The 212,500-nt window shown below is 43.8% G+C and overlaps 16 protein-coding genes across 27 annotated transcripts in view; 9 read left to right on the top strand and 7 right to left on the bottom strand.

The window, feature by feature from the left end:
* Positions 1 to 10,346: 10,346 nt before the first annotated feature.
* Positions 10,347 to 16,022, bottom strand: bud23 (BUD23 rRNA methyltransferase and ribosome maturation factor). Its single transcript, XM_071521385.1, has 12 exons — positions 15,876 to 16,022; positions 15,505 to 15,542; positions 14,851 to 14,946; positions 14,523 to 14,605; positions 13,760 to 13,856; positions 13,536 to 13,632; positions 13,377 to 13,427; positions 13,182 to 13,267; positions 12,885 to 12,930; positions 12,730 to 12,791; positions 11,610 to 11,699; positions 10,347 to 11,035 (listed from the first exon to the last, which is right to left on the bottom strand). The coding sequence occupies exons 1-12, from the start codon at positions 15,921 to 15,923 to the stop codon at positions 10,981 to 10,983; spliced, it is 849 nt and encodes a 282-aa protein (XP_071377486.1). The 5' UTR covers positions 15,924 to 16,022; the 3' UTR covers positions 10,347 to 10,980.
* Positions 16,023 to 17,071: 1,049 nt separating this feature from the next.
* Positions 17,072 to 18,309, top strand: dnajc30b (DnaJ (Hsp40) homolog, subfamily C, member 30b). Its single transcript, XM_071521513.1, has one exon. The coding sequence runs from the start codon at positions 17,072 to 17,074 to the stop codon at positions 18,272 to 18,274; it is 1,203 nt and encodes a 400-aa protein (XP_071377614.1). The 3' UTR covers positions 18,275 to 18,309.
* Positions 18,310 to 20,299: 1,990 nt separating this feature from the next.
* Positions 20,300 to 37,516, bottom strand: LOC139645555 (SH2B adapter protein 2). The gene is made up of 9 exons (XM_071521305.1): positions 37,371 to 37,516; positions 29,411 to 30,347; positions 26,583 to 26,684; positions 26,188 to 26,279; positions 25,664 to 25,764; positions 25,388 to 25,549; positions 25,081 to 25,280; positions 23,815 to 23,989; positions 20,300 to 22,991 (listed from the first exon to the last, which is right to left on the bottom strand). The coding sequence occupies exons 2-9, from the start codon at positions 30,314 to 30,316 to the stop codon at positions 22,645 to 22,647; spliced, it is 2,085 nt and encodes a 694-aa protein (XP_071377406.1). The 5' UTR covers positions 30,317 to 30,347; positions 37,371 to 37,516; the 3' UTR covers positions 20,300 to 22,644.
* An 8,076-nt stretch (positions 37,517 to 45,592) lies between these two features.
* cux1b (cut-like homeobox 1b) lies at positions 45,593 to 105,239 on the bottom strand. 8 transcript variants are annotated; one of them, XM_071521555.1, is made up of 23 exons: positions 105,136 to 105,239; positions 88,446 to 88,556; positions 84,224 to 84,271; positions 80,179 to 80,257; positions 77,789 to 77,926; positions 75,605 to 75,728; positions 73,482 to 73,558; positions 73,172 to 73,238; positions 68,459 to 68,507; positions 66,742 to 66,846; positions 65,904 to 66,092; positions 65,550 to 65,608; positions 65,116 to 65,158; positions 64,729 to 64,825; positions 62,577 to 63,377; positions 61,884 to 61,967; positions 61,268 to 61,369; positions 60,597 to 61,156; positions 60,163 to 60,304; positions 59,217 to 59,507; positions 58,826 to 59,014; positions 56,775 to 57,039; positions 49,939 to 55,991 (listed from the first exon to the last, which is right to left on the bottom strand). In XM_071521555.1, the coding sequence occupies exons 1-23, from the start codon at positions 105,196 to 105,198 to the stop codon at positions 55,511 to 55,513; spliced, it is 4,164 nt and encodes a 1,387-aa protein (XP_071377656.1). In that variant the 5' UTR covers positions 105,199 to 105,239; the 3' UTR covers positions 49,939 to 55,510. The 8 variants fall into 8 exon arrangements, with proteins under 8 accessions (XP_071377672.1, XP_071377665.1, XP_071377681.1 ...); XM_071521547.1 differs by having other exon boundaries at positions 59,217 to 59,510; positions 105,136 to 105,214; XM_071521571.1 differs by lacking the exons at positions 49,939 to 55,991; positions 56,775 to 57,039; positions 58,826 to 59,014; ... (4 more) ...; positions 61,884 to 61,967; positions 62,577 to 63,377 and adding exons at positions 45,593 to 46,714; positions 46,895 to 46,959; positions 47,063 to 47,143; ... (3 more) ...; positions 48,599 to 48,711; positions 49,589 to 49,792 and having other exon boundaries at positions 65,110 to 65,158; positions 105,136 to 105,214.
* Positions 105,240 to 111,892: 6,653 nt separating this feature from the next.
* LOC139645668 (alpha-(1,3)-fucosyltransferase 4-like) lies at positions 111,893 to 113,875 on the top strand. The gene has a single exon (XM_071521457.1). It carries the CDS (start codon positions 112,020 to 112,022, stop codon positions 113,169 to 113,171), a length of 1,152 nt encoding a protein of 383 aa, XP_071377558.1. The 5' UTR covers positions 111,893 to 112,019; the 3' UTR covers positions 113,172 to 113,875.
* A 1,889-nt stretch (positions 113,876 to 115,764) lies between these two features.
* Positions 115,765 to 119,428, top strand: LOC139645329 (myosin regulatory light chain 2B, cardiac muscle isoform-like). Its single transcript, XM_071521024.1, has 6 exons — positions 115,765 to 115,845; positions 116,013 to 116,088; positions 116,704 to 116,808; positions 117,369 to 117,447; positions 117,700 to 117,748; positions 119,215 to 119,428. Exons 1-6 carry the CDS (start codon positions 115,810 to 115,812, stop codon positions 119,317 to 119,319), a joined length of 450 nt encoding a protein of 149 aa, XP_071377125.1. The 5' UTR covers positions 115,765 to 115,809; the 3' UTR covers positions 119,320 to 119,428.
* A 103-nt stretch (positions 119,429 to 119,531) lies between these two features.
* Positions 119,532 to 137,944, bottom strand: col26a1 (collagen, type XXVI, alpha 1). 3 transcript variants are annotated; one of them, XR_011695238.1, is made up of 15 exons: positions 137,492 to 137,944; positions 137,012 to 137,134; positions 136,246 to 136,349; positions 127,607 to 127,668; positions 127,240 to 127,405; positions 126,580 to 126,678; positions 126,239 to 126,367; positions 122,360 to 122,443; positions 122,008 to 122,060; positions 121,828 to 121,890; positions 121,339 to 121,374; positions 121,194 to 121,238; positions 121,025 to 121,109; positions 120,338 to 120,930; positions 119,532 to 120,180 (listed from the first exon to the last, which is right to left on the bottom strand). XR_011695238.1 is itself a non-coding variant. In XM_071521216.1 (14 exons), exons 1-14 carry the CDS (start codon positions 137,659 to 137,661, stop codon positions 120,797 to 120,799), a joined length of 1,353 nt encoding a protein of 450 aa, XP_071377317.1. In that variant the 5' UTR covers positions 137,662 to 137,944; the 3' UTR covers positions 119,532 to 120,796. The 3 variants fall into 3 exon arrangements, 2 of the variants coding, with proteins under 2 accessions (XP_071377317.1, XP_071377325.1); XM_071521216.1 differs by having other exon boundaries at positions 119,532 to 120,930; XM_071521224.1 differs by having other exon boundaries at positions 119,532 to 120,930; positions 127,282 to 127,405.
* Positions 137,945 to 139,027: 1,083 nt separating this feature from the next.
* srprb (SRP receptor subunit beta) lies at positions 139,028 to 142,763 on the top strand. The gene is made up of 7 exons (XM_071521410.1): positions 139,028 to 139,229; positions 139,733 to 139,827; positions 139,936 to 140,013; positions 140,143 to 140,225; positions 140,417 to 140,553; positions 140,705 to 140,759; positions 141,582 to 142,763. Exons 1-7 carry the CDS (start codon positions 139,058 to 139,060, stop codon positions 141,790 to 141,792), a joined length of 831 nt encoding a protein of 276 aa, XP_071377511.1. The 5' UTR covers positions 139,028 to 139,057; the 3' UTR covers positions 141,793 to 142,763.
* A 148-nt stretch (positions 142,764 to 142,911) lies between these two features.
* wdr53 (WD repeat domain 53) lies at positions 142,912 to 146,188 on the bottom strand. The gene is made up of 3 exons (XM_071521398.1): positions 146,147 to 146,188; positions 144,873 to 145,367; positions 142,912 to 144,728 (listed from the first exon to the last, which is right to left on the bottom strand). Exons 2-3 carry the CDS (start codon positions 145,359 to 145,361, stop codon positions 144,048 to 144,050), a joined length of 1,170 nt encoding a protein of 389 aa, XP_071377499.1. The 5' UTR covers positions 145,362 to 145,367; positions 146,147 to 146,188; the 3' UTR covers positions 142,912 to 144,047.
* Positions 146,189 to 147,605: 1,417 nt separating this feature from the next.
* Positions 147,606 to 150,154, top strand: neu4 (sialidase 4). The gene is made up of 3 exons (XM_071521433.1): positions 147,606 to 147,809; positions 148,101 to 148,356; positions 148,815 to 150,154. Exons 1-3 carry the CDS (start codon positions 147,609 to 147,611, stop codon positions 149,921 to 149,923), a joined length of 1,566 nt encoding a protein of 521 aa, XP_071377534.1. The 5' UTR covers positions 147,606 to 147,608; the 3' UTR covers positions 149,924 to 150,154.
* A 1,109-nt stretch (positions 150,155 to 151,263) lies between these two features.
* Positions 151,264 to 157,505, top strand: lxn (latexin). Of its 2 annotated transcripts, none has more exons than XM_071521190.1 (7): positions 151,264 to 151,515; positions 154,368 to 154,544; positions 154,693 to 154,755; positions 155,646 to 155,823; positions 156,184 to 156,320; positions 156,781 to 156,843; positions 157,082 to 157,505. In XM_071521190.1, the coding sequence occupies exons 1-7, from the start codon at positions 151,375 to 151,377 to the stop codon at positions 157,196 to 157,198; spliced, it is 876 nt and encodes a 291-aa protein (XP_071377291.1). In that variant the 5' UTR covers positions 151,264 to 151,374; the 3' UTR covers positions 157,199 to 157,505. The 2 variants fall into 2 exon arrangements, with proteins under 2 accessions (XP_071377291.1, XP_071377296.1); XM_071521195.1 differs by lacking the exon at positions 151,264 to 151,515 and adding an exon at positions 153,918 to 154,016.
* gfm1 (G elongation factor, mitochondrial 1) lies at positions 151,749 to 163,596 on the bottom strand. 2 transcript variants are annotated; one of them, XM_071521179.1, is made up of 18 exons: positions 163,445 to 163,596; positions 163,121 to 163,273; positions 162,867 to 162,999; positions 162,016 to 162,220; positions 161,322 to 161,438; positions 160,698 to 160,848; positions 159,960 to 160,114; positions 159,071 to 159,155; positions 158,778 to 158,915; positions 158,331 to 158,432; positions 158,035 to 158,091; positions 157,791 to 157,928; positions 157,567 to 157,649; positions 153,282 to 153,444; positions 152,950 to 153,094; positions 152,646 to 152,806; positions 152,490 to 152,543; positions 151,749 to 152,305 (listed from the first exon to the last, which is right to left on the bottom strand). In XM_071521179.1, exons 1-18 carry the CDS (start codon positions 163,502 to 163,504, stop codon positions 152,174 to 152,176), a joined length of 2,232 nt encoding a protein of 743 aa, XP_071377280.1. In that variant the 5' UTR covers positions 163,505 to 163,596; the 3' UTR covers positions 151,749 to 152,173. The 2 variants fall into 2 exon arrangements, with proteins under 2 accessions (XP_071377280.1, XP_071377272.1); XM_071521171.1 differs by having other exon boundaries at positions 151,750 to 152,305; positions 163,430 to 163,596.
* A 1,050-nt stretch (positions 163,597 to 164,646) lies between these two features.
* Positions 164,647 to 180,992, top strand: itpkcb (inositol-trisphosphate 3-kinase Cb). Its single transcript, XM_071521147.1, has 8 exons — positions 164,647 to 164,756; positions 166,958 to 168,340; positions 176,675 to 176,774; positions 176,866 to 177,079; positions 177,295 to 177,499; positions 178,111 to 178,212; positions 178,487 to 178,558; positions 178,695 to 180,992. The coding sequence occupies exons 2-8, from the start codon at positions 167,147 to 167,149 to the stop codon at positions 178,902 to 178,904; spliced, it is 2,097 nt and encodes a 698-aa protein (XP_071377248.1). The 5' UTR covers positions 164,647 to 164,756; positions 166,958 to 167,146; the 3' UTR covers positions 178,905 to 180,992.
* A 263-nt stretch (positions 180,993 to 181,255) lies between these two features.
* Positions 181,256 to 186,745, bottom strand: actmap (actin maturation protease). The gene is made up of 7 exons (XM_071521488.1): positions 186,625 to 186,745; positions 186,203 to 186,415; positions 183,794 to 183,862; positions 183,419 to 183,543; positions 182,662 to 182,791; positions 182,066 to 182,136; positions 181,256 to 181,984 (listed from the first exon to the last, which is right to left on the bottom strand). Exons 2-7 carry the CDS (start codon positions 186,379 to 186,381, stop codon positions 181,641 to 181,643), a joined length of 918 nt encoding a protein of 305 aa, XP_071377589.1. The 5' UTR covers positions 186,382 to 186,415; positions 186,625 to 186,745; the 3' UTR covers positions 181,256 to 181,640.
* A 100-nt stretch (positions 186,746 to 186,845) lies between these two features.
* snrpa (small nuclear ribonucleoprotein polypeptide A) lies at positions 186,846 to 189,970 on the top strand. Its single transcript, XM_071521337.1, has 7 exons — positions 186,846 to 186,981; positions 187,252 to 187,332; positions 187,439 to 187,611; positions 187,803 to 187,979; positions 188,718 to 188,894; positions 189,017 to 189,105; positions 189,261 to 189,970. The coding sequence occupies exons 2-7, from the start codon at positions 187,260 to 187,262 to the stop codon at positions 189,418 to 189,420; spliced, it is 849 nt and encodes a 282-aa protein (XP_071377438.1). The 5' UTR covers positions 186,846 to 186,981; positions 187,252 to 187,259; the 3' UTR covers positions 189,421 to 189,970.
* A 4,146-nt stretch (positions 189,971 to 194,116) lies between these two features.
* LOC139645522 (protein jagged-2-like) overlaps positions 194,117 to 212,500 on the top strand; it is a 35,432-nt gene continuing 17,048 nt past the window's right edge. Inside the window, exons 1-2 of the mRNA XM_071521258.1 lie at positions 194,117 to 194,877; positions 199,379 to 199,717. Coding sequence (XP_071377359.1) covers positions 194,719 to 194,877; positions 199,379 to 199,717 — 498 coding nt within the window. The 5' untranslated portion in view covers positions 194,117 to 194,718. The remainder of the gene's footprint in view (positions 194,878 to 199,378; positions 199,718 to 212,500) is intronic.

Raw genomic sequence — 212,500 nt, 5'->3', positions numbered from 1 at the left:
GAGTGGCATACTATGAGTCAGGGTTGGAGTCAATTCATGAATGAACACATCATTTCCAATTTAATTCAATGAAATTCTGTGAAATTCCATGATTTTTTTTTTCTTACCACATATCTGAGATTACATGTAGTGGTATATATTATCAATATTGAATATCACAAATAGGGCTGCAACTAACGATTATTTTCATTGTCGATTAATCTGTCGATTATTTTCTCGATTAATCGATTAGTTGTTTGGTCTATAAAATGTCAGAAAATGGTGAAAAATGTCGATCAGTGCCCAAGATGACGTCCTCAAATGTCTTGTTTTGTCCACAACCCAAAGATATTCAGTTTACTGTCATAGAGGAGTAACCAGAAGAAACCAGAAAATATTCACATTTAAGAAGCTGGAATCAGAGAATTTTGACTTATTTTTCTTAAAAAATTACTCAAACCGATTAATCCATTAGCAAAATAGTTGGCGATTAATTTAATAGTTGACAACTAATCGATTAATCATTGCAGCTCTAATCACAAAATGTTAAAGGTATATTTCAGGTGATATTTGATGCATAACGTAATTGTAAAACATACGTTAAGATTGAATGTATTTGATTTGTTTCACTGTCTTTTATTTGATTCATAATAGCAAGTCAAGACAACCTCTCGTGGAATTTAATGGAATCTAATGGAATTCAATTCTGTTTCCTTAGAGCTGGGTGACTCCAGATCACCAGAATTACAAGCAACCCATGGTAAGGAGTGCCAGGGTCTGAGCATTAGTGTCCTGAAAATATTCCTGTAACTATACAATGATCATGTAAGCTTAGAGCAAAGGCAAATATCAAACTATTTCAAAGACAGCTAAACAATTTCATTTTCCTGTCATATTTTGATTAGTGTTGTCAGAGAAAGACCTCAAAGGCAGAGCGACAGCGCAAACACATTGGTGGCACAGAGTTGAGCTTCAGGACAATGCATGCATGGGTTTTCTGCTCAAACTGCACTGAAACTGACACTGCCAAATCAACAAATCAACAACTGACCAAACTGACTGATTGTCTCGCTGGTTGAATGACTGGCTGATGGAAGTGGAGGATATTACATCAGGAAACATCAAGAGAGGACAATCACACAGCCGGGGCGATAGTGTGGGGCTCAAGGGGTGGTGAGAGGACATGTGGAGTGATCGATTGAGCCAAATTTAAAATTCCTTCATTTGCTTTCATGTTATTGTGCGATCACCTCATTGATAACAACACCAAGAGCTCTAACTGTCATCCTTTTACCAATCTTTGAAAATCAACAAGTCTCTTTAGGGCCTACATGGTTTTATTTGATGGTTGGGGGGAGGGTTGAAAAATATGTGATATGTTTGGCATATTTATTTATGCCTACTGGTGAAGCATGAGGTCACCATTAAGATACTCTGTTTTCCAGGAAGTAAGAGTAATGGGAGTTAATTTCATGGGGACTTTAAGCCAAATTAACATGCTGGACAAGTGACTGTTTTCCCGACACACTGTTGCCTACGAGTATAAGCACACCACAACTAATTATACGAATGATCACAAAGAGGAACATCCATTTTATTTTGCTGTATGTATACGAGATATTTGTGCATGAATAAAGTAAAACTGCAGACCTATAAGTGTCCCGAGGAGAGATGCTGTGTGTTGCAGTAGAATAAGAGTCTGGATGAGGTTAACAGGATGTGTTTATCAGCCCTGCCCGCAGCTTGAAGGGGTCAGCAGACACACAAAGAAGAATATTGTGAGTGGGAGAGAGATGAAGCACTGCCGCTGTAGTTGCATCTTGTGAAAGTGTGTGCATGTGCATGTGTGTATGCAACCCTAAACAATTTCCCTTTCCTGACAATCCTCCTCAATGTCCTCCTCTCTTTAATCATCTTCCTCTTTCTCTCTCGTTCCTCCTGTCCATCATTCTCTCCTACCTCTTGTTTCTCTCTCGCCTGCCTCCGGACTCAGCTTCGCTTCACAATCTCATTACTGTAGCTGGCCCACACAACATGGACTCAGTTACCTTTGACTGGCGCTCCTTCCTCCCTCCTTCGCTTTGTCTCGCTCTCCTCCTTTACCCTTACGCTATCCTTTCTCACCACCTCCCCCGCCGTCATTTATCCAATCTCATCTTCCTCATTCAATCTCTTCCTCCTCCTCCTCAGCCTCAGCCTATCTTATCTCATTTTTCTTTATCTGCCTTTAGCTCTTCCTCCCTATTTTCCTCTCTCCCCCCTCACATCCATCTGACCTTTACCAGTGTAATCATCAAAGTGATGCCATTTAAACATGGCTAATACAAATTTACAAACTGCTGCGCCATAAAAGGTTAAATAATGGCTTATAATACGATAATGGCGTGTCTGTGCACAAATCAATGATAATCAATTTTAGGCCAGCATTCAAACGTCTGCATCTGCCAATTCTCTCAGAGATAACTCTTTCTTCCAGAGCCTCCGATATGATGATTGACCTTTCAGAATAAACAGTGGATGCTCTCTTCCATTTTGGCAAATTAGCATCTAATTGGCAGGTAGGTGTGTATATGAATACCTATCTCACATGCTGTGGCAGATGCTCACACAGTAATTGTTCATTCCCACTGGTCTGCTCTACATGCATCTAGGCAACTGTGGTGGGTCGACGTTGTTGTGTTGACATGTTGGGCGAGTGGGGGAGAAAATGTCATAAAGCCTCATTTGAACCCTAATGACAGATCACAAGCAGGGAAAAGAGATGTGCTGTCACCTCGTCTGCCGTGCCTTCTCCCACCCCCACCCCTCTCCAGCTCCCCCTGTGGAATATATTCAGAGCGTCTCACTCTGTAACTCACTGCCCATGAAGGATTATGACAGCACCGAGGCGCCACTAACACAATTATAGATACGGGAGAAATGTGTGAGAGCGAGAGGGATGTGGAGGAATGACAGAATGTATAGAGAAAGAATCGGGGCCAACAGGAGGGGAAAGGTGGACGAACTGAAGAATGGAAAGTACAGAGACAGACCAAGCAGTGAAAAAGTGAAAGAAAGATATGGGGAAACAAAACAGACAAAGAGGCAGAGAAAGACAGAGTGAGAGAAAGAGAAGCAATTATTACAGTTGACATCAGCATCTACAGTTCAGCAAGGTCTTCTTCAGAGTGAAATCCATCAGACTCTTTCTTTCAAGCATGCAAAGACTCCCAAGATTCACGCCAGACAATGACAGATAGAGCTACTTAGGGCCTAATGAGGTCAAAGACAGTTCATGCGGTTTTTAATTACGTTTTAAGGCCTTGATCTCCAACAAGTATCTGTGATAAAAAGTGATATCTATATGTCATCACAGCTAAAGTACTTTCTCTGCTGCTGTGGATTATAAGATGATGTGAAAGAGAGCTCAGCGGCGCATTACAAATTCAATTTGAACGGTGTCAACAAAGATGACCGGGAGCAAATTCACCCACAACACATGAGGAGGGTTTAATTACAGAATATTATTAATTACAGAACACATTATTACCACACAATTGACATCACAAGACAGATAGACAGTGCAACATAATGGACGTTAAGAGCCACTGATCATACAACGTTAACATTTTGAGAAATCTGACAGGTCGGAAACATCTCATAAAAGTGATCTACCATTGATAAACATTGGAATACGAGTGCTTTCTTCACGCTGGTCTGTTTGAAACCTTTACCACAAGATTGTCAATGAACTGGAGCTGGAAAATAGCAAGATTTAAATAATTAACTGGTATATTAAGTGGTGTACTGATTAAGACGATGTGGGGCATAGCTGTTGAATGGACCATCCATTCATGCGTTCCATAAATAACTGTTACACAAACACTGAACGCCAGCTAACAGCAGATACTGCATATCATTGTAACTGTCACCTCATTTGCAAAGACAGACAAGTCTCTGGTGGAATGCCAGATCGGTCACACTCATTTTATGGCTCATTAATGCAATTATGCAGACTCTATGCGTTGATGAATAATGTGTGCTTGTGTCCGTGTACGTGTGTGCCTGTCTTATGGATAACGATGGCAATATAGGACAATAACTATGCATTTTGCTGCTACTTTCTTCCCCCACTGCCACTGATTCTATTGATAAAACCTCATCTATCGGCCACAGCAGTCAGTCCACCATAGATTCTGGAGTTTACAAAGGCTCTGCATGTAACGAGGACAAATAAAACCTCTGACCCTCTAGGCCCAGTGTTCAGTTCAACACCAACCAAGTGGCTCTTTCTTTCCTCTCTCCCACTGTTGACTCCGAGTCCGCTGTTTGTGTCACTGAGCAAGTGTCAACAGCCAAGATCAGGTCAAGGACAGGAGAGAGAGAGAGAGAGAGAGAGAGAGAGAGAGAGAGAGAGAGAGAGAGAGAGAGAGAGAGAGAGAGAGAGACTGAAAAGAGGAATAAAAAGGGGAGATAGACATGGGTGAAGAAAAAAAAGGGGTTTTGAAGGGATAATGAAAAGGAAAGGGCATGGGGGAGTCAAAGACACACACTCAAACACGCGCACACACACACACACACACACAGCCTCTGGGTCTGTGCTCTTCATCTATCCTATTAGTTAATGTGTCACTCTAACCCCACACAGGCAGTGACAGCACACCCCCCTCCTCTCACACACACACACACACATGCACACACACGCACACACACGCACACATGCAAAGCCCTGCCTGAACCAATAGTAACACTGTCTAACAAAGCTTCACCAGAGAAGACAGGTGGGAAAAGGATGTAGGGGAGGATAGGAAGTCAAACGGTTCATTGTCAAACACCAGTAGGAGAGTGAAATAATGGAGGAACTTATCATCACTGAGAGGATGAAAGAAAAGAGAGGGTTATTATTAAAGAAGGAGAGGGAGGCGGGATAAGAGGCAGATATGGTCAATCAAAAGACGAGATATAAAGAATAGACAGGACCAATAAAAAGGAGGAAAGGATGAGGAGATACAGAAGCGAAATGGCCTGTGCAGGTGGAAACAATTCCATTTGATTGATAACTGTGGTGAGTGAAATCTGCAATAACCTCATCAGTATGTTTCCTTCAACTTTCAGAGATTGAACGAGGCTGACAAACGTTAACCCGCTCATCATATTATGTGCCATCTGTCACCCAATCACTCCTGAGCCAACAGGGAGTGATGGGACGAGGTGAGGAGGGGAGAGGAGAGAGGAGAGAGGAAAGAGGCGGAGAGGAGAGGAGAGGAGAGGAGGAGAGGAGAGGAGGGCGAGGGCATTACAACCATTTCAGTTATTGAGAATGGCAGCTTCAGGCAGCAAGCTAATGAACTATTGGAAGAGAAAAAGCCACAGGCAGATGTGAGCTCATAATGTGGCTTTATGGGCATATGGGTGATACTGGAGCACAACCTGCGCTCTGATACACATATTAGCATAAGCCAATTTCCTGCCAAACGACACATAAGCACATGGGTGAGCAAACTTACAGTATGGATGTACAGAGAAACACACACAATCACAGCAGAGTCTTCAAAGCTCAATTCTCTGCTGCTATCTGGAACTTTAGTTGTGTTGCCAGTGTCAAGCGGGACTGGACTGGACCCTCGAAAGCATAATGCTGTTAGCCTCAAGATGTCACTGTCATTCATTTGCATGTACTTGCATCTTGAGTCCGAGGACCGAACGCAACCAATGAAAAACCTTGGAAGAAATACAGCTGGTATTGAGTTGTGATGCGATGCCTTCCTCCTTGAGTATATACAAAACAGATATATCTAAACATAGACACTCAGATGTTTGATTTGAACATCTCAGAAAGGGACCACTCCATGTCCAAGTAGTCCACCATTTGCTGTACTGCACAAGCACCCTTCTCCTTCACCCTGTGGCACCTGCCAGCACTCCCTGTATGCGCAGACCGAATTTAAAAATAAGAGGCATACACTGACCACTTCCAAGGTTTTGCATTGGTTGAAAGTGGAATCAAGTTACAGGTAAACGCAAAGGAACTACAGAGACATCTTGAGGCTGTTTGGTGAGGTCATTTAGCTGGACTCTCCTTGCCTGGGTTCAGTACAAACACCAGTCCACTGCTCTTGTCTTTCACTGACAGACCCAGAACAGAATTCTTCCGAAGGTGAAATACTACAGTGTCATTTCAACGGAGCCTACTATTGGGATTCTGAAATGAATGATAGTGATGTAAGGTAACTTCTGGCTCACATACAGTAACTCTGCAAAGTTTGAGAACTATTGGCATTACCATGATATGATTTCACGCTGTTCAGAGGATCGTACCTTGCAGCAATTTACTGACAGATGGAATGTCAACACCTTAATGACAAACTCAATGTCCAAACTGGAGCTTAATTACTGGCAAAAACCCACTGACCACTCACCACCATATATTAGCTTTGGCAGGGTCACTTGCACTACGGCATTCTCCCAAGTGAGTTTTCCTGTAGAAGTCCAGCTCTGAAACAGGTGGGGTTGCAGTGGAGAGTTTTTTTTTCCTGGTACACTAACTTGGGATCTGGATATTAACAGTCGGCCATGCAGGCATTAATGTATCCTACATTGCTGAAGTACTGTCCTCACACAACCCCAAAGACCCACTGAGATGTTGACATTAGATGCAAGAAATTGAGTTTATTTGACTCTGTAAATGGAAAACAGCAATAATCTAGTGTTGATGGGAAGTAATCGTGTATGACTTCCAATTTACTTGAAAATTATTTGGCCCAATACTTAAGCTTGCCTGAAATTGGCCTGCTGCGAGACTGGCTACAACAACTGCCAATTTCTCCGGCTTGTTTAAAGATAAAAGGAAGTAAATATTTTTAAAAACTCAACTGCTGACTCATTATTTCACTCGACTCTCTGAAAACTTTGCTTGTGTTTGAGCTTTTTGACTAAACTGGTCCTTCAGCGAGTGAGAAAAGGCCATTTCTCTGTCTTGCTTTGTACCACTGCATCTATCCTAGGATTACTGTGAAGAGGCAGCATGGCAGGCTATGAGACACACCTCTCTCTCTCTCTCTCTCTCTCTCACACACACACACACAGGCAGGGCTGAGTTGGGGGAGGCAAAATCAATGTTTCCCCTGAGGCCAATTCATAGCTAGATCGCCGGCGAAAACTGAGGAGCTGTAAATTGTTTCCTGTCTCTTTCTCCTCCTCTTAACCGCCACTTACACAGATCTGACAATGGCTCAACTCTGCCGAGAGGCAGGGCACCTTAGTCAAATAAGCTGTCACACACACACTCACAAACACAAACACACACACACAGACACACACACACAGACAAACACACTAGTGTGTCTCAAAAGATGCATCCCTATGGAGGATGCTATATGGCTCCTCTTCTTTATCTATTAAACCAAAACACCACCAGTAATCTTTAATAATCACTTGTTCTCATTTATCCCCAAATACAACAGCAGCAGCAGTAAATGTGTTTGAGTACATGGGCGATGGGAGCGATGGGAACAATTATGGAGATGTCACCTAAAAAAGAGAGATTAAAAAACTGTAGCAAAGGCGCCGGTATATGAACCTGTCAAGTCAAAACGCAGCTTCCACAGATTTTTACTATTTGTTTTAGGGATATTCTGTATGTGTGACATGCAGTTGAAAGAGAGACGCGGAGATTTAGCCTTGGCGTTGGTGCGCACGAGCCACCAGCCCTCTCCAAAACATCAATTCACAGAACAACAGAATAAACTCGGAGTCTCTCCACATGCAACCAAAGCCTTCATAAATTTCAACATAATTGCTTGAAAAGGACAAAACACTGTGGTATAAATGGACACGTTGGAAGACGCTTTGAATTGCCTGTGTCCGCCTGTGGCGCGCAATTAGCTGGCGAAGGTAGACATTAAACAGGTGAAATGGGCGAACTGGGACCAATTCCCGCTCCAGTCACACACCCACGGTCGGCCAGATCGATCAAATCACTTAAAATCCGGCTATCTGGACGAATAATCACATATTACAATGTATTCACCTGTCGCATTTTTCCCAAAACAATTAAATTTACGATCTGACACTTTCTAAAAAAAATAAATAAAAAGAACTGTGGAGTCCTATAATTAATTTTGAAAGGGATATGACAACTATAAAAATAGATAATCCTAACATATAGGAATATTATATGAGTATTAGCCTATTAGTAATAAAATGGGAGATAAAATACCATTAAGTGCGACGAGGTTTTCATAAACTCACTCTTGAGTCCCAGAGGCGCACCATAAATCTTCATAGTAATATTATAGGGCGATTAAAGTGTTTTTTTCCGTAAGCAGTCTTGTAAAATCGCAGGCTATTAGACCCTCATGTGTGTCACAACTGTTGCTCAATCAGCGCAACCTGTTCAATGAATCCATGTTTCCTCAATTTCCTACCGCTGAATTTACACCGTCTAACATGTGGAAACAACCATACTGACCATTTAAAAGAATCAAACAGAAACTTACATGTTTAAGTTCTTGCATGCGGTCTTTCATGGTTCCCTATAGTTGTTAATACTCTTCTCCGACAGTTCCCGTTGTGTCTTTCTCTGAATCTGTTGTATTGTTCCTGTGGAAGAGGCGGGGTGGAGACGGAGTGTCCAACCGAGGCAGCGATGTGCGTCTACGGGCGAGAAACGCTGATTTTTTTCTCCCTCCGTCTGGATGATGGGATGGTGGGACCACTGACCCGGGTGACGCGCATAAAAGGTGAGGCGAGGCCTTTCGCTATTAACCCATTAGACACCTTCAAGTTCCCAGCCAATCCTCACTAATTGGTATTTTACATATGTGCTTATTCTCCAGGTTGTGTCTGTTCAGGTGATGTCAATCTAGTAGCCAGTACGTTTCCCGAAAGTGATCATCTTTAATATGGCTGACTGAATTTTATCGGATTTGTTTATCGATTGAGCAGGTTCTGAGATAACGCCCAGATGAGCTGTGATGGTTTGGATCTGTGCTTTGGTTTGTGCAAAGTGCACAGCGACCTCTGCAGGACACGCGTGGTGTGGCTTGGTATAGAAACAGCAAGGTGATCTATCAATGGCACGAGATGATCTTGAAATCTTATACAAGTATTTTTATTTATCCAGTGTGTCAACTGAGCATGCGTGCGCTTTTCCAGCCTGGCTCTGCTTCATATTCCCAGTTTCACACTTTCACAGCTGGGAGCTTCCCAGTGCAACCAGTCGTCTACTGGTCTACTCAACTGGAGGGTTTAGTGCCTGGATCAAGGGCACATCAGCAGTGGATGTTTAGGGAGGGGAGAGCAAGTTATACACTTTCACCACACACATTTTCCCATTTTCCCAGCCGTCAACAAACCTGTTTCTGTAGCTTCTAGGCTTACAGCTGCCGCTCAGATCTAATGGAGATTACCTTATTATCACTTTATGATATGACTTTACTAGTGTTATGGATTGTGTTATGTTCTATTCTTCTGGTGAGAATAATTCTATCTGAAGCACCATACACACACTAAAGAAGAGTCAAATGTTCTCCCATTCAAACAAGTGTTTACATGAAAAACACTTAACGTCTGTTTTTCAGACGTTCAGACATCCCTCCCCACACACACACACTTTTTTACTTCATTTTCCCCTTGTGTATATGTGTGTGCTTGTGCCTTTTTAACGCATTTATTAACTGCCAGTTTGTTTAGTACTGTCAAACATCCAAAATGCACCTAATGGGCCTCACTGACACCAACACCTGTACACACTGTCCTACCATAACAGATAACCACCCCCATGCACTCTGGAACTGCCCCCCAGTCAGACAGTTTTGGTTGGAGGTCATGAGAGAGCTGTCCAAGATCCTCAACCTCAGCATCCCACTATCCCCCACCATAGCCCTGCTTGGTGACCTCTCCTCCTTATCAGCCCCAAAACATCTGCAAACATTCATCCGCATCTCTACAACAGTGGCCAAAAAAATCATTTTGCTTAATTGGAAAGACCGAACAAAATTATCAATAAAACACTGGTACAACTTACTAACTGAACACTCAAATTTGGAGAAACTTACATTTACCATGAAAGATAATATCAACTATTACAACAACATCTGGTCCCCATTCTTGCAATTTATCCAGAGCTGATCCCTCCATTATTTTTTTATTTATTTATCTATTTTCTTTTCTTTCCCCTCAACAAATTCAATATCCTTCAACATGCCTGCTCAATACCCCTTATTACAATGACACCCCCTGTCCGTTGTCCTGTCTTGTCTTAGGTTGTTTGCTTTGTAACTGCCCCTTATTGCATACAGTTCTGTAATTGTCAAACTACCATGTCCCATACTGTCCTGTACTTGTTTAATGTTTGTTTAATGTGTGCATAAATAAAAAAAAATAGTACTGTCAAACACAACTTAACTACATATGTACATGCCATATATCCAATCTCTTGGTGCAGTTTTTGTAACATGGGGACAGCGCAGTTGTAACCAATGCATGGAGGTTGTTTGTTTTGTTTTTTTTACTAAGGAAATAAATAAAAAAACAAAACAATGAATGCCCATATTTGTGCAAATGTTGTAGATAGATTTAATCAGATGGGCAGACATGATGAATCTGACATTTGATAATCTATAAAATTGTTTTAATTCTGTGTTTTTAATTCTTAGGCTCCATAACTATTGGAAAGCCATTTGTGCTGTCCAATAGTTATGGAGACTAAATTACATCTCAGCTGTGTTTTCTGGACAGTGGGCAGTCCATCGGTGTGTCTATACACAAGGTCAGTTCCTGCCAAATTGAACAGCAGACTGCAATCTTATGAACATTCATTTCAGAGAAAAATTGGCAAACACTTCACTAGGCCAAATATAAAAATGATTGACCATAATAGCATTTCACTCTTTCATTTCATCCACTTGAATTAACGAGTTGAAAAATTAATTGAGTCCAAACACTTGTCAGCTACAGAGGTGACTGTGTGTGTGTGTGTGACGTTGCAGCCGAGAGCTAATGAAGCTGCATGAGTCAGAGCTAGAAATGAGGTCTTCTTTGGCGTCCGGTGTACTTTGTGTCTGCCCGCACCTCCCTGCAGGGGAACACACACATCAGCAAGCGTCAGAACACACACACACATCGGAATCTAACTTTGTGTCAATGTTTGGCTGATACCCAATAGGTATGAAGCCCTAAATACAAGTTTATATATGTAAATGTGATTAATACAGTTAGCAGTTCCAATGTGATCTATGTTATTCCTGCTGCATGCTCTAATCTGTACGCTCCTCATCTGGGAACATGTTCCCAGTTATCAAAGTTGTCTGAAATGAACAACACAGCTATTCCTATAAATTACAGCAGGTGGACACTATTCAGTTTGCACTGATGTATTGTGGCTTCATATTAATCCTCATCAATATGAAGCCACAATCCATCAGTGCAAACTGAATTGTCTGCCACCAGGTTATTTCTTAGTTTCCAATAAGCAGGAAAGGGTAATGTGACTTTTAATTGTACTTCCATTGACACACGCTATGCATTGAAAATTAACTAGGTAGGTCTGAAATTGCTGAGAAAAACTCAGTCCAAACCAATATGATTCTTTCAACTTTACCCTTTAAAAAGTTTAAAAGACAGAGTTTACAAGACAGCCATGTACATACCGGCCCTGTCTTCTTCTCCTCTCTTTCTTCTCCATGATCCAGTCTTTTCCCTTCTTTGCAGATTTGCCCTTCATGTTTTTGAAGCGGGATCTTCATGAATAAAGATAAAGAGTGTTTCACATAGCTGACCATCTTATTTAAAATGCACCTCATTCTGTGTGACAAAACACTTCCATCACTGTGTTATTGCTTGTGTAATTGTGTATGACCAGGGGGAGAGATTTGAAGATTAGTTATGTGAAAGGGAGGAAAATCTGCCTGGCAGGGTTTTAAGTCAGGCAGAACGACAACCCTTTGTTATATTTCTCTAGGTCTTTCAGCTTCATCAAGGCAGGACATGGATGAACCTGCGCTTATCAAAGCCAAGACCTGCTTACTGTCCATACAGTGGGTAATGAATGGGTACGTTTAAATGGGTTTGTTTACATACACACCAATAATCAAATCTTAATCTGAGGCAAAAATCCAAGTAAAGCAAATGTCGTTGCAAATGCATTAGTCAGAGTATCTTTATCAGAGTAAAGTCATTATCAGAGTAAGCATCACTCAGTTAAAACACCTATATTTCTGCTCAATATGTGGATTTATTTGGCCATGGAAACAACTAAGCCAGGTTTCATTCCATTTTCTTAAACATGCAAATCTGCCAAATGGTTGCAGAGGAAGTTGATGCAAAAGCAGCAGCAGTGTGTTTGTGTTTGTTTACACAAATGACAAAATGGCAAGTGGTGACGGGAGCGGCCCATGCATGTGAGGTGACTGCAAAAAGGTTTTCATGCAAATTTTTCCTTTCACCAGACAAAAGAAATGAGCATTGCATCAAAGTGCGCTGTAAGCACATCAACGAAAACAACAGAGAATAGCAAGCAAAATAACAAAAACAAAACATTTTTCATCTGAAACTGAAATGGCCGCAGGCTGGATCTCATTACATCACATCCTTCTCTGAGTGAAGTAACAAATAAATCCATGTAAACGCTGGTTATTGGAGCAAATTGCACTGCTGCAAATCATGTAAACACTTTCATCAAACGATCACGTTAATCTGATTATTCACAGTGACCAGTGTATTGCATCCATGTAAACACACCCAGCGTCTGCCTAGTGCGAATATCTTTACCTTTGTCCTGCGTACTGGACCTGGTTTTGAACACCCCTTTCTGATGTTTCTGATCCCAATCCCTGAAATGAAGAAACAGAGATAGAGATCACGATGAGGCATAATAAGAAAGGCAGACATCCCTGATATCCACTGCCAATCGGCCTGTTCCTTACTTTGGGAAGGACTCCTGTTACCCCGGCAAACAGACACAGGAAGAACCTGGGAAAAACAAGAGAAGTCTTGGTCATGAAGGTAAATTATGCAAAACACTTTAGATGTCAATTGCTGATGTAATAATTTAACATAAGGAAAATGTAATCAGCAATGTCATCAATATAAATGCCATCCTTTCAAAAACCTTGTGTTGCAAGTACACTATTAATAATTTCACAGGCTATTAAAAAGGAAACAACTGCAGATGCTGGTAGTTGAACATGGCAAAGTAAATTCCCCCTCTGTAAGGAACTGACTTTTTAGCCTTGCTGCTGTTGGGATAGTCGACCACCATGCCTCCACTGAAGCCTGCCCTCATGGCCTGGGAGGTGATCAGCTCAAGCTGCAGAAAGGGAAAGGGAAGACTGCAGGTGAGCGAAGGAATGAAGAAAAACTCTCTGGCATTGGACCACACATCCACCGACAAATTAGGGATGAAGGCATTTTTTCACCTGTTCTGAGTTCTCTGGGTAAAGCTGAAAAACTGCACGTGCGCCTCTGGACTGAAAGACAAAGAACAGAGTGAAGTGAGTAAAGGAGTACAGATTTACTCTGGAGTCCAAATCTTTCACTGTTTGTCAAAAGAATCAAAGACAATGATATCACCTTACCAGAGAAGAATAAAGTGTACTGAAAAAGGTATAGAGTCTCTTGGGTGGACTGTGTGTCTTCTTGTCTGCATTGCAGAGCCACTGTAGGGCCGAAATACTGAAAATGTGGCAAGGGAAAAAAAAGACAGTACAGAGAGAGGAGAAAATTAAAAAGAGAGGTTATAAACTCAAAAGATTCCAAATTAATCTGCCTTTTATAAACACAGGTGTGCTATGTTCGTCACCTGATGCAACCGTCGAAGGTGCCGGGTCGGAAAGGCATCCCTTGGCCCATGTCCCCCAGTACGAGGTCTCCTTCTACTTCTCGCTCCAGCGCAACATCTGCCACAGACAAGACAGTGACATCCGGTCATTGGTTCACCAATTTATCCAGATCTCAGACTTCTGAATTAAACAATTAACCAAACAAGAAAAACTGACAAAACAAGTTGAGTTGCGATATATTTTCGTCAACTGTTGAAATTTCTTTGTTCATCTAAACGTTTAAACTGCATTTTTGACAGCGTGTTTTGTAGGGCCGCAACTAACGATTATTTTCATTGTCGATTAATCTGTCGATTATTTTCTCGATAAATCGATTAGTTGTTTGGCCTATAAAATGTCAGAAAATGGTGAGAAATGTCGATCAGTGTTTCCCAAAGCCCAGGATGACGTCCTCAAATGTCTTGTTTTGTCCACAACCCAAAGATATTCAGTTTACTGTCATAGAGGAGTAAAGAAACCAGAAAATATTCACATTTAAGAAGCTGGAATCAGAGAATTTTTACTTATTTTTCTTAAAAAATTATTCAAACCGATTAATCGATTATCAAAATAGTTGGCGATTAATTTGATAGTTGACAACTAATCGATTAATCGATTAATCGATTAATCGTTGCAGCTCTAGTGTTTTGAAATGTTTGCACTTGCAGGTCCTGCGTACATTTGTTCCTGAAATCACATCTCAAGACCAAATGTGTATGCGGCAATGTCGTACGTCAAACTCACCCAACATCGCAGTGCTGATGTCGACTCCAACCCAACAGTGTCCCTCCTCTGACAGATAGTCTCCACTCAGCCCCGAGCCACACCTGGGACAGAGAGACAGAGAGTCACCTGTGTTGTTCAGCCTCTTTATATTTTCATTGTAACTGGAGTTCTGTCAGTTTCATAAAAAATACTAAAAAATAACCACATGTCCTGTGCGCCAAATGCTGGTGACATTCAGATAAATTGAATCTCAAATACTATCATTACCTCCAACATGGCTCTTTCATAAGCACTCTACTTAATTTATAACAACAGTAAACCACCACATCCCAAGTCATTCACTTACCCCACATCCAGTAGAAAACACGGCTGTCCCTCTGGCAGGTTCAGAAGCTCTACAGCTCTCTCCGACATCTGGCTCTGGATCTCAATCATTCGAGAGCTGAGAAACAGCAAAACACACAGAGACTTTACTAATGGTGAAATATTCTTAGTCTGTATTTTTCTTCTTCTACAACTATGTGAAATATCTTCCTGTTATGTCTGCTTCCCCTCTGTCATGGTGTGTTACTCGGACACATGACTTGACATAGACCAATGTCAAGTCATGTGTCCGAGTAATAATGGTCTTGTTTGGATGTATATATATATATAGAGTCTGACTGGTTGTGGAAATGAAGTTCCTCCTTGAAGACAAATAAAGCTCTAATCTTATCGAATCTAATACACCAGCAGATTCTACTTTAGTAGGCAGCATGCTGAAGTCAGATTTGAAACTGGATTTGGTAGATTCAAAAACATATTCTGCAACATTGCATAAGAAATCTCTCTTCAGTTAGTGCTCTGTTGAAAACTGTGCAGAATCACACATGGCATTCTGCAGCTTGTCAGTCACATACTCCAAAGCTTTTGTTTATTAACACCATGACACCACACTCAAGAATCAACCCCACAGTTATGTGACTAATGAAATTACACTCAACATAACACCCAGACTCACTTTTGAGAGTATTTCTTGGCTTCGCCTTCATTGTAGAACTGCAGTGATGAGAGCAGATCAGATCAACATTAAGGCACGTTGCATACAACACTGTTTGGAAGCTGATTTGACTGCAGACAGCAAACACAGGGTATGTAAGCATACACTTTCCAATATATACTCAACTAAATTAGCGTTTCTAGCAAAGAGGTTGAATTCTGCTGTTATGCATGAAGGGGCGTTAAACAGAGGCTGATCATCACTGTTTTGAGATTGAAACTGTACATGCCTTACTACAGTACAGTCAGCTAATGATAGCTTGCTGGTTGGCTAACTCCTCTGCTGAAACTCATCAGTCTATCCTGGTAAAAAGTCAGTAAAATGTCACTCACCACTTCGGGAGGGGCCATGTGTTCAGGCCTTCGACAGCTGGACGCCATGGCTGTCAATGTGTGTAACGGCACCTGAGCAGAAATAGTAAATAATCACAATTTAAAACCAAGCTAGATGTTGTGATGGGCCGTCCACGCGTGAGGTGCTGTGACGTCATATGTAAGCGACAAGAGGGACTGCTTCTTCTTCTTCTCCGGGTTTAATGGCGGATCGCAAACCAGCGTAGGTGCACATCGCCACCTGCTGTACCGGAGTGTGGAGCATCAGTCCATGTATATATTGCTGCCTGTCTTATATTCCAGTCTTCCTCTTATATTCTAGTCTTCCTCTTCTTCTTTTTGGTTTTAAACGACCGCAATCAACTGAACTGGAGTGGATCAGAAAACTAGATTCTAGCTGTTTCTTTTAAATATGTAAATAAGCTGTTGTACCCTGGATATCCTATTCCAAAAATAAAATAATGAAATTATTATACAATATAAATATAAAGTACAATACAAAATAAAATACAATACAAATCAGATCAAGGGGAGGAAATTAGTTAATGCTGGGTTGACAATAGTTTTTGGGCTTGCTTACTCTTAATACATTTCAAGGGGTTTGCAAATAGAAACTCACTCTTACAGATCACTAATAGGGCTGGGGATTTACATTTTGACTGAAATATTTTACCAATAATATTTTGTTTATACCAAATTCCAGGTTTTTGTCCTCCATAAATATACCAAAGTTTATGTTTTCTGAATTTAAGGGTGGCAAGATATTCTGTAAAAAATTCCATACAGTTTGGAAGTGGAAAAATAGATGTTCTGTGATTTATAATTCCATATTGCAAAACAGTGTTTCATTATTTTATTCCAGATTTATATTTTTGTTTCAAGGGGCAGCAGTTTGTTGTAGAGCAATATTCTCGCTATCCATGTTTATCGTCTAAAAACCTGCAACCCCTTTAGTGTTTATCAATAAATAGAGCAATAAAGAGTCAAATAATAATGTAATAACATGGGTTAGTTTACAGTTCTTACATAAACACTCTATGGGTCCCTGTTTCTGCAATATGATTGGCCGAATGTGGTATCTACTTCCCGTTTACATTGCCTCTCATTGGCTCTCTGTTGACGTCTTGTCTGACGTCACCGGATGCCCCAGCCGTCTTCCTCTCCCCGGGCTCGTCACCGGCGCTGCCAACGGGAAAATGGCAGAGGTCAGTCAGAGGCTGGGGAGCGGAGCTTACCGGCTCTCTGCGCTCAGAAACACCCAGAGTCGCTCCGTCTGCGGCGGAGAAAGTCCCGGGTCTCTGCTGACAAACCGCGGCCTCACCGGCGCCCGGGGCTGCGGTGGGGCCGAGGAGGACACGAGCCCGCCGGGTCTGCGCGAGTATCAGCCGCTGTCAAAAAGCAAGTCAACACAACGCACAGCCGAGAAACTTTCTAGACTTGATAAAAGTGAACGTCGGCAGGAAAATGGGACTTCACCATCTGCCGCATCTCGGGACTTGGACGCATACTCTTTCGTCAGACCGGTGGAAAGCAGAGAGAGCCTGCAGGCTGACGGGACACCGCTCTACCTCTCACCCGGAGTGCAGCCTCTGCTCCGGGCGAACCTGCTGGGTGGCAGGATGACCCGCTGGAGGAGAAGAGGTGTTCTCCTGGCCGCCGTTCACCCCGAAACCTTCAGTTCGCCTCAGCAGCTCAGAGACTTCTGCACTGTTGTCCTGACTTTAGCAGAGCGGGGATCAGAGAGACTGAAGCGTGTGAAACTCCATCCTGAGGCCCTGCACCCCTCCACCACGACTAGGTGTTACAGCTGGAGGGGTAACAACAGCAGCAAAGACGCTCCCCCGCTGTACCGAAGCAAGACAGCCTACTACGACATCCTCAACGTGTCCCCTAGTGCCACCCAGTCCCAGATAAAGACGGCCTACTACAAGCAGTCCTTCATCTACCACCCAGACAAGAACCCGGGGAGCGAGGAGGCCACCCAGCGCTTCTCTGAGATCAGCGAGGCCTACACCGTGCTGGGCAGCATCAGCCTGAGGAGGAAGTACGACCACGGCATCCTGAGCCAGTCGGACGTCCGGGGTGCGGGGAGACCCTCCTCCAGAGAGGCCCCGGGCCGAGCCTCAGCGTCCCAGCAGCAGCAGCAGCAGCAGCAGCAGAGAGGCAGGCGTTTCTCCCAAGGCGGGGGGAAGACCATGTTCGATTTCGACGCTTTCTACCAGGCCCACTATGGGGAGCAGCTGCAGAGGGAGAGGGAGATGAGGGCCAGGAAGCAGTACCTAGAGGAGAAGAGGAGGGAGGAGTACAGAAAGTGGAGGATGGGGAAAATGATGGAGGTGACTGTGGCGATGCTGCTGGCCATGGCCGGGATGATTTTTGTCAATCTCAGCAGGCCCTGAAATAGAAGCAGCGGTGAACGTCTGCCCTCTGAGGCGGAGTGTTATGACTCTCAGGGTGATGGGGGTGGGGGTGGGGGGGTGGAGGGGTCACTACCTCTGACTTTCTTGCTAGTGTTGCACAATTTTTGACAGTTAAAGCTGTTTATTTTTAGTGCAGCACAGACATAAACATGAAGCCTGTTCACTGCGTTGTTGTCTAATTGTTCAGACTGAAGCAGTAGATCGGCTTGTCTTGCACAAAATGTAAATGATTTCCTCATTTGGACATGTATAGGATTTGAACGGCACCCAATTGTAAGGGTGGTAAGACGTTATAGGCCTACACCACAATTAAACATTTTTTCATTGTTGGTTTCATTCAAGGCTTCAAAACAAGAGCTTATTTAATAGAAATCTGTTCTATTCATATTCTACTTGATTCCTGCGGTGAATTGAGTGTAACATCCCTTTACTGTGTAACATCCACAGTAGACCATGATCACAGACTTGTAAAGGTTTATTCCTGGCTTCACTTGGCTACAACCTCCATAAGATATGATAAAAACCTGAAATATGTACATGTGGGCTCAGTCAGAGTTCAGTCTTTGTTATTTTAATTGATTTTCCGTATTAGAAAAGATTCAGTGTGGGCCCAGCAATATATTTACAGTTAGTAGTTCCAATAGAGGTAACTCATCCAAACCAAATTGTCTTCTTATATCCTCTTTACAGCTATAATTGCAAAGACAACTCCAGTGAGGTATTTTTTGGGTGTTGTCTATCCATCACACACCAACAAATGTAAAAACTGTAAAAAAGGACTGCAAAAACTTAAGCCACTCATGCTGAAGAACGCACAATTCCTCCACATTTCCTTATACACTGGCTCTGTAATGTAAAAATTGAAGTGTCGAATTGCTGTGTTATTAGGAAATGGATACACATAATATATGGCACATTATGATTAATGATTTCATGCCAATAAAGTGTAAAAATGTGTTAATATTTTGTGTAAGAAAATCCGCATCTGAGCAAATATAATAAAACCTTTTGATTCATACTTCTTTATCTTAAGTTAGATTTTCTTATCAATGTGTTGACCATGCTAAATATCTAGTTTGTTTTACAGCCCTACTGTCATCTTTGATTTTATTTTTTCAGTTACAAATGTTTACCTCTAGAGGGCTTCTGAATCCATCAAATACACAAATGCAGAAAGCCATCGTTTTTATTGGCCTGCTGATCCAGTCTGCGACAGGGAATTTAGTCACTGAGTCAGTTTAAACTGTGTAGGAGACAGACTGAGGTTTTTGAAGTAGGTTAAACTGTTACGGAGGATAATACTATTGCTGAAATTCAGCTGGACCAGAGATCCATTGTCTTGTATGTGTATTTGTGTATGTGTGTGTTTGTGTGTCTAATTTTTCCAGTTTCCCTTGAAAATGCTATATGCTAGAAACATCATCATGAAGCTTGGTAAACATAATATTTAATGATGCTTTAATCAGTTTTTAAATTGACCAGTACCAACAAGCTACAGAGACTTAAAATGAAGATCTCTGAATCTGGTTGATTAAATGTCACATGAATTCAGAATATTGACTCAGGGCCATATTGATCAATATGATGTCTGGCTGTGATTGATTAACTTGGGCAGGGTCTAACACTGAATTGTTTATGACTCAAAGTGTGTTTGCATTATAACTAGGAAACTTGGTATCTACATTAGGGCCTGTGTTTGTAACATATTGCATTTCATTTCATGTAAATCCAACCAAAGGAAGCCAAGAAATGGCACCAAACGTTTAGCCAGTCAGTTATGCTAATTCATAGATGGATGAATAGAGGAGTGACTGTTACAATCTCCACAGAAAGATTTCTCTATCACTGTACATGTTGTTATTGTCAGATTGTTTTCAACACTAAAGCGCTTGTCCTTTCACAGCCTTCAATCTCTTAACATGCCCATTTAATTCTGAATCCCAGCATCTGTATTAATTTCATTACACTGCATAAGTGATTTATATGAATGAAAAATCTCGGAAGGTTTGGATTAGTTTGTTCACATTTTATTCACAGAAATATAAAGTAGTATGTCAAGTACATCACTTTGTACAAAATTGCACAGACTCTTCAAAACTCAGCCAGACAACAGAAAATCAGCTTTAAGAAGTGTTAAGAAAATAAAAGGAAACATGGGTAATCTGTGATATGTGAGACGGGCTCTTGTTTATGGACGGGATCCACTGAGGATGTTTCATCAAGAAGAATCAATCAATTGTACATAAATAGGACTTGATAGGAAAATGTAATTTACAACGGCTGAGGAATAAATACGTTTCAAAAATAGGATTCAAATTGGCACATGAACTGCTTACTCCACTCCTCCATTAGTCCCGCCAGACTGACAATTTAAATTTCCCCTTCGAAACTAAATGGCCACGCTTGGAAAGACAGAAGCACCTCCTTGATATGTTTATTCCAACTGAACAAATGTGTTGTATACGTTTGGAAAATGATATAGCTGCTTGCTTTCTGTACACTATGGCCAAATCTGCTTTTATCTTATGTATATATACACTATACTTATGGATTTTATGTGTGTCAAAGGTGTTTTTGAGGTTATTTTTTACTGGTGTTTTGCATTCTGATGAAAGTCTGGGGCTATAATTCCTAAAATAAAAGAAATATTTTATAGTAGTGTGGCAATGAGTTTTTCCACTTTTCTAGGAATCGTAAATAGACAACAACTTTAATCACAATACTTAATAAACATAAAGTAAATCACCAATGTCAAATCTTTCCACATCTTTCCTTTCAAGCATGGCCATCTAGTACCAATTATGTTACTGCCTGTACCGCTCCAGTCCACGCCCACGAGTTCATCTGTAGGCCGCACACACAGTACGCAACACTGCCACCTGTTCTCTAAAAAAACACAGAACGAGTCCCCGTCTCAAGTCCCAAGTCCCTCCGATAAATGCTGGATTTGGTATATTAATATTATCAAGGCATTACTTCAAAGTGAACTTCTCTACCGACAGGGTATCTATTCTACAGGTTATTGATATGAACTTTAATACAGAACCAGCACCAGACGGAGGGACCTCGACAGCCAAGTTTCAGAAACACTACTGTAGCACACCAATCATTGAAAAATATTTGGATTCTTACACACCACCACACACCCATAGAAATAATCCAGTGTGACAGAAGAATGGGAACCACGCTGCCATACTGATATAGCTTGAACTTGCTGTTTTGTTTATTTTCCATATCAATTTGTTTTTATTGATTTGTTACACACTGTATGACTGACTCATGTTTACTTTGTTCCCATTAACAAAACTGTGTGATGAACGAAACCATTTGAATATGCAGAGATTTGCATGTTCAGTGTGTATTAAGCAGAAACCAACAGTCAATGAATCACCTGCATTTTATTTTTGGGGGTGTTATGATTACGCTGGATGCCAACATCTTCCTCGACTCCCTCCCCATCATCATCATCATCATCATCATCATTATGGACAGTACTTTTCCTGTCGCTATGGACAACAGTCTGTTCAAGTCCAAGGTAACTGTCAGGCACTCAGACCTTTAGGCTGTACACGTTAAGAAAAATATCTCCAAGCTAACACTAACACACCCATGATCACTGTACTGATGTTGGCGCTGAGCAGGACTTGGTAGGAAAACCCCGTAGGGACAGTGAGGATATCCGGGACAGACTCAAAGCAGCTTAACAAACATTAAGGGGATGCTCTCGGGGGCTCCGAGGAGCTCAGAGGGGAGGGACTGTTTCTTCGGGGTCATTTCAACTCTTGACCCTTCAGCAGGGCGGTGACACAGGCTCTGCTCCCAGGGAATTGTGGGTAGGGGGGTGGACAGGAAGCGGGTCTGACGAGGTGAATCAAAGCCATATGACTCGACTGGACGACTTCCCGTCATGCTCTCCGCCTACGTCCGTCTCCCACCGCATTTCTACATCTATCCCTCATCTCTCCGCTCCATCTCGCCCCTCTGCCTCGCTCCCTGCAGCTCTCTGCTTCTCCATTCGCTCACACACACCAGATTATGTCGCCCATTTCCTCATATCCTCGACAGCTGAGGTTGAACTCGGCCACAGAGCCTCAGGGATTGCCGGAGTGGACACACTGCAGAGGGACCGAGATCAATTTAGCATGACCTCACCTCCTCCTCATATCGGAGAAACAGGAAATTGCCTCAGAATAAAAACGAACAAACAAACAATCAAAACAATGGGTGATCCAGTGATTTGGACCGTTTCCATCAGCAGCGGAGCTTCCCATGTCACTTCTAAGCCTCAAATCCCTAACTTTCTGCATCTCAACCAATCAGAACCCCTGACTGGGCCTCGACTGGGCCTTTTAGTAGAAAGAGTACTGGTTCTCCACAGCTCGGGTTCTGCGAGTCCCGTCGGTGTCGTGGTAGTCCTCAGACGCTCCACTAGAGGCCTCCAGCAGGCGCTCAGAGCTGTTGCTCCGGCTCTGTAACCCTCCTCCTCCTCCTCCTCCTCCTCCTCCTCCAGTGCCTGTGTCGCTGCGGGAGAGGGAAGGAAGGGCAGTGGGTGAGGAGGAGGTGCTGGAGGAAAGCGGGGCATCAGGAGGGGGCCCAGCAGGCGGTGCGATCCCAGGGAGGTGGAGGGCTGGCTGGGCTGAGTCAGTCCGGCAGCCTGCATCCCTGGGTGGGGTGAGAACTGGAGGCACGGTCACATCTGTAACAGATCGAGCGAGAGTTTTGCGGGAAGAAGAAAGAGAAACACAGACACTGAACAAAAACTATTATTATAGGATACAAAATAATAACACGGGATAAGATAGAATAAATAGAGTTTATCTGTGTTCTTGATCATCATTCATGGGTTTGAGCTGGTAGTTAAAGGCTCCTTCATAGAGCAGCATGTAAACACAGGCAGTGTGGGCCTCCTTTATTATCCTTTCTCTTGGTGGGCAATAACACCAACAACACTGGTGCCAAAGACACGCCTGACCAGTGTATCAATAAAGCCATTTACACCCTGAATCAAATCCTCACTCTGTGCGAGTGTGTGCATGTGTGAGTGCATGTGTGGGTGTGCATGTGTGTGTGCATGTGTGTGTAGGCCCGGAGCCTGGGGGAAAACAGAGGGCCTCTTTGTGACCACCAGGGCGGGTTGGGGCCAGAGTCTAGGCCTGCATGCAAAACTCCTGTGGTATAATCGCCCCCTCACTCTCCTGTACAGGAGGGCATTCATCCCATGCCAGCAGAGCGGAGGGCAGGAGCAGTGTTACTAAGGAGGAAGGGGAGGGGGGGCAGGTTCAGCGAGTTTTGGCACTGCTTCTTCCCACTAAGGACAAACCTCTGCAATCCATCAACACATCCAACTTTCTAGTCGCCCTCTAATATCCTCCAATGACCTAAGGAGGCGAGTGTCAAGCTCTGAAACACTTAATGGCCTTTTGAGACCAGCCACTGTGTCACCAGTCACTCTGTCACTGTGTCATATGAATGATGTGTGTGAGCACTTGCGAGTATGTGTGTGTGTGTGTGCTGCGTACCTGCGGCGGGGCATCGCTGCACCTGTACGTAGGAGCGTAACGTGATGTCAGCGGAGCCTCCGGACTCGAGGGGGATGGGGTGGGCGTGGAAGTGCCTCAGCATGTCCGACACGGTGTGGAACCACAGGTGGTGAACGTGGCACTGCCCGTTCTCGTTCACCGACAGACGCAAATGCTGAGGAGGGAGAAGAAGGGGAGAGAGAGGGAGAGAGGAATAAGGAAGGAGAAATGAAGGGTAAGAGAAGGTAGGGAGTGAAATAGACAAGGCAGGAAAAAAAGAGAATGTGAGATACAGTGAACGTCTGCAGGACACCGATCGAGACAGAGGTCAGGACATGCAGTGCATTATCTGAGAGGTGTCTGGCACTACAGAATGCCAAGGCTGACACCAGAGGAGGAGGCAGCAGCTGACACCTCCTCAGCGCTGCAGGCCGGCAGGATGTGATGTGCGGGGATCATGTTACACAAGGGGACACAAAATGTGACATTACTGCATCTCTTCCTGGGTGTGCTGCAGCCTGGCCCCAACAACTCAGTCTGCTGTCAGCTATATATGCAGTAGCCGGAGCCCCAGAGACCATAAGAACAAGCCTGAGTGATTCTTATACTCCCACAGAGCAGTTGGTACTAGAGATGAATCTATACAGATACAACACATTAACATATACAGTAAGCGTAGATTTGGGGGGAGACAGGAGGAGAAATTCCCCTGAATACTAGGAGAATGATGAATTGTCATCCCCAATTATTTCTGCCTCAAGTGCCTGTACTGCATTTTGAAGCATATTTTGATTGGTTTTGTTCATAAGAAAATAGAGCCTTTCCCCTAGTTGTTTGAAATTGTTTTAATGCACGCCTTTGAGGGATTTCAACAACAACTTCGACTGACATGTTTCATATTTTGATTTATATTTGCCCTTTAGGTCAGAGGTTCACAATGACCAATAATTCTCCTCACTCTCTCTCTCATACTGTACCTGTAAATTTGCATCTTTTGTTTCAATCTTTCTTGGGAAAAAATCTTCTTGGGAAAAATTTAGGCGATTAGTATCACTCCTAGTATGTCAGTGTCATTTGCTGCTCAGCATTTTGATCCGTTGTTCCCCCCAAAGTTGAAGTGTGGTACACCCTTGCATTAACATCACTGACTAACAACTCTGACTTTGCCATTTATGGGAGTTAACTTACAGAGGTGTGTAAGACCCAATCATACAAGATAACGGTGCTACTAAACTGTTTGGTTCACATTCTCCTTCCCCTTCTCACCTTGGCTTTTCCCTGGAAGTTGAAGGTGAGGACGTACTCGCCCGGCCGCGTCTCACTCTGTCGGATCACGAAGAGCCCGTGGCTCCTTGCCCCGCCTGCCAGCACCAGCTGAGCCGCACGCACGCGGGACAGTGTGCCGTGAAACCACGGGTATCCTGCCAGGCTGGCGTCGCCATCTGAGTCTTTCACTCCTTCACCCCCTGCGCACAGTCACACACAAATCAACAACCCTCACTAGTCCTTTTTCTGTCTGTCTCAGTATTCATCTGATGTGTATTCAGTGTGGAAAAAGCAGTGCGTGTGTTACCTGCGGCAGGGTTGGAGCCCTGGGCCTCTGGGGACTGGAGGAAGCGCTCTAGGGGCATGTGGGACGGGTGCTGAGTGAAGGGGGGTTCCCTGCAACGGACTGAGGGGGCGCTGTAGTGCTCTGCCGCTGTGGGGCAGGACCTCTCAGGAGCACGATAGATACCTGAACACAAGCATTATAAAATATATGAATTTGGATCAAAACAACTGAGTGTTGTGTAATGTGTGTGGGCTGGCATATATAGGCAGTAGAAACCCAAAAAGATCTGCTGCTCACCCTCAGACAGCAGCTCACAGCTGCAGGAGGCCACCATGGAGCAATCTTTGGAGGACTGGCCATGAGGACACGACGCCAGCTCGATGTCATCACCGCTGTCACTGTGCGCAAGCAGACAGGTCAGCTGGACCGCAAAAATGTATACAAGAGTATGCACACACACACACACACACACACACGTGCCAACAAACACTACCACATGTCTAACACACAAGTCAACACACGTCCACATCCCACAAACATGGACACAAATAATCTTTCTGTTTATGTCCTGAGCTGCACTGACAAACTTCCACTAACCTGGGAAAGTCTGAAGTGGAGTGTGTGTGTGTGTGCGTGTGTGTGTGTGTGTGTGCCCATGTTTGTGCTAGAGCAACCTGTCAAAAACTCCACTAATTGGATGATTAATGACTGTGTGTGTTATCCCCCCCCCCCTTCCGTTCACCCGCTCCCCACTCTCCATCCCTCCATCCCTCTCTTCTCGACATCTTCAGCCAACAGCAAATATTTATCTGGTGGTTTACCCGGGGTCTATGCAGTCCTGGATGTCAGCAACCCAGGAGTTTTTCTGCAGCGAGTCGATGGTTTCCAGGATGTACTCACCCCCGTTCTCCACCTGCGGAGGCAGCCAAAGACCCCGATCACACACTGAGCTCTGTTCGAGGGACCACATCAGGACACAGAACAGGGCAAACCCAAAGCTAGTCCATGTCAACTCAGCCATGGCATAAGATAGCTAGAGCAGTTATTTTCCAGGAACCTGTTTTTTTCATAACATCGTCTTGTATAGCCAAACCCTTAGTTTTCAGTCTTATTATTAAATTAGTCATGTAAAATACTTTTGTGTGGGGATTTATTGTTGCATGAAGCATTAATCTCTGAAACGGAGGGTGTTGTTGTTATATGGTGTGGCTCCTACCTTGAGAACAAAGGTGTTGTCTTTGTCTGGCATCTCCAGTGGCATGGTGGTCCTCACCTCCACGATGGCTGACAAAGGGATGCTCACCTTGGGCTTTGATGACTGGAACAACAAATAGGGGTTTGTATTTTAGTCTGAGTTAGTGGGGCAGCTTTAAGAGTGTTGAACTCCACCCTCTGCATCCTGAAATAAAACAATTCCCCCCAAACCTTCCATTCATATATGACAAATATCAACAAGGGGAAGAGGGAAATTATTCCACAACTCAGTTTTTATATACAGCCCCTCATCGATTATTCCTACTGAATGAACGTAACAAACATGAAAAGGGAAGAGTTTAGAGGAGGGTGAACTCACACACAGCCTGGCCTCGGTTTACCCTCTGCAGAGAGTTGGGTTCAGATGGTAATCTTAACAGATCCAACGAGCATGAGCGTGTTTGAGGCGGTGTGCTGTGTGTGTGTGTGTATTTGTATGTGTGTTGAGAGAGAGAGAGAGAGACAGAGAGAGAGACCTGGAGAGAGACTGACTGATGGTCTGGCAGAGGCTTATCAGCTGATCTGTCTGAAGTAACACTGTTCTCATCTTGATCTGCCTGTACAGTTGGCGGCCCTCCACACCCTGCAAACAACTCCCTTCTCAGGATCAGATGTCAAAACCACTTCCTGCATTAAAGAGACCATTTCCTGTGCCTCTATCATGGACATCGAAACTTATTCTCAGTGTGCACTGTTTGTTAAGACCAGTGTTAACCAGTGAACATGTCTGTATCTGCTCCAATAGATAGCTCATACAGTCTTGCAAAATAGGTTGGCGGTCAATGTTAATTACAAGCACAAACAGTATGGGTTTAAAGGAAAATTCCACCTTCAGATTCTCACTATTATATATCATCAATCTGTGATATTCAATGTGTTCAAGGAGTTATTTTGTGATGAAGTGCTGTAATTTACTTTTTTGTTGTTCCCCCTTTCCTCAACCTGCCTCGTCTTCTTCTACCTCAGTGATTTCCCAAAGTTCCCAGAATGCATTTTGTCAACCCTGAGAATATGATGTTGCATTAAGTGTGTGTAGGGGGAGAGACTAATAGCAGTAGTGATAGCAATAGCAAGAGCGAGTTTTTCCAGTTGACAAAAAGCAAGAGTCGCGCCCCTTACTCAAAACACAACATGTCTTGTTGCTGCATTGCATTCTGGTCTATTGAAGCTTCTGTCAATGGAAGAATTGGTATCTCTGCCTCTTCTATGATGGATTTCTCCCTGTGTGATTGTTGAACGCTGGTGCAAATTGGTGAGTCTAGAAAGAAAACGCTTTGATTTTGAGGGACTGACACCAAAACCTGATATTTACCACTGATGTTTTAGACAGCTGAAAATTGTTTTGCCATTAAACTCCATTGTAGCTGTGCTACAAATTATGTCACACTGTTATAACTGGCCAACATTTGGCCAGTTATTCACTGGAATAAGAAACATACAAAACCAAACAACAAAATGCAATGTACATTACCAATAGTTTTTTTATAACAATGTCAAAGTCTTTTAAGATGGATTTTTCCTTTACTGTTTCTATGATGTTGTTACAATAGAATGTTATTGCTACTGTTACTATGCAGTTATTGCATGTTATTTCTACGTGTGTGTGTGTGTGTGTGTGTGTATTTGAGTGAAACAGCGAGCTGGTCGTCCCAGGGCCTGCTGCTGTGTCATAATGCAGGGAGTGTGTGTGCTGCAGTGTGCCGTCTCTGCCACAGAGAGCAGCAGGCAGATTGATGGGCCTGACAGGGACGGAGCCAAAGCCAGTCAGCCAGGAGCAGGCAGAAGTGAGATTTTATGACTCAGTCTATCTTTCAGACACTGTTGACTCTGCACTGTTATGATTTGTAAGAGCTGAATAGGATGGCAGTGATAAAGCAACTTCGAGAGAGAGTCTGTAGGGCAGGCCGGCCTAGATGCATGTGCATGTGTATGTTTTATAAATGTGTCATCTATCATGTCTTTCCTTGTTTCAGTGCAGTCCATGGGTAATAATCATTTTCTCACGCCTGGACATAAATAGAACTTAAATATAGATGAAAGTGCTGACCATAATTTTATATTTCGCCCTTGTGATTCTTACTAATTGTGGGATATTCTGAGTGACTCAGATGATTTCAGTTCCTCTGATAGTGACCACTATTTTGTCACCACCCTAACCCATTTTGCAGAAGATAGGAAAATTTGCATCGTGATCAATCAATATCTATTTCTGTAAACGAAAAAGAAACTACGCAATGTATAACCCTCATAGAAATCAATGTAATCCCTTCTCTCTCTCCCTCCCTCTCTCTATCTCTCTCTCACTCTCTCCGTCGCTGTCTCGCTCTTTTCCGCTATATCAGCTCCTCCCCCTCCCTGTCCTGCTTCCCACCTGTCCTTCCCCCTCTCCCCGGCCTCGTCCCCTCATCCCCACCACCCATGATCAAAGGACAGTGGCAGATTTACACACACTCAGCTGCACAGCCTCATAGCCATCTTAAGGTCAGGGGCAATGATCTGGAAATCCCATATAGACAAATGTGGTGTGTATGTGCGTACGTGTGTGCGCACGAGTGTGTGTGTGCGTGTGTGTGTGTGTGTGCATGTGTGTGTGTGTATGTGTTTGGACTTAAGTCTGTGTGACTTGGGTTCAGAGAGGTTGGGTTATAAGGTTCAAATTTATGAAATAGTCCCTCTATGCCTTTAGCTTAGTCCAGTTTACAGTCTGGAATCCATACTCTTCTGCCTAACCGTCCGCTATATGTGTGTGTGTGTGTGTGTGTGTGTGTGTGTGTGTGTGTGTGTCCGTACCTTGGGTGGCACATAGAACTCCAGCAGGAACCTCTCCCCTCCTTCCTCCCTCTTGGTCTTCCTGAGCAGCAGGCGGCACTTCTGCCACTGTGCGGCGCCCATACAGTTTGTGTCGTCAGCCACCATGTACCTGAGCGCCCCCTCCCTCTGGATCTCCAGCAGCTCAGCCTTGTGGCCCTGCGAGCCCCGGGGAAGGCGCAGCTTTTGGGACCACTTCTCTCCCCCCGCCTCCCCTCCTCCTCCTCCTCCCCCATTAGTCTTCCTGGCTCCTGGAGGAGCGTCGGGTTCGGGGGAGGCCCGTCGGTGCCAGATCTCCTTCACCCCGTCCACCACGCACAGACTCATGTTCCTCAGGGAGAAGCCCTTCTTGAAGCGAGCCTTGGGGTGACTTACCGACACGTCCTCCGAGCTGCGGGACTGGCCCAGAGCGGACACCTTGTGGGACGGCTGGGGGCCTCTGGAGGAGGCGGTGCCGCTGCCTCCTCCCTCTATCCCTCCTCCTCCGCTGTCCATGCTGTCCAGGGATTCGCTGGAGGCCCCGGCGTCCTTGCGTCTCTGGTAGAGGTCGTGGCCGTAGGACAGCGGGCAGCCCTGGATGCCCAGGAAAGGAACAATGCTGTACTTGGGTGGTGCGTTGGAGCCGTCTTCCCCCGGCGAGGACGCCTGGTTCTGGGCCTGGGTCAGCGCTGCCGAGAAACACTCCAGGAAGTGCTGGGCGAAGTGCTGTGAGAAGCTGGCATCGGCGCCGGGCGAATCGTAGCACGGGTTCTCTGACAGGAAGCGCTGGAACTTGTGGGCGAAGTCGGCAGCGGAGGCGCGAGCGTGGAGCTCGCAGAACTCTCGCCAGTCAGGCAGTGGGCACGAGGAGGAGAGCTCCGGACTACCGGGCACCACCGCTCCGTTCATCACTGGGCCATGCCAACCCACCTGGGAGAGGCTGGGGGGGGGAGAACACAGCGTTACTATGGATGGAATCAATGGAAAGGTCAAAAATGGAGAGACAAATTATGGCAGTATGTGTCTATGTAATTGGCTTTGGACCAGACATACGCCGGTTGTGGAACAGCCGGCCTGTGTGACGGTGCAAGGAATAAAGGATGTGTGAATGAAGCAGAATGCTGAGCGGGGCTGTGTTTGTCATTATATTAAAGTCTCAATGAAATTAAGAATGACTATATATTTTATATCAAAATCCCACCAGCTGCCTTGCCCCTTCTATCATATAAAACCTGCACATCTTAACATCTTTCAAAGTGACACAGTACAGCGGTGCATTTTTTAGTTTTCACCCCCAAAAACCCTGTTTCCTTTCCCCAACACACCGTGTTTGAGTCCCACTGGCTGGAATTTATTCAGTTTGAAGAATCCTGAATTTGTGACAGCTCAAGATTATGAGCAGGGTTGGCATGTCGTGAAGGCTTGAAAACCATTTACCAACAGAGTCAATATGAAGAGGGATCAAAAGGAAATCACCCAGAAAGTTAAGTCTCCAACAATTGCGAGCATTTACCAAATGATGCTTTCTGACAAGCCCTCGGATTATCTGAATTATCTTGAAATATGTTCTGTCAGAGCAGGTTAACAGCAATTTGGAATTAACAGGGAGCGATCGTGCAGCCGCTCTCTTTGTTAGTCTCCCGTCTATCTCACTGTTGTTCTTCTGAATAATGAGTTTTTTTTTTTTTAACCCGTGAACAAAGACCACAGTTGCTCTCCTCCTCTCACGCAGACCCACTCATCCTTCCATTCCTCTGTTCCCCAGTGTGCGTATGACTCAGTCCTCAGTGCCGCCTCCCTCTCCAGGCCGCATCAGGGCCAAGCGGTGCCAAACCGCATCACATCACTGATAAAACTCTCTACGGTCTGCGGTGTGGGTCTAACACACGGCACGACCAGAACCACACCACATCCAGCAACATCCAAAGGGCCGTTTTCATCCCGTCAGCACCTCGCTGAGTAATACAGTTGCAGATTAGCATCGGTTGAGAGTGCTGCACAATCAAACACATGTTGGTTTGATTACTGGTTTCTGTGGGGCCCAAACAATCACACAGATAAAAGGATATCTTCTCAGCAGGCAGGCCGGGTGACATAAGCATGGAGATGGCCAACACTCGAGCTCCCCAAGCTGTGAAAGCTTATTCTCAGAGCTGCTGGGCTTCTCTTGGCAGTTCAGTCACAATATGCGCTCATTGTTTTCTTTTGAAATGCTCCTGAATTCGCACTTGCAAACCAATCCACACACACACACACACACACACAAGTCTACACTGCATAGTTCCCTGGAATGTCTCATGCAAGCAAGCTTTATTGTCACTTTCAAAAGCATCAGTGTGGGTTGTCTTTTCATAAAGGATTAGCGCAAAACTCTCCGGTCCCTCTTAGAATTAAGTCTGACATAGACATTCAAGTACAAGCCAATCTTTCTCTCTTTTTCTCTCTCTTTCCCTCTCTCTCTCCCTCCCGGTGTTAGAGAACCAACAGATCTGCAACAAACAAGATGCCAGATGAGAGAGAGGGGGTACGATAAGGAGGAGTACACAGAAGTCCCAGCTCTTTGAAGAACCATCTCTTAGCTCATCTCAGGATGGAAGGAAACCCTGCTATGCTGCTGAGATAAAAAAAAATCCAGTCGCAAAGAATTTCAGAGGAATGTTGTGATGGATAGAGGGACTGGTGAGGAGAAGAAAGGGTGGGATGAGAGAATAATAAAGGAAGTCTTCAGTGGGAATAAAGGCGAACAAAATATCTCCCTTATCTGCCTGGATGTCCCACTCAGGATACTGAACAGGAATCCAAAGTCTCTATAGTGCAGTTATTTTAGCAGCGTCCCAAATCATACTCCTTTACATGGTGTGCAGCAGGGGGTGGCAGGGTCTCCAGTTGGGCTGTTTTGATTGGATACATGACATTTCTGAGATTCTCGCTCTGCTTGGGTTGGCCGAACAGTGTAGGAACGTGAATGAGCAACATTGTGTTGTTGTTTTCTCCCACATTCCCCCCCCCCCCCCCCCCCCCCCCCCCCCCCCCCCCCCCCCCATGCAGGCTGAATCACGACCGAAGGTCCTGAGATGGGAGCTCTTTCATAACCTGTCGCCAGAAGACAGAAATACATCTTGACGCGTTTCGACAACTCGCAGCTGAGAAAGCCGGCCTAAGAGGTTTGATTTGTGACTGACAGGGTTTCTTATCCACAAACTGATGACACACTCCCACTGAGATAGAGAGAGAAACAGACCTACATAGACCAGTAGAAATATGCTTACATAAACCCAAGGTCTTAACATTGTTGGATGCACAGCGTGTTTGATGTATGGAGAGAAGATAATATACCTGTTCACTCTGAGGTGCTGTCGTCTTCATTCATAAACCATCCAGCCATCCAAACATCCATCCACTCATTCATTCTTCATGTCATGCGAGATTTGTTATCAAGCTAAACTGGCAATCACTAAGTGTTGTAATAATTAGCCTGTTTCCCCTGTGAGAGTGTGCTGGCTGTGAGGCAGTCAATACCCATTCAGCTATTTAAAAACCTGCACTGGGCCAACTTTCCACTCATTCAGCAGAAAAACAACAACACACAATGAGGTGCATTTCTCAAACCTCTGCCCTTCCGCAAAGATGAGGATGTGCCTTTCTCAAGGATACTGAACTGACTGTACACCGCACCCACACCCACACACACACACACAGACACACACGCAAGCAAGCACACTCACCGAGTCAGCTTGAAACTCAAGCCGTGAGACGCTGGAGGAAGTGGACAGCATTAGGGTTTTCTGAGGCTCAGTACACTGTAGCCAACTAGGTACTGCAAAGCACACAGAGGTAGAAAGCAAGGTGCCGAAAAGGATTGGCAGAGACAGCGCAGCAGTGATATAAGAAGAGAAAACAAGACTGGTGTGTGGGGAAACGAATGAAAGAGCGAGCTTGTGAAAGCAACGAGGAAAGAGTGAGGAGGGGGATTGCGATACAGTACGGAATAGAGAGGGGTCATGTTTTTGCTCCATGGGCCAGCTGCTAAAACAATCAGTGTGTGTGTGTGTGTGTGTGTGTGTGTGTGTGTGTGTGTGTGTGTGTGTGTGGAGGTGGGAGAGACAAGGGGAGCATAAAGGAGGGGAGACACACTCCAGAACTAGAGGCACCCTGTCGATTCACAAATCCCCACGGCTCCACGCCTCCTTACACACACACACCGAACTATGGACCAGGAGAAAAACACTGGGGGGAACATTTTCACCTCCATCCAGCAGGCCTTGTTCCCCTCTTTCCCTTCCTCCCTCTCTCTTCCCTATCTGTTGTAAAATCTACCACTACTGTGCCCCCCCACCCCCTCCTCCTCCTCCTCCTCCTCCTTCTTTCCCCTGGGGAGCGGGGCTGATATCTCTGTCAGATGGTTGGGAGTTCTGTCTGTAACAGTAAACTGACCGGGGAGGAGAGGAAAGAGACGTTGCCGTGTGTAGGGAGAAGCTATCTACTGCAGCCTGCAAAACACATTGTACAAGATCCATTCACCCCATGTCCTTCGCACAGCACCCATAGGACTGAACTGTGCAAAGCCAGGCATTACATATGCTTGATTAATACCGCGGCGTTGTGGGTAGTGATATGGCGCTACTGAGAAAATGATACTGTAGCCCCAACCACAACGGATAGACAAGGGTTGGTTGTCCAAAGCTGGATATACACATACATTAATATATCTCATGCACTCGTTGAGATAAGCATTGCACGTGTAGTTTAACATGTAGATTCCAGTATCCACATGCACATACACACACATTGGCTGTGAGGAGTTCCATGGCAGCAGCATATACCCTCTCTGATTGGCTGATGAGGATGATTGGTGATGTTGTGCTCCCACCCCAGGGAGTTTGGGCCCAGCCATGCTTTCTAAGATTAGCCTGCTCCAGTCATGTGTACAGCACACAGCTAGCACACTCCGTACAGTACAGCGCTGTACGTACACATATTTTAAAGGCTTTATTTGAATCCATTAATTATATTATATTATATAAGATTCAGATATTGCTGCGCCAAAATGTGGATTGAAGACGTTTAAGGACGCAAAAAGCATCGTCTCCACCACACAGGCCGGCTATCTATTACAGCAGAAGATAGTTAAACCTCTACTGCGTTAATGGTGGCAATTACAACAGGTGCATTGTTATAGGCGTGTGTGTCTGTTCCCGTGTACACACACACACATACACAATGATTTTAACACATTGTTCATGCATGTCCAAGTATTACTGTAAAGCATGTACAATAAGATAATTACATAGATAGGATCAGGGCAGCAAGGAAAACCCAATTACTAACAAACATTCAACTTAAATTTAAGAGTGTTTGCAGACCTAGATTAGATTATACAGATGCAGATATCAGCATGATGTTTGTTTCGGTGACTCTGGGGACACACTGAAGGAGGCGCAGGGACAGAGACAAAGACAGATGTTGACAGAGGGGAGAAGTCACACTGACTAAGACTGACTCACCTGAAGAAGTCAAGAGCCAGTTTATCACAGTAGGCATCCAAGTGTGTGAAGAAGAAGAAAGAAAAGAAGAAAGAAGAAGAAGAAAGAAAGCAAAAAAGCAAGAAAGAAAACAAAAAAGAAAACAAGAAAGAAAGAATGAAACAAAGGAACCTAGCTTTAACACAGAAGAAAAGGAAAGGATGATGGAAGCGGAAAGGAAAAGAAGCGGCAGCTCAGAAGTGGGGAGGAGATGTAGACAGACGATAAGAATCCCAGGAGGGAGCGATGGGTGGAGGAGGAGGAGGTGGAGGAGTGGGATGAGGGAAGGGGGGATTAGACATAGTAGCAGGAGAAAGAGCAGAGGCAGGGGTCGGCAATAATAACCCCCCCCCCCCCCCCCCCCCTCACCTGCTTCTGGATCCATCCTCATCAGAGAGGCCTCTCACTGACCTTTGACCTGGCCACTGATAACCCCATCTCTCCCTGACAGCTGAATGCTGTCTGGAGCCGTTTTTATCAGTCACAAGCAATGACAGAATGGAGACCAATAGACCCGTTTCTACTTTGAAGGGTACTGGAGTAGAGATGATGAGCACAGGCAGACGGCATGAAAGGTACACAGGCGGCCAGGAGGAGACTGAGAACAGATCCAGCCACTGATACACCCAGCTACATAAGGCCTCTGTATCTGTGTGTGTGTGTGTGTGTGTGTGTGTGTGTGTGTGTGTGTGTGTGTGTGAGGACATAGACAGATGCAATCCGTGATAGGAAGTCAGACATGATGAAAAGAGAGAGAATTGGCATTCCTGACTACCACATCACCAAACCATAAGTACACACACACACACACACACACACACACCCACACACAGACATACACACACAGACTTAGATGCAGGCACACCTGAGCAGCGCTGATAAGTGCCCACCTGTGTGCCTATGGGTTTTCCAAGCCACTTCTAATGATGTGAGTAGCAGGGACTCATCACACAGATATTAAACACACTAATTAGCGTGTCCTCTACAGGCAGGCGCAGGCTCTCAGGCAAGCGGTGACAATGTAAATATTGAGCGAGCTTAGGCATCCATATGGCTGCCAGTGATAAAGGATGGAGCGCGTGGGAGATGCACATTCCCGCCACTGACTTCCATTTCCTGTCTCTCACCCACTGGGTCTAACTAATTTCACAGATGACCATGGGCCACGATGTGAGATGGAGAGGAGGCTTAAACACGGAGGACAGAAGTGGATGGCATGGAAGATTCAGGACCTATTTCAGCATACGCATTACTGAAATAGATGGGTTTTTAATTCAGTCGGATACAAAAATATAGCCTCATATTTGACACCTATCAGTAAAACACTGGGTGGTCTGGCATCTCTTGGTACTTATCATATATAGCGCACAGCTATGTTCTGAATAACCCCTCGTAAAATAACTACAATAATCCTATAATACATTTTAGAGGGCTAATATTACAGCAAAACTATACGTACATATAGGAATATTACAGGAATATTATAGTCATACCATAAGGAGGACAATACAATAAAAAAACCCTCCGATATTGGTCCCTAAAAACTCTCTATTGAATGTCACAGACACACTTCAAGGAATATTATCAGAATATTACAGTGATTTTCGTCAGGAGAGCCGGCCTATAAACAGCAGGCCTATAAACTCATAGCCTATTAAAACAGCAGGACTATTATCTGTTAAATGACTGTATCATGTTATAATAAGACACATGAGAGAAAAGTCAATAGCAGGGCTACAGCGGGTCTGCTGCAGGCCCAGAAAGCCTAAAGCCAGCGGCAGGATCGTGGTACAGGTTGCGTACTGGACTTCATGAATGGGAAACAGCAGCAGCCTCCTGCTGAATGGTTGAGACAGACAGAGAGAGAGAGCGGATCCGGAGAATAAAATGAATGGGAGCCCGCAGACTCACGGGTCGGCACTGAATCTGGATCATCCCCGTGTAAACATCAAGGCCCCTGATCCGTCCTGTGACTCGCTGTTATGACTGACCAGTCTTTACTCCCTCAAGGCTATTAAATGGATTATCGGAAAAGCCCCTTCTTACCGCGACCCCCAATCCATGAAGCCTCTCAGGGCGCATCCAAACACTCTGCCGCCCCTCTGTTCAAAATGACCTGCTATTAATCTGATTTTACTTGTAACAGTCAAAGCCAATTCTCAATTATGTTTCAGAACCGAGGCTGCGGGATGAATCGGGTTTAACACCAAAACACACAAGCTTTCCTTCAGCACCTGGAGGCTGTTGTTGCCCTCACTAAATCACGATGCTGAGGATGCTCGCCCTTTCCCTTCATATTAATAACAGGCCGACGGGACTGAGAGCATGAAACAGGTCTCTAAAATGTCGACTTGGATTGTGAACAGCTTTCATAAACGTCAGGATGGTGTAGACGCGCTAAATAAGAAATAAAACGCAGCAGCAGCAGCAGCAGCGCTCACCTCAATACAGGATTGGTTGCATGACGCTGATGTCGGTGAGGCAAACCCGGCTGTGCTGTTGATGTTTTCTGTTCAAGACCGAGAATCAAACATTATTCCCTCCGACTCTAATGGTTTCTTGTTATATTCGCTGGCAGCCTGGCAGCGCTCTCTCCATCTCCCTGCTCGACGCACTGTGCTGCACCGTTGGCTGTGTGACTCCACGGACCAGTGGCAAGCCAGCCACAATTAAATAAAAAAAACTACTTCCGTTTATAACTTTCAAAATAAAAGCCTTATTGATGACCACTAAGTAGGGAGGAATCTGTAAATTGAAGTACAATCGTAAATGAAAATACAATGGGGGGTTTTTCTTGCAAAAAATCCTTTTCACAGCAAATATTCATAATATATATATACTGTACATACATACCTATTGTATATATCTATTCATGTTGGCCACATCAGTGGCGGAGCAAGGGTTTCATCTCAGGTGGAGCGAAAATACTCAAGGGGCCTCACAAAAATTATTTATTATTATATTTTACAATAGGGATAATAATGTCAAAAGCAGCGGTATTATAAATGCAATGAAATAGCAACTATTTAAAAGAGCCTACACATATAGTTATGTGTGGGCCTATGTGTGATTATGGAGGCCTATAACATATCACTTTTGTCCTGTGAAAACCTCGCAACTCATATAATCAACTTTCAAATCCCATTGGATATATCTAAGTTTGAGTTACAAAAGCTACAAAAAAAGACTGTATTTATCTCTTACTGACAGCTTAGCTGACATTTTAGAGATATAACGTTTTCATCTGACAGCGATAACATACAAGACAGTTTGGAAGGATGGATAGCATACTCTGGCACAACTGTTGTTCCTAAAGACAAAAGGGACTCAGGAGCTCCGGTACCCAAGGTCCAGTCAGCCAGAATAAATAAAATGCCCTGTGTTTCACTCCATATATTATAATGGTTCCACTGAGTATTTTGAAATTATTTCTGGCACCCCGCACTCCCTAATACTTAGTACTTAGTCTCCCCTCATTTTAAGGCTTTTATTTTGAAGGATAAATCAGGTGTTATTCTGTCTATCTCTGGCTAACTTGACCGCAGCTTCCATCATTCGGGGTATGTGTGCATGTGAGCAGTGAATGTGTGTGACAGTGTGCTTGTGCGAGTGACTGAGTGAGAGAGAGAGAGAGTGTGTGTGTGTGTGTGTGTGTGTGTCACTGATCTATTTAACAGCCACCGACGATTGGCCTTAAAGGAGCCACAGCCTTACTGTTGCCAAACTTGCCACTCTCACAAGTAGAGGCCCTGTGTGTGTGTGTGTGTGTGTGGGTGTGTTTGTGTGTGTTAGTGAATGAATGAGTGAGTGACAGAAAAAGAGAGAAATGACCCACACACACACACACGCCGAGCACGAGCAGTGACTCATACCGGTGGGCCTACATACATTCAAGTGGATGCGGCAGCTGGTCACTACACACACAGCAACATTATTGACTGACTGCTGAATGAACCAGCCAGACTCTTCCTCGTGTGTTCGCACTATAATTGTTCTTTCAGACCTTCCTCTGAAAATTGCTCACTGGGGGCTTCTGGGAGGAGGAGTCCAACCAGCTGGACCAGGAAAAACTCACACACACACACACACACGCTTATCTTGATTCAAAAGTCTATACGCTCTTCTCCATGCTCTGTGTATTGTCAGAGTTGATGAGCTTAGATCAGTGACCTCTGACCTTTGTGTTGTGAGAGGGTAGATAAGCTAGGCCACAACTCTTGATGTTTTTGAGTAGAGACAGAAAGAATAGTCAAAACCCAGAAATGCGTTATTGATTCCTGATGTAACAATCTGATGAAGAGGTGACTGAAACCATGGAGTCATAAAAATAAATCAGACTTATTGCTCCCAACACTGCTACTCTGAAGCCATTTACAGCAACAGACAGTAACTGTAATGGGTTTTTCTTCCGGTTCTTTATTGATAATATTCAGTGCTTATTGTCTGGTCTGTTTGTATGGCGGTGCCAAGGTCACACACAGCAGCAGACCAGGGAAAGACAGTCAAGACTTGGTAAAGTCATATGCGAACATCAAGAGCTTGACTGAACTGACCTAAAAAAAAAGCAGACAAGATGGAAACTGAAATTTCCCACCGTCCATGAAATTCAGGTTCTCCCATCCAGAAGCAGGTTCAGATGCTCACAGACCATCAGGAACAGACCATCATCCATCACTCAGCTGAACGGACTGAATGGACAGCTGATCATGTCATGAACCTTTTAAAAGCACATTATGACAGTTATGACATATGCAGTTTAGCTGTGATGCTGCAAATATTATAACTGTTTTTTTATGTTAAACAATAAATTGCCTCACTGGGGATATTCAAATGTTCTAATCTAATCTAACCAATGATAAGGCACACAACAGAGTCGCATTCCTACCAACAGCACTGTCATTTACCCTGCATGTTACTATCCAGGAATGTGCCCAAAGAGCTTAGACTGACACCATTACGTATGTCTTGTTTATCGTGGCCAAACAAGATTTGCCATGTGGCTCGATGATGTTTACCGTTTGGCGAGTGCTACAAAGACTCTAGCGTGGCACACCTTTACTACTAATCCTCTCTGAGAGGATTGGCTTCGCTCGTTCATGCAGGGGCTAAGGACTAAATATACTGGTCAGAGTGAGGACAGGTGTTAGTGGGAAGGGACAAGCTGATCTAGAAACCAGAACACTTCCTCTCATTACCTGTCCTCTGCCAAACCGGCCGCTGCAGGGTTGCTTCGGCGTGGTGCTGCCAGACAGTGAGCTCACTTTCCAAATCCTTTCCTCATTAGGCAGCTCAACTAATAGCCAGTCCAAGATGTGAGTAAATAATGATGGCAGCAGCGGCCAAATGGTTGAACAAAAGCTTGTGACTGGAAGTTTGCCAGTTTGATGCCCCTGTTGAAGTGGATCTGCACTACAACTACTAGAAGAATGTGCTCCTTGTTGACTTGCTTGGTTAAAGAAGAGTTTAAGGATGCAATCTGGAATTTATTTGACCCTCTACATTTTGGGAATATTCACATGAGAGTTTGACCTCTACATGAAAAATACACTTTTGGAACAAATCATAACTCAGAATACAGTTTTCTTTTCCTAGGGTGTTGTGTTTGTAATAATTAGACATGTTAACAAACCTTTCATAGCCTCAAAATACATATAAAATATATGTTTAACTGTCAGTTTTTCTTTATATATTTCTGAGTGGGGAAAATAGAGCTAGAAGTGAGGTAACAATCTTTCAATTTTCTACAAATATATAATACCGCAGTTACAGATTAGGGCCGTAAAACAATAATAATGGTCAAGTCATTTTGGAAGAAGCGGCTCCATCATTGTTTCTATTATCAGTGATGATTATGATGCTGATGACGACAGAAACCTTTGGGCTCATTACTCTCTATTCAAACCTGGAAGAGAGCTGGGGCTGGTTAATGAAACAAAAGAGACTGCTGGGCGAGGTCTCTCTCTCTCGCTCCCTCTCTCTCTCCCCCTCTCTCTTCAGAGACCTCCGCTTCATATTGATCCTCACACACTTCCTGCCGGAAGGATGAATCGACGGGAGCCTCGAGGGGGCAGGGGGGCCGCCTCAGCCTCCTGCTCATCCTCCGACCCCACACTGTCTCACCCACACCACTTCTGTTGTCTCCCCTCCCCTCCCCTCCCCTCCCCTCCGTGTCTAACTCCCTCCTCCCAGCCAGCAGCTCATCCCGCTCTTCATTCTTCCTCCCATCTCGCCTCGAAGGTCATTGTTTCCAGTCGTGTAAAGAAACTTTTTAATTTCTTCCTCTTTGCAGGCACACAGTACAGTTCGATGGCTGAGCACGAAGCCATAACGTAACATTGCACACCAACAATGCGGCCTCCACGGTGGGCGTCATCGATCGGGAGTTCAAATATTTATATTTAGACTTCAGAGGGGTGAGACAGGAGGGTGGGTGGGTGGGGGGCTGGAAGAGAAAAGGAAAACAGAGATGCTTTTGAGAGATGCTTTTGAGTTGATTTCCTGTGAAAGCATCTAAAGTGGTGGATGGAGATTGGCCTCCTGGGGCTGTTTGAGGATCAATGTGTCAGCAGGCCTTAATAAGCGCTGGCCCTCACTGTCTCCTGATGAGGGCCTGCAGGACACACTTCTGGCCTTTGAAACAGCTGCCGTACTCAACATGGCACAGATCCCACACCTCTGCCTCTCATACCGAAGAAATCTGTCAATGTATACACGTGTGCATCAGGGACAATTCATGAATGAACTGATCAATTCCAATTCAACTGAGGAATTGGTTGTTTTTTTGTTCTTTCTTACCACATATCTGAGATTACATGTAGTATATATTATCTATACTGAGTATCAACAACAACAAAGTGCTGAAAATGCTGAGAACTGATCCTGCATAACATGTAATTGTAATACATATATTATGATTGAATGTATTTGATTTCTTTAACTGGAATTTAATGGAATTCAATTCTGTTTCCTTAGAGCTGGGTGAAATTCCAATTCCAACTCCAGCAATTGAATTGGAGTTTACCATGCATTCTCAATTCATTTCATGAATGGCCCCAACCCTGGTGTGTGTGCATTGCAGTGGGAAGCATTGGAAGGCATGGTGACTTGTCTACCAGAGAAAGAAAAGAAGAAGAAAAAGGGAGAAGCAAAAGATATGATAGATATTGGGAATAGAGCGAAACTCCTACATTGCCCCTGAGGGATTTGAATGATGCATAGTTAACTGATCAAAAATCAATACACTTTGAACACTTCACTTTAAAGAGTGCAGGAGGAAATAATTCTCTCTTTCTCACACACACACACACACACACAATTTGTGCCTTGGTTGTGTATGTGTTAAGGCACTGACTAGTTTCCACAAGGCAGCTCCAGTTCTATCTCAACATACTGACAGATGCGTCAGTCTGTCAGCTGAGTCATCCCCACTTTCACTCACAACTGCTTCAGTGAGGTGACAGGAAATAGCAGGGTGGTCAGATGACCTGCCAGCAAGTGTTGTTGTTGTGTTTGTGTGTGTGTGTGTTTTCTGTGTCACCCTGTACCTGAGGTTGCATCTCCCACTGAGCTGGCAGGAGATGGTGCGTGATGCGTGTGATGATGTCATTTGAGCTCCTCTGGAGCTCGGCCCAAGATAGCACAGTAAACCACACTATAAACGACACTGTAAACAACACAAGGAAACAAACAACAGGAAGGAGAGGCTGCAGGAATCTGTCTTGTGCTGCAAAGACATTGCCAATATACTTTATTCTGCATTAGGGCACATAGCAGCCAAATAAGGATTCAAATTGAAATGATAAAAAAAACATTTAGGCTATAATATGCCCACAAGACACCACACAAATTTAATGAGATTGGGAACAACATTAAGGAAGAAAAAGCACAATGTTAATCTGGTTAGAATGGAATCAGCCTAATCTGTGAATAATATATCTTGAATATGTTAAACATGGTTTTGTCTGGTAATGACCGTACATTCACATCTTTTGTCTGTGAATGAACATGATCCAAATCCACAGTCACTTCCCATCACCTTCCCTAGGAGAGCTGGGCGGGGGGTGAGGAGAGGAGAGGGGAGGTGAGGGGTTGGTCTCCCGCTCTCCGCGAGGGGGTCCAGCAGGGCTGGGTGGCTCTTGGGCAGAGGAGACGGGTGCCGCTCTCTGGATGTGGATTGGCTGAGCCGGGAACACGTGGACGAGTGATTCAGCCAGACGATGTCAGAGCGAATCAGAGCGCAGGGGAGCATTCAGCATGGAGCCACCTGACAGAGGAGGCCTGTTTCCATAGCAACACCCATGGGGGTGGAGGGGTGAGGACAGGGGGGGGAGGGGGGCAGTGGGCAAAACCGACTACATGCAGAGACAGAGGAGAGGGAAAGAGAGAAAGAAAGAGTTAGGGAGAGAGAGAGAGAGTTTCAAAAGGGGATTAGGAGTGGCAGAAATGTTACTGAATGATTTATCCAAAATAAAATGAATGATGAACCCCCCAATCCCCTCCCCCACCCAATTCCCTCAGCAATCCTCCCCTCAAACACACACACACCCACACAGTCTTTCTATCCATGCAACAGTCTTTAGCCGTTTATGGTCTGAGGTGCTTAGCGACACAAAAGAGAAAAATCTTGAATGGTGTGTTAGTTCAATGAATGCAGTGAATGAGATTTTCACAGCCACCGAGAAATGAATGAAGAGGATGCTTCTGAATGGGAAGGATGTCTGTCTGGGGGAAAAACCTTACCTGCCAAGCTGAAGCCGAATTCATACGGAGCTTTTACATAACTCCTCTCTACAGGACTGATCTGCAGCCCAGAGGCTCCACTGGAAACAACTGGGCTCTCATTTCATTCATTCAGCAAACATTATAGTGAATTTAAGCTGTGAAAGCCCCAGTCTGGGATGTTTATGAGTATAAGGCTATATACTGTACAAATAATTATTCAAGGATAGGACTTGATGATGTAAATTCTACATAAATATACATATAGAGCATTTTCTCATCCCATCATAATAAAACAAGTGTACGGTCAATTTGGCTCTGATGCTTACAAATAATACAAATGTACAGCTTCATAACATATGCATAACTGTGTTTAATTCTAGCATGCTGTCAGCCATTGTATCAAGAGCTCAGTCATTTAATTTGACAGCAAAAATTGCTTCAATCCAAAGCCGGCAGTGGGACGATTTTGATGACACAGTTGATTCTAGCAGACAACAACAGAAGGCAAAAAGTTCATACTGGAGCATATTTTATGCTGACTTGGGCTCAGACAAAACGAGGAGGGAAGATAGACAAGAGGACACATAGGAAAAGACAGAGAAAGACAACGATGCTGTGAGCAGAGGCAGGCAGACAGACAGAGGGATTAGAGTCAGCAAGAGTCAGCTAAATAATTCATACTCATAATAAAACATAACTTTACTGCCCTCTGCTGAATGCCTGATGAAAATGAACAATCTGGAGCTTGAATCAAAGATGAAATTATCCTTCTTCCTCTTCCTCTTCAGTCATTCGCAGTCACTGAAGGATGGCATTTGCTCCTTGGAAACGGCATCAAACAAACAAAAATGACAAGGCAAAAGAAACTGCTGACACCACCAACATAGCCATGTTGATAGGAAGAACGCTCTCCAGTTCCCCCTCTCCATCCAAGGACCAGTGCATTTGAAATGACCCAACCAGTGCAGTAAAAATAACATCAAGCCATTAGACTCACTTAAGACCTTTGTTATCCCACAGATGGAGGTTGTTAATATTTATGGAGCTGTCAATGGGCAGCTGGAGGAGCATGGGACTGGGAATATGGAGCTATGGAGGGAGGGTGGAGGGAGACTGGTGAGAGGAGAGGGGAGGCACAATGGCAGGAATGGTAAAAGGTGTGTGTGTGTGTGTGTGTGTGTGTGTGTGTGTGTGTGTGTCTGTGTGTGTGTACTAGATCTAACTTTGGGGTGAAAGGTGAATGGATCTCTAGGGGATGGAGTGAGGCTGTAATTGTGCTGAGATAGCTTGAGGTCCGCTCTGATTGATGGACAAAAGGGGTTTAAGATAGGGGGAAAAACTGAAGGAGGAAGTGTGTGTATGTGTGTGTGTGTGTCTGTGGTCTGCCTGTCTCGTTACTCTTTAATGGCTAACTGAGAGGCTGTGAGCTGAGGTGCTCTTTAAGGGGAGGCCTCTCATGAATAATGCAGTCTAATTCAGTCATACTAAGACGCAGCCAGCCATCACTGGGACTGCTGAGACCCAACACACTGATAATCACATTCTGTCCCTCCATGTGTTCCTTGGTGCAGACGTTAGTCAGGCCCGTCCCCTTCATCTCGGGTCAGTCGTTAACCAGACCTTTCCCCACCATGTGCTTTAATTATATCAGCCCAGACTGTCCCTCACTATCATGACTTAACTCTGGACACAGTGAGGATATTGTAACATTTAATTAAATCTAAGACCATTGTTAACATTGAATTGAACATAGTTAAAATCTCCTTGCTGCCAAGTGTGAACCTATTCTTATGAACAGAGATCATCCACTACTATAAACCCACCATACACCTTGAAGAAGTGATTATTTCTTTTTATCCAGCCTTCATTATATTCAATAATACATACATTGCAGAATGAGAATTTTAAAATGAAAAATGATTAAGAGAGAAAAAATTACTGCATAGTCTTTATTTGGAATATATTTGCAATGCCAGTCAAAAAAGGATTAATAGAGCAGGTAAGCATGCAAGGAAATGTATCATATAACGCAAAGGATTTTAGAATTAATAGACTCAGTAACTATTATTGTAATTTACTGCTGCAAACACACTGGCTGATGTAAACCTATAGTGGCTCATCTATCAGGCTAGGAGCAAATGGTCTCCTTACTAAGCACGAACAGTAACTAGATGATTTCTGCACCGATAAAAGGCAGAAGTCGTGTCTGTGCAGCGAATGATCAACACATTTCAGGTTTTAATAATGCACTGCTACACTTATTTGAGTCAATCCCAGGTCGGGCGAAGCTCAGAGGAATGAAAAACAACCTGATAACTATTATATGTTTTGTTCCATCACCATAATCTCTTGTATAATGATTATTTCTTCCTCAATAACCCCCCTTTACAGAATAAGCAAACGCTTTCACAGTACACTCTCCAATCAAGCATAAATTATAATGTTAACCGTATCACCATTAATCTTATATTAATTATTTCTTCATTCAGCAAAATCCCTAATAATTCTAGATTCCAGTATAGCAGAAACAAATATAACAAGACCAGAGTGTTGGTCCCTTTGGTACAAGAAGATAAACTGAATCTTAACTTCAATAAATTTGTGCTACAGCAGCACATCCTACATATAACTATAAATGATTGCCTTTCAATATTATTAATCTAAGAGTATAAGAGGGAACCCCAAGTTACAGTTTTACTTACTTATACTAATTGCGGTGCATTAAAGATCAAGCAACATAGGAATGAAAAGCATCAGAACTGATTTTGGAGTCGATCGACCCTTTGTACAGTTGACAGTCCTACACTGCCCCCTAGTGGAGATTATTACCTACTGCAAAAACAACTGCAACGCTCCATCTTAGTGAGGAGTGTAAATAAATGAACTTAAATTCTTATCCAGGACATGTGGTGTGTCCTTCTGGGCATTAGATCAGATTAGTTTCTCCCTACATCGCTGCTTGGACCTTAAAACCAGCCCTGTCTCACTGAGAAGTGATGACATCACTGTGGCAGGTTACAGGTTGTCATCGCTCTCATGGAAACGGTGGAGGTGGTCAGAGTACCTGGGAGTCAAAGAGAAACACAGAAGATCAGAGCGAATCCTCCGGCATCAGGTACTTGCATGTGATGGTTAACATGATCAATCAAAGCAGTATGACACATTCTGTACGTACATAAAATCAGAAATATTAACTTAGACACATTTTAGAGCTTTATAGTCAGCTCCAGGATGCAACACTCACTTCTTAGCGCAGAACGCAGTGCAGTCTCGGCCGATGCTCTCGCTCCAAGCGGTCTTGTACAACACCTGAAAAATCACACCAACAGTTAAAAATGTGTTTCACTGAAGCCGACAGCATGGAAACCATTAACAGTTTATCAGGAGCTCCTCGGTGTTGAAAGAGACGCACCAAGAAGACCAAGCAATGCAGAAACAGGGTGTAGAAAAAAGCAATGGTCCTGGCCATCTTGTTGGATAGAATCACACGGCCCTGAAAGGCACAAAAGAGGAGGATTAGGCAAATAATGGCACTGACACATCAGGTAGGAGTGTGTGTGTGTGTGTGTGTGTGGCTCACCAGGCTCAGAGTTGCCTTATCCCAGGGGCTGAGGCTCAGGTATCGACGCTGACGCTCCTGTTAACAGCCACAAAACACAGTCAGTCTCAACAAAAATACACCGTCTTCAACACTGGGTATGAATATCAGCAGAAAAATGTGTTGGCATGTCATACAATTATTATTATTAAAGGAACATTCCACCCTTGATGAAGTATTTGTAATTAACTTTTTTGGTGTACTCACTTTCCCCTCAGCCTGCCTCGTCTACTTTACTTCAGTGCCTACATTTCCCAGAATGACTTTGAACAAACCCCAGAGAAAATGCCTTAACTTATTGAATTCAGCTGTGGGTTACACGTGTAGGTGGAGAGAGCAGGAGTGAGAGTGATAGTGGAGTGAGTGTTTTTCCAGTCGAGAAAAAGTCAGTCGCCCCCCTTACTCAAAACACAACATGTCTTGTGGGTTGCATTGCATTCTGGTCTATTGAGGCTACTGTCGATGGAGAAATTCTCATCTCTTCCACTTCTACGATGGATTTATCCCTGTATAATTGTTGAATGTTCGTGCAAAATGGTGAGACTACAAAAAATCCCTTGCTCTTTGATTCTGAGGGACTGACACCAAAACAAACTGCAGCTGCACTGGAAATATCTTAACGTAATGTCACATTGTCTATGTTAGGCCAATTATCAGCGGGAATAATAAAAATACATCACCAAACAACAAAATGGATGCAGAAATGCAAGGTACAATGGCAATAGCTGTTTTTAAACGGGTGGATTTTTCCTCTAAGTCTGTTGATTTGCTCTTGTATGTGTGCGGGGCAGGTGTGTGGTCCGCACCCTCTTGCTGAAGGAGGCGAAGGGATCCAGTCTCTCCTCGTACTGGGAGGAGTAACGCATCACTGTGTCATCGCTACCTCCAGCCTGCAGCACAGGGGGAGACATCAGGAGAGTCAACAGAAAGACCTCTTCCAGTACTTCACTAATCCTCAAAATGGCGTTCAGTTTCCACCAAACCAATATCAGAAACACATAGAAAATCAACCACAGCCAGTCATATAGTGTACACACTCTAAACCATGCACACACACACACACACACACACACACACACACACAGCTGACTCACTCTGCCAGGGTAGCTCTGCAGAAACTTGATTTTCTCGTAGAGTTTGATGTTGTCTGCTCTCAGGCTGTCCAGCTCATTCTGCAGCGCCTGCATGGTCTGCTGCATGGAACGACTCTCCTGGAAGGGACAGGGAGGAGGACAAATGGATGAGAAATTAATGTCCAGGAGAGGAACAGAGGGAATGTGTGTGTGTGTGTATGTATGTATGTGTGTGTGTGTGTGTGTGTGTGTGTGTGTGTGTGTGACCGTGACTCACAGCCTCCAACTCCTGGTTGCGGGAACGGAACCTCTCCCTTTGGCTGGAGATGATGGAGAGCAGAGAGTCCATCTGGCCTTGAGGCAGCTCAGACTGAGGGGCAAGGCCTGGACCTGGGGCAGATAAACAGCACTTTAAAGGGGCCCTATCAAAGGAATTCTCTATTCCTATTATATACAATCAAAAATGTTTAATGTAGACTTTGTAAAAAATTTGACTTTGGTGGTTAAATTTATCCCATTTTGGTATACATTAAAATTGGCACTTGTTTAACACTTAAAAAGTAATGTTACATCCTTAATGCTAATACTCTCTTGTTCAGTACAAACTCAGCTGCAACTGTATCTTACCATGAAATCAATTCAATGTACTATATAGTGGCTCAGAGGCCCTTAAAAACAAAATGGATGTAGAAAGAATTTTATTGAAAATACATCCAGAATAATGTCAACAAAGAGATTGTCAAAGAGGGCATTTTTCCAGTAAGTCATAAAAGCGAAAAAATTACTAATAAAAATATGACAAAAGGTTGTTTGTTATCATACATGTTAATTGCATCTCCAGAGGGTTGCAGTTATTGCATTTTCCATCCTTTTTTAACCGGCAGTTTTGGACTAACTCCAGTCAACGCATCCCAACTGGACTTGGTCTTGACTGGCTCATCTCACATAACCATTACTATAATCCTTTCAATCAGGCCAGTTTGCAGCATTTGAGCTGACTAGCCAACTGGAAAACCTCCACGCAGGTATTACCAGTATTGTGACTGTTCTGCCAGTGAGGACTGTCTTCAAATTCATTCAATATATACTCTTTTCACCAAACTATGTTTATTTGCAAAACATCATCAAGAACATTATCTCTCTCATCCCAAGCTACAATATATTTGAAAACAAAGTCAGCAAAACTGAATAATATGGGACCATTTACATATACACACCCCATCTAATTCTACACACACACACGCCTCTGCCTTGTCCGGGGACCTACCGGTAAACATGGCAGTGGCCTCTTTGATAGGTTCGGGGATGTTATCCATGTTGCTGAGGTCTGACCCCTCTGCGTCGGGGCGCGGCAGGGAGGACATGGACTGGATGGTGCTCAGGTCGTGCTCCAGCTTCAGGATCAGCTCTTTCTGCTCCGCACTGGTCCGCACCGCAGCGGAGAACTCGACCTGCAGCTCTGCATAGCGGCCTATCAAGGGGGAGGGCAGAGGTTCATTAAATACACCAGTCCACACAATCGTAATGCATCATGGTACCATTTCTCAACAGATATTTGTGTTATTCATAGTTTTTCTTGATGTTTCATGTACAGGTCTCCTCAATAACTCACCTGTGACAGTTGTGAACAGCAGAAGCAGTCCAATATCCAAAACATCACCGAAACCCTTGAAAGATGCCTCACTCTGACTTACATTTCTGTTTCTACCAAGCTTGACTCATCTCTTTCTCTGAGAATACTTCTTACAGGACCATCCATGTGTTTAACAGAAAACATTTGTCTTTTTCTCTTAAAATACATTTAGGACCATATTTCCAACAAACATGTTCAGCATTCTTGACAAGGCAAAAAATAAATGTACCACAGCACACTATTAGTATTTGTATAAAAGAGATTTACTTCAATTATCACACCTAGGGTGCATGTGAATAATAATGATGATGAATCAAATGTCAATCATAACAAATACATTGTGAACGTTTCATACAGTGATATTGCTTTTCAATGTTGTAGAAGGGACTGTTTTACAGTGCTGAGAACAAACAACATGATACGTTTAGTAAATAGAAAGATAAAGAAACAATGATACATAAGGAAAATGAAAAAGGGGAGACCCCAAGGAGAGAAGTATCTCAGGAGTGACAGAAGTGCTAGGGAAACGACTTTCAAAAACATCTTAACCATCCCTTTACAGTCATGCAGCCTTTTGTACTACAACACACACATCCGCACACACACACACACTCACAAAAAAGCAGTGGGAGAAGTTATGAGAATTATTACTTCCACATTGTTGATGACGGGTTGGAACTCATCTAAAAACACTCTGAACTTGCTAAAGCCTCAACAAGCATCTTAAAGCTTTCCAAGGGGGCAAAGGTCACCCCAAGTCATTTGGTTGTCAGACTACACTGTGGTTTAAGCTATGGATGAACTGAAGCGGCGACGCTAGGTAGCAACATAAGTAAAACTGTCAGCAACCTTTCAACAGAAGTGGATAACTACTTCACTATTTGGCTTTTTGCTTCCTCTTTAAATCTAACTATTCACTGAAATTTTTATCAGTAAAGATTTGATCTGTTGATCTCATCCTATAGTTAAGCATAACAGAACAACTGAAGGGATAAGAGGAAATGGTTTAAGACTTACAATTAGCTGTAGCCAATGAGAGGTGAGCAAACAAAAAACTAGGGGGGGGGGGGCAATTAAAGGATGAGTGTATTGTGCTGTATTATGTGTGTATGTATTACTGAGTGTGCTATGCATACAGCACCATTGATTCGGAAAGTGTTTCCTTACAAAACCCACTTCATAAGATATATTCTAAAAGTATTACAAAAACATCTGAGGTTTTTCTTTTTTTTTTCCTGAATATGGTGACCAGTGCTGCTGTTCGGGCTTCCATTACAACTAACATGTCAAATGAATAACCACTACTTCAACAGATCATACAGTAAAGCTTTACAACTTCAGAAAACATGATATGATATACAGCATCTGTTACACCTTTACAATGTTATTCAACAGTGTATAGAATCATCTGATTTAAATTTGTAGAAAAATATCTGTGGATCATGGAAAAGTCCTGAATCGTCCCTTCTCCTCCTCCTGCCTTCAAACAAAAGCAAAGCATACTGTGACAATATTGAATCAATAGCTACTTGATCGACTGTATTTACAGGTCTCTTTTCCAGATAACCGTTATAATTGGCACACAACCAAATCAATATCTGTAGTGCCATTAATGTCACAGCAAACCTGACGCAAACAGAAAAATACAAAATGCCCTATGAATAAATTCAGTGTTATTACAGTGTACGCTGTGTCTGCATGCTTCCTCCTTCATTCAATGCTCTGGCCTTTCGCTGCTAGTTAGGTACGTACGACATAAGAAATGCATTGTGGGAAACAACTGAGAGAACTGACTGAATTAAGACCCCGACCAAACATGTCTGCAGGTCAGTCATAAGAATAGTTCAAAAGGCTACAGATGTCTGCACCCCTTTTTCTCCTTTACTGTTTCACTGTACTCCAGCAGTTATACAACTCACTCTTAGAGCGCTGAGTTGAGAAAAGTCGGCTTTTAAGTACCATCATGAGGGGTGTGAGAAATAAATTTGGACAAAGATCTAAATGTGGGATAGATACGAACAAACCAGGTGAAAAAACGCAACAGAATTAATAAGATGTATTAATTTAAAGTCTACTTCTGATGACATCACTAGTTTGGTGCCCTGCTTGGCAGTTAAAGGCACAAATCTGATGATCTCACATGGTCTAGGCGAGTTGATGAATCTGGCTATAAAATGGGTAATGGGTTAAGTGCTTATACTCTACAGTAGCTATTAATCACCATAAAACACACTGGTTGTCCAGTCCACACAGTCCAAAAGATAATACTCTGCAGATGACGGATGTTTTACATCCGTCGTCAACAGGAATAGTGAAACTTGGTAGAGGAATTTTACAATGCAGTACATTAGAAAATCCAATTTAACTAATGTATTTATCCTTTTAATACGTTGCCAATATATCTGGACGCAAATTCAGGAGAGGGGAATTACTACTGGAGCTTAAGGATGAACTGAGGAGATTTAGGATAGAAACCAATACAGATGGTTACTCAAAATATCTAAAAACTCTGTGGAGGACTATATGATGACCCTTTCTGTCATACAGTTATCTGTGGCAATGCCTAGAAATATCCTGACTGGGGGGCTGCTGGATAAGAAGATATAGCATAGAAAATATGGGCACAGCCATTTTATGTTTTATTTTTAGTGTTAGGATGCGGATAAGAGCCTGTGCTTGGTTCAGAACCATTTTTAAAAGGCATACATTTCCCAGGATCCTGGGAGCGTACTCTAGTGTAATGTTTACAGACCCTGTCCTAGGTAAGTCTTCAATAAAGATCCTAATAAGTGCTTTGTTACGGACTGCTATATAGATAATGCATAATCATAGACTGGCTATCTCTGTTCAATCTGGCATAGCACACCTCCTAGCTGGTATACTTATCTAATCTCAATTTGGCAGATATGGCCTCTTTCAAGTCAACTTGTGTTCTCAAGTTTAGGTAATTTCATTTGACCTTTTTGACATAATGTACACACTTGGACCTGTTAATGATGTTAATGTGATTATTGTGTGGGCGAACTCCATCTTAAGAAAGCTGCATGTCCTGCTGAGCGTTAGTGTTGGGCTTGCCCAAGAAACAGCCAAAAACACATTATCGGAGCATGGAAAACAGGATGAGAGATATGCTATCAGATATTCAGTGATCTTGATATGTCCTTTGATTTTCTAGCTAGCAACTTAAGAGCATAATTGTTGTGGTAAAAGCTTTATGCCTCTGGGAGCATGAACTGTAGCAAACACATTTTTCAAAGCTATTGAAATGACACTAAACTTTAGGATTCATGAATATACAAACAAATGAGAACTAGTACATCTTTGTAAATATTAACCAATACTGCCGGCAGTCTATACGTCTAATAAAAATGTTACTTGCCCTCAGGAACAGTATAATCCCTTACAAAATAGACAACTCAAATGATAAGACATTAAATGAAAAATACAGCACCTATAAATAAGCAGAATAAAAACCAAACTATAAATGCAAAATAGCAATAAAACCAAGCTACAGTAAATCATAGTATTACACTACTTTGTGAGAAGATTAATGTAATGGTAACGCATCAAACAGCTTAAAGAAGGGTGTCAGTTGTGCACTAGTAGTGTGTGCAAGTAGATACGAAATATGACCCCACTCATTGGAAACACTGAACACTCCTCAATCGCACACTTCTGCACGCGCATGTATTGTCAGACATGCGCGCGCACGCACACACGCACACACACAAAGGGGAGGCAGTGGGCTGACAGGCACTGAGGGCTTGTGTGGGAGAGGGAGGAGGTGATATGCCTTATAATTTGTAGTGTATACAGTAGAATTCAATGCAAAAGACTTACATCCCTGGATACAGGATAGACTGGAGGAGAGTGGCAACTACTCACACTAGGGTTGGAGTGAATTCACTTTCATGGCCTTTCAATTAAAACTGTACAGAAATCATGTACATTGCAATCCATTTGCTAAAACAGGCCATTTTTCATTTAAGAAATTCATTACAGTTGCGAATCTACTTCCTAAATTTAATTCCAAGTGAATTGACCTCGACCCAGACTCACACGCAGGCAAATACAAATGCACACAGGACACACACTCGAACGCGCAGACACAAACAAACAGACATAGATACACACACACACACACACACACACACACACACACACACACTCTTCCTGATTTGGCCTATAAAAGATGTGTGTTGTGAACAGAGAAAATTTGTTGGTGGTGCAGACACAGACCCAGCAGGTCCAATGCCAGGTACAGCTGTGCTGTGCACGACCCAAAACAACAACAGACATGTATAGTATCATCACCATGTCAGACAGCTACAGTACTACGTGAATTCATTGTATCGTATTTCAACAACGCAACATTATTCCATTCTAATGTGTTCTTTTTTTTTTTTTAAACAGTAACTTGTTATTCTCTTATTTTCTGTTCTTATTTTGTACTAATTAAAAATGCTTCCTAAAATTCCCTATTTTGTACTCTTTAGAGTCAATAGACTGTGCAATCTCTTATTGGCAACCAAATTGCAATATCAAAAAAAGAGATCATCCTTCATCCTTAAAAGAAGGGCTTGAGGAGACAAAAAGAGGGTTCCTTCCTTCCTTCCTCTTCAGATGAGTGCGCGTGTTTGTGAGGAATTAGAGATCCTTCTGGCCATCACATGGCTGTCAGCAGGATAGGATACGGGACACAACAGGTCAAAGTTCATCTTTCTTACATCAGTAACCATGGCAGCATGGCCGACAGGCTTTCAACTACCCTCTTAAGAGTGTAGAAGTGAGATTAAAAAAAATCATGCTGCCATTGAGAAGAGAACACACACATCCCCGTTTGGGTGTGTATACACACACGTGCACACTGACACAACCCCGAACATACAAACGCGCACACACACGCACGCAGTGAGTGAAAAAGGCAAAGGGTTTGTAACAGTCACTCTACAGTGTGAAAAATGAGGCGTCTCACTGAGTGAGGGGAGGTTTGTGGACACTTGGGAGGTGAGAAGAAGAGCGGAAAAAAATCTCCTTTAAGAAAGTGAGAGTTCTTGTAAGAGAGTTCCTGTCTCTACCTATCATCTATCAGTGTCTATCACTGTGACAGCTGCTGTGTCAGGCCTTGCCTGTGTTACTGAGTCCAGGTTTCAACCCCAGCTGTGGGTCAGACCCCAGCTCAGGACTAACCAGTCTGGTGCACCAGTGGCTGGTGATAGGGGAGGTACAGCAGGGCCAGAGGCCAGCAGGACGGCTAAGTGCTTTTCTCAGTACAAAAACAAAACTCGGTAAAAAAACAAAAAAAAAACAAAAAAAAAAAGAGACACTAGTTCTCTTATTTTGTTCTTCTATGAATTCAGTATATCTTCTTTTTATGGGTTTTGCCAACCACTCTTTGTTTCTTTCCTCTTTTGGGAAAGCTTCTATGTAATAAAAATGGCTGCTGAGCTTGACTTTGGCTGCGTCCACTCTCCAACTGGAACAGAGCAGGAGGGGTCCAAGGTTAGAGGTCGTGAGGTTATGAGACGAGAGGGATGGAAGGATGGTCAGAGGGAGCTAGAACTCCCACTCTGAGGGATCCTCTTTGCTAGCAGCCTTCTCCAGCCTGTGGATGATGTTATTGAGATTGGCTGCTTTCTTCTTGCGCAGATTGTTGTCCCTGGGGTTTCTGGCAGGGCCAGAGGCTGGGATGTTATTACTAGGGGCAGAGCCACTGGAGGATGCTTCTGTGAGGCTGAAGAGCCCACAGCTGGAGCCTGGCCCGGCTGAGCAGTCTATCTGGGCAGGGGAATTATTAGAGCCCCCTGCCTCGGACTCGGCCTCCATGTCTTGGTCTTTATATCCTCCTCTGTGCTCCTCCAGGCCAGTGGACAGTCCCTGGCGTGTCTCCACTGTGCCATCAGATTCTGTCCCGTCGCAGCTGTCCCCCTCTCCTGATTTGGACCCACGGAGGGAAGGGGAGCCCCCCTCACTACCAGGCCCTACCCCTCCAGCTGCCTGGATCTCCTCTATGAAGAGCTCTCGCCGGATACGTGACCTAGAGGGAGACACATGGGGTTAGTGAGACTACACAAATCCTCAATCTCACTTCACTCAGACATTACACATCTTTACGGAAGAGGATTAGGGCCACATAAAAAAAATATTTGAGTTCTGAGATTAATCTCAGAATTCTGAGAATTCTTAAATCAGAATTCCGAGCTTAATGCTAAGAATAATTATGAATTTGTCCGTGTTCTAAAATTAATCTCAGAATTCAGATTTTTCACGTGGCCCTAGTCGCCTTCCATACATATTAAACTGAATTGATTTCAAAATAATGTACCAGGAAACAGTCTAGAGATAGTACTAATTTACAAATCACTAATACAGTATAGTCTTCATGAAATGTGTCTAATATATCCATTTAGTCAATACAGGAGTCAATTTATGGGCAACCAGGTGGCGACTAGAGCTCTTGCTGGTTGAATCATTCCTGAGATATTTCATTCTCATTCTCAAAATACAAAACAATTTGTCAGAATAATTAACTGCATTAACTTTTCTAGAGCAGTCATTTTTTAAATAGATAAGGTTATAAACTATAACCAACAAATGAGTTTCAATAAAACACTAGAAACTCAATTATACACAACAAAAAGAAATACTTTTTATATAGAAACGGAATGCCTGTCATGTTTAATTCAGTTAACTCAAATTCAATTATATAGCAAATCCCCTATGAAGAATAGTGTCAACAGAAGTCTTTTTTCACTGCACTTTGTTCACAACCACATGACTTCCCCTATAACTTCCCCCTATTACTTCGCCCCATGCTGACCTGTAGTTATGGAACCAGTTGATGACAGTGCTGGTCTTCAGGTTGAGCTGGGAGGCCAGCTCCTCAATGGTCTTAGGGGAGGGATAGGGCTTCTGCTGGTAGGCCCTTTTCAGGGCCTCCTTCTCCTCGGGGCCCAGCACCACCCTGGGCTTCTTCAGATGCTGCTGTCCAGGACTCTGGGAGCCCTGGTGGAAATCTGGCCCCACTAAGCCAGTGTCCACAGAATGGCCATCACTCAAGGAGCTCAGCCGCCTCTTCATGTAAGCTAAGGAGTGGCACAAAAACAAGCAGGCAAAGTCAGCACTTCAGAAAATAGCTTATGTGTACAAATATGAGAAATGCATATGAAATATTGCAATAACGGGGGTCAAAAAACAAAAACATTTACATACAATACCCCTCATACAAGAGAGGGGCAAACATGTTCTGAAACTGTTTTTGGACAGGATTAGTTTAACAGGAGGAGGTAGAGTAATGTAATCATAACCGGAGCCTGTGAGTTTATTACCGTCAGAATCTCCCATGCCTCTTTCACCTACGATTATTTGACCTGCAAAACTTGTGTCAGGTAAAACTAGTCTGAGCAGTCTGAACAGCTATACCAGGATTTTTTGCAATTGTACTGGCATTCTATAGCAGGAAACGTCTGTACTTTCATCAACATGAAGACACTGTCCCTGCACTTCAGACTCTTGGCCAACCGAGACGTTAACTAGGCCTACACCAATTAGAAGACACCAAAAAATAAAATTGATAATAAAAATAAAAGTGTGTCAGAGGGTCAATTGTGGAAGTTACATGTGCAACAAATTAGTTCTCTTATCCCATAAAAATTGGTTACTGACATCAATGATGTCCTGCGATAACAATTACATATCAGGGTTAGTGTCCAGAACAATAATCCTGCCAGAATGGGACTCATTACAAGCATCTTCAACGACCACTAGGTGGTGCTATAGCCTCACTTGGGCATTCTAACAATGAAAGCATCTCTTCCATTTTATAACAAACAATCAGCACCATTCACTCCAGGCACCAACAGCTGAAAATGAGCAGCTCATGGCAGCTTTGCATGAGGTTGACATTTTCTCAACCCCAATACATGCTCCTAGATATATTAGTGTTGCAGGGGAAAGCCCTCGGAGCAAGGTTAGACCACTCTGGAAGTTGTGTGCTGCCTCCCAGGGTTATACCACACGGGTGAGAGGTCAAATACGGTTACTCTAGACTAGGTCTATGCCTTTCCTCTGGGCTCTGCTATTGGCCAGGACTATTCCCATTGCTCTTTGGATAAATTACTTAAGGGTCAATAAACTAAAATGAAGTTGAATGGAGAATACCCCTCCTCCCCCCCAAGATACTGGTGTAAGGTCAGTTATGTTTTTCGCCCTTGTGCATAGTTTGCGATATCAGGAGGGTAAACTGATCCTGGATGCTCGTGCCTATTGGCAGATTCAAATATGTGTTTTGTATCTCTGCTCTGACTTCAGCTTCAAGTGGGCGGTCAGGGGTCACTCTGAGGCAGCTGGGAAGTTGATGCCTCCTGGCTTTGCTGCTTCTTAAACACACATCATGCAAACAGAAGTAAATAACTAGAGAGTGATAGAGAGTGTGGAGGGCTAGTGGCTAACTAACGATAAAAATACATGCTTATAGACACTGATGATTATGATGATGATGACGATGATGAAGAGGAGTGCTGATGGCTGTGAGTAAGCAGGCCCCTGGCAGCCCCCTAGCTGTCACATCTAATACAGTATGTGATGTCTGTAGTCCTGATTGGTACTGACATCACACCAAGATGACTGTGATCTGCACAACATGCTCTGCTGTCCTGCACAAAGGATATTGTGTGTGCAGATGTGCATGTGCAATTCAAAGGCTTCTTTTTGTGTTTTTATGTGCATAGTGTGTGTGTAGTTATAACATGGAACATGGATGCATGCATGAGCACATAACATGGAGGTTTCTATGTAAATCTTCTGTTTATTCTTAAGGCACGTTGCTCTATACCAAGTGTACGGTTTTTTTTTTTCTCGTTTACTACACACCTTTCTTCTCCAGGCGTTTCATGTCCATGAGTTTCTCCACACTGTGTGGGTCCTGGAGCCAGAGCTGCATACGGACGAAGGGCTCCCTGCCCTTCAGGCTGAGCTTGTGCCAGGGTTTGGGCCTGGCCAGCAGGTCTGAGACAGAACCCTGAGTCAGACCCAGGATACTCTCCCCAAACAGACGCTGGCCTGGGTAGGAGAGAGAGGGGCGGTGAAAAGGTCAGTCCAGAGCACTGATTCAACAACTGAATAATTGCTAAATGTACAGTGCATCAACAAGGAGGGAAGGGAAGAGAGAAAGACAAACAGAAATGTACAGAGCAGGCACCAAAAAACAGCAGCAGAGCAGAATTCAACAGGAGAAAGGGAATATTAAATCTGTATTCCTCACCAAGGTTGTTGTCAGTCAGCACCTCCTTAACCTTCTTGGTGATGACATAAGTGTCTAGCTCTGGGGACATAGCCACCATCTCCTGAATGCTGAGGCCCGAGTGGGGACCAGGAAGAGGTAAGGGGGTGCCGGGCTGGGACTCCCCACCTGAGGGCTCTTCAGAGGGAGCTTTGAGACTGGAGGACTGAGGAGCGAGTGGATCCACTGCTAGACCGTTGACTGACTCCTCTGCTGAACTGAGGGGCGATTCTGGAGCGGGGCTGCAGCTTGCCGACGTCTTGGGAGTACCCTCTGCTAGAAGAGAAGAGGATGGGGTAAGAAACATCAAACAGGTTAGTAAACACGCTGCTAGGTATACAAACCAAGTTCCATTTCCTTTCCCTGCTGGCTTTGGGAGGGGCTTCAATCGTACTGCTCATATTACATCAACTAACAGCTAACAGCGAAGGTGCTTAAGTTTTCACTTTGAAGCTTTTTTGGCTTCCTCCTCCTATTCCTTCATCTCCCTGTCTCTGTCTGTGTAGTACTGTTGTGCAGCTCAGCAGGCTGGAAGAGAGCAGTCATGAGGAGCTGTCAGTGTACATTAGCTGCTGTTTACACCCCCAGAGAGAAAGAGAGACACACACATGCACACACACACACACACACACACGCATAACTGCCATCTGGCGCTGCAACACTAGCTTGTCTATGACATGACAAACCAGCAGCTTGCTGGCTGACACTGCCACAGCACTGGGGATGGGGGGATGGTGGGAGGAGGAGGGGAGGAGCAAATGGTGGGAGGGGGAAAAGGGGGAAGGGGGTGGGGGGTGAGTGACAGGCTGACAGTAGCAACTAGCCACTAGCTATAATCATGCATACAGAGCAATGCTCTAGCCCAAGGCGCATGGTTATATGCATCCATATATGTATGGTTGTGTGTATGTGCGTGTTATTTCTTTACCTTGGTTCTGCGCTTGCTGGGTGTGTGTGTTTTGTCCCTGGTCTCCATTGAGCCACAGCTGCATGCGGAGGTACGGCTCTCTGCTCCTCTGGTTCAACTTGTTCCATGGTTTGTGTCGAGACAGACTATCAATCAATATTCCCTGAAACACACACCCAGAGTATGGGTCAGACACTCAACTTCTAAAAATAGAATAATAATATCATATAAACAGCAGAGACAACTTTATAGGGGTAGATGAAACACACACATACACACACACACACACACACACACACACACACACACACACACACACACACACACACACACACACGTATTACAAGTATTAGTTTTCCCACTGTAAAGTGGATTTGTTTTCTCTACTTCTCTCAAACCTATCTCATTCTAATGAAGTCCAAGCCCATTTTCTTGGTTTGCCACCCCTTCCTCACCTCTTTGGAGTCCTCCTGGGTGTGGTTCTCCTCTCCTGACTGGGTGGGTATTGTTCTACGGGGGTCTGTGTGCATGTTGCTCCACCACTGCTCTCTCCAGTGACCCACTCCTCCGCCGCTTCCGGAGCGGGCTGACCCCTCAGAGCTCCTGCCCAGCCTGAGAGAACCATCAGCAGACATGTCCAACCCTGAAGAAGCCCTGCCCTCTCTCTTCACGCTGGAGCTGAAGTCTAGGACTGGAGACGGGGACGAGGGGGAAGACAAGAGGGAACTGGGAGGCTTCTTGAGGGAGAGGGCCAATGGATTGTAAGGGGGGAGGGGAGCAGTGAGCGGAGAGCCCAGGAGGTCCCTATGAGACAGTGACGCTGAGGAGGAGGACGAGGAAGATGAGGCTTTGAGGATGGGCTCCAGTGCAGCCTGTTGGGCCTCCATCTCTCTGCGAGCTTGCTCTAGGATGGAGCGGATCGCCTCGTCTGAACCGCTGCCCCCTCCGCCTCCTCCTCCGCCTCCACCACCACCTCCTTTCAGTCCCCCATATGAGGAGGGAGCATGGGACAAGTCTGTTGAGGGAGGGGAAAAGAGCCGTCACAGGAGACACTGACAAACACACAGCCACAACGCATCATCTTCAATAGTTTGACACTTTTGGAGCTGAGAGAACGACGACTTACCAGCTTTCTGCACCTGCAGCTCTCTTTTGGCCTGCTCCAGAATGGACTTGATGGCCTCGTCTGAACCTGCCTCTGGGGTGCGGACACGAGCGGTAATGTTACCTGGAAGGGCGATAGGAAGAGGGAGTGGGAGGAGATGACACACCTTGTCAGATTAAAAGGATAGATATAACCAACTACACAACAGGTAAAAAGAACAGTAATAGAGGCTATAAGGACATCAAATAATTACAACGTTGCACATCACAAAGAACAACATTCCCACCACTGAGCTTTGAGGCAACTAGACTGGAGGGAGCACCATAATTTCTCTAGTCCCTTTGGAGTTCACACATGCACACGTGCTACAGGGCTCGTACAGTAAACGCTCCCCACAGAATAACAACTACCAATAAACTCCCTAAATACACATGCTGGCTTTCCTTTGACGTAAGTCACTGTAACTATGTGGTTACCTTCAAGACACATTTATAACTGTATGCCTGCCCGCAAATTAATAACGCAACACACACGCACACATATACACACACACACGCACACGTAGATAGAATGCACCCCAACACAAACATGCCACACAGACAGAACGTGCTCGAATCTCTGTGTGAAGGGGACAGACCTGTGTGCGAAGCTGTATCAGAGAGGGCTCTCCGCTTCGGAACATCCTGAAACACTCGGCTAAGCTGGGGCTGGCCTGAGCCCTCTGTTAAAAACAATATAACACACACTATGTTACAGCACTTGTGTGTTTTTCTTGGACAGCTAGACTATTCGGTGCCCTACTGTACTCTGTAAATTGACTCATTGAGCTATCACAAAGATAGATATGTGTGGCATATATGATTTAAAAATTAACAAACAGGGCCATACTAAACGTAGCCTTCATTTTTCACACACACTATGTCTAGGTGGTGAACTATGCTGTGTTTATGTACCACTGAGACCTCCTTCAATCAGAAATGTCCTGATGCGTTAACAAAAGCAGGCCCAGGCTAATCGAATCTACCCGTAGTTAACAGTACCCCTGCCTTCCTCCCAGTTCCCACCAATCAATACTATTGATCTGTGAAAGGTTCCTGTATTGACCATGATAGCAAGGAAAGGCTCTTGGGGTCAGTGCATGACTAGGAACTCACTCAAAACACACAGGTGTGGCACAGGATGGGAGTTGGGAGGGAGAAAGAAAAATAAAAAGCTAGTCCATATTGACAAGCTAATCGATGGCTCTGTGCAGGGCTTCACTCACATACACACTCACACACACGCATACACACAGACACGCACAATAGCACATTAAGACACGCAAACTCACCTCTCTGTCGTCCCTGGATGCTGCGCAGTGCAAGGATGTTCTGCTCATCAGCGAGGAACTGCCTCATCTTGTGGAAGGGCTCCTTCCCCCGGATGGTTAGCTTGCTCCAGGGTTTGGGCCTGGCCAGGATCTCGCTGACCGAGCCCTGGGATAGTCCCAGCACGTAGTGGCCAAACACACGCTGACCAATGTTGTGCTTGATCAGCTGCTCTTTCACCTGCCGGGCGATCTCTGCCGTGTCCATGTCCTCCCCGTCCAAAACACTGCCGGTGGTAGCGTCAGAGTGGCTAGGGGAAGGGGACGGGGCGCTGCCAGCGGTGCTGCTCCCATTAACGGTAGCCATGTCTGGGCTGGCTGGAGGTGGCTGGGGGCTGCTGGCCGCCAGAGGGATCGAAGCGGACCCAGAGCCAGGGGTGGAGGTAGGGATGGAGCTGAGGGTCGGGGTGAAGGGGGCAAACAGCAGCGCCCCACCTGGAATTCCAGACGACTCCTGCAGGGCTTTGGAGTAGAAGGTCTGGAGCAGCTGCCGCTGTAGCAGGGAACTCAGAGCCATCTTACCGCCCACCAGAGGAAAGGCAGGGGAGTAGAAGTCCTGTCCAATGCCCGTAGGAGTGAAAGGGTGTGTTTCGCTGCTGCTGCTGCTGGTGGTGGTGTTGAGGGGATCCGTATGAGTGCGAGACATGGGGAGCTGGGAGGAGGAGGGGAGAGAGGGAAGAGGAGGAGGGGGCGAGGAAGAGGGGTCGCTGGGCATGGCCTCCTCCTTGGGTGTGGATGCTTCTGTCCCTTTCCGCCCGGCTGACCCTACAAGAAAGGTCAAACACACCATGCATTATGGGGGAGTCAACAAAAAAGGGGTTTCCGAAAAGAGAAAAATAAAACTTGAAAAAGAGATCTTAATCAAAAGTCTTTTCCAAATTAATGAACGTTTTGCTTTCCGTTTTTTGCCAACCCCCCCAGACAATATGCCCATGCATTTGTGATTTGTACCTTTCTTGTAAGCAGCCTGGAAGAAAAAAAAGACAATCACCACTGTACCGCTCAGGCAGAGTAGCTTTGCCCGGGGCTCAGTCTCTCTGGCAGGCAAAGTGGAAGTAATTGGACAGAGCAAATGATGATTGTCCATAGATAACCAATACATCATGTGAGTCCTCTTCCATGCTGCTGCAGTGTGTTGCTAGCCACTGCATCATTCCATTGCAGATGTTGCTTTACCAGAGTCGTTGGTTCATTAAAAATCACATCCAGGAAAAAAACAAATAGAGCAATAAATTCATTTGAAAAAAAGAAACAAAAAAAAGGAAAAAAAAGTTTCCAGATGGAAAAAAAACAGATGCATGTCACCATAAATAGAGACTGTACAGCTCTGTTGACTCTGAGTAAAGGCCTAATGTCACTACTTTCCCCAAGTAGTTAAGAGTAATTGCATTTTTACTTTCACCAAAATAAATATAAACTATAATTTCTCAACCTGGAAACCACTGGAAACTATCTTGATGATAAGCAGGCAATTGAGCACTGGGAGAAATATTATTCTAATGCATAACCAGTTGGAGATTTAACATGATTGAGTTAGACAGTAAGCTCCCCTTACTTTGAATGTTAATCAATTCAAAGCTATTCAACTATTCAAGCCTAAAGCCATGACATTTCAAACCCATAAACATTGGTGTAGAGGGCAAGAGTGCTGATGTAGAGGGCAGAGTATGGTGTCCTCATTTTTATGTACTGCAACTCTGCTACTGTTCAGGTTGAACTCCTGCTGGGATCTTAATAAGACACCACAGATACCTTTCTTTCTCCTCTGTGAAGTGTGTGAATTCAAAACAACAACATGTAACTTCAACTAACGATTTAAGTTCCAATACTGTCAAACCCTCAAAAACCATTTGGAAAAGGGAAGTATTCTCAGAGAAAACGAGAAGAATGTATGTGCATATACTTCGATTCACTACCTTGACCCGATCTCTGCATAGCTCTGTCTCCACAGCCTTACCTGCAGCCCAGCCTTCCTATAGCCTTCCATGGATGAAGGACTCAACTTCCGTGGCCATTCTTTTTTGTTGTCCGAGTTCAGGTTTTGCCAACCCAGACCCCGGTCTGGCCATCGTTAATTAACCCTGGCCATATAGCCGTACACCGGAGGCAGACTTACCACTCAGCTCAGTGTTGGCGATGCGCAGAGAGGCGCTCTCGGATTGAAGACTACGGTTCTTCTCCAGCAGCAGCACCTCCAGGGGCTTGGATGAGTCCTGGCGGAGTGACGGAGGGGACAGGCGGAGAAATGGAACAGAAATAAAAATGAGACTTTTCAAATTAACTTTGCTCCCGGCCCTCCCTTGACATGTTCACTTGCACTTTTCTATCTGTACAACGATGTTTTTTAAATTACTTTTTGAACGTATTGAAGTGTCTTTGCATGGTTTAATGAGCACATTTGGTTAAAGTGGTTGATTAATATTGCTACTATTACTTCAACATTTCTTGTGTCATATAGCACTAAATATCACCCGTCTATAGAGATTCTATCTGTAGCCTTTACCTGCACTGAGTCTGAAGGCCCAAACTCCATAGACTTGAGGATACTGAGGAGAGAGAGAAACATTTCATCTACATGAAGTCTAAACACACACACACACACACACACACACACACACACACACACGGACAACCAAGGTTTAGCATGCTGCCTTTCTATTTCTGTCTGTTTAAGGACAAAGAAAGGAGAGAGGGGGAAGGTGGGGGGGTTGGGACACACACACACATGCACACACACACAAGCTTTACATTCATAAGTGCACTCAATTGAGTTAGAGATCTTAAACGGAGACACGCATCTTGTTTAACATGGTTAAGACATCAAACGCATACAATAAATAGATCTATGCTGGAAGTGCGCACGCGCACGCACACACACACACACACACACACACACACACACACACACACACAAATATCTCAGCCTGTGCTCCTCACCTCAACTCCTTCTTCACCTCCTCGTAGTCAGCCTGCTTCTGCAGTTTCTCCTCCAGTTCCTATGGATGACAGAGAAATTAAATGATGTGATAATAAATTAAATGATAATTTGTGAACATAAATGGAGTGGATCCCAGGATGATTCCAGTGACTTCAGTCTAACTGTAAAACAGGATATAGTAAGTGAGTGTGTTTATGCTTGCCTGTGTGACCAGGAACACAACAAAACAGGAAAAAAGCAGGAAAACCAGTCCCGTTAGAAATTCATGGCCATAAGTGTCCAAAATAACTGAAATCCTTGAAAACAAAATCCCTGTTTGTGTGAATGGCTGTATGTTCTGTTAGCCCCGTTACCTTGAGAGTGGCAGTCTTGGTGCTGAGCTGCTGCTCCAGCTGGGTGATCTGGGAGCTGGTGGTCTCTCGGAGTTTGGTCAGGCTGGCCTGCAGTCTCTGGACGTCCTCCACCAGCTGGGCGGTCTCCCTCTCTTTGGCCCCTAGCTCCACCTCCAGACTGCTGCGGGACACCACCTCCACCGCCTGCTCCTATATGCCAAACAGGACAGTAATTTAACCTGTGAGCAAATCAACAGCTACACTGTCTGCTCCTATAGGGTCCATTCAGCTATACAGGTAGTCATCGAGCCAGTCACCATCTCAACTGCCAACTCCTGCTTTCAGAAATCAATTCAATTAATCAATACAGCAATCACTATGTCCACTGCCAGACATAAGGAAGCTGATCAATGTATCATTCATCATTTCAAAGGCCTGCTCCTATAGACCAATAATCAGGGGTAATCAATCAACCAACCAATCACAACCATCCACCACCAGGAGATCAATAAAACTGATACTTCTATGTGGCAGTCAGTCTATCAGTTAGCCAATCTCCACCCCTGCCTGTTACTACATGTTAAATAAATCAATATAGTTAATCAATGAGCCAATCACCTATTGCCACCTTGACAACTTGCCCCCGGACATACAAACAGTAGTCAACCAATCAATCAATACATTATTGGCAACTCCAATGCCTGACCTTAAAGATCAATGAATGCAGTGATCAATAAATCGAGCTTTAATCAACCTATCACCTCTAGCACCTGGCAAAAAAAAGCAAAGCTGATCCTCAGTCAATCAATACATGTTTATCGGCCATCCAGTCAATCAGTGAACCAGTGGAATTTGTTACCGTGTCGGGGTCGGCCTGGATCTGGCTGGCGAGCTGCAGGGATTGGTTAGTCATGGACAGCTGCTCTCTCAGTGACTCCGCCTCCCTCTGAGCCGCTTCTGCCCGCTGGAAGGAGAGGAGAAAGGTTAAAGGAACAATCCACCCTCAGATACTCTCACACCGTTATACATCATCAATCTGTGATGTTCGATGCACTCCAGAAGCTATTTGGTGCGGAAGTGTTGTAATTTACTTCTTTGATATACACACTTTCCCTTAACCTGCCTCGACTTTTGACAAGCCCCAGAGAACGGGCAGGAACTTGTTGCATTCAGCTGTGGGTTATACGTGTAGGTGGAGAGAGCGAGGCTGATAGTACAGTGAGAGCAAGAGAGCAAGTTTTTTTTTCCCAGTCGAGGAAAAGTGAGAGTCGTGCCCCTGCCTCAAAACGCAGCATGTCTTGTGGCTGCATTGTATTACGGTCTACTGAGGCGACTGTCGGTGGAGAAATTGGTGTCTCTGCCTTGTATGATGGATTTCTTCCTGTATGATTGTTGAACATTGGTGAAAAATGAGGTTTAGAAAGAAGCCCTTGCTCTTTGATTCTGAGGGACTGACACCAAAACCTCATGTTACTGTTGATAGTTTAAAAAATTCTTCTGCTATCAAACTCCATTCTCTGGACAGATTGACATGACGTGATGTTGTCTAAGTTTGGCCAGTTATCCACGTAAATAAGAAAAATACACCACCAAACAACAAAAAGAGCCCAGAAATGCAATGTACATCGGCAACAGCTGTATTTTTTTTGACTGTTAAAATGTTTTAGTGTGGATTTTTCCTTTAAGTGATGTAATCAAAAATGAAACAAAAAGTCAACAGCATTAAGAAGAGACTCAGTACTTCATATTCATGGCCAAACTGCCACGCTACTGTTGGGAACGATCTGGAACGTTAGCCAACTTGCCATCATTAAGAGTTACGGGGAGCCGATACCAAACTGTTCCTAATTGCAACCATATTGAGAGAGCTTATTGACTGGGTGGGAGTTGGGTTGCTAGTCGCAAAAGAAAAATCCTGTTTTCCATTTTCTCCTTATAAAAGCGTATAAAAAGTCTGTGACTAAGCTGGAGGCCATGCTGTCATCCTCTGTAAACCTCAAATCAGAAGTGTGAATAGTGTGTGTGTGTGTGGCATTATAGTCGGAGCACTAACCTCTAGGCCAATATTAACATTACATGCCTATGCTACCCCTTCAGCCACAAATCATACTCTTGGGCTAATAATGAAAGTTAACAACAATGACATTAACAGATACCACAGGAATATTTACAACTCAAGGGCAGGGGGCACACTGGGGGGGCTAGTTCAGCTGGAAGGGCTGAGTAGGTGTCTAATGAACATGTAAAGCAAATAGCAGTCCTAACAGTGATAATCAAGCCATTCTTTGTTAATACAAACTACACTTCACTGATTCTCTGTATGGATAACAATATTTAGATTTAATCAGCATTTACCTCTACCAGTATATATTTTTTGTAACATGCTTTTATTTCAAACATGAATAATATCTCTGCCACTGATTATATTTACGGCCAAAGAACACAGTTTCACTGCTTTCTTAGTAAAAAATGTTATCAATGTTAACCATAAAACTGGCTAAAGCCAAACGTGATGCAAAGTCTGGACAAAGCTGTGTGAAAATGCACACTGAGGATTGTGAGTGGTACGGCGTTACCTGATTGGCTCTTTCCAGGTCTGTCATCACCATCTCAATTTCATCGGCCCTGAGGAAGAAACATACAGTTACTATACAGAAAGACGGGATAGAGTTTGTGACAATGCTTAACAGACACAAACTAAAATACAGCACACAAATCAGTAACAGGGAAGATGTAAATGTGAAAGATTCCCAAAGTGTGTGTGTGTGTGTGTGTGTGTGTGTGTGTGTGTCTGCATGTGTGTTCATAGAGTACACATTTGGAGTATGCCAATGCCGTGTCCATTAAGCTGCTGTCTAAATTTCACCTTAATCCATTGATTGTGAACTCCATAACCCAAGCAGCTTGTATGTGTGCGTGCATACATGTATTTAAGTGTGCATGTGTGTGTGTATGTGTGTGGGTGTGCACATGTAAGCCCCTAAGCCCAGGCCACACTAAAACAGAGGGATTACACTAATAGAGCTCTAAGTCCTAATACAGCAGACTAATCTGCTATGAAGCTGTGTGATTGTGTCTGACTAATGGTCTGGATGGGGGCCATGGTTCACCTCTCACTTGCTAGAGGTCAGACAGCAGGGACACATCCCCATAATACCCCTCTTATTGGACTTGGGAAAAATAGTTTAATAACCCTCTTTCATGGCTGATAGATCTACCTATCATTTGTCTGCACAGACTGATAGAGATGTGGAAATAACTATGAGGGAAAGGCAACACAGAACACAGAACGCATACACACTGAATGTAAAAAATTGTTAATTGCACTCATGAAATTACAGGTTATAGCCTATACGGCATGAACTGTTTAATTGCCTAAATTATGATGCCCTATTGGTTAATTATTTGTGTGTGTGCACATTAAGATGAATATAGCATGCACATGACTGTGTGAGGGAGAATTTAATATGGTGACAATAACAGATTACAATGGAAAAGCTTTACTTAAAATACTGATAAAACTTCATGGGTGGTGTGTTAAATGCAAAAAAGGCAAAAATGCAGCATGTGCGTGCATTCATGTTTGTTTAAGACATTACTTCAAAAACTGATAAAGCGATATTGGTGCCATTGAGTGCAAATATGTGAGAGCATATGTGCAATGATGTGTCCATTAAGACCTTTTGATTTCACAGTAATCTTTTGATAGTGAACTCAATAACCCACGCTTTTGTATGTGTGTGTCACAGTATGAAAAATAAGAGTATTCCATGTCCCATAGGCTTGAGCACTACTGATTTGAATGTGTTTAACAAAACAGACACAGTTGATATTAGGTCAACATTGTGCCACAGGCAATGCAGCAAAAAGAATCAGATGTGGGTGGGAGAGCTTTTCACTCTCCGCTTTTATTCTTTCCCCAACAGTTAAAAGGATCTAGTATGCATTTAAGCAACATAATAGTACACTACCTCACCAGCTTTTATCCTGTCTTAAGCTATAGTGTGCGGGACACACATGCACACTCAAACGTGCACACAAACACACACATGTAAGGTCGGAGAGCCAACAAGCCAGAAAAGCTTGTAATGGAGAGCGTTTATGGGTAGTAATGCAACCCAAATACACCGCCGCTCCCGCTCCAAATGTGATCATTTAATCAAAGTACAGATGTACAAAGTCTTCTTAAATAACCTTTGGATTTGGCTGTATTTGGGAATTATAAAGGCAAAGCTAGAGGCTGGGGGCCAAAGCAGATCACAGGCGAGGGATTTTCTGCATATCCTGATACAGTTAGTCAGTCGCTGGGCAGGGCAGTAACTGTCCCTGACCAGCCGATGCACCCAGTACAATTAATTCATCAACCACACAACAGTAAAGGAGGGCTCCTTCATAATGGTAAAGCCTTACTTTACACCAGCGAAACTGATCCACAAACCTCCGCAGAGCAGCCACAGGGAGGAGCCAGAGAGCACATGCACAGCTGCATTAGAAAACACACACACACACACACACACACACACACGAGCACACACACACACACACACACACACACACACGCGCGCACACACACGCGCACACACGCTCTTTTGTACCATGAAAGCCAATGGGTGCACCCAGTGACATCAGTGAGTACTGTAGGACTTCTGAAACAAGCCCACAGCCTCTAAGCCCCTACTGTACTTCCTCCATCTCAGACAGGCCTTTTCATCTCTTATCATCTTCTCTCTTGCTCCTCACTCAACCGCTCCTTTTCTTTTCCACCCTCTCCCTGCCTCGATCCTTTCCCTTCAACCCTTTTCTTCCCATCGCCCTCCACTTTGCTCCTTTCATCTTTTTTCCTTCCACCTCCCCTCTCTCATCTTTCACCCTCTCTTCCTCGGCCTCTGTCCTCGGTGCCAGCAGGATATTCCCCTGATTTAGATTTTCATTTCCCTCCTCTATCACACTCTTATCCCCTCTTCCTCGCTCTAGCCTCCAGCCCCCGGCTTGCTTTCTGCCCTCTAGCTTTCATCACTCTATTCCTTTTCTTTCCTTAGCTTTCTCCACATTGCGTTTTCACAGCATGTTACCTTAGGGATTTCAAGGAGGCTTAAAAAGGACCTAGCTGTGAGTGTGTCTGTGTGTGTCTCATGTACCATTTTGTGTGTGTGTGTGTGTGTGTGTGTGTGTGTGTGTGTGTGTGTGTGTGTGTGTGTGTTTGAGATGGACACGGGAAAGGAAAAGCCTATTGACTGTGTTGTCTAATTATCAGCAATTAAATGGCTCTCTCAAAATGGTATCATGCTTTTGTGCACAGATAAGGCTACACACACACACACACACACACACACACACACACACACAAACACACAGCATCCTGTGGGGTTGGGGATCAATATATCATTAATCTTTAACAGGGACTAAACGGGTAAAACGCGCCCAGCCAGACCCTCGCAGCGCCAGCACAGAGCGGGGGCTACACTACATCTGCAGGCCCGCCCCCTCCGAAGCTCACACACCCCAGGCACTGCAACATCGACCAAATTCTCTCGGAGTGTGTGTATGAGTGTGTGTGTGTGTGTGAGTGTGTGTTAGTGTGTGTTTTAAAAGGCAGATTACCCAAATGCAGCAAGAGGATGGGGGATTTGTCACGCAATGTCCTCCTTAGTGGAAACTAAAGTTGAGTGCGAGCGTGTGTGCGCGCTGTGTGTGTGTGTGTGTGTGTGTGTGTGAAAAAGTGGATGATATGTATGTGTTTGTGTTTCGTAGCGCCAAAATATATGCAGTCAAAGGGTTAAAGTCGTGTTCAGCCAAACACTGGCGATTTGCTCAGCCAAGCAGTAAACGGGGGAAGGACTCCAAGGACTGGGAGGGTGCAGGGTTAGGGAGGGTTTGTGTGTGCTTTAAAGCGTTGCATTAAAATTTCAGATCACAGCACGCCACATAGTCAAGGACCCTGACTGCCTCAGGCTCACGAGTGAGTGAGCGAGTGAGTGTGTGTGTGAGCGCATGTGTGTGTATGTGGGCAGGCATGTGTTTATTAGCTTCTGCAAGAGAATGGGGGCCTACTATATGTGTCTTTTCAAAATTCAATTTTCCTTTGACTTAAAAGGAACAGACAAGGAAGGAAAAAGTGAAGAAGGAGTAAGTGTAAAGAAAAGAGAGAAAGCAGAGGAGCAGGGTAATATAGTAATGGAGAAAGAGAGTGAAGAGGAGGGGGGGGCTATGAAACCGATCGATTAGTGCCATTACACTGCATGCAAGATCTTCCTGTGGCCTTTCCTCTTACTCACACATACACATACACACAAACACACAATAAAGCAGGTAAAAGACAACGTGTGGGAGTGAGCGAGGCAGAAAAGAGAAAAAAAAAACAAGTATCGTGAGGAAGAGAGAAAAAGGGATCGATCTGTTTCTAACAGCCAATCAATTTAACAACTCTGTTAATGGAGAGACACAGTGAGTTTGGGGTATAGTGAATGGGTTGGGGGAAAACCTTAAAAGCCAAGTTGATGCTCAACCATACTTTGTACATACAGGGTGCAGGCCATCCTGACACTAGGGCCAGGATGTCCTTCCACAGTTTAAGCATAGAAACAAGGGTTCTTCATGTTTCAGGGTTACTGCAATCTGTTTTTGTAGTCATGTACATCTATCACCAATAAAGTTCCATGAAAGGCCTTGTTTTCCCCTTCAGGAATGTGAAAAGGGTTCTGTTGTGGTTGTGGATGCTAGCATGGTTCTGGTTCTTACTGCTGACCCTGGGGATCTGAGGGAAGGAGGAGTGTGAATGTCGCCGAGTGCCACTTTACAGTGTGGAGTGCCGACATGAAAAAGCTTCTGTTCTCATCCTCGCACACCACCATAGATCAATAATGATAGATGCCCCCAGCTCAAGTAATTGAAGCTACATTATCTCAAAGGTCCAGTCTGACGCCAGTGTGGCTTTAAGTCTCAAATCTCAAAGTCACCCTCATCAACCTAACTTCTCTGTCATGAACCTGACGATCACAGAGAGGTTTAACCTAGACCGGAAAAAACATTCTCCACTATTTTGGTGCTCACTGTGGCTGTAGAAAGCAGCACAATCTCTGTCAGTATTTACAGCGTGTGGGTAATGCTGGGATTTGGAGGCTGTTTAACGTTGTGGGAGACAATCCAGCTGTGGGGGGAGGGGGGGTTTCCAGGGAAGCAGATTCACTAAACAGGATGATTATGTCAGGAGCAGGCTATGGGAGAGCCAGGGGGGAGAAGTCACCCACACACACACACACACACACACACATCAGCGGGAAGACACATACTTTGCTGTGGACTCCTCGTCATACTTGGTCTTCAAATCAAAGAGCTCTGCCTGAGTTGTTTCAAGTGCTGTGAAACAGAAAAAAAATGTGAGTGTCTATTCTGAGTTTCACTCACTGCCCTTACAGAGCTGGCCTTCAAAACAAGAACCTTGGAATACTGCGTATTATCTAATTATGAACAATACTTTTCAAAGCTAGTACATTCTGCATCTACATCTACATCACCACTTAATATCCAGTGATAAGGCTGGCATTTTATCTGAGCTGTTATAATGGTATGCTGATCTATAACAACTGAACAGACAGGTACCTGTCTGTAGGGACTGGGCCTTGTGTTCAGCCTCCTCCAACCTTGAGGACATGGAGTCCTGGCTCTCCTGGAGTTTCCTACAGAGACAGACAGATGGCGAGGAAAAGACAGCAGGGAGCAGAAAGTCACAGATAGAGATATTGAGTCAGTAAATCTTAGGTTCACACTCTGTGGCAACTGCAACTATTCTCTATTTTCCCACCATTTCTGAAGTGTTTTCCCCTCTAAAATCCTCCCAACACAACCCACTCCTCATTAAGCAGCCCTATTAGGCAGGAATGTCTGGCCACTGGGGCACTCTGCACCCGGGGGAAGAGAGAGAGAGAGCAAGCGAGAACGAGCGAGAACGAGAGCAAGGGTGAGTGAGAGAGAGGGGGAGGGGGCAAGAGAAACCACAAGGATAAAATAGATTCATTCTTAGCATATAAAAAGTTGGGCTCTGCTGAGAAATTGCCACTGCGTGTAAAAACATCAATAATCTCGCACAAAGACGGTCTTTATGGCACTCTTTGATGCCCCCCTTCTCCGCCAATCTGTCTCTCCTGTCATCTCTATTTTTCTGCCCTCTGCTTCATCCTTTCATCTCTCTCTCTCCCTCCTTCCCTCACTCCTTCCAGGATAAAATGCATCAGAGGTGCCATCCATTTACTGCCCCTCTCAGACACAGGAAGTCAGCTCTCTGCAGACAGGAAGGGGCCTATAAAACACTGACGTACAGGAAATACGGTCGGACAATTGATCTTCTACTGTATGTCTGAAAGGGGCAATGAGCTTTAACATAGTTGGACATTACATAATGAGATTGGTAGTGGGGAAAATATTAGCTCTGAAATGTGCATTTGATAAACAACACAGATACTATCATTAATCAGTTTAAAGTACAGGCTTGGGATTTTTATCATATCGATCACAGAGCTAGCCTTCTTTCAGAGTGTCTTTCAGAGTGTTTTAGTGACAGCAGTGCAGTTTGTGAGAAATCAGCAGCAACGCCCGATAGCATTTGTTAGCAATGGTGGTGCTATCAACAGTGCACCATCTGAGACGTTTATCTTGGAATCAAAGCCAAGTCTGATGCAACTGTAAACAAAACTGCAGACAATTTCTCAAAGATTCAAACATCATTGATAAAACCTTTTGGATATCCTAAAACTTGTCAAAGTTGATGAAAAATATTTACAAGTAAGATTCTTAGTCTTTTTGATCATATAAACTGCTTCACTGGCTCATAAACTTGCCAATAGTTACTGAGGACACTGATCTTAGTCAATTAGTTGAATTTTCTTTATGTTGAATGAGTTACTTCCTGGGAAAGGACAGCTTCAGTGTTATTTACATGTGAGTCTTAGGCCATTCTAGCCTTGATAGGAGTTAATACATCAGTTCAGTGGTCTGCATCCTTTTTCCTCATACTGAAATATCCGGAAGCCATTTTGTCCTCATTCATTATTGTCACAGATTTCCAGTGTATCTGAAAATGTAGACACTTCAAAATCCCTTGAAGAGGAGCAGGCTCTTCCTTAGGAGCTCTACTGTGGCACAATAAAGCAATTTCTCAAAAAAAGCGACACCTGATATTTAAGCAGCGTTTTTTGTAAATGTGGTTATTTTGGGGATTTCAAGATGTCTCGGCTGTACTTTCAGACACAGTGGAGGCCTATGGCAGCAGTGGTTCAGAACAAAATGGCTGCAAAATATCTTGATGAAGATAGCAAATAACAGTCTGAGGCGTTGATTCCCATCAAGGCAAAAACGACAAGCACCCACATGACAAAAATGCTGGCACTGTCCTTTCTAAAGGTCATTTTCCATTCCTGCATTCATTTGCAGGAGGACAGTAACAGTGGGGAAAACAATAATTGTTTATTTGTTGATTAAATTGATCATTTAATTAGTAGACAAAGGAATTACTTAAGTCATGAATAGCCCTGCTATACAAAGCCAAAACTACTAACCTAAGAAATTAACATCACAGCAGTTCCGCCTGCGGGCGAAACGGCCCAAAGGTTTCAAATGGCAAAATAATGCACAGGTTATTACTTGAAACACAGCTTCAGCAGCACACATACACACACCTACACACACACACACACACACACAAACACAAACACAAAAACATACAGTACCTCTCCTTCTCTGCATAGTCGTTGTGTAGCTGCAGCTGTTTCTCTTGGGCCAGGTTCTCAGCTTGGTTCTTCAGAGACTGCTCGTACTCACGGATCTTCTCCTTCAAGGACTTAATGGTCACCTCTGGACAAAGGTAAAGCAGAGACATACAGAAGTACAGAGGGAAGAGGAAAAAGATTAAGAAACTGCAAAATATAGGGGGAAAAAACACCAGTTTCCTAGAAATGATAAATGGTAATGATGACGATAATGCTTTTGAACGGGTCATTGACCTTTTTCAAAAGGAACAGTGTTTCATATCCCGCATTCTTCCTCTGTCAGCACAGACGAAGGCCGTGGCCCCCGGTGGCTCCTGCCTAATCTTTACATCCACGACTGGTATAGAATATTCAACATTCACCAACAGCAGATATGCTGTATTCATTAGGACTGCATTAGTGCTGAAACCCCATAACCTGCTGACGGCTGAGCTCTGTATGGGGCAGCCTGAAATAAATCTAACACATAACTGGGGTAATAAATAGGCCTGTGTGTGTGTGTGCGTGCGTGTGTGTGTATCTGGGAGAAAGATATAAGTGAGTGAGACAAAGATAAAGAGCACTGCTGCTTGCTGCCTTTGACTGAGGGCTCTTAGCACTTTGTGTGTGTGTGTATGTGTGTGTGTATGAGTGTGTGTATGCGGGTGTGTGTGTGTGTGTGTGTGTGTGTGTGCGTGTGTGTGTGTGATTTAAACTCCAGTCTCACTGCTCTGACACATAATCAATAGAGGAGAGTCCCCTCAGAGCCCTCTTACCCCTTAACTGCTTAACTGAACTTTAAACATTTAGGTTGTGGGGATCAATGGCCCCTGCACTCGTATGTGTGTGCGTGCGCGCGTGTGCGGGTGGGTGTGTGTGTGTGTGTGTGTTTAACAGGAGTGGGAGTTCCACAGTGTGTTTTGGGGTTTAAATATCCCCCATCTATTGAGGCAGGAAGGAGGGATAAAGGATGAGGGAACAGGAAAATCAATGGCAGAATGGAACCCTGCCGCTATCGAGCTGTTCCAATTAACTCTCGCTGAAGAAGGGGGGATTCCAAAACATTCCCCGCTCGCTCACTCACCCTTCTTTTTCCGCCGATATTACACCATTTTTATTACTCCTTCTCACTTGTCTCTCCGCCTTTGTCACTTTTTCCATCTTTCTTTACCCCGAGGTAGCCTGTCGTTTTTTATTCATGAAACTGTGCATTGTGTGTTTTTTTTTCCCTGAACACCTATTAGAAAATATGCATGAGGCATTAAAATATGTTCTAACGCGGCCTGCTCCTTTGAAAAGGGCTTCTAAATTGGTTCCAATGACCTTATGTTTGCTCTTTAAAGTTCACTGTTTTTAAACACTCTTCAACATCCCATCACCATGCAAACATACTGGTGATGTTACCACCCGAGTAGGGCTGCGCGATTATGGAAAAAATGATAATCCCAATTATTTTGGTAAATACTGTGATCGTGATTATTAAATCCAAATTACTGTTTTTTTTTGCTATACATATATTATTGCACACCTTAACATACATTTTCACTTGTACACATTTTTACTCTTAACATAGGCCTATACTTTCACTTTTAACAGTACAGTACTTCTCAGTAGCAGCAGCTAGAAAGTCTTGTTTTCACTCTTACTGTCTTTTTCTTATAGTGGTCCTTGTGATATTTACAAAATTTAAATAATAAATATTTACTACTTTATTACTTTGGGGTGTAGCTATATCCCCAAGGCCCTAAAATTTACACAGAAACTGTGCCAATTATGTCATCATCTACTTTAAAACCAAAGCATCTCCAAATGACAGACGGCGATCAACTAAAACAACGTTTTCACGTTCAGATTCGAGAAGGATTTTCCTCTCTAACACTTTACTTGTTGCTACGTTTCCAAAGATAGTCTGCCTGCTTCTACATTTTAATTTTAATTTTGGTCACATACATATGTGCACGTTGCCAATTCAAAGGTTATGATTGTTCACAGGTAATAGAAGCGCTTGATTTACCACATCAGGAAAATATAATTCAACTTCAATATTGCCTAACTACACAATAATTAATTGTGTTATGTATGACTAATCGTGCAGCCCTACACCTAGGCCGCTCTGAAAGCCAGGAAAACCCAAAATGAGTGCATCTGTATGTGTCCGTCTCTGACCTTGGTTTTTGACCTCAGCAAACTCTTTGTTGTAGTCCTCCAGTGTCTCTCGAAGTTTGGTGTTCTCTGTCTCAATGTCATGCATCCTCTGGAGCTTCAGCTGCAGCTGCTGAGCCAGCTCCAACACAGGTACAGGGTCTGCCAGAGACAACACACCACATTAACACTCACACACCTTGACCATGGCAATGACTCCCTACCAGCTCCAGGAGCACTATTCTGGAGCTGTCCCTGACCTCTGACCTCCCTGTGGAGATTTACTGATCGAGCAGGGATCAATAAAATATCAAATTATTAACATTATTATGTTACGGTGAGTTACATGTACAATCACTGAGGGGTCAGACAACCAAAGACACAGAGAAAGAGTTAGTGTAAAGCCAGAAAACAACAGAACTATGATTCAGTTAGCTATAACATAGCAGCTTAGAGCACAGAATACTGCATGGCTCGTGTTTAGATTCTATATCAACAAAACTTTCCCCATAAATGCTATTAAATGATATACTACCGGCCTTTGTATCAACAATACTATTGTCGGGGTAGGAGATAAACTTTGAAGTCATTTTCCTTTGCTTCTCTAAGCATGCAATTACTGCTCTTTGGTTTTGTAGGGCAGAACAGTATAATACGTCAACTGCTGAGACAGCAAGAGTATTGGGTGAGTGATACGGAGACACAGAGAGAGAATGCAAAAACAAAGATGAGACAGACATAAACAACAGAGAGTACTAGACTGTGATCACTAAAACTGTTTACTGCGATGCAGCCTGAAAGCAAGAAAAAAGAGGAACACTGGAATTGACAGGAGAAAGTGGACCTGTAAAATAGGCAATGCGAGAAATAAATGAGACATTAAAGAAACGGAGATCGAAGGTAGAAAGAACTTTCTAGAGGCGTTCTAGCAGCATCTCCATGAACACACAGCAGGGTTAACTGTCACTGTGATGAAGAGAGCCCTGTCAGTCAGGCCAATCACATCTGATTGGTGCTCATGGGTGGCAGACTGGTGACAGGCAGCCAAGAGACGCAGGCAACGCTCATCAGCATGCCAGCTAAAAGAGCAGTTTGTGTGTGTGTTTATGTGTGTGTGTTGTACAGATAAGAGGAACTGACAGCTTACAGCTGGGGGTAAGGGCTGTGTGTGTGTGTGTGTGTGTGTGTTTGTCATGTCTGACGCAGTTAGATATCTTAACTATGCTAATGAGAGATCAGCAGAGAACGATTGGGGAATTTCATGCTGATTTTGTGCTGTCAAGGTGACACACCATGCAGCGCTGAGCGCTGACACACACACACACACACACACACACACATACACACACAAACACGCATACACACGCACACATCCACGCAAACACGCAAGCATACACTTACACACACACACTCACACGCACCCAAGCACAAAGACACACACACACACAAGGAACATAACTGCATGCCCTGGATTTGGACTGCTATCTGCCTCAGTGCCCTTGAAAATCAACTTTCTCTCCGTCTTATCAAACCTTTGTCCTTCACATTGGCCCCCACCAAATCAACTATACGGCCTGTTAAAAGCAGTTTGACTTGTGGGCCACTGGTGCTGAACGCTCCCGCCAGACACCTTTAATCTAAAGCAGAGCACACTGGGCTGACTAACCAGGCCTTCAGCTGATAGAAGACAGAACAAAACACACTGTTTCCTCTTTCAAGACTGCTGCATTAGTCAGGCTGGTGTGTGTCTGTGTCTGTGTGCGTGTGTGCATCAGGCATTACATCATTGTCTCGCTGCAAGTTAAGAATAGCCCCGTCAGAGCTGGCGCTGACTTATTGGGAGCAGTACAATCCAAAGATATTACTGTAGGTCTATCCATATGGGAATATGATGACCTCCTTACGCTATAGATGAACTCAACTCCTCTCTCATTCCTACATATACAGCCCTCCAGGGCTCCGATACAGCTGAAAACCTCCAACCAGTATCACTGTGTCTGTGTGTGTTCTGTGCCATTGTGTACTGTGTGTGTCCTTCCTCTTCCCCAATGTGCCGAACGTGACTGCTCATGTGTGCGCTTCGCAGCAGCCAATCGTGGGCGCACTTGTCATCCATATCAGGACACACCTTCTGCTAAGACCCTCTAAAGGCTACACCGGCGGGTATAAGTTCTCGTGGGGACATATTAAGGCGTCGCGCACGCCTGGATGCACAGTGAAGGAGCACCAGAGGGACGGTGTCACGCTTTTTCTCTTCCCCTGTTGGTGCTGTCTGCATAGATAAGGAAGTCTTCTGATCACAAGCTTGGGTCTTTGGACTGGGGAGGTGTCTGAACGAACGCACACATATACACACACACAGACACACACAGACTAGATTCCATACTATGCACACTCATTATACACAGTCTTACCTGGGACATCGATTAATTTCTTGTACACGTTCAAGAAGGCGGCCTCTGCTTCTTTACTTCTCTTACTCAAGGCATCGATCTGAAGGGAGAAAGGAGAAGAAAGAGAATGGTAATTGTCAGTTACACCACCTCAGATCTGAATGTCACATCCATACACTCAAAGGCAGGCCCATCAATTCTCGCAGAAAGAGACACAGAGTACATATCTATCTATCCTCACTATGCGTCGGTATGTTGCATGCGATCGTGGCTGTCTTGACAGCGGCTGAGTTGGTGTTTCCTTCCCGTGAAGTCAGTTCAGCTGTTCAGCCGATGACGGATGCGTTTCGTTTGGCGCGTGCCCGTGCGTGTCCGCGTCCGTCTGTCCTCGAGTGAGTGTGTCTGAGTCCGTGGGTCGGTCTGTGTGTGAGTCTGTGTGTACGTGTGTGCTCGTTTCCCTCCAGCACGCTGACATCATTAAACAGCTGGCTCAGTCTTTCCAGCCACAGCAGGGGCAGATTATTCAGTCAGCTCTTAGCAGCAATACAGTGTGGATCCATTACTGGATGCAGCCATTAACACAAGAGGGCACGGCATGCATTCCATCACCGATATTATTGAAATGGACAGCATTAGAATGGATCTATAAGAGATTAATCCTAAAATCATACTGGAGAAGTTTTAGACGGTTGTCAATGCTAAAACATTAAGCGACAAACACACACACAGTCTCTCTCTCACACTAAAATGTCAGCTGTAGACAGAGTAGGCCAAATGCAATTGAAATCAAGTCTAAGTCGAGAAAACAGATGCCAAATAAAGACATTCAGATGGTGCTACTGTGCTGGGCAGAGCTACAGCTGACTACTCTGGCTCTAGCACTCAGACTAAACAGCCTTGTGTGTCTCTTCCCACTCCTCCAGCACATTTACTGAGAGAAAAGGAATAAAGACAAAAGCCTATATAAGTCCAAATATAAAGTCTTCACATTCCCAGCCAAGCCAGTAGTGTAGTTGATGGGTGGTTTAGGGGTTCTTGCCACTGTAAACAGAGCGGGCTACATGTAATACTGCCTGGGCTCCTATGGGAACCTAATAAATCTCTTCACATGGCTTTGATTCATCTCTAGTTTTTTAGCCGCAAAACATCTGGCCCTGAGTAGGCTGGTGCCAGCACCCCTCCCTCATTTTTTTCCTTTCTTTCTCTATTTCTCTCTCCCCGTCTCTCTCGAATTCTCCCTCTTGTCACTTCCACATTCTCTCACTCAGTTTTTCTCCCCCTCAATCCTTTTCAGCGTCTCTCTCCCTCACATGCATGTTTCTCTGTCATGCACTCTGACACCATCTCATGTCTCTCTGGCATGCACAGGGTTTCTCTCTTGCTCTCACACACACACACTACGCCACTACCACTATATCTCATTCTCACATCATTCTGTATCACATACTTTACCCTCTTCATGTGCTGTGTGACATTGAGCGGCCAGGATCCCCAACTGCACGGCCACTAATGTGGGATTACTGATGCTGGCTGGCTACTAATACCTCTCACACACCACCACCAAACCTGTCCACTAGTGTTCGTCTGTGTGTGTGTGTGTGTGAGACACTGTTGGAGGGGGATATGATCGATGGTTCAGAGTATGACCACTAATAATGTTAACGCAGCAGCACACTCATTCTCTTAACACAGAGATCAAACACACACGCACACACATGCACACTAATGCAAAAGTGATCTGCCGATGGCAGTGAAGAAAGCCAGCTGCGTGACTGTAGAATGACTGGGCCAAGGTCAGTGGTACAGCAGCTTTATATAGCCCAACATGGGAGGCAGGAAATAGACATTTAATGTAGGACACACCCTACAGTTAGAGGCAGGTTAACTGCAGGACCAGAGCCATTAGAAGACCACCCAGGATCTACAAATACAACCCTGCTGTTCCCAACCGCAGCTCTTTCAACCGAACCCAATGACAACTGCTATTACAAGCCCCTCATACACACACACACACACATATACACACACACCCAGGCCAAGCAATACAAATGAGGTGACACAAATGATACTTCACCAGTATCAGTAGGTTACCGATGAGAAGTGCTTGCAATTGCAAAAGGTATCCCTGACACACACACACACGCAAACACATACATACATACGTCAGCACCTTGTGCCACCATCACTCAGCACCGCCTCGCTCCCCTATCTACCCATGGTGTGTGAAGGGCATCAGGCTGACCTGCGTGCGTGCATGCGTGTGTGTGTGTGTGTGTGTGGCCCCAGTGGAGTCTGATAAGGGGAGGCTATGGGAAGCAGAGACTGAAGCCTTGGATAATGGAAAAGCTTATCTGATCGATGGACCAACAAGGAACACTGAGCGAGCAACATACACACACAAACACACACACACACACACACACACACACACACACACACACACACACACACACACACACACACACACACGTATAACCCGTTTACCAAAGTAAGGCCCTGGTATTATTGGTAATAATTATGACCCGAGGACATCCACCTTTCAATGACAAAGATTAAACAGAGTATTAAGACCTCCAAGTTCCTGGGCCCAAACTTTTTATTGTTCTGCCTGAGTTCCACATTCACTTAGCAAAGATTCAACTCCTGGTTAAACTACTTATGGATGAGTTACCCAAGAACTTCGACGGGAATACCCTGTGGTTTATAGTGCTGTCTTGTCCTTGATCAAAGGATCGAGGGGTAAGCAAACAAAGCCAGGCTAAAATTACGCCTTCTCAGAGCTACTCGTGTTGTGGCATGCAACCACACAGAATAGTCGTCTGATTGATGGGCTGCCCTAAGAATGGCGCGGGTGTACGGTATTATCTCAATAATCATAAGATAATGTCTTTCTCAGTTCCGCGACCACCCACTATGCGCCTCAGTGTGCTTTGGTGTGCGCGCGCGTCGAGGTGTGTCAACATGAGAACGGTGGAAACAGCTGACAAAGCCCCAATTATATTGCAACCGTTTCTATTCTCTAAATAGACTGTGGATCATCAGCAGAACATGGTGGAACCACTATAAATTACAGCATTTTTACATAACCACTGGCTGTGGTCGCTGCTCTAACACAAGAATATGGAAACTAACCCAGTGTTAAACTGTAATATTCTATGGCCAGTGGCAAAGCAGCCCTGTCACTATCTATTGAGATGATTTTGTGTGTGTGTGTGTGTGTGTGTGTGTTCTGGGGTTAGTGATATTGTTGGGTTGGATGTCCACCCACTCCAACCCCAAATAACGCCCCAGTCTAAACCAGCCGCTTCCATGCCCGCCGTCTGACTTTCACATATGGGAGGGAGTGAACTGGGAATGTATGGCTGCCAGAAAGCAGGAGTCATGATGAAAATAGGCCAAAATGATGGAGGAGGAGATATGGGGAGAGGTGGGAGTATGATATAATACACACACACACAAAATCACCTCCCCAAGGTCAAGGTACATGAAAATGGCAAGCACAATATTCAATTGAAAGCAAATAACTGTGCCAATAATGAACAAAATAGGCTTATGATGCATCTTATCAACAAAAAACAACAAATAAGCCCATGCAGCCAAGTGAAGTCTGAGGAAATAGCATTCTGTGAGTTGTGACTGGCTAGAGCCTGGGTTTTGTGGTGCCTTTTTTTTGCAGGATGCAATTTAAACACACCCCCGGGCTACAGGACATCATGAATAGGACAGAAAATCAAGAGCAGAGCAGAGTGAAGAAAAAGAGAGAGACGAAAGAGGAGAAATGAGATAGTGGCGAGAGAGAGGACAGGAGATGGGGGAGTGAAGAGGGGAGAGGAGAGGGATGGGAGAGGAGAGAGGGGAGTGAGGAGGAAGGGGAGATGATTTAAGAGGAAAGACGAAAGCGGAAAGAGCAGAAAAGTGAAGGGTACGGAGAGGGGTAGCGTGAACAGTCAATGAATGTCAAGTAGGCTTTGAAACTCCATTGTTTGAATGCCGTGTTTGAGCATGTGTTTCTATCACTATGTCAATATACACTCACCCACACACACACACAAAATAACACACTCACCTCTCCTTGGAAGCTCTTGAGCAAGGGGGCAACCTGTTTCCGTAAATCCTAAAAAAAAAAACAGGGGGAAGAGGTTAGGGTGGTACAGAGATCACAATCATCAACAGAATCACTTTAATCCCAAAAGAACAATTCATATACAGGAATTTTGGTCTTTGTGGCACTGCTGTGGAGAAACATCGACAATTTACAGAGTTTCACATAATTTCATAGTAGTAGGCTATATATATATATATATATATATGTATATGTATATATATAGATATTTTTTTACTATATTTTTATCATTTTAACAGGGTTATAAACAAGTCGGTAATGTGAAAAAAAAACGGATAGAAAGAGGAGTAGGTTGCCAGGATTCAGGAATTACATTTTCTTTTTCCCTTTTTTAAACAGTTAACACTTAGTTGAAAAAAAAGGGGGATTAAGTTGTCACCCTCTCAATTTACCTGCAATATACTATCCATTTGTCCCAATATCCTTTGTCTTTTTGTAGACTTAGAATGAAAGTCAACCATTCCATATTGTATATATACAATCAACTATATTCATCCACTGGCCAAGAGTAGTAGGTACATCGGTAAGCCAAAGCCTAGTTATTGCCTTTTTAGTAGTAGGCTATATTGTGATGAAGAAAACAAAACATTGAAAAAACAGTCCAGTTGCAACCAAAGTTGCCACTTCTAATGAATAATGAGTGGTGCGTGAGTGAGTGATGAACATGAGGGTAGGGGAGGAGGGCCAGGTTTGTACCCTGAGGAGCTCTGAGGGACTGTGTTCCTCATAAGAACAGGTGCAGCACCACCTGGGCTACCCAGAGGCAGCACTAGTGCGTGTGAGACAGTGAGAGAGTGAATGAGCCACAGCGTAGGCCTACAGTTAATGCAAATCATCTCCATGCACCACGTTTTTTTTTTTTTTTTACGATAAAGCAAATGCTTTTCATCCCGTAAGTCCCATTGCATGACTTTCCAGTACGAGTCAGCGCTTTCAGATTAGATAGCCAGTCGAGTATGTATCGGGGGAACATGCAAATCACCACACTGTTAGCTGAGCCTACATCCTGACAAACTGAACTAGAGCGTACTGCGAAAAAGCACAGCAGAATAGGACATTCTGTACAGGCACATTGGATCTGCACAGTTCCTGGACACACACAACAGACACGCACACAACACAACTGCCTAATGAAGATGTGAAGTAGGGCAACGACAGATGTGTGCTTGTGAGACTCTGCACCTTTTAGAAACCTCCTTCTGAAAGCCTTTCATACTTGATCCCAACCGATGTTACAGAGGCCATGCATCCTAAACTGACCTGGGAGCAGTGTCTGGGGCCGGCCTAATCCCAGGCTGGTCCAGACAGGCCGCTTGTCTGGGGCTGAGGACAGGTCATGACCTCGCTGACCCCGCTCCATTGTTACCTCATCAGGGGTCGTTGTGGCTGTTTGTCTGGGCCAATTCAATATTCCCCTGCTGGAGATAATGACCCCCCCACCCCCACCGCCCTCACCCCCGACTCTGGCTCTCCCTTTCTCACACACATACATGATCAGCATGCACATAAAGCACCCACGCACACCAGGGTGATGTCAGTATTGGTTTCATGATTTGCAATAGTTTTTGTTTGTATTTTATTTCCCATTTCTGAATTCAGTTTCATTTCAGTTGGTTTTTAGATGACCTGAGCTACTTTCTGTTTTTGGCAAAAGGTTTCATTTTATTTATTTATTTATTTTTTAACTTGCTTTGTTTCAGTTCAGTCAATTTTTTCTAATTTGCTTAGTTTCAGGCAAGCAGAATGTGCTGTTTGTGTGTATTAGTGTGTTAAAGTCTTGATAGGCCTTTTTCATTTCACTAGTTCACTTCTATAGTATTCCATTCTCATTTTGGTGAAAAATACATATATACTTTTGTTTCATTTCATTGAATTTGTTTTGAATTAAAATGTTTATCTTCTCATCCCTATTTTTGTAGTCTTAATTTTAGGGGGACTAAATACTATAGTAACCTTGACGAGCACACACACACACACGCACACACACTCAAGAATACACACTGAACACACAGAAGCAAAACACATACAAATAACATGTAGAGGCTAGCCCCTCCTTTGCTAAACACCCAAGCTCTAAACCCCTTCGGTCCACTCTCCAGAGCGCCACCTCCCCTCCCCCCTCCACTTCCAAAGATTTATGACCATATAACATAACAATGCACACAGACACCGTGGACAATCTGTGTGTGTGTGTGTGTGTTGAGGGGACTGGAGGGGGGCAGGCAGTGGGAGATGGATGGCTGGTGTGTGAGCTGCCGGCAGACAGCAGACAGGCCAGCCCGAGGAATCCTCCAGGGAGTATGGAACTCCCATTCGCTGTCTGTCTGCCCCGCAGCTAAACACAAACGTGTGTGTGTGTATGTGCATGCGCGCAGACACACACCCACACACACACAAAGTTGTTTTACTACCATTGCCTCTGGCCAGCAATCTTTGGGACATTTTACAACCATTCCCACCCTCCCCTCTATAACTAGTAGAGGAGTCCTTCCTAACTAAACGGAAATTAAGAACTGGATGAATAATTCAGACAACCTAGGAAGCATTCTCAAAAAAAAAATCAGCAGTGTGTCAGTCCTAATGAATTATGAAAACTTTGTTTTCACGCTGCATTTCTTTGCACTACTTTCAAAATGCTACAAAAGCCTGTGTGTGTGTGTGTGTTATTATGCAGACCATGAGTGCGGTTCACACTGAGTACAGCTCAGTAGACTAGACACAGTCAACGTGGGCCGGTCTCCTGGTTGTTGAATAATGGATCAGAGACGGACTCCCGCTCAGCCTAATGCAGTCTGATCTGATGTGACTGTGATCTCCGCTGACTGGTCTGGACCACAGAGAGCTGACAGCATGCTCTATAGGCTGGTCAACCACACACAGCCAACGCACAAGACACAAACACAGCTCTGCAAACACACAGAGGATGCGCAGGGCGTTTTGTCACGCGCGGGCCATCAAACGCTACGAACAGAACTCTCCGGAACGCAGTCTTAACGCTTGTACGCTTACAATCGTTGGGGAGTTTTAGTGCTGATTCCTATTGAGCCTGTTACAGCCCTGTAATGAATCCTGTCGCTCGTCTGGCCTGGCTCAGATTCCTCCTCCACATACCAGGGAGATGCCAGGGGCCACACAGACGCCAGAGGAGCCTTCCTAAATCACAGCCTTGTTACATTGATGAATGTGTGTGTCCTGTTCTGTGATCTAGGCTATCTGCCTCTGTGTGTTTGTGTGTCTGTGTGTGCTTCTGCTTCTCTGCATGTTTTTTTTTGTGTGTGTGTCTCTCTCTGCCTCTGTATGTGTGTCTCTCCAACTCTGTGTGTGTGTGTGTCTTGTCATGAATGCACCAGCCTCCTTGCCTCCCAGTGTGTGTTGCTAGGTATGCAGTTCTACTTGGGAATGAGATTAGAGATGAATGTGTAGGGTAAAGTGAAATTAAGTGTCTTTCGTATGCTAGTACCATTTTCTCTGGTGTATATTCCTCTACACCGGGTGGGCTACATCCTAAAGTCAATAGTCAAAATCCTCATCCTGTGGTAAATATAATAGGCCTACTGTCTACTCCATGGAGAGTTGACAATTTTCTATCCACGGTCTACTCCATTCATACATAATTCATACAACCATCAATAATTCACCATGGTGACATTACCAATAATAACACAACAATACTTTGTTTTCGCTGTGTGGTTTAAAATGTGTTGCCTTGGTAACAGAGATGAAACAAATATTCCCAGGAGGAGTGATGGGAACACAGGAACAGGACAGAATTCCCTCCTGATCCCACTTAGTAGTGTTGTCACACTCTCTTTCTCCCCCTCCCTCTTTCTCTGTCTCGCTCTCTCTCTCTCCCTCACTCGCACACTCACACACACAGACCACACTTTCTACACGCATAAAAAACTAGGTCAGATAATACAAACTCCTGAGGGGTTTTCTGTTTTGTCTCTTTAGGATTTCAGGGAAACTAATGGAGAGACTATTTTTGGGAGCTAAGCCCGCATCTCTGCGCCGTCTACTCCTCCCTTGCTTTCTCAGTAAATAATCACGGCTAGATTTATGAAGAAGACAGAGATACAGAGAAACACAGAGGAAAAGTATGATAGTCATAAAAGGACAGAGGGATGTATGCGTGGTTGTGTGTGCGAATGTCTAATTTTCTCACCTCTGGTGTGTTCTTCTTGAACTCGCGGCTCAGGTCGATCAGTTTCTTCCTGGACTGTTCACTCTCGTCCTGTCTGTTGGCAAGCTGTGTGGCGGTGGCGTCTAGTTCTTTCTGCAACACAAACACACAGCTTTGTAAGTTTCTTAAGAGATGTACTGCACATATTATCATCCTTATCATTACTGTTAGTGTCATTACTATCAGGACAGGAGCTGTTTTCTGATTAGACAGCAACCTCCTTGATGGATCTGGCATGCTGCAGGCCATCCCTCCTCGCCTTAGCTGAACTTGGCTGGCATGTTGCGGCAGCAGGGGCACAGAACAGAACCACAACACCAATGCCACGCCAAGGAAAACCCGTGTCTACCAGCACTTTGATCTCCTACCAGCACAAGCAATATCTGAGCCATTCAGCCTGTAAGTCAATCAGTCACTGGTCTGTCGGTCATGACAACATCTGTACCCAAGAGTCAACACACACACACACACACACACAGCGTTCGGAACGATTCATAACCGGCTGCCCCAGACAAGCCCCTCCCCACATGACAACAACGACAATATAACAACACAATTATCAACAACAACAGTGTTGTCAAGGCTGAGGCAGGGCCCTCCTTTATCCTCATCCATTTTACATTGTTATTAATAGCTGTTTATGGGAGTTGTTCCAGATGATGGGCCAAGTGCTGACATTAACAAGACATTCAGGCCTTGTAAAGATTGTATCTCTCTCTGCTGAGTGTGTGAGCTGTGCTGGATTATGTTTCTGTTGAATTCTTGCCCTCTGTCACGCTCACTCACTCTTTTCCCTCGTCTTTCAATATTCTCTTTTCAGATCATCCACTCCCTCCCTCCCTCTACCAACAGTGCCATCCTCTCTTCCATTTAAATCCCTCTCCTCTCTTTTCACCCCTCCTCCCCCCTTCTTCTCCCCCCTCCCATCTACCTCCTGTGAGGCCGCCCACCCCTGAGAGTGATTAAACGCTGCTGAAGGGCCGTTATGCTAACTAACACACTAATCATTTAATACACACATTACCACAGGGGCCCTTGTGGCCCAGTCTGCTGACAAGGTCCCAAAACACACACACGCGCACACACGCTTGCCCCTCCACACCCCTCCCAAACACACAAAAAAAACACAACCCTCTGAAGAAATGGTGTGATCAAGTACTAATTAGGAGATTTTTTCCCCCCATCAGCATTAAGTTTAATTCCCTGACCACTGTGATCTTGTTTTATCCACAGACCGTAAAAAAATGAAAAAAAAAAAAAAATGGACTTGGTGTCTGTCCTCTGCAATGGGTTTTACGCAGTGGCGCAGGACGCTCAAAAAATGCTCACATTTGCTTACATGCCATCTTGCTCTGCCTGCCCATGGAGCAGTTGATGTAGCAGTCTGTCTGCCCATGGCCATGGAGCAGCTGCGCTAGCGGTTAGTGAATTCGAGCGTGCGCAAAAGCTCGTGCAACGCTGGATAAAACAGGAGGAACCTAATAAATTTTAATCATATTAAATTAATTGGCAAAAAATGAAAGCCCTAGTTCATGAATAGAGGTGTAATTATTATAGCAGTAAAGATTAGGTAGGTGGGAAAAAAAACATAGGACCCATTTGGTTAAAAAACACCAACATAAACCAACGTCAACTTGTCAAATATTAATCACTATATATGCAACACAAAATAATGTATTAGTCTATTTGTGGCTTGTGGGTCATGTGTTAAAATGTTATTATTCCAAGTATTTCTTACTGCTGTGTTGGGAGGGGGGGTCTCTCAAAAGTTAAGGGATAATGCCTTTACTAATCAGTAATGTTAAATTGTGAAAATAAAAACAAAATCACTACAGAGGAAAATACCGTGAATGACCAGTGGAGTAGTGGTTATACAACAAATCTCTCACCCAACCAGCAGGGACAACAACCTATACCATACAAACACATATAATGAAATGTCATTTGGTTATATTGTCTTAATATTTTGAGCACCATCTAAATTCACCACTGAACTCAAGCTATGGCACACCAGTGTGCCTGGCCACACAAGTTGAAAACCACTGCACAAGATGCTAATTATCTCAACTTGCCTGTAAAACATTGTTTAGCTCAAGTCTTTTGACGCTTATCTTTAAAATGTTCAGAGCTAATGGGTTTACAGAATTAAGGCCATAAGCTTCACACTACATGACAAATTAAGATTTCCAAAATCTTAATCAGCAGCAAGCACACACATTTTCCTGTTCTGGCCTCTTTTTAATGACAGTAATATAGCCTTTACAGCCTACAATTTACACTATTGTTTCTTGTAATGAGTTGGAAATCTTAGACAATAAACAATATAAATTGTAAAAACTATTTTCCTAATTAACCTTATCAGAATGCTCTTCTGACATACAAATGATGGACTACAAATTACTCCATACAACATGCAAATAAGTATAATTCAACACTAAATTAGGAGTTGTTTGGTCACCCCCTTCCCTTCACATACCTAGTAAATATAAAGCTTTAGATCATCAGAAATTCAACACAGTGACGCAAGATGACCATTTATCCATACGAATTAATGGAGGAGTCATGTTTCTAGGCAAAGTTGTAATACATACAATCTGCCAGTAGGTTTCTGTCTTTGGAGGTCATGTGCCAATCCCTGACCCCCCCAGCTCTATCCTCTCCCTTTCCAATACCCTGTGCACATCCCAATGGGTTACCAAATCCCCACCCAAAAACGTTCTCACTGCTAAGCTAAATAAACACATCACACATGAAAGAGGATTGATTCAATGCCAACTGGGCAAGTAATTACGGGCTTGGTCTCCAGTTTAGAAAAAAAGGACCTTCAGACCTAGTCGGGTTTTGATTGTGCAGCAGACTCTCTCCCCAAATCAGCAGACACAGCCAGACTTTACGCTTATCATGTTGATAGAGTGTAACATCTGCAAGTGCACAATCACTTCTGCCTGCCCCTTACTGACCATACTGATGTCAGTTTTGAAGCATAGGTTATTTTATGATGATAGGGTGTCATATTTAACAATTAATGTAGGTTGAATAATGAAAATGTGGCTACACATTTGGCTGTATTCTCTGTCGTATACTGTTTCTGTAGAACATGGCTTCTTGGCAAAATAAACTGGATTTAGAAATCATGGTCAGGATCATGTTACCAAGAGCAAACTCAAGCCAGAGATCCACTGGAAACATCAGACGCATGCATTTTCAAACATAAAAACTGTTTTGAAATTGCCAAACATGCACTCAGGGAGACCAGTGGTCAAACTGCCTTGATGCGTCTGCTCCAAACTTGGTTCAATTTAGGAGCGTCAACAGATGACCAGAATGGCTGTTTTTCATGGGGTTTCTGAAGTGCAGTGCAAAAGGAAAAAGGTAAGGTAATACAATTTTTCAAAAAGGCAATATTCTCAACTTCAATTTGCAGTCACATTACAGGGTGGATTTGGATTTCGTATATTAGTACCCATTAGCAGCATGTCAAGTCAGCTAGTTTGTTAAGTGTTATCAATCTGTAAAGAGATGGAAGGAGAATCCATCAGGCCATCAGACATGATCCATCGCAGTGGCGAAGTGCAAATGCCAATGGCTTGGTGTTGACAGTTAAAATCTCCTGTCTGCAGTGCACCATAGAAGCATCAAACAAATGATACACGTCAAAAGTCATGTCCAGTGCTTTTAGGCCTTCGGGCTCAACTTCTGGGTTGAACTTCCTAGGGCTTACATTGGCCCGACTTTCTGGGGCCTCATCAAATCTGTAAACTGCCTTTAAATGAAATCAGCTTAACAATTAATTTAATGGATTGGTGGATTCATTCATTCCTTCATTCAAGTTAATTCCAGCACTATTTTTAAATCTAGTTATGGCTGGGTAGCAATGTACTGTCTGTCTAGTTTTGCAGAGAATGGAATATGGTGTGCGCAGAGGACCATAAAGTGGTCTGTAATGTCTATGTGATTGCCCTAACAGCCCTGCTTGGCTTGGCTGGACTGGCCCACAGCAGCAGTCCCTGTCCTGGTTCATTTGGTCGTCTGGTCAGCTGTAAAGACTATTGGAACAGATTGCCAACACTCCCTAGAGAGACTTCAACACCGACTCAGCCAAGAAGCCTCCCGCACACTACCCCACGCGCGTGTGCTCACACATGAATGCACACACAGGCCGCTGCAGTTACTTGGGGAACCCAGTCTTTCCACATTCTTTTGAACTCTGTATCAAAAGAGAAAGCCTGGTAACACGTTCTCGCAGCGAAGGCCTAGTAAAAGTTTGGCTTGGTGAGGTAAGTTCACACAAGGATAAGAGGTGAAGACTTCGCATGAAGACACTTCCACTTGGGGCCAAAAGGAAATTAGTATCTCTCTGTCCTACCACTGTGGTAATAATACTAATCACCGATAACAGTCACGGGTAAACAAATCCTATTACCCTTGGCCATCAGACCCTAGGTGTGTGTGTGTGTGTGTGTGCGTGTGCGTGTGCGTGTGTTCATCTTGTCTAATGAAATTCCTTCCACTCCTCTGCAGGCAGAGAGAGGCCTTCTATCTGACTAATTCGCTCTAATTACTCTAATGAGCCACAGGTGATGATACAGTGAGATTGATTAATTAAGAGGGAGGCACCAATCAGGCATGTCTGATTATGGCGATCATATCGACTACAGACTAAATGAGATAACAAGAGACAGACGCACTTTAATTGAGGTATCAAAACTTCATGGAATTCCTTATGCCCTCACGCTCCGACGATGCCGAGACAGATAGGCTGGAGGAATGACAACAAAACTATTGTTATGTACACAGTATGAAGCTAATCTGATAGTCTTCTGTACTGCCACGGTGACCAGGAGTGTACACCGAGGAGAGTACACCGCACCAGGATTTGCTGCCTCAGATCTCACTCTCGGTAGAATACTTGCCGCTGTAACTGCTAGAAACACTTTGTTTACACATTGTCTGGAGTCACCCATGCCAAGTAGTGTGCCACTCCTCCTTTAGTCCAAACACAATGTGGGTTAACTGTTCCACATTCGATGCATGTTTTACACATTAATCTAATGAAGTAGCGCTCTTGAATTCGTGCCCGGCATAAAAAGAGACAGACAAAATGTATTCACTTCTGCTCTGTAATAATAACACTAAATTAGTCATAATACAGAAGAGGCTAATATTTGAAAATCAAATTTTTCTGTGTGCGTACAGAGTGGGAAGCTTTTTACAGCCTCTGCACTTACAGCATGACACAGATGATGTTTAAGAGATGAAGTTTTCTGTCCTGCCAGTGCAGCCACTAATCTTTCCCTTTATCTCTGACAAGTCTGAGGCTGTTATGTGGTTGTGATAGTAAACAGTAAAGGCGTCTGGAAAGATGGCTTATCTGCAATCTACGAGGCCTACCTTTCAAAATCCCCCTCCATCTCCCCTCTTTGCGTTCCACCTCCCATGCGGCTGAGCGTTCTGTATGCCAAACCTACTGTGTGGGGGTGGAGTCGTGGGGTGGCGGCTCAGTCAGGAGCGACAGCCACGCTTGCTACAATGACACGGTACATGATCACAGATCACAGGCACGCCCCCTCAAAACACAGCACAACAGCAGCACAGATAAGAGACTACAATCCAGGCTGCCTGTCTGCCTTCCTTCCTCTGACATAGCAGGGTGCACAACTCCAAATGTGCCGGTAGATACCGTATTCACAAACCACACAGGGTTTGAAGAAGCAAATCTCACTTTCTGCTTTTCTTCTCACCCATTGGAGTCAAAGCCACAAAGTTTTCTTTACCACAAGCATGTACTATAGTTGCGCTGTGACGGTTGAGCTCTAAACACTTTGTGTGTGTGTGTGTGTGTGTGTGTATGTGTGTGGAGGGGTGGGGGTGGGGGTCCGCCTACCATTCTCCACAGTCTAACAAGACGCTTGTGGTCCCTGAGCGTTTTGCTCCTTTTTTTTTAACACAGATCCATATCTACCAACAGCACAGGAGCTGTCAAGACTCACCTCACTGACGCTGACTCAAGCCTGGATCAAAAACAGCCTTTTTACACCGCAGCCTCGTTCGTATTGATCCATGTTTCTCTGCTGAGAGATTGGTTGTTGTTTTATCTCTTCAACATCCAAGCCTTAACTCTCCTGAAGCTTACTGGGGGCTATTCATTATTTTGCCTGACCTATTGTCTGAAAAGGGGTTTCGGAGGCTAGGCCCGAGCCTAAATACAAACATAATGAGACTAAGATGGTTTCTAGTATAGAGGAAGTGTAGCTCACTTGGTCTCATTTCATAGAGTTTGAATTTAGCTGGAGGCCTGTGTCACAAAGGGTGAATGGTGTGGAGTGTGCGAGGGGAGGAGAGGGGTATGGCGATATGCTAGGGTGTAATGCATTGGTGAAAGGGCAAGATTTTTCATCCCTGCGTTTACAGGGTGGAACGGCCGGGATATTGAGATCTGAGATAGGATCAGAGGGTAGTGAGCTGTTTCAGCTACGATAAAGGCCACGCATTACAAACAGAGCACAGATAGGGGGGGGGGGGGGGGAGAGAGAGAGAGAGAGAGAGAGAGAGAGAGAGAGAGAGAGAGAGAATATCACACCTCTCATCCCTGAATTAATGCCTCCATTCTGCCAGGAAGCCATTCTGTGCCAGTGAGAGGAGATTGGGGAGGGGATGAGTGCACAGATACAGGGCTAAAAAATGGAAACTGCGATCATGGAGAGGGGTGATAGGGATTAATCAAGTCTGGAAGAAGAGTGGAGCTCTCCAGGCCCCGTAGCACATATACAAGCCTGGGACCAAAGGACTCAAGCACCCAATTGAAATCACTGCCATTGGTTTACACATGATATCAAATACACACACAAATTACCACCGGTGGTCATTGACAGGATCACAGGTGCAGGCTGGCTACAAAAAATTCTGCAGACGTCCACTCATCATCCCAAACTCCTGTATCAGCTAGCCTTCGTGGCCTAGAAAGACTATGAACCTGACAATGGAGCAGTGTTCAAAGTTGTTCAAATTCAGTTAGGATTTTATCTGTTCTCATTAAGTTAGCCTATTTGATTTGTTGTAATTCACTTAGAATTCCAATTTAAGGGCAGCTAGCTGTTCTATGCTATTGGCACAGTTAAGGGACAGTCAAAAAGATCTGCATCACCCCCATGTGCCTCTGTTCCAATAAATCCCCGCTTTGCATTGCCCTTTTTTCCACGTTTCGTCTATGTGTTATAAGTAGTAATTTTCAAAAGGCCTGATGATGACACATCAGAATGAGCTGTGGCAAAGTCTATAAAAACAGCATGTTGAGTTATATGCATAAATTGAAAAGATATATGAAAATGGCCAATTAGGTTAGATGTCTCAGCACTTTTTATGCGTCCAGCCCATGTAGTCATCATTTTCTTGTGTGGCCTAGCCCTTCCGACAGAGTTTGACATCCACGGTCTATACGATCAACGTCAACGCCGCATCTCCTGGGGCCAAGTCTTACTCAGCCTTTATGAGTAAGAGTTTTCTGTTCTACTTGCATGACTTTTTAGAGGAAAAGGCAGAGAAACACAGTGAGAAAGAGAGAATGAGCATAGCTAATCCTAACAGTAATGACAGAATAATTAGCTTGCGTTAGGCTAAGTAATGGGCTGTAATTATATCATTTATTCTGTGTTGAGAGAATGTGATATGAAGCTCACACAATGAAGGAAGACGAATTGAGCTCAGTGGGAAGTAGGATGGAGCATGTGTAAGAGCTCAGGCTCTTTCTATTGATTGATCCAAACATCAAACGAATCACTAGAGTAATGGGGGGAGTGAAGGACAGCGAAAAGCTATTTGGAGCCTTCACTGCATAAAAGACTTGACCTGTTCCACACAGCCTACATATCAAAACCATCAAACAGCAATCAATAGACCAAAGCGGTCAACTCAACAAACCGTCACCCTACTAAAACATCAAACCCCCGGCCCAAGCGTCAGATGATAGGCTACACTCAGCTTATCCATTACCATCAGATAAAGAGGAGATAAAACGCAGAGCCTAATCCTTTCATGTGTCGTGACAGCCACAGCAGCCTCCAAGGCATTCCTTCAGTCTGGCTCTCAAATAGTTTTATGGCGGAAGGCAGCCATTCAGCCAGCCAGCCAGCCAGTCAGGGCTGTTCTGGTCTGTTTGTCTTATTTCACAGTTTACACGCTGTTTTATAGGTAGTTATTATGGTCACCATGGTGATGCCATACGTTTTTTTATGGTCTTTTGGTCTGAGGGCAGAGAGTGTAATAAATGAAAAAAAACACACATGAAAACAAAGACTCACAAAACACACTCCTGCTGTGAAAAGGTCTCTCTATCCCTCCTTCCCTCCCTCCCTCTTTATCAGTCTCTCTACATGCCTATCTCCCCACTTTCTGCCTCATGTGAAACATGGATAGGCTAACTTAGAATTGTCCTCTCTCATTCCACATCTGGAGCTGATCAGAGGGCCTCCTGGAAGTTGAGGCCTCTGGGCCTATTAATAACCATACGGCTGAACTCCGGGTCAGACAGCAGTCAACGGATGGGCCCTTGTCTACTAAACAGATAGTCCCTTCCCCCTTTCCCTTCCTCGAGAAGACAACTCTCTCTTTTAAAAGTGAGATGCTAGGCAACAAAGCTTAGCAATGTACATAGAGTTTCATGCTTTTAATATGGGGCACTGAACGTTTATACAGAGACTATTCACCTTCCCCCTTCCCCCGACACAATCAGAAGCTCACACATGATTCACGAATGATTCACAAATGAAAATAGTAAACGAAGACTCAAGAAGCTTCTGAAGTCTTTTGAACAGCCAACTGCTAGTCATTTTCCCCTTTAAAACCAAAATAAATATATAGGCAGTGGAAAATTGCCTGGGCTAATTGTGAGACCATTTTCTCATTCAGGGCTTTTTATCCTTCTCTCCGTGGTCCACACAACAAGTTCAAGTTCAAGGCAGCTAGACCTGTTAAAAGGAAGACAGATGGCAAAGTCATCATCTGTTAGCTCCAAAGGTTAGGCTAGTCAGACAGCCCAGGTCATACTGGGGTTTGCAGGGTCAGACCACCTCTGAACCCTGGCTCCAGTCTGACAGCTGCTCAGGTCAAAGGTCAGGGAGAGGTTAAGGTACCGTCTGAGGACGTCCAATGTAATTAACAGATACAGAATTGTGCCATTTATATAGAATTTCCCATGTATCAGAATAAATAGCCATTGGCCGGTCCTAAGTATTTTAATCTTGCATTAGGCAAAGCTTGTGCACTAATATTAGGAGGATGTTAAAACGATTTAATCTGATGCCCACTGTAATTTGCATTGGCATGACTTGCATTACAATGAGTTTGGTTCACCCATTTAAATTAGGAAGGCTCTAAGTGTAGCCATTTTCCCCCAGTGATTATATCTCCCCTCAACAACTGAAATACACATAAGCAGTGCCTGCAAAGCTCCTCCGAGTTAGGCCAAGTTCACATTTATCAGCTAATCTACGACGTGAAAATCTAAAACTAAACCAGTGTATTTCTGTTAAACACAAAATACTTCCATCCAACACACACAGACACACAGACACACACGCACACACACCTGTGAATACAGGGTAGTTGAATCATCATAATCAGTGGTAGTTTTCTGCTGAGCCCAGCCAGCAGTCTGTGTTATTTTTAGAGGCCTGACACAGAAGCAGGACGTCCATTTACTCTGTGAGTTGGCAGTAGGACCATCACAGCTCTGGCTGCTTTTTAACTATCAAAATGGGAATGAGCTCAACATAAACACTGTGAAGGTGGGGACGCTCATAGAAAATAAAGTTAGCTAAGATCCCGAGCCATTACAATTCCATTACTTAACATTAGGCCCCTTATAACACAAGGTGGTGTGTGAAAACACTGAACCCACACAGCATTACTGACTGGACATTGAACAAAGATCAGACAATCAATACAACTCTTTACCTAGTCTTACATCTGTGTACTGATATTAGGTTGTCATTAAACCGTCCCTCCAGCATTTTGCTGAGTTTTTCCTCTTATTATTATGACTATAAACACTTGATTTTCCAGAGGCAATTAGCAGCGTTTTCTGTTTATTTGTGGGAAAACAGGAACTAAATTGACTGATATTGTGAGTCAGAAGGACACATTTGCCACACCGTGGTTTTTGACAAGTAATTTCATCAGACTATTTACTCAGTAAATTTAGGATGATTTGTGATTTACAAGGTGATGTAAGGAAACTGCCCAAAACCCTTGCATTATTTGCAGGGATCTCTTGATTTTGGAAAAAAGAAATTCATGCAGTTGCAAATCACAAACTCCTGGATGGACTGATTACGAGAAGAAAGCAAGTGAAAAAGCAAAGACTAACAGAAATTGGAGAGAGAGAACCCAGGCTACAGGTTGAAGGGTGTTCACATGTGATTTGATTGATGGGCTGAGCCCAAAGGCCAGCTATGGATCTAGCAACTCAAGCCATGATTGACATTGAAAATTACACAGTGTGAGCTATTAGCAGATAGCAAGCCATATCATAATTCAATCCCTACACCATCAAAGTGCACCAATATCATAATTCAATACCAAGACCATTAGCCTGCAGTGCACCAATATCATAATTCAATCCTGAGGCCATCAGCCCATGCCAATATCATAATTCAATACTTGGACCATTAAGGCGCACCAATAGCCCTATTAGAATTCAATACCTGTGGTCAATGATCTAACAGGACAGTGATACTGGAGTCATGGGCTGACATGGGATAAGGTCTAAGGAGAAGGATCCCCAGGCCTTATTTAGCCTGGACTTGATAACAGTGAGATACACAGCACTAAAATTAGGGAGGTCAAGTGGTTCACCAATAGCTAGGCTTCATCACAGCCTAAAGGCCACGGTATACTTGGCAGGATTGTACAGGACACTTTTGCGGGGAAAATGAAGCACCGCATTAACTTTGGACTGCGCAGTGTGCTCAAGCTTGCTGGCCGAACTCGTCAAATTTTTTCCCCCCTGCCGCGGGTGTGTGACCGTCTGCAGTTGGTCTAAAATATCACGTGACAGATCATGCTGCCTTGTGGAAAAGCGTCTCCATTTCCTTTTGCCAGTTCACTGCCTTTGTTTACATCTCCATGCTAACACCTTGTGGTCAACTCTTTCAAAATGAACTGTTTTGCGGCTAGGCTTGCTGAGCTTGTCAGAGGATAACTGCAACTTTATTGTTCACTGAAAAAATTAATATAACAATATAAACAATAGGCTATAAAAGATTATACAGGCCTTTGAGACACCACTCAACATAACATATAAAAAACCTGGGCAACTTACAATCGGCAATAGCCAGTATTCCATCGTGATCCTCAATATAATTGTCCAGTCATCCAAGCCTATGCCTTCGCTATTGGAATACATAGCAGTCATATAATGGATGCTTCTGTCATTGAGATATGGTGAAACTCTATGATGCTGTTGGTGAGAGAACTGGGCCCGACACTTGAAAATGGGTCTCTGTAAAGCGCCCCTTGCACTTCTTGTTGCTAGATGTTGGGCGGAAGTTTTGCCTGTGTTGTTAAATCGCTGTTAAATTATTTTAGAGTAGGGGTGAGCGATATGAACGCAATGTATCACGAGATTTTCAGATATTACCATGATTCAAGTTGTGGAATAGCAGTTTCAGAAAAACATTTGTGGCTGTGATGAGTGTCACCCAATCTAGTGAAACCTTAATTTTCGGCTGTTGTAATAGGAACCATTCTTTGCTAGGTTAACCATTACAGTATCCGTTAGCCTACCTCTTGGCAGCATTTGCTTTTCTTTTCATATGTAAAGCTTCTCTCAGATGACTTGGCTAGCAGTGTCCAATGATACCTTCAAGTGCTCTTCGTAAGCTCCTGCTTCCGAGTTTGTAAGTCGTAAATATTGCTGCAGAAATAATAAGGATCCTATAACAAATATAGTATTTTGATGACTGTTGTTTTATTTTTACAGTGGGCAACAAATGTGCACAGCAGCAGCAGAATGAAGAGGAGGAAATGTCAATCATCAAACTGATGTTTTGATTAATTTATTTATGCATTTAATTGATTTTTTTTTTTTTTTTTTTTTTTAAAACGACATTTCCATCAAAAAGGGAAGCATCAAATATAGTAGGTTACTAGGAAAGTTACACAGTGACTTGGATGAAAAGTTTGGTGAAAGCAGTGAATACAAATGGCTACAGCGAAAGCTATGAATAGAAATCACACATGGACTGTAGGCTCCTGTAATATATCGTCATGTCCACAATCGCCCCGTGAAGGTATAGCGTGACAAATATTTTAACTGCAGAGGATCTAATATCATTGTATATCACCCATCCCTATTCTAGAGTTAGTCAAATTATCTATTGGAAGAATTTTCTTGTTACAATTACATATCTTTGTGTGAAATTAATTGTGACAGATTTTAATGTTTAAGAAAATGTGACAGTCACGGTTACAAAAAGTAGCCCTAATGACCTTCGTTGTAATGTCATTTGGCCCAATTTGTAACTCACAAATTGGGCCAAATGACACTCTCTATGTAATCTTAAATCTAGTGGACTGATAAGTTACACATTACAAGCAACAGAAAGGGGAAATAATGAAATATAGCTGTTCTCTTGGGATAGAAATTAGACCTGCACAATAACAGATAAACAAATCATTATGACTATTTTGCTAAATATTTTGACCAATATTATTAATCAAAATTATTAGTGTTCATGAGGAAAACAAAATAATTTTACTGCAATTCGACTTTCATCTTATATCAACATCTGGATCACTCTTAACCCCAAGTGTTCAAAGTGAAATGCAATAACATTAAATGTTTCAATATTACTTAATCTAAGATTGTGGAAACTAAGATAGCTGTATACAATATTTATAATATTTATGGTGCACAAGTTACCAGTTATTTCCATACCTTCAGATTTCATAAGCGAACATGTTGCTGAGCAAGTCTGTTTGTTGCACACCTTTGCACAAAGCTGACATAAAGAACTGCCAATTCCATCTGTTGTGGCTATCACTATTTTTAGACTACTCTGTTAACCGCTTCACATCTTTTGTACAAACATCAGGTGACACTGGTCAACATTTCATTCCTTATCATAAAGATTGTTAGCATGCAAGATAAAAAATGGTTTACAATTAAGAATTCCAACTATTACTTTTGCAGATTAAGAGTGTGTACCTAGGTGTTGTGTTACATTCAGATAAAATAGGTCTAGCTCAGACACTCCTCGAAGCAGAGGGAGGGCGAAGAAACTGAGCCTGGAGTGTGAGGTGCGGCTTAAACCACTGGGGAGTACGGGCCTCCAGCCCTCCACCGAGTATTAGCCAGTGATAGGGTATATGGAGAGCAGTTTTTTTTTCAGTTTTCTGAGAGATACACATAACTCTCAGTCTCACCGAGTGTGTAGCCTTCGCAAGGAAACACTATAAGCTCTTAGAAAGTAGGATGACATAGCCTCGACCAAAGTAGACCGAGGACAGACCAAAGACCTGACATGCACTCGTCTCTCTCTCTGACTCACGCTTAGTCGCTCACCACCCACCAACACACAGTGAAACCTCAGTCCCAATGCCAGGTTTTGTCACTGGGCAGAGAACTGGTTGGCTACAGTAAAAGCATGACGTGATGCCCCTTCCTCTATACTCCCCCAGCCTGTGCAGCAACAGAGGGGTAAAAATATCCCGCCAGTGAGTTCAGACAACCAGCTCATAAATTAACACTAAAACTCCTGCAGACAACAGCAGGCCAGTCGCTGAGAGATTTAAACCACTCAGGTTGCCACTGACCGCAGCTCTGGGATCAGCTTACAAAATCGTTCCTAAATTTACCCATTAGGAGGTGGTGAGTAAGAACCAGCTCTAGATCAGTTTTCATTTCAGTCACTATTTAGCCGTCCACTAAAATAGTGAACTATTTTTCTAAATGGCTCTGGGGTGCTTTGTTCCAGGAAACGTTATGAGGTGAGATGTAGGCTATTAGGCCTAAATTGGAAATGGTGAATAACAGAAAGTTCTGTTTCCAATTTCCCAGCTTACACAAAAAATATAAAAGTCTACGTCTAGGCTCAGCTACTAGCTCGCATCTCATGAAGCCTTCCTTTTAATGAAGCACAATCATCACTCTCAAATAGAAACACAATGTTCCAGCAACCTGCTTGGCTGGGTCAAAAAAAAGAAAAAAAAAAAAAAAAAACAACAGGAGAGAGAGTGATGATCCCTTCTAAAGAAACTCAACTCTGTAATGGATGGACAGGGATTACAGACGTTAAAACCTCCTCCATCTGTAATTCACTGTCACCCTGCCATCATCTCTGAATCACTGATCCATTTTCCAAGTGTGCGAGACCTTGCTAAAAGCATCACTGTTGCACCCATTTGTGTTTGTAATGGTGGAAAAAAACATGCAGAGATGAAGACAAGTTAACAGCTCGCTGTGCTGTTTCAAAGCACTCTCTGTCCTGTAACAACCATCGAGCTAGTTTCTTACAGAGGGAATGGGACCCACTGATCAAATAGGATTTTAATGAGCATCAGCAGTTGGAGCCCAAGGAATAGACGCTATGTTGGCTTAAAGCTATTGACATCTAGGTTGGGTTGGATTTTCATCAGCAGAAAAAAAAAAATCACTCTTTCACTGGTGCCTTTTCCACACAGAACACAGATGTGAACATGAGCACACAGACATTGTCCATTTGGTCAGAAGAAAGTAGCAAACGAGAATGCAATTGGCTGACAAAGGCGTGTGCAGACTGTGATCATATCATACTAGCCCCCATTCTCCTCAGAAAGCGGATAAGAAAAAAAAAAAAAGATTCTTCTCTGAAGGCTATCCTCTAGGAGCCTCTCAGTGGGAGGGAGAGTAAATAAGATGTCATCAATAATAGACAGTGAATGTTCTGAGCAGTGCTGCACACACCAGCAAACGCACACACATTCATGCACACGCACACACACGCACACACACACACACAGACAGACACACACACAACAGCTCCGACTGATTCCTATCCTGCAGACAGGCCTGCCAACCGCCAGCCTTTTTGCACACGCTCAGATTCACTGTCCTGACTAATCGCTTGTGATAGGGGCCTTTGCCATAATTACCCAGGGCCTTATCACAAACTTATGTGATGCATTTTTCATGTCCTGGCTGCTGGCAGTGCCTTCACTGTTCTGGCAGTCAATCTATGAAAAAGACTGATCTCAGACAAATTTACACACACCAGTTCAAACAGGGAGAGACGGGTGAGAGCAGGGTGAAGGGCCAGGGAGAAAAAGGGTGGGGGTGGGCAGGCGGAGGGAGGGTGAGAGGAAGATGGGGGGCAGGAAGGGGGTGGGAGAGAGGAGAGGAGAGATAGGGGGAAAGAAAAAGAGAGCAGTCTCAAATTTTTACATAATGCATGAATAAGGGGCACGAGTAGGAGGACCAAACAGGATCAAATAAATAGGAGAAGTGAAGCCTTGATGATGTGGCATAAGTGCAACACAAAGACCGCTGGAAATACTTGTTCAGTGTCCTTTGTCTACTGAGTCATAGGGGCATCATGACCTAAATAAAAGTTTAAACCCTAAGCTTATGTGATTCACAAAATAATGTATAAATAATTCGTCTACCCTACTTAATACAATCTTATGTTAATGACGACAGTAACTAGGCTAGCAATATTCAGAAATTGTGACTTAAAATTCAGCATGCACGTTAAATGCCACGGGAAAACACAACAGCTCCATTGTCTACATTTTTGTAATAGGTCAAACAGGCTTTAATATACACAGACTATATTCACACACTGAATGGGCCTGTTCCTCATAGCCTTTACTGAGCTAGGGATCTCCTCCGCGCACGCCTAGATTAGTGACGTGCGTGAGACTGGGACATTTCTGGAGTTCTTCATCAACAACAAGGTCGTGCTCTTTTTTTTTTTTTTTTTTTTCATTTAAATGCTTCGTGTCAGCAAGGACTGTCCCGTCCACTTTCACAGACGTGGCAATGTCTGTAAAACCTTTGCTATAATTGAGCAGCGCGTAGCTTGCCATCAGGGGAAAGCAAAAAAAAAACGGCTGTGTTGATCAACCATTATCACGGTGATGTCTTAAATATAAACAGTTTAAAAACCGTTAGCCGACAAGGTGGCTAATGTTTTCATTCGTGGCAACTAAACTTGCCGATTTGACAGTTAAAGCAAAAACACAAGCAAAGCTCTATGTCTGTGCTGCCCGTCTCAACGGTTGGTGTCACCACAGCGCCACCGTAATGAGTCGCACTTATTTTTCCCCAAATTATCCAACCTTACAACGGCTAAGCGTCGGGCTAACTACGGCTACTTGCTTCTGTAAAGTTGCAGAACATGTAATAAACCAAAACATATCAAAAGCTTTCGCGAGAGACTGCGATTTGTTTTATTTCGGCGCATCCCCGCGGCATCGCCCGGCTGCCAGTTGTAGTGTCCGATCGATGTGAATTGAACAAAGAGGATCAATTTCTGATCAGCGAGAGAGCCACTTTCATCAATGTGAGGAAGAGGTCTTGAATTCTCTTCCTAAACAGCCACGGAACGGCCACCAAAACACAAAACATGAACACCGAAACAGACAAGACTACTGAACTGAATAGAGCGTAGGCCATTTAAAGAGAGGGGAAACTGACCTGTAGTTGTTGTAAGTCAAAACGCTTCCAATATTGAAACATCGATCCTGCATTGGCCGCCATCTTGAGACATATTGAGACAGGAATGAGATGCTGATAGAGAGCGCGGGGGTTGGAGTTCAGTGGAGAGGACTGGGCGGGGCGGGAAACACGGAACGGATCCGGTCGACGGTACGCTCGGCGAATGACCGGTGTACGGACTGGAGTCACGCTACAGGAGTGTCGCCTTAATAACGCCATAATAATTGCTTTAATAGCATTATATCAACATTCGATATTACAGGTAAGTAACTGAAAAGGAAGTGATTTACATCCCATTTTATTATGTTTAAATACTCGAACTCACGTGCGCCAGGTGAGTCAAAATTTGATCTTGTAGTTTTTTTTTTATCATTAAAACGGAGAGCAAAGATCAAGGGAAAATAATGCCAGGAATTTATTTGCAGGCCATAGCTTAAAAAAACACATCAGGGCAGCATTCAGGACCAATATTCCCTCTGATATGTGTGTGTCTGCAAGATAGTTTGTCTTCGTCTAATAATTTATTATATTGACCGCATAACAATGTTTTGTCAGTCATGTGTAAGTGCTCCACTTGTCACCAGAAATGTAGTCGATGTAATATAAGCGGGTTTCGATATTTTGGTAGGACGTGATGTCAGATGCAGAGACTTTACCATAGACATACCTTGGGGCTTAGCGAACTGACGCCCCTTCTTGAACTACTTCGCACCTATTTTTACAGTCTATGCTTTGCACCAGTCATTTATTCTAGTAGGGTTACTGTTATTATCACAACACTTTGATTTCATTTCTGATTACTACAATGCTTTACATCTGACCTGCAGTTGTGCTGTTGCTGTCATGTTACAATGTTGCGTTTTGTATCGTCTTGTTTGTCTTCGTTTGGAACGACCCCAAATAAAAGTTTTCGTTCCGTTGTGGACGTGTGTGAGGGGAAATGCAATAAAGTCGAATTTAATTTAAATTGATTTAAATATTAGGCCTGTTGCAAAGAAGATAAAGCCTGCTGTCCGTCCAAATCGTAAAAAAACAACACTCAACTGTAGCCTATAAATAACTAACCTTTGTGAGTTTCACGATACAGTTTGTTTTTTTAATAAAAGGGTAGATCTAATGTACAAACTCAGCATGTGCAGCAAAGCAGTGATGGTGAGGACCTGCTGAACTTGACCATTGAAGAACTGGTAAAAGATGGAGTGGACTTTTACTTGGCACACGAGGTGTGAAGGCATTTTCAAGCTCCATGAATGAATACTGTCTTCACTATCTGTTTAATTCAACATTAATACGATAAAGTATCAAAAGTATGTACACTGGATATTCTCAATTAAGGCAATGCTTCGCAACAAAAATATAATTCTGATTCTAATTTATCAAATAAGATCCAGTCGAGCAGTTTTCCACATTGGGCGGCAGCAGTCTAGTGTTTTGGGTGTCTGTGTGTATGTTGTTGTTGAAGTGACCTTGAGCAAAACACTGGACCCCTCGCTGCTGCAGGGGCGTCCCTCCCTGCGTCCCTCCTGACTGGCCGTGTCCTCTGACCCCTCTGGCTTGTGGACGTGTCTCGGAGGGATATGCAGAGAATTCCTAATTACACAGTATGGGGATAGAGTGCCCCAAATTCCTCTGTCAAACTGTAATGCCTCACCCACCTTAAAATGCATTATGCTTCAGCCTCCACTTGCTCAGCACACAAGGGCACACAGAGCCGAGCTGCACAACATTTATCAGGGCAATACATCTGCTGTACACATTGTTTTCATTTTTAGCATTTTGTGGGTTCTGCAATTGAGTTGTGTGTGTGTGTGTGTGTGTGTGTGTGTGTGTGTGTGTGTCGACTGTGTTGCGAGGCCTGCCTGTCTGGAAAATCTTGGCCTGCATTTGTTTTTTCTCGGATGCTCGGAGCCCACAGCCCTCCTATCAGCTCAGCCGTTAACAAAAAAAAAACAACAGGTTATTGCTTTATTTTTGTCTCCAATAATTTTCATTTATTTCACAGCCATTACACTTCAATTGTGTTTGCTAAAAATAAAACCAGAATTTGCCATAGATAATAACGCCTCTTTCATTACATTTTTGTGAATACAAGGGTGGGTATTTTTGTGCTTTGAATTAGCTCAAATTTCAGCTCATTACTTGATTTGATTTGAGGCCGTTTGTTTCTTTCTCCTTGTATGAATGGTGCTCAGTGGTCAACTGATATGCAGCCTAAATAACCTTCTCTTATTTTATATTTAACACATATTATAGTGAATTAAAGCTTGCCTTTGGTTTGCCCATCACACCCAATCACATGCTTTTAATAAAATGTACTGAATAACTAGTTCTTCAGATAGGAGTGCCTGCTTCAAAGGAATTACAGTGAATGACAGTGAAGAAAGATAGCAGCATGATCCACATGACTGTCAGTGTCTATTACTGATTATTACCATATAAAGATTATTGTCTTATATCAAGACTATGATAAATCGACCTGCAATAAAAAAAAATGTAATGAATGTTCTGCTGAAAAGATGTTTACTTTTCAGGCAAAAGGCTGCATATGAACCTGAGAATCTCGCCTTTAATCCTTTCATCTGTTCCTTATTCAGCCACGTTCATCAGTGTCTGCTGGGCTTGGCCTGCATGAGATGAGATGCTACCTATCATTAAGCCAAACCAGAAATACAGGTCTGAGATAATACATGTAGGCTCAGTCGCTCTGCAGTATGGCCTTTATGTTGCATTTGTAGCTGTCTCTCACACAAAGGAGATGCATGACTAAAAGGAACAGGATATATTGTTGTGTTGCTGCTGATCTTAACACGGCTCTTGATAGAACAGAAGGGCAAATTATTATATAGAAATAGATTTTATTGTGCCAACCATATTTTATTGATCAGCTTTTTTAAAGTAACCCTCAGATAGAGATATGCTGTTTGATATTTTAACTTCAAACTCTTTAATTTGTATGTGAAATAACGCAATAACTATGAGGTTAAAGCACAGACTGTAAGGTTTAATTTGAGGACAAGTTCAGCTATGACTGATGAATATTTAAAGCCATGCGCCTTTTGTACATTCATCATTCATTCAAATTATTTGGTGAGACTAAGATCCTGTTCAATGAAGTAGTAATTTTGTTCACATGTAGTCAAAATGATCTTAATGTGGAATGCCTTCTAAAAGTCTACAAGCAAACATTACAAATCTCTTGATATCTCACTGTCAGTTTCTCTTTTCAAGCTCTCTGCATTTCAATGTTCAGTATCTCCACAAGGATTTAGCTGAAACTACACTCTGCTCTAGATTACCTTGAAGCAGCAGGGCGTTCACAGTTAGAATAAGTCAGAACAAGTAAGAGTCGGAGTTATCAATCCACCTTCAAATTATCACGTTTCTGCTACAGAGCTTCAAGTCTGGCATGAATGACTTGAGTGGGGTTTTCCCCCCTCCACTAATCTTTCTATTGCACTCCATGGTGAAATTAGTGGGGAGAGAAAGCTGCTCAAATTGTTCTTGAGGGGACAGTAGAAGAAACATGTTAGAGCCCACAAATTTATCCTCTAAAAAGCTTAATCAGGTCATGTGCATGTGGTTAAAATTTAAATATAGAGAAATAAACACAGATTCTTTGTGTCGTTGCCAATATAAAACTACATCTCTTACCCTTTACTACCCCGAAGAAGCTAGAGGCTACAAAATAAAACAGCTTCTCTGTCCTTTAGCTTTCCCACTTTCCTCTGTTTGTCTCCCTTTCCCTCCCCGCTCATTGACTGTGCCTGTAAGGTGCTTTTAGCAGGCCTTGTGTGGCCGGGTTAGAGATGGATGTGTGGCCCTTGGGAGCCGAAGGCAGAGAGCAACACTGATCATGTCAGACAGGCTGGGGAGGCTGCATAAGATCATCATCACCCAGCAGTGAAGTGAATCGCCGCAGTGGCACTTTCACACAACCTCTGACCTCCGGGGCAACCTCCGAGGTCATGTTCAAGGTCAGGGGTCAGCGAGGGCCTCTGAGATCGGGGACCTCTCCGTCCCCCTCCCCTCCCCTCCCCTAACTCTTTCTCTCCATCTTCTCTCACTCCGTTTTTCTTTCTTTCTTTTTTCTCTCATCCTCTATTTCTCTGTTGCTCTCGCTCTGTCTGTGGCTGGGACCAATTGAGACATCCCATCCCCTGGGAGTGGAAGTAAAAAAAAAAAAAAATTGAAAAAGGAAAGCAAGAGAAAATCAATAGGAAAGATGAGTGAAGAGCTGGGGGTCCCTTCAAAAACTGAATGCTTCTCTCCGTGCTGGTATGATTCACACACACACACACAAACAACCCTTCTGACAAACAGGAAGGCAGCAGTAAACAACAGGCCTGGCCAGTGACCACAACTACAGAGAAAGATGTGTGAGGCCCATGATGTGTGCCAGTTTCCTGTGTATTGCACCAGTAACACACTGATAACTTGAGGGTTTTCACTTCTACTTGATTAACCAAATTGACCTCTCTCCTTGTGTGTGTTCTCTCTCTCTCTCTCTCTCTCTCTCTCTCTCTCTCTTCTCTCTCTCTCTCTCTCTCTCTCTCTCTCTCTCTCTCCTCAGTGTTTATCTGTGCTTGTGTGTGTGTGTGTGTGCATGAGTGTGGCTGGTTGCTGAGGTGATACAGATGGTGGATAGTTGAACCAGAGAAAGACGCAGTATTGATCAGACCATGTGGATTCAAGGTCTGCCACATGGCTGAGTGACTTTGATGAGGAAGAGTTCTTTACTAACAAGAAAGAGGAAAGATAGAAGCAAAGATAAAAGCCCAGCTTTGTGTGTTCACTTTGTTTGTTGTGCTGAGCCCCAAGATACAAAATGTCACTGTATCACCAATCAGTCTGTCTTTACTTACAGTACATTTCTGATAAAAATAAGCACTTCTTCGTACATCAGTAAAGAAGGAATTGATTACAATGAACGAACAAAAACCTGATAGGAGACTAAACAATGAACACATCACTATTGGTCATTTCCCGGCCCAGGCCACCTCAACTATTTCTGAAAGAAAGACACAGACACGTGAGTATAATGTACAGACAGACACATGTGTGTATAATGTTGAGCCTCACCATGCAGGCCTACAGTATCCATAACTTATGACAGAAGAGATCGCCGTGTTCCTTTCCAACCAAGATAACCCCAGGCAGGACATTAAATGATTGGCTGAAAATAGAACTGTTCAGATGAAAGGGAGGATAAATAATGCAGAAAGAATACAAAACCTCTTATGGGGATAACTAGTCACACACGCATGCACACGCGCACACACACACACACACACACACACACACACACACACAAACAAAGAGATTTTTCCTCCACAGTGAGGAAAAGAGAATTGATGTTACAGGAAGGAGGAGGACCCTACGGAGACGCACGTGCCTCTTGCTTCATCTCCTCCCACTCCTCCTTATCTGCCATTTTTTTCTCCTCACACGCAGACTTCATGACACACTCGGGGTCTGTGGGGAGAAATATGCTGTCCCACTGATGTGTGTGTTTTTCCAGCCCACCAGAGCTCAGACACAACACAGAGAAACATTTCCAACCTCCCTTTCTAATGATTCTTTCATGAATTTTGATCAGGATTCATCTAGATAATGATGGCCTGGACAATTGATCCTTTACATAAAGTGGGTGTATCCGTCAACATTTGAGTGCATGGTGTTTATTCCTACATTTCTTTAGATCCCCCTCATCAGTGTGACTCATTTATCAAGGTTTCTGCTTAGGGGACGCTGAAATGCTGGGTCATATCTAATAAATAAAACATGCAAGCCAAACCTTTTCAAAGACTCGTTGCTGCCTAATTTTCAGAGGAAATGTTTATTCATCGGCTAAATTAAAAATGCATAATTTGAGATAAGTCCCAATGTCATTGCTACACAAGCTAAGCAGGACACTTTGCAGGGCAGCTTTGTGTTTGTGTAGGGAGACACCTAGTGGTCAGTGATCTGTGTAGCGTTTAGTAGGGAGATCCATGGAGGTTTGGCGGCCACTTAGGCCCATACTGTACAACTTCACAATAAAAAAAATATTTATTTGTTGATTAGGATCAGGAGTATACTTTTAATAACTATGCCTAACCATAAATAGGAGATTATAGGCCGACAGACATATAGGCTCCTGTGTTGTCTCATTATGATTTTGTCTCTTGCCTCCATCTAAAAGACTAGCTAAAAGTATGTATGATATCTTGCATTAACAAAGTAGCTTACTAAATGAAAAATACGCCAGTTATCTGAAAATGGCATTATAGCCTATTAAATGTGCAGGACGCTGTGCCCCGGGCCAAGGTGTTACCCAGCCTAAAAGAGCCTGTGAGGCCGACCGGCAGTCAGCAGGCCCCACAAAAGCCCCATTCACCGGTAACTGGAACCCAGACCGACGCTGCCACGTCAAATGTTTGAGCATACAGCACTGCGACTGTTTTTGTCTTCTTCTTTTTTTGCCTTGGAGGCAGCATGAAATCACCGCCACCACGCAGCGCAGGTAGGCTGACCAACCAGAACAATGCAGGGGGAAACTAGGACGTAAAGTTGGACTATTGTTGGCTGCTAGTCTAAGGTCACCTGCACGTTATCAGCGCTCCTCCTTATCTTACCAGGAAGGGCAATGGCAAAGTAGGCAAGCCTTGCCTTAGGGTGTGTCAACAGGTTTCTCCTGCCCACACGGCTATAAGGGCGGGAACTGAATTTACCTTTCTTTTTCCTGAACCTAAAAAGGTTTTCATTATTAGAAGTGCAACTGTCTCTTGGTGGACACAGAGGAAACAAATCAGTTCTGATGAGGGGGATGTTTTGAACTGTTTTGAACTGAAGGGAGAGGAGAAGTGAAGGGGCAACAGGCGCCCATGGGAGTTGTGGCCCCTCAGAGAGCAGCAGGCCGCTCATTCATCACATCTCACAGAGCCGGCAAGAAGAAATGCCATGTGACTGTTTTGAAAACGACATCCTTGATGTGTGGGGCCACCGCCGGTTTTCTGTTCTTCCTGGCAGTTTGTCTTGTCTACTTACCGGACCCGTTCACCCAGCCTCTCTCTCCTACTGCTGGGGTTAGCAGTGAGGTGACGCTCCTAATATGGACGCACCCGTTCGGCCGATACCGCCGACTTCCGGATTGCGAGGCGCTCTATCAGATCAGCGGGTGCACGTTGACCGACGACTGGCGTGCATACCCGCAGGCTGACGCCGTGATCATTCACCACCGGGAGATTGCCACCAACGTGAGCGAGCTACCACCGGATCCACGGCCACGTGCTCAAAAATGGATCTGGATGAACTTCGAGTCCCCCACGCACACACGTGGTCTGTGGCGGTTCGAGGGCATTTTCAACCTCACCATGACCTACCGGCTGGACTCTGACATTTTCGTGCCTTATGGGCATTTGATCCCCCTCTCACACAGACTCCAGGGTGCCCACCAGCACCACGTGCGGGCCCTCCGTGGGCCCTCGCCCTCACACCGCAGGCCCCGCCTTGTGGCCTGGGTCATCAGCAACTGGTCAGAGTCTCATGCTCGCGTGGCCTTCTACTATCAGCTCAGCCATTACGTCCAGGTGGATGTGTTTGGGCGTGCAGGCCGCCCGTTACCTGAAGACACCAATGGCAGTGTGGTGCGCCTGGTCAAGCGGTACCAGTTCTACCTGGCGCTGGAGAACTCCCAGCACACCGACTACATCACAGAGAAGCTGTGGAACGCCGTGCTGGCTGGGGCCATACCCGTGGTGCTGGGCCCGTCCAGGGACAACTATGAGCGCTTCCTTCCCCCTGAGGCCTTCATCCACGTGGACGACTTCCCCACAGTCCGAGGGTTGGCCCAGTACCTGCTGCTGCTGAGACGCAACCCGGCCCGGCTGCAGCGCCACCTGGACTGGAGGAGGAGTTACAGCATCCACCGGCCCACCTTCTGGTCCGAACACTACTGCACAGCCTGTCGACGGGTAAGGAACGCCAAAGGCAGGACTGATGTGGTCACAGACATCACAGGCTGGTTCCAGTCTTGAAGTGCTCTTACCTCTAACGCTGGACAAAATGAAGGCAAAACCTGACAGATCACCAGTAATGTGTTAACTACAGGAAAACAAACTACCTGCTCACCAACCCACTTGTTACATTTGGAGCAAATCACCTGCTGGAGATAACCATAGTCTAGAATTTCTCCATTATTTATTATGAACCATGATTGTTTGGGAAACTGTGATTTAAGTAACTGTATTAGAACAGCTTGTCATGATTTGTTAAATCATAAACTATACAGTATTTATATGCATGATGGTGAGTGCGTGAATGTGCGTGTGTGTATGTGTACACGCTTGTTGTAAGTGTGAGCGTTTTTGATTTAGGAAGGTAATAAAGAGACTTCCTCTAATAAGTTCACGAATACCTGCTGTCAAGTTCATGTCTCTCTGTACAGATTTATCGACCTGTAAAAAAGAAAAAGGAATGTGTACCAGTGAATACTTTGCACTTAATCATGTTAATCACAGTGTCTCTGTTGCACTGCATCTGCTCTACTATCTACTATTAGCCTCACACCATACATGGGCAATGCTCACCCATAAAAAAATCATCCTTTGCCCCTGTAATAGCACTCCCTGCCCCTGCCTCATGTCTGCACATCAGAGACTATTCTCAGTCAGAGGGGTCACACTGAAGGACCACAAAGGTGTCATCAGGCCCAAACCCCCATCTTAGGCCAACTCATACCACAGACACTGTTTGAATAAAAGACAGCTGCACTAACATAAACATGCTCCTATGTTTCCTTTATCGTTGTTTTACATAGCAGAACTATGTTGTTTTACTTGTCATTTTACTATCATTGTGCATGTTTCTTTGTGAGCTGCAGCTTAGAGTTACAACAAGGCAAAAGAAAGAACTTAAAATGGGAGAGAGAGAGAAAGAGAGAGAGAGACACAGAGAGTGCATGTGTGCCTGTTTTCAAAGAAAGTTTTAAAAGGAACTGCTCTGTTACTTGATAGGAGTCAGACGCTGTGATGCGGATCGTTCAAATTTACACCTCTGTGTTAGTGGCCTGACACAGAGTTAACACTTTGCACCGTCAAATGAGACATTACCCCAGGCACAGGGGCATGAAATAGTGTTGATTCTCATTTGAGACGATGCCTCAACAGCTGTTGGAGCTGTTGAAGTCCACCAACAATAATCCTATCAGATGGCCGAAACACACACAACTCATCAATCTCATTCATGTACAAGACAGCGGTCTTAGCATAACTAGTTACTGTAATGATAGGCCAAACAAAGCAATATCAAGTATACCAATATACCAATAAGGGTCTATTTGTAGTGCCTCCATCTCCTCCCAATGCCTAACATGTCCTTCGTTTAAAATAGGAAGAGCCTCCAAATGTCATGCATACCTTCCCACTGTCTGAAGCTTTTACAGCACGGCCTCTATTGTCTTAACACAACAGGTGCTGAACAGTTGGCCTGGTAGTATATAAAGGACGGGCACTCCTCCTATTGTTTCTCAAGGTTTCAGCTGATCACAAAGAAGGCTGCAAGATCCACACAATGGTAGGAGTCTGTATATTTGATACATTCATTTCACTAACCAAATTGTGAATTGTTATCTTTTTCATAAGAACTCTGAGCATGCATTGCTTGCCACGTTAACGCAGTTTGTGTTCATCTGTGCAGCGTCATTGCTATCAGCTGCTCATCATGTATAGTGATTATGTGATCAAGCATTATATCGCCAAGTCATGCAGAAACAATTACAGCTTAGTAAAATATAACAAAAAGTCAGTTACTATTATATAATAGTAACAGATGAGGTCACACTTTCTTTGGATAATCTAATACTCAAATACTCAAGTTCCAATCCAATAACCCTTTATCACAAGCATGTCATATACATACTACATACCATACTACATCATATATACATGCTACATATGCATCATCATATACATACTACACATACACACTCACACCTATGGACTTCTTCTTCTTCTTCTTTTTCTTGCTGTGAGGCGACAGTACTAACCACTGACCCACAGTGCCACCACTATGCCACTATACAGTCTACTGAGTTTCAAGTGATAATTGTGTGAAAAGGAGTGTGTAGATATTCAATGTCTGGGCTAGGGTTAATCTTTTGGTTGGGTTAGGGTTAACCCTAACCCTTAATGTTAGAAATAGGATCAGGTCAGGGTTAGGGTTAGGGTTAGGTTTAAAAATGGGGTCAGGGTTAGGGTTTAGCTAAGGTCAGGGTTAGGGTTACATAGTCTGTAGAGATGCACCAAATTGGCAAGTGACACTTTGTTGTAACTTGATAGTTCGTTGAGTATCAACACTGGACTATCCAAATAAAGTTTTACTTCCAAAGATGAATGAGTGAATTGTGGACTACACTGAGCAACACTGACTAGTTGTGAATGATCAGCTGTTCGGAAAAAAACCCTCAAGCCATCCCCAAGTGCCTTGATGTGGAAAGGTGGAGTTGTTTGATGTTGTGCTGACCGTGGCTGGTTCCCACCCCCTGCTGCGTGTAAACCTCAGTCGGCCTGACTCAAGGGAACCGCCATGGCTCTCCTCTCATCCGACACGCCTGCTCTGTTACAGGCACCCAAAAAGGCCAAGAAGAAGGAGGGAGGAAGCTCCAACGTCTTCAGTATGTTTGAGCAGAGCCAGATCCAGGAGTTCAAAGAGGTTAGAGGACAGATGCTGTGGGGAAAGTGTGTGTGTGTGTGTGTGTGTGTGTGTGTGTGTGTACATGTGTGCTTGTATTTGTCTCTCTTTTTCTATTTCTCTCCCTCTCCCTCTCTGCCGGTGAGTTACCTACTCCAGTAACTTGTCTACCTGTCCTTTTCTTCCAGGCATTCACCATCATGGACCAGAACAGAGATGGCTTAATTGATAAGAGTGACCTGAGGGACACCTTTGCTGCTCTGGGCAAGTATTTACTGGTATTATACAGTAAAAGCACACATCTGAATAGCTCTGATATTCCATTTATTTATTTTATTTACTTGTTTATTTAACAGGGACAAATGCATAAAACATTGTTTCATATATAAAATACAAAATAGATGCCATGCATACAGGTTTTTAGCCATGGCTAATTTGCAACCCCTGTCCCTGGCTAGGCTTTTGGAGTTAAAACAGATAGAAAAACAAGAAGTACAGGCACATTAAGCTTAAGAATAGTACAGAACATTAAAATACAATGCAGATAAGGACAGGGACTAAGATGTTAGTAGTACATAAAATACAATAAATAAGATATAACTGTGAAAGAACATCATGCTGCTGTCATCCATACTTGCTTTTCATTCGCACATTTCTACTCAACATGTTCTAGTTGAAAGTGTCAGTTGGGTATGTTTACCCCATTTGCAATATTTTTATTTATATTCTAATTTTCTTTGCCATGTCTTGTCACTATTTGCTGCTGCAACGACCCAATTTCCCCACAGGGATCATTAAAGTTTCATCTTATCTTAACATCAATATGCAAATTACGTGCTTGGTGTGGTTGATGAAAGAGTATGATGTGTTTACTGGCAGGTCGCCTGAATGTCGGTAATGACGAGCTCGATGAGATGCTGAAGGAGTCTTCAGGCCCCATCAACTTCACTGTCTTCCTCACCATGTTCGGAGAAAAACTCAAAGGTCAGTCAATACCAGGCTTATAATGCAATTTGCATTGGTTTTTATTTATATTTTATTTCCAGTTTGGAGTTCAAGTTAAGTTTAGTTTCAGTTTGTTTTAGGTTTGTTTCCATTTTCCATAGCTGATTTCATTAAGGTTTTGTTATATCTAGTATCAGTTGAATATTTAGATTTTCATGTATAAGGAATAACTCTTCATGTGTCCTTGTTGAAAAGGAAGGCCAAGTATACAATGATGGAGAATAATCATATAGGAGTTTTATCGTATGTATCATATATCGTATGTGTTAGTAGTTGTGGCATCTATTAATTTTTGGATAGTTTTCTCCTATACTCCACTCTTGAATTGGCTTTGACTGGAACAAAATTAACATTAAAATATTTAATCTAATTTTGTTTTGGAGGCAGTGATTAAGTTAAGCATCGTTTTTTTTAAACACTACAGTTTTTTTGTTGTATTTCAGTTTACTAAAATGTTTTTTCATGCTTAGTTTCAGTCTTAGTTTTAGTCAACTATAATAACCTGTGCAGCATACTCATGATGTTCTGCATTTTGTCAGGAACGGACCCTGAGGAGACGATCCTCAATGCATTCAAGGTCTTTGACCCAGCAGGAGAGGGGATCCTGAAGGGGGAGGAGTGAGTGTGACTTCCTCTGCAATCTGCTATCTGCTTAGTCAAGGCAGACGTGGCTACGTGGCTTGTTGTGCCTCTCAGAGGGAGTAAAGACAGAGATAACTACAAATAAGTGTAATATAAAATGTAATAAAACAATAAAGTTTCAGGATTCAGATAATGCTTATCTTGGTCAGCGAAACAGAGAACACAATTAATTTCAAGTCAAAGAAATGGCAACAGTAATTCTTCTTTTCTCTCTTTTCTCTCCTGTAGGATGAAATATCACCTCATGTCACAAGCTGACAAGTTTACAGAGGCTGAGGTGAGTTGTTGCTTGGCAACAAGGTGAAGTATGGGATGTATCAATATGAGATAGTGATTCAAAGGTATTGGTCGCGTCGATAGTGTTGAACAAGCTGAAGGTGAACGTTGATGAATAAGCGGCGTCTGAGGCAATTTCATTTGATTTAAACCTCTTAACTACCAGCTACGGCTTATTACAAAGATCCTTCTCAGCTCTCTCATGTAGCCCCCTTCAGTTACACTGCCATTCATAACCTACATGGCCTCTGGCTAGAGACACAGTAATCTCATTTGTACAGCAACAGATGTTTCTCTTAAAAACATCCGTTGACTGGGGAGTGAAAAGTCTGTCTTTCATTCTCTCAAGGGATCAAAGAGACCAGTCTAATCACTATGAAATCTGTCACATTTGTACTGGTTTGAAGAGACAGATTGACTTACAGTAGGCTTACTATGTTGTGAAATGTAAAAGATGTTTCTCCCTCCTTCTCTCTCTCTCTCTCACTCTATCTCACTCACACACACACATACACACACGCAGCCTACACATATTTTATGAGGAAGCTTTCATGTTCTGTACATCAAAAGGCTGAAACTGAAAAAAAGAGAAAGAAAATGCGTATGAAACAACAAAACCTCCAGACAAATAAACAGAATGGTGTTCCCATGGCAGCAGGGTGTAGTAATCTGACGGCTGGTTTCCCATGGCTGTGTCTCACTGCCCCATAGACCTCCACTCTGTCTCACTGATGGCTCCTGTGATTGCAATCATCCATCTTACTGTCAAAGGGAAAAAAGGGCAAGAAAGGGGAAATCACACACACCATCTCTCTCTCGCTCCCATGTGTCCAGCAAACAAGCCACCCTGCTGCGAACAGAGCCAACACATGGACCGCAGGCCCTCTCCACTGGGGGTAGATAGGAGCGTGTGTGTGTATGTGTGTGTGTTTGTGCGCCTGTGCCTGTATGATGTACAGAGAAAACATGTGTGGGTGTGCATCTTCGGCTGTCTGTGCCTGCCCATTATACTGCATGATCAGTCACTGGAGTGTACACAGGGGAGCCGTGGACATGTCTGATCTTGCAGCTGATCAAAAGCACCAGAGACTTGTTCCCTTGTGGCCATGCAAGCGGGCCTCATATCAACATGTCTCTGTTCACTAGACAGGAAAAAGAAGAGGAGAAGAAGACAGAGAGAGGGAGGGGGGGGCGTCCCTTTCTCCAGAAAGGGAGAAACAGGCAGGCATAGCACAGATGAAAGGATACACAGAGAGGCCAGAGATAGATATGACAATGATACATAACCGCACTTATCTCTCGGTTCTGATGAGCTAATTGAATGGTAAAAGTCAGCGGTGTATTTATCTGTAGACATACGGAGTGTGTGTGATCCCTCCACCAACTTGACGGCTCCCATTGTTGAAAGAGCCCGGGATAAAAAAGACCATTTGCAATAAAAGCCTGTTCTGTTCTGTTTACCTGCAGGTAAATCAGATGTTTACAAACTTCCCCCTGGATGTCGCTGGTAACCTTGACTACAAGAACCTGTGTTACGTTATCACCCACGGAGAGGACAAAGAGCAGGAGTGAGGGAGGGGAGGAAACAGAGGGATGAAAGAGAAAGACGAGGAAGAAGAGGAAGAGCGGTTGTGAAGCTCCTGCCTGTAAATAGCCTCGCTGTGCTGTGAAGTTGTGGTGTACAGTATGTGTTAATGTGATTGTATGTGTTAATGTGATTGTATGCAATTGTGTGGCAATATTACAAGAGTAAACCTGTTATTGTTGTGTATTTTAATCTCATTTTAACAATAGACACAGATACATATCCACTGAGTACAACGTCTTACAAATGAAACGACAACAAAGCAACACAACTTTTACACAACTGAACAATATTTAGTTTAGTATAAAAGATAATGAAACATGCATGTGACACATCAATCATGTATCTTGCCCTTAAGACAGCAATCCACTGAAATATAACATGTATTTAAAAGGTACATCAGTAGACTCAACCCTGTATAACTATGATAAGTTAGTAGAGACTGCAGGAACAACCAAAGATACAGGCAGGTTCACCTCTTTCCAGCTGATGATGGTTAACATATGAAGGTCATGATGGAGAAAACAAAGATTGTAGCAGACAAGGTCATGCTTTTTTCCTGAGAGGAACCATTTAGCCTCTCTCAGACCTATTATACAATAATCATATTGGGTTGGATACAAATCTCAGAGGCAGTTATGATGAAGTGAATGTAATCCTGTCAGGTTCAGCGCTCCGTCAGCCGGTCGCGTGAAGACGCATCGCAGCCAAGCGAGGTCGGCGGGGCCGGGCCAGAACACGATTGTTTCAGCAACTCTTCCTTCCCTCTCCAGATGCGCATTGCTCTCCAGATGCTATTCATTTCACCTAACTTATTTTAAGCAGATATTCTTGGCAGCTTGTCATGTCTTACCTCAGTTTTAACAAGGCAGAGCGCAGAGAGAGAAAGAAGAGGAGAAAGGAAGGAATGTGTTTGACAGGTTAACATGAGATGAACCCCGAGGTTGTCCAAGAACGTGTTTGACACTAAATAGTGTGTTTTGGGTCCAGCTCTCAGGAACTCACATCATAGCCTAGAGAGCTTCACAAGAGCAGCCAGGGAAGCTGATGTGTTTTATCTGAGGAAAGAAAGATGTCAAATTCCTCATAACAGTTTATGAGATTATATTTCATCGTACAATATCACGTAAGTGCTGCTACTAAAGTTATGTAGACAAAGATTATGCAGCAATAGGGTCAAAAAGGCTGTGCAGCCATTCATGTTGACGTATTTCAACGGATGAGATGCTCAGCATCTCATGTCTACAAAGAGCTTCATTTTAACTAACTACAGTTTTACCACTGCACTTCAGGCAAAAGTAAAAGACAATATAGACAGATAGATTCTAATCATAATGATGAGAAAAAAGATATGAACAAATTATGAGAATTGCACGTCCAGTCAAGCAAATTTGCAAAGGATTTATCCCTTTCACACACTTATACACACACACGCAAATACACACACAAAATTAGACTACACTTTTAAGAGGGAGTCTGTCTTTGTCTCTCCCCGAGTGTTAGAGAAGGGTTTTCAGCGGGCTGCAGGCGCTTGATCTTAATAGCAGAGAAAGACAGGGGGTCCGAAAGACTGCCGAATCCTGAGCCCTCCGGGTTCTCTGTGTCGAGACATGGGAGACAAGAAAACAATTAGCCAAAAATACTCTTCTTTAAAATCCTGCACCCTCCTCCCATCTCTGTCTCTCTCCTCACCGTGGATGCCGATCATGTGCTCCAGGATCAGGACCCTCTCGGCCAGGATCTTCAGCGCCTCCCTGAGCTGCTGCACGGCTTCGCCCTGAACGACACACTCACGTTTACTCTGGGACATTTTTCAACTTCAGCTCAGGGGGGAAAAGACACTAATGCCATACTCTCTTACCTCAGACAAGCCCTCTCCCGGGTCTCCCTTTGGCCCAGGTGGTCCCTGTGAACATGGAGCAAAATAATCATGTCACCTGCGCTGTGTGTGTGTGTGTGTGTGTGTGTGTGTGTGTTTTTAGGGAACAGAATAACCTTATACTTACAGGTAGACCCTGCTCGCCCTTCACACCTGGAGGCCCCTGGTAGAGGTAGAAAATAGAGACCTAATTTAGGACTCATGCACTCACACACATGAGCATACACACAGTTCACCCAGCTTGCATTCTTTATCCCCTGCGCTAATCTGCCACTTCACCAGTTCTCCAAACTTAAATCATGCTAGTAGATGAAGGGGGATCAGGTTTAAAGTCAGAGGCCCACTAGAGAGCCGACTACAGAGGGGACCTGACATGGCTGCCTTGATTAGTGCGGCCTGGCCTTGGACGGGAGAGAGGAAGATTAGTCATGGCTTGGAGCAAGTCTTTGAAGAGAGGCTTGTACACCTTTAATGTGTTTAAGATCCTGTGACAGCTAGGGACCGTTTACAAAACATAGAACAAAAAGCATTTTGATCAGTTCGTCAGAATCAAACGTATTCAGCCCACTAATCCAACAATGAAGACGTTTTTTTGTTTTTTTTTAAGCAGCCTCACCCTTTCTCCTGCCTCTCCTTTAGCCCCGGGATCCCCAGCTTTGCCTTGGAGGCCTCCCTCGCCCTCAAGACAGAAAGAGATATGTTAGTGATGCCACTCACAGTTTGCTCATATTTTCATATTTATGTATTCAACTGTCATTGAAATCGGACGAGTCCAAACAGAGTGATGGATACTCACGTCTCGCCCAGTGAGACCTGGAATCCCTGGACGTCCTGCTGGTCCTGGAGGGCCTGTGACATCAACAAAATCATCCACAGGGGGATAAGTCAAAATGTTAAAATATGGCTATGGCTATTGTGCGGTATCTAAATTCAGTCCAGTTCAATTCAACCCAGTTCAAAAACTTTATTATCCTGTGAGGGAGATTTGGCAGGTTTTACAATAAAAACACATAATAAAAACCCAATAAACACAATAATGGCTTGATATATAATACATGTCACGCCTGATATACTGCATGCACTTTTTTTTCATGAACTGTTGGATTGAAGACCTGTTTTCCCAGAGGGACCTGGTGCTCATATTTTACCTGAGGGGCCTACAGGGCCTGATGGACCAGGAGGGCCTGGAACGACCTCAGGAGCAGGCAGAGCGGGGCGGAGCGGGTTCTCCTCTGGGACAAACACACACCAAAGTTTTAATCACCAGCTTTGTTCAAGCTTTGCACAAATAAATAACTGAGAAAATAATGATTGAGATTAAAAGAAAAGAAAAGAAAAGAAAAGAAAAGAAAAGAAAGAAAAAAGAGATCGGAAAGGGAAAATGAAAAACAAAATAAAAGTCAAGAAACACGCTGTGGGTTGCCAAGATGACTCAGTTGTCCAGTGCACTTTTCTGGAAATACACATAATTCCCTCATTTCCTGCTTATCTTTAGCGTCCACTATCTCCCCAAAACAGAAATGAATACTTACAGAGGATGAATGGCCCACTTATAAAAAAAAAAAAGAGAAAAGCCTATCTCAACTGTTATACATGAAAGTCAATTACAACAGGTATAATATATTGGCAGGCTTGTGTTGAATACAACTTGAACCCTGAATTTACAATTTAAACATCCCATATTATTCAGTTTTCATGATTTTTATTTAAAATATACTCTGGCGCAGGATAAGAACAATGTTCTTCATAGTGTTTTGCAAATAAATATAGTTTAGTTATAGATTAATTTAAATTATTAAAGTGAAGTCTTCACAGGCAGAACAGTCACAATCCTGGACCCTGATTGGCCGGCCACAGCAGCTCCTCTAATTCAAATGAGGTAAACCTGCTGAGTCGAGGCTTTCCAGTTCAAATGCTGCAAACTGGACTGATTGGAAGAATTTTAGTAATTATTTAGTGAAGGGAGCCAATCAGGACCAAGTCCAACTCTGATGTGTTTACTGGAGTTCATAAGAAATTGCTTGTAAAAAGGGGTGTTTTGATAATGCAATAACTTTAACCTCTCAAACAAAATCTAATTTTAACAATGTCTTCATTAAACATATATACATATACTGTATATGCATATGGCAGGGACAGCTGAAATATAGAATATAGTAATATAAATATATAGGCCTATTTAAGTAGTTAAAGTTAAAGGCATATATATATATAGACCAATAGAGAGAGAAATTTGAATTCCTATAATATGGGCCCATTAAATCGTCCTTCCTATAAATGGTATTTCATTAAGGCGACTACAGCCCCTAACCATTGCTTGGCATCATAAACAGGATGGAAATCTATGCTCACTGCCGGAAAAATGGGTTTAACACTGACACCCCCGAGCACACACACACACACACACACACACACACACACACACACTCACCCTCTCTCCCCTGACTGCTGAGCAGAAAGCAGGTGACAGGAGTGGGGGCTATTTCCCACAGCTTATTAAAACCTGACTGAGGTCCAGTGAAAAATGTGTTATATAGGCAGAAGTGGATTTACTGAGTTTTACAGAAACCGTTCCCCCATATTTCTCCCCACCTGCTTATCTTATTTCAACGAAATTTGAGGCATTACGTTTCCCAGAGCTTATTATTAAGATCTGAATGGAGCCATATTAAGAATTTTAAATTTTTTACAAGATTATTAATCATCTCACTGGGGGTAAGATGATTGTTGAAACTAGGGTTTCACTTATTCCAGCTATTGACCTGAGGTGGTCAGATTGATTTTCATCCATCTCAAAGGGTTAAAGATCCAGTGCAATGAGAATTGCATTTCTCAATTTTATGGTATAGTTTAACAAACGACCCGCTAATGTAAAGTTACCCAGTTATTATAACTGGCAGTATTATGGAAATTTGACTTGGAAACATCCGTTGAGAAATTCTCCCTCTGGTTGTCAACAGAATCAAACATTTAGAATTACAGTCTACTTCCTGGTGTAAATGACATCATACAGCCAGGTTTTAATGAATGCTCTGATTGGCTGACAGTATGCATATTTAATCAGGTGTCCCATAGTCTGTCAGACAATAACCTCCATTGTCAGTGAGTGCTGAAATTGTAACACTGGGTATTTGTTCCCCAAAGATAGAAATATTGGCCTGCAGTGGATGGCACAATGATAGGAAAGGTTCAGCTGCCACTTCTCACTCAGTCCTACAGGCTTTTTACCATCTAAAAGAATTATGCTCCTTCTGTTAGAAATCAATATTAATCTTTTCCTGACTGAGTTAAAATCATTGCACTGGGTCTTAAAGAGCAGGTAAAATAATATGAACCTTCTCCCAGATCTGACTTCAGACCTCAGGCTCAGGTCAGAGTTCAGACATCGAGGGTTAATCAGCCTATAGAGGTTCATGGACAAGTCAACCATAGGGATTAAATCTGGTGTGTGAGGGTGACAGACAGGAACAACTGGTCAATCTAGAATGTCTTCTTTGCTGCATGTCGGTGTACAAATGATTTTTAGGGAACATGCGAGAGGTAAAAGTTGTGCTTTTTCCTCAGTGTTGTTTTGAGTATGTTTGTTTGTAAGTATAAATTTGGTTTAAATCCAAGCTACACTTCTCCTTCCTATCCACTATAACATAAGCCCAGAGTCAGTCTTCTTCCCCTGTGTTGAAACAGCACTGTTACATTAAAGCTGCAGTCCACAAAAAAAGGGGTCCAGAAGAAGCAGAGTTCCCTCTGGAACTAATTTTCTAACGTTACAGTCTCCCCCTGCCTGGCTCCCTCCCCAGGAAAGTCTACATGAGTGGCAGACTATCTCCTCCCCTGTTCCTAACCAGCCCATTTTGGCTCCGAGCCGCGGCCCATTCCCCCAACGCAGACTGTTGTGCTGACAGCTTACAAATTAGGCCTGATTTACAGCCAGTTGGCCCCCCTCGGCTTACATGGTCCCACAGACCCAAATCTACATAGTTCCAGACCCGCAGACACAGTCCCGGGCTCAGAAAGGCAGAGCCAGCCAACAGCCTAATCGGAGCCAGCAGTCCTCGTGAGGTAATGATAATGGTATGGACATCTACTGCCTCCCTGTGGTGAAACCTGGGTACTGGATGTGAGAGCTGCAATATTGTATATGGGCCTTTCCTCCTATCAACTGCAAAAGATGAACCTCAGAAAGATTTAAAAGTTGCAAACATATTAAATACACAATGAGAAGTAAAACTAATATTTTCATGTTCACCATATAAGTTTAATCTCTCATGTCTACAGACCTGTGAACCTGAGGAGGAGCAGACAAAGAAATGAAGTTGTAATAAATTGGATAAGATGAATAAAAATAGATCTGAACATATTTCTAATTAATTTGAGCTTTTTAAAACCCCCAAGCTAATCTTGTGATTTATACCATGCGATTGAACTCCATTGTTGGTGTTGGTGATAAATGAGGTTACAGTAAACAGTGGCCCAGCAGTGGCACAGCACAAGGAAACAATTAACTAAATCCAAGCCAGCCCTTCTCTGGAAAAAAAAAAAAACGCAACAACAATACTTTCTCCTCGACCAATTTAATTCCCTCAGTAAAAGCAAAAGACAAATACTGCTCACTTAAACACTTGCTAATAGCTACGCTCCAGTTCATGTACTTCCACCTGTGCCCCTTCTGAGCCATTTTCCAAAAAAACCCACTTGGCTGGAGTTCCTGTTATGTCTGACAAGATGATTGCAAAGGGACAAGAGAACAATAGGATAAACTTATGCATGAGATGGAGGTGGTGGGCGTTTGAAGCTGGTGATGGGAGTGACTCATCATAAAATGGATGTGTGGTTTTGGCATCTTTTCAAACCATTCGAAAACTGAATGCTTGAATTGTTTTAAAATTGTGCTTGGGTCAGAATCCTACCATGTGTGTGTGCTCTCTATTATGTTTCTATGCTCTGATTTAAGTTTGTCTGGGACCAGGACAATCTGGCACAGATTTTAGGATGGAATGAATTATTTTGAGGTAGTATGGTCGACTCACCTTGCTTGTCTACTTGAAAAACGTCTCCCCTCAGTCTGGTAGAAGAGGAGCCAGACCCTGGAGGACCAGGAGGGCCAGGAGGGCCGGGGAGACCCGCTTCCCCTGGTGAACCTCTCTCCCCCCTCGGTCCTGAGTATGCAAGGAAACATATGAAATATACTATTACAGTGATATAAACATATGTTTAATGAAGTACTTTGGTAAAGGTCAATTTCTACAGTTATGAATTAGCGATTTATTATGTGTTTTCAGGTGTCTAACAAGTCCCAATAACCACAATAAATCCTAAACAATCTCAAGTCAGCAGTTAGGACTAGAAGAAGGTCTTGTTGATGTTTTACCCAGGGGTCCAGGCAGACCGGCTCCCCCAGCCGGTCCTGCAGGTCCAGCAGAACCAGGAAGCCCTGGTGGTCCGACGGGCCCTGGAGGACCTCTTCCTCCTGATAGAGAGTCAGTCACATTCAGGTCATCAAGTGTAGAGGTAAAGGAGTAGTTCACCCCAAAATGACAATTCAGTCATTATCTACTCATCCCCATGTCCGTCAAAACTCCACTGAAGTTTGTAGGACCACCAAACACACAGTGAGTTAGATAACTATTAAAGTCAGCAAACTATTGAAGTTAAAGTGGCCCTCTGTCCCCAGCTCAAAAAAAAAGCATGAAATGTCCACTGAATTTCTCCAAATAGCTTGAGCAGCATAATCCAAGTGTTTCGTAGCCAAACAATTGCACTGAGTTCCAAAAGTCCAATATTTACCACATTAATAATGAGGTAAATATTGGACTGCAATTGTTTGGTTGCAAAACACTTGGATTCATCACCAAACTTAAGGCTACAGGGGCTAAATCCCTGTGTGTTTTATGGTCCTACGAACATCAGTTCGTTTCGACTGACATGGGTGAGATTAGAAACTGAACTATTCCTTTAATCATCTCTGAATGCTGAAATTAAAACTGTACATTTGTATGCAAGAATCTGCTCCTCTGCATGTGCACTGCACCTTCAGAAAGCTTAGTCTGATGTGGGTTTGAATGGGTGACACCTGGCGGCAGGTATGACGGGGGTCCTATGGGAGTGGGCTGGGGTGTGTCCACCTCATTGTCCGTCGAGCCCTCCGGTAAACTGACTATCGGTAGGGAGGAACCCGCCTCCTCTAGCAGCTTGATCTGGAACAAGAGCAGGAGATTTCAGACACATCTGCACACCGCTAAGCACAAAGTAATCTGTGAACTGATGGATGCAAGCTGTGAACAATCAACTTATTCCCAGTTTCCCACTTAGAGGAATGGCTTGCAATGGTTCTCTAGGATACATATAAAACATACACAGCCTATGCGTTCATGCTTGGACAGTGGGCATGTCTTTACCTTGGATTCAATGGCATTTATTCTGCTGTTCATGTCAGTGAAGCCAGTGCAGTTCATGCACTCTGTAAAAGGGGAGAGAGAGGGAGAGGGAGAGAGAGAGAGAGAGAGAGAGAGAGAGAGAGAGAGAGAGAGAAAAGACAAAGATGAGGCTAGATTGCAGATTACAGACAACCATACACACTGCTTGAAAGAGAGGAGAGACAGAAACAGAAAGAGAGAAAGAAAAAGACAAGGATATTCTGTCTTTTTCTTTCTCTCTTTCTCTGTCTGTCTCTCCTCTCTCTCTTTCATTCCTATTTCTTTTTTCCTCCTGGCACCATCACTAGTATCTCTCTATCACACAGCGCAGGTCAAGCCAAGATATATAAGAACAATGCCCACTAAACCATACCCAAGAATTTATTAGCAATTCCTCCTTAAATCATGTCACTCACTCACAGCATAAATATTATTAGATCTCTCTTCCCATCCTCCCTCCTTCTCTCCCTCTTTCTCTCTCTCACACACACACACACACACCCAACACACACCTGCTCGCCTCCTGACTCTGCATGTTTTCTGTCTGTCTGCCCACTTGCAATGATTCTCTGTATACCCAGACACTAGGAACACATCCTCCTCCAGATACCAATGCCATTACCATTATCTATGTGTTGCACATGGAAACGCATACACACACACACACACACACACACACACACACACAGGCTCAACCAGAAACACACAAGCTCCATTCACTGGCATCTCCCAATGTATGCCAGTATCTTTCCATATTGTTTTGCTCTATTTGGTCATCTCTTTCACAAATGAAGCCGAAGCTAGTTTCGCTAACACAGATAATCACTTCCCTAGCTGTATAATCTTGGCAGCTTTACAGAAGCTATAAGCCAAAACACAGAATAGCACTGTTTCAGAGAGGAACCCCATATTTATTCTAAATATGAGCCGTTCTCTGGTCTAGAGGCTCGTGGCTCGTAAGTGGCCTGGAATGTCAGCTGTCAGTTCCACAGATGGGAACCACCCACATTGCGGTCATAGCGAGGATACCTAGAACCAGAAACAACTGGTACTCATAAATAACTAACAAAAATGACCCAAACGGCTCTGGTCTGCCTAAAATCCTCGTCTCTGACCACGGCACAGTGGGTTCTAACGGCAGCCACTGAGGTTTCTGCTCCACTGAAATAGGACAGGATGCATGTGTGTGTGTGTGTGTGTGTGTGGTTGTGTGTGTGTGTGTGTGTGGTTGTGCATGTCTACAAGCAAGTGTATCCAGTCCAGTGGTGTCTCTGGCTGTGTGGGTGTGGTTTCTCAATGCCTCGATTCACCCTCGGTCCTCCCTGGAGAACATCCACAAACGGAAACAACAATCAACAGCTCAACCCCAAACACATTCCTCAGGATTCATCAGCCCAACTACTGAGCGCTACTTCACTGCTGAGGCCAAAATGACCCTACATGAGTTGTTTGTTGTGACTCGCTGCACTGAGGTTTTTCAGTCTCTACACCAAGGACATCAAAGCTCCACACAGTACAACAGCAAGACTGTGGCTAACCAATGGGCTGCATAATGTGAGAGGACTAATGAGATGATAGCCTATGTCTCTTTTTCCTCCACAGACTTAAAAGGGAAATTCCACCCTCGGACACTCTTGCACTGCTATATATCATCATATATTTGTGATGCTCAGTGTATTATTTTGAGATAAAGTGTTATAATTTACGTTTTTTGGTGTATCCACTTTCCCTCAACATTTTGACAACCCCTAGACAACTCCCAGGATGAACTTGTTGCATTCAGTATGTGTAGGTGGAGAGAGCAACAGTGATAATGATAATTACTTACTCAAAACAATTTTGAGGCTACTGTCGGTGGAGAAATTGGTACCTCTGATGGATTTCCGCTCCTCAGACCTGGGAGTGAGGTTTGGCACACCCTTCCTCCTAATGAGCTAACTAGTCCAATCTTCATCTCCTGGCCACCGAGACCCAGGAATAAGCCTGGGATCTTATTATGTCATAAACACGCACCACAGGAAAACACCAGAGCTGAGTCAATATACCATAAACGTGAACCAGAGGAAAACAACAGAGTTTTCTAGAGGAGGCAGGCGGGATTTCCGTTTTTGGAGTTGGAATTTAATTACATTGGGTTAGAAAGCCAAACTTCCGTTGTGTGAGAGCTGATGCAATGTTTAGAATGGGACCGCAGTCTATACAGTCTGTTTGGATCCATAATTACACCATGGCAACATGAAGACATGGTTATTTTTCTTGGATTGTACTCAGCTCATGGGAAAGGTTCAGAATCATGTTGTCGTTAGTGGGAAGCCAAATAAACAGAAAGTATAGGGAACTTTTTTCTGCTCCAAAGGGAACGGGATTCATGTTTTTGCCCAGTGATTCAAATATTCAAATATTATGACTTGTTTGATATGGATGAGAATGCGTTGTTTGTGAAAATGAAACCAAGATTTCTGGTATTATAGCAGCATGGAATGCTCTTACTTTGTATTTCAAGAAAATACATGGCAGAGGCCATACAACACAAGTGAAAGAAAATGTGATTGATTCAAAATTACCACAGACACAATTGTTTCATTACAGAAAATACAATTAATAAACATATCAGATTGCTGGGTAATGCACCATGCAATTGGATTACACGCACATACATTTCATGAGTTGAGAACAAAGCTGACATTATTCATATGCGATAAGTACCAATGTTGAGTCCGGCGATGAATACAGAGAGACAAGAAAGCAAATTTGCTGTTTGGATCTAAATCAAACTCCCTCCAGGCAAAGCACATACTGCCAGATTAGACCTCTTGGAAGATACAACTCTTCATTTAATGATCACAAAGAACAAAAAACAAGGACATATTTTATCTTAGCAAACTACAAACATGCCGACTCCATTAATGAATCATCCCTACCATTATTCTGTGATTTACAGTACTGTGGGCACAGTCTGTTGAGACAGTAAGTTTTCTACATTAGACCTGGACATAGATCATAGAAATCACTCTTTCTCTTTCTAGCTCCTTTTTGCACACGTGCACAGACACACAGATACACACACACACACAAACACACACACAAACCTCAACCACAAAACAAACCATGACGCACACAGCTGGGGACAGTAATTTTCATAGGCACTAAATACTTGCTCTGTCTGTATGTGTGAGGAGGAAGTAAGGATGATGTATTGAAACATCTCCTTGGACCGTCTTAAGAGTGTCTGTCACGTCCCCAAGATACACAGAGAACAGTGTGCCCAATGTGTGTGTGTGTGTGTGTGTGTGTGCGTGTGTGTGTGTGTGTGTGTGTCTAATCCACAGACAGCCTCTCAGAACTGGCTGTATCCCAGGAGCCTGTTGTGTGTCGGCCCCGGCCAGCAAGTGGTCAGCTATTGCTGGCATGAAGAACAGCTGGCACAGAACACACACACACAAACACACACACACACACACACACACACACACACACACACACACACACACAAACACTCACTAAATCACACACCCACTTTGACTGCTGTGGTTAGTAGAGGGCGGCGAACAGAACTAAAAGCATTTTTTTGCAAACCAAGATGCCCAGTAGTCCACAGCGGGACCATTTAGCATTTTTCACCATTATGCCAGCTGACAGGCCACACACACCAGTTCCCTAAATTGAGGCTGTGAAATGCTTTACTAGTAAGGAATACTTGACAAATAATGTAATTTCACATCAAATTCAGTGAATGGTGCCATCATTTAGAAGATTTAGAAGATTGCAGAAAGAGAGCTGGTCAATAAGTAAATAATGAACTTCGCAGCCACAAAGAGGGACAGTTATTCATCGAACTTTCCTCCTGCTGCTGCTCAGCGGGCGGCGTCCAAATACAATGAGATGATGCTTCTCCCCCTTACTGAGAATGCACCTACTTTCTCTGTCCTTCTCTCATGCACCCAGAATGCATCCACTCATCCCAACACCATGCGCAGTCCGACCCTTCAGCCAAGACAACAAACTGCTCTGGGCTGAAACACGAGCAACACAATAGTCGCTATAGAGATGGATGGCCTTCCCGGCGCACAGACATACAGTCATCGTCATGCTATGATGAGGGGATGCTGTGTGAATTTCGGTTGAGGAGAGACAAATGCATGGTGACTGGCTGAAATAAGGTCAACATTTTTGAGGTTCAAATGATTTTGCGGTGGTGTCCGATGAAATGGAGAGAGTGGGAAAGGGTGGAGACGTTGGAGAGAGAGAGAAAGAGAGACAGGCAATGACAGACACACACACACACACACACACACACAGACAGGCAGCGATCCCAGCCTGTCTAGACGGACAGACAGCAGAAAAGTACAGATTGCGCCAACTGTTGCAGGTGACAACTGAAAGACAGATAGACAGACCCAAGAACTGGCAGACAGAAAGACTGAAGGGACAAAAGGGAAGAAAGTCGTGGAGAAGACGGGAAGACCCAACAAGAAGAAGGTGGTGAAAGAAATGAAAAACCACAGAAGGAGCACGGACAGAGCGCCATCCATCAGCCGGGACAGACGCAGGAGCGGGAACAGCTGAGCCGTCCCAAAGCTCCTGACGGGTCAAAGGGTGCTGTCTGACCTATATTTGAGCACAAGCAGGGATGTGTAACAGAGACATCAGTCATACCCTCGCACTGTAACCGCTGCGGTCTCAAAGAGCACATGTGGGATGGGGTTCTGTTTTATCACTTTACTCCAAGGAGAGGAGAGAGGGAGATCTGAAGGAGGTAGGGAGTGAGATAAGTGGAAAGAAGCGAGGAATAGGGAAGATTAAGAGCCCAGCAGTGGTAGTCATAACAAAGAAAAAGCAAGGGCAAGGCAAGGGTAAAAGAGTAAAGGCAACAAGGAAGACGAGAGCCGAAGATGGAAAGAAACCTGGATTAAAAGGCCGTGGGGAAGAAAGTGTGGATAGCAATGAAAAAATGAAATTAGGGGCAGGAAGAAATAAAAAGTAAAGAAATTGAATGATATAATATTCCAGATAATCCCTCCAACAATGGAGTTTAACACACTTCCCTCCTTATCCAGCGACTCTAAGCTACAGAGGGGAAACAGTGACTTGACTTCGCAGCTGCAGCATTAACTCGTGAACACGTTTTGACACACTAATCACTTCACCACCTTTTCACGTTGTCACCGAAACGCCGCATTAACTTCACCGAAACGACATCCTGTGCAAGCATGCAGTCGGCATTAAACTTTATTAAACTTCTTTTCCTGAGCTTCTGCGTGAGATCAAAGGTCACCGCTCCCGTCAGACTACCACCGAGGGAGGTCCTGGCACTAATTCTTTTTAGATTAGGCTCCCCCCCATACACAGACATTACCCACAATCCCTCCTGATGATATGATCGTTGTGCGCAGATAGGCTTTGTGGGGGGGGGGGCGCTGCTGGGACGGAGCGGGAGAGAGGGGGCAGGGGCCAACGGCAGGGAAATTACTAACACATTTCTTCCAAATGTGTTCCATTCCGTCATGTGTTAGCACAACTCCGCTGAAAGTAAATTGTAAATCTTGTGATGCACTGTACACAGCCAGCGCAAACCAGACCAGTGCGCTTGTTCTGTCAAAAAATATATATATGGGTCAGGGTGTCAACAAAATATATTCAGAAAACACCCACTTTCCATCAAGGGGAACACATAAAAATTCAGGCTTTGCAACGATATAGTTATGTGGCCACACGCTCCAAGATATTCCACAGTATTATACTTATAAGGTTATAACCTAAAACCAAAAGCTAATTCTGACTGTGTTAAGGGTGTCACACTAAATCAAAACACATAAAACACGACTCAGACCTCTTCGAAGACCAAAATAGTGAAAAAATCTATTCCAAGTCCTCCTCTTATTTGGCCATTTTCTATGTTTATTTGACAAGGAATGATGGTAACAAAATAAGACAAAGTACAAAGATAGAGTGCCATGTAGAAAAGGTGTCAGGGTGAAGAAGATGAAACAAGGAGAGAGTGTGTAGAGAGGAAAGGGACAAGTGTCTCTTCAGTCGACGACACAGACTAGACTCCGACTCTAGTCTCCTTTATGTGTCCTCCCTCTGCATCTCTGAGGATCTTAGAGGCCTCTGAAGTGCGGCCAGAATCCTATCAAACCAAAACCAGAGGTGATGTCATCTTCGGCGGGTAAAGGCTGTCTTCTCTCCCCTCTGATAAAACAGCTGCCTCAAAGCCCCTTTGAAGCAGTTTTTCGGCTGCTACACGGAGCTGCATGGACAGATTGGCTGGGTGACACAAAGCCGAGGATACACACACACACACACACACACACACACACACACACACAGAATGCTACCATTAACGAAAATCCTACTTTGCGTCAAAATCAAGATTGGCACGCTTTTCGAGACACAAATTATACCTATTTTCAGACTGGAGAGAGTTTTCAGTGGAGAATGTTGCAGCTCAATTCTTTGCATTCTCTGCACCAAATTTAATCTGCTTCAGAAGAAGAAACCAGTCATTGTTTCAGTACCGCAGCATGATCATGTCTCAAGTAATAAAAGCCTGATCTGAGTGCGGTCACGTATGTTACAGAGACCTGGTGGAAGAGTGTCATGCTCATTAATCTCAGTGGGGCCACTTTCCCACAGAACCGGCTCTCCGCTGCCCGGGCAGCCTGCAGCAGCTGGAGCCGTCTGGGACAGAAACAGCTAAGCTCTCCACACACACATCTGACAGAGGGCAGAGCGCACTCCTCCGCCCTCCTCACACTCTTCTTTCTCTACACTTCTCTTCTTGCTCTCTTTCTCTCTTTCTGTCTGTCTGTCTGTCTGTCTGTCTGTCTGTCTTTCTTTCTTTCTTTCTTTCTTTCTTTCAGTTGTTCACCCCTCCTTCTCTATCTCCTCTATCTCCCCCTCTGCCAATTCTAACACCTTGTCTCTTGTGCACTAGTCCTCCATTCCTTCCATCAGTGTCCTCTGTTTCTGTAACTCGCCCATGCTGACCCCTGCCAGCTCTCCCTCCGTCCCTCCTCCGCCCCTCGGTGTGAAGCAGACTGTTAGTGACATCAGCCTCGGTCTGTAAGGTCTCCTTACTGAGTAGAACCTGGCCTTCTGTCCCTCCATATGGAGCCGATTTTCCTTGTGCTCCAGCCATCAGAATGTGCAAATACATTTCAGCAAACGTTAAATAAACAGCCAGATTGCTTCTTCACACTCCTGCAACCACTTTGCTCTCAAATGATCCGTAATCTCTGGCATTACCGACTCGGCGGATATGGCTATGTGTTAATCTTCAAGTGGAATAATATACTGTATATGGGTGGCAAATAATGGTTTCAAAAGGCTTTGTAATAATGTCTGAGTTTATTCCATTAGTATTAATGTGTGTTTTCTTAACTCTTGGTAAATCTTGGCTATCCAAGTGCAACAATGTATAATTTTGCAAAATGGAACAAGGTGTGGTAATTATGACCAATAAGCACCACGCTCTCATTGAGGTAACTGTTAATCTTGGACAAACTTGGACAGGGCATGCCAGTGTTTTCAGTGACACGCTAATTGCTGCATTGCCCACCCAAAAAAATCTACCAAGCTGTTGGGCGTGATAGAAATGAATAATTTGACTTTGAAATTAAATATTTAACAAACAGTTCAAATAACTATGCACTTCAAAAAGCTGTATCTTAGCGAGTGCAGCACAGTTCAACTTGCTGGCTTATCGAAGCTTAAAGCTTATGCATTCCTCCATACTGTATGTTCCTGAAATTCCATATGTGAAAGCATGTTTGTCAGTGTGGTGGCGAGCAAGTGTGTATATATATAAATGTACAAAACAGCAGAGTTAGACTTCCATCCATCCTCCCACTCTGGTGGCTCGACCCTGGCTGAAAATGTCGGTCTTTACTGGGCTCGGAGTCTGCGGTCTGTGGTATCCAGGAGCAGCACTCCCCATCACCAAAACCCCGACTGCCTCCCACTTTACAAGCCTCTCTACTGGACGTTTCTCCAGCTTTTTTTTTCATTCATTCATTTGACTCTACTACTATCCATGATGATATTTGGAGAGACAGACAAAACTGCCTCGGTGCTGTCAATGATTAACAGAGTAGTGTTTGTCTGTGTGCACACATACAGAGAGAGAGAGAGAGAGAGAGAGAGAGAGAGAGAGAGAGAGAGAGAGAGAGAGAGAGAGAATCTAATCCTCCTTCCAGGCACAAAAGCTGTAAAGGAATAGGTACAAAACCACAGAACACAGCATCCCTTTCAACTGTTGTTTTACTGCAGTCTGCATTCCCAAAACGTAATCTGAAACATGCTTTCAATCTTAATTCAACTTTACAGTCTTATCAAGAGGCCAACTGCTGCACAGTAGCACGATTAGCCATCTACCCGACTACATGCCATCAAACAAAAAAAAAAGGCACTGATGTGGGTAAAGCTGCCTGGCACCACTAAAAAGACACAGATGGGTCCAGGCAAAACACACGGTCTTTATTCCAGTCCTTGAGAGAATTAGACACAGACCACATTCCCTTCTACAATGCCCTTGGTCCAATTCTTGAGAAAAGCACCATCAGGCAAAGTGAGAGAAGGCAAAAGTAAACGTTGAGCCCGGCAGCAGAGGAGATACTCACCTTCACGACACTCTTCTCCCACAAACCCCGGGCAGCACCTCCACTCCAGAGCAGTCACCTGCCTGTAGGCAACCTTATAGGACGGCCTGACCAGGGTCCTGTAACTGGAATACAGAGCATGGTCACTAACAACGGGAACACAAACACACAGAAACAGGCAGAAAGAGGTGTGACCAAGTCAACTTTGTTCGTGTCAATTTAATGTCTTAAAGAAAACAACATATCTAGGGATCTTCTGTCCCATTGTGCACCTGGCAGGTCACTGTCCTGGAAACAGTGTACTGACACCAGTTCCTAATAAATCTAGGACTTTTCAATGCCATATCATTTTAATAAAAACTTGGTAAGAGCATCATGAGTTTGATTTTGATAATCAGTTTCAACTTCAATAAATTCAATCTTTTCATACAAATCCAGAAAACAGAATTTAAATTCAGTCGTCTAGTGGAACAAATCTCATCACTTTCAATCTCAGTAATTTACACAAACACAAGATCTTTTGTCAAGAGTTTAGAAACATTTTCAAGTCATCAAAGTCAAGTCCCAAGTCACCAGAACCCAAGTCGAGCCTCAAGTATGCTCTTCATGCATCAAGCCAAGTCTCAAGCAATTAAAACTGTGACTCGAGTCCAGAGACACATTCAATTGCCATATCTGACTGATTCTGAACAGCAAAATTGTATCAGCAACTCAGTCCAAGCACAGTAGAGTCTGACTAAAAGACCTGATGAGTAAATAGCAGCAGTGGTGAGGAGTCTGAGGTTACCTGATGAGTTTGGCGCAGGGTCCGGGCCAGCGGCAGCCCTGGAACACTCTCTGGACTGTGGTTTCTGTCCCATTGTGCACCTGGCAGGTCACTGTCCTAGAAACAGTGTACTGACACCAGTTCCTAATAAACCCAATGAGAGAAATCAAACAGCAATTAGTGCCAGGCTATGTGAGAGAAATCATGCATAACCAGTGCTTGTATGGAAGGGATCATACTGACTAATATGTGAATAAAACAAGACACCAACCAAAAAAGTACTTTGTGATCATAGTACACTTTGATACCATGGACAACTAACCCTAACCTAACCCTAACCCTAAGTTGTGATCCAGAGTGTCCAAATATTCCACCTTCAAACAGTGAGTTGTAACCCTCACCAACAAATCCGTTGTTGCTCATGACAGGAAAAAGACAGATTTTGATTTTTATGCCATTTGAAGTGAAAAGTCTACATCTCCAGTATGCAAATACGCTCACCTGAGTTGGGTACGGGACCCGGTACCCGGCGGTCCGGTGCTGCCGCTCTGTTCCGATTTGATGCGCTGCAGAGTAACTCCTGGAAAGTGATAAATAAACCCTGTTCCCATCGACAGGCTGATTAAACATATCCACACGCACAGCGCGTATAAGAGCGATATTGCCATCATTTCCCTCTGATTTATTCCTGGTGGAGATATCCGTAGATATTCAAGAACTCCGAGTTTTAAGTGAAATCCTGGTGTGATAAATCCTGCTATGACAGAACTATCTGAGGTGGAATAGAGTTGGAAAGCCTAAGAAAATCCCACTGTTAACGCTAAAGAGTTGGTCATTTTGTCTCTCAGATAAGAATAAACTGGTCCACTTAAGATTCCAAAATGAATGTCACACAGCCCCTTCCTATAGAATAATGCGGTTTTCTGACGTTTGACATCCTGCCGAGGACTGAGGAGTCAAATATCCACTCTGCGTAAAAAGCGCACTGAGGTTCAGGGCTGAAGACGGAGTGCGTAAAAGCGCATCTGGCTCCTAACGAAAAACCGGTATAATATTCCTATAGGGACTTGCAGTGTGAACGTGGTGGTCAATAGTGAGTTTATATTGACCTTATTGAACTTTATGGTATTGTCTATCTCATATGGTATCACTATAATATCCCCATAGACGCTTAAAGCGTTTATGTGGCACTCAAGAGTGAGTTTATTGAATTTAGAACAATTTATGGTATTTTATCTGCTATGGTAACTATAACATTCATATAATACCCAACAGACACTTATAGTTTTGCTGTGATATTTGTATAGTACCCTTCTAAATTGTACTATAGGTCATTATTTTCCATAGACGCTTATGGGCAATAACTAATAAGCAAAACAAAGATAATACACGGCAGAAAGGTCCTAATGTTTTCGTTTACATGATTAGGATCTTTAAATCACCTGGTAGAATAAGATTTAGCTCAGTTTCATGAGGGCCCTATTTATGTTTTCATCACTATGCTCTCATATCGATTAACTTTTAGTCCTTTGGAGACTAAACTATAGCCTCTGGGATTCAGCATGGCTTTACCAGCTACAAATCTGCAAATGTGTATGCCTTAATAGGTAGAAGTGCAACGGGATTAGGCTAAAGGATTAAATAATGACATCATGAGAATTATTTTAATGAAACGTGGGCCAACCAAGTTAGCCTAAGTTATATTTGTCTTTCTGTGACTGTGTAGCCTGGGGTTCACAAACTTTGTCATGTCAAAAAAACAAACAAACATACACAGTCATCATTTTATACATTACCTCACAGTAGTAACATCTATGGAGACTAGGGAGGGAAATATAAGTGAAATCAAACAATTTCTTCATTTTGCTAAGGACCCGCTGATTGGCCCCACTCCTCACTTTGGGAACCACTGACTGACCTACAACTCCAATCAAAATACATGCGATGGGAGACACTGCCCCCTGCTGACAGACACTGTGCATGCATTTGAAGAAAGCACACGTGTCCCACTTCTGCTTGTGGTGTGTGTCAGTATCATACAGGTTAGTTGGCCGATCAGATAGAGAGATGGACGCAGACAGCATCAGGGAGTCTGGTACTATGGAGGAGAAAACAGACGTAGAAATAGAAAACCCATTTGAACCGTACATTGAATCACTGCGCCAGGAGCTGGAAAACCAAGATCCCATCTTTATCATCGGACTTATTGTCGCTTTGGCGGTTGTTGTCATCACTTTTGGTAAGGAACCTACCGTTAGCTAGCTAGGTAACGCTGACGTTAGTTCCTAGACGTTAGCTTAGCTAGCTAGGCCCAGCAGTTAGCTTAGCATTAGATAGCTACTAGGCCTAGCAGGCTTGTTAGGAGCCCGTTCACTTTGCCATTAAATATCTAAGATTACGCTCCTGTTTTAATGAATTAGATCTAATCTATATATGTATGTGTGTGTGTCACTTGAGGCCAGTTGATGTGTGCTTCCCTGTTACAGCTCACTTCTCTTCCGGCTGCTACTAACGTTAGCTGAATTAGCAAGCATGCTAGCTAACTGTCATCTATCTGAAGCTAACAGCTGTCAGTTGCACAGTCTGTGAAGCAGATGTCAGTATTTCTCGCTAAAGTCACTAAAACTTCATATAGAGAGGTAAAGCTAGCTAGTTACTAATTTGCAATGCTTATTAGACAACATGGGCCTTCGGAGCCTTGGGGCTAAGTTAATAACCAGCTCTCCTCCTTTCTCATTTCAGTATTTCTTAAGTATTTTCTCACAAGCAAAACTGTCCGAAGTGCTGTGCTGCTGGTCGGATTATGCGAATCTGGAAAAACTCTCCTTTTCAGTCGGGTGAGTTTATTTCGGATGCTCTTGCCACGTTGTCTGGCACAAGATGTACAACTGTCATCATGGATGTTAACCCAGTTTACAAATGACTGTGCTTTCATCTTTCGGCAGCTTCTGTCAGGAAAGTTCAAGAGAACACAGACCTCCATCACTGACAGCAGTGCGCCATACAAAACCAAAAACGACAGGGTAAGTTAAGGACAATAGTGGAAAAACGAAATTACGTTAATCATCAAGGCTTAGCAGTTCACCTTTTTCATGAATGGCCCGGTTTTAACTTGGTCCTCTCTCCCTCGTGTTGTTCCTGTATGTGTTCAGAGCAGCACCTGGACCCTGATAGACCTCCCAGGTCATGACAGTCTTCGTCCTCAGTACATGGAGAAGTTCAAGTCTGCAGCCAGGTGAGAACAGGGCAACCTGCTTGAATAATAGATGGAAATTTCTTCCTAGCTTTAGTGTGGTGAAGTTTCCTGTGACCTGATACATATTTATATTTGTCATTTCACAATCACATTTCTTATCTTTATTGCCTATCTTTCTCCCCTCCTTGTTTGATTTGCACTGTCCTTCCCCTGCTCATCTATCTCTGCAGAGCCATTGTGTTTGTGGTGGACAGTGCCGTCTTCCAGAAGGAAGTGAGAGACGTGGCTGAGTTTCTGTACTTTTTGTTGACGGACACTGTGATCTCTAGGAACACTCCAACTCTCTTGGTGGCATGCAACAAACAAGGTGAAGCTGCTCTCCTGCTGCAAAATAACCCCTTTTTCTACACTTTGATGGTGGCAGTTAGACTGTTTTTCACCCCACCCTACACCTAAAACTGCCTTTTGCTGTAGTTTATCAGTAATCTGTAATACAGTTGTTCACTGCTCTATTATAGATATCACCATGGCAAAATCAGCCAAACTGATTCAGCAGCAGCTGGAGAAGGAACTGTGAGTAACTCTTCTACATTTTCTCTGTTTCACTCACTAAAAATCAATAACTGTTGTGCACAAATATGAGTCCATCAATACTTGACTGCAGGTGTGTAAATACCAATAAGAAATACCCAAAGGACCATGCAAAGAATCTGCACAATGCTCAACAATAGTAAAAAAGATCCTTTTCACTGAAGCGTTGGAAAAATATATTTTCATGCTCTTCAAAATATCAAGTGCAAAGTTCTCAAGCAACAAGTGCTGTTCAAAATATGTGTCAATCTGTTTCTGTATTTGGAGAAGCATTGTTTATTTATGATTTCCATGAGCTTTTTTTCTAGTTTGATTTCTATATAATTATATTTCACTTAATTTTCAGTCAGGACTTGCCAGTTTTTCTGTCTTTAATATTTATATTGTAGTCATTTCATTTAGTTTGTGTTAAAATTTCAACTGTCATACCAGTGATGAGGTATGCGGAATATACTGTACTATCTGCATTGTATGTATCAGTGTATTGGTACAGTAGTCCATCTGGGTGGGTCCACTTATTATTGCAGGACTCTTTCCACATTTGTCATTATATAGCAGGCTAAATCTCAGAATAATTAATGTTCAGTTATTTTATTTGTTATATTTTGGAAGAAAAGATTCTCAGTTTGCTTCACACTTTGTAATTGTAATCAACTACAGCAAGTTTTTAGTCTTTGGTTTAGTCAGTGATAACCTTGTAAATTTATTAGAGATTCAGCAAATGAAGTCAGTGATAACCATGTAAATTTATTAGAGAATCAGCAAGTGAAGATGCTTCACGTGTGTCCTTTTTTTTCCTCATAGGAACACATTGAGAGTGACCCGTTCAGCAGCCCTGAGCTCTCAGGACGGCTCAGTGGGTGGCACCGTGCATCTGGGGAAGAAAGGAAAGGACTTTGAGTTTAGCCAGCTGCCCATGAAGGTGGAGTTCCTGGAGTGCAGCGCCCGCGGCAGCAAGGGCGAGGACGGAGGCGCAGACATCGAGAGCCTGGAGAGGAGTCTGGCTAAACTGTAAAATCAGCCACTCGCATTCTCAGTGCAGAATCTGCCTCATGGGCGCAGAGCCAGGATCAGATGAAGTCAGCCCTCCTCCCCCACCTCAGTAATCAGGGGGCGGTGATGACAAACTCACCTCGGTGGAGTGTTTGCGGGTGACTTCAACCAACCCCATTACACCTGTCAGAAGTTGGTCCCCTTTCCTTTGTACCATCCGTGTTGCGTATGTCAATGCAAAACATGAAAGGACATTAAAGGTGGAAGAACTGTTGAGAACTATTCAGTCAGGGATACCAAATAGACTATGAAAGTAATTGTGAACATTGTGCGAATGGAAAATGATGCAGCAGTTTGTGTGCTTGCCCTGCATTGCTGACAAATGACCATTTGCTTTCATACTGTAAAACTTGATTACTGTAAACATCCACCCTGAAGCGTTTAAATCGGCTTGATTAGGAAATTGCTTGCTTGAAGCATTTTTGTAAACTGCAAAAATTATTTGTTTTGCGTATTGGTGACATAAAGAATATGGATCAAAGGCTATCACCCATTTTGACCGAACCATCTGAGACTATATTATTATTTTTTTTAACTTCTGTCCCAGCTAGTCTGAACTGTAGGCTGCCCTTTGAAACATATGTGTTGCATTTAATCAGTAACTTTGTATTCCAAAGTCAGCTGTGTGCCTTTTTTTTCTGGTAGTTTTCTAGAAGTGTTTTGTCTGCGTGCAAATGAATGCCCCTCCTCTTCTTGTGTGGGAGTGTTGTCGGGTGAATACAGTGCATTGTCAATGAATTTATGAATTTATGGTAGCCATACAAGAATGCGGTTTTGCATTTGTTTTTAGTTGTCTAGCTTGTTGAAAAAAAAGTTTTCCAATATAAAGTTTTTGATCCTTTATGTTTATGCAAATGAATTCAATCTAGAATAATAGGAAAAGTACAATTTCTTTCATTTCAGCATGAGAGACACAGTTAACTACTTGGTCTACAAGTCATGTTGCCAAGTTGAATCAGAATGGTCAAGCACTATGGGCAAAGTTTAAATAATGTATAGTAGATTTAACCTACGGTGACAGTAGACAGGACAGTGTTGAAGTATAAACATAAGTGGCAGCAAACAGATTTATCAGTCACACTTGCACAGAAAAAAAATTCTTATTGGCATGATCAAGCAGTTACACAGTTAATTGGGATTTTCACATGATTGCGTATCAGTAGTTCAGTCACACATCTAAGTAACAAACTATTTAAAATACATGTTTCTTCAAGTATCAAGCATAGGACAAAAGTAGTGCACACTGGAAGCCGCTCCAAAGGTGAATTAACTTATTAACCCCATTCCATATGTGATGTTTGGAGCACATTGCTTTCCATCAGTTTAAAGACAGCTGAAAAACATCCACTAAACCACATTAACCTAAAGGGCTGTCATGTAACTGCTGGACCCCAAGCATGATGCCTTCAGGGAAGCAAGTGTGGCTATTTAGTGGCGCTGTATTTCTAACTGTCTTTAGTCTGATGAAGAGCAGTAGGCACGAAACGTCACATCTTGGGAGCAGCTTTCAGTATGTTGCCTCTACTTTTGTTCTATGCTTTGTTTTTCTGTCCAGCACCTGGTTTAGATTGAGATCTGTGTGTTTTTACTCTGTTAAAGTACTAAGCACTCAAGTTATTTAGCCATTCAAAGTAGATTTTGTTGTCTAATGTGGTAGTTTCATAGTCTACAAGAACGTGATGATTATGTACAAAAATATAATGGATCCAGTGTGTCAGACAGCAAAACATACTTCAGAGGGTAGAATTAGATTTTTTTCTAGGACCACACACACACACACACACACACACACAAACCCCCCATTGAACCATATACCACAAGTAAGCTGACAGTAAATAAGACCTGCAAAAGTTATATAAATATTAAGTTATATGAAACTTATTGCAAAATTCATTTGTGTAACACATCTACAGCTGAAGTTGCCCTCCAGCTCTGGCTATGCATTGTATAGTGCTTTCTGGGACTAAAGTGATGATGTTCGCGTTTTGTCTTCAGTTAAAACTTCCAGAAAGCAGAGTGAGAGGCGGCTCTGTCATAAGAATAATGAGCCAAGCATCCTTTGGAGAAATCAAGCTCAAAGATGATGCAGCCAGTCCCTAACAGAGCTGAAAACAGGAGTGCAGTCTCTGCAGAGTTCTTGTTATAAATGCAAGTCAAAATAGTCTATTTCTATGGCCCAGACAAATGAATGCAGTACATGGTGTAAAGCAGATGGATCTATAGTCCAGAGAGAGAGTAGACCGTCAGACTGGAGCTCTGATCTGCCACTACCAGACTGGGCTCTCCTTTCAGCACAGCAGGACACACCCAGTTCACCTTGTTCCCGTGGCTGATGCGGAGTTTGGGCCCAGACTTCAGCACTTCCTCTGTGCCTGCTGCCTCCTCTTCCTCCCCCTCCCGCTCAGCCTCCTCTTTGTCTGGTTCAACCTTAGATGGGTTCCTTGCTTTATCCTGGGACTGCTGTTTGGCTTTTGCCTTGCCCTTAACCTTCCTGCGATGGGCTGCCATTACTCGAGGTTTGGCCTTCCCTTCTGGGGCCACCACTGGGTCCTGGCTGAGGTCCCAGAGGGCGACCTGACCGTCGTTCCCTCCAGTGGCTAGCCAGTATTGGTGGGAAAGGAAACTAACAAAATGGGCCTGTGAGGCTCCCTGACTGTGGGCTTTGACTGCTCCCTGCTGCTCAAGTTTAGAGCCGCTGCCGATCCGCATCAGATGCACCCGCCCGTCCTCGGCTGCACACGCCAAAACGTTCCCACAACTCGCCACAGAGACGCAGTGGGCCAGCGGCGGGTTGAAAAGCTGGCCGGCCCTCTGCTGATGTTCCTCTTCTTCCTCTGCCACTTCCTGGAGGTTGAGGGTCCAAAGGGGACGGGTCTTCTGCAGACCCCACAGCATCACCTGAACAGGTAACGGAGACGACAAAGGGAAAACACATCTGAATTAGGAAAGTGATATCAACTATGGTGGACTGCTGAATACAGATGATGAAATTATCTGGTCTGGAAGTCTCTTTTACTCATTTTAACTCTCCCCTCCTCTCACCTGCATGTCCAGTCCAGCAGAGACCAGGTTGTTGGGCCTGTGAGGCCGGAAAGCCACCGAGGAGCAGATATTAGTGTGTCTTCGGAGGGTCCTGCAGACCTTTCCCCCAGGCAGCTCCAGTACCCGAACTGCCCCAGAGTCATCAGCCACTGCCAGGGCCGAGCCGGTCTCGTTTAGCGCCAAAGCATTGATCTCCTCTTCCCCCGCACCCTGAAACTCCTCTACGGCCCCCTTCAGGTTCCGTGGGTCGAGCACACTCACCGTCTCTCCGTGTGACACATACAGCAGGCCCGAGGCTGCAGGGGAGAACACCACACTTGTATTGTCCTCCTCACCAGGGAGGGTGAGATGGCCTACGATGGTTCCTTCTTGGTTCCACACCGTTACCTCTCCACCCTCAGAGCCTGAGGCGAGCAGACCCTCGGGGCCCCCGGCAGCCCCAACACACAGTATGGATGTGGAGTGGCCCTCACCCCACTGCCTGGCCATGCTGACCTGGGAGATTTAGGGAAATAAAGGAAAGAAAAGCATTAGTTTATTGTATCCCGTTCCGGATACGTTGTATTATTATAACCTCCAACTGGTTATATCCTGCTGAATAGATCAGAGCACAAAGTCTGAAACTCAGCTCAGTTGTTCATTTGTTCTTAAATTACAGCTGAGACTAAGACTTGCATTAGTTGGCCTTTAATGCTGTTCAAAACATAAGAACCATATAATGTTTTTAAATGCAGGCCGTCACTTCAGAAATGAACCTAGAAATTATGTATCAGAGGGTGTTTAGGCTGTACCGATTCATCAGTAAATAGTGAATGAAAAAATGATAACAAATGGGTGGTTGTAGCTCCATGTCGTTCTCTCTCTCTCTATCTCTTTCGATGGGATCACGCTCTAAGGTTCACGGTCTAATACGGAGAAGATCCTTAAAACTAGCTTGCGTTTAGATGCTGTTGTAGAGCGAATACACCCATTAGTGAAAGTTATAGTGGCTAGCTGCCGTTTGCTACACTAGGTACTAACTATTATGAGAAGCTGTCACACACACAAAACCCCAGCTCAGTCCTGCCAGAAAGCTACAACAGTCAACGCTTGAGCTCAGCTAGCTAACGTTAGGTAGCCTGAAAGAGAATACGCAACTCCTTATTTAGCCTGCAACATCACGCATACGATAACAGACATCATGTTATACATTTACACTTTCAACAACAAACAACATTCACAACAGTTCTGTGACATTTTTGCAAACTTCTCTACTACTAGAGTAACGGCGTTACCTTAGCTAGTGCCGTCAAAACTTCAACAAGCTGCCATGTGGGGGGCTGTCGCACACTGATGACATCACAGAGATGACAAGCAAGGCCCGCCTACTAGAGTGCATAGTGGCCACATACCTTTATTGTCTATGGCAAATACAGCTAAATTTCTGGGTTTCACTCTCTTTAAAGTCTTCATTTCATTGAGATAATATTATACAATATGTTGTATGTCTATTCTATATCTTGTTATATACAGAATAAGTGTGTAATACAAGATAACTGTAGCTAATGGTGTGTTAGACTCTACCTAAGAGACAAAACTTTGATGCCAACACATTGTGCAGAGAATATGTGTGGAAAAGCCTTTAGTACATTTGGACACAGGACACACAGTACAGAGAGGACATAAAGCATCAAATCATTGTTCAACCAGTTGCACCAGGAGGGATGGGACAGCCTGCGGGTGGGATAGCCCATCCAGCCCACCCCAACTCTGCCTTTCTAAGGCTGAAAACGAGGGTTACACAATGGTTGCTGCCCGCTGATTCATCCAAAGCTGCAGATCTGATGAGTGTGGTCCATTTCTGGGTGAGTGAACAACATGCCATACTGCCACACTGAATGGGGAACAGAGAGGGCAAGCCATAGCAGTCACACACAAACACACACACACACACACACACACACCACACATACACGCTCTCAACCCCAAATTCAAATGCTGACACAGATTCTCACAAAGCTCATTTCACACACAGCATCTAAAGACTTAACTGTAAGTATCCTGCAGCAGTTTATCAACTTTTTCTGTTCATGACTTATGCATTAGATGTTTTCACCTTCATAGTGCAGTTACTTTGACAAGTGCCACTGATAAAGCAGATGAACGTGTGGTAGCTGTAATGCTGAAGTTGCTAAAAAGCAGGCAGTGTGAAACTGTCAACAGTTTGGCAGTTTGAGGTCGTTTCAGAATCTGTTTGTTCAGTTACACTGATCTCTAATGAGGAGACAAAGCTTCTGGCTGGAGTGAGAGAATATATTTTTTTTTTAATTAGGCTACTTACTGTTTTTAATAGTTTTAGTATAAGGTAAGTGACATTTTAGAGTTATATTCATAATTAGGACATTGTGTTTTACTTAAATTTTATTTGGGGCCTGAATTTTCTGGAGTGTTTGAAGAAATATAAATGAAACAAATTGAAAATGAAACACTGTCACTTCCATGTATCACCATATTATTGAATAGGGCATTTAACCACTTAAATTACAGAATTACAGACAAATTACAGTATGTCTTACTCACTGGATGTTGCAGTGGACCAGATTTTATTCGGATTACCTTCTCCTGCGCACTGGACTATTCTCTAAAATGGCTCCTTCAATTTTTTTTTCACCAGTTTCTGATGTAGCATCTCTTCAGAGGGTTTGGAGTTACCCCAACACACACACGCACACACACCCAAGACACACACCAGAGAGCATGAGATCTCCATATTTCCCAGCGAGGTCGGTGCTGTTCCATAAGGAGGCCAATGGAGTGACATACCGAGTCCCAGCGCTGCTCTACCTGCCCCGCTCCAAGTGCTTCCTGGCCTTCTGCGAGGAGAGACTCAGCCCCTCGGACTCTCAGGCTCACCTGCTGGTCATGAGGAAAGGCACTTTCTACAGGAACTATGTGGAGGTCAGTGATGTTCACCTGCTCACGACTGGCTCCCGGATGGATTTTAGGCCTTTTTTTTATGTCTTATAATGGAACGAATATTAGCTTAGTACCAAGATGGTGTAAAAAGTGTTCTTTTCTATGCACTCGTGTTCTGTAGCCTCATCTCCTCCCAGCTTTACTTTGTTTCTGTCTTTGTGTTTTCCACTTGTTTCCTCTGTCCTTTTGCTTTACCCATCCTCTCTCTCAATCTTTCTATAGGTTTATATTCCTCCTTTCCAATCACTTCTCTGTCTTCTGTTCCCATTCCAGTGGGAGGACATGCGTGTGCTGGGCACAGCTCATCTGGCAGGCCACCGGTCCATGAACCCATGTCCGGTGTATGATGAGTTCACAGGCACACTCTTCCTGTTCTTCATCGCTGTCCTGGGCCACACCTCCGAGTCCTACCAGCTGGTGACGGGGAAGAACGTGACCCGCCTCTGCTACATCTCCAGCACGGACAACGGGGACACCTGGGGTCCCGTCACTGACCTCACCAAGAGGGTCATAGGGGACACCATTAAACGTAAGGGAGAGGCACTGATATCCTTAGCATGTAGGGATGGGACGATATATTGAAATTCAACATATTGCAATACAAAAATGTGACAATATGTATTGTGGGGCAGGAAAAATGAATCGCGATATTTGCTACATTTTATAGAAAACTTTAGAAAGATTTGTGGCTCAGAAATAAACATAATTCTGCTCTGTCATACCTTGTTGTTATTTAACTTTTATTTACTACATTCTATCATGGTTGTATCGAATCGCAAACCCCATATTGCGTATCGAATCGTATTGTGAGATAAGCATATCATCCCACCCCTATTAACATGCTATGATCATCCTATGTAGACTTCCTTGATTATCGTCTATCTGTATTAGTACCATTCATCTGAGTTTCTAGTGTTGTGATGTGAATGTTTCACTACATTTGTGTGTAACAACAGCTGCATGATAATCTCTCCTCTAACCTCGCAGAATGGGCCACTTTTGCCTTGGGCCCGGGCCACGGCATCCAGCTGAAGTCCGGTCGTCTGCTGATTCCTGCCTACGCTTACCACATCGACTGTAAAGAGTGCTTCAGCCAGCTGTGCCAGACCACTCCCCGCGCCTTCTGTTTTCACAGCGACACCCACGGGCGCACCTGGCGGTTTGGGGAGGCGGTGCCGGGGCCGGAGAGCGTGGAGTGTCAGATGGTGTCGGTGGACGAAGAGGATGGGAGCAACGTGTTGTACTGTAACGCGCGCAGCCCCCTCGGCTGCCGGGTTCAGGCCCTCAGTCTGGATGACGGAGCGGTGTTTCAGGAAGGGCAACTGGTGCAGCGGCTGGTGGAGCCTCGAAACGGTTGTCATGGCAGCATCGTGGGATTCCCTGCGCCTCTACACTTCTGTCAGCCGCTTAAACATCACTCCCCCCTCCGCCATGCCCACTCCAGACACTGGGCATCCTGCATGACTTACCCAAGTCACTCCAAGCTAGCCACTCAGGCCCGTACCAGTCCAACCACAACCACGTCAGCCACCTCCAGCTCCAGTGACTCCATCCCAGACTCCCCCTCTCCTACAAACATCACCCCCACCCTGGCTCCTACACCCACCCCACCCAACCCCAGCTCCCCTCAGAATTTCCTTACTCCCACCTGGGTGGTATACTCCCACCCAACGTGGCCGAATGCACGGCGGGACCTCGGGGTATCCCTCAGCCTGTTTCCCCGTGATCCGGACAGCTGGTGTGGCCCCTGGGTGATCTACGAGGGTCCCAGCGCCTACTCCGACCTGGCCTATCTGGAGCTGCCGCCCTCCCCCGGTGCCCCGCCCGCTGTGGCCTTCGCCTGCCTGTTTGAGTGTGGCACCAGGACGGCCTACGATGAAATCTCCTTTAGCATCTTCACCCTGTACGAGCTTATCGATAACCTCCCCCAGAACACGCAGCATCACAGCACACGGCAACAGGAGGCCGGAGTCCCTCAGACAGCACAGAGTTGTACAAGTGGACATGAAGCTCAAAGTACGACTCGTCTCATGATGCCTCATGTGAGGAAGAGGAGAGAGAAGAGCAAGCTGAGTGAGCTGTGCTCTGTCTCTTAAATATAATTTCTTGATAAAACAGTCCATTTTTACATTTAATGCCTTATTCCCATAATGGCTATCTCTCCAAGTCCATCCATGTTTTATAGAATATTGTACCTTTTATAGACAAGAATGATCATCTTATGGGTGCTACAGTGTGACACAGTGATGAATAGCCTTTGACCTCAGTATGTTGACAGTATGTTGATCATCTGTTATTGATTTTGTACAATACATAAATTAATTGCCATTAAAGTTTTCTGACCCTTGACATTTATTTTTTGCATGTATCAGAGTATTTAAGACTAATGCTTTGTCAAAAGCAAACAGAAAATGCAAACTTCTTAATCTAATTGCACGAAAACACATGGAGCTCCAGTATATCATCAGAATCAGAATTATGACTATGAATTAAAGGGTATGTATTCAAAGATGGGAGTCTGATACTGTTTTACAAACAATGGTGGGAATACACTGAAATGTCCAGAACATTTCTGAACGATCAGAGAGAAGCTTTTCATACACATTTGCACTCAGCCACTTATCATCCATTTTAAGGATCCCGTACAGATCCACATCCCGCCTCCCTTTCTTCTCTCGTCAATCATCCAGATAACTCAGCCAGCTCACCAGGCAAAACAGGCAGAATGCTCTCTCTTCCCACTCTTCATCATCCTGTTTTATCAAATTCTCAAGCTTTCCACCTACCAGTATTAAATTCAAAACCAAACTCTAGATCTTCATATAAAACATATTCTGGTCTCTAAAGAATGCAGAGTTTATCTGAAGTGGAGATAACTGAGGGAAAATGATGCTCATCTATTTCTTGATGTAGATATTGTGAAAGTGGCAGTATTTCCTGTGGAAGTACTTTGTTGTGGTTAACTGATTGTGACCTTGGCATGAACCTAATTTTCAGGCTGCTCTCTTGGTGTTGCATAACTTCACTCTCCAGCGTCATCTAAAGTCCATAATTGAGTAAGTTTTGTGTTTCATCTGCCCCAAATTGCCAAGAGAAGACGTATTGAATTTGGTTCAATGGAAGGACTGCTTCCCTACATTTACTCTCCCAGTATGGAGATCAGCAGAGGCTGCAACCTATCATGTGCTCACATTAATCACACCTGTTTCATCAGCAGTACCTCTAATGGGATAACTGTCCCTAACCTAATCATGTGCTCAACTTTTAGGGCCTGACAGCATAAGTGGGTTGCATGAGAGCATATGAGGACCAGACCCAGATAAACTGGAGCAGTTTGTTTAGATAAGAGAAAAAGAAAAATAAACACAGTGTGCCAGGAAGGAAGACAGCAGGGTCTGGACAGTCTCTTCTCTCTCCTTCCCCTCCTCCCTCTCTTGCATAACTACTCACTGGAAGAGGGTTCATTTCCCTGCCTGCACTCTGACAGAAGTGGTCTCCAACTTCTTTCCTTTTCTCTGACATTGGTGTTTTCTGGACAGCGTGAGCTATGAGTCTGAGGATCTTCATTACACTGGCTGTGTTAGCTGGGATCCATGGGAGCCCTACTATAACGGTCAGGCCTGGATCAGAGGCACTGGACGTGTCAGCCCATCCCAACAGTGTGCCAGAGACAGCGGAAGGCACAGAGGTGAGAGGGAATCTTGTTTCTATGTGCCGGTCTTTAGTTAGTTTCTAGTTTGTTCTGTAGTAAATCTGTTGCATTCTACATCAATCCTGTGTAATATTTTCACAAATTGCTCCAAGTCTAAACAACAAGATGGTGCTGTAGCCAACAAGGAAAATGTGAGGTTTCCTCTAATCATGTGTTTCCAACAAGCTGTTGAAAAATAAATACAACGGGCATAAAACAATCTATGAACTACACTGATAAAGGCAATAGATACATCTTTATTGAAATCATTTACTACATCAAGAACATTCTGTACATAGTACAAAACCAGCCATTACATGCTCAAGTCCAAACACTGAGCTTGCCTCATGTAATCCTAGTAAACCATCATGTAGGATGCTGGCTGCAGAGAGTAGAGGTCAAATGGTGCTAAAATCAAGGTAATAAATATGTTTCCATAGGGGTCAGACATGAGGGAGGCAAATTAGGTTGAACTACGAAACAAAAATATGTACAATGCAAGATAGAATTTTGAATGGATTTTGACTACAAATTAAAGCATTAACCTCAAGACATAATTGATGATGGGTAGAAAGTGTGTGTTTGTGTGTAGACATGAGGGGGGTTGTCATGTCAAAGTCCAGCATGTTGTTGGGCAGAGGTGCGCAGACTGTTTTCAGCTCTTCCACTTGTTCTTCTTGGCAGGCAGCTGGCCTGTGGCCTCCAGGTATTTGTGGACGAGCTCTTCCTGTGTGGCTGGCAGGCAGGGCTGGTATCTGCTATACTCCATGGTGTACTCCCCTTTTCCCTGGAGACACAACGAGAGAACATGTTTTCAAGCTTGTAATGTATTAAGGGCCGATTCACATGCAGCGCTCTACAACCTCTTCTTTATAGAAGTCCTCTAAATTCTAAGACTCCTTTTTGAACATGCTGAATATTATTTGGACTATAACAGACTATAGTTTTAGGTCATTTCAGCTTGGCCTTACTTCGGTACAGGAGCGCAGTTCTGTGGCGTAACCAAACATGTCATTTAGAGGAACCTGTGGGGAGAAACAGAATGAAAGTGGTAAAACATCATACCAAATGGCACTGGATAGAAGAAGTGGTGCTGCACATATGTGAATGTTACAAACTCAACTCACATCAGCGTACAGAGTGAAGTATCCCTCCGCCCCATCCTGTCCTGTAATAACGCCATGGCGACGGTTAACCCCAGCAATGACTGTTCCCTGAAACTCCTGGGGCGCCACAATTTCCACAGACATGATTGGCTCCAATATGACAGCGTTGGCCTTCTCCATGGCTGTGGAGAGAACATTGAAACCAGCACTGATAAAGCTGTACACAAGAACTTAATGTACACTGAGAACAATAAAGACGAACAAGCCAACACCATCAGGAATGAAAACAGGATCCAGAGAGCGATCTGAACAATCTGTCCCTCACCTTGTTTTATGGCGCCCTCTCCTGCACGGATGAAGGAGATCTCATTGGAGTCCACCAAGTGATGCGCTCCGTCCTCCAACAGGAACCTGACTCCTGAGATCTTGTGCCCACTCAGGGGCCCTTTCTCACAGGCCTGCCTGAAACCCTGCAGCACGACGGGAGGGAAATTAAGGAAAAAATGGAATTTAAAACATGCATACTTTTACATTTTCCATATATTCTGTATTTGTAAATTACATTATCTTTAAGAATATTCCCAGTGTATATAGTTGTGCCTAACTGCAGCACTGGTGGATACGTTGAAGTGCAAGGGATGTAACCATCACACGTACCTTTTCAATAGCTGGTACAAACTGCTTGGGGATGTTGGTTCCGACGGTCTGATCGTCAAACTCCACCTTGGTGTAGCTTTCTGCGTCCAGAGGCTCAAGAACCCCGATAACTTTACCGTACTGCCCCGAGCCGCCAGACTGCTTCTTATGGGTGAAGTCAAATCTAAAGAGAGCGGGACAAAACATCCATGATTTGCAGCAGTGTGGCATAGTGAGACTATCCTTCAACCAGAGGGCACTGGTTCAATCCCCCATAGAGGGAAGCATCCCCCCCTGCTGAAGTGCCCTTGGGCAACAGGCTGAACCCCTAGCAGCTCCAGGGACACTGCTCTGTAGCTGAGCCTCACCTCTGACCTCCCTCTGGGGGTGGGGGCAAGAGAAGAGGGAATTTCCCAAGGGTGATCAATAAAATATCACATCAGCTGTGGAATTTCCTTATATAATTATATATATATATACAATAATATAATTATAATAACAGAGCAAGAAATCTAATTTGAAGAATGTATCCAACAGGTTGAAAAAAGTTTCTAATTGGAAATTGTATAGGGAAGATAGGAAACAAAAAAAGAAGCCTGTCTCTTTAAAAAGGGGGCGGTCCTTGAGGAACTCGTGTGTCAAAGGAAGTGGGAAGTAATTCCCCCACTTGGGTGAGGCAGCAGCTCTGACTGCCACTCCATGTCTGAGAGATAAAACTTTCTACCTGCCAAGTAACAGACAGCTTTCCATTCACAGGCAAGATCATCTTCCTTTACTCAATTCACTATTCTTCACATTCTCAGACATACAACTCTTTACACCTTGTACACTTCCTTGGACTGTGCTTCTACACATTCTCTTTCCTTTCCCATTTGTCAGTGGAGCTCTCGCTATGTTCTCCCTCTGTCAAGACTTTCCTTATCTAGAGACACAACAGACAGACAGACAGACCCTCCACCCTGCGACACCTGGGGGTCAAAGTCCATCAGGGGTGGGAAAGGGAAACCCATCCCTACTCGCTATGGCAGCTTCTGTTCTCATTTTCTTCTTTTCCCTCCCTTATTGCCTCTTTCATCGTTCATACTCTTCCTTTCTCTGTAAAATCAGGAAGAAGTTTTAGTGGAGGAGGGGACTGAGGAAGAAGTGATGGCGACTGGAGAGTTGAACCCCAGTCACTATCCTGCTCAGAGAGCAGCCAAGGTGGTCCAGCACTACCTCAACACCCGCTACGGCTCACCGTACAGGTGGGTCGGGCTGCACAGGGTCCACAGCGCCAATGCAGAGGTCAGTGGAATTTCACTATCTGTCTAAAAGTGAATGAGACATGAACCTGTATAGCTAACCTTGATCTAATTACATAATAGTGATTGGTAAGGAGTTATAAAAGCGTATCGTCCGGAGAACTGTGGTTGATTTCTGATTTCCCTTTCAGGATGTGGCAGATTCTGGGAGGAAGTATCGTCTGGAGATTTCGGTGCAGGAGATGATCAGCAATGTAAGTTATGGACCAGGTGCTCAGACATGGTTTAGATAAAGCCAGGAGCCGACCTTAACCTGGAATCGCCTAATTAGAGTATTAAGTGGCTTTCACAAATATGGCTTAAATTTGGTTTGATTTCTGAGAAATGACAAACTTTGTTCTTTGCTCAGATAAATTAAAACCCTGGCCCAGCCTGGATTAAAATTCTTTCATCTCTGTTGGTACTGGGTAGCTATCACTGCCATATCCCATTTGCCTATGCTGCCATTGTCCAACAACATAAATCTGAATTTATACCGGCCTAAGTGGAGGTTTACTTTAAGTGCTCAATTGGCTGTGATGAGCCATGATTCTTCATGAAACTGGATTAACTTCATCTAAACTAGTTTAAATCTATGACTACTTTAAGCCATGTCTGTGAAGACTGGTCGTGCGTTTTTAAAAGGCCATTTTAAACTAAGAATAGGATTAATCCACGTCTATACAGCTGGCTCCATTTATCATCACTCTCAAACGTTTCATGACTTTTAACGCTTTTAATGCCATCGGGGTTCATATTGTGCCATTTAGCTGCACAACAGAGAAAGTTCGTTTCAAGCAAATCACAGGTAGATTTAGTGTGAGTCAAACAATTGAATAATCTACGGCTTTAGAGTGAACAACTCTACCCAGGTCTGCTGAGAAGATTTACAACAGAGCAGATAAGAGGAGGCTCACATTAGGTTGTATATGTAACACTGTGTTGAAATCTTGACTCACTTGCTACCATAGTTGCAATATTTGGCTACGCCTTTGCTCTGTCTACTCCCACTTCTTGCTCATCAAACCTGCCTTTCTTGTATATATTTTTCCATCTTTATCTCCTGCCTCACGCCCCTTCTGATTCATCTGTCTGATTCATCCAGGCTACAGAGAAATGCTCTGCAGAACTTCTGCTTCCAGGAGCAGAAAGTTCACAGAGTTCACCCCAAGTCCAGGCGTCATGTGAGGCGTTATTAAAAATCGACACCGCAGCTCAAGAAGAGGCCTTGTACCAGCAGTACAAGAAGAACAACAGTCTTTTGTCAGGACAAAATCTACCGGGTATGTCCAGTAAAACACTCTGCACACTCCTACTACTGAACCCAGAACACTGATATTGTACAATATCAGCAGTTTGAAATTGCAGCGTTTTGGGATTTCAACATGGTTAGTACGTGTTTGTGGTTTCTGAGTGAACCCAATGTTCCTTTAACACTGCTAACACAACACAAATGGCTGTCATCACTAGTCCTGACACTGTAAGTTCCTGTGCAGCATGTTTAACAGTATGTTTTCAATTCTACAGATAACATTTGTGATGTTACTAAGCATCAATCTGAATCATAATATTTGCCTTATATTGTGCTCATAACATGTTACCGTCTAATCCTCTGCACATTGTGTTGCTGTTCTGACCAACAGATAGCTACGGTCACATTGACCCTGAGATGAAGCCCCTCTGGCACCTGGGGGGCGTGGCCTCCAGCTTTGTCATGCTGAAGGAGTCGACTGAAAACACTTTGTACAGCATGGCTCAGGTGGCCAACGTCACACAGCTGGTGAGTTGTCTGTCAGCTGTTAAAAGTTGCCTTAGTAGTGATGGGTCTGACAGTAATCCTAGATTTGTGAGCAGGGCTAATTTTTGGTTGATATTAGCCTTTTACAGCATCAGTGGAAAAACAGAAGGTTAATGTTAAGTTTGCTCTACACTTTTAAGAACTATTCATTCTCTTGTAAAACCCCTAGGGTGTGTGTGTGTGTTAGAAATATTGAAAATCTTAGTTCAAATGGCAATCAAAGCATTTAATTGTCTTAAGACAATTTTAAAACCTAATTTGAGGGAGGGATACATTAAGGAAATTATTCTTTCACGCTACCTCTTACACACATCATTATCAGCAGACATATTTTAAACTGGACGCTTTTTCTCCCTATTATTAACATTTGTATTAGACTGAACATCTGTATCGTTTAGGTCTACATATAAAGCTGACATTTTTCCTTTGTCTGCTATAACAGGAAACTGAGAATAACCAGTTGAGATTCAACTATCACGTCCTGCTGCATGACATGGTGTCCCAGGTAATCGCCTATCAAAACAAACATTTGATTTGTTGTTTCGGTTATACATTTTAGACTGGTAATATCTTACAGTCAAGTGGTCCTGCAGCTCAGTAAGCAGAGCACTAACACTGTCAGGGTTGGGGGTTTGATTCCCATGCTAAAAACTGTATGCACTCTTGGCACTCACTGTAAGGTGCTTTGGATGAAAGCCTCCACCCAAATAGCACGTTAATCTGACATCTGTGTATTTTTGCAGGAAATCATTCACTGGAAGCTGCTGGTCACCTGGTCGCCAGCAGAGGGAGTTAAAGTCCTGCAGACGGAAAAACTGCCAAAGTGCCATGACTGTGAAGCACCTCCAAACACAAACTAAGCCACTGTCAGCACAATCCTCCACACGCTCCTCACACTGCTACCTACAGCCAGAGTATTGGTGCACACATCATGTATTCAAATATTTGAGTGTAAATGTATTCAGGGCGAGGCTGCAAATACTAAGCCATGATTTGCTGTTTTGTAACACATAGCTTTTGGGCTATCAAAAGATGTAGCTTATACGACCAAGAATTGGATAAATTCATCATATATAATTATATGATATCTTTAAATCATGCTGTATTTCTGGTTGCTGAGGTACTGCAGCCCAATAAAACTGTATCGATACAAAGCACTGCCTCAGTTTAAAGTGTTCTGTGTGTGTGTGTGTGTGTGTGTTGCAAGTCTCAGGAGATCAGCACTTACGGTACAGCACCGGTGACTGTCTCTCTGAAAGCCACTTTGGGTTTTCCCATCACACATGGACAGTTGTATTCCCTCTCCATCCTCTAAAACACCAAAACAAAAAAGGGAAACAACACAGAAACACACAATTCAGATGTAGGAACACAGAATGATTATTTGTCATTGCAGAACGTCATACATTGAACCAGTGCGTCCTTTCAGTTGGACCTCGTCTGATTCTGTACCTGGGAGTAGATCTCCAGATGCAGCTCCCCCATGCCTGAGATGATGGTTTCTTTGCTCTCTGTGTCAAAATGCACTCGGAACGTCGGATCCTCCCTGGTGAAGCGGTTGATGCCTTTGGAGAATTTATCCAGGTCATTCTGGGTGGGAGCAAAGGAACAAGCAGAAAGAATAAGAGACAATTTAGACTCAAGACTCTACACTCCTCAAATGGGTAGATAGTAGAAGATTGATTTTTTTTTTTACCTTGTTGGATGGCTTCATAGACATGGAAATGACAGCCTCTGGTATGTGAATGGACTCCTGTGAGACAAGTGTGCATTGGGTCGTGTCAAGTTTCCAATATTAAATATGAGATTATAACACATGAACATGAGATAAGAGGCTGCTGACATCTTGGAGTGGAGAAGGAAAGTGTTTGAAGAAGATGGCAATTACATTTCAAACTGTAGCTCTGTCTGCATTGACTTGTTTTCTAATATGAAGAGGTTTCCTGCTCTTCTGCGGGCGTTTTGGCCGGTGTACACATCACAGTTACTCACCATGGAGAGGTTGGCACTCGTCCTGGATGTGAAAGTGTCTCCACTGGCACAGTCGATCCCAAACAGAGCACAAATGTCTCCCGCATAAACCTCATCCACATCCTGACACAACACAGACAGACAGAAAGGGAGGGAGGACATGAAGTTGCTCAAAATGTGGTATTTTTAATAACTGGAAAATATGTACGTATATATGAGGGAATACTGAAGACGGTTTCATATCTTGTTTTCATGAGAGAAGAATGGAAACTTTCATGGGTATCGCAGAGGATGTGGCTGTTTAGTACACACTTGACTAAAACCAAATGGGGAACCTAACCGTTTTGACCAATCGCATCACTTTGCTATTCATACTGTGAACCACAATGAGAACACAGTGACCTCTGACAGGTTGTTTCCATCGATCGCTGCGGTTTCCATGTACTGTTCCATGTGTGTTCTTCTCACCTGCATCTGGTCAGCGTGGAGACGCACTAGCCTCTGTACTCGGACCTTCTTGCCTGTGCGCGTGTTGTAGATGTACTCGGCCTTCTTCAGACAGCCTTGGTAAACACGCACGTACGTCAGCTGACCGAACCTCCCTGCCTGGTAGAGAGAAAGATCGAGGGAGACGACAACGCATGATTGATTCAAACTTTGCAGATAACAAACCTGCAGAATCAAACATCATAAGAGATAATGAGGCTATGTGAATTGTTGAAGATGCAAATGTCCTTATTTCTCATAATAGGACATCTTACCTCGAGTTTGAAAGCCAGACCAACAAATGGGTGTGAGGGATCTCTCGTAGGGTCCATCTGGATCTTAGATGTTTCATTGGAATCTCTAATGCATTGAACATCACATTGACGTTAGTGCAGAAACGTTATTGAGTACATATTAACAGAGACATTTTATTAAAAGTGAAAAAAGCAACTCACCAATATTATTATGAAAAAACGTCACCTCATTTTCACCATTGTATTTTGGGTATTTCACCTTCATCAGAACAATGATGCTCTGATGAAGGTGTAATACCAAAATTCGTTAGCAGCCATGGCCAAAAAATGACGGGACTTTTTTCATGTTTTTCCATTATAATATTGCTGTGCTGCATTTTTCACTTTGAATTCTGCTCATTCAAGTCCAGCACCCAGCTACAAAGTAGCCTTTTGCAAGGAAATGCAGCTGTACCTATTCTATATATGTAATTTTATATCAGTGTATCAGTGTGAAGAGGGCGTAACTTACAAACTTACATCAATCACGTTTGATAAAATGAGAACATGCTGCAGTGACGGCGGGAACCCAGGACCACTGCACTATTTGAGACAGTATGATGCAATAACTATTGCGCACAAACACTTGTATTAAAGTACACATTGCGTACTGAATGTTTTGTATAGTCCAACGTTTGGTCTTATGTCTGGTGTCTAAACATATGTCTGCACTGTCTCTTCCTGCACTAAATGTGATGTCCTGTACCATGTGTATTTGTTGAGTGTATCCTAACTTGTGAATGTGACATGTAAGTGTGTATCTTTAGATGTACCTGCACCGAACCTCACCAAGTCAAATTCCTCCTGCATGTTTATTAATGTACCCGGTGAATAAAGGTGACTCTGATCCTAAACCATAGTGCATACTCACTCATCGTTGAGGATGGCGTAGTTTTTGACCTCTGTGGGGTTGGGCAGGTACTCCAGCACAGCATTCAGCAGCGGCTGGACACCCTTGTTCTTCAGCGCTGTGCCCACCAGCACCGGGCTGAAGAGACGCTGCACTGTGGCTCTGCGGATCGCAGCCTGGAGGGCAGTGAGGGGGGTAAATGATGGGTCTGGGGTAAGTGTAGGTTCTGTCCAAGTCATTTTCACTCTTCATTCACACACAGGGTTCCCACACTCATTTAGACATCAAATTGAAGTACTTTTAAACCACTTTCAAGGTCTTGTTTGGTGAAATTCAAGGACTCAAAATTGGTATGTTTTGGAATAAGACATGACTATAATTAGACCTCACAGAAGCCTCATTTTTGATCTTGTCAAGAAATCCTGGTGAAATCATTCATTCTAAAACTGCTGCTGCATCAACGCTAATCTCCATCACAGGGTTTTCCTCAGGATGTGAAATGCTGATCCTAGGATGGAGAGAGGTCCAGAGAGCTGAGGCATAGTGATAAATGTGGGTGCTAGATTTTAAAATATATATTTTTAATAGTATTTTCAAGGCCATCCATTCACTAAAAAAACTTTAAAGGGCCTTATTTTATTCTTCTCAAATCCACAAGCTTTCAAGGATGTTCAAGACCCGTGTGAACCCTGCACACATATCCTCTCTCTTACACACACACACACACACACATATAAACACAGGCAGACAAACACAAACCTTCAGGTCGTCAACGGTTGGAATCTTTTCCTCCAGGAACATCTCTCCCAGCACTTCATCAGCGTTGGCCACACACTCCACCAGCTCCTGCCTCCGGTCCTCAGCCTCGGCACGAAACTCTGCTGGGATCTCATCATAACGGATATTTTGACTGCAGGGAGGAGAGAGCATGATGCATCAGCTTTACACTGTTGGGAATTTGGAATAGAAATGTATATGTCATGAAATCACACTAGTCATCTAACAAATGCTGGTGAATTACATTTGCGACTGGTAGGACGTTTAATTCAACAAGCCACTTTGGTATGTAGCCAACTTGTCTTCATCAGATTTGTCAATTGTAAAAACTACTTTCACTGCTAAAATAATTGCTAAAAAGTTTGATGGTAAAATTCTTAACGCACTAGCTGCTGTGGCCAGTTGACAAAAAGTTCCTTCCTGCCATGCATGCCATGTACTTTTGTTGGCTGCACAGCATCAGCCACCGACAGCGGCACATTTTAGGAGTTGCAGCAGGTTCGAAACAGATCAAATAACTCACTATTCCGTCAATTACTGTGCAGTAAAAACCTGCATTGCAATATAAAGTCATCCTTTATAGGCCCCCTTAGGTGATTCCCTTACCCAAAGGGGCCTTCAAAATACATGCTTCGCTCCTCTATAAGGTCAATAATGCCCCTCATGTTCCCCTCCAGGCCGATGGGGATGTTCACAAAGGCTGCGTTGTGGTTCAGTTTGGTTCTGCGGGACAGAGAGAGAGAAAGAAGAGTTGTTTGTGACAAACATGTGAAAAATGTGGAACACAAATATAGAGAAGGAAACTACGGTAGATTTCAACACTGCTCGCGGAATAATTTTCTGACATTTTCATGTCAGCCAATATGAGATAGAAATCAGAAAGCAGCCTATTCACAGTTTTCCCCTGATGTCATATGCATTTCGTACCAACATGGTGCTTTATCATCACATGACAGCCACAGCCAGTGAGCTGTGCATACTGTAATCACCTCTTAATTTATTACAATCATCCGTTTTTTCCCTACCAAGATGGCCGTGTGATGATGTAACAGAACACGATGAATAGGAGAACAATCGGGGTTCAGTCTGCTACTGTTCATACTATAATATCATAACTGCTTAAGTTTGAAGCCCATCTGCCCCTAACCCTTTCCTGTCTATCTCCACTGTTTGATTTAACTAAAACTAATAAATTACAAAAGAGGTTAGAATAAAAGAATACTGCATACATGTAGAAGTTACAACTGAACAGACTGTCATGTAACTGATCAGAAGCAATTCATATACAGGATGTGTATACCTCATCTGCTGCAGCGCTCGGTAGGGGTTGGCGCCCATGCGGTCCAGTTTGTTGATGAAGGTGAGGAAGGGAACACTGTAGCGTTTCATCTGTCTGTTGACGGTCAGGGTCTGACACTGGACCCCTCCCACCGCGCACAGAACCAGCACCGCCCCGTCCAGCACGCGCAGCGCTCGCTCCACTTCAATGGTAAAGTCCACATGGCCTGAGCAAGAGAGAGAGGGGGGAGGGGGATATTAATAATAAGGATAATAATGTGAATATTAAGGTAATAATAAGGTAATAATGTCACTCCAGTCAGACTCAAGTCAGACTCAAGACTTGACTTGATGCATGAAGAGAATACTTGATACTTGACTTGGGTTCTGGTGACTTGGGACTTGACTTTGACTTGTACTTTGGTGACTTGAAAAGGTTTCTAAAGTCTTGACAAAAGATCTTGTGTCTGTGTAAATTACTTTGATTGAAAGTTATGAGATTTGCTCCAGCATACAACTGAATTTAAATACTGTTTTCTGAATTTGTATGGAATGATTGAATTTATTGAAGTTGACATTGATGACAGAAATCAAAACTTATTGTGCACTTACCGAGTTTTTATACTATTATATTGCATTGAAAAGTCCTAGACATTTTGTTTTGTTTAAGGTATTAAACTAGACTTGGGACTTGTGCCTCAAGACTTGAGAGTGACTTGGGACTCGAGCAAAGTTGACTAGTTCACACCTCTGGATGTTATTTACTCTAATCACTTTGGACGCCATGCCTTCATAGCACGAGCATGCCTACGTCCAGGACGTGCACGGAGACCTTGATAATGTGCAGCTTCATCAGTCTGTCTCCTGCAGTACCTGGTGTGTCGATGATGTTGATGTTGTGATCCTTCCACACGGTGTAGGTGGCAGCTGACTGGATAGTGATGCCTCTCTGTCTCTCCAGCTCCATCGAGTCCATAGTGGCACCAACACCGTCCTTTCCCTTCACCTACAGACCACAGGGGGTGGGGGGACACCTGAATGCACTGCTACTTGGTGGATGCGCGCACACACACACTTTCAAACCATCACCACTAACAATAACAGGTTAGGTCAATCCCAGCGTTTACCTCATGAATCTCTGCTATCCTGCCGGTGTAGTAAAGGACGCGCTCGGTCAGGGTGGTCTTCCCCGAGTCGATGTGCGCTGAAATCCCGATGTTGCGGATCCTGTCGTTGGGAAACACGCCAGAGGAGCATGACCGACAACTATTGATCAGCACCTGGGAAAATGGGAGATGACAGTCAATGTTCAGCGGCAATTCTGTTTGCTTCTGGATTGTGCAATACGATGGGATGACAGAACATTTTGGCTGCGCTTTGAGAGGTTTGGTGTCCAACCGGCACCAGAGCTAATGCCTCGGGTTACCTACTGTTACCTTTTTTAGAGTGACGGTTCCTGGTGCCAAAAGATGCGTTTTCCCTAACGCAAGGCCCGCTTTTAGTACTCTCATTTTGACAATGTCTCGGTCGGGCACGGGGTGGTCGTACTCCTTTACACAACCCCCTACACTGGACGGACGTCTGACAACCCGTTGAATGTCACGCCGGGCCAAGCTCGTTGTGAAACTGTACTTCCGGGTCTACGGAAAGACAGAGGGGCCAAATGACATCGAGAGCGCAGCTTTTGTCGCTGGTTAGGGATGAGCAACGCCACCACGAGAGCGACATTAAACTGAGATAAAGCAAACAGTGTTATGTGATACGAATAGATGTTTCCTTGTTGCATAAAGAAAATAACTTGAAAGTGTTCTAAAAGACGAGTACGCGCAAAGGTCCATAAATAACGCTCATTGACAACGGGTGCACATGCTGCTTTCATGTGCTGCTGGAGAAACCGTACACATTTTAAGCGCACATTAACAACCCATTAAAGTGATACATACATACAACTGGGCAATTTAGAAACCGAGTTGTTGAGATGTGACGTTTAGGGAGCGGAGAGCTTGGAAACATGTGATCACTTCACTATAATATACAGTATAATTTAGTTTGACTATGTATGTTTATCGTCGTTTGTCGTATTTTCACTCCTTATTAAACTTTAGGTTTAAGTTTTGTTTCAATCGGTTAATTGAATTATCAATTGCATGCTTGACATGCATTTGGGTCCATTTTATTATTATACCGAACAAAAGCATTGAATGCGCAACAAGTTGTATTTGCGACTTCATGAAACAGAAGTGGAAGCTTACAAGAAGCACGTGAAGGCAGCACTATTAAATCCACCTGCCAGACAGCCTATCTGTGCAGCCCACACTATTGTCTCACTCACTGCATGCTGCTTTTGTTAGTGGAAACAACATAAAACTGTAAGTAATTCATATTAGAATACAGTTATTACTGTTTTGCTCAGTTACCAGCTGTTTTTGGTCACTTCACATGAGTTTATCTACCGACTGATTCGGGTTGAAAACATTTCCCTCATCTGGTTTGAGTACGCGTCCGTTAAGCTAGCTTTGTCACTTCAACTGTCAACTGAAGCAACCAACCCGTAACGTTAAAGGGCCTACCAGTGTTTTGACAAGTGCTTCCTCTTTCACTTCAACCACATGCTGATATATTACACTAGCAGCATTGCACACACAGCTAAACAGATAAGCCACAGCACAGGCACAACCCCTCCACACCCTTTATACTACACCACTCAGTGCCAGCTGCCACAGCTGCTCACACTCCAGAGGCGGAAGGTACAGGCTCTGTATGGTAAGTTTTGGCTAATAGTTTGCAGATGTATTTGGTTGACTAATTGTTTGGGCTCATAATTTGAATTTTAACAGGCCTACTGTATTTTCTTAGGCCAAGATTGATATGTTTGGGGGTGATGTTTCTTGAGGAGGTCCCCATAAGTGGAAGTGAGATCAGTAGTAGCCAATAGTAGTGCTATTTTATCACTTTAATAAGTTATCCGTTTAGTCTATTGCTCACTGAAAACTGATAAGACAAATTCCTTTCAGATGAGGGCCATATGGGCTGTTGTGTATCTACAAAGTCCAAGAAACCCTGGGTTATAAAACCCTCACTGATTTGATCCAGTCTAGGATCAAAGCTGGCCTAATTTAAAGTGAAGGGTTTCATTCCAACATGATTTATATCAGTTTTGGCAAAGATAATTTGCTGCCTGAAATGCACTATTTGAAAAGCATAAATGATTCTGTCCTCAAAAAACAGGAACTGTTTTATAAGCAAATGTTGCAAAAGATGACTCCTCACTTCAGTAGAACCCATGGTATGCTTAACTCTCATGCCAGCAGATGGGAGAGTGGGTGTGATCTTTTTTTAATGGTGGTTATATCATTTTGAAACTAAAGTCTTCAAGTGTTTTCCGCTGTGTTTTTTTCTGTTTGAACAGGTAAATGACAGAGGATTGTGTATGCTGTTTTGTATGACTGATGAGTGGTTGTAATTGTCATCATTATGCTCTGACATCATACATCAACTTAGCTATTTTCTATCATTAGATGACCATGGAATGACCAACTTCCCTTAATGTGTGTGTGTGTGTGTGTGTGTGTGTGTGCACTTGTGTGTAAAAGAATCCATTGGGTGTCAGCATGGTGCATAATTACATTCAGCCCTGCGTGAGTCATAATTCCTCATGCTTGATTTTGACTATAAAAGAATGAACTTGTGTGTGTGTGTATGGGCGCACCCCCCACACAGACACACACACTATGAGCTATTCTTTCCATTGTTATCCTTCCTGTCTCATTTCCTGTCTCTGAACATTCCCTCCTGACAGCAGTTACTGCAGTGCTGCCATGCTGATGGTTTCATGACAGTGAAACACTCAATGGCTCATCATGTCTTATGTAGATTACATTGAATTTCCAATGATGCCTGGCTTCGTTATGTCTAGCAGAATGGTTCCTTTCATGGGAAAAAGTTGACATTTCACATTTAGGGGTTGTTGTGACTTATGTATAATTATATTTGTGTAAAATATTTTCATGACTACAGGAGTGGGATTTGTGAATGGCTGCCTTTGACCTGGTGTTTCTGAACAGTTTATATGCGTAAAGTAAAATGTGTTATTGGCCCTGACGTTTTCCAGTTTTTCATTTTACAAAGCAATGCTGTCCCATTTGTCACCAGGACCAAACATAGAAGTTGAAGCCCACATATGAGCTTCTTCGTATATGGTGGACCCTTTTGGTGAATTGAATACGTTTGGCTGAGTATTGTGTCGTATCTCTATTTGAGTCAATGCAGATTACATTTCTTCAATAGTTTATGTTGGGCACGGCAATGCTTTGTTTTCCTGCACAGCAGTATGGTTGCTGTATTTGCTGTTGACCCTATTTCATGTCCACTGGCAGGATTATAAGTCCCTGTATTTTCCACTGTATTTTTGTGAAACAAAATAATATAGATATCCATTAGGGTCCAGATGAAATTGCTGTACTGAAACAAACCTACTTTGAGAAGTGTGGTGTCCAAACACAGGAGGGCAGCATTATTCTGGATAACACTGGTCTGACTTGTCATTACTTAGCAGTCAACATGTCTTACTGTAGTGTTATATCATACATATCACATTTTACCATTTTTTGCTATGAATATTTTCTCAGTGCCATTGTATTTACTTGCGACGTTAACACTCAGTTATTTGTGACTGGTCTGTAGCCTGCCCCAGGACTCTGCAGGTCAGAATTGATAAATCACAATCAATTAAGATTAATTGCACTACTTGAGCCAAGTAATGGGATTAATGAAGGCCAGTGTTTACTGTGGCTATTGTTAATATGGAGCCCTACCTATTACTCTTTATGTGTAAGATTTACAATTAGATTTTCAGCCTGATTAGTGGAGATAGAAGTGAGAGAACAGCATTTTATGAGAACAGGCTGTTGTTCATGCAGTTGTGTGTAAATTATTAATCAATGTGTTTTTATTTGCTCCCTCAGATATGGAATATTTCAACATGTGAAGAGGAAAGGAAATGCCCAGTTTAAGATTTTCCCAGGCTTACAACAATAAGTGGAGTTCATGACTAATGTGTTACACTGCAGGAGTCATAATACCAATATCATAAGTGATTTCAACCCCAGCCTGCTCATTGAGGGTGTGTCTTGGTCACTACTACGGCATGCAGGATGGGCCAAACTCGCTCCGGTCTATCGCACGCCACTGCCACTCCGGGCAAAGCGAAATGGAAACCAGGCGAGACAGCCAAACGGCTCCGTATCCGCAGATTTACGAGTGGTGAGAAGAAGCGACAGGGTGACCGGTTAAACAGGAATCACATGAAAAATAAGGAGTTGCCGTGGCTGGAAGGGGACCGTCGAGACACCAGCCAAACAGAAGTGACATTAGGTTGTGTGAAGGGAGCTGGAGATTCAGAAACGCGCCCCGATCACGGAGTGGGAAAGTTGCCGAGGGACGAGAGCGTGTTGGCGGTCGGAGAGGAGCGGACGGCCCCGGGTTTCGAGAGCCCGCCCGGCCTAAAGTATGATACTGCGGACAGCCAAGCTGTGAACAACGAGGCAACGACTGGCTCGTCCGATGCGTCGGGCTTGGAAACGAGGACCGGTGAACTCAGCGGAGCGGGCTGCGCGGAGGAGCTGTGTAGCGAGCCAGAAACCAGGGGACAAGACCATGCCTCGGATCCCCCGGCGACGGCCATGGAAAACCAGCCACTGGGAGAAAACATCCAGGGAAGTGTTGTGTCTGAGGTTAGGGAATTACCGGGGACTCTGAGCTCAGCCCTGCGGCTCACCTCTGGACAGGAGACCGAGTGGACTTTGGCATCGCTGCGCTTGTGCTCGGATCAACCTTTGGATAGTGGACGGCCCATAACTAACGATCACACTGAGGAGGGTGAAATGACGAAATCTGACTTTATCAGTGTTTCATGTCAGCCCAAAGCTGTCAGTGACCAAAGCAACGGTTGTCCCGTTGAATCCGGGAGCCGAAAGGACTCCGATCGGGCCCAGAATGCCTCGGGAGGCCAGTGTTTCTCGGGTACCATCCCGAAGCTGATCATAACCAGAGACCCCAGCCCCAGCAGGCCTCAGGGGACCTCGCCCCCCCACACCGCCGGACCGGAAATCAGCGGGTCGTGTTTGGAACTTCATCCGGATGACGAGTCGCCCTGCTCGGACAGCGGCTGCGGAGGTTCCCCCGCGCTGATGCGCTCTCCGAGAAAGCTGTCCAACTCCTCCTCCATCGGCCTGTCCTCCGCGTCGTCCTTCGAGGAATCCGAGGATGACTTCACTGGAAGCGACATTGAGTCCAGTCTGTCTCCAGCCAGGTTCTCGTCTCTGGGCAGCCCGGACGATGGGACTGGGGTGAGTGTGCTATTCATGTATCTGTCATTTAACATTTATTTTTTCCACAGTGGGTAACATGTTGAAAGTCACTGTACAATTTTGTAGCCATCAGTGATGACATAAAGCCCATTAGTTTGCAGTGTTTCCTCTACATGCATGTTTGCATGCAGAGGAAACACACACACACACACACACACACACACACACACACACACACACACACACACAGCTGGAAAAAGACCATATATCATGATATGGATATCCAATTAAGAGCCATTCATAATCTGCAACACCAACTGGAGCACAAACCTGGGTGTCAGAACCAAAATTACTACACATCTGCAAAAAAAAAAAGTCTACAGCAAGCTCTGATTATTTGATTTGAGGAAAAACATGGGAATGCATATGTACAAACCTATGCACACACAGAGTGCACACATCACTCATTGTACACACACTTTACAGAACATCCAGAGGTAAACAAACCTATATCCTGTAAGAGCTTCAAACACAGGCATATTGTTTAGTCAGCCAGATAACTCAGATGAACATGGTGACACATGCACATTTCCATATTTATTTTAGACATTTAAATAATCCTTATGCACAAACACATTCACATACTGACCTCAGTCTCATAGTGGCAGTGGTTGTCAGATGTCAGTAGATAATATCTGTGTTGTCACTTGGATTAGCCTACTGGTAGCCTAATCAAAACATAGGGCACAAGGGTCAGATATGTAAAGGCTGTTTAGACTGTGTCACACTGATATTAAGATAGTTAGATATGACTTTTAACTCCCAAAGTTCATGATCACATAGCTTTCATTAAAGAATTCAGCTTGATATTTAGGGGCCAGAGTCAGAGTCCTACTTTGAACCATTTGTCACCCCACTGGAGTTGCCACTTCAGTGATATAGGCTACAGTTAATATACAAATTGTCTTCCTTAATCTGCGTGTATAGCTAGCACAGCTGCTCTTGGGGCAGTCTAGACCTTAAGCCCCAAAGGCTTTTCTTTCGTCTGTTCCAGTCCTGAAACTCAATTTAAAGTTTCCAAGTAGGAGGTTATGATGTTTTCCCCCCCCTGAGTCAGGAGGCTTTGATGCACTGTGACTCGAAGTGTTTGGAATGAAATTAGCCTTAAAAACAGGATGTCTCCACTGGAAATAGACTAGGGGTAACACAGGTTCTCTGGCCCAGCCCAAAAACTGGAAAGATGGCAGAAGTTGCACTCCATTTATTTTATTGTAGGACTAATTATGTTTCCACAGTGAATCGTCCACCCTCCTTTGGTATGTTATTATTTTTGAGATAGAGAGAGAGAGAGAGACATGTGACAGAGAGAGATGTGACATGTGACAGAGAGAGACAGAGAGCTGTGACAGGTGTGACAGTATAGCATGAGCTGGGATTTGAACTCATGCTAGTCCAAGTTCATGGTATCTAACATCCTATCATTAGCCTGTACCTCACACTCTCTTAACACACTTATAACAGACACCAGCTGCACTAAACCCAAATGTCTTTATGGCCAGTCTGAGGTGGAGATGGGCCTCCAGTAGATCATGACATGATTATATTGCTGTGACTCATTGTCATTCATGTGTGTATCCACGTGCATGCGTGCATAAGTTTCAGTGTGTGAGAGTGACTGTCCTCAAGTCTACACAAACATCCTGAATACAGTCAGCAGTATGGACCATTTTAGCAATATCAGTCCAGATCTTTTCTGTCCCTCTGTCATTCTTTTACTTTGAGTTAACTGATGTGAATGATCGCTCCCGTCACTTCCAAATATACATTTCCTCCAGATATAACTTTGTTAAACTTGATTTTTGGCTTGATTATGATAACCATTTGTATCAGCAAATCAGTGGACAGTGTCATTTCCTGGCTACTATATTGACAGACAGGAAATGAGCAACCTGAGGCGTTGCATTGGAGCTGTCGTAACAAACAGGATGACACCGGCCTGTGGTTGCTGACGAGTTGGCCCTTTAATGTGAGTGTTTTGTCCCCTTTAGTCGACTGAACTGCGCCTGTAGTGACAGAATGAGGGTGTGTGTTGTTATTGACTTTTGAAATCTGCGGCCACGCTGTGAGCTCGCAGCCAAACCAGTTACATTCTGTATGCTCAATGACGTGAGCAGATACTTGCCCGCACATGCATATTCAGAGATACACACACTCATGCCGATGCAATCTTGCATTCAGAGTTCAGCGTGTGTCATGGAAAATTGGGCTGAAGGCAGAGCCCGTTGCTAGGCGACATCTTTCCTATATATGGTGCTCTTTTTTTTTTTTCTTCTCCTCCCGTTCTCTCTTTCTCGCTGACAATATCTACTCTGTCCCTGACATTTGAATGTTATTAGATGTAAATGTCTACAAATGCCTGCTCAGGCCTGTATTGTACACTTTATTTTCTAAATAATGAAACTTCCCTCAGCTTAACTTCCATCACTCGTCTGTGTCATGCTTTCTTCCCCCACATTTAACCTTGCAACAAAAGCCTAATATTTTCCCCTGAAATACCGTGAGACATAGACGGTGGAACAAAAAACAGAGGAAAATGAAGATAAGCCAAGAGAAGATAAAGCTCATGCAGACAAAAACATACACTGAAGCTTTGAACACGTAGCCTACACGTGAACTTTTCAGCTATGCATGCATGCTAATTCACATGATCCACAATTGCAAACTTGTTTTCCCTGGCGCTCATTATACAAAGTCCCACACATCACTCCCACACCGTCTTTACACATGCTTGCAAATATCGTGCGCAAGCAGAAATTCTTACACACAAATTCTTACGCACAAATGCAGGCCATGCTGCGCCTCTGTCTGTACGTCTACTGACCCAAGGCTGAGCAGAGAAGAGCTGAGTAGAGGGAAAGGGATGTGGTTTTATATAGACTAGTTTTGAGAAAGAGCTCTGCTGTAGATCTGAAAGCACCTGAAAACACTTCAGTGTGTGCTTATGTAGTACTCCTGTAGCTGATAATAGTTGTCTGACAGGTTCTTCTTTGTCCCTAACACACATATATACGCACACACACCTCTGTAGGTTGCATAATACTGAGGAATTTGTCAAGTAGACAAAAGAAGGAGAGCATTGGGAGGGCAGAGGAAGACGAAGGCCTGTTGGGAGATTCACCATCTCTTTCTCCCTGCCCCCATTCTACCAGTTGGAGTCTGGCAAGAGATTGGCTCTGCGTCGGGCTCAGGATAGGCTGAGTGGGGATTAGGGGAAGAGAGCGAGAGAGGGAAACAAGTAGAACAAAGGTGGGACTGAGAGAAAGACGGCTCGGTATGTGGTGGTTGATACAGTAAGAAGTAGCTATAGGGAGATGGTGAATCATCTAGGGGAGGGAGAGAAAAGGAAAGGGAACGAGTTCAAGCAGGCAGAAGGTCTGGGAGAAAGAAAGAGATAAATGACAGAGGAGGGGTAGGTGGATACGCTCGATCAACAGGGAGAAGATATCGGGTATTGAGAAAGTGATAGAGAGGAAGGGAGGAGTGACAGGATGTTGAAACAGTAGAAATGGTGAATTGGAGTGAAAAAAGACCTGGGAGACGAAGAGAAGAGGTCAGCGTGAAAGTGAGAGATTAGTGTTACCTTTATAACAGAACGGGATTATTTACCAGGCAACTCGAGCTTCAGTTTACCTCTGTTTACAGCAAGGTTTAAGCTAAAGGCTAAGCTACAAGAACTGGAGTAGGATGGAGAGCTAAAGCTAGACTTGGTTAAAGAAGGTAATAGATGACTGTTTGGGATACTAGGCCAACGGGGAGGCACACACCCCTGGGTGCAGGCGGTGGGGCTTGGGGAGACCCAGTGCTGATGGTGCGGAGTATTTTGTGCTGGCTGCGCTCTCGCTTTGTCTCTGTGGCTGTGTGTGCCTGTGTCAGCGCCTGCCTGCTCCTCCACTACTGCTCTGTCTGCCAGGTAAGAACTAGAACAGGACTATATGATTGAATTCAACCTATTTCCACCACAGACTGTTGGATGTGCTTGCTAATAATGAAATGCTTACAGAACTTCAGAAAGAGGATATGAGATTAGATTATTTCAAATTCAGGAGCCAGGTTTGCTATTCAAATGTAAACTGATTGATAGCCCAATCTCTTGCTACAGTATTTGGTTGTTGTCTGCCATACTGTTTGCACAGATATCTGTGTTGCTGTAACTATGACGTTCTCTCTATCTGGGTTAAGAAGCCAGTAAGCCAACCACCAGGATAAGGATGCTGGCTGCATCAAGCCTTTAATGATCTTTGACCTAGGTGATAATGTTCTATCCTTATTTTTCCCTGAGGCACATTGTCTAGTCCTAAAAGGACTGTATGCTGGTGAACGCCTCATCTCTCTCCTGCATGTGTGTGTGTTTGTTTGATAGGTGAGTGAGGGTGCTGTTTGAGATTGGGGAAAAACATTTTTGTGGTCAATATGGCTTCTCTGACTATGCTCATTACTGTTGCCATGTGAACAACAGAGGGGCCCCAGTGGAGGGGTGTGTGTGTGTGTAAAGCTGCTTTCTCCATGACGAATACCAGAGGACATTCCCAGCATTCCAACCCCAAAGTCTAGGAGCGGAGAGGATGGGCTTAAAAGTATTAGGGAGGATGGGAGTGTGACAAGAGTGAGTGAGGAAAAGAAAGGAAAGCTGTTGGGGATTGGGGAGGTGAAATGCTCATGGTTTGAAAATCGTTACCCGACATACAGTGTTAAGTGTCTAAACAACAACATAACTCTTTCCAGTTTGTAAACGTTGGTTGCATTTGAACCACAGGATGGGATGTGAGGTGACATGACTGACAGAAAGTGGTTGAGAGGAGCGACAGAAGGGGCTTCCATGATATTTAAAATGGGGAGAGGAAGAGTTTAACAGGGCAAATTAATGTGCATCAAAACATTGGGGAATGAGAAGGAAGCTTAGCTAGAAACAAAGCAGCACAGAATAAAGAACTGAAGGCACAGAGAGACAGCGGAGATGGTGAAAGTTCAGCTGTGGTGTAATTTATTTTCAGTGTTTCAAAATGCTCAAAGATGTGGGTTGGGGAGACAGAATGAGATGCCAATGCTTATGATTTACTGAGTTTGAATTGCAATGGAAAAACATTTTCTTACATGCAACTTGTAGGGATTCTCCGCAGCAGCAGAATGCTTTGTATCAGAGGTTTTCCAAAACATCTTTACTTCTAACAAAAACAACTGCTGCGTCTTGCGATTTAACGGTGCAGCCCTAGTGGAGACTGATAATATTAGGCAGGTACATCTGACCCCAGAGAGGCAACACACCAAGCTGTCAGCTTGAAGCAATTGGAGAGAAAGCATGAGGATGAGAGAGAGATGAAAGAGGAGAGGCTGGCTGTCTGCTTCACCTTTCTCTCCTGTCAACCCCCTGGACTTCCATCTGTCACTGAAGGCTTCTCTGGCTGAGGAGAGATAATGCTAATAATAACTAAATAAAAAGAGACAGGGGTTATCATGGTCTGATGGCTAAACTTGGTTTGTGGTTTGTGTTTTGACCACAAACGGATGTTATTTCAGCTGATTATTTTTTGACTGCTGTGTTGACTGTTTTATGAACGGTTCTCTGCCCAATGTTTACAGTAACAACATTACCCAAACATCAGCTTTTTACTTACATGATTTCATACACATTAACATGAATTTATCAGAACCTACTTGGTATGAATATGATTTGATTATACTGAAAGGTTTCCTCTGTGACCCACAAGTGGACCTCTAATCCACAGACACAGACGAAGGTGTCCGAAAATGTTCTGTCCATTTTAGCGTAAATATTGCTTAAACATATCCTCACTGTTGAGCACGATCCCACTCTTTTAAAAGAACTGATTGATAAACTAAAATAGTAGGCCTATAAGTTTAATGTGTATACCTAAGGTGCATTGCCCCCTCTATTCAGAGCAACAGAATCTGACATAACAGGTTCATAAGTATACACTTTGGAGGCTTAAAGTTGGGACAGTTTTACTGTGCTGACCAGGCTGGAGTGTCTTTCTCAAGATGGATTGCCTGGTTGTGTTTTATGCGGTGGAGGAATGGTTGTTCTAAATCTGATCTTTTTTTAGTGCTCTGTTTGGATATTCTTGTCCTGCCTTATACAGGGAAACCTATAAAAGAGGATAAATGTTGAAAAGGCTAGGAAATGTTTTTTTTTTTCAGACTGTGTTTTCAACTTCACCAGTGTTTAAGGTCAAGGTTGGCTGCTGGTATGTTGAGCTGCCTTTGAAGGAATCCTGAACAAAATGACAAACATCCTGAGAGATAGTTGAGTGACAGTTCTAGCTAAAACAAGACCTTGGACATTCAAATCAGCTATTGAAGCATTCAATATAAACGCTGTCAGAATTGTACTGAAATTGTGCTACTAATCAGAGAAAGGTTAGGAAAAATGTGTAAAACGCCTGCATGCGGTTGGTTTTCAATATGTTCAGGTGTGTTGTTTCTCCTGAGGTGGGAGAGGTTATGTTGAGGTTAATCTGTTAATGAGATTGAAGGCTCGGGTCACAGGCGTCTGGTGTTCGCTCTTACTCTCACTCTGCCCCCCCCCCCCCCCCCCCCCCCCCCCTCTCTCTCTCTCTCTCTCTCTCTCTCTCTCTCTCTCTCTCTCTCTCTCTCTCTCTCTCTCTCTCTCTCTCTCTCTCTCTCTCTCTCTCTCTCTCTCTCTATCTATCATCCTGACGTTTACCAGCTGTCTGACAAAGCCGGCACGAACCTGCCGTTCACCGTTTCCCTGCCACAAGCAACACACCTGTAGAATGCAGTCAGAACGGCTTGTTCCTAGCTCTCTTACATCTAAAGGTTTGACAACTTGAAGGCCCAGTCCGTAACTACATTAGTCATCTGGCATGGTTTTAAAAAAAAATACAAACTATGAATGACGGTGTTGAAACACATTCACCCCGCCACCCTGAAATTTGTCTAAACTTCTGACGTAAGAGCTGATAGTTTCACATGGCGTATACATGTATTTTTGGGATGTAGCAATTTTCCACTGATATTGAGTACATCAGACCTAAATGTTGAGTTATGATGGGTAAGTTCTGCTAAAGGTTGGGTTTTTTTTTTTTGCTAGTCAAACGCTTCCATAACATACAGTACTGTGCAAAAGTCTTTGGCACCCTAGATTTTTTTTTTTATATAAGTGACGTCTTAGATGTTTGTTTTCTGCATTAATGTATCAGTAGACTGCTCTTTATAGTACATTTTTTTGATGTTTAGAAACTTTTCATTTCATTATTTTTGAAAGCATCTTTGCTTTATGGATGGTTTATTTTTTTACATGTGCCTAACAGTACTGTAAGCAAGTACACCCAAAATTTGGATGGTTAAAGTCTGGATTGTAAAAAGCTTAAACCTTTTGAGTTACAAATCAGCCCTCATTTGACTCAAATAAAGCTTGTTTGTTCTTGGCAAACATAAACCCACCATTTCCGTTGTGTGTACATTCCAGCATTAAGACTGTTTTATTGTGACACAGAGTTTCAACACAGCAGCTGTGGAAAGAACGCGTTTGAGAAGAGGAGAGATAGGCAAACATGTGAACATGGCAGAGATAGTCTGTTAGGGCTGTAAAAAGATGGATTTTATGATTATGGTCCCTTGTTCTTCTACTCGATTAACCAAATTGACCTCTCTCTCTCTCTCTCTCTCTCTCTCTCTCTCTCTCTCTCTCTCTCTCTCTCTCTCTCTCTCTCTCTCTCTCTCTCTCTCTCGTTCTCAATAACATTGTTCACCTTTCAGTAAGACCTCTGTCTCCTGGTCTCTCCCCTCCTCTTTATCTGCTGCGTAACGCAACACACCTAACTTCAGCCAAGACTCACTGCCAGCTTGTTTTGATTTCCCACACACACGTTCTGCTAATCGATGTCATGTTCTTCTCTCAAATCGCTTGCGTCAAAGCCCCCGTTGCACACTGTCCTTGCTCTAGTGTTTCCCAACACAGATAACTATTATACACATACACGAACGCACACACCCACACACACACACATGCAGTGTTTCAGACAGTGGGGGTTCTGTTTTATGGCACCACACTGTTGGCTTTGGTAAATGTTTCATGAATGGGCTTTGTCACGTACGTTGTGCACCTGGCCTTGGCTAAGGGGGACGGTCTGTCCAATGTCTACAGGGTATGTGCTGGGCTTTATCCATTAATTGGTAATCATTCTATTGGCCAGTGTCTTGCAATGCTTCGCCTTTGACCATAGAAGAAACTCTCCCGCTGTTTTAGTGAGTCAGTTCTTCAGATTTGTCATCAGTGTTACCACGTCACACTTTTTCTTAGAGGATGATTTGAAGATGTTTGTCTTTTTCCAGAACAAGCCTTGGCAGAAGTTGAAGACTATGGTTCACTGGTCCCCCTTCGTCGTGTCCTTCAAGAAGCGTTATCCCTGGGTGCAGCTAGCCGGCCATGCAGGTACATATATACGCCAACGCACACATGCATAGGACACACTCCAAATGTTACTTTTCCTCTCTTATTCTTTTTCTCTGTCCCTGTCTCCAAGGTAACTTCCAGGCCGGGGAGTACGGGCGCTTGTTGAAGCGCTACTGTGAGTGTGAGCAACAGTGCCTACAGAAGCTGATGGAGGACATTCTGCGGCCCTACGTGCCTGGGTATCACGGCGTGGTACAGAGAGATGAGCAGGACTATAACCTGATGGATGACCTGCTGGCTGACTTCGACTCTCCCTCCATCATGGACTGTAAGATGGGCAGCAGGTGAGTGAGTGAGTGTGGAAAGCATGTGTGATTGTGTGCCAAACATTTTCCAAGTTCATAGTGATAATCAGAGCTTTTCTCAGGCTTTTGGGAGTTGTAGTGAGCCTAGAAAATGCATCATTAAACGCATATAAGCCTCCACACACTTTACTCCTCACCAGTGTTCTGCCTCTTTGCCATATTAAGCCTTTCCCTTCCGTTCCGTCTCCCATCAGGACATACTTAGAGGAGGAGCTGAGTAAAGCCAGAGAGCGTCCTCGCCTGCGGAAGGATATGTATGAGAAGATGGTGGCGGTGGACCCCGGGGCCCCTACGGAGCAGGAGAAGGCCCAGCAGGGGGTCCTCAAACCCAGATACATGCAGTGGAGGGAGACTCTCAGTTCTACAGCCACCCTGGGCTTCCGCATCGAAGGCATTAAGGTCAGAAGGGCTCAGCTGGGGCTCATCCCGCACTTGGCTGTAGCAGTCAGTGTTGTTGAAGTGAACAAACAGTACCAAACATTGAGATTAAATATTTATCAGTTCATACACAGGACAAGACCACTCACTGGTGTAGAATTGGCAAACAACTAGACTATTGCAATTCTTGGCTGAACGAGTAGTCAGAATGAGGACTACTTGTACTTTCAAAAAGAAATCCAGGACTGGGACCAGGTTATGCCAATAGCTATAGATTTGCATATTACTCTCCCATGAATGAAATTACTGATGATCCATTTTCAGCAGCTAATTGGTCCACTGTGGCTTTATTTTCCAGTCAAACGGGTTATAGCGGTCAGGCTGAGTGTTACGTTATATGTTCCATATAATCAGTACATCAAGTATGAACAGAACTTTCAGCTGGACTGCATCTCAGTTGTTGAGATACCGGACTCAGGAAGCTGTAAAAAGTTACTGATTTGAATCACCATGCTCATGCTGGTCAAAAGAATGATTGAGAGGGAGGGGAACAAGATAGTCTATGTACTTGACTATTAAATAAACAGTTTAGCTTTAATTTTGATGTTTTATTTGTTGTTGTTTTTTAACAGAAAGCAGATGGAACTTGCAACACCAACTTTAAGAAGACCAAGCACAGAGAGCAGGTGATGCAGGCCTTGGAGGACTTTGTCGATGGGAACATTCAGATCCTGGTAGGTGTTCAGAGTTCACTGACCAATTCATCCAAATTCAATAGTAATTTATTTCTACATAAATTTAAAACGGCAAGAATACTACTCTATTTAAGTCTAGAGTATTTAAGTGCAAGTCTTCTATTTAAAGCTTTACTCAAGTTACAGTTAACTCAGGCCAGTGAGGAAAGGAAACAGGTTTTTTTTTTTTCCATTTTGCGACTTCTTTTCCATTTCTCTATTCTTATATTCTGCTGACCCACATCTCACCTCTTTGTTCTTTTTCTACCCTTAGAAACTGTACCTGCAGAGGCTAGAGGAACTTCGCTCTGTTCTTGAGAAATCACACTTCTTCAGGACACACGAGGTGAACACACACACACACACATCATGATTTCACAACAAACTAGTTGGCTAATTTGCAAATTTATAATATTATCTAGTCTACTGTATTGAATTGCGCACACATCTAACCTCACCTGCCCTACTTGTTCTCTTGCCAGGTGGTGGGCAGCTCTCTGCTGTTTGTGCACGATGCATCGGGACAGGCCCGGGTGTGGATGATCGACTTTGGGAAGACGGTTCCCCTGACCGCCCCTCTTACCCTGGACCACAGGACTCCCTGGGTGGAGGGCAACAGGGAGGACGGCTACCTCTGGGGGCTGGACAACCTCATAGACATCTTCAGCAGTATGCTGCCCCCCACACCCTGAGGGGCGGAGTCAGAACAGACGACGGCGTGAACAGATGGACCATGCAGTGCGCGGAGAAAACACTCTGAATTTGTGGAATGAGAAGATGATACAAGCTGAGATTGACCGACGAATGAACAGACAAGGTCCATAAATATAATCGGCTATCAGTTTTGATACCATTACTTTTTTTCATACCCATAACCACGATGCAAAATATCCAAATGTCAGTATCCACAGAGGCAAAACGAACGCAGGCTGCGCATTGCACTGTGGGATACGCCAAAAGGCCACCATCTTGCACGTGGTCCATTGGTGAAGCTTGAGGTCAGACGACCTGCCTTGATGTGAGACACAAGAGGGAGAGGGGAGAGAGAGAGAGCATAGCATACAGGACTCTTTACCACTTCATCCAGAAACTAAAGGATTTTGACAAAGGTGCAGAATTGTACCTGTTGTCGCTGGGGCTGTACCTTTTTTCTCCTGAGTGTACAGTCTCTGACTTTGTGGACCTCTAATTAAGAAACAACATTGACTTCTACCACTTCTACACACAAGCACATGTAACATTACTACTCCTCTCCCTCATCACCATCTCCCTCTGTTGGTTAGAGATGCACATAGCACTCTTACAACAATGAACTTGATCCAGTGGTATAAAACCTTCTTAAGTGGCCTTTTTGTCATGGACCACTTAGTATACAGCAACACTAAAACACTGGTAAAACTGTGTGTAAACTAACCCAGTGTGTAGGGTCTCTCTGTAAATAGTTTTATTTAATTTTTTGCCTTCTTATAGCCTCCTTACCCTGTTTGTACTGTTTCTGGTGCCTAGCGTTTTTAATGGAAGAGCTGTTTGACCATTCCAATGCAGTGGACTCATGATGTTATTTTTCTTCCAAAGAGTTCACCCAAGTAAACCGATAAACATTTAATCCCAAAGTTTAATTTACTTCAAGTGGGAACTGAAAGTGTTTCTTGATTGGTTTTTTGTATGATAATGCAGTGAAAGTGTCTGAAATACGAGAATATTTTTTTTTACTGTGTACAGTATGCGGCTCGACAGCCATGCCTGTCTGGAATTTGTTGCACTATGGAGCCTCACAAAGCCATTGAACAAAACAAGCTCTGCCTCTTTGTGTCTTAAGATGGGTTCACAGATGCAGACATTTAGCAGTTAAGCAGAAGTTGAATTTCCCATGATTGCTCTATTCTGCTTAATCGATATTGCTTTAGATTACTAAAACTAAGTGTGAGAGCGAGTGAATCATTGGTGGAAAAGGTAATATGAAACTGGAACTCCCTGATTAAACTGTTAACTGGCTAAGTGTGCTGTTTCTCCCATCTATCAGCTCATGCACTAACTACAAACTAGATAATTTCAACATTTCTTCGGTTTTAAGGGATGATGCATCATCAAAGGCGAGAATAACATTGTTTGAAATATGAGGACGATGCTAGACCCTCATTTAGCTACACTAAATGGGAGGTTTAGTAGGTTTGAACTTTGAGTCTATGTAAGATTGGTAGTTTACAAAGAAAATGGCAATATGAGGTTAATATGAGTATATAACCTTGTAATAACGTCGATATGATGTCAGCGCTTATGACCGTATTTGGCATTCCGTGGCAGGAATGCGGCAGGTCGGTGAACATTCCAGTGTCGAGTCTTCCAGAGATCTGCGTCCCTTGACAGTGTCAGGCAGCACTGTTGGGGAATGTGTGTGTGTGTGCAGGCGGCACACACTGTACACAATATAAGGGCTCTACACCATTGCTGCAAAATGTCTGACTTCATGGAACTGGAATTCTGTTTTTCCATCTCTGAAAATTCCTCACCAAGCACACCTACTGGAAGAAAGGAACAATGTAGTGTTTACAAAGTATTATATTTCTCTGCCCACATATTCTTTATATTTTTAATATGGCAAACTATCAGGTTTTCAAACTGGGTGCTTTGTGTGTGAGAGAACTGGATTGAGGTATGGGGAGTTAATTTGTAACTTTGTAACCATAACATATTATGTACTGTATTTTTACAGACTTGTGAAAATTGATATTAGGTCCCTGCTTTGTTTGGAATGGCATTGATTGCAATAAATTGAAAATAAGAGCTTTGGAGTGTTTTCTACTCTGATTTCCCCCCCCCCCCCCACTACACATCAGACATCAGATACACCATTCATCACCATTGATCATGCAGTTCACAAACCAAAATCAATTTAAAATTGTATTGATATTGGTGTGAAGACTTTTATTTTGCTGAATAGCCAAAAGTGCTAAGATAAACAGTTACAGGTAGGCAGTGAATCATAAATGACACAAAAAACAAATCAGAAATTTGAATCATTTTATTATATAAATATGCTCCATTCATTTGATGTGGTTTATTTAGCACCAAAAGGTCTAAGAGGAGATGTTCAAAATTCAACACATTTCTAGCTACTCATGCAAAACAGTCAAAAATGTACAGTAGCTTCTCAGTTTAAATAAAAGTGATAACAGGATCCATCCAAAGTGAGGCAAATACACATTCAGAGTTAAGGTTCTCTCACTCAGCACGTTAAGCTGATTATCTTGCTGTCATGGACATCATATTTAACTCTTTTAGCCACTGATTTGCATAGGTTTATATTAATCACAAAATGCCACAAGCATTCGTTGTGATGCCTCTTAACAGATAAAACTCCATGTAACAGTCCCTGCATCTTAGAGACTCATCTGCACTTTGTGTCCATTGTTACTCCCACAGCAGTGTCAGCCTGACCGCTGCTGCTGCTCCTCTGTCCTTGTGTGGACCAACACCACCTGGCCAGCTAGTCCGGCTTCCACCCCTCCCTGAGGAACCACGTACCGGGTGCCGTCGCTGGCCCTCTGGGGGTCCATCATCATCAGCTGGTCATTGCTCTGAGCTACTCTGTCTAAACTCCACAGCTGGTAGCGGAGGCTCTTGCCCTGTTTAGCCAGGATGTAAACCTCTCTGACCCCCGTGGTGGGAACGGGACAACTGGTGTCACTGGGCAGGAAGAGCCAGGGCAGAGTGGGATCAGGCCGGGTGCGCTCTTTGCTCACGCTCCCCTGGTCGAGGCCTAGGAGAACACCTGGAAGGGATGGATATGGTAAATGTGTGGCATATTGATTGATTGACTGATTGAGACAGTGGGTGAGTGAGTGCGTCTTACCTGAAGCGACTGCCCAATGTGCTCTGTGTCCACTACGCTGGCATGGCTCATGGTTGAAGTCCTCATCATATCTGTACATACTGTCAAGGAATTCTGCCCTCTAATTATATACTGTTTTTTAGCAGCGCTACTGACATAGCAGTAAAGAACACGCTCTTTCAGCTTTCTCAGTGAGAGTAAAACCTACAACATATTTAAACAAAGTTTAAAAAAATGGCTCATTTCTAAGCAAGCTTGTCAATATGAATCCTAACCCTTTTCATGGCCAAACATTAATTTGTTGTCTTATTTTTCTCCTCATTTTCATTTTTTTTTATAATATCTGTCTGAATATTTTCCTGACTGTCTATCTGTACTGTACAGATGACTGTATGTTGTGCTTTCATATATATTTTTAATTACAGTTTCTAGCCAATAACATCGGGCCACAGGGACAACAGTTGAAAATAAGCCAGTTGGCTAACACTGGCACATTTACCCTCGAGTCAATTAAGGTGCACTCTCCCTGTTTAAAAATAAATAACATGAAATGAAATGCATATTAAACTCATGTCTCACTGAAATACCCTCCTGGTCATTCTGTGGGTCTAAGATACGGGATGAGAACAGGCTGTCCGTCACACATGTGTGCAATGATGGTTGTGGCATTGTTGCCACTTATCCCCCCTGTCAGGAGTTCAGCCTTGCAGATACACATCTCCTCTGCCAACAGAGCCATGTTGTGGGCTGAAAAATAAAAAAATCTCAATGAATACATAAGGAACACACAGCTGCACAGAAATTGTGGTAAGGTTAGATTTTTCCTTATAAACAGACTCTCCATAAACAGACAAACAAGGTCTCCATAAACTGAACACAGATTAAAATTGCATTAAGTTGTCATTCACAGCAGCTTGTGAAGTTTAAAGAGCGACTCAGCACTAAATTACGTTTTTTTCAGTGTAAACATGATTATATACCTTCCATATAGTGAATAGCATTAATCCTGCACTTAATGTCCACATTTTTTAAAATTAAATCATGCATCCGCTTCTAGAGGCAGAACATCGTTGTTGAACTGCTCTCTATGAAACTGTCAGCCGTGTTGCATTTCTGGCCACACCTCAATCAGATCAGTTTCAAGGCAGAATTTCCAGGTACGTAGGCTATTCTTTATTACTTTGCCTTTGGAAGTGTCAAATGCTTTGTGATCAGAAAATTGTTACCGCCCCCGAGTGGAGATGGGTGACGATATCACAGACACGCTGCCCTATTTGCTCTTGCTCCCAAATTTTTTGCATCTTTCAAAATTGTGTACTAGGCACAGACTGACTGAAAACTGTGCATTTACACACTCTTTAAAGATAATGTTACCTGAAAACATTTCACCCTGTGCAGTGTAACCTCTGTCCAAAGCTGTCTGTACAATAGTCTCCATGTCAACAGTCAGCTGTGGCTGTCGTAGGTGAGCAGCCATCCACAAAGCCACCAGACCGCACCTACAGGTAAAGACATATCAGCCTCATAGTACAAATTATGTTAAACGACTGAAACTGAAAGCACTTGGTTCAAACAAACACCACAACATCCAATGCTGATTCCTACGAAGCCTTTTCGGGACTTTAGGGGCTCCGTAGATTCCACTGGACACACAATAGATTTAAACTTTTATTCATGTCACATCAATGCTTTCTCAGTAAAATGTAGATTATAATGTTATTAGACTGACATCGAAGTTCACTGACTTACTGTGGACCATCTTGGATGAGGGAAGGCACATATTTGTTAAACAAGATCCACTGCAGATCCTTCCTAAAACTGGAGCACAGAAAAAAAACAGACTACATCAGTCATTATACTAGAAAATCTGCTGTAGGCCCCTTCTTACCTTGGGCCTCAAATGCTTATTTATGAGGAAAAAGAGCTTTAGTGGACACAAATAATATATGACACAGCTATACAGTGAGGCTATGACAACAAGCATGCCAGCGTTTGTCAAGGTGAAATCCATTTATCTATCAGCTATAAGTTACACTGTATGAACGAGTAAAGCTACACTGTATGAACATGGACGGATTCTCTACATCATAGGCATTGAACATTGAACATTATTTTGCTGCACTTAATGTAGTTTGCTGCGCGCGCAAATCCATTTGTGGGCGCGCTGCAGACGCGCTGAAACGCGAGAGCGGCGCGGTCGCGGTGCGCACGCGTCTCAACTTTTTGCAACGCCGCAAGCGCACCGCATGTCACATAACCTGAAAGCCTGAAATAAGTCTTGAATCGCTCACCATCCAAACGAAAGTCCAGGATCTACCGGTGATATTCTCCGTAATTGTCTCCGTATTTTTCATCATTCATTCAGTTTGTTTGTGATATGGGACATTCACTATCGAGTATCGAAACCACATGTCATCAACCCTGCCAATCATATCCCAACCTCATGGACTCTGCCTTGTGTTTGATACCTTTTGACTAGTCATAATGTAAAAAAAGATATCTTAAATTAGCATTTTGACTAGTCATAATGTAATAAAAGATATCTTAAATTAGCATTTTGACTAGTCATAATGTAATTAGAGATATCTTAAATTAGCATTTCGGTTGGTCACTCCCCATCCCTCGGAGACCCTGGTTGCACATTGCGGTGGACTTTGTGACTGGGTTGCCACCCTCTGACGGTAACACAGTAATTCTCACCATTGTTGACTCTTTTTCTAAAGCTGCTCATTTCCTGCCTCTGCCTAAATTGCCCACTGCCAAGGAGACTGCACAACTTCTCATTGACCATGTATTCAGACTGCACGGCCTTCCCCTGGATATTGTGTCTGACCGTGGGCCTCAGTTCTCATCTTGTTTTTGGAAGGCGTCCTGTAAGCTCCTCGGAGCCTCTGCCAGTCTCTTCTCTGGTTTTCATCCCCAGACCAACAGCCAGACTGAGCGAGCGAACCAGGATCTGGAGATCGCCCTCCGCTGCCCAGTCTCCCACAACCGTTCCTCCTTCCACCTTTGTTCCCTGCTCAGAAGGAGGATGTGGGGGTCCCGTCTGCTCAGGCCTTCTTCCGCCGCTGCCACCAGACCTGGAGGAGAGCACGTTTGGTGCTTTTGGCCACCTCTGCACGCACCAAGCGTCAGGCCGATTGACACCGCTCTGCTGGTCCTGACCCTGCCCGTTCTTTGGACCACCTGATTGCCTGCTCCTACTGGTACTGTTGCCTTGTGACCACCTGTGTATGACCTGTGCCTGCCTACAACCCTGTACCTGCTTATTCCTTCAGTAAAGACGTTTTGAACTGTATTCCCTGTCTGCGTGTCTGCATTCGAGTCCTGATACTGATCCTGACACCTGGAGCCCCTGGTAAAGCTCTTACTGTGGACTTTGACAACCTACAACCCGATAAGATGGCATTAATGCCCTTGGGGAAATTCAAGAAAAGTAGCTGGTGAAGCTACTTTTCAGGTAGGTCGCAGGGGAAGAACGAGATTGGTGGATTGGTGGATTAATGGAGTATTACAATCCACAATACAATGCTAGCGGTCTTCAAACAAGAGAATGTAATGTGTGCAGTCATGCACGTTTCATGTAGGATAGCTGGTTATGGTGATCTTTACTCCATTGTTAAGATTTATGTAGTTACCCTTTTTTCCAAGTAGACACATTACACTGTAAAAGAAAAAATATATAACTAATAGAGAAAGGGATGATATTAAAAAACTGTTTTAACTGTGTTCAAAACTTAGGCCAATAGTCTGTCACTTAGCATTTTCCTTTTTTGGTGAAGGTGATTTAGTCTCTCTTTTACTGTATTCAAGAAAGCTCAACTGTGATGCCAAAGTCTGTAGAATTGCAGGAAATGCATTTAAAATTAGTAAAATTAAAAGACCCCCCAACCTTCAGTTGGTGACCCCCCAATGTTTTAGACACAATTATGCCACTGCTCTACGTGAAGATTTTGCACAGCTGCTAACAGTTTCGCTTTACTGTTTCCTAATCATTGCAGTCTACCATGCATGTGCAGTAAGTAAACAATGTCCAAGCAATTGCAGTCTTCTCCCTCACAAGCCAGTAACTTTCAGTGGTCATGGTCAATGCTAATCACATGTATTGGGAAAAAGTGCAGCAGATAGAGCTCGACCACTAGAAATTAATCTACTCACCTGCTGTCCCTCTGCTGGAGCAGCAGGCGGGCCTCTGCGTGGTCTCCTTCAACAGGACTCCTGCCACAAGCTATAGCCTGATAAAGCTTCTTCTTGCTGGACACTGAAGCAGGAGGAGGCGGGGCTCCTGGAGGTGGAGGAGGAGGAGGAGGAGGTGACACGGGACACTCCATTGACATTTTCTCCAATCTCTTTTGGGGTTCTGACCATATACTGTAAAGAAAGGATTGAAATGGTTCTGACTGAGAGAAGTGGCGTGCATTTGTGTGTACTGCATGTTTACAAAGGGGACAACAGCACTTATTGACAATTTCCATTAAATCGATAACACATTGAATCATACACCACCAACCCAGCCCTCCTCTCTCTCTCTGCCAAACTCTACAACCTACAGGAATATGCGCAATTTAAGAGTAACTCACCTTATTACATAATCTATGTTGGGACCAAGAAGCTCAAATCTCTAACTGTAGTTAATTTACACAGAAATGTTTATCTGGTAGCTTTTCACAGGTAATATCCATGATATCTGGCTCCCACTTAGCACAGTAAGCGCAGTTAGCCAACATTACCGGGTATGTCTGTCACCCATATTTGGCAGCTTTTAGCCTGGCCAATGAAATCTCGTTGCTGGACGGGAACCGGAAATAGTTTCTGCCTCTTTTCTTTACGCGAGATTACTGTCTGCGACTCTGCGAGATTTCAACGTCCATGGTCGTGAGTCTCGAGGTTTCATTCATCACCTCGAGGTGTTTTTGCGACACGTAAAAAGCGGAAAGGTAAGTAATATTTTGGATATCATTATCCTTTTTTGCATCCTACTTGCAGACTTAGCTAGCCCGTTAAGAAGTGGTTGATCACAATGGTAGAAATCAGAGGGGAAACGATAGATATGACCAAGCTAAGCTAACAGCTAACTATACGTTTGGATGGCTGCTGTTAGCTAATGTAGCTAGCTGTTTGCCGGGTTTTCGATTATTCGTCTCAAGCTGGTGGAAAAGCAGTATTTTTCATTAGTGTGTTTTCCTCTGCTAATTTATTGTCCACAGAACAGAAGATGGCCGCCCAGGAAGTACGACTCAACCACACAATCTACATCAACAACTTGAATGAGAAAATCAAGAAAGATGGTAAGTGTACAGTATCTGCTAGCTGTTAACGTTCAGTGTCCGGCTGCTGAATAAATGTCTCCCACACCAAGCAAACTAATGGTTCGTGTGATCCTTGTGTCTGCAGAGTTGAAGAAGTCGCTGTACGCCATCTTCTCCCAGTTTGGACAGATCTTGGACATCTTGGTGGCACGAAACTTGAAGATGCGGGGTCAGGCCTTTGTTATCTTCAAAGAAGTCAACAGCGCCTCCAATGCTTTGAGATCAATGCAGGGATTTCCTTTCTATGACAAACCCATGGTAGGTTAATCATTTGGTAGGATACCAGATCATTGAGGGGACTGAAAATGTAACATAAGTCTTGCACAATAATTGCAAGGCAAAGGTGTTGGACTCCAGTCACAATTTTAACTGCTTGAGACTTGACTTGATGGATGAAGAGAATACAAACACACGTGGTCTTGACTTTTCGTCTTCATCTCTCCCTACAGCGTATCCAGTATGCCAAGCAGGACTCGGACATCATAGCTAAAATGAAGGGGACCTTCGTGGAGCGTGACCGTAAGAAGGAAAAGAGGAAGGTCAAGGGGGCTGATGCAGCTGGACCCAAGAAAGGTGTACCGGGAGCTGCTGCACCCATGGGCCCTGGGGTGCCTGCAGCAATGCCTGTAAGTACATCAAGGCGTAATAGTTGGATGTCCGCTGTATGTGGACATCCAATTAGTATCAGTGCTAGTGTACAGATAATGAAAAATATAAAGTTATACTAGAAGTGCACTGATGATCTGTGGTATCAGGATTGGTGTTGTTCCAGTTCCCAAGAACTCTTGCATGGATCAGCAAATTAAGCTTTCCCAAATTATGTAGTTTAATGATGTGCACTATCCGGCTGATAAATTGTCAATAGCACTCGACACTGCGTCATATTTTACCAAACATTAACCCCCATTTTAGGCTAATTATCGCCATGCTTCTGACAGGCACTACCAATATATGGGGCAATAGGTGTTTTTGGTGAAAATCAATTGGTTGTAACAGTTAAACTTAATAGAAATAATGGACTGTAAAGTAATATCAAATTTCATGAGTATCATTCACAGTTTATCAAGTATTCAATTGTGATCCTCGATAAGAATGTTCATTTGCCTGAACCTAGTTTCTAAGAAGAGTGGGCATGGATGGCTCTGGATAAAGAGGGTGTGGTTTGATTATAGTCGGTTATACTGGATAAAAATGGATTGACTCTTTCTCAGAAAATTGCTGAGATAGACGTGGAGATTCTGTATTTTATCACCTCAACAGTCAGAAAATGCCTGCCATGGTTATTTCATATTTGTGGCAGAATTGTTTGGAGCATATCATCGCGGCTAACGGCTCACACAACATTGTTGTACGTTACTCTTTAGGGAATGCCTCCCATGAGCCAGGCTCCTCGCATGATGCCCATGCCAGGCCAGCCGCCCTACATGCCCCCTCCAGGCATGATGCCGCCTCCTGGGATGGGACCCGGTCAGATGCCCCCTGGTGCCATGCCTCCTGGCCAGATGATGCCCGGACAGATGCCTGGACAGATGCCACAGCAGGTAGAGTGTGTCCAGCTTTGTGTGTAATTTCTACAAAAATCAAGTTTTCATTTTGCTTCTTAGTGTTGGTGATTCTATTCAGACATTCACTTGCTGTTACTGACTGCCTTTTATCCTCCCAGGTGGCAGAAAATCCTCCCAATCACATCCTCTTCCTCACCAACCTGCCAGAGGAGACGAACGAACTCATGCTGTCTATGCTCTTCAACCAGTCAGTATCCGCTCTTTGTTTAATCTATTTGAGGATGCATATATCAGAAGCCAGCTCATTAGCAAGATGGAGAACATTTTTGCCTTGTATTCCTTTTTCCAGATGAACCATTGTACTTGTTGAATGGTGAACCTGACTGTTGTTTTTATTTCTAGGTTCCCAGGGTTCAAGGAGGTGCGTCTGGTCCCTGGTCGCCACGACATCGCCTTTGTGGAGTTCGATAATGAGGTGCAGGCTGGCGCTGCCCGAGAGGCATTGCAGGGCTTCAAGATCACACAGACAAACGCCATGAAAATCTCTTTTGCTAAGAAATAACCCCACCCCACTCCCGTCCCCCATCCCAAGGCAAGTCCAGCACCAGTGGTCTGTCTCTCAAACACACACACACACACACACAGATCTTTTTTTATGTGGAGCATTGGCTCGAACTCGGATTCATGTTTTTAGAAATGGACAATTCAGTGCAGTGCAGTATGGCTGCAGTAAATTTGTCACTCTCTATTCTCTATTCTCAGAGTTACATGTAAGTATACAACCACAAAGTCGTCTACAGCTCTGTCAGAGTTCATAAGGAATTATCAACAAGAGCAACTTGCAAATGTATAATGGTCTGGTAAATTACATTTTCATGAATTGGATGTAGAAGTTAAAAATCCTTAATTTCTCTGACCTGACTTACACAGGAGAGCGAGAGAGGTTGCAGTTGTCTGACTTTTTATAGCTTCATACACAGACCAGCGAGGAACTTGATGTGTCGTCTTTCCTCTTTTTTAAACTGTGCGTCATAAAGCATTGCACCCAGAGTCTGGTTTACCAGACATTGTACCTGGAGCTTTTTTTTGTTTTTATTAAAAATTTACTTTTGTGACAATGTTCCGCCTCTACTTGTTTTACATGGGTGTGTTGGGCAGCAGGTGTGTGTGGGGTGGCTGGCTGATGGCTACTTATTCTTCAGACAAAATGCCTATTTCTACTTCTATTTCTATATTTTCAACCCAACCAAGCTCGGTATGCTCAACCGTAATAACAGTGAGAGCACTCACCTCCAGCAGATGGCGCTATGGACCCGCTTTCCTCTATTCCCCAAGTCAAGGTGTAGTGAATGTGAGCTCAGTGTTACTGATGCAAGTGTCTCTCTAACTGGTTTCTTAGTTGTAAGGTGTTTCTAATGACTCTTGGGAATAGGTTGGTGATGAAATTTTGCTAGTGGCCTAAGAGCTGGAAAAAAGTCCAATAATTAATGATGACTTCAGTTATCTTTAAAGACTACTCTCTACTACTCTTCGGAAATAACTAAAAACACCTGAAATGGTAAAGTGGTGCTGGAATAACCTGCTTAAGATGATACTTGCAGGTGGTTTCTGATTTCTTTTATCTGTAAATTCTTAATCCAGTACCTCCTCTCAGTGAGGAAGTCATGGATTCTTATGAAAAAAAAAAAGTCCTAAATGTTCATTTATCAGTTTAGAATGTTGTGAGACACTAATAATTTGTGGGAAATTGAATTATTTGGGAAATTTGAAAGAATGAATTTTTGCAAAGGAGGAACTTGGATTATCAGCCTCCATATAAATCATTATTGACCTATTGTTTGCAAAGTAACCTAATCAGACTTTCATTCAATTTCTGCTTTGAGGTAAAACGGTCCCTGTCTGGACAAACCAATTCATCATTGTTATTTGGCCTTTGTGCTCTGCTCAATGGAACAAGTTGGGGAGATTCATTTCCAAAATTTCAATTTGATTACATCACTTACTACTGGCTGACCTGCAGCTATGGTTCTTTGCCATTTTAGGTTTATTTATGAGTGAACCGCATGTAATATTTCCTACACTTGTCTCTTCTTTATGCTAAAGCTGAATGGCTCAGATCTAATGGGGGGAAAGGCAGGGTGGTTAAGGTATATTTCATCACTATTATGAATTTCATTTTTTTTCCTTTCAAATCTCACTCAATCTCTCAAATATTGCCATCTATTTAGCACCAAATATGTAGCTTCTGTAAGAATAGAGCGGAATAGCACTGTTCTCTGTTTTCCTGTAAATTCACATGCTTGTCGGATCACTTTTCCAAGACCAATTCAGACACCAGAGAGCTACAACGTGAATTTGAATGTCAAGATGTCAAATCTGGACCTGCTCCACTCAGACTGACATTTTTATTGGTTCAGAACTGATAACACTACTATAATGTAGAGCTCATTTGGGGATAAATACTCATTGTATGGGCGGACAAAATCAGTCTCCTATTCATTGTCTCACTACTATGGTTTCTGGCTTTGGGGGTTATTCATGTTAAAATGTTGATTTGACTGCATTAGACCATCAGAAAAATTTAAATTCTTAAATTAATTTACAGTCCAGCTTACACTGACCTCTTATGATGACACTCAAACATTTGATTTATACAGACTTAGTTGTGGGGTAGATTTTATATGGCTGTCAATAAATGATATGTGGAGTTTATTACTCCCTCTACAGATGGGAGTAATAAATACAAATGTGTACAATTGTTTCAACCAGTTTAAAAACTTGTTAATGCCCATGTTGGGCAGCGTATCCTCACAGAAACCCTTCTCTGACTGTCTTGGCCCTTCAAAAAGGTTTGCAGAGTAATTACTTGCCAATAAGGACCACCCTCTCCTCTCTGAGGCTGGATTTATGAGAGCAGAGCAGAGTGACTTGTGAATTAAGCCTGAAAAGCTCAATTTAGACTTGTACCACCAACTACCCAGTGCATACAAGGCCCCCCTGTTGTGGACTTAAACTGTGCCCTGAGTAATTGTCTTCAGGTCGGCTCAACAGTGTACACAGAAATGCACATTCTTTTGCAGTTTCCCAAGCCTTTCCACACTCCCTTATTTTGCCTTGAGAAAGCGCTGACCTTAGCCACCAGGGCGTTCTGTGTGTGTGTGAGTGAGTGAGTGAGTGTCCCATGCTCTTGGCAACATGCCTAGTGCCTTCCCATTCACCAACACAGTGATCTTTCAGTTGGAGGACTAAAAGGCAACTTATCCGGAGGCTTATGCGTGGGACATATCTGTCGATGTCATTCCAATGTAAGATTAAAAACATCAATAGCATTCCCAAGACAATCTCAGTTAGTGACGGTCCTTAACTGAATACATGGCCTCTAATAGGTGGGATCTAAGGTTGGATTTGTCCACTTCTAGGGTTAGTCATACAGTGTGTATTCTGAATACCTGACAGGCTGTTTATCAGTCACTCAGTCATACAACAATCTGTGCTACATGTGTAATGTCAACACTCTTGACAGAGGTGAGAGGTACTACTTGTTTTTACAGTCAAACATTTTGGTTCACATAGTCACCAAATTGCAATGAAGCTTCTGTAGTAGAACTGTGGTTGGGGAAAAAAAGAGAAAACTGGATTGTACCACTACCATTTGATTGATAATATGGGTGTCTTCCATAGACTTAAGTAATGATCAATAGGTCAAAGCCTACATATTGAAATTCTGGCAAAAGGACACGTGTCACCATTAGATGGTGCCAAAGATCCAACTCATAAGACTTCCATTTAGGAAGGCAGACCGAGAGTGAAGACAAGAGGCTGCACAGTTTGGTGACTCTTTACAGGTAACCACAGTGGTCACAACAACAACAACAACAACAGTGAATAGATCCAGTGATATCTATATTTCTCTAGATGGTTGGTTATAATTCAGCTCGTGTTCGGGGGTCTTTGCCGCCCATATGCAAATCACCGCCGTGCTCCTCAACAGCCCTCTGTTCTGTCCCGGGGTCACCGCGCAGCGCCCGGCCGCGGAAACACCAGCGGTTGTCAGGGAAGCTCTTGAGCAACAAGCCCATGATAGACCTTAACAGAGGGGAGGGAAGTGAAAGGAGGGGGGGGGGGGGGGGGGGGGGAATCTCATTAGATTTCCTCCGATAAAGAAGGTACATTGTGTGGTGGTCTTGGGTCGAACAGACGAGGACTGGAAGCTGGAAGTGGAAAATATGCCATGTGACCGGTGCCAATATGCAAAAGATGCGCCCTGCTCTTCTTCTTTTATATTTATCCGCTCGCCCGTTTATTTGTAGCTGGCGGCATGATTAAGCAGTGGAATGAATGTAGGCTAGTAGTTGTCTGGACAGGTTTAATCGTAAATGTGGGCACGACACGCACATATTCCCAGACATGAATGTGCCAGTAGCCCTGGGTGGAAGGTGGGTTTAGATTACTTGCATGTCATTTCATTTGCGCACTGACCATGCGCGCGCACAGGCGTTTTGCACCAGCCAATGTTTAGTAGGTAGCAGTAGTAAAATAGCAGATTGTAAACTAAACACCTCGCTTACAAGTGAATCTACCACTTGATATTGTGGGCCAGTTTTGTTTCTTTGTTCCCTATCTAGACTAAGCGCCTTGTTTTGCCCACTGGACTGATTGGGATCTTGTTTGTGAATGAATTCCATTTCCTCATCTATATAATGGTCTTCTAATTATGGCACAACGCTGCAGGCCTATAGAAACTTTGCTCTTCAGAGAGGCCACCCGAGCCTCCGCAAAACCGTGAGAGATATTTAATTGGCGCGGCGGAGCTTTGATGTGAGCTGTGATACTGGAGGCCTGAAACTGAACTGGTGACGGGACAGGGAAACTGAGCGAGGTGACACGCATTCATAACAATCCCGTGCGTAAATGTGAGACATTTGTAAAAACTCGTTTGGATAGGCAATAGTCTTGGTTTTGAGAGAGAGAGAGAGAGAGAGAGAGGGGGGGGGGGGGGGAGAGGGGTGAGAGCATTGGTGCGTCCTGGGAACCAACCGGACAAGAGCTAAAAGACGGATATTCCCTGCCTCGGGACACACCCTCCATGCTCGCTCTCTCTCTCTCTCTCTCTCTCTCTCTCTCTCTCTCTCTCTCTCTCTCTCTCTCTCACACACACACACACACACACACACTGTTTCCCACACTGACGTTATTGCCACCGGGCTACGGATTGGATTGACCAATGACCAGCCGGTTGGGCGAGAAGAAAGTGAAATGCAGTCACTCCGGTGGAGAGGGGCGACTTTGGCTGTTGCTTTCATACATTTATCACGAAACTGGAAAAACTCTAGGCTAGGTGCGCTGCTCATAGGGACATAGTTGTTATTTTTGTGTGCGCGGATCAGGCTCGAGGAGAGGCAGACAGACGCAGAGAGAGAGAGTGTGTCAGGTAATTAGGATGAGAGTTCAAGTCAAGTGAGCCGGCAGATTGGACCTTTAAAGCCTCTTAACGCAGGTGGTGGGAGGAATATCGCGCAAGGGGAGTGTGTTTAGGTGCGTGTGTGTGTGTTTGTGCGGGGGAGAGAGAGAGAGAGAGAGAGAGAGGGTGTGTGTGTGTGTGTGTATGCTTGGGTGAGTGTGTCGTTCCCAGTGGAAATCCACCCTGGACACCGCGACAAGGGGCTAGGTGATCAGGTGGGGCAGGGTGGGGGGATAAATCCAAGTGGAGGCAGAGGTAGTTATGGTTTCTCTTCACTGGACACGATGAACTGGCTCTACAAGAGTTGCAGGCTGTAGACCGGAGAGGAGGAGAGCCGCCTGGACTGGACGGAGGGGGGACACCGTCAGAGCGCGCAGTGCCAATCCCCCCGACGCAGGGATGGAGAGGGGAAGAGCGCACGGGAGAACTCGGGTCGATCCCAGGAAAGGAAGCGTAAAGCTCACCGGGAGGCCAGACATGAGGACTGACCAACACCGGGGACACCTCCACCTACAGCGGACTGTGATTTTTCTCGTCGCGCTCACAATACATCCGCAGGTAAGCCACCGATTAAGTGCTATTTTGGGCGGCTCTTAAAACCCCGCGGCTGACTTTTAACTGTGGTTTAGCCTATTTCTTATCGCAGCTGCGTGAAAACAGTCGATAATGGAGTCCACGCTGTCCCTTCCCTTCTTGTATTGCCCTCATTCCCTGTCCCTGCTCCCATGGCGCTGTGCCCACCTGTTGTTTCAGCCCTCTTGCGTGTAATATCCCCTACAATGAAGAACTGTACTAATCCTATGATACATTTTCAGAAAGATAGGATACAAATATCTCAGCAAAAATATAATGACCCATAGGAATATTAAAGGAATATTAATGCTATCATAGAAAATATAGAAAATAATACAAAGAAGCATAAGGTCACTATAAACTCACCGTTGAGTACCGCAGATACACTTTAAGTCCCTATAGGAAAATTATAGGATTATTAAAGTGATTTTTTTCTTTGGGGATGCGCTTGTTGTTCCATGCTTGCAAAGGAGAAAACAAATCCTCTTACTATTTAACATTAGAATTACGTGCCACTTAAACTGTGATTTAAGTGCTTTGTTATAGAGACTATAAAGAGGAAATGTTATTTTATGTCATCATTCATGGCTAACCCACAAGTCAAGGGTAATGGCAGCCTACAGCTGCTGCATAGGCTTCATTTTTGGGACTAAAATGGTGAATAAATCCCTTTGAGGGACAATGATGCCACCAGTGTGATGATGGAGAATAAGAGGGAAGACTTTCATTTTCTCCTCCCACCCACTGTTCAGCATCTATTGTTGTTTACACACCGGTTAATGGTAAAGGTGTGTTTGCATCTGGATTTCTCTGCATCTCCATCTTAGTGAGCATGTTTGCCTATACCTAACTTACTGCTGCATTGTTTGTCTATTTCACATGATCTCTCATTGTCAGGCTCTTGCTGACTATTTTCACACCTTACATCTGAATTCAGCCTCCCTCTTGTGTGTTAAAGCTCTACAGATAACAGCAAATACGATGATAACTTTGATTTTGACAGATGCTTCTGATGCAGCATCCCAACCAAAAGCATTTTGCAAAATATAAGCAGCATGGAAAGCCCACATTGCAACATCACCTTTCCCTGATGAAGGTGTGTTAGCCGAAACATGTTGGCTTTTTAACAGTCCCAAAATGGACTAGCCAGTGAATCAAGGCTTTTTAATAATTTATCACAAGGAAGAGTTGCCTTGGTATTTTTCTTGAATATGCATGTGTTATTTTTTTTCCCCAACAAAAGAGCACCTCCATTTTTGTGAGCACCCACTGGTGCATTTTTTTTCTTCATTGATGTTTTGAATCATGGAGAGAAAATTGGGCGACCAAATATGTTTTCTTTTTTTCCTGCGCGCTATCAGGCACAGAGGGCAGCAGCCTGATCAGGATGCCTGTAGTTGTGTGACAGGATCCTAACAGCAGTAAGGCCCAGATGTTCTCAAGCGGAGGGTGTGTGTGTGTGTGGGTGTGTGTGCGGGTGTGTGTGCATGGTGCGGTGCAAGCATGTTTTCTGCACAGGGAGCACAGAGCCTACGTGTGTGACTTGGGTGTGTGTGGAGCCAGGGGGCAGAGCCGAGTAACTGTGGGGCGTGTGAATGTTCGGACAGCTCCACATGTCTCTCCCTGCACCTCTGCAACCCCTCTGCCTCACAGCTGAAGAACAACACGCTACACTCCCTCCATTCTCTGACTGCACTGCAGTGTGAAACACACACACGCACGTCTGGATCCTCCGCTGTTGACCATTTATAATGCAGAAGACAGGAGACCTTCCTTATCAGTGGCAATTAAGGAGATACCCAAACCTATGTAAAATGTAACAGTTCATATGTGAGGCTGCTTGTCGGTTATCTGTTGTTGGACATCATTGTTCTTGAGGCTGCTCTGCAGTGTGGGGCGTAATACCGCATTGTCACACCACACCGTTACAACATGTGATTTTCAGCTGTGTCTTGCACAGAGTTAGACTCAATTCACTTTCAGTTCCCTCAATTTAAAAGCTGAATTGAAACTGTAATTTATCAGAATAATGAAAGAGCATTCATTCTCTGTAATCGTAATTGGATATAAGAACCTCTCTATGGCAAAATAATTCCAGTTTTATAATACTGAAGAAAATCCATTGCCTGAATTGAATCAATTGCAAGTGACTTGGCATTCACCCTGCTCTCTTGTCCAAACAGGGGTAATCGTTTATAACAGTTAGTCAGTGTAACCTAACTATTTAACATAGTTTAAATGGAGCCCGGGTACTGACCCGTGAATGTCTTTAGATCGAGGGGGGATTGGCTGTAACCTACCCTGTGTTTGGGTGTAATGAGACTTTAGTGACCCGAGGCTCTCCTGCAGAGACGGTCCAAACCCAGAGGCTGAGATCCGTTTTTCTCTTTTTCTCTGAGCAGCCGGTCAGATTGAGCGCTGAAACGCTGGTATGCCCGGAATGGCTGAGAGAGGGGGAGGAGGAGAGGAAGAAAGGAGGATGTAGAGTGATGAGTGGCACTGTATCTCCACAAGCCTTTTGATGTAGAGGAGTTTAGCCCCCCTCCACCCCCCCACCCCACCCCTCACCTCCAACCCCCCCTCCTAGCTCGGGGACAGGGGCACACAACCACACACACAACGGGCCGCCTGAGATCCTGGTTCTGGCTCGGCGGTACACATGTTGACCGTGAGAGCTTGTTGCTTGTGGCGATTTCTGTTGATGTTTTGGTTTAATTTCCCATGATCCACTGTAATTTTAGAGATTTTAGTCTTGCATCAAACTGAGATATTTTTGTGTTTCCAGTTGTTGGAAGAAGCTACAGTCATTGTTCCACCGCTACAGTGACATTGCAAACAGACAGGAGCACACACACACACACCTGACCCTGGTGCTCTTTGAGACTCTCAGGGGGTCTTGTTAACTCTAGCAGAGTGTGTGTGTGAGTGATTGTGTGTGTGTGTGTGTGTGTGTGTACCCCCCCATCTTTACACATGCTCTGGGAGGGAGGACAGAAAGAAAGAAAGAGAGACAGATGAAAAGGAGAATGGCAACAATGCAGAGGAGAGCTGATGCCGAGAGAAAGAGAGATGGCAGGAGTTACAGCTTGTTCCCAGATAGAGAAAGAAGGGAGGAGGAGGAAAAAAAAAAAAAAAAGACTGTGGCCAGGTTCCCAGTGTCGCCGTCCCCCGGGAGGAGAGGGCGAGAAAAAAAGAAGGGAGTGGTACTGACACAGAGGGAGGAAGAAAGAAAGAGAAAGAAAGAAATAAAGAAAGAGAGAAAGAAAGAAAGAAAGAATGAAAGAGGAGTGGGATACAAAGGTGAAAGAAGTGCATGACAGGGAACAGAGACCGAGACAAAGGGAGGAAGGGAGGTAAATAAGAGGGAGGGGAAGATTGAGACAGATGGGGAGATAAACAGGTAGATAGAGGATTGTGTGGCGGGATCGGGGGTGTATCTGTCTGTTTGGATGGAGGAGTTCGATTTTTTCCTCTGTTGGCAGAGAGAGAGAGAGAGAGTTGTGGGAATCAATGTTATCTCCTCCTTTCTTTCTCTCTCGCTATCTGTCGGAGGGCTGTTGTCTCGTAGCGCTGATAAAACCTAACAGACGATACAGAGGAGACGTGCGGCCGCAGATTTCCCAGAACTAGAGAGCACAGCACCTGAAATACGACACTCCACTCTTGAAGCAGGTGTATTCATTCTCTTCATTATCACTTTATGAATGAAATTCTTTTTCAGAAACACCAATATGTCTGGAGGCTCTAGCAGAATATTGCCCTTCTCCTGTAAAATGGCAGCTTCTTTGTAAAGTGGCACAAAAGCGTAATCTTGAAGTGCGGAACCACCGGATACATTTTTCGGAGACAAAAATGATTTTTAGTTTAGTTTAGTTTTCTGAATGTGACCACAGGAAGCTCCCAGACACGGGCTATTCCTGAAACTCGCTCACTGTGCTTCATGATGCATTGGTTGCACAATGCCTCCTTTTCACTGTAAACAATGAGGGAAAGACACACGCATGGAAAAAAAAAAATAGCATCTGGTGGATCTGTGCTCTTGCTGTCTTGATGCTGTGTGTTTGGGGCTTCATGTTTGATTTGTCAAGTCAAGTCGAGTCAAATTTTTATTTGTATAGCACATTTCATGCAAAAAGCAACACAGTGTGCTTCACAAAGCCAAAGTAAGAGCAATGCATGTATAATAGAATAAAACATACATGTCATCATACATAAAAACATACATACATACACATGCACATAAGAGGACACAGACAATTTAAAGTGCATATAGATTTAAGTAAAACAGCAGCAGACATTTACTCTAAAACTCTAAAACTCTTTGTTGGCTCTTGGTGTTTTTGCATCAATACACACCAGGGAAACTCTGTATACTTTAATTGCTTTTCTTTCCATGCACCGTGCTTGTTTGTGTGATAGATAGTACGTTAATGCCGCTCTCTCTCTTTCTCTCTCTCCTCCCACTCGTTGCCCTCCGTGGACCCAGGCTGTGTGCGCGGTGGGGATGTTCGAGCTGCAGATCCGTCACTTCCAGAACCCAGACGGACTGCTGCAGACCGGAGACTGCTGCGACCTCCAGGCCAGCGAGGGGAAGGGCTGCTCTCTCAGGGACACGTGTGACACCTTCTTCCGAGCCTGCCTCAAGGAGTACCAGGCCCGGGTCGTCCCGACCGGAGCCTGCACGTTTGGGACAGGCAGCACGGGGGTCCTGGGTGGAAACTCCCAGTCGCTCCGCCACCGAGGTCACGATGGAGGAGGAGGAGGAGGAGGAGGAGGGGATGGGAGTAATGGACACATTGTCATTCCCTTCAAATACGCCTGGCCAGTGAGTATGGGAGCAGAGCTAGTTATCAGTAGGCCTATGGTTACCAGGGGAACAGGCTAAGCTTCAAGTACAACAATACACTCAAACTGAGACTAGACTGGAATAGCAATGATGGCAATATCTCTTTGAGGCAGACTTCACATGCTTTTACATTATATACACCTTTCCTTTCTTTCTGTGCTGGTGTGTAAAAGGTTGCACTGGATGCACTGTTAGATTTCTGTAATAAAATATGAAATATGGCTCCACAACATTGTAGAAAATCATATTTATATGTAATTTACAATGTTGTCTTTGACCATATTTCACATATACAGTAAGGCCTTTCATTCCTTGATCTCTTCGTTGAACTCTTGCTTCCCTCCGCTGCAACTCTCTGTCCTCTGTGTCCCGCTTCCTCCCCCAAAACGTTCTGTCCTTTCTGCTCTTCTCTAAGCACTGTGGGTCTTTTCATCTTTTTTCGGAGCGTATCGAACAATCTGTGTCTCTATCAGACATCAAGCCGCTGGCTGCTGCGACTTGTGTCTTCATTAAAGAGCCGACCGATTAATCGCACATTAGCTCAACAGTAGGCCAGTCTGGCCAAGATAGAGCTATCGATTAATCCAGTCCACCTTTCTCTTTTCTTACTCCAGCTCCCTCTCTCTCTCTCTCGCTCTCTCTTTTTCTCTTTCCTCCCCTTCCCCGCATCGCCCCAACAGTGCAGGAAGAAAGGGACATGAAACAACAAATATGAGTAAGAGGGGATGAGGGAGTTCTTCAGCTGTACGGCGGAGCCTTGAGGCCTTCACCGAACAGAGCAGGGTTTGTTAGCTCTGGCTCATAATGGATTATATCTGTTCACAAATATGTTGTTTTATTTGTCTGCCTTTGAGCCCTGAGATCCTCGCAGCGGGTGGGGGACGGCCATGGGCAGGAATGTGAAAAGCTTTCAGCTGATAGCAATGAGGGATGCTAATATTCTCCACTGGCAACGCTCTCACTTCCTTCCATCACTCTCACATTTCACTTTCACATTTTCTCAATGCTTCAGTCCATCCCTCCATCGTCACCCATTAGCCATCTTTTTCCTGGATTTTTTTTTTTTCAGCTATTAATGCTTGTTTATTAATCTAGCTAGAGCCAGAGAGAGCAGAATCCCTTTAAAATGACTTGGCAGGGACACGGAGGAGTGAGCCGCAATGTTTCCAGAGATTGGAGGGGTTTTGTTTGTTTCTTAGTTTTGCTGTTTCGATGAGAGGAATTCTGCTGCAGTCCTTATGGTGTTATTGCCTGAGAGACTTTGTGACCTCTCTCAGCACGGATGACTTGTTGCTCATAATGAAAGTATTACCGAAATGGCAGGAGAAGGCCGTATGTAATTGTAATTCTAATCATATTGTGTAGCAATAATGTTTCCAATATTGCACAAAGCCAGGTGAAGTTTTAGAACGGTCGGGAACGAAGTCTGGTCGCTAGCCCTTTGTCTGTGTGCCAGTTTGCACACATATACACACAGAGGGTAACGCACACACCTCTAATGTATCCACACAGACACACTGGCCCGTGCACACACACACACACAAATGCTTGCACGCATGCATGCACACACGCACACAAGAATGTTACACACAGTTAGGTTTGGTTTCTTCTTTTTGATTAGTATCGGCCCATTTACATGTGAGACTCCACGTCCCAGAGCCAATTATCTTCTCTTATCTGTGTACGGCTTGCTTTGTGTACATGTGCGTGTGTGTGTGTATGTGTGTGTGAGTGTGTCACACTTTCAATTGTTTTTGGGTCCTCGCTGGGGAGGTGTGTGAGTGGCAGGTACGAGTGTGAGAAAATTCTCGGTCAGAAAGCCTAGCTGGATCAGTTTCAGGGCCGGGCCACGGGGCGGGCCGGGCTGCAGGGGGGAGCGCTGGGACACACAGCCACAGCCTCAATGCATTTCTATGGAGGGAAGCACAGCTGAAAGACTCACATTATCTGGCCATCTCTGGGAGGGAGGGGGGGAGGCGATGGGGGGAGGCGGAGGGGAGGCTCAGGTAGTATTCTGATCCCCCTGCCCCAGGTGAAGGGATGAACAGGTGAGCAGAGTCATTATGAGGAAAGGTGAGCTCTTTCTGTCTCCTGCCCTCTCTCACTCGCTCACTCTTTCCTTCTCTCTCCCATTAATCTCTTCAGGGAAATGTGTGCATGAATATTCATCTGTGTCTGTTTCTATGCAGTATGTGCATGTTTATGTATGTGCACAAGTACATGCATAAGTTCATGTCTTTGTGTTGTGTATCATTTATGTATATGTCATCAAGATAACTATTTGTCTGTGTTAGCTGTTGTATGCCTGTGTAGTGATTGCTCTGGCTGCTGTATGGTCATGTGGCAATGGCTCACTTTTTGCCAGGCAGTTATTGGAAATATGAATTCAATACCAGTGGTTTTTTTGACATGTGGGTCCTGTATTTAGCCTTGATAGGAACATTTGTGACAGGACCAAACCTCAGATCGCCCTCAGCACACTCTCAGAGACTGTATTAAGGTTCAATTGACGAACTTTACAGCAAAAAAGTGATAACTGATGTGATATGCGTATCAAAAGGCAAGATATATTTTAAATATTTTGGACACTTATGGCAGTGATGAATCACCACAAAATGGTTTCCTAATGTCATCTGTCTAATATCATCAAAAATCATCTGAGCCATTAACTCATATCAAACCAAAAGTGACATAGGACTGTGTAAAAACACTTGTCCGTTATTTGACCTGTCTCTTTTCAGATGTTAAAACCAGATCTGCCTCTGCCTCCTGTTCATCAGTAATCCTGCAGATAGGCTGAGGGACGTGGCTTTTCATTTTGAGTCCAGCTTTGGAATCACAGTCACACCGCGGTCTGGGATGTTTTAGCTTAGGCGCCTCTGCGGATATGGGAAAAGTTCAAAGACTTCAAAACTGTGAGGTCATTTCTTAAATCCCTCTCTCGTGGTGTTTTCACTGTTATATCTGTTTGCATGAAGACGGAAAATATTGAGAGCGGCCAAGAGAGCGCTGTGTTTGTTCGTGATGTTTATCTGACAGAACTGGGATGATTGAACCAATCAGGGTATAAATGAATTGGTAGAAATAAAAAAGTAAGGGGATTACAGTTCACATCGCAAAATAAATGACCAGGTGGCGATTATATAGAGACAATAGACATATAGAGAGATAGATGTGCTCTCTTCATGCTTGTTCCTCAATACATGTGATTGTAATTTGTAGGATGTTTGGATCCGATGGGAGACCAACCCTTGCCTTGCATTGTGAGAACTGAAGCTGACATTTCCCTGCCCTTTGTCGCTCAGGACTGCTTTATCTAAGAATGGTCTTTTGTTAAAAAGATCCTGTGACAAATGACTGTATGATAGGTGCTATAGAAATACTGTTAAAGTGAAGTGAACGGAGTCAGGACCCCACCTCTTGATCTTCAGTACGCTGCTCATAATCCTCAGCTGAAGTGTCAGGCCCCTCACTCTTATCCTCGGTCTGGTTCACCGCCAGGGGCCATAGCTGGCTGTCACTGGGTGGGTTGGACTCGCATTCAGCTGTGTGTGTGTGTATGCGTGTGTGTGCACATATGAGTGTGCATGTGTGTGCATGTGTGCTTGCTGTGCACATACTGTACACTACCAGTCACAAGGTTTGGACACACACATTTTTCTTTCTTTTTACTATTGTTCACATTTTAGAATTGTAAAAACATCAAAACTATGAAATAACACAAATGGAATCATGCAGTGACCAAAAAAGTGTCACACAAATCAAAACTATCTTATATTTTAGATTCTTTAAAGTAGCCGCCCTTTGCCTTAATGGAGAGGCAAAGGCTTTGGAAAGAAATTCATACATAGGCATCAACTTCACTGTTTATATTTGTCTGAGACACAAATTTCAAGCATTGAAGCATAAGCCTTTAGTTCAAAATGGCTTTAAGAGAATGAAAAACATTGCATTCAATCAGGTGTGTCCAAACTTTTGACATTTTCAGCTTCCGCTTGTTTCCATTCCGGGGAATGTATCATGTATTTTGAGCTGTTTGCATAGATATGAGGAGTATATCATGTGTTATAACGAACAGAGCTATGTGCCAACTCATAGAGAGGACTCAGAGTGTGGAGAAGATAAATACAGCCAACAGATATCTCTCATGTCTTTCTGCTGTTAATTATTCATAGGCCAATTAGAGGACTGTTAGCCTGTCTTGTAAGTAGATAGAGAAGTCAGAGGTGGGGTGTGTTAATGCCCACGACTCTCCAAATATGTTAGTGTTAGAGACTCATACTACACATCCCAATTCACAGATTACATAGTTATATACTTGGATGTAAACAATCTGAGTAGCATTCATGAATGAATGTGAGATAGATCACATTTAAGCAGGGTTGGGATGTAACGGCATTATGTATTCTAAATACAAAATAAATGTAACTGTGTTCCATTATGTTACCTAAAATATAGTGTATTCTGATGAAACCTATTATGTGAAAAATGATAGGATTTTTTTCCGGGAATACTTTTAAAGTGAAAGTGAGGAACCATTTAAATAGTGGCAAGTGTTCTACGTCTTTATAAAATGTAACACAGAAGAAAATGTGTTTGTAAGTAAACTGCTTGCAAACACTGTGGGTTACTTTAAAACTGTAACAGAATACATGTTTTAAAGTAACCTACCCAACCCCGCTTCTGAGTTAACAAAGACCTTCCTCATCAGTGGAATTCTTTTCAGGCAAATCTTTGGGCGGCTTCTTCTCATCCTAGAGAGAATTGAGTTCAACATGCAAAGCGAGGCCATCATGCAAATATGTTCAGGTGTATCTACTGTGGGCCGAGTCTTCTTACCAGCAACCTTCTTACTGTCACTCTGTCATCTTTGTGTTTCGTCATGAATGGTGTAGAAAATCAGAATCGAGCTGAATAGCAGAGACTCTCCATACCATTATATAGGATACACACACACATACGTATACACACACACACAGCGGGGCAACCTGTGCATTCCTGCTGTGTGGGAGCCAAGCTGGGGAAGTGGCTGGAGGGAAACGGGAGGAGAGCAGCAGACAGAGAGCACAGTTAGAGCTTTCTTTCTCTCCTGAATCTCTCTTTCACTCTTTCTCCTCCAACCGTTTGTGCTCTCCTCTCTTTTGTCCCCTAATTGACTCTCTCTACACACCCACGCATACCTGCGTGTGTGCTGATACTGATGTGTGCACTGTGCGTACACACACACACACACACACACACACACTTCTCCTTGTAACCTTTTCATTTCATCCCCAATCGGCACACTCAAACACACAGATACTGTACATGAATTCACCATGCTACACACACACGCACGCACACACACACACACACACACATAAAACACACAAAGATGTTTAATTCCATCAGGATTTTGAGCTTGTGTTTTTTAGAGATAAGTTAATAACCCCGGGGTAAACGTCTCAAGGGAGGCGTGTTTTAATGATTTCATTTGTGTGCAAATTGGATTGAGAATAGGAGTCTCTTTATTAGAAGTGAAAAGAGGCAGAGGAACCCAGATTTACATGATCGCTGTGACGTTGCCGTGTGTCTGTGTGTCTGTAATGTCATTGTGTGTCATTGAGCGGTATACGGTGTGTCCCTAAGCTCGCAGGTACGCATCATTTGAAGTGGTTGCACTGGCGTAATTACAGCAAATAGTTACCTTTCCTTCAGCGCCATTGATCCAGCTCCCGTCTCTCTCACTCTACAGCTGCCCTCCTCCCATCCTTACCTTTCCCTTTTTCTCTCTCTCTCTCTGTCTTCTTTTCTCTGCTTAACCCCCCCCCCCACCCACCCACCCCCCGCTCCCCCTTTGCCGCCGCCTCCAAAGTCACTCAGCCGTCATCTCTCTCTCCCACACACACTTTCTCCCCCTCTCTCTCTCTCTCTCTCTCCGCCCATCCCAGTCCTCCGAATCCCTCGTTGTAAACCCTTTGTTCTCGGTGTCGTTGCCCTCTGGTGATGTTCAGCCACGTCGCGTCCCTGCGGATTACACAGAGCAGGCGGCGTTATAGTATGGTTGTCATAAATATCCCCTCGCTTCTCCTTGCGGTTGTTCCTATTCCTGAAGCTCAAGCGAGTAGCGTGATGACACTGTGGAAAAGTCTGGCCGATTCTCACCAGTGTGCTCCTCGCTACGATTTCAGCCACGTCCCATTCCGCCTCTTCGTTCCTATTCAGCCCCCTAAGCTGTACATCATCCCTATATGTCTAACTACATGTACGTGTCTCATTATCACATGATAATCCCCGGCTCTCATTCTGTCTGTCTGGTGTTCTGGTCAGGATTCAAACTTTACTCCACCTGTCACATCAGTCCACTGAAAAGCCTTTTCATCAGTTTTATGGTAATCGCTCATTCTCTTTCTGTGCTATCTATCCATCTATCTGTCTATCCATCTATCCATCTATCCATCTATCTGTCTCTCTGTATGAGATTGTTATGATTGCTGTCTGTCTATTTTAGGAGGCCATGTTTCTCTCCACAACCTTCAATCCTGTTTACATAGAAATTAGAAACTGTAGAGCATTTGAAAGGCCATCCACCAATCACAGACTCACTCTGTATTAGTCTCTTTCTCTCTTTCTCTCTCTCTCTCCCCACATACACACCACACACACACACATTTGTATTACTATACTTGTGAGGGCCTTCATTGATTCCATGCACTCCCCAACCGCTAATCCTTGTCTTTACCCTCTCCACTACATGCCTAACTTTAAAGGGGCATAAAGTTATTTATGGCTCTTATTGAACTCTATTGGCGACCAAGGAATTGACCCTGTAATTGACACAAACAATAAAGTCACATTTTGACAATAGAGTTGGATAGTTATTAGTAAGATATATTAGTAAGATAGCTATCTAATCCTAAAATAACCCTGAAATCGCCCCTGAAAGAAGTAAGGGCCAGCAAAGTTTTCCTCATCTTTCTATGCTTGTGAGGACATTTGTTTCTCATGACCACAGAAATACAAGAATACACACACACACACACACACACTATTCTATGCACACACACAAATACTCCCAGACCCGTTACCAATTCTATTTTCACGCTCGTAATGCCTCTTGCTGGAAACACAGCCGTGAATGTTTATCGGCCAGTGGCTAGACAAGGTAATTTCCTGCGGAAGCTGGGAAGTCAGGGGGGTTGGAGGGGTTGGAGGGGGTGAGGGGGTCGAGGTGGTGGTGGGGGGGCAGTTTGTCTACAACGGGAGGGGGGGGGGGGTAGACATAGTCAAGATTAATGGTCAAAAGGGTGAAGTTGATCTTACAGACTGTTGAGGAGAGACTGACTGAAGGAAAAGGAGTGAGAGTGAGAGAGTTGTGGATGGTGGGAGGGGGGATGGTGGAGGTGGTGGTGGGGGGGGGAGTGGATGAACTCAGCGTGGGGCGCAGGTGGTACAGTGGGGTGGGGGGGGTTAGATGTACACAGGAGGAGAGGGTGTGTGTGTGTGTGTCATGATGGCTTACTCACGCTGTTGAGGGAGTCATAAGGGGGGGGGGGGGGGGTAAAGGGGGGGTAAAGGGGGATGTGATGGAGGACAGGACAGGGGGGAGGAGGGGGAGGGGGGGGCATAACATGTCAAGAGGCCTCTGTTGTTCCCGAGCGTTTGAAGTAGCCTGGAATCACATAGTTTTGTTTAAGCCAATTAACCCAGAGAAGAATGTGACTGCCAGACAGACAGCGAGGGAGAGGACAGGATGTAGAGAGAGAGAGAGAGAAAGAGAGAGAGAGAAAGAGAGAGAGAGAGTGTTTGGGGATAAATGGAGAAAGAGGGAGAGCTGACGAGGGAAGATGACAAGGTAGAGATGGGTCGGGGGGGGGGGGCAGTAGATGGAAAATGAGCGAGGGAGGAGTGGGGAGATAAAGTCTGATGCTAATCATGTCCAGAATGAAAGAAAAACAAAGAGATGGAGAGAATGTGAGAACAGAGAGAGGTAATTAAAGGGCCGGGGTCATGGCGGCAGGGTGGGGTGGACGGGTGCACACAGGGGGTCTAATTCCACCTCTCTTGCAGTGTGTGTGTGTGTGTGTGTGTGTGTGTGTGTGTGTGTGTGTGTGTGTGTGTGTGTCGGCCTGAGGGCAGAGAGATGACACACAGCGGCTTACATCCATAGAGACTTTTGAAATTCACAAAATAGCCACTGTAATGCTGCTCTCTCTCTCTCTCTCTCTCTCTCTCTCTCGCTCTGTCTTGCCACTCCTTGGTTCGAAGAAATTGATTTTTTCTTTGCTATTGTAAGCCAGAATCAGTCAATAACACAATAATCACGCTGATATGAGGCTTCCTTGAGTTGTTGTGGGCCTTTAGGGAGCCTCTGCCCTTTAACATTTTATTTTCTTCAGTCGAGTGGAGTCTTATCTGAAGAGCGGCGTCCTTTTAGCTTTTCACTGCAGGCTGTGTTCTACAATCTTCCTCATTCTCTCATTACAATAACATGAAACTGATCAGTTAGTGCCGGTATACATAGGTTTTGATTTAGCCGTATTATTGCACCTGTTGTAACTTGATGTATGGCCGGAGCTTTGCCGCTGGCATAGTAATAGCGTTGTTACTGTGGTTACCTCCACTACTAATTTGTAGTGCAGGTGAGGTGTCAGCCTTCCTATCCAGCTTAGGCACAGCCGCTGTCATGACAACGGTTTGCATGTTTGTGTGTTTGTGTGTGTATGTGAGGTGTGTGTGTGTGTACATGTGTGAGAGAGAGGGAGAGTCTATAATTATGTTAGCTTACTGATACTTAGGTGAAGGTTGCCATCCGTATGAAGGCAGTAATGGCTCAGCTGCAGAATATGAATATTAAAAGTTGTAGGAAACGTTTGCTGCCAGTTTAATTTTCTCTATCATATGCACAGCACATGTGTAGTTGTTAATTAGTTGCCCGTGTGTGTCTGCATACAATATTGTTATTGTGCAGACTGAGTGTATGAATATTTTGCGTGTGGATGTCCTTCATGTTTCTGAGGATGGACGTGTGAAACGAGCACAATGTGTGACCAGACATTCGTTTATGTATCAGGGTTCCTAACCTTTGGATACTATCTATCGCTGAATAACTGAAGCAAATACCATTGAATCCTGTTGTCTAAAATGATAAGCAGTGTGTCTTTGAGAAACACACACACACACACACACGATTTACACATCGTACTCATTGCCTACAATCTCTACCACATCAGGGCCACAAAGTTTATCAGGGCTGAGTGAGAGGGACCAAAGGGGGAAAAAAAGATTGGCCAATTGTGTAATTCTGTATGTGTGTGTTCGAATTGTGTGATTGTGTGTATGTGCATGGGCCTGTACACTAGGTGTGTGTGCAGTCTGCATGTGTGTATGTCTGTGTGCGTGTGTGTGTGTGTGTGTGTGTGTGTCTAAGTATGTATTGGTGTGTGAGCTCTGAGGGGAAATTCCTCTCTCAGGGCTGGGAGTTCTTCCTGTCGTAGAGCTGTGTTTGTACAGCCTGGCTTTGTCGGGATATCCTACCCTGCCCATGTCTGAGAGAGAGATAGAGGGGGGGAGGGATGGCAGGGGGGGAGAGAGAGGGGCACGAGTTGGGAAAGGGTGCGATAGAGAGTAAGGGGTCGGGCTGGAGAACTGGAGGAGAGAGAGAGTGAGAAGTGGAGCAGTGGCAGAGGCCGAGAAACGGTCCAACAGGAATGAGTTTGGAGGATGGAAAATGAAGTTGACTTTTTTTACCTCATTTAATAGAATTTGGCAAGCTATCACAGATGTCTGTGTAGTGTTTTGAATTAGCATAGTCGGCTCTAGCCGTTCTAATCCTCAGCTTTACCCCTGTCAGGCTGGTGTGAGGCTGCAGGCTAAGGGACAGAGCCAGACGACCAGACAGCTCGCAGCGCTGTGGGGGGATGATTTATGATTGCTTCATTCTCATTCTTCATTCTTGTTTTGTAGTTTTGTTTTTGGGAAACCCCATTTCCAATCTCCCTGGACTCTCTGTACATGCCAGACTATCAGCGCTGGTCATGACAGGCAACACAAGAGAGATCTGACTGGAACTGTGTTGTTTCTGTATAGGAGGCAGTCACTGGCCTGAACCCACACAGAGATCAGGCTCAGATGTTTTTGAGAGAACAATCAGACCACAATGCAGTCCAGTGGAAGAGATTTAGGTGGAGAGATGAGATGAGGATAAGAGCAGAAGAGATGAGGAGAAGTTGTGCAAGAAGAGATTCTAGGCATTCCATCCCACTGAGCAAAAGACTTGATTTCAACGTCGCGTCTATGCTTTAGCTCTCATATAGCCCAGGATCATTACGGCTATGTATAGACCTATTTTAGACCAAGCAGTAAATACATTATTACAATGAATAAACATCTGTAAATACCAAAAATATGCAAGTCCTGTAGACTAGCCTACAAGATAATTATCTGAGCACAAGAAGTAATTTCAACATTGCATCTATGCGTAGCTCTCATATAGTCCAGGATAATATTGTCTATGTATAGACATCTAATAAACTTTCACTTTTCAACCCCATTTAAACTTAATTTAGCCTAGACGGCTATGGCCATTTAGACGTGTTTTAAACGTCTAATCATGTGGGAAAATCAAGTATGCACTTATAATGGACTCACATGCATTTGACAAATGTATTTGATTACTTTTGTGTACAAATTTGGATTTGGACAGGCCCGGAAAAAATACTGCACGCAATGAAAATATATTTGAAATACTGAAAATAATCTACGTCAGTATTAAAACCGGAAATAGTGCTTGAGACAATATTCAGTGATACTGGAGAGAGAACCCTGGTTTGAACCCAGTTTGTATTTATTTTGCCACTAAATAATTACACAATCCAAAAAGGCAGCTCAAAAACACACGACCAGAGCTGAAACAATGTTCCTCCTTTCAGGAATGAGTCCAACAGTCTAAAAAAGATCAAACAGCTTTTTCAGGCTTCAGGAAACTCAGGTGTACAGTAGCTGGACGCCCATGTGCTTCAGTCCCAGCCTCTTCTGCCAGCGTCTGCTGAAACACACACATATAAAGATTAATTCTCAGTGTCAACGCTCAATCTACGCCTTCCTGCCACAGTGCCATTTTAAAGGCCTATTGCAGTATTCCCTCACACAGAGCTCGCTGAATAATTCAGTTTTTAATATGGTAGGCTGAAGAGACCAAAAATGTTAATTGATCACCCGGGAACGTCAACTAAACTCAAAGAAAATTTCTCAAAGTTTCCACTCACGATCACTGCAGTGGGTCTGTATGCTATAACCAATGACTTTCTATATGATCTAAAATAGGCTACTATGCTGTTTAAAAGCTTTAGGAGATTTTGAACTATTATGGAGCAATTCCACCCAAATTACAAATGCTTTCTGGAGCATCGCACCTGAATCAGCCTTTTACTAAGGGTGCTTTCCTGTTTAGTCACAGTTTAGTCAACTTGCAGCTGTTCAGTGGAAAATGAATACAAGACTGGACAAGGAACTGGGGATGAACTGGGCCAACCTTTTGTCTCTTGCTTATGACTTTAGGAAACAGTACACTAATATAGGCAGAATTGTGCCAGTTCATACTTATTTAACCCTTTGAAGTCCAGACTCTCTTGGCATTTTGATGTCAGTGCCATCATTATCAATTCTCAATTGTGATGAGTGAATGTAGTTTTACTTCAATATATTTCTTATCACCATTTAGAGAGGGAGTTTTGTCTTCTTTCAGTCCAATCTTCCATCTCCTCTGCTCTAAAACAGTCAGTCCACTCACTCGCACATGCACATGCACACACACACACACACACACACTCTCATACACACACACACACCTTTCCCATTATGTCATCCCCCGGCTCTGTCATGCTTTGGCCATTATCTCCACAAATGGCACAAATATGAGGATGATGTTATTTGTGTCAGAACGAGATAAAAATATCACTTCATTGTTGACTGGGATCTTATCAGCCTCCACTTTGTGTTGTTTACTGTTTGGTTTTCCTCTCCCTGCCTGATGTTTTGTCCTGAAAAACTCCGCCTGGCTTGGCCTCTAATGCTAACCAGCCTCTCCGTCTTTCATCTTGGTGCTTGTGATTGCAAACAAGTTGCTATGATATGAGTGTGGCGACCGTGTGTGTGTGTGTACTTTGGAAATATTTTCAGGAAGGGCTTTGGCGATTCCTTCCATCTTTTTTTTTTGCGCCCACGTAATCTGACTCTTATCGAGGGTTGTTGTGGTTTTAATTTGTAACCACGGCTCATTTGACCCTCCGGGCTTCCTTACATGCCCCCGACCCTCAGAAACAGGGCTGACCGCAGATACACCCTTCCTGCATGAATGACTCACTGATTTACCTGGCTGTGTGCACATGTGGGTGAGAGGGTGAGGGTGTGCAGGGGAGAGAGAGAGAGAGAGAGAGAGAGACAGACAGACAGAGACAGAGAGAGAGACAGAGATACTGAAAAAGAGAACAAAAGACAAGAGAAAAAAGGCTCTGGACTTCCCACAGGTCTTAACCTGCTGCTGCCATGGCGGCTCAGAGAGGGTGTGGGCAGAGAGAGGGAGAGGCTGACACAGTGGATGGAAGGAAGGGGGAGGAAAGAGGGAGTAAAGGAGGGAGGGAGAGAGGGACAGAGGGGGGGGGGGCGATTGGAAAGATGATAAGGGTAAAAGGTCTGTGAGCTGGCCAACAGTGAGGTAATGCTGTGTGTGCATTTTGTAGTAGTGGACAGTACATCATAACCAATCTAATACTCCGCCTGCCC

This window comes from Centroberyx affinis, unplaced genomic scaffold, assembly GCF_046629955.1.
Source record: "Centroberyx affinis isolate AG114_WGS23_722 - 3 ecotype Tasmania unplaced genomic scaffold, CSIRO-AGI_Caff_v1 ptg000076l_1, whole genome shotgun sequence".
Lineage (NCBI taxonomy): Eukaryota > Metazoa > Chordata > Actinopteri > Beryciformes > Berycidae > Centroberyx > Centroberyx affinis.
The sequence above is the reverse complement of the archived record's forward strand: the minus strand, read 5'-3'. Positions and strand labels throughout refer to the sequence as shown.

What these genes read in the sequence shown, in the direction of transcription:
- bud23 (XM_071521385.1), bottom strand. Translation starts at nt 15,923, where the DNA reads ATGGCGTCCAGCTGTCGAAGGCCTGAACACATGGCCCCTCCCGAAGTG. An exon ending in CATCAGCACTGCGATGTTGG is followed by an intron (nt 13,857 to 14,522) that starts GTGAGTTTGACG and finishes TGTCTGTGGCAG; the next exon opens with ATGTTGCGCTGGAGCGAGAA. An exon ending in AACAGCAGCAAGGCTAAAAA is followed by an intron (nt 12,931 to 13,181) that starts GTCAGTTCCTTA and finishes TGTTTTTCCCAG; the next exon opens with GTTCTTCCTGTGTCTGTTTG.
- dnajc30b (XM_071521513.1), top strand. Translation starts at nt 17,072, where the DNA reads ATGGCAGAGGTCAGTCAGAGGCTGGGGAGCGGAGCTTACCGGCTCTCT.
- LOC139645555 (XM_071521305.1), bottom strand. Translation starts at nt 30,316, where the DNA reads ATGAACGGAGCGGTGGTGCCCGGTAGTCCGGAGCTCTCCTCCTCGTGC. An exon ending in CAGGACTGCATAGACCCCGG is followed by an intron (nt 25,765 to 26,187) that starts GTAAACCACCAG and finishes GCTTGCGCACAG; the next exon opens with TGACAGCGGTGATGACATCG. An exon ending in GGGCTCCAACCCTGCCGCAG is followed by an intron (nt 25,281 to 25,387) that starts GTAACACACGCA and finishes GACTGTGCGCAG; the next exon opens with GGGGTGAAGGAGTGAAAGAC.
- cux1b (XM_071521547.1), bottom strand. Translation starts at nt 105,198, where the DNA reads ATGGCGGCCAATGCAGGATCGATGTTTCAATATTGGAAGCGTTTTGAC. An exon ending in GGCCCAGTCCCTACAGACAG is followed by an intron (nt 73,239 to 73,481) that starts GTACCTGTCTGT and finishes TCTGTTTCACAG; the next exon opens with CACTTGAAACAACTCAGGCA. An exon ending in TCCAGGCCGACCCCGACACG is followed by an intron (nt 66,093 to 66,741) that starts GTAACAAATTCC and finishes TTTGGCATATAG; the next exon opens with GAGCAGGCGGTGGAGGTGGT.
- LOC139645668 (XM_071521457.1), top strand. Translation starts at nt 112,020, where the DNA reads ATGGGAGTTGTGGCCCCTCAGAGAGCAGCAGGCCGCTCATTCATCACA.
- LOC139645329 (XM_071521024.1), top strand. Translation starts at nt 115,810, where the DNA reads ATGTTTGAGCAGAGCCAGATCCAGGAGTTCAAAGAG. An exon ending in GGACACCTTTGCTGCTCTGG is followed by an intron (nt 116,089 to 116,703) that starts GCAAGTATTTAC and finishes GTTTACTGGCAG; the next exon opens with GTCGCCTGAATGTCGGTAAT. An exon ending in GTTCGGAGAAAAACTCAAAG is followed by an intron (nt 116,809 to 117,368) that starts GTCAGTCAATAC and finishes GCATTTTGTCAG; the next exon opens with GAACGGACCCTGAGGAGACG.
- col26a1 (XM_071521216.1), bottom strand. Translation starts at nt 137,661, where the DNA reads ATGATGGCAATATCGCTCTTATACGCGCTGTGCGTGTGGATATGTTTA. An exon ending in TAAATGCCATTGAATCCAAG is followed by an intron (nt 127,406 to 127,606) that starts GTAAAGACATGC and finishes CTCTTGTTCCAG; the next exon opens with ATCAAGCTGCTAGAGGAGGC. An exon ending in AGGGCGAGCAGGGTCTACCT is followed by an intron (nt 121,239 to 121,338) that starts GTAAGTATAAGG and finishes CCATGTTCACAG; the next exon opens with GGACCACCTGGGCCAAAGGG.
- srprb (XM_071521410.1), top strand. Translation starts at nt 139,058, where the DNA reads ATGGACGCAGACAGCATCAGGGAGTCTGGTACTATGGAGGAGAAAACA. An exon ending in AAACTCTCCTTTTCAGTCGG is followed by an intron (nt 139,828 to 139,935) that starts GTGAGTTTATTT and finishes ATCTTTCGGCAG; the next exon opens with CTTCTGTCAGGAAAGTTCAA. An exon ending in CAGCAGCTGGAGAAGGAACT is followed by an intron (nt 140,760 to 141,581) that starts GTGAGTAACTCT and finishes TTTTCCTCATAG; the next exon opens with GAACACATTGAGAGTGACCC.
- wdr53 (XM_071521398.1), bottom strand. Translation starts at nt 145,361, where the DNA reads ATGGCCAGGCAGTGGGGTGAGGGCCACTCCACATCCATACTGTGTGTT. An exon ending in CTGCTGGACTGGACATGCAG is followed by an intron (nt 144,729 to 144,872) that starts GTGAGAGGAGGG and finishes TTACCTGTTCAG; the next exon opens with GTGATGCTGTGGGGTCTGCA.
- neu4 (XM_071521433.1), top strand. Translation starts at nt 147,609, where the DNA reads ATGAGATCTCCATATTTCCCAGCGAGGTCGGTGCTGTTCCATAAGGAG. An exon ending in TCTACAGGAACTATGTGGAG is followed by an intron (nt 147,810 to 148,100) that starts GTCAGTGATGTT and finishes TTCCCATTCCAG; the next exon opens with TGGGAGGACATGCGTGTGCT. An exon ending in CATAGGGGACACCATTAAAC is followed by an intron (nt 148,357 to 148,814) that starts GTAAGGGAGAGG and finishes CTAACCTCGCAG; the next exon opens with AATGGGCCACTTTTGCCTTG.
- lxn (XM_071521190.1), top strand. Translation starts at nt 151,375, where the DNA reads ATGAGTCTGAGGATCTTCATTACACTGGCTGTGTTAGCTGGGATCCAT. An exon ending in AGACAGCGGAAGGCACAGAG is followed by an intron (nt 151,516 to 154,367) that starts GTGAGAGGGAAT and finishes CTGTAAAATCAG; the next exon opens with GAAGAAGTTTTAGTGGAGGA. An exon ending in TGCATGACATGGTGTCCCAG is followed by an intron (nt 156,844 to 157,081) that starts GTAATCGCCTAT and finishes GTATTTTTGCAG; the next exon opens with GAAATCATTCACTGGAAGCT.
- gfm1 (XM_071521171.1), bottom strand. Translation starts at nt 163,504, where the DNA reads ATGAGAGTACTAAAAGCGGGCCTTGCGTTAGGGAAAACGCATCTTTTG. An exon ending in CAACATCATCGACACACCAG is followed by an intron (nt 162,221 to 162,866) that starts GTACTGCAGGAG and finishes TCTCTTGCTCAG; the next exon opens with GCCATGTGGACTTTACCATT. An exon ending in CGAGTGCCAACCTCTCCATG is followed by an intron (nt 158,092 to 158,330) that starts GTGAGTAACTGT and finishes CTTGTCTCACAG; the next exon opens with GAGTCCATTCACATACCAGA.
- itpkcb (XM_071521147.1), top strand. Translation starts at nt 167,147, where the DNA reads ATGGGCCAAACTCGCTCCGGTCTATCGCACGCCACTGCCACTCCGGGC. An exon ending in GCAGCTAGCCGGCCATGCAG is followed by an intron (nt 176,775 to 176,865) that starts GTACATATATAC and finishes CCTGTCTCCAAG; the next exon opens with GTAACTTCCAGGCCGGGGAG. An exon ending in TCCGCATCGAAGGCATTAAG is followed by an intron (nt 177,500 to 178,110) that starts GTCAGAAGGGCT and finishes GTTTTTTAACAG; the next exon opens with AAAGCAGATGGAACTTGCAA.
- actmap (XM_071521488.1), bottom strand. Translation starts at nt 186,381, where the DNA reads ATGTCAATGGAGTGTCCCGTGTCACCTCCTCCTCCTCCTCCTCCACCT. An exon ending in ACAGGGTGAAATGTTTTCAG is followed by an intron (nt 182,792 to 183,418) that starts GTAACATTATCT and finishes TTTATTTTTCAG; the next exon opens with CCCACAACATGGCTCTGTTG. An exon ending in GGACAGCCTGTTCTCATCCC is followed by an intron (nt 182,137 to 182,661) that starts GTATCTTAGACC and finishes CAGTATGTACAG; the next exon opens with ATATGATGAGGACTTCAACC.
- snrpa (XM_071521337.1), top strand. Translation starts at nt 187,260, where the DNA reads ATGGCCGCCCAGGAAGTACGACTCAACCACACAATCTACATCAACAAC. An exon ending in TGAGAAAATCAAGAAAGATG is followed by an intron (nt 187,333 to 187,438) that starts GTAAGTGTACAG and finishes TTGTGTCTGCAG; the next exon opens with AGTTGAAGAAGTCGCTGTAC. An exon ending in CTGTCTATGCTCTTCAACCA is followed by an intron (nt 189,106 to 189,260) that starts GTCAGTATCCGC and finishes TTTTATTTCTAG; the next exon opens with GTTCCCAGGGTTCAAGGAGG.